Genomic DNA, 227,031 nt, shown 5'->3' with positions numbered 1-227,031 from the left:
ACTTGACAGAAAGACGTGAAAGGGTGAGTGCTTCTGTTATTTCCTTTAATGCAGGTTTAATCCTCTTAGCGATAGCTTTCCATGTCATTTTACAATATTTTCTTGTTTTAAATATGTTTTAATGGAAAGATTTGAAAAGTATTTAAGAAATTCACGTGCATTCAGTATGTGATTTTTAATACTTATTACTGCTAGGCTTATTACTTTTCTATTGTGAAATAGACAATAATATGCAAACATACTCAGGGAAACGAATCCCAAGTTTATTAATTAAGCTTATTTGGTGTTAGTTCTGGAGAAATTTAATGCATTCGACAGCATAAAAAAACTAATGTGGAAGGCAGCTTACAAAGTAGCTTTCTCTTTAAATAATCTAACGGATTTTAACTTTTTAGAGGAAGAATTACAATACATTTCAATAAATGATCACATTAGTCATTTGAAATTTAGGATTGTTTTTATTTTAAATGGAAAAGATATATATGTTTTTCACCCTTTATTTCTTTAGAGGAAGTATTCGAAGCTGTTTTATCGACATCTAACTTTTGCATACTTAGGGGGAATTTTTATTGCCACCGGTAGCCAATCCGACATATCTGACTTAAGACTATCACTGATATAAAGAGCATCAAATGAAAAGACGAGTGACAAATTACCTCTTCTCGTTGTTTCTACGACTAACACAATATGCTATTGTCTAAAATAATATGGGTTCTACGGAACGAAAATCCCCAGTTTCCGAGAGAGAAAACCGTTTTCATGCACATGTTCGACTAACTCAGGAACAGACCGAAGAAAGGCTTTGGAAAACGTTCTTCTGTTGGCTACTGGAATCGAGCTGAAGTCTGATTTCGGGTGATCTAGTACTGCGGATTTAAATTCTACTCAAATTGATCCACACAGACATAAGATTAATTACGTTATAATTCCTTTTGATAGAAAACATGTTTATTTATGCTTCACTGAGTAGCATGGCTGACCGATTGGGGTGGACGTACTTTCCATCAAATAGTCAGGCCAGTTCTCTTTACAATTCACGTGGCAAGTGCTGTGTAATCTTGCACAAATTATTGAAATTTTCTGTACCCCATCAGAATGCAAATGTAAAAAGATATAAACAAAAGTTTAGTAGAGTAAAAAAATCAACTAACACCTTTTATTCCCTAATAGGGAGTAGGCGAGGCCTTTATACCCTATCTAGCTTTTGGAGACTGAGTGGGCAGTTCAATCTCCACCGGTAGCCAATCAGAGATACCTGGCCTATGTCTATCACTAATTATAGCAGCCACTGATGAAGAAGCTGGCAAACAAGTGCTGCCATCTCTTGGTACCTAACTAACAAGATATGTCACTGTCTGAAATTATGTCGGTACTGCGGTCGATTTTCTTGAGTTTATGGGAAGAAATACCAGAGTTTCCGGGAGGAAAAACCCGCTTACCAGTGCCAGAGATCGACTAACTCGGGAACCGGTCGAAGATAGACTTAGAAAAAGTTCCTCCAGTCAACGACTAGACTAGAACCTAGGTCTAACTTCAAGCGGCCAAGCGCAGAGGACGCAAGTGCCACTTCCACTGAGTATATTTTTTATTAACACTAAAGCATCTATGGACAATCAAAATAAATATATATACAACTATGTACAATATATACATTTGTACATAGAATGCTTATTCTAACTGACATTTTGATTTACATCTCTTGAGGTTACTTCTACTGAGGTTAACTGTATCAACAACAGCAGCTTTGTACATTTAAAAATAAATATATATATATATACAGCTATTTACAATTTGTACATAGGCTGCTAATTCTATTAGGCATTTTCATTTACTGGTTAAAATATACTTATGACACCTGTTTTACAATCACTGTTTAAATAAGATACAACATCACATGCTCAATGTCTATTTTCCTTATTGTCCTATTGAATTGCTTGAGCTGTTATTTTTGTTGGTATATGTTACATAGTGATTTCAGTCTATTTATAAGTTCCATTATCAAATCAGTCTATTCTCGTTTATGTATATATATATATTCATACATACATACATATACATATACATATACATATATACATACATATACATGTACTATACACACACACACACATACATATATACATACATATATACACACACATATACATAAATATATACATATACAACCCCCCCCACACACACACATATACATACATATATACATATACATCTACACACACACACATATACATATACATACATATATATGTTAGCATTGACATTTTCCATATGTACAATTCGTTTTACATATATCTTCATTTTATATCTTTGTTCACATATTTTGGATGACTATTTTATTAACTTAATTTAAATGAACATCTTATTCTTAAAATACATACATTGCTTATGTTTTTATTTACATTTATATATGCATATATTTTGGTAGTATCTCTATATCTCATGCAGATTTTATTTTTTTGTAGGCACTCTTATTTTTACAAAAAAGAATTCCATCTTGCTTTAACATTATATTGTTTGCTTAACTTAAGAGGTAAATCTGTAGTTTCTTATATACAAAGTTTTCTGAATTGCAGAATTAGTTACAGGTCTATAAATGAATAATATATCCTATTAACATTTTGGGTTATTATCATGTTATGAATTTATGTTATCTGCATTTCTTACAACTGACATTTCTACCGTCCTTGTGTCTGTATATACAAGAACATATACATATGTCTGGTAGTATATCTTAATCTACATATTTATTCGTAGAGTAATATTGACTTATCTTAAGGAGTAATTTGCTATTTACTTTTCATTTTTTTTTCTTACCCAATTAGATATATAAATATATATATATATATATATATATATAACATACTTATCCCTTATATATCTTCTTCTTCTTATTGTGCTATCTTCTATCGAAAGTCAGCGACCATCTTGGCGAACAAACTGCGCTCTTGTGCTAATCTGAGCAGTTGTGCACTGCTCTTTCCTGTCCATGTCTTGATGTTGTCAAATCATGATATTCTTTTTCTTCCTCTGGTTCCTTTGCCATCAATTCTTCCTACCAAAATAGTTTGTAGAAGTTGGTATTTGCTGTTTCTCATGATGTGGCCAAGATATGATGTTTTTCGTTTCTTGATTATTTGTACAAGATGTTTAGCTTTGCCAATGGATTTTAAGGCATCTTCATTGGTAATTTTTTCTGTCCATGATATCTTTAACATTCTTCTCTATAGTCACATCTCAAAGGCTTGGATTTTCTTGATGGTTGTCGCCTTCAATGTCCATGTTTCAACTCCATAGAGCAGAATAGACCACACGTAGCATTTCAGCATTCGGTATCTGACTTCCATGTTTAGGTCTTTATTGCAGAATAGTGTTCTCATTTTTTTTCATGATTGACTGCCGTGCAACTTCAATCCTTGTCTTTATATCTATTTCTGGATCCCACCATTCATTAAGCCAGCAACCAAGATATTTATATCTTGACACTTGATCAATATTTTTCCCATTGAGTGTCAGTTTCATTGATGAGGCTGAATGTTTGCTGATGATCATGTATTTTGTCTTGATGATGTTTATATTCATTCCCATTCTTTGGCTTTCTATGTATACGCTGTCAACGAGTTTTTGGAGATCCATAATGTTATCTGCAATTAGCACGTGTCATCTGCATATCGTAGGTTGTTAACAATCTTTCCATTTATTGTGATTCCCTCTAAATAGGCGTACCTATATATTATTATTAATATTATTATTATTTTTTTAAACTTTTACTTATTTATTTATTTTAATTATTTTATATACATATATACTTTTTTTTTAATTTTTTTATTTTTATTTTATTTTTTTTATTAGATTTGATATCTTGTTGTCATTATTCCTCTCGTTGTGGCGAATGAACCTACGTTAACAGCACCTTTGTCTGGGATTATGCTTTTTGTGCAGATAGTGGGTTATCATTATTGTCTACCACTAACTACGGGGGTTCCATTATCGGTATAAGTTTTATTTTTCCTTCTTCTTCTTCTTCTTCAATTAGGCAGAGTTTCCTCCATTGCTGTGTTGTTATGCTTTTGGTTTGTGTAGTGTTTATGATAATTTCCTTTAAATAATTGTTAATTATTGCTAATATGTCTGGTCTGGTGTCTCTTCCGTGTATTTTGTCATATCTGTGGGACCATATTGCATACATTGTTATTATTACGATTATTAGTTCTGTTTTTTTCATTTTTTGGTCTTCCAATCAAAATAATGTGTTTTCAGAGAATGGTTGTGTCTTATGTATGAATTTCTCTATGGTGTTCCATACTGTGGACGTTTTGCTACAGAATATCATAATATGATATATTGTTTCTGGGTCGGGACAGAAATGACACTTCGCTGGGCCTTGTAGTGGGATTTTTTTTGCTACACACCACATTTTTGTGGGGAGACAGGCATGGTATACTTTATAGAAGAATGTTTTGTATTTTGGTGATATTGGAAGTCAGAAAACTTTGCTAAGCACTGGACTTAGCCTAATTTCTCGTTTTCTTATTTCCCTGTGTTGGGAATGTCACTTGACTTAATGTTTTATATAGTTTTCTTGGTTTAATTGTCAGTAAGGTTTCGGTATCTGAGTGTTTCATTATATATGTGTAACATTCGGCTATTTCTTTGAACATTCTCGGACTTGGTTATTTTATATCTGGAAGTGTGCTTATAAACCTATGTGGCAAACACTTTTGTAAGAATGTTGCCGCATAGGCATGATAGATTTTTGTGTGTGCTCGGGCTGCTGTTATTGCCCTGCCGATGAGAGTTTTCAGATGGATGTTTAGCAATGCTAAACCTCCAGCTCCAACTTCATGGAAGAGTGTTGATCTGCGCATGGGTTCATACTGAGAGCCCCAGATGTATGTAGCGCATAGCCTGTGTATTTTTTCGGCCCACCTTCCGTGATACGGGGTGTTGTGTATCTTGTACCACAGGCGAGATGTTAGGTAGATGTTGCAAACCCGGGCCCTTCCTCTGACGGACAGCTGTCTAGGGCGCATTGCATTAATTTTCTTCTTTATGCCGTCATGGAGTTCTTTCCACTGTTCTTCGTGTGATTCTGAGCTTCTGATGTTGATGCCCAGATCTGGTATGTAATTATTCACCTGTATTCCTGAAGGAATCCTTGGTTGGTTTTCCCACTTGCCAATTATTTTGCAGTGGGATTTTGCCAAATTCACATTCAGTGCTGAGGCTTTGCTGAAGTCTTTTATTATTTTGAGTGTTGTGTCCAAGAATTTTTGTGTTCCTAGTGTTAAAGTGACCTCATCAGCATATGCCAAAATTTTGGCGTCACTTTCTCCATGTATATGTGTTCCTTTGATATTGTTGTTTGTGTTAATGGCTATAATGAGTGGTTCTAGGGCTAGAACAAATAGAGCCATGGATAGTGGGTCTCCTTGCCACATGGAACATTTTATTGGGAAAGAGGCTGAGAGATTTTTATTAATGATCAGCCTACTTTCCGCCTTTCAGTACAAAATCTTAATCGTTTCTTTCCAGTTTACTTCAACTCCTATTCGGTCTAGTGTTTCAAACAGGTATTGGTGGCTAACTGTGTCAAATGCCTTTTGAATATCTAGCCTCATTACAATACATGGATTTTCTGTGAGGCTGTAATAATCGCAAATGCATTGGAGGTGCATTATTGTGTCAAGAATATTTCTTCCTTTCACTGCACATGATTATGCTGGTGAAATAAGTTTATGGAGGTGCTTTTGTATTCGGTTTGTGAGTATTTTAGATATAATTTTATAATCAGTATTCAGTAGGGTTATGCCTCTCCAGTTTTTTATGTCTTGTAACTTCTGTTGATCCCCAACCTTTGGTAGTAGTACAATGTGTCCTGGTTTGAATTTTGCTGGCGTTGTCTGTATTGTAATCATCGTGTTGATCATTTTAATAAAAATATGTTCAAATTTTGGGAAGTATTCTTTATAGAATTCGCCTGTTAGTCCGTCTTCACCTGGTGATTTGTTATCCGGGAGCTGTTTCACTATAAGACGGCATTCTGCTACTGTGATTGGTGCGTCGATCTCCTCAGCCTCCTGCTGGGTGATTTTGGGGAGGAGTGAAAGGAATCTTTCTCTTTCTTCCTGACTGCTGGGTTTTTCTTAAAATAGTGAAGAAAAGTATTTTTGAACACCACGAATTATTTCGGAGTCTTTATTTAGGGTTTGGCCTTCGTATGTTATGTTTTTTATTCTCTGTTTTGCGTTCCATTGTTTCTCAAACAGCCATGCTGTCGAGGTCTTCCCTTCATCATTTTTAATTATTTTGAGACTAGCACGTAGCCACGCTCCTTCTATTTCCTGAAACTGTTTCGCTGTTATGCGGTTTTTAATTTCTTCTATTTCTGTTCTGATGTTTTCATTATCTCTGTCATGGTGGTGACACAATTTTGATAATTTCTTCGTGTCAGCGTTCTGTTTGTTCCTTTCCTGCTGCTTTTTTATTCTACTAATTTTGATTGCTGTTTGTTTTGTCATGTGTTTAAATTTCTCCCAGGCTGTTACAGCATTTTCTATGGATTCAATTTCCTCAACTATTTTCTCTATGTTATCGTTGAGTTCATCGTCATCTTTAAGGTGTTTATTAAATTTCTATAGGGGGAAATTTCTGTTTGTAAACTTATCAGCTGTTTCTGTTTGTTGATATTGTAGTTCAGCCATCACCATATGGTGATCACTGAACATGACAGGTGTGTTGTACAGTTTTGCCCTTTATATTTCTGAATGTTTGGATGTATATGCGGTCTATTTTAGAGGCGTTTCCGGGTGCAAAATATGTGAATTCTTTCTTTTGGGGATGCAAGATTCTGAAGGCATCTGATAGGCCACAGTGGGTGAAAACTCGTGAAATTTTTCTGCGGAATTAAGTTTGGGTGTTCTTGATCCTTTTGTGGTTGTTCTGTAAAGTTCATATCTCCTGCTATTATTGGGTTATTTTTTTGTTGAATATAGTGTCGCACTTCCTCCAAGAAGGTGGTCTTATGATTATGTGTGGCTGGTCCATATATGTTAGTTATGTTGTGTATTTTTTTCTGCCAAAGGAGCTCGACCTCCAGAACTCTATGCCTGATTACGACATTATGGGATAATATTTGGAGGTTATCCGATTTTTTTATTAGTGTAGTAACTCCACCTATTCCATTGGTCTGAGCCTCTTCGGCAACGATATGGTACATTGTTTGTAACTTCTATTTGAAGCTGTTTGATGGGTCAGAGTTTTTGTGTAGTCTAGTGTCTTGTATCATAAGTATATCGGGTCTGTGTTGAAAGATTAAATTAACTGTTAGTTGAATCGATGTTTTATTATTTAGCCCGTTTACATTTAGTGTGATGATTTTTAGATTGTGTGTCATAGTTAGAAAGTTGAAAGTTTTCTAGAGCCTTTTCTTCCCGGACACTTAGCTTTTTTTTTTTCTTTGGGTTTTGACTTCCGGCTTTTGGTGATGTTAGGCATAAAATTCATTTTTGCTCTATTTACTGGGGTCTGTTTAGTATTCCATTCTGATTTCTCTACTTTTTTCTAAATCCGTTTGACTTTTTTCTGTAATTTGTGTTTCCGAGATGGTTTGAATTATTTCACTGTTTGGATGTTCATCTTCAACTGGGCAATTATTATTTAATTCTTCATTTGAGTTATTCGGCGTGATTTTTTTTCTCTGTAGTTTCAGGTTTTGTTACTTTTTCTGAATTTTAAACTGACCTTTGGCTGTTAGTCTCCTCACCCACCCGGATAATCCCTTCCTTTGCCTTTAACGGAGAGTTATTTTCATTACATTCCTCGTGCCCGTGGGTGTTAAGCCCTGAGGTGCTGCTCTCATTGACCCGATTCTCTGCCTCATATTCAATTCTTGAGGTTATTTCCTGGAAGTCTTCTGCTTTTTCAAGCTCATCGCATGTGTTCGGTTGACTGCCCGAAGGGCGCGCTGTCAACATGGAGGCAATGTCTCCCTTGGACATTGTTTAATATCGTGTCCGATTCTCTTGCATCGCTCACATTTAGAAGCTGTACATTCTCTTCTTAGACGACCTACCTGCCTGAATCTGAAGCATACATTAGGTCTTCCTGGAATGATTACTAAGCCTGACATTTTAGAAACTTTTATAATGTATGGGATATTTTCTATTCTGGCATTGTCATTCAATGTAATAGTCAATCATTTTTTGTTGGATAATACATGCGGCCATTCTTTATCTTTTATATTGGATACATTTTCAATACATTCTATTTTACCAAATGATTCAAAGTGCATGCCAACTAATCTATTAGATATTTGGGGTACATCCAATGAATTAAAATATCTAATTTTCTAGATCTCACAATGGGGATAATTTCACATGTATGGTTATTAACATTAAGCGATTTTAATTTAGCAAATTTTTCTTTCAAAGAAACATGTTTAAATGAAATTATGAAAACATAACTGAACTTTAAGGAGCCAAGGTGGCATATATCGGAACCTCTTACCTTGCCTTTCAAACTTTCGACGATATTCAGTTCTGTATATGGGGCGCCAGAAGGATCACACTTTAGGATGCAGGCCTTGCTCCAATCTAGTTCATCTGGGAGATTCAACGATGAGAGAACATCTGAATTGAAATCCTTCGTTGTACTGGCAGCAGGTGACTGAAAGACGGTCGCTGATGCCTGTTCCATTGTGTTATGTAGATTTGTTACTGTAGAGACTGGGGATGTATCCTTTAGAGGTCCAGTAGCCTTGGTACTTGAAGAGGTATTGCCAGATGAAACATTTCCTTCCGGTAATTGTTGAAAGCTAATAGCCTTAATAGGTGAGCTTGTATTAGCAAGTGAAGATTTTTCCTCGATCGACGACATGCTGTATGAAAGCAGACGGTACGTTAAGGGCAGCGTGCCCGCACTGGTAAGGCTTATCAGCACTAATCCTCTCACGCTCGAACACTAAGGAGCACACAAAAACACGTCTGCTCTGGTCAGAGTTCATGCCACTTCTACACTGTGCCACTTCCACTGAGCTACACAGGCCTTCTATTTAGAAGAGTATTGTTGACAAATTATTTATTTAAAAATTGGTTAAAATAAGTGTTTGATAGTCCTAGTACTGCATAATGCAACATAAGTATAATTCAGTATGTCTCTTATGCGCAGATATAGATCACTATATCCTTATAGGTATATGGTGATCTAGTGAATCACATGAAAACCAATAAATACATTAAGGCTAGTGCCACTCCTTTAACATCATTGTAGACAATGCAGTTCATTGGAGAGAAGCACACTTTAGTTGCTGTTTTAGAAAATATTCTTGCTTTCCTACTGATTTTGAATCTAATTATCGACGGATTCAGAAGGTTTTAATAATATTTTTGAATCAGATATCTGAATAAAGTGAAGCTTCTTTATAATGGAACCTTTCTTATTCAACACAGTTGCTGGTAAAGCTGATACTTCCAACTACTAAAGTCAATACTCTTACTTCTGATATTGAAGAATTGCAGATCCAAAGATTTATTTGGAATATAGATCTGAAAGAAAAATGAAGAATTCTATAGAAGGCTTGATAGAATAACAAAAGAAAAGAAAGCTCTGTAAGACAAAGATATCAAAAATTTCTTTTGGTTTTATTAAAGAACTGCAGCAAAATCTACAAAAAGCATTTATATATCCTTAATACTTTCATTGCCAAGCTGAAAATTGGAATTTCGTGTGGTGGGCAATTTTTTTTTATTCTTTAATTTAGTTAGCGACGCCCACACGATAACGCGTGATCGACAATTAACATGTTAAAAATGTTTTTTTTTTTTATCTGATGAAATCGTTTTTCGTCCAGTAAGAAGCCAATTGTTAGTTTGCTGTAAATATGTGTGCATTGGAAAAACACATATCTGGCTATGAATATCGCATTAACAGCTGTTGATTATCCCCTGCACATGGATTTCGCCCAGTGGTCCCTGCAGCAAAGTGCCAATTTCCACGCTCATGTGCTTTTATGGATGAATCAACTTTCTCAAGTGAAGGCGTAGTCAATGTCCATAATGTTTATTTGTCGGTGGCCAAGAACCCCCATGGTAGACGTCCACAATCGAATCATCAACGGTTTGCCGTCAATGTCTGGGCAGGGATCGTGCATCACTACTTAATTAGACCCTACCTACTGCCCGACCGCCTCGATGGGCGAACGTACCGTATTTTTATGCAGCAGGTTTTGCCGGAATTGCTTCAGGATGTTTAAGTTGCCAACCGCTCCCGTATATGATCGAATACTCTAATAGCATTCGAAAGAAGGAGCAAGAAGAGAAGAAAGAAATAAACAAGGAAGGAAAGGAGGGACCAGTCTACAGATAATATAACGGATATATATTACATGAAGCAAGGCATGGTCCAGCATCAGGTATATCAGGTTTGCCACATCCAAAAAAAAAGTATAAAAAAAATCAGCTAATGCATTTTTGTTCCCATATAGATAGTAGGCGAGGCCGTTTTAGCCCTATCTAACTTTTGGAGACTGAGTGGATAGCTTAATCTCCACTGGCAGCCAATCAGAGATAGCTGGAACAAGGCTATCACTAATTAAGTGGCACACAGTGAAGAGAGACGGCTCAACAAGTGCCGCCATCTCGTGGTCCTTAATCCTAACACCATATATTTAATGTCTGAAATAATGTGGGTTCTACGGTCGAATTTCTTGAGTTTATGGGACAAAAAACCCGCTTTCCTGTTCCAGAGATTGACTAACTGGGGAGCAAATATTATTATCAAAATTTTAATTGAAATGCAATGTCGAAAATGAGTCGTATATGCAGCACTTAGTGCTGAGTTTCGTAAAAATTACAAGTTGGAATGTCACTAAAGATATTTATTGAATTTTTTAAATATTTCAGAAATCAATAAAATAAGGAGAGAAGGGGAAAAATTATTATTATTATTATTATTATTATTAATAGAATTCAATTGAGTCAAGGGACTTATCATGAGAAACCTACTCTAGCATGCATAATTCATTGTATTGCGACTTAAATGCATTCACCGTCCCTGCACTCATCACACACACTCAAGCAATGCATTCCAATCACCCCACCATTTTAAATGCAAAAAATCGACTTTTTAGTCCTTCTCAGTCAGTTTCATACAGTTTGCTGGAAACTGTATAAGGAGAGTGTGAGCAAAGGAGTGAGAAGCAGGTTCTTTGCATGGAGGGTGGTTGGGGAGTGGAATGCATTGCCTGAGTGTGCTGCGAATGTGGACACATTGAATCAGTTTAAGACGAGGTTGGATAAGCATTGTATGTAATAGCGAGTACCTCCCACGATGAGTCTCTGACTCCATGGAGGTCGGGTGTTGATGATGATGATGATGATAATAATAATAATAATAATAATAATAATAATAATAATAATAATAATAATAATAATAATAAGACGACCTCAAAACATACACATCTGGGCAACACGACGGTACAGTCTCAGGTTGTCGAGGGAGATGAATTAAATTACTTTTTTATAGGTAGAAAATTAGTTCCAACATTAAAAGTGATCAACATTAATACTGCATAAAATCTAACATAAGATATCGATAGGAAGCAGAAATGTTAACTTCTCTGTTATCTTTAAATTTTGACTTGATACACATAACCAATGCTGTAGTATTTTTAAATTGACAGAATAGATTTTGAAAGCAATGGAACACTTCCATCGTACTAAAAATAAATAAATAAATGATAAAAGCCAAACCACATCTACTGAGCAGTCCTTTTCTTATCAATACGCTGTGAACTCTGTCGCTGAGTCTCAGCGTTTTGAATACGTTGGAAGATTGTGAAAAATTAGCTCTGTTAAAATAATTTTTCAAAACTATTTTTAAGATGTTAATTTAGATTCGATTTTTTTCATATTGATATTATACAGTATGTAACATTATCAATGCTTATTTTATCCTAGCTATAATTTGAGCTTTACAAAAAAAGCAAAAAAGCAAAAAAAAAAAAAAATCAGCTTATTTGATTAGAACATTTAGCTGGAAACAAGAAATTTGAGGTGGCAACCCTAGGCAAATCTCCATCTGCCTTCTGCTATTATTTGGAAATTTTATTGTTATTTATTTAAAAATTTTTTAAATAAAATTTAAAAAATTTTTAAAATGAAATTTATATAAATTAAACAATATTTACATTTTTATCGCTACAAAACTGAAATCCATAGCAAAACACATTTAAAAATTTGTTCCACAGATGAGCAAAAAAAATTAGTTATTCTCAGTTAATCCAATATTTATAATATTTCTATTTAAAAAACAATATTTACATTTTTATGGCTATAAAATTGAAACCCATTGTAAAACAATTTAAAAATTTGTTTCTGAGATGAATAAAAAAAATTAGTTATTCTCAGTTGTTCACAAATATGGGTGTTATCATAACATGGAGCACGTGTATTTGGCAGTTGATGTGTTGTTCAAGCTGCGTGAATGTGTCATTTATGTTCTGCTTGAACGTTATTTATTTGTTTGTGTTTTACTTCCATCGAACTGTATTCTTAATGTGATTTTTCGTAGAAAAGTCCTTTTATGGAAGGAGAAGTGGAAACTGGTGATTCTGAAAATGAATCAAATGAAGATGAGGAATTTTTATTTGATTTGGACAGAGAACTCTGTGCGACGGTAGACAACCTGGGATCGGAAAATGAGAAATTTCATTTCGAGGTGCTTAGTACAGAAGAGATTGTGCAGCATATGATCGACTGCATTAAGGAGGTGAATACAGTAGTACAGGCAAGTAAGCATTCAAAAGCTATAGCAGTGTGGTTGAATTTTTTTTTTTTCTTTCTTCACAATTGCATTCCAGCCGCGAAATTGGTTTCATAGCTCAACGCATAAACACATTTAGATTCGTGTTTTTTTATCTATTTATTATTATTATTTGCTGTCCGCCCCTTTCGCGGCCTTTGATGGACGATTTTATTGAAATTCTATATTTATGATTCTTATAAAATGGGGGGATGTGCTAATGGGTTGTTAATGGGTAACATATAGCCCCCCCCCCCCCGCCCTCAATAACGCGTGGTGCAGCCTGGAATAAACAACCGGGCTCCGAGCACTGGTTTGGAGGAAAGGCCTTTACTTGAAGGTGGCAATCAGACCTGGGTCATTTTGGCTGGTAACCAACATGAGGAAAATCATATGACTAAAGTGTCCAAAGAAATTTCATCGGGGCAGTTCTTTTGGATAAAGGTCCAGGACTGGGTAATGGTTATCGAAAACAAATAAACGGGAAAATCAGATTTGCAACCTGGAATGTTCCGAGTATAACACACAATGAAGAAATAGATGTAGAACGAAAAAAGGTAAAAGGTGATTTGACAATAGTCACTGATACAGAAAAAAAAAAATTAAGATGAACAAAAGAATCAGAACATTATGTATAGGGAGTGGTCAGAAGAAAAGATAGAGCTAGTGCAGGAGTAATGTATGAATCAAGAAAGATTGGAAAGAAAAATCATACAAAGTTATAACTACTCAAGCAAAAGATTCATAGAAACAAGAATAAAAGCAAAAGGAGATCATCTGATTATTTTAGATGCATATGCCTCAGTAGGAAGTGAAGAATTTTACAAGTCATTATGAGATATAAATGATTTTATATTACTAGCAGGTGACTTAAATGCAAGAATCAGTAATTTTTTTCTGCAATGGGCAATTGCAGAAAAAAATTGTCTTAATGAAAAAAAGTTTAATAGAATTTGCATCTTACAATAACTTAAGAATAATGAATAGTTTTTTTTGGAATAGGTAAATTTATGAGCATAAAGATGCTCATAAATTGACCTAGTCAGCTAACTACAGAAGAATAAATTTATTAGGCACATGTTATATGATATATGCCAAAATATAGAAAAACAGAATGAACACTATACTATAAAAGTTATTATTATTGCTATTACATAGGTATTTCCTTAGAGGCAGAATACTCATTATTGGTGACCCATTATTCACATAAATACCTATCATAATCCCTCTTTAAACTCATTCACTGATGAAGCATTCACAACAACAACCTTGTGAAAACTATTCCACCCATTCACCACCTTACAAGCAAAAAAATCTGGTCTCAACACCCTTGTTAACCACCCTCTTATACAGTTATTATTATTATGGGTGACTCCAAGGAGTCCTTAGACTCATTGAGGGTTCTCATTGGTAACCCCCTTGTTCTCTCTTGCCATGTACAGAAAAGTCTTCAGTATCAAACATCTAAAACCCTCTTTAATAAATTATACACTTCTGTTATGTCTCGTTTTTTGTATGTCAGCTAGTTTTGAAGCATGTAGACCTTCACTCTATTCTCATAGGGAACATTTCATACACTTGTCACAATCTTTGTCACTCACCTCTCTATCCTCTGCCACTTCATCCTCACAGAATCTAGTTGACCAGATCTGCATGTAATAGCCCAGATGTGGCCTTATTAAATCTTATAAAGGGGAATAATAACTTTATATCCCTGTTTGTTAGTGTATACTTCAACAGCCATGTAATCTTATGTGCTGTTTTGGCTACCTTTGCAATATGCCCTCTAAACATCAACTCCCTGTCCACAATCACCCCCAAATTCCTGAAACACCAGTATCCTGCAGTTCATTTCCATCATATTAGTACATAGTTTGTGATCTCTTCCTAAAGTGCATCACCTTACACTTGGCCATATTAAACTGGCAGCCATTTACCTTGCCCATAGTGCTAGTCTATTTAAGTTATCCTACAGGATCTTGACATCGCCTTCATTTACTATTACTCTTTCTGGTTTTGTGCCATCATCAAACAACTGAATATTTCTGTATCATTGATATACAAATTAAACAACAGAGGACCAAGTACTGATCCTCCATAAGCCACTCTCTGATATCTGTCCATCAGCCCCCCCCCCCACTAATCCAAATCACCAGATGCATATTCATCCCTATTTGCTCCAATGTATGCAATAGAGTGCTATGTGGAATCCTGTCAAATGTCTTTGCAGAGTCCAGCAGTATCAGTTAATAGCCAATTCCCTTATTCACTTCAGTCGTCACTTTATTATAAAATATAATGGAATTACTAAGGCAAGACCTACCCTTCATAAAACAATCAATCCTTATAAAGTATCATATTGCTATCCACCCAGTCCTGAATTCTATCTTTTATCAGTTTCTCCAATACCTTAACCACCACTTCTGCGATACTGACTAGCCTGTAATTTGCTATTTTTTGTCTTGGAGTCTCTTTTATGCAGTGGGACTATTTTGCCTTCTTTTGCTCCACTGACACTTTCCCAATACTGGAGTTCAAATTAAACAGTTAGGTCAGAGGAGCTGATAATTCCCTTGCACATTCTCACAGTACATGGGCCGACATGCTGTCTAATATTGTGGCTGTGTTCACATTAAGGTTGTGCAATATTCTAAGCACCACTAATTTTTCACCTTATTTTCCTATCAGTCACTGTTCACATATGTCATTGGAATATTACCATAGATGGTACATCCTTATGAAATGATTACTCAGCAACTCAACTGTTTGGTTTAGTTTTGTTACCTCCTGCCATCTGCACTTTTTTTTAAAATCATCCTTCCATGGTTATTCCTTCTTTTATTTGCTACATAGTATAAGAAATTTAGAATTTGTATTCAAGATACCAAGTAATTTTATATAAACTTGTTTTTTAATCCTATTTCCCAAGTGAGCAAACAGACAAGTAAGTTAAGTTTGCACCTGTACATAGTGCAAGTCTAGTCAACTCATAGTAGTGCCATTCTAGGCAACTCATGGTAAAGGTGGATTAATCTCTGATCACTTTCCTTAGTATTTTTCCTTTAATGTAAGACATATCCCCTTGCAGAGATGTATGATGCTATGCATTAAAGGCAATGGTCACTACCCATACTGGTTTCGACCTTTATTGAGGTCTTGTCAGTGGGAGCCAGACATGACAATGCTAAGGTTGAAGTAATGCAGAGCGTATGAATTTTACCTAAACAAGTTGCCACAAGGTGCTTTGACCTTATTAAATGAAATCTCAGGATGAGAGATAGATGTCGGTATATTATGAATACATAATATTACCCAAGTTTTTTAACTTGGGTATATTATGTATTCAAGATATCAAGTAATTTTATGTAAATTTGGTTTTTAATCCTATTTCCCAAGTGAGCCAACAGACAAGTAAGTCAGGTTTGCGCCTGCACATAGTGCAAGTCTAGGCAACTCGTGGTAAAGGTGGATTAAGCTCCGATCACTTTCCTTAGTATTTTTCTCTTAATGTAAAGCACATCCCCTTGCGGAGATTTATGATGCTATGCATTAAAAGCAATGGTCACTACCCATACCGGTCTCGACCTTTGTATAGGTGAAGCAGGCTCTAAAAAATAGGCGATCCCGAAAGATCGTCCATCTCAGCATTGTTCCACTCAGTGACAGGCTCACCCCATCACCAAGAATAACTTCTCAGCATAGGCTCTATCCAGTGGCAGGCTCACCACCAAGCAGAGCCATAATCTCAGCGGTGGCCCCACTCAGAGATGAGCAAACCTCCCCAAGCAGAGCCAGAGCCGCACTAGTTTCAACCTTTTTGAAGTCTCATCAGTGGGAGCTACACCTGGCAATGCTAAGGTTGAAGTAATGCAGAGCTTATAAATTTTACCTAAACAAGTTGCCACAAGGTGCTTTGACATTATTAAATAAAATCTCAGGATGAAAGATAGATGTAGAAAGTTTTTTAACTTGGGTATATTATGTATTCGAGATACCAAGTAATTTTATATAAACTTGGTTTTTAATCCTATTTCCCAAGTGAGCAAACAGACAAGTCATTCAAGTTTGCACCTGCATGCAGTGCAAGTGTATGCAACTCACCACGAGTTACCTAGAGTGGCACTACCATGAGTTGCCTAGACTTGCACTGCATGCAGGTGCAAACTTCACTGACTTGTCTGTTTGCTCACTTGGGAAATAGGATTAAACAAGTTTATATAAAATTACTTGGTATCTTGAATACATAATATACCCAAGTTAAAAAACTTTCTACAACTTTAGAATTTCATTTGGCCTTATCAGCTAGCTTTCTCTCATATTTAGCTCTGGCCTCTTTTTTTTTATGCATCTCACCCTCCTTGCATGTGCCTTGTACTCATGGGCATGCTGATCACTTTTTCCCTTATATTCCCACCATAACTATTTTTCTGAAACTCTTGTTTAATGATGCTATTCATCCATCTGGATGAATAGCTCCAGCTTGATTTATCATCCTGACTTCTAGGCATGTTCACCACTGTCTCTCCCTTTGAAATTCTGTTGCATTGGCACTCTTGAATGATTGCTCCTCAGCTTGTCTTCATCACCTGTGTTGTAATTCTACATATTCTTAACAGAAAATTCTACATAGGTATCCCAGGTCAAGACTACTGATGCTATGACCAGATCCAGCATTCTTGAAAAATCTTTTCTCCTCCTTTACATGTCTCAAGTAACAGATCTTATTATTATTATCCCAAGACCCCATCGAGTTAAAAGACTCATCTCAATGGACCCTTTGCCATACACACACAGCTCATCATGCCATGCCTTAAATACATTCAAATTCTCTGCAGGCGCCATGCTCTCAGGTAATGCATTCCAGTTATTCACAACTCTCCATGCAAAAATACATGCTTCTCATTCCCTTGTCACACTCTCCTTATTCAGCATCTAGGAATGACTTGGCCCTCCTCCCCCATCTCTCACCATATATTCCAGACTTTGTAAATTGCACATTTTCAACTTTTCTCTGCTCTGAGAATGGCAACTTTTCTAAATTCCTATATCCTTCATTGTTCAGATTCATCCTCTCAATTGCACACAATCCACTTTTATCATCAGGTGATTTCCAAACATCTGCATTTTCTCATTGTCATGACATTCATTCACACCTCAGCTGTTCAATATTGTATATGAATAATTCATTTCACTGTCATTCCTCTCATGCTTTTCCATTTCACAGTCTTTAATGTTGCTTGCTGCTCAGTTCACATTTCTCAAATCATTTGTACTACCCAGCACTATGCTCTCATCCGCATTGTAGCCTCTCTTAATTGCCAGTTATTCTCTGTTGTTCCTCAAGACAAATAATATCTTGCACACTTCAAATCCTAGTGGATTTTTCAGACCTCCTCATTCTCATTTCTACCATACACTTGTTTTCTTACTATCCCACTCTTTCATCCTCCTCTCATTCCAGTTTTTCCTTTTTGTTTCCTATTTTGTGATCTTTCTCAGACTTCTGTTCTTCCCCTTGAACTTTCTTTCACATTAGAGACTTTTAAACTATTGAGAGGCAGTTACAGGGTAGAGAGTTCATTGGAGAGTTCTTTCACTTGGTGGAATGGCAGGAAGGAGCGATGACAAGAGGCCATCCCTGGAAGTTACGAAAGGAGGCTGTGCGCAAGAGGGTGAGGAGTAGTTTCTTTGCGTGGAGAGTGGTTGAACCTTGGAATGCATTGCCTGAGAGAGTGGTTGGAGTGGGAACAGTCAATGGGTTCAAGGAATGGTATGATAAACTTTGTGTTTCCTAAAAACGACCTCCCACGATGAGTCTTTTGACTCCATGGAGGCCTGGATAATAATAATAGTAATAATAATAATTAGTAAACCTCTTCTCTTTCCTCATACCTGTGTTTTTCATCCTCCGTGACTTGTTTTTAAAGTGCTCCACTTTCTTTTTTTATCACTTTTATTTCTTTCTCCAAGCACTTTACTTTCATCTTACATTTCATGAATAATAAGATCAGTCTGCATTCTTACCCATGATTACACTGTTGGGTGTCAAATTTATGTTCCCTGTCCTTGACTTTCAGTCACTACTGTAATGCTTAAGCTGGTACTCATTTACATAATTGTTTTAAACTAAATTTATTTATCACCACTCATAACTGTCTTTTTCCTGCTTTCATTCCACTTGAAAGGCGAGTCATGTTTCCCAGTATCATTTTTTGTACTTCCACTGATTTACCTGTTCTCCTACTTTATTATTATTATTATTATTATGGGTATCTCCATGGAGATAGTAGCCTCATCGCAGGAGACCCAAACTATCAAAATAATATCTATCATATCTCTTCTTGAATTCATTTACAGATGAAGCACTCAAAACTGAGTCAGCCAATGCATTCCATTCATTCACCACCCTCCAGGCGAAAAACCTAATTTTCACACCCTTGTTAACCACAATTAAGGGATGAACAAGAGGTCATCCCTTAATTTCCAGGGATGACCTCTTGTTCTTCCATCACTATCACACAGCTGAAACATTTCCCCTGCATCACTCTTATAAAAACCTTTTAGTAACTTAAATGTTTCTATCATATCTCCTCTTCTCTGCTTATCAACCAACTTCTGCAGTCCACAAGCTCTCAATCTATCAATGTAGGGAGCATTTTTTATATCGCTTGCCAATTTAGTCATTCTCCTCTGAACCCTCTCCACAACCTCCTCATCTCCAAAGAATCCAGGTGACCAGACCTGAGCACAGTAATCCAAATGTAGAAGTATCAACGCTTTATAAAGGGGAATAATAACCTCTTTATCGTCTGTCGTCATCCTTGCTCTTTTCTTTTCTTCTGTTCATGAAAGGACAAATTAAATTCAGACAAAACAAAAAATCAAACAAAATTAAATTAAAAGTAAAGTTTCACATGTTTCTTTATAAAGCCATTCTATGAAAACCGACTTTTGTGAAGGACTCTTTATAAAGAAACATGTGAAGACTTTACTTCACTCTCCTAACTTAAACTGATTCGATGGTCTGCATCTATCGATACCCTTTGTGGGAGATAGTACTTTTTAAATCAGCTGATCTTTCCTACTTTATTTTATTTAATTTGTGTGTGTGTGTGTTTATTTATTTATTTCAATTAGTTAAGAAATTTAGTAACTTTTTTTTTTAGTTAACTTACATTAGCTGCTTAGGTGGTACATTTTGGAATTGTCAGTTATTGTTTGATTAGCTTTTTACATGTACTAAAGATGCCTTTAGCATCTTTAGCTGATACTTAGGTAAAAATTATACTAATAAAATAATATTTTAGGTGAGTTTATTCTGGTATTATAATTTATTTAAATATGCCTACTCACAGTATTTCCTTATTGAAACAAATCATTTACTTAATTGTATTCTGCTGTAGTTAATGGAAACACACACACATACCATCTGCAATGCCATAAACTGGCATTGCAAGCAGAACTCATTGTTATCATGGAAACATGCCATCATATCTGGCTTGGTCTTTCAAACAAATGAAACATTGAATGATATAATCACATAACCACAAGAAAGATATTTATTTAACCAAATATTTAAGTCTGGAAATAGCAGACCATCTTCAGTGGTATTACAAGAACAGTTTAAAAAATACAAGCCAGAATACTAACAATAGATCGTTAAAATTAGAACAAGCCGCGTGATATTATATCACTAAGTATGAAATGGAATATTTTGAAGTAGAAACATGATTGAATTTGCTATTTTTAAAAAAAAAAAAAAATTAATTAATGAGTAATTTTGATAGATCCCGTTATAGGTTTGAACGTTTGTTCAAGGAAAGTGTGGAGGCCTTGCTCCATCACCCCAACCTGAATCGTAATGACTGTATATCTATATCTGGGAAAGTCTAATCAAGATTACTCATTAATTAATTATTATTTTTTATTTATTTATTTATTTATTTTTTAAATAGCAAATTCAATCATGTTTCTACTTCAAAATATTCCATTTCATACTTAGTGATATAACATCATGCGGCTTGTTCTAATTTTAACGATCTATTGTTAGTATTCTAGCTTGTATTTTTTAGACTGTTCTTGTAATACCACTGAAGATGGTCTGCTATTTCCAGACCAAAATATTTGGTTAAATAAATATCTTTCTTGTGGTTACGTGATTATATCATTCAGTCTTATGTCACAAGTATCCTTGAAACAACAAATGAAACATTATTATTATATAAGAATATATAAGAAACAAAATAAAACTAATATAAAATAAGAATCTGTTTAGAGGAATTTTTCATGCACCATATCATCTTTATTTAGAAAAAGAAGGTATGAGCAGAAATTCTCAATAAGTATTATGTTGGAGGTTTAATGGATTTTTTTACAACACTCAGAAAGAATTAAATTAGAATTTAATACTCCTATATTTCGTCCTAGTGACTAGGACGAAATATAGGACATCTACGGGGATTACAAAAACAATTAATGTACCATGCACACAAAAACTTACATTACTAAGCCCAACCACATGGGTGACACTAAAGTCCTATCTAGGCGGAGCGCCCTCTAAGGGCGGTGGTAGGTGGCCTGGAATGTAAGGTGGGACCTCAGGTGATGAGTGTTTCCCAAATCTTCGGAAGCTTAATGCAACCGTATTTGTTAAAATTTGGTTGGTTTCTGAGAGCTGCTGCTGCTTCTAAGAAAAGTCTCTCTTTCTTGAATTTGCTGTGGTGGAGCATGGTGGTTTTCTTCCATGATACTCTGTGGGTGGTGTCCAAAACATGGTCAGCCAAGCCTGAATGGCCATAGTTGTGTTTAACGATGTACGACTTGTGTTCCTCCAGGCAGATGGATGCTGATCTGCCTGTCTGTCCAAAGTACGCAAGCTTACAGTAACAGGGTAGTTTGTAAACTCCAGGCAGAGAGAGAGACAGGAGTTTACAAAATACCCTGTTCCTGTAAGCTTGCATACTTTGGACAGACAGGCAGATCAGCATCCATCCGCCTGGAGGAACACAAGTCGTACATCATTAAACACAACTATGGCCATTCAGGCTTGGCTGACCATGTTTTGGACACCACCCACAGAGTATCATGGAAGAAAACCACCATGCTCCACCACAGCAAATTCAAGAAAGAGAGACTTTTCTTAGAAGCAGCAGCAGCAGCTCTCAGAAACCAACCAAATCTTAACAAATACGGTTGCATTAAGCTTCCGAAGATTTGGGAAACACTCATCACCAGAGGTCCCACCTTACATTCCAGGCCACCTACTACCGCCCGTAGAGGGCGCTCCGCCTAGATACGACTTTAGTGTCACCCACGTGGTTGGGCTTAGTATTGTAAGTTTTTGTGTGCTTGGAACATTAATTGTTTTTGTAATCCCCATAGATGTCCTAGTGACTAGGACGAAATATAGGAGTATTAAATTCTAATTTAATTCTTTCTGAGTGTTGTAAAAAAATCCATTAAACCTCCAACATAATGTCCTCACAGCACTTAAGCCTCTACACAAGAATCTCAATAGGTACAATTTCAGTACTTTTAAAACTGGAAATATGAACTTGTGAATGTTAGTATGTTATTAATTTCAACCTCATTATACAATTTGCACTTTTAAAAGCATATTTTCAAATTTCTTTGCAGATTCCTCCAACTATTACTAGAATTCTTTTAAATCACTTCCGATGGGACAAAGAAAAATTATATGAAAAGTAAGTTTTTTCTCAAAGCAAAATTATTTCTTGTTTAAGTGAATTAGAATAGAGAACTACAAAAACTTAAGCAGAAGTTATTGTTTTGATATAATGTGTAGAACAGCAAACAGTAATAACTATAAAGTGATAAGAACATTTCATGCAAACTAACCAGTGTTACTTCTTTCTCGATCTTGTGCTCATATCTGGAGATACTACTCAGACACAAAATCCCGGGTTAAATCAGAAATATTACACATACTGCTGTCGTAGCACTGAGTGGAACATCCTGCAGTCTGTGGAAATTCTACATTATCTCTGTTGCCATAAGTCAACAACTTATCCTGTCCAGATTGTGTTATATGATTTATGTGCAATACAGCACAAGAGCTCATAACAATAGGAATGCATTAGATTAAGTGGGTTTGAATCAGTTTCCTGTATTTGTAAAATATCACTAGTATTTATGTGATTTTATTTAGTGTTTTAATAATTTCCTGTGGTTTCACTACACACCTGAAACAAATGAATGTTATTTGATGAAAACTTGGTTGTATTGCAGTAAACTGGTAAGGCAGTTAATATTTACCATTTCTTCCTTTATTAGGCAGAAATCAAGCAAGAAATGATATAAATCAAAACTGGAAGACATTGTATTCAATGTTGTCTAATGCAAATATTATAAACCGTTTAAATTGTTATTGGAAGTTTTTTTATTACCATTTATATATTTGGTTTAATCCTTTATCCAAGTGTAAGCAAACAAAGTTTACACCTAGAGTATTTTCAGGACTGGGGCAACTCGTGGTAAAGGTGGTATAAGTGCTGATCTCTTGCCTTAGTATCCCATAATGCAAAGTACATCTCCTTGCAGACATGTATAATGCTATGCATTAAGGGAAGGGTCACCACCCAGACTGGTTTTGACCTTTATTGAGGTCTCATCAGCGGGAGCTAATCCCAGAGGTGGTGATACTAAGGCAAGTGATCAGAACTTATACCAACTTTACCACGAGTTGCTCCAGTCCTGAAAATACTTCAAGCGCAAACTTTGTTTGCTTACACTTGGAAGGATTCAACCAAATATATAATTGGTAGCATAGCCAAGTGAAACAATTTCCATCAACTATCTCTAATCCAGAGAATTTTAATAATTTAATAATAAGGTGTGACACCTTTGGTCAACTGGTATAGGGAATTCTAGTAGTAAGACTTATACGTTGGTTAGACATAACTGGTAATTAATTTACGGAATTGACAATGCATATAAAGTAAATAAATTAAAGATAACTTTAATGAATCACTTCTATATTTCGGCAATGTCACATTGCCATCTTCGGGAACATAAAGATATGGTATGTGCACTAAGGAACTAACAAAGCAAATGAGGAAGAAAATAAGAACTAATTTTGTTCCTAAAGTCCTAATGACCCTCTTGCGGGCTAATTTGGTAGTCTTGGCAGTTGGGCTGAAGTTCTCAAAATGAAAGTCTCCCAAATTTGGGGCAGTTTCATGCACCCAAATTTGTTGAGGTTAGGAATGTTTTTTAGAGCTGCTGAAGATTCTTTGAATAGTCTTTCGTATTTAAACTTGCTGCGATGGATTATTTTTGTCTTCTTCCAACGAATTTTATGGTGGGTATCTAAGGCATGGTCTGCCAGTCCAGAGCGGCTGTACTGGTGAAAACGGATGTAGTCTTGGTGTTCTGAAATCCTGATATTTGTTGTTCTGCCTGTTTGGCCAAAGTAGGACAATTTGCAGCTGCAAGTGACCTGGTATACACCAGGTAGGTCTAGGGGAAGTGGTTGGTCTTTGGTAGAGCGGATAAGGGATGCCAACTTTTTATATGGTCTGTAACAGGAAGTAAGGTCATATTTTTTGAGGATATTAGTTATTTTTTCAGAGGTGCCCTGGATGTAGGGGATAGTGATAGACTTGGTGTAGTCTTTATTGTGGAGGGGGGGAGGGGGGTTGTGGTTTACAGGTTTTAGTATTTTTTGGATTTTTTTGGGGTTGTAGCCATTGGCTAAGAAAGTGTTGAGGATGTGGTTTAGTTCCATAGTCAGGGCCTTGTCATCTGAGCAGATTAATTTTGCCCTGTTATATAGTGTTTTTATCACCCCATATTGTTGTGAGGGGGGGGGGGATTGCTGGTGAATGTATCTGCCAGTGTGGGTGGGTTTTCTGTAAACAGAGAAAACCAAAGGTCCATCAAGCTGGCGGGTGATTAAAGTGTCTAGGAAGGGGAGGGTGTTGTTTTCCTCTTTTTCTAAGGTGAACTGGACTCTGGGATGTTGATTGTTTAAGTGTGTTAGGAAGGAGTGGAGTGTATCTGAGCCATGTGGCCAAATAGCAAACACATCATCCACATAACGAAGCCAAATAGTGGGTTTTTGTGGGGCGGAGTTTAAGGCTTTCTCTTCAAATGTCTCCATAAAAAAATTAGCCAAGGGTGGGGAAAGTGGTGAACCCATGGCTGTCCCCTCTATCTGTTTGTAGAACTTTCCTTGCCAAACGAAATAGCCTGAGTTCATTGTGAACTGAAATTGGGCTGAGATATCGGGAGGGAACTTGGCTTGGATGAACTTGGCAATCCCCCCCCCCTCACAACAATATGGGGTGATAAAAACACTATATAACAGGGCAAAATTAATCTGCTCAGATGACAAGGCCCTGACTATGGAACTAAACCACATCCTCAACACTTTCTTAGCCAATGGCTACAACCCCAAAAAAATCCAAAAAATACTAAAACCTGTAAACCACAACCCCCCTCCCCCCCCCTCCACAATAAAGACTACACCAAGTCTATCACTATCCCCTACATCCAGGGCACCTCTGAAAAAATAACTAATATCCTCAAAAAATATGACCTTACTTCCTGTTACAGACCATATAAAAAGTTGACATCCCTTATCCGCTCTACCAAAGACCAACCACTTCCCCTAGACCTACCTGGTGTATACCAGGTCCCTTGCAGCTGCAAATTGTCCTACTTTGGCCAAACAGGCAGAACAACAAATATCAGGATTTCAGAACACCAAGACTACATCCGTTTTCACCAGTACAGCCGCTCTGGACTGGCAGACCATGCCTTAGATACCCACCATAAAATTCGTTGGAAGAAGACAAAAATAATCCATCGCAGCAAGTTTAAATACGAAAGACTATTCAAAGAATCTTCAGCAGCTCTAAAAAACATTCCTAACCTCAACAAATTTGGGTGCATGAAACTGCCCCAAATTTGGGAGACTTTCATTTTGAGAACTTCAGCCCAACTGCCAAGACTACCAAATTAGCCCGCAAGAGGGCCATTAGGACTTTAGGAACAAAATTAGTTCTTATTTTCTTCCTCATTTGCTTTGTTAGTTCCTTAGTGCACATACCATATCTTTATGTTCCCGAAGATGGCAATGAGACATTGCCGAAATATAGAAGTGATTCATTAAAGTTATCTTTAATTTATTTACTTTATATGCGTTGTCAATTCCGTAAATTAATTACCAGTTGGTATAGGGAAATATGACTTCTCCATTACTTCCACCTTAGTATCACCACCTCTGGGATCTGGCTCCCACAGATGAGACCTCAATAAAGGTCATAACCAGTCTGGGTAGTGACCTTTCCCTTAATGCATAGCATTATACATGTCCACAAGGAGATGTGCTTTGCATTATGGTATACTAAGACAAGTGATCAGAACATATACCACCTTTAAAACGAGTTTCCCCAGTCCTGAAAATACTTCAGGTGAAACTTTGTTTGCTTACACTTGGATAAAGGATTAAACCAAATATATAATTGGTTTAAATTGTTGCCATATGTTTACTAACTGAGGAAATCTAATGTCTATAGATAATGTGGACTGCTGATTTTATGCATTTCAACATGAGGCAGGATTTTTATTTTTTCTTTATTGATTTTTTTTTTTTTTTTTCATTTGACAACGGATAAGTTGGAAAAAAAAATTGCTAAATGGCTTTTTTTTTATACCAGCTTTTATCATTTTCCACATTTTATTCTAAAAAATTGCACTTAAAATATTTTTATAAAATATAAACATTAATAGAAAACATTACTTTTAATTTATGGGGCATTGGAAAATCAAAAATTGCAAATTAAATGGAAGCGAAATCCTAAGAAACATGCATTAAAAATTGTGTGATTGAAGAACCATGTTGATAATAATATAAAAAACAAAAAGAAGTTTCTTTGGATAAAATATTTTATTACTTATAATTACTTAAGGCGTGCTTAAAGATCAAAGCTGTATAAGAGGAGACCTCCACATAGCCTTTAAAGGAATGCGGAGAACCGACCAGGGCTTCTGACCTAATGTCCAATCGTCACCTTCTCATGGTGCCCCCTGTTGGGTATCTGCCTGGATTCTGAATGAACAAGGATGGGCTGGCAGTTTGGGATTTACCCGACCAAATTGTATTCTTATTGGTTAAACCAAAATACAAAATGATGGTACAACATGACAAAATTTCATGCTGGCTGGGACGTCGCCCAGCTAAATAAGGCACCCATTGTTTTCACCAGAGAACCAGGGCGAACAGCGAAAAGTCAACTACTGGAACAAATCTGAAAACACATCCCAACTCAACATCACCAGAGTTAAAGATCAGTACTATCAACATAAGAAGCCTGAATGGCAAAGAAATGGAGCTAACTGAGGAATTAGATAAGTACCAGATCAACAGAATAGGGGTGACTGAAACAAAAAAGACCAAAACTGGTGAGATCTTTCTGAACAATAAATACAAAATGTTATATTCAGGCAATGACAATCAAGGAAAAGAAGGAGTAGCCATAGTATTTAACACTAAACACGAGGTTAATTTTCTTGAAAGGCAGGCAGTCTCAAGTAGAGTAATGTGGGCAAATATCAGAATGGGAAACTGGACGATGAGACTTATTTGTGCCTGTGGTACCACAGAAGGTTCTACTAAGATAGAAGTGGAGGAATTTTTTGAGACTTTAGAAAAAGCAACTGACACAATGAAAAAGGAAAAGTTGGTCCTTGTTGTGGATCTAAATAGCAGAGTAGGAAATGATTATCAGACATTCAAAAATATTTTCAGAAAATTTGGAGAAAAGAGCAAAGCTAATAATAATGGCAAATATCTGTTGGATTTCTGCTCAGGACATGGATTGGTTATTACTAACACCATGTTCCAACATAAAAATGTGCACAAATTCACATGGAGAGAAGAGGCAAGGAATAAGAAAAGTCTCATTGACTGTGTTATTGTTGACAGTGATGTTTTCTCCCTGGTGCAGGACACCAGAGTGTACACAGGATTTGAAATTGAAAGTGATTACTATTTAGTCTTGAGCAGGATAAAATTGAATTTCATATTGAAAAGTAAGAAAGTTTTAAAGCGAATAAAAGTTGAGCAACTCTCAGATGTGAACTGTAGACTAAAATACACAAAGATTATTGAAGGAAAAATGAAAGAGTTTGAGAACAGGAACCAAATCTTTGGGATTCAGTGGCAAGCCTTGAAGAAAACCCTGATTGATTCAGCTAGAGAAGCATGTGGTGAAGTTATCTGCAAGAATAGAAAAATTAGAACTCCATGGTGGACACAGGAAGTTAAAGAGGCAGTGAAGGCAAAGAAGAAAGCATATCAAAAGTTCCTGGCAAATAAGTCAGCTCGTGCTCTTAGAGAATACAGAGACAAATGTAAGAAAGCTAAACAAAAGTCATGGGAGGACTTTGGCAAGAACATAGAAAATAAATATCAAGAAGGTGGCAAAATATTCTGGAGGTTGTTGAAGAATCTTAGTAATGGAGGAAAGAGTGCTGTAAAAGGAATTAGAGATGATAAAGGTGACATGAAAACAGGAGACAAAAATATCCTTGAAGTATGGAGTAATTACTTTGAAAAACTGCTAAATGAAGCAAGCACTGATGACAGTAATACATATCCATACTTGAAGTTGAAAAAGCCATCAAAGGCTTGAAATGTGGAAAGGCAGCAGGAGTAGATGATATTTGACCAAAAATGCTGAAGTATGGTGGTATAAAAGTCTTACAGTGGCTGCACTGCATAGTTCAGAATGCCTGTGCAGAGGGACGAATTCCCGATGATTGGAGTAGAGCTCTCATAGTACCCATATATAAAAAGCAAAATAAAACTGAATGTGAGAATTACAGAGGTATATCCCTAATGAGTGCTCCTGGAAAGATATATGCAAGTACACTTGAGAAATGGTTGACAAGAATTGTGGAAGAAAAGCTTGGTGAAGAACAAGCTGGATTCAGGTCAAATAGAGGCTGTCAGGATCAGATCTTTAGTTTACAACAAATAGTGGAGAAATCATGGGAATATAACAAAGATCTGTATTTAAGTTTTGTTGATTTGGATGACAAGGTGCCAAGAGAGAAGCTATTGAATATGCTACAGTTATATGGTGTCAATGGGGCATTATATCAAGCAGTACTTAGTCTGTATTTGAGTTGTAAGTCAGCAGTAAGAATTGAAGGAAGTACGGGAATATGGTTTAATGTTAAATCTGGTGTGAGACAAGGATGTACATTATCCTCTCTGTTATTCATTATCTGTATGGATCACATTATGAAGGAAAGTTGTATTAAACATGATATCAAATTGGAGATGTTGATGCCAGCTCTTTGCTTTATGTGCACGATGTTATACTTCTAAATAAATCCGCTTCAAGTATGCAAGATTCCCCAAATAAATTGAATAACTGTTGTAATAGATATGGTATGAAGGTCAGCAATAAAAAGACAAAGACAATGAAAATAAGCAGAATCATTGAAAATGTCAAGTGTGTTGTGAATGGAGAACCTGTGGAACAAGTAAAACATTTCAGTTACTTGGGCACGATTTTTAGCGAAGATGGTAAAATAAATATAGAAATAAACAACAGAATCAACAAAGTTGGTATGGTAGGAAGTCAATTGAATAAATTCATATGGAATAAGAGAGAAATTAGTCGGAACACTAAATTAGCTGTATACAAGACAGTGTTCTGGGTCAGAAGTAAAACACTTGACCAAAGACTAGAGATCACAGATATGAGAGTCCTGAGAAAGATTATAGGTGTGAACAGATGGCATCAATGGCAATATCTTATTAAAAATGAGGATATTAGGAAAGAACTTGACATTGTCAGCATCCAGGAATGCGTTAGCATAATCTCAGGTGGTATGGTCACTTAAACAGAATGGATGAGGAAAGGTTAGCAAAACAAGTGTTCTCTGCCAGGTTGGCATTAAAACGACCCAGAGGAAGACCAAGATATAGGTGGATTGATACGGTACAGAGTGCCGTAGACGATAGAAATATAAGATCTGATAATGTTGGAGTCTTGACAAATAACAGACTGATTTGGTGGAAAATTGTAGATAGGATGTTAGTAATGATGTAAATTTTTGATGTAGTACTATCATATCCTGTACACCCCTTGAGGATACATGGCAGGAATTTGATGAGGATGATGACTTACAGTACTCTGAAGCAATAAAATAGCCTGAAATTTCCAGACTAATTCTTCCATCATAGCTATCATCTTTTTTTTTTTTTTTTTTTTAACTCAGCAATGTTTGTAACTGGCATGAAGGAAAAAATTTTAATACTGTATATTTAGTGGAGATTACAACAGAATATTGACTGTGTACATTTTTTTTTGTCCTGGTCAGTACTAATACTGGATTACCCAGTCGTTATGTAATTAGATTTTAATCCTCATGGGTTTTTGCACACATGCTGGCTTGTAAACATCAGAGTAAATTTTCTAATGGTGCATTGTTGTTGATATGAAGTAGTGCTATATACGGTACAACTGTAGAAATAGCTGTAGAAACGGTACATATATTGTTATTAAATTAAAATTTGCAAACCAGGTTTATGAATTACTAATTACATTCTGCTGATTACATTTTGAATATTAATTTTATGTCAGAGGTGAGAAAGTTAGTTGAGAGACCAGAAATTGAGAGGAGGAGGAATTGCATTTACTTGTTCTTAGTTTAATGAGGTAGTACAGATATGGTGTCACTTAATTAATATTATTAATCCATTAATTGAACATAGGTGTAATAAAATGGAATCACTGAAACTTTCAGATATGACTACTTATATATATTTGGGAAAAAGAGTATTTTGAGTGGATACTGTAATTGTTTACTTTTGGCTACTATGAATATTTATTTCTTAAATGAATGAATGACAATTCCATTCATGAAATAGCTGTAGAAAGTTTTTCTGCTTGGTTACAAAGTATTATGCTTGGCAAGATAACATATTGTTGTTTTAATCCTTTATCCAAGTGTAAGCAAACAAAGTTTGCGACTGAAGTATTTTCAGGACTGGGGCAACTCGTGGAAAAGGTGGTATAACTTCTCGTCACTTGCCTTAGTATCTCATAATGCAAAGCACATCTCCTTGCAGACATGTATAATGCTATGCATTAAGGGAAGGGTCACTACCCAGACCGGTTTTGACCTTTATTGAGGTCTCATCAGTGGGAGCCAGACCCAGAGGTGGTAGCATAACCAAGTGATTAAACTTCTATCACTTTTCTCTAATCCAGAGGATTTTAATAATAAGGTGTGACATCTTTTGGCAACTGGTATATGGAAATATGACTTCTCCATTACTTCCACCTTAGTATCATCACCTCTGGGTCTGGCTCTCACTGAGGCAACCTCAGTAAAGGTTGAAACTGGTCTTGGTAGTGACCCTTCCCTTAAGTTTAAGGGAGTGTTTCACTTGGCTAACCTACTAATTATATATTGGGTTTTATCCTTTATCCAAGTGTAAGCAAACCAAAGTTTGTGCCTGAAGTACTTTCAGGGCTGGGGCAACTTGTGGTAAAGGTGGTATAAGTTCTGATCACTTCGTAGCATCTCCCATAATGCAAAGCACATCTCCTTGCAGACATGTGTAATGCTATGCATTAAGGGAAGGACCACTACCCATATATATATATATATATATATATATATATATATATATATAGGCTTTATTGGCCTTTATATTCAGTAGCCTCTATAGTATTATAAAGAGGGTTAATTATCTCCCTATCTTTACTGATTCCATAATGCAATGCACATACCCTTACGGCATGTTTAATGTTATGCATTATGGATAGAGCCACTACCCAGACTGGCATTGACCTTTGTTGAAGTCTTATCTGTTGGAGCCAGCCCCAGAACAGATCCTAAGGTTGAAGTAAAACAGAAGCCATATATTTCCCATATACAAGTAATGGAAAGGTGTATCACCTTATTAAAATACTCTGGATCAGAGATAGCTGTTGAAAAGGCTTATGATCACATCAGTTTGCTTAGTTTCCCTCATTGCAAAGTACACCCTCTTTCTGACATGTATAATGCTATGCATTGTGGAAAGGGTCACTACCCAGACTGGTTTCTTTTTTTAGCCTCTATATACAAGTAGCCTAGTTGTGAAGATACTTCACGTGCAAAATTGTTTGCTTACACGTGGATAAAGAATTGAACCAAGAATATAATTTCTTGGTATCTTTAATTTATAGTGTAACCAAGTGTAAAATCTTTTAACATCATCTCTGATCCAGAGTATTAAAATACTCCAGATCAGAGATACACCTTTTCACTACTTGTAATTGGGAATATGACTTCTGCACGACTTCAACTTTATCTCTTTTGGGTCTGGTTCCTTCTGATGAGACCTAATTAAAGGTCAAAAGCAGTCTGAATGACAGTTCTTGCTCTCTCTCTCTCTTAAGCTTGGCTTCTGCAGATAATCCTGCCGAAGTTGTCCCAATTGTTGCATTCCATTTGATGCTTGCCTATGATATAACTTCTACTGATGTGGTCCTTTGGTGGATGCTTTTCCATGGGAGATGAGCAGTTCTGCTCAGTGGCAGGGTGTGCCTCTCACTAAGTAGAACCACCAGAGAAGACCCTTTACTTAGATAAAGGTCAAAACTGTTATGGATATAATGCATAGCATAGCATTATACACATCCACTTCCTCAATTGCCACATATTAAGGCAATTGAGGAAGTCATTAGCTTCTATATACAAGTATCCCAGTCGTAAAGATACTTCACATGCAAATTTTGTTTACTTACACTTGGATAAAGGATTAAACCAAAAATATAATTTCTTGGCATCTTTAATTTATTTTATATTATTTTATTTATAGTCTTTACTGAAAAATTAGAAATGTCTCATCCAGTACAAACAGCTCCTGTTGTAGGGCTTAAGTGGAAAAGCGTCTAGCATTTGGCCATATGGATCCTGCAAGAGCATGAAATTGCTATATCATTCACATAGCTCTGCTTCAAGTTTCAGGACTCAAAAGTAGAGATTTCTGCTCAAAATATTTTGTAAAGTGTGCCATCAAGGAGGTAAATTCATTGCTGAACTTTCTTTTTGAAAGTATTTGAAAATTGCCTTGCTAAACTAGTTCACATGCCAAGTGTGCAAAATGTGCTTCAGAGTAATGTGGGGGAAATTATATTATTTCTTCACCTTTGTATGAAGGACTGTAGGTTTTCTGTACTTAGGGATATAGATAATTTTTGAGCAAGGTGTTTAAAATCCAGCCTGGTTTAGAGTATAACCTAGTCAAGTAATGAGTTTAAATCTGATTGTAGGCATGGATGTTTGTGAAAGTCTAGGTGGTAGACAGTTTTCATTGCCTGGCATAATGAAGCAACTTGAAAGAGCATTTTTGGTCAGGACAAAGCGCCTGTATTTCTCTCTCTCTCTCTCTCTCTCTCTCTCTCTCTGTCTGTCTGTCTGTGATTTCAAATCCTGTTCACAGTTTCACTGATGACAGTACTCTTCATTCCTCTTTCTTATTCAAAAAATTAACCTCCTCAATTATTCTCAAATGGTGTGAAGACATTGTAAATTTCAATGCCAAAAATCCTCAAGCCTGCCTTATTACTTGCAAGAAAGATCCTTCCTCACCTAATTCACTCTTTTGATAATATTCCAGTTTCCTGTCAAGATCAGCTTTCTCTTCTTGAGTTGACTGTCACATCCAGTTAATACTGGCACAAACTTATTAAGAGCCTGTGTAGCTCAGTGGATGTGGCGTTTGCACACCACCGCGCTAGGCTGCACGAAGGAAGTCTTGGTTTCGAGTCTAGTCGGTGACTAGAGGAAATTTTTCTAAGCCTTTTTTCGACCGGTTCCCGAGTTAGTCGATCTCTGGCACGGGCAAGCAGGTTTTTCCTCCCGGAAACTCGGGTTTTTCGTCCTGTAAACTCAAGAAAATCGACCGTAGAACCCACATTATTTTCAGACATTAAATATATTGTGTTAGGGTTAGAGACCACGAGATGGCGGCACATTTGAGCCGTCTCTCTTCACTGCGTACCGCTTAATTAGTGATAGCCTTGGGCCATCTGTCTCTGATTGGGTACCAGTGGAGATTGAACTGCCCACTCAGTCTCCAAAAGTTAGATAGGGCTAAATGGCCTCGCCTACTCCCGTATATACGGGAATAAAAAGGCGTTAGCTGATTTTTTTTTTTTTTTTACAAACTTATTACTTACATAGTCTTCTCCTCAGCCTCTTAAAAAAAAAAAAAAAGCTTAGTGTTCTTTTCCCCTCAATACATTACTTCTCTTCGAAGCTCTCAATTCCTAACACTTTATAAGTCTCAGATCTGACCAATCTTAGAATGTTCCTGCATTTGGGGCAGTGTATCCAAAACCTCCCTAAGAATTCTCGATCATATACAGAAGAGAACGATCTGCTTAATAGGGACCCCCCTTCCCTTGCAAACTTCCTTCAGTCACTTTTCCATAGGTGCTCTGTTTCTGCACTGTTCCTTTTCTCTAGGTAGGTTCTTTCGGGGGCATTGCCCCTCTAAATTAGCCACTATCATTCTTCCACTTTCATCTAACCATGGAAGAAGTAGAGCAGCCACTTGCCAACACTGACCCACAGACCAACTTCTCATCTTCCTCTTTTATTCCATCTACCTCTGTTCTTTGGAACAGTCTTCCTGATGCTATTTTTCCCACTTTACTACAACCTCCCACTCTTTAAGAAACACATCATCATCAAATTCCTGACAATTATCCTCAAAGGGTGTACAGGATATGATAGTACTACATGAAAAATTTACATCATTACTAACTTCCTATCTACAATTTTCCTCCAAATCAATCTATTACCTGTCAAGGCTCCAACATTGTCAGATCTTATATTTCTATTTTTAAGGCACTTTTTACCTCAATCCACCTATATCTTGGCCTTCCTCTGTGTCTTCCTGCCAACCTGGCAGAGAACACTTGTTTTGCAAATCTTTCCTCTCCCACTCTGTTTAAGTGACCATACCACCTGAGATTAGCTCTCCAACGCATTCCTGGATGCTAACAATATTAAGTTCTTATCTAATATCCTCGTTTTTAATATGACATTGCCACTGATGCCATCTGTTCACCCCTCTAATCTTTCTCAGGACTCTCATATCTGTGGTCTGTAGTCTTTGATTAAATGTTTTACTTCTAATCCAGCTCTCAGATTCATAAGTTAAAACTGATTTGAACACTGTATGTCATCTCATCGGACATTAACATTAATCATCAGACCGCAGACCGTTCATAGGATAAGGTAGTCAGCCCTACGCCTTGGTGTATCCTATGTCCATAATGTTGAGGTCTCAAGGCCAGTTTGCCTGCTTTGCGGGATGAAAAACCCCAGGATAAACATTTATTATTTTTCTAGGCTAACCTCGTGGACACACACTGTATACAGCTAATTTAGAGTTTTGACTAATTTCTCTCTTATTCCATATAAATTTATTCATTTGACTTCTTACCATACCAGCTTTGTTGATCCTGTGTCTATTTCCATATTTAATTTAACATCTTCACTAAAAATCGTGCCTAAGTAGCTGAAATGTTTTACTTGTTCTATAGGTTCTCCATTTACAATGCAGTTGATATTTTTAATGCTTCTGCCTATTTTCATTGTCTTTGTCTTGTTATTGCTGACCTTCATATCATATCTATTACAACAGTTATTCAGTTTAGTTGGGGGAATCTTGCAGACTTGTAGCAGATTTATTTAGAAGTATAGCATCATCCACATAAAGCAAAGAGCTGACATCTCAAATTTTGATATCAGATTTAATACCACTTTCCTTCATAATGTGATCCATATGTACATCCTTGTCTCTGACACCATATTTAACATTAAACCATCTTCCTGTACTTCAATTCTAACTGCTGACTTACAACTCAAATAAAGACTAGGTATTGCTTGATATAATGCCCCACAGACACCATTCAACTAGAGCGTTTTGAATAGCTTCTCTCTTGGCACCCTGTTATATGCTTATTCCAGATCTACAAAACTTAAATACAGATCTTTGTTATATTCCCATGATTTCTTAGTTATATGTCGAAAAGTGAAAATCTGATCCTGACAGCCCTCTATTTGTGCTGAATCCAAGACAAATAGAGGCTGTCACCAATTGTCACCCTTCCACAATCCTTCTCAACCATTTCTCAAGTATACCAGCATAAATCTTACCAGGAAACTCATTAGAGAAATACCTCTATAATTCTCACATTGTTTTATTTCCCTCTTTATATATGCGTGCTATGAGAGCTCTACTCCAATCATCTGGAATTCGTCCCTGTGTCCAAGCTCTCTGAACTATGCAGTGTAGCCACTGTAAAACTTTAAGAAACGCATCAAGAGTCTAAAGATTTGTCCTTAATCACTTGCCACCCATGGCACTGTAGGTCCTGTGACCTTTCATGTGTGTAGCCATGATAAAAATAAATAAAAATAAAATTGTCTTAAGCTATTTATGTAGTGAGCAAAAGCTTGAGAATCAGTTTTCTGCGAGCCATATTGTTCTTTCTTGTTGATTTTTATAATTTTAATCAAATCCTTTTCCTAGATATTATGATGGAGATCCAGAAAGTCTATTTAGAGAAGCACGAATTATTAATCCACGTAGAAGTTCTGCTACTTGTAGATCATTAAAGGTAAGATTTCATGTTGCACATTAGTTTTTTGATTATTTTTTTTATATGCATATTTATGGTTTGTTTCTAAAGCAGACTTATTCCTTAATAAATATGATGTAAGCAAAATAATCAGAAATCAAACCACTTAGGTAAACAAGATAATACTTTTAAGGGCTTTTCAGAATAATAAAATTACTTTAATACAATAAAGTTAACATACACAGCGTGCCCGTTAATTAACGAGACAACAATTATTATTATATCAAAACAAAGAACTATATTTGGAATTGTCGATTACACAGATTCAAAATAATCTCCCTCCAATTCCACACAATGTTTATATCTGTCATACAGGTGTTCGAAGGCACGGTGGAAGTCGTGAACAGGAACCTTCAGTGTCTGGGTCACACTCCGTTGGATGTCCAAATGTCACTGAAGCGGTCCTCTTTCATTTTTATTTTTCATTTTCTTTTATTTTTAACTTAATCAAAACAACACAAATTCATACATACAGGAAAAATTATCACAATGCCTTGCACGAAAGGTAGCACGAATGCAACACTTGTTTGCAGCATTTGGCTGCTGGAATCTACCACACCATTCAGATTGGTTGCAAGCTGTACTGTTGGTAGTACCATTGAAAGGAACCAGAAATTTTATGAAGTTTTAAAACTAAAAGATGATTAAATGTCACTCAAATGATTTTAACTGATAATGAAATTAAGCAATATAACTTTTTTTTCATTTAAATAAAATCTGCAAAAGTTTGAGATCTCCAGACATAGAAAAGACCAAAATGTATATCAGATTTGGTATTCCTTTTAACATATATATAAAATCCATAAAAGTTTGTTCCAGACAGTATGTAGACTATTAAATTAAATCCATACATTTTTTTAAGTTTTGATAAGGGGAAGATGTGTGCCAAATTGAGTGTCCCTGGCTTTATCCTCTAGGCGAAATTCACTAATTTTGTTTGTTGTCTTCAGGTAGTAGGGTCCAACATAAACCCTTATGCTGCTTTAAGTTATAAGAAGTTACTCTGTGACATGTGAGAATTTTTAGTCAAAAAAAAAAAAAAGAGTAGGAAGGAGTTTAACTATCAGATTTATTCATAAAATCGATTCTATATGTTTTTTTTTTTTATGTATTGTGCCTTTTGAGATATGTCAGTCATTACAAATGACTGACATATCTTAAAATGTTAATTATTATTGATTTTGTCATAAAATAGCCAATAAGAGGATAGGATACACATGCATCACTTTAAGCATATTGCAAAGTAATTAATTAATCATGATATGATAACCTAAAATAGATGCCAGAAATTTGCTTATTTCATACCTAATGATGAAATGTGCCGAAAGTTGAGAAAGAATTATTGTAGTTTTTTGCTCACCCCCAACCCCCCCAAATATATACAATAATATATATATATATATATATATATTTAGGATACCAAGTAATTTTATAAACTTTTTTTTTTTAATTTATTCAAAGTAAAAGCACCTTTTAGCAACTTGTATAGGTAAAGTTGATAAGGCTCTGTATTACTAAAAACCTTGGTATTTCAGGGTCTAGCTACTCACTGAGGAGACCTCAAAAAAAAAAAGGTCAAAACCGGTGTGGGTAGTGACCCCCCACCCATAATGAAGTTTATAAAATTACTTGGTATCCTTAATATATATTATCCCAAAGGTAAAAAACTTTTCACAACTTTTCACATATATATATATATATATATATATATATATATATGCACAACAATAAGTTATACTGACGAAGAAATTGAAGCCTTCTATCATGATATATTCCAGCTTCTACAATAAAGGAAAACATCATTTCAGAATTGTAATGGGAGACGTTAATGCTAGAATTGGTATTCAACATTCCGATGAAAGCTCAATGGGAAATTTTGGATATAGCATATGAGATGACAGAGGATCAAGGTTAATAGAATTTGCAGAAAAAGAAAACCTGTATATCATGAATTCCTTCTTCAAGAAAAAAGCACATAGAAAGTGGACATGGGAAAAGTCAAAATGGAAAAAAAACTAGTGAAATTGACTTTATCCTCAGTAATAAGAAAAACATCTAAGACTGCTCTGTTATAAACACCTTCAACATTGGAAGTGACCATCGTATGGTATGCAGTATGATTCAAATAAACTGCTAAAAAGAAAGAAGAAAAATGTTTCAGAAATCAAAGCAAAACATAGATGTACACATTAAAAAAGATATATAAAAAACATCTTATTATAGATGGTAATGCTGATCTATCAGAAAGTAATGACATTATTATCCAAAACCTTTTACAATGTTCACTTGAAATAGCTGGTACCACAGAACAGAAACAAGACAAAATCTCTGAAGAAACAAAGAGAAATGAAACAATCAATTAACCTACAGAATAAAATTGAATACACAGAATTGTACAAAATAATCAGAAAACGTATCACAGAAGAAATAAGAAAATTCAATTGTAAATTTATACAACAAATAATTGAAAACAACCATAGTCTCAAAAAAGCCAAGCAACAATTGATGAACGGCAAACAGATGGTTGCAGTCAGGGCCATCACTAGAGATAGATATGCTATAGCAAAAAGAAGTGAAGAATTCTACTCAATATTATACCAGGATGATGAATTAAATGAAGAAGAAGACAACTACAACACAGCTGAAGTACCACAGATTCTACCAGAAGAAGTTATGCAGTACATCCAAAGCTTCCAAAATGGGAAAGCTGCAAGTGAGGATGGAGTTATAGCTGAACTTCTAAAAACAGGCGGAGAAATAATTTACAAACTCTTAGCAAAACTGTTTACTTTATGCCTGAAGAAAAATGATGTACCAACAACATGGAAGAAGGCTACCCTAATTCTGATACATAAAAAAGGTGAGATAGAAGACTTGATGAACTACTGACCTATCAGTGTACTATGAGTGGTCTACAAAGTGTTTACAAAAGTCTTAGCTAATAGACTTTGTGCGACTCTGGACCTAGCACAACCATAGTGGTAATTGATATTCATTACGGTGTAATGAATATCAGTTACCACTATGTTTTGGTTTTATTGACTATGAGAAAGCCTTTGATTCCCTTAAAACTGGTGCAATACTTAAAGCATTATGAAACCAACAAGTGAAGGAGCCCTACATCAGAAACATCAAATCAGCATACACCAATGCCACAGCAGCAATTTATTTCAATGGAAACATCTCTACCATGGGAATACAGAAAGGTATAAGACAGGGTGACACAATATCTTCAAAATTATTCACAACGTGCCTAGAAGAAATATTCAAACTTCTTGATTGGGAAGGGAAAGGTCTGAAGATAAATGGAAGATATTTAAGCCATTTACGCTTTGCAGATGACATAGTTATCTTTACTTCGACTGCACATGAATTACAAACTCATATCCATGAGCTCCAAATTGCTAGCAGAACAGCAGGCCTAAAGATAAACTTAAAGCAGATCCAAGTTATGTTCAATGGTTATGTCCAACCAGAAATAATAAAAATCAATGATGAGGAAATTAAGCAAGTAGATCATTATTTATACTTAGGACAACAGATATCAATGGAACAAAATATCATGGATGAAATTAAAAGGTGTGTGATGCTTGGGTGGAAAGCATTTGGAAAATTACATTCAATATTCAAAAGCCAACTACCATTATGTCTGAAGAGAAAGGTTTTAAACCAGTGTATTCTTCCTATACTGACATATGGCTGTGAAACATGGACACTGAATGCAATGGAAATTCAAAAATTAAGAACAACACAATTTAGTATGGAAAGAAGTATACTTGGTATCACAAGATTGGATCACAAAAGGAATACTTGGATAAGAAATCAAACCAAAGTCTCTGACATCATAGGAAGAGTGAAACATCTGAAGTGGCAATGGGCTGGGCATATTGCCCGAAGACAAGATCAGCGATGAACAAAAGAAGTACTGGACTGGATTCCACGAGAGGAAAAACGACCACGATGCTGACCTAAATCATGGTGGATTGATGATATCATCAGATTTGCAGGAGTGACATGGAAAAGGAGAGCCATGGACAGAGAGTGTTGGAGTAATCTTGGAAAGGCCTTCATCCAGCAGTGGATCAATAATGGCTGATGATGATATATATATTATTAACGTTGATTCTAAAAATGCAACCTTTTTTTTTTTAATTGTTTTCTCAATTGCTGCTCAGTTAGCAAAGTTTTGGAATCATTCTGAATTCAAAAAACCTAATAATATAGTTAATGCACATGTATTCCTAATGGCTTTAGTTTATTGAGAATTTTTATAATGATTTAGAATGTTTTTTATTCTCAACATTGGAACTAAATATATATATTTTTTTTGCTAAAATAAAGAGCCAAAAAGGCTTCAGTTCGGCGATGCAAAATTATATAATTTATATAATATATTAAGCAAAGTAAATAAAAGCCGAATATATAGACACTTGGGCAGCGCCTATATATTATAAGTAGTCCAGGCTAGGGCAGTTGGTGAATGCCGGGAAGTGTATTCCCATAAGCTCTCTGGTCGACTTATCTTATGAAACTTTCATATTTTCTACATCTGGTTTTGAAATAATACTGGATCTAATATCCACTTTGCTTATGTGATTTTTTTTAAATTTTATTTATTTATTTATTTTTTTTTTAAGATAACTGGGGAAAAGTAAATCTAAGAAAAACTATCTTGTACTGTCAGTTGTTATTACTATAGCAAACACATTATAACAACTTGCTCACCATAATAAATAACAAAACTTCTTCCTGTCATCATCATCATCATCATGAACCATGGGCTCACTGCCCGTTGATGTCTGATGCCTGTTTCACTATCTTCTTCCACCTTTCTTTGTCCAGTGCACAGTGTCGCAGTTTTTGTACACCCATTCCACACCAGTCTTTTATATCGTCTGTCCATTCTCTGTATGGTCTACCTCTTCTGTTTAAACTATCCAAAATACCAAACATAAATGTCTTTATCTTCCGGTCCTCACTCATAGAATGAGTGAGGACTGGATGTGTCCAAATAAGTGCAGTTTCCGTTTTATAATCTTCTGCATTAGATTCTGTTTTGGTTGTATCTTCTGATAGAACTCTTCATTGGTGATTTTCTGTACCCATCCTATTCTTAGAATCTTCCTGTAACAAGTTCTTTCAAATGCCAAAATTCTTTTTCTTGATTCTTTATTTATTACCCACATTTCAGATCCGTACAGTACACCGCTGAAGATGCATGTTTCCAGTACTCTTAGTTTTGTTTGCAGACTGATCACTTTACTTTTCCAGATGGTATCCATGGCCTTCAGATTTGTTCTTCCCTTTGCAATCCTGATCTTTATTTCTTTTTTACAGTCCAAGTCATATGTCAGTTTACTTCCCAAATATTTGAATTGTTCTACATTTTCTATATCAGTTCCATCCACTTGTATCTTTTGTTTCATATTCTTCTCACCAAATACCATTGTCTTTGCTTTTTCCAAGTTCATAACAAGTCCAAATCTCTTCCCTTCCTCGAAAATTTGTTTTTCACTTGGTTAGAGTATAATAAAATTAGTTTAATCCTTTATCCAAGTGTGAGCAAACAAAGTTTGCGCCTGAAAGTATCTTCAGGAATGGGGTTAGGTGGTACAACACCAGGACAACTCATTGCAAAGGTGGAGCAAGATACCAACACTCCTATCTCAGTATCTCCTATAATGCAAAACACATCTCCTTGCGGATATGTCTAATGTTATGCATTAAGGGAAGGGCCACTACCCAGACTAGTTTAGACTTTTATTGAGGTCTCTTCAGTGGGAGCCAGGCCCAAGTGGAGATACCAGGCAGAAGCATTAGCAGGTCATCTCTACCTATAGGAGTTGCCAAATGGTGTGTCACCCTTTTTTAATAAATTACTCTGGATTTAGAGAAAGATGTTGAAAATTTGTTTTTCACTTGGTTGGGCCTGGCTCCCACTGAAGAGACCTCAATAAAAGTCGAAACTAGTCTGGGTAGTGGCCCTTCCCTTAATGCATAACATTAGACATATCCGCAAGGAGATGTGTTTTGCATTATAGGAGATAGGAGTGTTGGTAGCTTGCTCCACCTTTGCAACGAGTTGTCCTGGTGTTGTACCACCTTACCCCATTCCTGAAGATACTTTCAGGCGCAAACTTTGTTTGCTCACACTTGGATAAAGGATTAAACTAATTTTATTATTATCTTCCCTTCCTCATTTAACAGTTTCAGTGTTTTTTTGTAGTTCTCTTTCGTCTTCAATAATAACAATGTCATCTCCAAATCTGAGATTGTTAGTTCTCATTCCATGTACAGATATTCCTTTGGCATCTTCCTTCAATTTGTCCATTGCTCTTTCTAAATGTACGATGAAAATGCTTGGTGATATTGGGTCTCCCTGTCTAGTACCTCTACTTGTTTTAAACCATTTCCCCAAATCATCACCTATTCTAACTGCTGCAACTGCATTCTGATAAACATCTTTTAAATATAGCTATTAGTTTTTTATCAATTCCATAGGATTCCAGAACTGCTAATGTCACTTTCTGGTCAATACTGTCAAATGCTTTCTGAAAATCAATAAAGCAAGTATATATGTTTTTGTTTTTTCTCCTAGCTTTCTTTGCTATTAACCTCATTGTCAAATTCTGTTGAATTGTAGTTCTATCCTTCCTAAATCCTGTTTGCTCATCTGCAAGGTATGCTTCCAATTGTGTTCTCAATCTTTCTGCCAATATGATCATCACTTTACCAAGGTGACTTATCAAGGCAATTGTTCTATAATTTTTACATTCTAGCTTATTTCCTTTCTTGTATAATGTTACTAATATTGATTTCACCCACTCCTCTGGCATTTTCTCTTCTTTCCATACCATATTACATAGTTGGTGCATTTCTGTAACCATGCTTTCACCACCATATTTAATCATTTCTCCAGTAATGTTATCGTTACCAGGACTCTTGTTGTGTTTTAGCCCTCTTATTGCATTTTCTACCTCTCCTCTTAAAATGTCCATATCATGCTCATTACCTGGTGGTGATATCTGCTTCAATTCTTCAGTCAGTTTCCCAATGCTATCTGAATCTAGTTTTTCTTCATATAACTCACTACAGTATCTTGTCCACTGCTGTACAATTTTTTTCTTTATTCGTCAATACTTTGCCTTTTTTCATCTTTAATTGTGGTCTATTTTGGTTGCCACTTTCTATTAATGGTTCTGATCATTTTGTATATCTCCCTTGTTTTATGCTCTCCATAGTACTGTTCTATATTGTTGCATTGGGTTTCTAACCATTTCATCTTATCCATTCTGACTGCTTTTTTCACCTCATTACACTTTCTTCTATGTGTTCTGATATATCCCTTCTTATCTTCAACATTCTTTTCGCCTGTACTAACTTCATTGTTTCTTGTGTAATCCATTTCTTCTTGATCTTCTCTTCTTCTGGTGCTGTTCTTCTTCCTATCAGATGCACTTTAACACAATAGTATTCTAAAGGACATTCACAATTTCAAACTATCTACTGTAACAAACTGTTCCTGTGGTTACTACAAGTTCAATGTGATGTGAATGTCAACCGGTATCTGAAAATATTTCTTCTTTACTATCAGTCATCACAATATTAAAAAAAAATTACTTTGTAAACTGTTAATAATTTATAGGCTATAATTCACTGCAAGAGAAATTAAAACTTCATGACAGATTACTGTTTATTATGGGTCTCAAGGGTATGTTCTGTTTGTGTATTGTTGATAACCCACAAATCTAGGGAGGTCTAAGATTATATGGTTTAAGTTTTTGAATAGTTTCAGGAAGTCAGGAAACAATACAGCTGTGTCTAATAATTTTTTGAGAGGCTTTTTTTTTCTGTGTTTAGATAGGGTCAATTAGTCGATCAATCTCTGATTAAGATTAATATTTTTTTGATCATATTCAGAATGACGAAGTATTACGGTACCATTACTCTTATCTGATGTAGTGATGGTAATGTTCTGGCTCTGGTGTAGTTTTTTAAGTGCATCAGTTCTGCATAGGATAAGTTTCTTTTTTTAAAGAATCTTTGCTGACTTTAAAATGCTGGATATTATTGGTCATATGGGACAGGAGGCTGTAGATGCTATGTTCTATACTTGCTGTAATTTGCAGGCTTGGTGTTTTCTCTGGAGTATGGCTGAGACTGAGGACTTTGATAGCTTCTTGCTTGAGCTGAAATGACAACTTGTTAATTACCACATGTTCTGGAGGTAACTGCTTCAGCTTATTTTATCTTTTTGAATAAATTATTAAACTTTTGGATATAGTGGGACTTCACTTTTTGAAATTCTTCTTGTTCTGAAGTGTTGGAGACATTTGAGTGAATGTCTCCAACAAAAGAAAGCTCATCATACCAAGCAGCTTGTGTAGTGCTTGAATAGTGCTGTAGGTGTTGGCCAACATGTTGCATATGGTGTTGAGTTGCTCTTGTAAAAGAATGAAGCGGGGATTACAACAGAGACAGAGAGCTTTGGGAGACTTAAACTTAGGCTTGATTTTTACACAAGTAGGAATTACCAAAAATTAGCTACTCTTATCCACTCACCTGAAAATCTTCTCCACCATCTGAACCACTCTTGGGTCTACAGTATGCCTTGCTCCTGCAAACTTAAATACTTCAGACAGAAAGGAAGAACTTCTAATATCTGTCTAGAAGAACACCAGAAATATATCCTTCACCTGCACTAAAGTCATTCTGCACCAGCAACCCATGCTATGAATAAAGATCAGTGGATCCAGTGGGAGAAAAACCTTCAAATGACGGAAACCGATTTAAATCGGGGTGACTGTTTCTGGAATCCACCACAGCACTACAGTGTTCCCCTGACTTAAATAAATTCGATTGTAACCCATTGCTGAAAAATTGGAAGACCATCATTTTGAGACCTTCAGCAAGTGTCCATCACCCCCGCTTCCCAAATAGAGGGCACGTTAGTACTGTAGGAGGCTTTTACAATCAGTCTGTGTTTGTCTTTCTACAAGCATGTCTATGTGCACTTACTTATTATACTTCTTTGTGCCTAATTGTTACCACCCCCACCACCACTGCTACTACTACTTACTTATCCTCTTTGTGCCTCATGGCACATAAGGCCAAGATCCATATCTTCCAGATAACTTTGTCTTGAGTAACCAGTTTAGCTTCTCTCCAACTCTTCCAGCTAACTATTCTTTCCTTTTTCTGTCATTCTCTGCCAAGTTAATTGTATCCAATTGACCAAGGCAAAATATTGACTTATTAATCTAATTAGCTAAATAAATTTAGTTAATTATTAACTATAGAGATTGAGATCTGTTTTTCCACCAAACAGTGATATGCAACTGCATTAGTAATAATTTTTGAATCTCCAGATTTGAAGATGTTTAAAATTGAATAATTAATTTTTATTCTATATTTTTTTTTTTTTTCTTCTTTACAGCGAACATTTGGTACTACTGGATTAGAAGTGTGTGAAATTTGTTTTCGAGAACTTCCACAAATGGTAAATATTTTATTTTTAAATGTTTCGGTTATTTCTTATTTATTGAAAGCTTCATTTTATTATATTGGTAATCATTTTCCTGGTACACACCTACTGGCCACTGAATGAGAAACCTTTATGTAGATGTACATAAACATCACTTACGCAATGTGTATGCAAAATACTTGTTCATGTGCATCACTATGTTTGTTCTAAGCAACTATTTAAGAATGCTGCTGTCAGTAATTGTCAATAGTGTTGATCTCAATAGGAAAAACAAATGATCATTTGGAGTTTGATAAAGGACTTATTGTGATTGCTCATCTGCCTTAAGCTAGGATTTCGGAAACAGCAGAGCTGACTACATATATAATACAGACATATATTATTATAATATTTATTGTATTTATATTCAATACAAAACATACACAGTGAATATTGCAAAAATCAAATGTAAATATTACATTTTTAGCATCTTACATGCTAAAAATGTAATATTTTGTGGCACACTTAGTCTTTAAACATTTTAAATTTGTTTTCATTATTTCATGGCCCCCTCAGTAAAACTAACGACCCCCAAGGGGGCCACAGCCCACAGTTTGGGAAGCGCTGTCATAAAGATTTCAAGGTTAAGATATCTGATTATGGAAAATGAAATTTTATATACACATGTTAATTTCCACAGAAATGATGCGTTATATAAATCGCGTTATGCGAGACTCAGATCACATAGAAAAAGTAGGGTTATGTTCCAAAATCGTTTTTTTTTTATTATATAAACAACAATGACATATCAACAAAAAAAAATATTTTTATTTAATTCAGGTAATTCATGTAAGTTAAGAAAACATATAAACTATGAAACAAATACATAGTATAAACTTATATAAAACTTACAAATTGTACATAAACTTCATTGCACATAATGCATAAATGTTTTAGGCAAAATAAAGTGCTTAATTTAATAGTCATCACTGTCTTCGAAATGAACATTTCTTAGATGTTCTTTATTTATGAGTGGCCGGACATCATCATCACTTGAAATCTCTTGGACATCATTTGTATAATTCTCATTGCATACTTCGGCTGGTTTAGTTCTCAAGAAGTCAGTAATAAGACCTTGCTTACCACTGCAATTTTTTATTAAGTTCATAATATGGATCTTAACAAATATCCAATTGCCTCGTGAATTTTCCACAGCACTCCATTGATGGTTCGTAAAATAACTTCCTAACTTTCTTGCCAAGTCAATCCTTCTGCTAATTTCTTTAAACTGAATTCTCTAATGAATTCATTGCAATCAGAATCTTTGGCAGAACTTTCCCTGCTATTTGGTTCGAAGTCACCTATTAATTGTATCAGTTCCTCCTAATTTAAATCTATTTCCCCGTCAGTTAATTCACTAATTTCGTTTTCAATCTTATTGCAAAAACCCTCTAAGTGGCCATTACTAAAATATTTACATAAAAAAGCATTACATATTGTATGTAACTCACCAGAAAATAAAGTGCTCGGCTTGAGATTAACACACTTATGATTTTTAATGTGCTTTTCTGGCAGAAAACGAAGACAACTTTCAACAATAAACACTTCATACGGTAAACAATTGACGTACATGCGCTAAAGGATATTTCCCCCTAATATAAATTCACTACTTATAACTACATGCGTGATACAGGTTGACGCAAATTTAGCAAAGATAAAATTTGATTTTTAAGTTGCATGGTGAAAAATATCACCAACAATATCAAATTCCTGCCATGTACCCTCAAGGGGTGTACAGGATATGATAGTAATACATGAAAAATTTACATCATTACTAACTAACTATCTACAATTTTACTCCAAATCAGTCTGTTACTTGTCAAAACTCCAACATTACTAGATTTTATATTTCTATTGTCTAAGGCACTTTGTACCGTATCAATCCACCTATATCTTGATCTTCCTCTGGGTCGTTTTGCTGTCAACCTTGCAGAGAACACTTGTTTTGCTAATCTTTCTTTGCCATTTTTGTTTAAGTGACCATACCACCTGAGATTAGCTCTGCTAACGCATGCCTGGATGCTGACAATGTCAAGTTCTTTCCTAATATCCTTGTTTTTAATATGATATTGGCAATGATGCCATCTGTTCACGCCTATAATCTTTCTCAGGACTCTCATATCTACGGTCTCTAGTCTTTGGTCAAGTGTTTTACTTCTGACCCAGCTCTCAGATCCATAAGTTAAAACTGGTTTGAACACTGTCTTGTATACAACTAATTTAGTGTTCCGACTAATTTCTCTCTTATTCCATATGAATTTATTCAATTGACTTCCCACCATACCAGCTTTGCTGATTCTGTTGTCAATTTCTATATTTAATTTACCATCTTCAGTAAAAATCATGCCTAAGTACCTGAAATGTTTCACTTGTTCCACAGGTTCTCCATTCACAATACACTTGACATTTTCAATGAGTCTGCCTATTTTCATTGTATTTGTCTTTTTATTGCTGACCTTCATACCATATCTATTACAACAGTTATTCAATTTAGTCAGAGAATCTTGCATACTTGTAGTGGATTTATTTAGAAGTATAACATCATCTGCATAAAGGAAATAGCTGACATTAACATCTCCAATTTTGATATCATGTTTAATACCACTTTCCTTCATAATGTGATCCATGTAGATAATGAATAACAGAGGGGATAATGTACATTCTTGTCTCACACCAGATTTAACATTAAACCATCTTCCTGTACTTCCTTCAATTCTAACTGCTGACTTACAACTCATATTAAGACTAAGTATTGCTTGATATAATTGAATGACACCATATAACTGTAGCGTATTGAATAGCCTCTCTCTCTCTCTCTGTCTTGGCGCCTTGTCATATGCCTTTTCAAAATCGACAAAACTTAAATACAGATCGTTGTTATATTCCCATGATTTCTCCACTATTTGTCGTAAAGTGAAGATCTCATCCTGACATCTTCTATTTCACCTGAATCCAGCTTGTTTTTCACCAAGCTTTTCTTATATAATTCTTCTCAATAGGGATATACGTCTGTAATTCTCACATTCAGTTTTATTTTGCTTTTTATATATGGGTACTATGAGAGCTCTACTCCAATCATCGGGGAATTCGTCCCTCTGCACAGGCATTCTGAACTACGCAGTGCAGCCACTGTAAGACTTTTATACCACCATACTTCAGCTTTTTGGTCGAATATCATCTACTCCTGCTGCTTTTCCACATTTCAAGCCTTTGATGGCTTTTTCTACTTCAAGTATGGATATGGATTCCTGACTGCATGCCTGGTCAGTGTTTTTTATCACTGTGCTGTCATCACTGCTTGTTTCATTTAGTAAATTTTCAAAGTAATTACTCCATACTTCAAGGATATCTCTTTCTCCTATTTTCATGTCACCTTTATCATCTCTAACTCCTTTTACAGCAATCTTTCCTCCATTCCTAAGCTTCTTCAACAACCTCCAGAATATTTTGCCACCTTCTTGATATTTATTTTCTATATTCTTGCCAAAGTTCTCCCATGACTTTTGTTTAGCTAGTTTTACACACTGTTTAGCTTTCTTACATTTGTCTCTGTACTCTCTAAGAGCACAAGCTAACTTATTTGCCAGGAACTTTTGATATGCTTTCTTCTTTTCCTTCATTGCCTCTTTAACTTCCTGTGTCCACCATGGGGTTCTAATTTTTCTATCCTTGCAGAGAACTTCGCCACATGCCTCTCTAGCTGAATCAATCAGAGTTTTCTTCAAGGCTTGCCACTGAATCTCCAAGGTTTGGTTCCTGTTCTCAAACTCTTTCATTTTTCCTTCAATAATCTTTGTGTATTTTAGTCTACAGTTCACATCTGAGAGTTGCTCAACTTTTATTCGCTTTAAAACTTTCTTACATGTTATTCTTTTCAATATGAAATTCAATTTTATCCTGCTCAAGACTAAATAGTGATTACTTCCAATTTCAAATCCTCTGTACATTCTGGTGCCCTGCACCAGGGAGAAAACATCACTATCAACAATAACATAGTCAATGAGACTTTTCTTATTCTTTGCCTCTTCTCTTCATGTGAATTTGTGTACATTTTTATGTTGGAACATGGTGTTAGTAATAACCAGTCTATGTCCTGAGCAGAAATACAAAAAGTATTTGCCATTATTATTAGCTTTGCTCTTTTCTCCAAATTTTCCCAAAACATTTTTGTATGTCTGACAATCACTTCCTACTCTGCTATTTAGATCCCCAACAAAGACCAACTTTTCCTTTTTCATTGTATCAGTAGCTTTCTCTAGAACCTCAAAAAATTCCTCCACTTCTACCTTAATAGAACCTTCTGTGAGACCATAGGCACAAATAATTCTCATTGTCCAGTTCTCCATTCCGATATTTGCCCAAATCACTCTACTTAACACTGCCTGCCATTCAAGAAGATTAGCCTCGTATTTTGTGTTGAATACTATGGCTACTCCTTCTTTTCCTTGATTGTCATTGCCTGAATATAACATTTTGTATTTATTGCTCAGAATGATCTCACCAGATTTTGTCTTTTTTGTTTCAGGGTTAGTATAGTTTGTAGACCCTGTTTTTATTGAAACCGTGTTATATGAAAACCGTGTTGAACAAGGGTTACTGCAATTTGTAGACCTTGTTATTTCAAAACCGCATTGTATAAGTACCGTGTTATGTGAGGGTTACCTGTATTCTTATTTGAATGTTCATCTTTCTTGTTATATATGACTTCCATTTGTGAAAGTTTAGTTGAAATGCTGTGTTGATATAGACTTATCCATAATCATAAAAAAAAAAAGCATGGGTTGGGGGAAGTGATAAATTGATAATATGGAACATAGTTATCAGATTAAAAACAAAAAGGATACAAATTCAAGCAAACAATGACTAGTGATCAAGTCTGAGACAAAACAACATGTCGTATAATAGTATGCAACATAAAATCAAAACTACCCTAAAATATTCACATGGCTATCATATGTATAGTATGATAACATCTATATTCTGCTAACTTTTCCTTTGCGTTTTGTTATTATTGTTGTTTACAGAAAAAAAAAAAAAAAAAGACTTGATGGGTATTTAAATACTTCCTCAAGCAAGAACCATCTCTGGATCCCAAAATGCTGTTTTGTCATCTGAAAGGCATCTATCATATAAAAAAATCAAAGTTCATTAATTGTTAATTGTACTAGTTAAATTTAGTAGTTACCAAATTACCAATCAAACAAATAATTCCTTATCACAATTATAATATGAAAAATGCTTACCACAAAAGCAGTCACAAAACATAGACTTATCATTTGAAATAGCATTTATGTGAAAATCAAACTTATTATTATTATTTAAGTATCTCCATGGAGTCAGAAGACTCATTGTGGAAATCCATTATTCGTCTAATAATAACACTGAGTAGCCATTTCCCTTAACCAACTCCATTCTTATTTTATAAAAAAAATCATTGAATTACAAAAGCAAGACCTACCCTTCACAAAACCATGTTCCTTTATAAAGTATCATATTCCTATCCACCTAGTCCTCCTGAATTCTGTGTTTTATCAATTTCTCCAATACCTTAACCACCACTCCTGTATTACTGACCAGCATGTAATTTGCTATTTCTGTCTCAGAGCCTCTTTTATGCAGTGGGACTATTTTGCCTTATTTCCACTCCATTGTCACTTTCCCAGTACTGCAGCTCAAATTAACCAGTTTGGTCAGAGAAACTGATAATTCCCTTGCACATTCTTGTAATACACAGGCTGATGTACCATCTAATCCTATAGCTATGTTTGCTTTGAGATTCAATATTTCAAGCTTCTGAATTTCTTCAACTTGTATTCCCATATCAGTCAATGTCACATATGGCATTGCAATGTTGCCACTGAGATGGTACACCCCTGTGCAAAATGCTCACTTAGTAATTGAATTATTTGGTTTGGTTCTATTACCTCCCACCATCAGTACCTTTTAAAATCATCCTTCCATAGTCACCTCTCCTTTTATTTGCCAGATAGCAAAACAGCTTTAGGATTTCTTTTTGCTTCATCAGCTTTCATAAGTATCTTTGGCTTTCCTTTCCATACAGGTCACCTTCCTTGCCTATACCTTGTACTGTTCATGGGCATGCTGATCACCTTTTCTTTATATTCCCTCCATAACTATTTCTTTTTCTGATACTCCTGCTGACTTCATCCATCTAACTCCTACCTGATTTTTCTCCAGACTTTTGGATGTACACACTACTATTACTGTCTTTCTCATCAAAATTCTTCTGCCTTGTGACTATTGGCACTCTTTCCTGTCAGTTATCATGTATCGTGGTACATTAATAATTGTTATGTCTCTAATTTGAATTCTTATTTTATTTATTTATTTATTTATTTTTTAAATTTTCAGAAGCAGTAAATGCCTCCATTTACTTTGTATACAAACTCTAAAATATTAGTTGTTATATTGTTTCTTATAACATGATTTTTAATATGGTTTTGCTCCTGTTTTAGCCATTTGTTTACTTCCCTAATTTTCTTCAGCTCTTATATCTGTGGTTTCTGGTTTTTGATTGATAATTTTATTTTCTGAACTGTGTTATTTGTTTGAGTATTGTCTTATCTTAAATATGCTTATTTTGTGTTTTGCTTGATTTATCTTGTTCCATATTTAATTTATTGAAATATCCCCCCACATACTAGCCTTGCTTATGCTTTTTTTAAAATTAAGATACATATCACTTTCATGTGCTATGTGAACGGCCTTGGCCCAGAGTTTGATATGACGACCACTAGATGCCACTACTACCGCCCAAATAGCCGCTACACTTAGTTAATGAGAAGATGGCATCTAGTCAACAGAAGACATTTTGTGTTCTCAAATTTAGCAAGACTGAGTCCATAATTACAGTGCAGCTTGCGTTTAGACGATGCTACGGAATTGACCACTGGACAAAAACATTCATTGTTGGTATCGACAATTTCAAACAGGGTGTTTATACAAGGGAAAGAGCCCTGGACGACCATGCACCTCAGAGGAGAATGTGCAACGAATTCAAGAGGCTTTACAGCAAAACCCATGCAAGTCCACTAGTTGTGCTAGCCGGGAACTTACCATTCCTCGTGTGACTGTTTGGCGTGTGTTACGACGACCTTTGCTTATGAAGCCATACAGATTGCAACTGGTGCAAGCTCTTCGTGTAGGTGACATAAAAAAAAAAAGAACAGATTTTTGTGCTAATCTGTTAGAGGACATGGAGGACGACACCTTCCTACAAGGTTGATGGTTGATTTTTAGTGATGAAGCAACCTTTCATCTAAGCGGTAAAGTTTTGCGCCACAATGTTCGCATATAGGGACTTGAGAATCCACATGAAATACAACATGAACGTGATTCACCAAAACTTAATGTTTTTTGCACGGTTTCTGTTAGAAAGGTTTATGGCCCTTTCTTTTTTGAGGAAGACACTATTACGGGAAACTCCTATCTTGAAATGCTGTAGGACTAGCTACTTCCACAGCTGAATGAAGAATCTGAAGATTACATTTTTCAGCAAGACGGAGCACCTCCACATTGGAACCTCCAAGTTCGGTTTCTAAATGAAACATTGCCTCAGTGTTGGATTGGACGCACGGGATCCCACGACTTGGCACTACACTCTTGGCCTCCAAAATCTCCAGACATCACACCTTGTGACTTCTTTTTATGGGGATACGTAAAAGACTGTGTTTATGTTCCTCCATTACCTGCTGACTTGGATGAGCTCAGGACCAGAATCACAGCTGCAATAAATTCTGTGACAGAAGACACTCTCAGACGCATTTGGGATGAATTCAGCTATCGGCTTGATGTTGTCCATGCAGCAGGTGGGGGGCACATTGAGCATTTGTAATTGTGGTGAGTGAAACTTTGGGCCTTACTTCATACTTAGTAATTTATTTTGTAACTGTACCACATTTTCATTATTAAATATAATTATTTGAAATCAGGTCATTCTTTTTAAAACACCCTGTATATCATTTTCTGTCAACTAGGTCTCACTGATACCTAGAATTTTTGGCCAAGTCAAGCTGCCCAATACCAAAAACTCCTTTTCCTTATTCCTGATACTACTTTCTTGCATGTACATGTATTTCAACATCCTTTGTGCTCACAATTACTCTTGTCTAATGTTATTACCAACTCAATCAAATCGAAAATCAGTGAAATCGCTTTCAGCATTGCATAATCATTTCTGTACCCATGCTCATTTATCACAAGAATGGCCAGACACTTGCTTGATTGCATCCCTCTAATATCTCTAGTTTCCATGATTTTGCACTGCACTTCCAAACTTTCATTAAACAACACTTTCTCTAAACATCTAATTCCAAAACTATGAACTGCACACCATTCCTCCTGTACAATCTTTTCATTAGCAATCATGGACCTTCTTCTGAACTCAATCCTATCATACTGAGGCAACAGACTTGCAATTTTTACTTCTTTACCCTGCATTTTTTCTTCTTTCAACACTCTTTCATATCTTCTCACACTGCATATTTCTCCCCTTTCAAATCATGTTTTTTTGCCATAACAATCATCTCTTTCACTTCACCTCACTCTGTTTATTCAACTGAAACTAATTGATGAAATATTTTCATGAAAGCTAATGAAGTTTTGTCCCCCCTTTCAAATAAAAAGTTGCCTAGTAAAGTTATGTTTTGTAATTCCTGAGCTTTGTTGTTATATTTATTAGGATTTCAGCTAACCAAAGTCACTTTCATTAACAAGCTTCTTAGTCTAAATAAATCACTGTTCAATTGTTGATATGGTTCTGTTTTTGCAATTAACATAACAGATAGTCTTTTTCATTTATAAAGTGAATTCAGTTACTGAAGTGTTTCTCCATGGAGGTAATGAAATATATTTTATTTTGGAAATGGCAGAGAATTACACAAGTACCAGGTTGGCATAATTGATGTTGCCAAATAAGACAAAAACAGGTGAGATTCTTTAAAATATCAAATAGAAGATGTTGTATTTAGATGATAATAATCAGGGAAAGGAAGGAGTAGCTATAGGATTTAACACTTAAACATAAGGATAATCTACTAGAATGGCAGGTGATGTAAGTGAAGCGATGTTGGTAAACATTAAAAGTGGAAAATATGTTTCAGTAAGGAAATACTGTGAGTAGACATAATTAAAATTATAATAATGGAATTAACTCACGTAAAATATTATTTATTAGTAGAATTTTTGCCTGAGTATCACAGGCATCTTCAGTAAGTGTATAAAGCTAATTAAACAATAACTGACAATTCCAAAAGGCGCCACCTAAGTAGCTAATGTAAGATAACTAAAAAAATTCAATAAATTTTCCAACTTATTAAAAAAAATAAAGGAAATATATATATATATATATATATATATATATATATATATATATCCTTATATATACAATTAAAAAAAAGGTTTGCCTGTGATACTCAAGCAAAAATTCTACTAATAAATAACATTTTACATGAGTCAATTCCATTATTATAATTTTAATTAAAAGTGGAAAATGGCAGTTATTTTGTATAGCAAGACCTGTAGAGTTTCCTTAATTAAACATTCACATATGTGCCACAGTAAAAAATAATATTTATTTTATGAATATTTCATCTTCATATTGGAAGACATCATCAGTGAGAGTGAAGAACAGTGTAAGGAATTTGAACAAAAAAAAAAAAACAGTACAGTGCATGTGCCAAATTTGAATCCCACTGTACAAGGTTGTGCATTTGTTAAATTAAAACTGTTGAACTGAAATGATAATTCATTACATTAATTATTATATTATAATAAAAGTATAACCATTTCCCAAACTTTTGGAGTGGTAAGGCAGTTGTTTCAGTTAAGGTCTATGAAGTAGAGATTCAGTACTTTCTCTGAATAGGCTTTCATATCTATATATAGATCTGTATAAAAAAGCTTTGTTTTTTGATTGATTCTGTGGTTTGCATTTTCAATTTCATGCTGTGCCATCCCAATTTGTGCTGCTTGATGAGCTGAGTGTGGTCTTCATGTTCAGAAGAAATACGTTTATAGACTGATCTTCCTTTTACCTATAGCAGGGGTGTTCAACCAGTCAATCTCTTGTGTATTCCTCCTTACTTACAAATTTAATTAAAACTGAAAACATAATATTTTATTTATCATTATTTTGTATTATTTTTAATTCGCTTTAAGTGTATTGCTACTGTTTATTTATTTTTCGTTAAAATTGTTAAATCAGTAATTTTCTTATAAGTCCGGGTAAATGAATTAATTTGGATTAGTGGAAGTCAAACAGCGAGCCGAGTGAATACGATTATAAGCAAAGTGTAAAAACTCGATTGTAGCTTAAATATTAAATATTCCAAAGCATATTACATCAATTTTTTACTTAGGTTAAGTCCCATGTGAATATCATAAAAAAAAAATAAACTTTGTTTGTCTCAGTATAGTTTGTATTAGATGTTTTTGTAAATAACTCTTTTGAAGCTAACTGTATATACTGCTTTAATAAGAATATAGAAAGGGGGACAGTAAATCCCGTCATGTTTTTATAGCCGGGTACGAAACTCTGATTGAAATCCATAGTTTCATGCTGAAAAAACTATTGCCTAGCCCAAGTGTAAATAATCACTTGGGTAGTACAACACCAGGGCAACTCCATGCAGAGGTGGAGCAAGCTCCGTCACTAACTTTAATATTCTCTCATAATGTAAAACCCATCTCCTAAAAGATGTATATATATATTGTTTTACATTATAAGAAGAGGTCACTACCCAGACCGGTTTCAACCTTTTTTGAGGTCTTATCAGTGAGTAGGTAGACCTGAAATATCAAGGTTTTAAGTGAACACGAACTTACATACCTCTACTATCGAATTGCCGAAGTGGTGTACTCCTATATTTATTGTTAATTACTAATATAATAAGCTGAAAGGCCATTTTACCAGCGAATATGTTAATAGAAAGAGGGACTGTAAATCCCTTTATGTTTTTATAGCCAGGTACGAAACTCGGATCGAAATCCATTGAAATCCATCGAGTTTCATGCTGAAAAAACTATCGGCAAGCCCAAGTGTAAATAATCACTTGGAAGTCCATCGAAATCGCTATGGATTTCAATGGATTTCGATCCGAGTTTCGTACCTGGCTATAAAAGCATAAAGGGATTTACTGTCCCCCTTTCTATTAACATATTCACCAGTAAAATGGCCTTTCGGCTTATTAAATTAGTAATTAATAAGAATATGTTAGAGTGTTAAAAACAAAGGCAATGTTTTTGTTACCGAAGCTGTACATGGCGGCATTAGAAAGATTCTTATTGAAACTTGTATGAGAAAGGCTTGCAGGCTCTAAGTGTAAACATCTCCTAAGTCAGTCACAAAGAGTTCAAACAACTTTCTGATGGCCGGCAACTTACAATCAAAAGAAAGCGGAGGAGAACAACAGGCATGCTGAACCTGAAACTTAAGATGAAAGACTCATACCGATTCTTTGGGGGTTGCCAAACTTCATGCGAGGTCTCAGAGGAGGCCTAATAAAAAGAAACTGAAGCAAGCGGAAGGGGGTCCCGGTTCCAGAATTACTGTCAGAGAGGAGGCCGCCCGGTCCAGAGTCACCGTCAGAGAGACTGCCCGGATCCATGTTGCTTGAGAGAGGAGTTTCCTGCTTCCAGAAAGGAGCTTCTCAGTTCGAGGCATCGCTAGAGAGAAACTACTTCTAGGCCGCAGACATGGTTTCAAATTGCCGGAGAAAAGTTTCCAGGCCAGGTTAATGTCAGATATTCACCAGTGTGTTGCATTTTCATTACAGTTTGATGAATCAAACGACTTCACTGATATTGCTCAGTTAATGGTATTTATTCGCATAGTATTTCAAGATTATTCAAGTAAAGAAGAACTTTTGAAAATTATACCATTATTGGGAAGGACAAGGGGAGAAGACATTTTTTCGGCATTTGATGAATTTGTGAAACAACACAAACTTCTGCTTTTTAAACTTGTGTCTATTACTACTGATGGTGCTCCTGCAATGATAGGTAATAAATCAGGCTTCATTTCATTATGTAAAAACTATGACAAATATCCAGATTTTTTGATGTACCACTGTATTATTCACCAACAAGTACCGTGTTGTAAACGATTAAACACAAAAAATGGTTTGGATATTACATTTAAAATTGTAAATTCTGTTCGAGGAAAAGCCCTGCAACAGCAGTTATTTAAATTTCAGGCAGATGATGATAGGGAACTTCTGTTGTACGATAATGTTCGCTGGCTCAGCAGAAGTCAATTTTTAGAAAGATTTCTTGTATTAATTAATGATATAAAAAATTTTCTTGATGAAAAAGGAGATATTTATCCACAATTGAGTGATAAAAGATGGTTGTTACACTTATCATTTTTATTTTAGTAGATTTCTGTACGAAATTAAGCAATTTAAATTTAGAGTTACATGGTAGAGATAAAAAATTTAATTGACATGTTAAGTTCAATAAAAACTTTCTAACAGTACTTACTTTTATTAAAGAAAAATATAAATGACTGTGAATTTAGACATCTCCCATATTTATTAAAATTTTTTGAACAAAATCAAGAAATGCTTCGCTATGATTTAAAAGAATTTATTCATGAAATAGAATTAGTTGAGGAAGAAATAAATTCATGATTTAAAGATTTTAATAAAACTGAAATGATTGTATCTTTTATCAATAATCCATTTCAAGAAAACTTGAACATCACAGAAATTTCAAATAAAATTAGTGGGCTGTTTCAAACCAAGCTGAAGTAGAACTTGAAATAATAAACATTCAGAATAGTTTACATTTAAAATCAATAAACAATGACGTCATTTGGAAGTATGCACATTAAAAATTCCCAATATTAACTGATATTGCGCGAAAAATTTTGTCGTGTTTCGGATTGACATACTTGTCAGAATCCACTTTTTCAAATATGACTGTCATAAAAAATCAATTAAGAAACTTGTGGGTTTGTAATCAATCTGTTGTTTTTTCTAACTTTGGTTTTCCAAAATAGAGAAATAAATATTTTATTCCAATATATTTGTTTGTTTTTTTTTGTTGTATTAAAATAATTAAAAGTGATAAATAAATTTTTAAATACACAAAGTATCAGATATTTTTAAATACACTAAGTATCAGATACATGAAGAGCCAAAAGCTTCTATTCGGTGACAGATGACTTGTTTAAGTTAAGGGATATTACATCCCATATCGTTTCTTAGCCGAATAAGAAACTCAAAGCGTTTCATGCCGAATATAATAGAAACTATATAAAGTTTGGCGATTCCAAGCGTAAGCAAATACCTGGATACTGCAGCAACTGACCCTTAAGGTAGTGCAAGCTGAGGCAACTCATGTCAAAGGTGGAGCAAGATCCGATCACTATTCTTGATATTTACCCATAATGTGAACTTAGCTCCTAGGAGCTGTATTATTGTTCTACATTATGAGAGAAAGTCACTACCCAGACCGGATTCAACCTTCATTGAGGTCTCATCAGTGAGTAGGTAGACCTAGTTAATATCAAGTTTGTAGCGAACAGAACTTACAACCCTTCTATGAGTATTGCCGAGAGGTGTCCTAATAGATTATTAGATACATGAAGAGCCAAAGGCTTCAATTTGGCGACATATGACTTGTTTAAGTTAAGGGATATTACATCCCATATCCTTTCTTAGCCGAATAAGAAACAAAGAGTTTCATGCCGAATATTATAGGTTGAAACCAGAGTGGGTAGTGACCTTCTCTCATAATGTAGAACAATAATACAGCTCCTAGGAGCTAAGTTCACATTATGGGTAAATATCAAGAATAGTGATCGGAGCTTGCTCTACCTTTGACATGAGTTGCCTCAGCTTGCACTACCTTAAGGGTCAGTTGCTGCAGTATCCAGGTATTTGCTTATGCTTGGAATCGCCGAACTTTATATAGTTTCTACTATATTTGGCATGAAACTCTTTGAGTTTCTTATTCGGCTAAGAAACGATATGGGATGTAATATCCCTTAACTTAAACAAAAACACAAATAAAGTTTTTGGTTGTGTCTTATTTTTTAGTTGGTTATTTTTAGTTGTTTTATTTGTGCGTAATCAGATATCAAGTTGGGAGAACTTGATCTATATAAGAGAGTAAATCGCCGAATAACTTATATATAAGAGAGTAAATCACCGAATAACTATAAAAAGTTATTCGGCGATTTACTCTCTTATATAGATCAAGTTCTCCCAACTTGATATCTGATTACGCACAAATAAAACAACTAAAAATAACCAACTAAAAAATAAGACACAACCAAAAACTTTATTTGTGTTTTTGTTTAGAAAACCACACGAGCTACTTTTATAGAAAAGTAGCTCGCGTGGTTAAAAAGGTTGAACATGACTGACCTATAGTATGACAGATTGAATGAACACAGGACTTGGTAACTTCATTGTTTAGAGCTTGTATTTTGGAGAGGGTAACAGATTATGAATTTGGTTAATAGTTTTAACTTAACAAATACGCAACTACTTGTACAAAGGGATACAGATTTGACACATATGCTGTACTGTTTTATTGTTCAAATTCCTTGCCATTGCTCTTCACTCTCACTGATGATGTTACAATACATAACTCAAAATAATAAAATAAATGTTATTTTTTACTGTGGCACACGTGTGAATGTTTAATTAATAACATTTATGCCTATGGTTTTCCCCCCAGAAAATTCTACTGAAAAGCAGTGAAGGTTTTTTTTAAGTCATTACAGAAGGCAAGTGACAGATAAAGGAAAAGGCAGTCCTTGTTGGACATCTGAACAGCACAGTAGAAAATGAATACAAGACAAATGCTTGAGAAATTATTATCATTATGGGCACCTCCATGGAGTCCAAAGACTCATTGCAGGAGACCCAATCTATCTACACAATTTCTCATACCTCTGCTTGAACCCATTAACAAAGTACTCACGACTGACTGGCAACCTATGTGACTCATTCACAACTCTCCAAGCAAAAAAAAAAAAAAAAAAAAAAAAAAAAATCTATTCCTCACGCCCCTACTTAACCACACCTTTATTCGACTTCCAGGAATGATCCCTTGTTCTGGTCCCTCTAGCCAAGTGCTAAAGCAACTTAATGTGTTTCTATCATGTCCTCTCTTTTTCTCCTATCAACCAGCTTCTTCAATCCATGCATCTTCATTCTATCCTCATAGGAAATATTCCATACGTCACTCACCATCTTGGTCACTCGCCTCAGGTTTGAGCACAGTAATCCAGATGTGGGCATATCTAGGCCTTATAAAGAATAACTTCCTCATCTCTACTTGTTAATGTGTTCTTAGCCAAGTAATCTTATGAGCTACCTTAATAATCTTAACAGTATGTCCTCTAAACTTTAACTCTCTATCTACCACCACCCCTAAATCTCTGGCTTTTTCTATTCCCAAAATGCATAATTTTACATTTCTCAACATTAAACTAACACCAGTAACTCTTGTCCATACTGACAGCCTATTTAAATCATCCTACAAACTCTCCACAATAACTTGATTAACTATTACTCTACCTAATTTCACATCATCAACTGAATATTTCCTAAATCATTTATGTACAAATTAAACAGCAACGGTCCCAGTACTGAACCTGCAGCACCACTGATCACCTGTTTTTGCCTCATTCTGTCCCTCTATATACCACTTTTTGATATCTGTCCAGCAGCCACCCTCTTATACACTTAACCGTCATATCTATCTCCTAATTTGTTCTGATTTGTGTAACAGAGTTCCATGTTGTATTCTGTCAGATGCCTTTGCAAAATTCAGCAAAATCATTGTGTAATCATTTCCTTTATCCAACTCAGCTGTTACTCTATTATAAAAAGTTAATAAATTACTAAGGCAGGCCCAACCCTTCACAAAGCCATGTTGACCCTCATACAGTATCATATTTTTATCCACACATTCTTGAATTCTCTTTTTTTTTACCAATTTTTCTTACTTTTTTACCAATTACTTTTACCACCACATCTGAGATACTGATTGGACTATGATTTGCTACTGCAGTTTTAGAATCTCCCTTATGCAAAGGAATTATTCTGCCCTCTTTCCACTCCCTTGGAACTCGACCAGAGCTGAAACTTAATTTAAAGAGCTTAGTCAAAAGCATTGCCAGTTCCCTTACACATTCTTGCAAAACCCTAGCCGATATCACATCTAATCCCACAGCTGTATTTACATTGAGATTCTGCAATGCCCTAAGCCCCTCCAATTCATCCACCTCTGTTTCCACATTAGTGTCTGTCACATAGGTTAAAGCAATAACCTAACTAGGATGATATACCCTTACAAATTGGTCACTCAGTAACTCAACTATTTTATCTACTTCTGTCTCCTCGTGACCATCATCGCTCATTAAGGTTAATCTTCCACAGTCATTCTTCCTCTTACTTGCCATGGAATGAAAGAACTTTTGGAATTTCCATTGGCCTGCTCAGCTAGATTCTTCTCATAATCTGATTTTGCCATGCTAATCACCTTTCTTGTACTGTTCATGAGTTTGCTAGTTACCTTTCTGTTTATACAGAGTGGTTCAAAATTCCACATACAACCTTTGAGGGAAGGTAGAGAACATCAAAATCAACCATATTCACATAGGAAAGCATGACCGGAAACGCCACCTGAATGAGGAAGAAAGCTTCAGTGAGGAGGCCCTGAAATTGGGGCTTCCTCATTCAAGCTTTCGTATGAAGAACATGCAGTGTTTTACGAATGCTGAGATGGTAGACATGCACATCGTTTACGGGTTAGCTGACAGTAGTGGATGAGCTGCTGTATGAATTTATCATGAAAGGTACCCGGACAAACATGTACTGCATCACCAAATGTTTGTGCATTTGCATCAGAATTTGTGTGACTATGGATCATTCAGGGATCGCAGGTATGATAGTGGGTGGCCACAATCGACGCCAAATCCCACCATAGAAGAGGAGGTGTTGCATGCGATGGATAATAATCCAGAGACAAGCACACGTGCTGTTTCCTATGCTATAGGAATTTCTCGATGATGTGGCATTTCCCTTATCTGCTTTGGTGATTACTATTTCTTTGTTGTTCTTCATTTCTTGTAGAGCTTTATATTCTTCCTTGGATATTTTGGTTTTTGGTGGTTTTGCTTTGGACAGAACACTGGCTATGTCCAGTCTGATATTGTGTGATACCTTGCTCTATATGCCAAACACGAAACTTTTTCAAATGCCACTATAGTCTTCTAAATAAACAGGCATTGGTCTCTCACTCCAGATGATGAAATTCATTTCTTATTTCAAAGACAAATGCTCATGGTAGGATTCAAACTAACAGCCTGTTAGTTGGAGAGTGCATATGACAACTAAACCAGTGAACTGAAATGAATTGAAGGCATGCTGTATTTCTTAAACTGAGGAATGGAAGCTGTTTTAGATTAAATGGGATTATTTGAGGTTATCTGAGGTTGAATTAAATAGTGTTAACTGTATGTTTAATTATGAGTAGTTAATTTCGAGTGGCAAAATTTTAACTGTTCCAGTAAATGGAACAGTTAAAATTTTGAAGTAATACCCATTTGAAACTTGGAGAATAATAATTAGCTTTATTCTCTAATAATAAACCATATTAATATTAATAATCCTTTCTGAATAATATTTTTGTATAATTCACTTTTTCATTTTATACTCTCATGCAGTGTTTCGATAAACCTCCATCTTACTGCATGAATATGCAAAATAGTTGTTAAGGTAGGTGATGATAAATGATAATATATATAGACAAGAAATTATGAAAATAATATACTGTATATATATATGTAATACAAAGTAAAGAAAGGAACCATTTGGAAATATGTAGACAGTTGTGCATCCTTTAATTTGATAATACAGCTTGATTAATGCTCAGCCTGTTCTTTTCATGAGCAAGGAAAACAAAAAAAAAATTAAAATCATTTTAATTTTTTTCTTGCTTATGAAGATAGAAAAATCAAAAAGGAATAGCTAACTTATTTTAATTATTTTCTGTAATGATTAAAAAAAATATATTTTCTTGCTTACAAAAAAAGAAGCCAATCACCAATAAAGTTAATTCTTGAATTAAAGATTTCAGTGTGACTTAGTGTTGTTGTTAGCTTTATTCCTGAAATATTTGCATTGATGTGGATGCCAGTAGGAATGGCTTTACTGTATAAAAAAAAAATACCTATTATTCCACTTAGCCATGGGAAAATTAACAAAGTGTAATAAACAATTTAGCAGCAGTATTGGTATTTTGAAAGAGTTAAACACTCTCATTTTAATTACAAATTACATTTGTGATTTTTATGGCCTTACAAGCATGTATATATGCATTCTTACTGAAATTACTTTCTTTGATTATGCATTCTGCCAGGAAATGACCGGACTTGCATGTGGCCACCGCTTTTGTTCAGATTGTTGGTCACAGTATCTTACAACCAAAATAATGGATGAAGGAGAAGCACAGGTAATTAGTTTTTTTTTATCCTACTGTATTTTTAATTTTCTTGTAGTGGGAAAATAGTTTGCATTTTGGTAAAATATAGCAAGGCTTATTATGTGGTTATTTTTTCTTTATAAACATCATTCCGGCATTTCTAGCAAGAAACTCTCAGCTGTTAAAATCTATTCAGCAAACAGCATGTTAATTTTTTTTCTCCTCTTCTCTAATAGTTAAACAACATTGGTGCATTTTAAGACATGTGGATTCATTCTCTTGTGATCTTCAATTTTACTAAAACACTTCTTGCAAATTCAAGAAAGTTAAGGTTATATTTGTGAATATGTCTGAAGGTATAATGTGATGTGATGGTATTATAAAGATTCATGATATTATCTCATGCATCTCAGAAGTTGTTTGCTTTCTCTTTGACTTCAGTCTTTACCTGAAGTTGATTTTAGTATAATGATACACAGCTAAGTTTTCTTCAATAATGACAATTATGATTAGGATGCTCAGTAATATGTTGCTTGTATACAGGATGGTTTTGTATTTAATCAAGTATAAGACTTTATAACCTACTAGGGCCCCTCCCCCGTGTTCCAGACTGGTAGGCCGGTTCTCCTTGAATTTTGAATTACGATGACTCGAATTTTGAAGACTTGACACTCAGGGTAGCCCCTGAGTTTCAAAACATTTCGAATAACTTGACAAAAACGTTACATTAAAACGTTACAGCCTACATCCGTTTCAAGCTGATGTTACATCTGTTTCCAATTTCAGCTTATCATTTTATAGTATTGAGTAGATATTAACCACATTTTAAGAAAAGCACCATTAAACTTGATGTCAAAATAGGGGAATAGTTCAAAATAAAAGTTCCATCCTCTTAAATAAATCCATTACAACCCTTTCAAGCCTCTTTACCTCAACTAGCCATGATTTTTTATTATGTATATTTTATGATGATATTCATTAAAATTGTAATGTTATTGACATTCCATTGAAATAACATGGATACAAAGTGTAAGATGGTTGATGTATTTCATCCACATGGACATTTGTGTGGTTAATCCCAATTAAATGACTTTATCAAATTTGATATTAAAATCAGCAGTAAAAGTATTAAATTGTTGTCATTAAAAATATTAATAAAAGGAATAACTTCAAGAATATTTAGGTGTCAGTCATTTAAGCAGAATGGATGATGATTAACAAACATTTGAAGTAAAAATAGCATTGAGAAAGCAAAGAGGTAAACATCTGCGAAAGATTTAAGGTGCAGATCATCTCGTGGATCAAAACAATGAGATGAGATTCTGGAACATTGATTTGCTTTTTCTGGGAAGAGATAGAAAAGTAAGAACAAACTGATGAAATTAAAAAAAAAAAGGAATAGAATAGGTTGAAAGATGATTCATTGTTAGTCTCTATGAAGTATTCATTACACTAATGTTGTTTGTGATATTTTATCATAAATAACATTTAGTTGTCGAAATTATGGTGAAATATCAACAGTTGCCATTATAAAATGAATACAAGTGTAATCCAAAATTAAATTTCTTTTCTGTTTTTTTGACTGAATAGAAGAGTTGAAGAACTTCAGACATAAGCAAAGCTTAAAAACAACTTAAGGCATTTTTTGCCAAACCCATTAATGCTAAATTTAGAAAAAGCTAATATGTGAATAAAATAAAAAAATAAAACTTTACGTTTTACTCATTGCATGCTTACTATAATATCGATATTTAATATAACAGAGCTCAGATTCAAAAAAAGTGATAATGTCATTAAGGTGTTATAATCTTTGTTGCAGAAGCATTATCATGCATAAGTATTTTTAAGTCATTTGTTTTAGCTACAAAACTCAATCCCTTGTTTATTATTTTATTAGACCATTTCCTGTGCTGCCCATGGCTGTGAGATTCTTGTTGATGACCAAAGTGTCATGTGAGCATTTTTTATTAAACTTTTTTTCATTATATTTGACAAAATATTGAATACTTTTTATATCTGATTTTTAGATAATTATAGACTGTGCCAAATTCCTCTTAATGTTTTATTTATTATTTCATTTTTTGATATAACATCATGACAAAATGAAGGAGCAGATTCAAGACAGTTGGTCATTAATTACTAATACATAACACCTTAAATTTATCTAGTTTTTTTGTAGCAGTTGACAGAACACTTATCTCAAGGGAAAGCATATTATTTTCACAAAGGGACTTGAACCTCTTCGACAGGCAAAAGATAATAAAATTACTAATTGGGTCCTGATTATCCTTGGAGTGGTGTTTCCCAAGCTTTCAATACCCATGCACCCCTTTTAAAATTTTAGTGTGCAACATATCCCCTTGCAGGCAAGGCAGTTCGGAAGAAGTTGTAATAATATTTCATTCAAACACGACTAATTATAAGTGTATTTACTTCTTAACATTTGTATTATAATAAATTACAAGTATTAATTATTAAAATGCATTTTTAGTTAAATGAATCCAATATACTTGAAGTAGAAACAAAATATAAAATTGAAATTTTTAACAATAAAATAGTTTAATGAGACGAATGAAACTGTTCCTGTTAGGAAGAAGTTATTTGGTGAAATCTGGTTCAATATTTTTCAGTTTTTATCTATAGATGAGGCTCTAGATTTAGAAGATGATTTCACTTTTTTGTTTTAAGGTTCATAAGCACAGAAAATTCAGTGGATGCATGCATACACATGGTCAAACAGTCGCTGAGGACCTTTACAGTTTAAGATAGAAATGATTCAAAATTCAGTGGAGAGTTCTGGCTGCTATTCAAATTTAAACTTTTAATGCTAACAATTCATATGGTTGAGATGCAATCGTGCCATCAATTAGGCATGACCATAATGGAGGTCAGTCAATATATGCCAAGAGATGTATTTTTAAAAATTCCTTTAGGATTTTAGTTATTGAAAAATAAATTATAGAATAGACCATCACTTTTTATGGAGAGCCCATCCACAAAAAGTTGGTTAACCTATAGTACTTGGATGGGTGATAAGCAACTTATTTACATTTGATTTGAAAAGCTATGGGCTGTATTCTTTGGGAAACACACTTGGTGGAAGACTGTTCCAGAGGGCAACAGTGGAAGGGATAAACAAAGAAGAGGAGAAATTTGTTTGTTGGATCTGGAGTTGAACTGCAAGAAGATACTAGTTAGCTGCTGCACACATTTGGATAGATTTGCAAGAGGGTGAGAGAATTGTTGATGCTAATTCTGCTGAATAGTGGCCATAGAATGTTTATAGAACATGCAGGCTGCAAAGACTGCATGCCTGTGCGAAAGTGAGTGGAATGTATTAGTGAGAAAAGTGGTCATCAATCAATCAATCTAACTGCTCCTTTCTGAATAGAATCCAATATTTTCAAGGAGTTCTTAGGGGCATGCTAATGTCTCCTAAGCGCTCCCAAATATCAGAGCAGTATTCAGTGGTCAGGCAGATCAGTGATTTACATAGGGTTAGATTTTTGGTAAGAGCTGTTCGGAGCTGAAGTAATGCCTCAAGCAAAAGAGAAATCCTAATTTTTTGGATGCAGAGGAGGCAATAGTTGTGATATGCTTGTGCCAAGAGAGATTTGAGGTTCGAGTTATTCCAAGAATATGAATCTCATCTTGAATAGAGATTTGAGTATTGTCAAGGGTGAAACTGGAAGAACGGTTCTTTTTTGTGGGAAAGAATGTGCTGTGTTTTGCTGGCATTGAAGTTCATAATGTTATCCAAATCCATTGATGAATGCTCTGAAGATCGGAATTTAAGGTTGTGCTTTACAGAGTTTGTCAAAAAAAAAAAGGAGGGGAGTAATGTGCTGGTGCTGTCATCAGCAAACCAAAGTTTGCTGATGACAGCAAATCCAGTACATAAAGTGTATTGGATTGGCAGTCAGCTGGAGTAGATTGTTAATGTATAGAAGGAAGAGAATGGGCAAGAAAACAGAGCCTTGTGGGACCCCAGCATTAGTTGCATAAATAGAAGATAAGGAGCATCCAGTATCACTCGAAATGAACATCCAGCCAGAAAGCTGGCTAACCAATTCCATAGGTCATGGGGCAGAGAATGATGAGAGTTTTCCTAATAGGCCTTTGTGCCAAACTCAGTCAAAAGCCTTGGAGATATCAAGAGCAACCACTTGAGACTCGATTATTTATTAGATGAGTCTTCAAGGTAGTGTAGCAGTTGGCTATTGATAGTTCTTGCCATTACTTTAGAAGGAATTGAGGTGAGAGAAATTGGACAGTAGTTTGAAGGTAAGGATTTGTCACCCTTCTTAGGAATAGGTTCTATGTAGGCTAGTTTCTAAACTGCAGGATAGATACCGGCAGAATAAGTAAGTGTAAATAAGAGGCATAAAGTGGGAGTCATCTCTGGGACATAGACAATTAGAATGGTGGGGGGGATGCATTCAGGGCTAAATTTTTTGGTATCCAGTTTTGAGCAAAATTTTTCTGATCTCTTTCTGGCAAAAGATCAAATGTGACATTGAGTGTTAGATGTTTAGAATGGTTGGGAACATGATCTTGCATAGTTGATCATGGTAATGATCAGCTATGCAAGAGTTGGAGGAGAAGTAGTAGGAGGTTGGCTTTTTCTGTAGGTGAAGATGATGCACTAGTACCATCTGGGTGTAATAGTGATGGGAGTAGTGTTGGACATAAGTTATGGCCAGTAGTTTTTTCTTTTGCATCCTTTTGGCAGGATGCAAGTTTCCTGCTCTTAGCTTTCTCAAAATCAGTTTCCAATGTTGTGATAATTTTCTTACATCTATTCCGAGCTTGGTTTAAGCTGTATAGGAAGATGGAGTTTTGGATGCAAGTCTTGTGGTATGCCTGACTCTTCTTTTGTGTAGCCTTGTCACATCTGTGGGAGAACCAAGGCTTAGATAGGGGACAAGAATTTAGGGTGGAGCAGGGAATAAAGGTTTCCATGCCAGTGAATATTACTTTGGTGATTCTTACTGCACATAAGTTGGGGTCAGGTGACTGGAAACAGTAATCTGATCAAGGAAATGAGGAGTAGAAGTTGCGAAGATCATCCCACTTAGCTTTCTGGTAATGCCATGCAATTTGTGGATGTGAGTGTTTTGTTGCTCCATGGGGAAAGAGATCTGTGCCACATTTCTGGTCTGAGCTGCCTATAGGGCAGACAACATTTACAGCATTCTTGGGCAGGTCACTGGTGAGGAAGAGGTCCACATGTTTGGGATTGTCTGGTATTCTGGTGAGCATGTGGTCAATTTGTATGAGATCATTTGTGATTGCAAAAGTCTTGTCCTCTCTACCTGCTTGATCTGTGCAGTCGGAAGTGGCAGCCAACTAGTGTTGTAGACATTGAGTCCTTGAGGAAGATGACTTCACTATTTGGAGAGTTGGGTTGGAGAAAATTAACATTTAAGGAAAGGTGATTGAAGAGTTCAAGATGGTTGTTGGCATTAGGAGAGCAGGAGAGACAGCATACGAAGATAGAATGGGGCAGGGTGATTTTCAGCCAAAGGAGGTCAAAATTGGGAGATGCCAGGTTGAATACTCTCTGGCATGGTATATCAGAGCGAACATATGCGCAGCCCCCCCCCACCTCTGAGGTAAAAGGAGCTAAAGAGTGTGTAGTTGGGAAAGCAGAGATGGGTAGTATTTGAGGTAGTTGAGATTTGAGTTTGTCAGGAATAGGAAATGAAGTTTTGCAGGTTTAAGGTGGAAGTGATCCTTATTAAGGTTAGAAGTGAGGCTGCATATATTTGTGAAATGGATCTGGAAGGTTCTATGAGGTTTGTTTTGGCCACATAGGTCCCACACATTTCATATGCAGTATTTGGGATCAGGGTTTCACACGGTTTGTTTACAGAGTTTGATTTTCTCATTAGTTTCCCTTCTTCTTTGTCTATGGCTTCTTTGACATTTTTCTTTCAATTTTAATTGCCATCTTTTTCATGCTATGCATAGGTCAGATCTGGCCACTCTCGTACACATATGATACAGGGCTGGTGCCTTCTGATATTTTGTTCATGGCTGATATGAATGTTGATTAGCTAAACAGGGTATTACAGGTCAGTTTTATTAAGCATGGACTCCATGTAATCGTGGGCCTGAAACGGTGACACCTGACAATTTTCTTGGGATCAGAATTGCATCATTTAGCATTGTTGGTTTCCAAATGGAAGTTTAGGGTGATGCTGTTGTGCTTCTTATTTTCTGTTTTGATCATGTTTTGAACTGATGAAGCAATGGGATCATGAAGCTTGCTGGTCTTGTCTGCGGTAAAGCATGTTAGCTTCAAGAAAGTGATTGTGGATTGCTTCGAGCTTTTTTTTGATTGTGTCAATTTCTGGGAGAAGGTTTCATCAAGCATAATAAGGTGCTGTTATAGGCTATCCATACACTTGCTGAGGTTTAGGAATTTAATGGTGGTGAGGCAAATAAAAATGGTGTTGCTGAGGGTGCTTTTGAGCACTGGTTCTTTGAGCTCTTCCATATTGGCACAATTGGCATGAGTCCACTGGCAACAAAAATTGCAAAGTAAACTATTTTTCTTTTCTGTAATGTCTAGTTTGCAGCTTCAGCATTTTAAAGCTTCAAGGGTTCTATCTGCAGTAGTGAGACTCTTAGTGCTTTGTCATCACTCTGTTTTGTTGCTGCCATCTTTGCTTCATGCTGCAGGCATGGTTGCATGTTGGCTACTAATGCTTGCTATGGCTAATGTTATTGTACCAGAAAAATTTTTTTTGAAATGCATAGAATACTTAAGGTTTAATGACCTTCAGTCCCTCAACCATTGCTATACTTTCTTTTGGGACAGAGGATAAAGTGAAATCACTTTTGAAGTATTATAATAACAGAGCACAGTTTCCAAGTAACACAATCTGAAATGCCACCTATGATATGAATCTGACTTATCTGACAATGCCATGATAAAAAAAAAAAAAAGTAATAATTTTTTAAAAAGTGCACCATATCCACCTTAAAGACTTTCATGTATCCCCTAGGGACATGCCTACTACATTTTGGGGAACACTTCTTTAGAGGATAACACATATATAGTTGAGTTAATAAGAACTAATTGAAAACTTATAATGTAGTGCATAATTATGTGTTCAAGTTTAAAGAATCAATCTTAAATAAGATATAGCCTTGTGGAAATGGTGTTTGCTTCCATAGCTCTAGAGAATGACCAGAAGAATGACATTCTAAATTCGATTCTAGTCACCAACTAGAAGAATGTTTTTTAGCCGTTGATTTAGCCCTTTCTAATCAAACTTTGGTATGGACAAATAGGGATTGTCCCTTCTGGAAACTTAGATTTTAGCTCATCATCTCAAGAAAATTAAATATAACTCACTTTTTCAGACAATAACACATGGTTAGGATTAGAGACCATGAGATGTCAGTATTTGTCTGCCTTAATCTCCTTCCTAGATACTTTAAAATCATTAATTGTCTTCATTGAAGACTATTAATGAAAAGAAAAGAAAAAGAGTTTACTTTGCAATTTTTGTTGCCAGTGGATGCATGTTAATTGTGCCAAGATGGAAGAACCAGTGCTCAAACTCTTAAGCACCCTCAACCAGCTATCAGTGAAGGCCAAGGTTGGGGATTGACTGGCTACTAGTCTTCCAAAAAATTAAGTTAATTAAGGCTAAAATGGCCCCTCATCCACTCCCTTTGGAGAGTGGGTGAGGGCATTTCAAAAGGACTGCTATACAACATGAAGATCATGACTGATTAATGAATAATTTAGTATTGTTATTTAACATTGTTAAATATAATATGTATATACAGGTAACCTTCATATGACATGGTTCCTATGAAAACGCATGTAGTACAAAACTGCATTATACAGGACTAAGAACCAGTACAGAAAGGGGAGTAAAATTCTAAAGGTTAACAAAAATACACTATTTTATTTTTATAACTATAGAAAACTTAATTTCATTAAGTTTCTGATAGTTATAAAAAATAAAATTTTATTTATTAATATCATCAATACAGAAATACTGTTTTTTCCATTTTCTGAATTATCAGCATTCAAGGACAAGCTGTTATACTTGCAGAAATAGAAGATCTGTGGCAATAGCAGTTTCTAATTTTCTGTTTATTTTTCTTTATGGTCCAGATTGTTGCTTCATTTAAATTTACTTTCATTAGGCATAAAATAGAGCTAGAATTTAATTAACAACAAAAAATTATTCCAGTATGGTTTTTAAGAATAAAGTTTAGTAATACATCATCATCATCAAATTCCTGCCATGTACCCTCAAGGAGTGTACAGGATATGATAGTACTACATGAAAAAAATTACATCATTATTAATTTCCTATCTACAATTTTCCTCCAAATCAGTCTGTTACTTGTGAAGAACTCCAACATTATCAGATCTTATATTTCTATCGTCTAAGGCACTTTGTACCGTATCAATCCACCTACATCTTGGTATTTTCTGGGTCGTTTTGCTAGCAACCTGGCAGAGAACACTTGTTTTGCTAATCTTTCCTCGCCCATTCTGTTTAAGTGACCATACCACCTGAGATTAGCTCTGCTAATGCATTCCTGGATGCTAACAATGTCAAGTTCTTTCCTAATATCCTCATTTTTAATATGATATTACCATTGATGCCATCTATTCACACCTATAATCTTTCTCAGGACTCTCACATCTGTGGTCTCTAGTCTTTGGTCAAGTGTTTTACTTCTGACCCAGCTCTCAGATCCATAAGTTAAAACTGGTTTGAACACTGTCTTGTATACAGCTAATTTAGTGTTACGACTAATTTCTCTCTTATTCCATATGAATTTATTCAGTTGACTTCCTATCATACGAGCTTTGCTGATTCTGTTGTCTATTTCTATATTTAATTTACCATCTTCACTAAAAATCGTGCCTAAGTAGCTGAAATGTTTTACTTGTTCCACAGGTTCTCCATTCACAACACAGTTGACATTTTCAAAGATTCTGCCTATTTTCATTGTCTTTGTCTTTTTATTGCTGACCTATATACCATATCTATTACAACAGCTATTCAATTTAGTCAGAGAATCTTCCAGACTTGTAGCGGATTTATTTAGAAGTATAACATCATCTGCATAAAGCAAAGAGCTGACATTAACATCTCCAATTTTGATATCATGTTTAATACCACTTTCCTTCATAATGTGATCCATATAGATAATGAATAACAGAGGGGATAATGTACATCCTTGTCTCGCACCAGATTTAACATTAAACCATCTTCCTGTACTTCCTTCAATTCTAACTGTTGACTTACAACTCAAATAAAGACTAAGTATTGCTTGATATAATGCCTCATTGACACCATATAACTGCAGCGTATTGAATAGCTTCTCTCTTGGCACCTTGTCATATGCCTTTTCAAAATCGACAAAACTTAAATATAGATCTTTGTTATATTCCCATGCTTTCTCGACTATTTGTCGCAAAGTGAAGATCTGATCCTGACAGCCTCCATTTGGCCTGAATCCAGCTTGTTCTTCACCAAGCTTTTCTTCCACAATTCTTCTCAACCGTTTCTCAAGTATACTTGCATAGATCTTGCCAGGAACACTCAGTAGGGAAATATCTCTATAATTCTCACGTGCAGTTTTATTTCCCTTTTTATATATGGGTACTATGAGAGCTCTACTCCAATCATCGGGAATTCGTCCCTCTGTCCCGGCTTTCTGAACTATGCAGTGCAGCCACTGTAAGACTCTTATACCACCATACTTCAGCATTTCTGGTCGAATATCATCTACTCCTGCTGCCTTTCCACATTTAAAGCCTTTGATGGCTTTTTCTACTTCACGTATGGATATATATTCCTGACTGCATGCCTGGTCAGTGTTTTTTACCACTGTGCTGTCATTGCTGCTTGTTTCATTTAGCAGTTTTTCAAAGTAATTACTCCATACTTCAAGGATATCTTTTTCTCCCATTTTCATGTCACCTTTATCATCTCTAACTCCTGTTACAGCACTCTTTCCTCCATTCCTAAGCTTCTTTAACAACCTCCAGAATATTTTGCCACCTTCTTAAGAAATAAGAAAATATTTATTTTCTATATTCTTGCCAAAGTCCTCCCATGACTTTTGTTTAGCTAGTTTTACACAGTGTTTAGCATTCTTGCATTTGTCTCTATATTCTCTAAGAGCACAAGCTGACTTATTTGACAGAAACTTTTGATATGCTTTCTTCTTTTCCTTCACTGCCTCTTTAACTTCCTGTGTCCACCAGGCAGTTCTGATTTTTTTATCCTTACAGACAACCTCACCACATGCCTCTCTGGCAGAATCAATCAATTTGCCACTGAATCTTCAAGGTTTGATTCCTGTTCTCAAACTCTTTTCATTTTTTCTTCAATAATCTATGTGTATTTTAGTCTTCAGTTCACATCTGAGAGCTGCTCAACTTTTATTTGCTTTAAAACTTTCTTACTTTTCAATATGAAATTCAATTTTATTGCTCAAGACTAAATAGTGATCACTTCCAATTTCAAATCCTCTGTACACTCTGGTGTCCTGCACCAGGGAGAAAACATCACTATCAACAATAACATAGTCAGTGAGACTTTTCTTATTCTTTGCCTCTTCTCTCCATGTTAATTTGTGCACATTTTTATGTTGGAACATGGTGTTAGTAATAACCAGTCCATGTCCTGAGCAGAAATCCAACAGATATTTGCCATTATTATTAGCTTTGCTCTTTTCTCCAAATTTTCCCAAAATATTTTTGTATGTCTCACAGTCATTTCCTACTCTGCTATTTAGATCCCCAACAAGGACCAACTTTTCATTTTTCATTGTGTCAGTTGCTTTTTCTAAAGCATCAAAAAATTCCTCCACTTCTACCTTAGTAGAACCTTCTGTGGGACCATAGGCAAAAATAAGTCTCATTGTCCAGTTCCCCATTGTCATATTTGCCCACATTACTCTACTTGAGACTGATTGCCATTCAAGAAGATTAGCCTCGTATTTTGTGTTGAATACTATGACTACTCCTTCTTTTCCTTGATTGTCATTGCCTGAATATAACATTTTGTATTTATTGCTCAGAAAGATCTCACCAGTTTTGGACTTTTTTGTTTCAGTCACCCCTATTATGTCAATCTGGTACTTATCTAATTCCTCAGCTAGCTCCATTTCTTTGCCATTCAGGCTTCTTACGTTGATAGTACCGATCTTTAACTCTGGTGATGTTGAGTTGGGGTTTGTTTTCTGATTTGTTCCAGTAGCTGACTTTTCGCTGTTTGCCCTGGTTCCCTGGCGAAAACAACGGGGGCCTTGTTTAACCGGGCGATGTCCCAGCCAGCATGAAATTTTGTCGTGTTGTACCATCATTTTTTATTTTGGTTTAACCAATAAGAATACAATTTGGTTGGCTAAATCCCAAATTGCCAGCCCATCCTCGTTTGTTCAGTATTCAAGTAGATACCCAACAGGGTGCACCACGAGAAGGTGAGGATTGGGCATTAGGTCAGAAGCTCTGGTCGGTTTTCTGCATTCCTTTAAAGGCTATGTGGAGGTCTCCTCTCAGTTATACAGCTTTGACCCTTAAGCACACCTGGAAAAATTTATGAACAGTCAAATAAAAACCATAATAACTTTACGATAACCTTAAATGTCACAAACTGCATGCTTCAAAATCATAATTTTTAATGGCTGCAAACATGCACAAGTTCAATAGCACAGAACCTAACATTTCCCTTTTTTTTGCATAACAGCTAGCAAGTGAATAGCAGAGATTCACAGAAAAGAATGGAAATATTGAAAAATTGTATTTAATATAATAGCAAGGAGTTTCCTTGCTTAAAAAATACCATGTCATGCGAGGTTTGCCATAATTCGATAACTGTGATAGAGTGAAACTGTGTTGTAGGGGATACCCTTTTATATGAAAGTGGCCTGTATATATGAGGAGCCATCATAATTCAATTCAGGTTTGAAGACCCTTTTTATAAAGTCTTTTCAACAACTGAAGGTGAGTTAGCCTGTCTCATATGATAGTGGAAAGGTGTTTCTTCCTGGAAGCTCAGGTTTTTCATCCAACAAGATGGACAAGAGAATACCTGTGGTCTATAAAGCCAGGTTACTTGCCTAGACAGAACATTAAACTTAACACATGGGTGCGGGAGAGAAGATCAGATGTATATACATTTTTGTCTGATTGGCCAAGTGAATAACACTTCCACTTTTCAGCTACTTGGTCATTGGTTCCACTGCATGCACCACCTGTCCATTTTTAAGGGATAGATGAAATTTATTACCCATTGTGAGACTGCTATCTTTTTTATTGAAGGTCTAATGAGCAGGATGATAAGCAAAGCTATACAATCAAATTTACCCAAGCTCTCAAGATCAGTTCTATTTAAGTGACATTCCCATTGGATTCCATAAATTAAGGTATAAAGGGAAAAATTGCTATAACTTGGGGGGGGGGGCATATGAAAGTCAGATACATTATGTAAAAAGTTACGCCGAGTCTAGTTATTGTATACAAATCAGTGGCACCGTCAGCAGCATATGCAACTTAGTCACAGTAAAAGCAAGCATTTTGGAATGGTTTGTTTATTTTGTGTGTGGAGTGAGAAAAGAGAAAAATCATGATAACGAAAAAAATATGTCAGGTACATTATGTAAAAAGTTACACTGAGTCTGGTTATTGTATACAAATGAGTGTCACTGTCTGCAACATATGCAAATGAGCAACACTATAAAGGCAGGCATTTTGGAGTATTTTTTTATTTTATATCTGGAGTGAGAACAAGACATTTCACTCTAGCAGAATTCTTGGATATGGCTGCAAGATATATATTGTTTAACAGATGAATTCAGATGGCAAACCATTCTAAGACTAGAGGCCAGCTAAAGTCAGGCAAAGACAGCCAGATGATTGCATGTGAATCATTGTGTGGTTCAGTTTTTTGGAACAATTCCAGCAGTCAAAAACAGCATCCTGGAGATAGAGTGGAGGAAGGCTACAACTGCACTGGGTGACCAATGACTGATTATATGCTTGCCGAAACAGGAGTGCTTCCCAGAATCGGCTATGATCTGACTTTGTGTCAGCTACAGAAATATTGGTATCAGCTTCCACTGTATGCAGAAGTCATCATAAAGGTGATCTGTATGCTAAGGTGACTGATGGTCTTCATTTTCCTATCTCCATACCACAGGAGAGCACATTTGAAATGGGCCAGACTCAATGCCAACTGGACCCAAGAACAATGACAGTCAGTATTGTTTACAAATGAATCCCAGTTTGTCTGACAAAGCATACTTAGTATGCTCTGATCTAGATAGAACCAGAGACATGTTATTGTCGTTCTAATATAAATGAAAGGAACACTTTCATAAATCATTGAGAAACAAATTTTCTTAAACTATTGTTTTAAAATGTTCCATAAGAATACCTAATGTCATTGTAATATCATTGTTATAAATAACTATAACATCTCATTAAGATGTTATAGTTATCATAACATTTTTATTTTATTATAACATTTTTATTATAACATTATTATATTAAATATTATTATAGACAAAAAAAGTTCATTCTACCTAATTTTTTCACAACTACAATGATCAGATCGAAATCAAAACTGACAAATTTTAGTATAGATCTTAACTACAGTATGGCACAAAAAACAAAACAGTACAGTTGACCCTTGAAGTATGTGGGTTTGAACTGTGTGGATCCACTTACACACATTATATACATATATATTTAAATAAATATATTTATAAATAAATATATATGAATGCATAAAATACATGTGAATGCTAGTCTATTTTATCATTTATTACCATAAAGTATACACAAATCTATTATAAAAAGTTAAAATTTATCAAAATTTACACACAAAAACACTTACAGACCAAACATGGCTATTCCCAGTTGAGAGAAATGTACACAAATGTAAAGATATAGTATTAAATCATAACTGCATAAAATTAACTGTTATTAATTAGTTAAGTAGTTAAATTAATTAATTAGCATAAAATAAAAATTTTATCAAAATTCATTCATTAGTGTATGGGCTATGCTACTGCAAAGCAATCATATCAATTGCACTAGGCTACCGTAAAGCAGTTGTATTGCTGTTTCTTCATTATCAATGCATGAATCATTATACTTGTAAATAAATATGAATAATTTCTTTTTCACATTATCTTTTCATTTTTGATGTCTAGTGCTAGTGATACATATAACATCTAGTGTTTTGTATTTATTGAGACAGTATTAATGTAGGTACTGACAGACATATGATTCATCTTGTAAACAGACGATGTAAACTTACAGTATTGATAAATACAGTATAGTACTGTAAATGTATTTTCACTTCCTTATGATTTTCTTTAATAACATTTTCTTTTCTCTACCTTACTTTATTGTAAGAATATAGTATATATACATACATACATGGCATACAAAATATGTATTAATTGACTGTTTGTGTTATCAATAAGGCTTCCCCGGTCAACAGTCGGCTATTACTAGTTAAGTTTTTGATTAAGTTTAAGATTTTCGAAGAATGGGGGGGGTGCCTCTAACTGTCCGCATTGTTCAAGGGTCAACTGTACTGAATAACTGAATGTCAATGTCATTACTGTTTTGTACCATACCATATAAAGTTTCATTAAATTTCATCCAGGTAGAGTGGAATTATATCATTCCAAAATATCTGTACCAAAATTTTCTAATAAAAGTGATCCTGTTGTAATCTTTTCCAGATTGTGTTAAACACACATGAAATACACAAAGTGCACATACTGACTGAAAGGAATATCCCTCAAAAAAAATTAAATAAATAAAAATTTACATTCACATATCTACAACACATATAAAGAGAATATCATGCTAAGGTTCAGTTACATCACCAGTTAATCCATTAAAAACTGCAATTATTTTTTATAAATACACTTCGCTTCACATGTCTTATGATTCATTTTTCGATGAACTGTTCATTCAGTGATTTGTATTCCTTTCTTTTAGTGTTACTTTACGCTCTATATATGTCTTTCCACACTACGCTCGTCCCCCGAGAATTTACGGGCTACTGAAAATTCACAAAGCAAACACACCACTAAGGCCTATAGTCGAAGGAATTGATAGCCAACTTATCACTTAGCCAAAAAATTAGCGGCAACACTCAAGGAGTTGGTAGGTCATTCCCCCCACCCCCATGTCAAAAACACACAACACTTCATAGACATCATCAAAGACATTGCATTAGAAAAAAATGATATATTAGTCAGTTTTGACATCTCTGCCCTCTTTACAAATGTCTCAATCAATGACACAATCCTTCTTTTACAGAAAAAATTTCTTCCAGATATCATGGCGCTCTTAGCGCATGTATTACGTTCTGGTTATTTTGTATGGCAAAACGCTTTCTATCTACAAAAAGAAGGCACAGCCATGGGCTTGCCATTATCCCCCCACCCCATTGCTAACTTTTATATGGAACATTTTGAACAACTTGCTTTAGGTTCCTCCCCTTTAAAACCCAAAGTCTGGCTTAGATACGTTGATGATGTTTTCGCGATCTGGTCTCATGGCCACCAGACACTAGATACATTCCTTAGCCACCTAAACAAGCAACACAAACGTATACAGTTCACAATTGAGATTGAAAAACAGAACACACTGCCTTTTCTAGATACACTTGTCACACGTCTCCCCTCGGGCAATCTTTCCTACAGTGTTTACCGGAAACCGACACATACTGGCCAATATATACACATAAACTCCTACCACCACCCAACACAAAAACTAGGTGTCATCAATACCAAAACAGGGCTCTGAAGATCTGCTCCTGTTCACTGGAAGACAAATTTAAAGCGATCAGCAATACTTTTCAAAATAATGCATACAGCCAAAACACTATTAACAAAATTCTCCACAAGACCTCAATAAAAAACAAAGACAAACCAGATTATAATAAAACTATAACCATTCTCTACATTAAAGGGACATCAGACAAAATAAACAGAGTACTGCAAAAATACAACCTCATGCAAAATTAAAAAGCTTACTCAACTCATTCAAAGACCCACTCCTTCTGCTGGTCCACTCTGGAGTATACCATATTTACTGCACTTGCAACATAACATACATAGGAGAAACAGGACGCACCATTCTGATCAGACATAAAGAACATAAACGGCACATCAAATATATTAATTATGGTGAAGCTTGCCTTTCTGATCATGCCCTGAACACCTTATATAGAATTGACTGGAAAAGCACTAGTTGTCTACATCACACCAAAACATGGTATGAACGCAAATTTAAGGAAGCCTGTGAGATCATTATCAACCACCCCAATCTAAACAATAATGCCTAAAAATCCCATACATTATTATTATTTCAGGCAACTCCAAGGAGTCGACAGACTCATCAAGGGAAGCTCTAACATCATGTCAAGAACAACTATTCGACATTCACACAGTATTTATCATACCTCGCCTTGAACTCATTCACAGTCATAGCACCAACAACAGACTCTGGCAGCTTATTCCACTCATTCACCACTCTCCAAGTAAAAAACCTAGCTCTAACACCCTTGCTAACCACATTTTTGCCCAGCTTCCATGTATGGCCCCTAGTCTTCCCACCACCAGTCCTATTCTCAAAAATATCTTCTGAATTAATCTTATAGAAACCCTTCAGTGATTTGAATGTCTCAATCATATCACCCCTTTTCTGCCTATCAACCAATTTTTGCAACCCACAAATCTTCAACCTGTTCTCATAAGTTCATTCCATAGACCTTCTCATCTTGGTCACTTGTCTCTGGATCCTCTCCACCTTCTCCCCATCAAGAAGAAACCCTGGCGCCAATTTCTGGGCACAGTAGTCTAGAGGTGGGGTCTTATCAAGGCTCGATACAGAAGAACAATAACTTGTTTGTCTCTGCTTGCTAAAGTATTTTTCAACAACCAAGTGATTTGATGAGTTGATTTAGCCACTTTTGCGATGTGCTCCCTATCCACCAACACTCCCAAATCCCTGGCCTCATCAATCTCCTGGAGTACGGTTCCACCAATGTGATATACTGCTGCTAATCTTTTTACCCCAAAATGCATAACCTTACACTTTGCCACATTAAATCGACATCCATTTTCCTTAGCCCAATCCTCCAAACTATCCAAATCATCTTGCAAAATTTTGACATCCTGTGCACTCACTATTGCTCTACCCAACTTTGCATCATCAGCAAACAAGTGAACACTTCCTCTCATTTCCTTTCCTATATCGTTAATGAACAAATTGAAAAGTAGTGGTCCAAGAACAGAACCCTGTGGCACACATCACTAGTCTGAATAAACCACTCTCTGATATCTCTCCTTCAACCACCCTCCTATCCATCTCACCAACCCTATATCCATCCCCATATGCTGCAGTTTACTGATTAGAATTCCATGTGGTGTCCTGACAAACCTTATCAAGGTTCAGTAGAATCACTATAAACCCATTACACTTATCCGGTCAGCTATCACTGTGTTATAAAACGTGAGCAAGTTACTGAGGCATGATCTACCCTTCACAAAACCATGTTGTCTCTCATACAGTCTCCCATTTTCATCTATCCAATCCTGTATTTTTCTCTTGACTAATTTCTCCAAGACCTTGACAACAATTCCTGATATGCTAATTGGTTGGTAATTTGCAACAGCAGTCTTGGAACCTCCTTTATGCTATTTTCCCCTCTTTCCACTCCCCCGGAATTAACCCATACCGAGACTCAGATTAAACAAAATGGTCAAGGGCACTGACAGTTCTTTAACCGCTTCACGTACGACACGAGCTGGTATACCATTCAATCCCACGGATGTATTGACATTGATATTTTGTAATAGACTACTCACCTCCACTTCATTCACCACAGTTCCCGTATAATCTATTGGTTCATTCATTTGTGCAATGTCACCACCTGGATGATATATTCTTGCAAAGTGCTCGCTCAGTAATTCAACTATATCAACTGATTTGGTTACCTCCCTACCATTGGCATTCTTTAAAATCATTCTGCCATATACATTTTTTCTTTTACTTGCAACATATCGAAAAAAAACTGTTTGAGATTCTCTTTAGCCTGCATGGCTAATGTTCTTTCATAATCCATTTTTGCTTTTCTTACCACACTTGTTACCCTTCTGGCCTGCGGTTTATACCGTTCATATGCCTGCCGGTCACCTTTCTCCTTAAATTTCCTCCATAGTTGTTTCTTTTTTTGCAGCTCAAGCTTAATGGTGTTATTCATCCATTTAACCCCTACTTGATTTATTATTCGAACTCTAGGTATACAGTCAGCCATTGCCTCATGCAAACACTTCCTAACATGCACTATCAACATCTAGCAACCCTTGCAGTTTTACATGCCATGGCACTGAACCAGTCAAACGCCTAAGCTTGTCATATTTACCAGCTCGATAATTCCACATGTACCCTGTCTTAATTGTAAATTCCACACCTTTAGCCACCTCCCATGTCAAGCCCCTATGATCACTCTCACTAACTGGTGGCAGCATGGGGAAAATACTAGAGGTCAAGCACTCTCTGACCTCTAGTATTTTCCATTACATGCTGTCTCAGATAGTTATCCCTTAATAACTGCATAAAATCCAATTCTTTCCTCCCATGTGTCCTCTCCTCCTTCCAATCAATATTACTATAGTTGAAATCTCCCATAATAATTATCCTCCTTCCACTCATTTCTTCTATTTGCTTATGCATACTATCTCCATCATCTATTCCATCACCTGGTCTATACTCAACTATATATTTTGTTCTGCTAGTCTCAATCTAACACCAAATAGCCTCAAATGCTCTTTTCTCTATCCTGCAGTTCCACTTCTATTCTCCTTGGCTGCAGCTCATCAGCTATCATCAATAATATTCCTCCCCCCATTTTATTCGCCATGTCACTCCTGAACACCCCATACCCCTCCCATTCAATCCCACTAGCTATATCATCTTCTGTCAACCATGTTTCACTAATGTCAATACCCTGTGGCCTGGAAGTGCCAACCAAGGCCAAAAATTCTTCCTTTTTGTTCCTAATACTTCTGGCATTAGTATACATTAATTGCAGAAGCCCATTTGTCCCATCCCTATTTTGATGCTTTATACTAACTATCCCATTCTGATTCGTAGTCTTTCGTACTCGCTTGGGCATATTACACACATTCATACACTCAACTGTCTCCCTAAAGTCTACATATCTACTCTCCCCCACCTTAATAACTCTATTTTCCCTGATTCTGCATATCCACTTTCACTACATTCGACAACACCTTTTCAAGTCTTCATTCAAATGTAAACCATCCCTCTTATATAAATCCTTTTGCCCATCGAGCTCACTTCACATATCCACAAATTCTACACCACTCCTCCTACATAATCCGTGCATAAAGTCGTTAATTTTAGCCCTCCTTCTATACTCTTCACTGTCATACCACTGCAACAGACTCACCATCCTAACTCTTTCACTTTTCTCTTTTGCTACCTCAAGCAATTCCTTCACATCCTCACTCATAGCCATTTCATCTCCTTTCAAATCATTTGTACCTGCTACCACTATCAATTCTTTCACACTTTGCTTTTGCATTCTAATTGACTCTCTTATATCCTTAACGCTTGATTTTGTTAAACTCTCAACTAACACACTTCTTACTAAGGAATCTCCATACAACACTCGCTCTTTCATTTTGTTTACACTCGCTATCATACTCTTATTTTTTCTATCATACTTTTGCCGATTTTCAGTCGCTATGCTTGGTAAACATTTTTGCAAATGCTCCAGCTGCCGATTTGCCCTGTGTATCGCTCCGCATAACCAAGCTATCTCCCTCATTGCATCAGTCTTATCATTTTTATTCTCCGATAATTCATTCATTTGTTCTGTATGTTTACCTTCATTCTCACTTTCAACACCACTCTCACAGCTATCTGGTACTACCTTACAAGTATCACTATTTTCTAGATTCTCACTTTCAACAATGATAATTTCACTCTCACAACCTGAAACACTCTTTAAATCCTCACATTCTTTACACTACACATTCACTCCACTATTGTTGTTTAACCAGACTCCAACTGCTCTCCTCAATGCATGCATTTCGCAAACAGTACACTGAATCAAATCCTTTAAATTAAAATTTTTAGACAAAGATGGCGACCTGGATGCCATTTTTGTTGTAGTCCTCTTTATGGGGGCCATGTGGACGATAATTGTATCTATACACCCAAAAATCACCCAGACACGCTAAAATATGAAACGTAAACAATACTATGTAAATACTAGGCAAATTCACCAATTATTACTCAAAATGACACTTATCTTCCCTATACTTACATATGGAAGGCATATATTTGTCACACGAATCCTTCCTCTCTAAGAACAACTATAAATAGGACTGTAGAAAAACAGGATCCTAAATCTAAAATAACTTCAATACTAAAAAAAAACAGGACATCACTGTTAAAGAAAAAATCTGTAAGAAAGAATGTTTATTCATGTTGTAATTTAAAAATAATTTTTTAAATCAACAATAACAATTGTAATAATAGAAATAGGACATCACTGTTACTGGAAGGAAAACTATCTGTAAGCAAGAATGTTTATTCGTGTTATCATAAAATAAATCTAGCTGGGTGTTTTTTTCTCACTAGAGATCATGCCAGTGAGTAGCATGTGATCAAATCATTGTTTCTCTAGCTTTCATTTTGAATGTAACGCAGCTTGTCTTGTATATTTATGTATGCACCAGATGATGATCTTGATATGAAGATATCGAAACGTCAGAAAGATCATAATAAAGAGTTATTTTAACACGGTTGCAGAATCCATAATTTCAAAATAATCAATGATTTGTAGTTTCAGTGAATTGTGATTTTTCGATGGATTGTTGGTTTTTTTGACAAATTGCGTTTTTAATTAATATCCTTTTGATAAATTGCTTTTTCTACTGTTTTTGATTAATTGTTTTTTTCAGTAAGTTGTTGTTCAATAAATTCTTTCAATAAATTGTTTTTGATGAATTTTCTGGATACCGCTGTTAACTGCCAACCCAATCAGTGCTATATTTTTACATAAATTATCTAGGTGAATTCGTGAGACAGTCTGAATGTTGGGCAATCAACACAACATTATTTGCAAAGCAGAAATTGCTTATGTGGGTTTATCCTGCTAAATCTTATCTCTTTTGCACCATAAAAAAAATATGGTGCCAAAGAATCGCCCTGAAAAATTCTGGTGAAAATAGGAGTGCTCTCAGTCATCTCTCCATTAACCACTACTCTTGCATTATAAGTATGATGTAGTTCTGCTATTGCTTGGATTATTTTCAAGTGTATGCCATAATAATGAGAAGTTGAATTAAAAATCTATCAAGTTTAAGATTTCTCAGAGAGCAGATGTGTTCAGCAGTGCTTCCACTTTTCAAGAAGCCTGCTTGATTTTTGAGCAGAAGCGGTGTTACAATATGAATCAGTTTGGTTTAAAAACATCCTTTTGTAGATTTTATCATAATAGAAAGTAGTGTGATTCCGTTCTAATTTGCTGGGTTGTTTAAATTGCATTTTTTGGGTGGTTGAAAACATCTGATCCTATTTGTGCATTAAAATATCCACCTATTATGTGGAAATCGTGAGTTGTCTGAGAATTGATTGTATAAAGCACTCTTGGAATTGTCATCTGAAGTGTCACTGGGTATGTAGGTACAAATTACTGTTGCTTTTGGGTTTGAGTTTCACATTATGATCGTTATTCTTTCAGAGACTTTGGAGACAGATGACATGCAGCTATATTTCCTTTTGTTGACTAGGATTCTGATTTCTCCATTACAAGATTTGTCTGCTGGTATATGGATGAAAGTCATTTTTTTGCAGTTTGATGTGACTGCATTTCATTCAAATTCTCTTCTACATGCATTCTTGGATGCAAACTACATTAAAGTTTGCTGACTCTACTCCAGTGCAAAGGTCATGAAATTTTCTACATTTCAAAATGGTATAAACATGTGTGAGTACAATAATGAATTTTTCCAGAGTTGGTGTTTTGAATGCCTTCCTCTTCTTGCTTTAGCTTGCAAGTTTCTTTGAAGGCTGTCACCAGCCTTCAAAGAAACTTGCAAGTATCTTTGAAGGCTGGTATATTTATAACCTGATATAAATAATCCAAAATGTTAGTATAGTTATCAGAATTAGGAGAATGGGCAGCAAATAAAGTAATAAATAAAAAAATAAAGGAGGGAGGCAAGGAAATTTTGAGCCTAAGGAGGTCATATAAAGAGGATTCCATGTCTGCAGCATGGGATATCAGATATGACTAGAACAGATGGTCTCTTCTTACTGAAGGCAGTATGCATGAATAATGTAATGTAGAAAGTTGAGGTGAATTGTGGTCTCAGGCATCTAAACCTGAATAACAGATCAGGTTTAGATGCCTGAGTGGTGATGCATAGCAATGATGTTTATATTAAAACCTCAGATGGTAAAGTCATTTCGGAATGTTTTTTGCAGTATATTTTTGTTAATTTTTGCTTGGTGGGGGACATTCATAGTGACATACAGCTTGAGAGGAAAATGGTAATCTAGTATCAAAATTTCAAAAAAGCGAAGCAGGTAGATAGCTTGTAAAATAATAGCTTGGTTAGGTTGCTATGCTAGACTAAATCAGATGCCTTGGAAATATCAAAATACAAAATTATTAAACAGAATGGGCAAGGAAAGATTAGCAAAACAAGTCTTCTCTGCCAAGTTAGCAGGAAAACGACCCAGAGGAAGACCAAGAATTAGCTGGATTGATATGGTACAAAGTGCCTTAGACGATAGAAATATAAGATCTGGTAATGTTGGAGTCTTGACAAGTAACAGACTGATTTGGAGGAAAATTGTAGATAGGAAGTTGGTAATGATGTAAATTTTTTCATGTAGTACTATCATATCCTGTACACCCCTTGAGGGTACATGGCAGGAATTTGATGATGATGATGGAAATATCAAGACTTTCCACAGCCTCTCTAAATCTTTCTATGGCTTGTCAGTAAGGTTTCCTAGGAGATATAATAAACCAACCTACTTTCAGGATGTTGTGCATTACTGAATGATGCATTATTGTCTGATGTTTATGATATATTTCAAAAGTTAAACGTACATTTCTTGATTGACATTTGGATTTTTTCCAGACTAACTAGGTCCTGATAAACAGGAAGTACAATAAAATATTCCCTGTGGACATAACCACCATCAAAAATCAGTCAGGAAATAGAATTCTAGTATATTATTCTGAATATTGATAACTTCTGATTATTAAGGGAACACCAGAAATAGAAGATTATTATTATTATTCAGGCCTCCATGGATTCAAGAGACTCATCATGGGAGGTCCTTCTTAGGAAGCACAAAATCTATCATACCACTCCTTGAACTCATGAACCGTTCTTACTTTCATCACTCTCAGGCAATGCATTACACGCAAAGAAACCACTCCTTATCCTCTTGCTCACGGTTTCCTTTCATAACTTCCATGGATGGCCTCTTATCATTGCTCCTTCCTACTGTTCCACCAAGCGAAAGAACTTCCCAATGTTCACCCTCTAACTGCCTCTCAACAGTTTAAAAGTCTCGATCACATCACCTTTCCTTCTTCTATCCACCAAACTCTGCAGTCCACATTCCCTCAGCCGATCCTCATAACTGATATTGTACAGTCCTAAAACCATCTTTGTTATTTGCCTCTGTACCCTTTCTACAGTTAATTTATCCCCTTCAAATCCTGAGGACCAAATTTGAGAACAATAGTCCAAGTGTGGTCTGATCAGGGTCTTATACAACGGTACAATAACTCTTTTATTTCTACAGGTCAGCGTCCTTCTCAGTATTGCAGCAATGCTCGGGGTTACGTTCACCACCTTTGCAATATGCACCCTGAATTTCAGTTTTCTATCAGTCACACCCCCCTTGTCTCCCATCTATGGATCCCAAACCTCAAGACCTTACATTTTTTTGCATTAAACTGATACCCCCATTCATTTGTCCATTTTATTCAAATCCTCTTGCAGGGCTGCCACATCTGCACTATTATTGATAACCCTTCCCAGCTTCACATCATTCGCAAACAACTGAATATCTCCTTGCAATCCATTGACAATGTCATTGATATAAAGGTTAAACAATATAGGGCCCAGTACTGAGCCCTATGGGACCCCACTTGTAACCTTCTGCTTCCTTGATATTGCCCCACTATACACAACTCTCTGATACCTGTCAGACAGCCAATCTTGAATCCAGTACTAACCTGACATTTAAACCCATTACTGCAACTTAAATATCAGCTTATCATGTGGCACCCTGTCAAATACCTTTGCAAAATCCAAAAAAATGGCAGTGTTTGCCTTTCCCTCATCAACTGCTCTTGTCACTTTATTATAAAAGGCAATCATATTACTAAAGCAAGAGCACCCCTTAATAAATTCATGTTGATTCTCACAGATAACATTGCCCTCATCTGCCCAATGCTGTATATAGTCCTTCACTAATTTTTCCAAGACCTTAACAACTACTGATAACACACAAACTGGCCGAAGATGTTTGCAGATAATATATATATTGTTTGATTTTTGTAATAATTATTAAGTTACGCTTTTCATGATTTTTTGTATATGAGGTATAGATGATATCAATGTAGTAGTAATTTTTTTTTAATTTATTCATGTTATTAACATTTTAATTTAAAAAAAAAGAGTCCACGAAAGACTAGCAACATATATATTATTCATTGTATCTGTAAGTTTATTATTATGTTTTCAAAAAAATATTTTTATAATTGGTTACTAAGTAGGTAATAAATTATTTGTGTTCTAAAGATTAAAAATAAAAGCATTTTCTTTTTTGTTTAAAGCAGACCATTTGATATAGTACTGTAAAATGTAAATTTTACATGAGAATCTAATCATAATAGAAAAAAAACTTATAATAAAATTAATTAAATTCAAGATATTCACATTCTCTCCTATATAGGAATCTTGTTCAAGATCCAATGGTTAAATTAAAATACCAGCATCTTATAACCAATAGTTTTGTTGAAGTAAGTACAAAAAGCCAAGTTGTTTTAACTCCCTTAATATATATCAGTATAAATTAATCGTAATTAACCTTAATGCAGTTGATCATATTTGTTAAGTTTGTCTATATATATATTTCTAATATTCTCCTTATAAATTATATATTGAGTTTAATCATTTATCCAAGTGTAAGCAAACAAAGTTTGTGCCTGAAAGTATCTTCAGGAATGGGGCAACTTGTGGCAAAGGTGGACTGACTTCACATCACTTGCCTTAGTATCCCATAATGCAAAGCACATTTCCTTACAGACATGTATAATGCAATGCATTATGGGAAGGGTCACTACTCAGATGCTTTCGACCTTTATTGAGGTCTCTTCAGTGGGAGCCAGACCCAGAAGTGATACCAAGGTTGAAGCAATGCAGAAGTAATATTTCCATATATGAGTTGCCAAAAAATTATTATTATTCTTAAATTACCTTATATTTGTCATGTTGTACCATCATTTTTTATTTGATGGTACAACATGACAAATATAAGGTAATTTAAGAATAATAATAATTTTTTTGGCAACTCATATAATTTCACATGGAGAGAAGAGGCTAGGAATAAGAAAAGTCTCATTGACTATGTTATTGTTGATAGTGATGTTTTCTCCCTGGTGCAGGACACCAGAGTGTACAGAGGATTTGAAATTGGAGGTGATCACTATTTAGTCTTGAGCAGGATAAAATTAAATTTCATATTGAAAAGAATAACATGTAAGAAAGTTTTAAAGCGAATAAAAGTTGAGCAGCTCTCAGATATGAACTGTAGACTAAAATACAGAAATATTATTGAAAAGAAAATGAAAGAGTTTGAGAACAGGAATCAAACCTTGGAGATTCAGTGGCAAACTCTGAAGGAAACATTGATTGATTCTGCCAGAGAGGCATGTGGTGAGGTTGTGTGCAAGGATAAAAAAATCAGAACTCCCTGGTGGACACAGGAAGTTAAAGAGGCAGTGAAGGAAAAGAAGAAAGCATATCAAAAGTTCCTGGCAAATAAGTCAGCTTTTACTCTTACAGAATACAGAGACAAATGTAAGAAAGCTAAACAGTGTGTAAAACTAGCTAAACAAAAGTCATGGGAGGACTTTGGCAAGAATATAGAAAATAAATATCAAGAAGGTGGCAAAATATTCTGGAGGTTGTTGAAGAAGCTTAGGAATGGAGGAAAGAGTGCTGTAAAAGGAATTAGAGATGATAAAGGTGAAATGAAAACAGGAGAAAAAGATATCCTTGAAGTATGGAGTAATTACTTTGAAAAACTGCTAAATGAAACAAGCAGTGATGACAGCACAGTGATAAAAAACACTGACCAGGCATGCAGTCAGGAATACATATCCATACTTGAAGTAGAAAAAGCCATCAAAGGCTTGAAATGTGGAAAGGCAGCAGGAGTAGATGATATTCGACCAGAAATGCTGAAGTATGGTGGTATAAGAGTCTTACAGTGGCTGCACTGCATAGTTCAGAAAGCCTGGACAGAGGGACGAATTCCCGATGATTGGAGTAAAGCTCTCATAGTACCCATATATAAAAAGGGAAATAAAACTGAATGTGAGAATTACAGAGGTATTTCCCTACTGAGTGTTCCTGGCAAGATCTATGCAAGTATACTTGAGAAACGGTTGAGAAGAATTGTGGAAGAAAAGCTTGGTGAAGAACAAGCTGGATTCAGGCCAAATAGAGGCTGTCAGGATCAGATCTTCACTTTACGACAAATAGTCGAGAAAGCATGGGAATATAACAAAGATCTGTATTTAAGTTTTGTTGATTTGGAAAAGGCATATGACAAGGTACCAAGAGAGAAGCTATTCAATACGCTGCAGTTATATGGTGTCAATGGAGCACTATATCAAGCAATACTTAGTCTTTATTTGAGTTGTGAGTCAGCAGTTAGAATTGAAGGAAGTACAGGAAGATGGTTTAATGTTAAATCTGGTGTGAGACAAGGATGTACATTATCCCCTCTGTTATTCATTATCTATATGGATCACATTATGAAGGAATGTGGTATTAAACCTGATATCAAAATTGGAGATGTTAATGTCAGCTCTTTGCTTTATGCGGATGATGTTATACTTCTAAATAAATCCGCTACAAGTCTGCAAGATTCTCTGACTAAATTGAATAACTGTTGTAATAGATATGGTATGAAGGTCAGCAATAAAAAGACAAAGACAATGAAAATAGGCAGAATCATTGAAAATGTCAATTGTGTTGTGAATGGAGAACCTGTGGAACAAGTAAAACATTTCAGCTACTTAGGCACAATTTTTACTGAAGATGGTAAACTAAATATAGAAATAGACAACAGAATCAGCAAAGCTGGTATCGTGGGAAGTCAATTGAATAAATTCATATGGAATAAGAAAGAAATTAGTCGGAACACTAAATTAGCTGTATACAAGACTGTGTTCAAACCAATTTTAACTTATGGATCTGAGAGCTGGGTCAGAAGTAAAACACTTGACCAAAGACTAGAGACCGCAGATATGAGAGTCCTGAGAAAGATTAGAGGCGTGAACAGATGGCATCAATGGCAATATCATATTAAAAATGAGGATATTAGGAAAGAACTTGACATTGTCAGCATCCAGGAATGTGTTAGCAGAGCTAATCTCAGATGGTATGGTCACTTAAATAGAATGGGAGAGGAAAGATTAGCAAAACAAGTGTTCTCTGCCAGGTTGGCAGGAAAACGACCCAGAGGAAGACCAAGATATAGGTGGATTGATACGGTACAAAGTGCCTTAGACGATAGAAATATAAGATCTGATAATGTTGGAGTCTTGACAAGTAACAGACTGATTTGGAGGAAAATTGTAGATAGGAAGTTAGTAATGATGTAATTTTTTCATATAGTACTGTCATATCCTGTACACCCCTTGAGGATACATGGCAGGAATTTGATGATGATGATGATGATGATGATGAATTACCTTATAGTTAAGGTAATAAAAATAAAATAAACATCTTAGAGTAGAGAAAAAAACCAGAATTTATAAAGCAGTAATCAGGCCTATTATGACATATAATTCAGAAACAAGACCAGACACTAGGAAAACAAGACAAGTGTTAAACACAGGCGAAATAAATATATTAAGAAAAATAGTAAATAAAACCAGATTAGATAAAATAAGAAATACAGATATAAGAAAACAATGTGAAATACATGCAATAAACAATTGGGTAACAACCTAAAGAATAAAAAGGATTGGACACGTGGAAAGAAGAAGTGAAGATAGAATAATAAAACAAGTCTATAGTTGGAAACCAAAGAATAAGAAAAGAACAGGAAGACCTAGAAAAAGATTAAAAGGTACTATTAAAGAAGATGAGGTCTTGATCACAGTAGATACTACATCTAATGCATGAAGAAGAAAGGTTAAATTACTCTGGATTAGATAAAGATGTTGGAAGTTTTTTTTCACTTCATTAAACTATAAATTATATATTTAGTTTAATCATTTATCCAAGTGTAAGCAAACAAAGTTTACGCTTGAAATATCTTCGGGACTGTGGCAACTCGTGGCAAAGGTGGGCTGACCTCGCATTCCTTGCCTTAGTATCCCATAATGCAAAGCACATGTCCTTACCGACTTGTATAATGCAATGCATTATGGGAAGGGTCACTACTCAGACTGGTTTCGACATTTATTGAGGTCTCTTCAGTGGGAGCCAGACCCAGACTGCATTGCTTCAACCTTGGTGATACCAAGGTTGAAGCAATGCAGAAGTAATATTTCCATATACAAGTTGCCAGAAAATTATTATTAAATTACCTTATTATTAAGGTAATAAAAATAAAATAAACGTCTTAGAGTAGAGACAAAAACCAGAATTTATAAAGCAGTAATCAGGCCTATTATGACATATAATGCAGAAACAAGACCAGACACTAGGAAAACAAGACAAGTGTTAAACACAGATGAAATTAATATAGTAAGAAAAATAGTAAATTAAACTAAATTAGATAAAATAAAAAATATAGATATAAGAAAACAATGTGAAATACAAGCAATAAACAATTGGATAGCAACCTAAAGAATAAAAAGGATTGAACACGTGGAAAGAAGAAGTGAAGATAGAATAATAAAAACAAGTCTATTGTTGGAAAGCAAAGAATAAGAGAAGAACAGGAAGACCTAGAAAAAGATTAAAAAATACTATTAAAGAAGATGAGATCTTGATCGCAGCAGATACTACATCCAATGCATGAAGAAGAAAAGGTTAAACACTCTGGATTAGATAAAGATGTTGGAAGTTTTTTCACTTCATTAGACTATAAATTATACATTTAGTTTAATCATTTATCCAAGTGTAAGCAAACAAAGTTTGCTCCTGAAGTATCTTCGGTACTGGGGCAACTCGGGACAAAGGTGGACTGACTTCACATCCATTGCCTTAGTATCCCATAATGCAAAGTACATCTCCTTGCAGACATGTATAATATTATGCATTATGGGAAGGGTCACTACCCAGACTGGTTTCGACCTTTATTAGGTCTTTTTAGTGGGAGCCAGACCCAGAGGTGATACTAAGGTTGAAGCAATGCAGAAGTCATTTTTCCATATATGAGTTGCCAAAAGTTGTCACACCTTATTATTAAATTACTTTGGATTAGAGAAAGATGTTAGAAGTTTTTTTCACTTCATTAGACTATAAATTATATATTTAGTTTAATCCTTTATCCAAGTGTAAGCAAACAAAGTTTGTGCCTGAAGTATCTTCAGGACTGGGGCAACTCATGGCAAAGGCGGACTGACTTTACATCGCTTGCCTTAGTATCCCATAATGCAAAGCACATTTCCTTGCAAACATGTATAATGCTATGCATTATGGGAAGGGTCACTACCCAGACTGGTTTTGACCTTTATTGAGGTCTCTTCAGTGGGAGCAAACTTTGTTGCTGACACTTGGATAAAGGTTTAACTAAATATATAATTTGTAGTCGAACCAAGTGAAAAAACTTCTAACATCTTTCTTTTAATGCAGAGTAATTTAATAATAAGGTTGACACCTTTTCTCAACTCATATATGGAAATATGACTTCTGCATTGTTTGAACCTTGGTATCACCTCTGAATCCTGCTCCCCCTGAAGTGCTTTTGTGCTGAAGTGGTCATGGCAATGCAGTAGCCAGTGAAGTTTTAACTGAGGCTCAGCTATTGCTGTTTCCAGGTTTGGCTCTCACGGATGTGCTTTGCACAGAAGGGATGGTCCTTCCCTGAGATTTGACCGGCTCTGCTTGGGGATAAGGTTTTAACTGTCTCTGAGTGGGGGCCACCGCTGAGTTAATGGCTCTGTTTGGTGGTGGTGGGGGAGCCAATACCGAGTTAATGATCACTCAGGTCGCTCATTGTTGGGTGATCTAGCTGATTGCACGAGTTTTTTGAGAGGTAACCCTGCACATAATACAGGGAAGCCGATCTGGGTAGTGATCCTTCCCATAATGCATAGCATTATACATGTCTGCAAGGAGATGTGCTTTGCATTATGCTCCCGTCCTGAAGGTACTTCAGGTGCAAACTTTGTTTGCTTACACTTGGATAAAGGATTAAACTAAACATATAATTTATAGTCTAACCAAGAAAAAACTTCAGTTTTTCATTATTTTTCAATCTGATTATGACACAAAAGCTAAAATTCCATGGTTCTTATCCTGTATATATTTTACTAGTTTTTGTTCCTTTTTTGGTCATTAATTTTTATTCATAATCTTTCAAAATCTATTGTTTATTTGATTCATCATCTTCCTTGTTTACTGGTTTTATTTATGTTTCATTTTTGGTTATCAAATATACATTTAAGTTCACAAATTGAGCTTCATTCTCAGTACTTTTCTCTTACCACATGTTTTGACTTAATCAAGTTTTAACTGAATATCGTTTCATTTCTACTTTCTAAAAATATACAACTAGGCATGTCTTTTTAATATAAATTATAAATTTTATATTAGCCATCTGGTTTGAAAAGTGGGGGTTGCTCCATTGCCAGTAAATTTGCTATTTTTTGTTAGTATAAAAACATGTAGTACAAGTACTATTCTGTTAGAGGATGCTATAAAATACACTGAAGTGTAACCTTGGCAGCTCCTCAAACCATAACTGGCTGAGATTGCATTGTTATTTCGTATGGACTTTTATGATGACCCCATGCATGATAGGTCACAGGACCTATAACATGGCAGTGCCATGTATGGGTAAGTCTTTGTGGGAAAAAAGTAATCTCTTGATGTGTTTCTTAAAGAGTATGGGGGGATTATTCCAAAGAATAGACATGGATGGAATGAACAAGGAAGATGAGAAGTTTGTTGGTAGGTTAGGTGTTAGCTAGTGGCTGCTCTAATTCTTACATGGTTAGAAGCAAGTAGAAAAAATAGTGGTAGCCAATTCAGAGGAGCAGTGCCTGCAAAAGTATCTATAGAAAAGTTACAGTGCAAAAACAGAGCACCTGTGGGAAAGTGACAGAAGGAAGTCTGTAAGGGAAGGATCCCCTAGTAAGCAGAGCTCTCTCTTCTATATATCATCAAGAATTCTTAGTTAAAATTTGGATGCTCCATCCCAAATGTGTGAAAAAATTCTAAGGTTGGTTAGATCTGAGACTTATAAAGTGTTAGGAGTTAAGAGGAAGAAAATTAATGTAATGAGTGAAAAAGAACACCACTCCTTTTGGAGGCTGAAGGCCATGTATGTAATATGTTTGCCAAGTTAAACTGGATATGATAGTCAGACCAAGAAGGGAAAACTGATCATGAAAGAAAATTGGAACATTATCAAAAGTAAGTAGAAGTGAAGTAAAATCTTTCTTGCAGGTAATAAGTCAGGCTTGAGTTTTTATGGCATTGAAATTTACCATCTTCATCCCATTTGAGAATGTTGAGGAGATCTGTGTTTAAATCAAAGGTTATGGAAGATCTTGAGGCTTCTATCATTTGAGTAATACAGACTTTCTCAAACGAAGAATGCTGCCATTGGCAAAACTGTGAACAGAATTCGAAGCAGAGAGAGAGAGGTCATTGATGTAAAGGAGGAAGAGAATGTGTGAGAGTACAGAACCCTGGGGTTCTTGAGCATTGATAGAAAAATCTGATGAAAGGATGCCATCCATCCACCTGATGCAATGAATGACCAAGGAGGAAGCTGGCAATCCAATTGCAGAATACAGGATGGAGACCATCATGTTGGAGGTTTAATGGAATATTTACAGCACTAAGAAAGGATTAAAAACTAATTTTAATGCTTCCAATATTTCGTCTGTCACTGAGACATCTTCAGGGATTACAAATGTGTTTCAATAAGGAAATACCATGAGTAGGCATATTTAAATAAATTATAATACTGGAAGTAACTCACGTAATATATTATTTATTAGTATAATTTTCACCCAAGTATCAAACGCATCTTCAGTACAAAGTTAATAGAACAATAACTGACAATTCAAAAAGGTGCCACCGAAGTAGCTAATGTAAGATAACTAAAGAAGTCATTAAATTTCCTAACTTATTTAAAAAAAAAAACTTACATAAAATAAAAAATAAATAAATAATTAATTAAATAATATATATACACACACACACACAATTTAAAAAAGTTAGGAAAGATTAGCTGATTTAAAAAGTACCATCTCTCACAAAAAAGGAGATAGACGTAGACCATCGGATCAGTTTAAGTTAGCAGAATGAAGTAAAGTTTCACATGCATGTTTCTTTATAAAGCTGTTTGATGAGGAACCAACTCTGTTTATTGTTGATGGCATGCTCTGCAAGTCCAGACTGATCAGGTTCAAGGTATTGAATATAACAAGTCTTATATTCAAGGTATTGAATATAAGATTTGTGTTCTTCTAGCCGAATAAAATCAGATCTTCCTGATTGTCCGCAATCGGATAACCCACAGGAGCAAGGAATCTGGTAGACACCTGGTTAGTTAAGATGTGGAAGCTTGTCCTTTGGAGAAGTGAGAAAGGTGGAGATTTTTCTGATGGGGCAAAAGGCAACAAAAATATTTAATGCTTTTAAAACTTTTCCCATGCATTCACTAATGCCTTGCACATAAGGGATAGGAATATGAGTTATTTCTTTTGTATTTGAAGAGGTAGAGATACCAGAACTGCTCAAAGCTCTTTTGATGAAAGAATTCTTATAACCATTAGATAAAAAAAAAGTGGAAATAATATGTTGCAATTCTTTCTGTAACATTTGAAGAACATATGGAGTGGACCCAATGAACTTGTGTTTTAATAGTTCCAGCCTTTTGAATGGGATGGTGATGAGATTCAACATGGATATAATTGTCTGTATGAGTTTTCTTCCTAAAAACTGAGAAATGTGGTTACCATCTTGTTGGTGAAGAATTAAAAGATCTAAAAACGCTAACTGCTTATTTACTTCTTCCTCTAGGGTGAATTAGATCATTGGATGAAGTGCATTTAATTTAAAGAGAAACTGTTGTAATTCATAAGGAGCCATTCCAGATAGCAAAAATGTCATCTACTTATCAACCAGTGAATAGGTCTAGATGAAATGTTGTTGAAAATATGTTGTTCAAAGTGCTCCATAAAGAAGTTGGCAATAACAGGAGAAATAGGATTGCCAATTGCTTTACCTTTGATTTGTTGATATAACTTGTTTTAAAGGAAAAATAACCAAAATGTATTACGAAATCAAATATTTGAATCAAATGTCTGAAGGAAATTCTTGTTGTAGTAATTCATTGCTGTCAGATAAAGGAACATTAGTAAATAATGAAACATCTAAACTGATACAAATGTTTCCCAGCTTACTCTGTGTCTCTTTCTGGTTTATCTTTTGAAAATTGAAAATGAAAAGGCCAGCTTTTCATTTTCAATTATTGTTTTTATTTCATCATCCCATATATGTAATTTTTTATTTTTATGGTATTTTTTGTGTGTCCTTAGACTTTCATATGCTGCTGATTAATAATTTCTTTTACATTATTCCATTCTTTTTCAATGTCTTCATTTTCTTGTATTTTTTCTAAATAGTTATTAATCTTCTGGTATTATAAATTTCTTATACTTAAATCATTTAGTACTCTTACTTTGCAATTAGATTTTGTTTCGCTTGTTTGTTTATTTATTTATTTATTTATTTATTTATTTTTTGTAACAATTTGTAACCTCTCCTGATGTTAACATCTAGGAAGAGATTTTCTGCTTTTTCTTTTGCTATAAAGTGGTCTATATTATTGATTTTTGTCCTCTTGCACACTATGTTTATGTATATTTTTTATTTTTGTAGAATGTATTCATTATTTTAAAATTATTACACAGGGTATCTGAATTGTACCACCCTAGTTCCATACACTACTTAAGTATATGGACCATGGTGTTGAAATTGTACAAATGAGAAGGAACACTCACCAAGTTTTTGTAAAAAAAAAATCATTACACTTCCACATGTGCTCCTTTAGTAGCATGCACAATGTCAAGTCGATAGTCTATCTCTGACTAGGTTTGTTGAAGCATGTCAGGAGTGATGGAGGACACTGCAGCAGAAATGCAATGTTTCAGGTTCTCTAGGCTGTCCACTTTACTTGCGAAGACTGTGTCCTTCACATACCCCCCTCCCCACAAGGGAAAAAAAATCAAGTGGGGGTAAGATCCAGTGATCATGGTCGCCAGGGAATCGGTCCACTGCTGAGGAGGCAAGACCTTGTCAAGAGTTGCATGGACCTTCAAATTCCAGTGTGGCAGCACACCATCCTGTTGAAAGAGAATGTGCAGTTACAAATCTCTGAGTTGTGGAAAGATGAAATTTTTCAGCATCTTGAGGTAAATCATTCCATTGATATTTTTTTCCACATAAAAAATAAAGGAAAGAAGAGTAGAAGACAAGTCTGCAATATATGCCAAGTGTATATTGTAAGAAGTAAGATCAGGTCTAGCTTGGGTATCTCAGGTTTGCCATGCCTGTACTCACCAATATGAGCCCCCCTGAGACGTGTTAGTTATAGGAATATTTTTATTGGCTGTTAAGGACAATGCCAGCAATTTCTTCAACATTAAGGTTTCTTTTTGCAAGAGGCTTAGTGTTTTCATCCAGTTTGTCAACTACTAGTAATGGAAGCAGTACCATACTTAAAGATTGCCATCACTCTGTCTATAAATTTGGAGCATCCTCAGTGACAGAACAATTGCCATTTGCTATAATGAGCAAGTTCTCCTAACCAAGTTTGAAACAGTATTATTATTATTACTATTATTGTAATAGTAATATAGTAGTAGTTAAATTATAAGTTGTCAAAGTTTGAAGCAAATTGCAGTTAATCAACAACAAAGAAAGTTGCCATCTTAACAGTCATACCAGGATCACCAAAACTAAAAGGATTACGAAGTGCCGTAAATGCCAGGAAGACCTAACAGTAGAAGAAAATCACATAACATGTAGTTTCTCTGTTTGGGATTATTGGAAGCTAGATGGCAATTCAAATCAAATGTAAAGGATGATGAGCAGAAGTGTGTCTACTGTAAGGAGAAACAAAGTAACACAGCCTTCATTAGCAGTGAGCAAACAACAAAAATGCCATCTACAACAGCAGGTGGTAAACATCCAAGACAGTGAATCCATTACTTGAAAGTAGATTACAAAACTAGACTGCATGATCACATTCATTCAAGAATTATTTGAAAAACAGACCGCACACATTATAAAAAAAAAATTAACAAATGCAAAGAGTTTATCAAGTTTAATAATAATTATGTAGAAGAAAGTACTGCCGACCACCAGAGAAATTAAAAACAGCGTAAAACTAACTGAAAAACAGCATAATTTAATTAAGGAGACAGAACTTCTAAATCAACAATAGCATAAAAATGATCTCCTCATAGATAATCTTCTAGAAATTCCATCAGCTGAACTTTTAAGAAACGCAGTAGTTGAATGAAGCCAGAAAATGGGCACCAGCATTACACCAAAAGGCATCCAGTCTGTTCTTGGATTACCTCAAAAAGGAAAGGAGAAGAGTTGCTCTGACCACATCCCACTGTATGGCAAGTAATGAACAGCCCTACAAAACGCAACCTCGTGAACATAAGTCAGCAAGATCACAAAAAAAAAAAAAAAAAAACTAGCCAAAGATCTGGACACAGCCCATGATCACATCCCAGTCTACCTGGCTGAATACTTAACACATTTTACCAGAAACTATTCTGCTGCACAAAAAAAAAAAAAAAAAAAAAGTTCCTATGGGTAAGACACAGCCAAGTATTCCTTAAAAGGACACAAGATGAAGCCAATTCAAATAAAATACTTAGAAGATCTGAATAGGCTGCCACATCAAAAGGAACACTAATGTGTTTTATAGACAGGAATAACAATTTAAACTGAAATAAATTGATTTTTTAATAGACCAGAATTTATAAACATACAATGCCAACAAGTTTTGCCGACGGAGCTGCTCGGCTTCTTCAGGGCTTATAACAGTAAGAGAAAACTCAAAGTGGCTAGTACGGAGAAAACCCTGAAAGGAAAAAGTTATAAGCCCTGAAGAAGCTGAACAGCTCCTTCGGCAAAACTTGTTGGGATTGTATGTTTATAAATTCTGGTCTATTAAAAAATCAATTTATTTCAGTTTAAATTATTTAATTAAGGGACCAAAAATATAGTTTAAAAATGAGAAGGAAACAACATACTAATTCACATGAATGCAGACTAATCACTCCAGAATACGATAGTGACCATATTATAAACTTGATAACTGAGTGGAAACAACAGACTGACTAAAGAAAAGGGCTGTCCATATTCTCCATATCAACATCAGAAGCATTCAAAAATACTGGCTTTTTCTCTGCAAACTTATCTGAAGGATAATAACAGAAAATGGAGTAATAGATATATATATACACATTAATATACAAAGAAAAGATGCACTATGGAAACAAGAGCTCTCCTAACTATACAATACTACAAGCTGAATATAAAAGAAAATGGAATAATTTACAACAAATTAAAATTGCAAAAAGAAACTGACAGAAGCAAACTAACTACAGCTTAAAGTGACAAAGGCAACCTGGCATCTGACCAGCAAGATGTTAGATAATACACTTAAAGCCATCATTTGTATGGGATCAGTGCATAATAGAAAGGTTACAGTAACCTTTGGAATACTACAAAGAGCTGTTCTTTCTTCAGTTCTCTTTGACATATATAATCATATGCCATTAACCAAATTCCCTTAAACAGTAATATCTTCCAATACACAGATGGCATGACCATAGTGTCCATTCATAATGATGTAAACACAGCCCATGCAACATGATATTAATCTGGTCACCAACTGACTAACTGAAAATTATGAAAAAAGAAAGCTAATGATATTCAAAAACCCACAGAAGCTAAGTATCTCACTATCCGACATCCATGCCTCTATTCACAGAGCACCAATCCTATTAAAACCACAACCTGACTCATGCAAGTGAAAACAATATCATACCACGGACTTCACTTCAATGCTAATCTAAACTGGAATAGCCATATAAATTATTTGCAAAACAAACTGGATAATAGCAAGTGGACTAGGCCTATTAAAAGCCATTGCTCCCACATACATAAAAATACTAATAAGACATGATGTGAAAACATCTTAAGATATGCAATTGCAACATACGCATTCAGTGCAGACTACAAACTTGACAGATTACAATTCTTGCAATATAAAATGTAAAACTTATACTCTGGACATAGAGATTTTACACTTGTATGGGCTGCAATGACAAAACGCAAAATATAGAAGGTGCATTTATGCCACTACACAGTCATGATAAAACACTACTTCCGTTCTAAGACCACAGTCAACAAATTACATCATATATATAATAACCACTGTAAAAGAAAGAGATTTTTTAATTATTTTTTAGAGATGTTTATATAGGTGATCTCTGTTCAACAATTATTTTTTTATTTCTGAGTGTACCTATATATTTATTGCACAAGGGTTCACTCTGATTGGTGCAATGACTTCTTTTTTACTATTTCTTTCAGAATCCAAAAAAAATCGCTGACTCAAGACGAAAATACAAAATAAACACATTTAATAAAACAAAAACAATATATATACACTCCAAACAAATTTACATTACTGTAACTAACTATAATTAATTTGATCCATGGCCTTTTAAAAATAAACTTATACTTAAGACTAGACCAAAAACTTTGTTTGCACAATGACAAAATGTTCATAGCCAGGTTCTTTCTCTGTCAAGGCCCTTTTCCAAAGATATATGACTTAATTCTTCATTTTCACAGGATCCTTTCTCATCACTCATGTAGCACACATTAATTCTTCCTGACTCAATTCTGTCTCCTTTTTAGTAGAAATAATAGTTAGATCCGGCATCCTTAAGATAGTTGAAACTTCCCAATTAGCGTTTCCATGAACATTCTTTTAGAACGTAAATAGCAATTTCTTCTTTAAACCAAACATATTTGGTCGTTTTATTGGCAGACCTGGTAGGCTATAATGTAAACATCAAGTCAATTTCTTATCAAATAGCCAGAATACTAAGAGCCTACAACATCAGAGTGGTCTTCAAACCAATCACGAGCATCAGACAATTTTTAGGATCCCCAAAAGATAAGGTGCCTTTCTACAAATATCCAGGAGTATATTACATTCCTTGCTACTGTGGTCTTGCCTACTTCAGACAAACTTTACGGAGTTTAGAAATTAGACAAAAAGAACATGTTGGTGATGTAAATCACAACAGAAGTATCTCTACCAGCTTAGCACATCATTTCTGTATGTCTAACCACACTATAGAGTGGCAAAACAGCTCCATGCCATATCTGGATGACGACTACAGACACAGTTTGTTCAAGGAAGCCACAATGGTGTTAATAACCAGAGGAAACCTCAACAGAAATCAGGGTGCAATCCTAAACAATTCGTGGAAAAACCTGATCCTCTCTCTAAATCAATTTGAACTACAGCTAGCCAGTAATCACATTACACGTTTACAACAAACATGCATGCATGATAATGAATAAGAACAATAAGTCCTCTCTCTCTCACACGAACGTGTAACCTTAGCTACTAGTTGGTTAACAACGTTTTTTATGTTCCTTTCAATTTGCATTTACTAGTTTTTATGTCTTTCCATAAACGCCTTGAAAAAGCCAGACAGTTTGCGGGCGAAACTCATAGGCTATAATGTAAGTTTGTTTGTAAATTGATCACTATTAAATAAGTTTGTATTTTAGCAATTTCTTCTTTTATTCAGTAATGCTTATTGACAGTCTTAACTCTTCCACTTTAAAAAATTCACAGTTCCACGATTCCTTTTTGGGATCTACTATAAATCTGCCAATTAGATTTTCTCGAATATTTCTTTTAAAACGATCTATAGCAATATTTTCTTTTATTTATCAATACTTATTCCACATTGAAACTTCATAGTTCCACGATCCTTTTTCGGAATATACTATTAATTTTCCTCCAAACTGTCAGATAAAAAAAACTTAAGTTCCATCATCATCATCATCATCAAATTCCTGACATGTACCCTCAAGTGGTGTACAGGATATGATAGTACTACATGAAAAATTTACGTCATTACTAACTTCCTATCTGCAATTTTCCTCCAAATCAGTCTGTTACTTGTGAAGAACTCCAACATTATCAGATCTTATATTTCTATCGTCTAAGGCGCTTTGTACCGTATCAATCCACCTATATCTTGGTCTTCCTCTAGGTCATTTTCCTGCCAACCTGGCAGAGAACACTTGTTTTGCTAATCTTTCCTCGCCCATTCTGTTTAAGTGACCATACCACTTGAGATTAGCTCTGCTAACGCATTCCTGGATACTAACAATGTCAAGTTCTTTCCTAATATCCTCGTTTTTAATATGATATTGCCATTGATGCCATCTGTTACCTATAATCTTTCTCAGGACTCTCATATCTGCGGTGTCTAGTCTTTGGTCAAGTGTTTTACTTCTGACCCAGCTCTCAGATCCATAAGTTAAAACTGGTTCGAACACTGTATTGTATACAGCTAATTTAGTGTTACGACTAATTTCTCTCTTATTCCATATGAATTTATTCAACTGACTTCCCACCATACCAGCTTTGCTGATTCTGTTGTCTATTTCTATATTTAATTTACCATCTTCAGTAAAAATCGTGCCTAAATAGCTGAAATGTTTTACTTGTTCCACAGGTTCTCCATTCACAATACAATTGACATTTTCAATGATTCTGCCTATTTTCATTGTCTTTTGTCTTTTTATTGCTGACCTTCATACCATATCTATTACAACAGCTATTCAATTTAGTCAGAGAATCTTGCAGACTTGTAGTGGATTTATTTAGAAGTATAACATCATCTGCATAAAGCAAAGAGCTGACATTAACATCTCCAATTTTGATATCATGTTTAATACCACTTTCTTTCATAATGTGATCCATATAGATAATGAATAACAGAGGGGATAATGTACATCCTTGTCTCACACCAGATTTAACATTAAACCATCTTCCTGTACTTCCTTCAATTCTAACTGCTGACTTACAACTCAAATAAAGACTAAGTATTGCTTGATATAATGCCCCATTGACACCATATAACTGCAGCGTATTGAATAGCTTCTCTCTTGGCACCTTGTCATATGCCTTTTCAAAATCGACAAAACTTAAATACAGATCTTTGTTATATTCCCATGCTTTCTCGACTATTTGTCGTAAAGTGAAGATCTGAACCTGACAGCCTTTATTTGGCCTGAATCCAGCTTGTTCTTCACCAAGCTTTTCTTCCACAATTCTTCTCAACCGTTTCTCAAGCATACTTGCATAGATCTTGCCAGGAACCCTCAGTAGGGAAATACCTCTGTAATTCTCACATTCAGTTTTATTTCCCTTTTTATATATTGGTACTATGAGAGCTCTACTCCAATCATCGGGAATTCGTCCCTCTGTCCCGGCTTTCTGAACTATGCAGTGCAGCCACTGTAAGACTCTTATACTACCATACTTTAGCATTTCTGGTTGAATATCATCTACTCCTGCTGCCTTTCCACATTTAATTCTGTTAAAGAAACTCTAAGAAATGAGTGAAATATGTGCACCTGTGTCTAGCAAGATTTCACAAGGCACATCTTCAATAAATCCTTGTAGAACTCATAAATAGTTAATGATACATCAAACTTTCTTTCAGGGTTTGAGCTGTCTTTAGCTTTACCCATGTCCAGTGAGTAGTTTGACATTTCTGTCCTTGCCAGTATAATATTGGAATAATAATTATTTCCAGATTTACTTTTATCCTCAGATTTCTTATGTTGAAAACAAGATTTATCCCTAACATAACAGTCTTTAGCAAAATGACCAGGTTTTATTATATCTAAAGCATTTTGGAATATATCTCCTTTGAGATGTTTTATTCCTGTCAATACCATTAGATTTACAAAATAAAGATTGATTATCTGTAAGATTCTTGGATACTGTTAAATCCGATATCATCTTAAATAGAAGTTCCTGTCCTTCTACTATTGATCTCTGTTGTCTTTCTATTTCTTCACTAAGAAATGTTTTCAATTCCTCTAATTTTCCCAAATCATGTGATTTTACTTTGGACTCAGATTCTGAAACATTTTCTGTTAGATTTACAGAAATTTCCTTAGACTGTTTCTTTTTCTTACCACCTTTTAATTTATGAAACTTTCCTTCTCTCACTTTATCTGTAGCCACAATGCTAGGAGAATGAGTTTCATTATACTGAAAAGAGTTTACCTGTTTATTATTTGTGGAATGAAATCTATCTCTAAGTTTCTCTTCCCTTTCAAAACATTGTTCAAGATTTTTAACCATTTTCTTGTATGCTGTTTCTTTCAAATGATCTCTAAGGCCATGTCAAAATTGATTAAATAGCAACCATTCTAAAAAGGATCTCTCTTCAGATGAAACATTAAATTTATGAGCATGCTCCTAAATCTGTGATAATATTCTGAAACAGACTCCCTGTTAACTTGGATGCACTGATGAATTTTCCAAATGTTAGGCCCTAATTCTCTTACACCTGAAAATTCTGATGTTAGCAAACTTTTAAATTTTTCATAACTGTCAGTGTCTCTCAGTAAAGGAGATGTGTTTAAGAAAGTTTTGGCCAATAATTTATTACGAAGTATAATCAACAAATGAAAATCTGACCATTTTCCTAAATCTCTTAATTTTTTCTGCATATTTAAAAAATGTTTCTATGCTTTCACTACTATCTCCTGAGAAAGAAGGTATTACTAAAGTTGGATTAATTAACCTAAAAAATTCCTCATCTTTAAATAAAGAAACTTCACCACTAGAATTACTATCTCCTGTAGCCATTTTACTTGAGTCAAGATTTACTTTCTGGATTCTAAAATAGTTAAATCATAACCAATCCTGTCGGTCGACTGTGCCATTGTAAAAGAAAGAGATTTTTAAATTATTTTTTAGAGATGTTTATACAGATGATCTCTCTTCAACAATTATTTTTTTATTTCTGAGTGTACCTATATATTTATTTATTGCACAAGGGTTCACTCCGATTGATGCAATGATTTTTTTTTTTTACTATTTCTTTCAGAATCCAAAAAAATCACTGATTCAAGACCAAAATACAAAATAAACACATTTAATAAAACAAAAACAATATATATACACTCCAAACAAATTTACATAACTATAACTAACTACAGAATTAATTGGTTCCAAGGCCTTTAAGTGTAAGTTAAGTCTAGTCTTAACTTACACTTAAGACTAGATTAAACACTTCGTTTGCACAATCACAAAATGTTCATAGCCAGTTTCTTTCTCTGTCAATGCTCTTTTCCAAAGATATATGACTTAATTTTTCATTTTCACAGGATCCTTTCTCATCACTCATGTAGCACACATTAATTCTTCCTGACTCAATTGTGTCTCCTTTTTAGTAGAAATAATAGTTAGATCCGGCATCCTTAAGACAGATGAAACTTCCCAATTAGCATTTCCACAAACATTCCTTTAGAATGTAAATAGTAATTTCTTCCTTTATTCACTAATGCTTATTGGCAGTCTTAACTCTTCCACTTTAAAAAATTCAATGTTCCACGATTCCCTTTTCAGAATCTACTATAAATCTTCTAATTAACGTTTTCTCGAATATTCCTTTTAAAACTATCTATTGCGATATTTTCTTTTATTTATCAATACTTATTCCACTTTGAAACTTCATAGCTCCACAATTCCTTTTTCGGAATATACTATTAATTTTCCTCCAACTCTCAGATAAAAAAAAATTAAGTTACTCCAAATCTAAATATCTGCCGGCCTGTGTTCTTATTTCTTCCTGAACGCCGTCTTGTTTACACTCCCTTTACTCTGATACCGAACACCTTCCTTGTCAGCTGTCAATCACACATCAAACTTCTCGGCAAGCATGCGCACTCCATGAAAATTGCAAGCAAGAAGTTAGGTATAATGGCTGACACGTTGATTACATTAGTGTAACGAGGCTGTCTCTTCAAAACACAATACTTGATCATTTTAAACTACAATAAAATTTCTGTAAGTAATACAAATATCAAATCCAGTAAGTACATCAAATTTTTAACTACCTTACATTTCATTTTAACAAAATAACATCAATAATGGGCACAATACAAGTGCCGACAATGCATGTTATGAAACAAAACTAATAAACATACTAGCATAAACCATTTGTAAAAATATTCAGAATATTTAAATTATGATTATTTTTACACCACTACAGAAAAGCCACCTTAAGATAGTACCATATGATTAATGAAACCTAGGTAAGTACAGAGAGATGAAATGATATTATGTGGATATTATAGTAAGATGGAAAATGAGAGGAAATTACTGAAAAAAATAATTAAACATAACAAAGTTATCTTCATGTACCAATACAAGGATACAAGATACACCCTATCCTCACCCTCCTTATTCTCCTCCTTCAAAAAGGTTAAAGTGTGCATGTTCAGGTTCGTCTGTGTGTGCATGCATTCACACACTAACAAAAAAAATTATATAAATCTTATATATACTGCATATACACACATACATATAAACAGTTAAATTGACACCTGACTTGTGGATAATGAATCGAAACTGCTGCCATCTAACATCCTCCTCAGATGAACTTAGCACAGGCTTTGAGGAAAACAGCAAAAACATCACCAGAACAAACAAAAAAAAAAGTATATGCAGCAGTAAGAAAATTAATTATGGATATTTATCAAACACGGATGTTCTCAGTATTTTGTTCTTTACATGAAATGCACTAATAAGTTTTAACTGCATATGTGTAAATATTCTCTAAGATAACATTATCATAAACCTATTATTACTATCAATTTAATAATGATAGTGTCATGTTATTGGCTATCCATGTTCAATCTTTTCTGTGTGATGTCTTAATTATTTATATAATTAAATAAATAAAAAGTAAATAACAAAACAAATTAATTAGTAAATGAAAAACCATAATCATTGTAGAAATAGAAAAATACATGCAGCACTTTAACCTTCATTGCAGATTTTGTAAAAGAATATGTTGGAAGGAAAATTAAGATGCTGTTTATTGTACATATGTAAATAATTTGCAATAAATAAATAATAATAAAAAAAATTAGAATTACATGACACCTTCAAGGAGGCAGACTTAATTTAGAAGGGCACACCTTTATCAACATATATAATGAAAGATTGAAATGTAAGTAGCAGATATTATACTAATAATAAAAAGGTAAATTAATTACATAAAAAAACAACTTTTAATAATTGCAAATTATTAGTCAAATTTCTTGACCATTTTCTATCCAAGAGCAGTTAGAATGTAGAATAAAAATTACAAAATAAGAACAATTAGGATTATATGACAAAGCATGAGAATATGATCTGCAGTGCCAAAATTGAGAAAGTCTCCAGCAGCTATTCTTATTTAAATTTTGTTGATGAATAAGAGATTTCAAGCTTTCTTTATATATCTTTCCTTTAAAAATGACTGATGTAGCACTTTTGTCTTTTTTTCCAGCAGACTCACTGTCTGGAAACAGTAATGTGACTTCAAGACCAGATTTATCAGACTCATTGGATTTGTAATCTTGATACTCTTCTAATGCTCTTAATTGGTGATCTTCATTGGTCTTTTACATTAAAGTGTTAGACCACACAAGCAAGCAAGCAAGGAATCCACTATGTTCTTGAATGGAAGGAGAAAAAAAAGTTGATCCTTCACATAGGAAAGAACAAGCATAAGAAAGATATCAATTTAGGAATGGAAGACAACTTGAAGATTTACTTGACACAATAAGAGAGAGCTTTTCTGACAAACTTATGTCATAAACTCTTGAGATGTCTTCCTGGGAATGTAGACACTTTTGTCATGCTCCTTAAAGCCATTTCTTAATAAAAAAGACTTCCATTTATTGTTTACTTACCATTATTGTTAATTTTTCACTTTTCTTCAAAATTTCTGAATATATTTCTGTATGTCTGTCATTCATTTTTACTGAGAATGAAAATTTTTTTCTTTATGTCAATTGCATTCTATAACTATAAAAATGTATCCACTTCTGTAGTACTTGTGGATGCTAAAGAAGGCACTGCAATGGACACTGATTTGTGCCTTTAGTACCACAGGCACATTAAAAAAAATGTTAAGTGTGCCTTCACTCAACTTGAAATTCAGGAAGTTTATCTGTGTTTTGTGTTAAATGCTGTTGCTACTGTTTCTTTTCCCCAATCACTGTCATCCAAATATAACATCTTGTATTTATTATTTAGCAGTGTCTTACCTGTTTTAGTTTTTTCATCACAGTAACATCAGTTATGCTGACTTGTTATTTCTAATCCTATTCCTAGTTAAACTTATTCATTGATCCCACTTACATTGATGGCATAACTATCTTGAGTTGGGTATAGGTTAAATTTGTTCCAGTAACTAACTTTTAACTATTCACCCTGGCTCTATGATGAAAATAGCAAGCACTTTGTTTAACCAGGTGATGTCATAGCAAACAAGCAGGAAACTTCATACATGTTGTGCCTTCATTTTTGGTTGTGGTTCAAGTCAGTTCAGAATATAATTTGACCAGTTCAGTCTTCCATTCCCAACTCATCCTCATTCATTCAGCATCCAGGTGGATACCTAATAATATAGCATATCACGAGAAAGGGAGGATCAGATGTTGGATCAGAAGCCTTAGTCAGTTTGCCAGATTCCTGAAGAGTTAATATGGCAGTCTCAATTTATCTAGCTTTGCCCTTCATAAACTGGTAAAATGTAGTTATCATTTGAAATGAGAAAGATGTTATGTTTACAAATATTACACCTACTGTTTTTAATTGTGAAATACAATATTTGTTCATTGCTTTTTTTATTTATTCAACATTAAGCAAAAGTAATTAAGTTAATATTATTTTAACACTTAGTCTAGCATTCTTAAAATGTTTTTTCCCCTTGTAGTGCAATCGTTTGCTGAGGTGGTGTCCACAACCAGAATGCAACAGTGCCATTAAAGTACAGTATGTCGATTCTCAGCCTGTTGTTTGTAAATGTGGCTATACATTTTGGTATTTTTTTTTTTTTCTGTAATAACCAAAACTTTGATAAAATATAATTTATAATGTACACTATAATTACAGGAAAATAAAGCAAATAAAGCTTTTTTTTTTCTATGAAATATTAATATGCTTAATATACATATAACAACTCAAAATTCATGATTCCACTCATTTTACTAGGCTGTTTTTCTCTAATGTTTGTTATTATTGGTATGCTACAGTATGTCACTATAATCTGGTGAGTTACATGAAAAAAAAATTGCATGATGCCTGTTTTATTTTCAGAGAGGAAAGGGAAAAACTGAATGGGGAGATGTGAGGGTCTCACTGATAATAGAAAAACTTGCAACTACGAGGAGTGGAAGTTCAGTCAGCATTTTATGCAAGGTCTAGAGCTGGTATAGACTGCAATTCTGGAAACATAGATTGGAAAGAAATGGAATTTGCAGCTGCTGAGAGATAAACACCATGCAATGGAGGAAACCCAGGATTTGGTGAAGACCTTAGAAGATTTTTCCCTAACCAAGGTTGTCACTTGTCTTTAATTAGAGAGAGTGTGATGATGTCACTTTCACCTGAGATGTGTCTAAGTATGCAGAATTTTCAATTATGAAGGGATAAATCTGGAGCTACAGGACTGGTGATAATGACAAATGGGAGCAATACTCTGGCATAACAACCTACAAGGGAAGGATGCATGTTAATATCCTACAAGGAAAGGATATTAACATGCATTCGGAAATGGCTGGAGGAGTTGAAAGAAGTACTATCAGACTGCATATCTAGGACTAGTTAGATAAAATAAATCAGGTGTAAGTTAAATCAGTGAGTAGTATTTTAAATGTGGCTTGCTGTGCCATTGTAATACTGGTTACTTATTTATTTAAAAACTCTTTTATTTTCTTTAGATACTTTATGTGTATCTTTTGATATAGATATCTTATCTCTTATATCTCATCACGCAATATTCCTTTAACACAATATTTTATCTTGATATTTTTTATTTTCTTTCTTATGCGTGGGATCTCCAGATATTTATTGGATTGAAGACTTCACCTCTGAAATTCCCCTATAAGCAAAAGAAAGCTTTCATACCCTAGTAGAACAAATAATCACTTATATCCTATCTTAGCCAAGGTTTGCAGTCATGGCAAAAATTACTCGCTTTTTATCTTAAATCACTACTAATCATTGGGGTTCTGCTATCAGGTCCGAATAGTGGTTTTTGGGATCAGTGCATTGCAAAAGATTGAATCGGACAACTAATTTTATCAACAATGATAATAAGTTTAATTTCTGGTTTAATAATTTTACATATCACATGAAGTCACAAGATTCATTCATGAAAAGTAATTCTTAGTCTTTCTCAATCACTCAACTTGGTTTCTATTAAATTCTTTTGCACTTACTTAGACCTTCAACAAGCATACCTTACATTACGACGATCAGGAAGTTATACACATAACATGAATTCGTTAGGTGTGCTTGACATTCCTAATTTAGCATCAATCAAAATACAACATACATGTATTCAAACATATCTCTCAGAGTCTCATTCCTTTCAAACACATAATCTAGGCAATTATATTTATACAATCCACATCAGTGTCAAACATTCCAATGATATGATAGCAGAAACATACTCTATCATAAAATTCAACCATAAGTACACATATAATTAATTAAAGAAATTTCAATAGCTCAATATTTTCTCCAAGGGAAATTAACTGCGCTCTTGCTTAACTCATTAGCGATTACACTCATTTACGAGAAATATTAACACTCTAAATACTATCATCTCCTTAAACTAGACAATTTAACAGTTTGATAGGGAATTCTTTCTTAATTCACAAATAATTAATGAATATATAGACTCACATGGGTCTCTTCCTATCTTGCATGTGTCTTCCATCCTTCTTTTCTTATTCCGACGCTTGAGTGGGGTTTCTCTCCTCCATGCCGTGTTTTGGAATTCTCCTCGAAGCGATACAGGGCACCGATGAATAGTCGCGGCAGCTGGCAGGATATAGGGTAAGCTTTTCAGCATCTTGAACTGCCCAGCAAAGGATTTCTGCATAGGTCAGGTCTCGCACTTACTCAACTTCAGGACCTTTACGGCAAGATTTCCCCTTAACTTATTGCCTCTGGATATCTTCGGCTGTAACTGGAGCGTTATCGGTGGACAGGTCTCTCCGCCTTCCCATCCAGAATTTTATGGCACCTCTCATCCTCAATCTCTCATGGATGGATCACTCAGGATGAAAAAAAGGGAGCCCTTCTCATCTCCGAACCAAACCTTTTAAACACCGGAGTCCCTGCACCTTGGATTAAGTTTTTGGGACCCCCTAGCATTCTTATGTGCGAGTCTTGCTAGTAGTTTTTAGAACCCTGGATAACGTTTCTCGAATATTTGCCGACAATCTTACTTTCTCCCTTTACCTTCTCAATCCTGCCTACAAGCCTTTCCTTTTGATTCGCACCGCACTCTTTCAATATTGACCTTGAAGGTCACCTGCGACGGGACTTGCAAACAACTTTCAAACATGCCAAATTTTGGACGATGCTCTTGGTTTCATTACTTCTACATCCCTTCTTAAACAATGAGCGAGTTAATTCCCTTTGGGCTTATTTTGCTCTTTATACAGATAACTTTACATAGAGAAATAAAATATACATTTGTATACAAGAAAATTTAGGTGAATTCCTACTGTAAAAAGTCGATGTTTTAAGTAATTTATTTTGGCAACATCGAATTTTTACAGTATCATTAAGTGGGAGTTACAAAGAAAAAATAATGTTGTGAAACAAATGTAAAGAGAAATATAATCAGCAGACTCACAAGCTGTACAAAGCACAGACAAGAAGAGTGACCAGCATGGTGAGGAAAGCAAAATCAGATTTTGAGAGGAAATTAGCTGGACATGTAAAAGAATCCAGAGAGTTCTTTCACCTATTCACCAAGTAAAAGGGGAAATGCTGTGAATATATAACCTTAATAATTGATGGTAATATAGGTCAAGATTGTTCTGCCAGACAGAGGCAGCAAATTGTAAATCATTCATTATCTCAGGAGTGGTTGCATCTGGCCAGAATTCAGGAATGGATAAATAGAATATAATACTATTTGGGGACAGCATGACTTTTTAAGGGATGTCTTGCTTTAGTGATCTACTTACTTGTTAGATAAAGGAAATAGCTTACTATGATATTCATGTCCATAGACCACAATTTGCTTTAAATGATGAAATACTAAAGCAATTGATGTGAATTCAACAGCCTCTATACACAATTAGCCTAGTCATGAAGATATTTCACATGCAAACTTTGTTTCCTTATGTGCAAAAATATAAGGTAAAGGATTAAACAATAATAGTTTACTTCAGTGATTTTTTAATAACTGTGTTTATTATAGTGAGTCATCTATATTTTTTTTATCATTATATCCAAAAGTGGTAATATGTTTTATTTTTTCACTTCAAACCAGTCCTCGGCTGTAGATATGACTTCATCATCTGTGGTAAATTTTGTTCTTTTCAAGTGTTTCTTTAAATTTGGGAATAGGAAATAGTTGGATGGGACCAAGTCTAGTGAATAGGGTGGGTGAGGCAGACATTGAAAGCCCAAGTTGTGTATTGCCTGTTGAGTTTCATGAGTAGCATGAGCAAGTGAATTGTCCTGTAAAAGCAACATGCCTCTGCTCGGTGTTTTTCCTTCAGTACCTCCTTCAATTCCTTCAGAGCTGTTGAATAAACTGCTGCCATTTTTGGTACTTGGTAAGGATTACACCAACCATCTTCCAAAAGGCAGTGGTAAGAACCTTTCCTACTGACTTTTTGGTTCAGAACGTCTTTGGCCATGGAGAACCTTTGTGTCTCCACTCCATTGATTGTCGTTTGGTCTCTGGGTCATGGCGATGAAGCCACGTTTCATCAGCAGGCATAATACAAGCCAAAAAAGTTGTACTTGATTTCTCAAAATGATCCAAAATCCCTTGAGATGATAGCACATGTCCTTTCTTTTGGTTGCCATTCAAACATTTGAGGACCCACCTTGCTGAGAGTTTCTGCATGTCCAGATGGTGGTGGTTAATGGCTCCAACTTGTTCCCTGGATATCCCTAGGGTCTTTGCAGTGTTTTTGGCTGGTATTCATCTATCATCAAGGATCATGGCATGCATTGCATCAATGTTTTCAGGTGTGATTGCTGTAGAATTTCTTCATTCCCGACCTGGCATCTGTTGTCTTACGATGCCCAGTTTTAAATTTGGCCACCAGTATGCCAACTGTTGGACATGCTATGGCACAGTCTCCTAAAGTCTCACACAAAGTTTGGTGAATCTCAGTTGCGACTTTTCTTGCAGCATGAAAAACTTAACAACCCACACCTCTGCATCTTCAAATCTCTTCAAAACCTCTGACATGTCTTCTTATATATCCTAAAAGAAAAAGAACAAATTATTACAATTTAATGGAACATGGGAATTAAAGGGTTTTAAGATATATTCTTTCTTGTGGTTATATCAGTTGCTTTAATATCATCTAGGTGTTTATCAAAACTTTTCATCCCCCCCCCCCCAGTAGTCTAAGTACAGATCCCTGTGGCACACTGCTAGCTACCTGCTATCTCCTGGATTCTGCTTCTCCATATGCTGCTCTTTGGCATCTCCACAGCCACCCATGTATCCATATCACCAGTCTCATATCCATCCTATTGAAAATTTATTTCTCTCATAAATCATGAACATTCCAGATTACTTCACTTCACTTCGTGTGGGTGCCGATGTAGACCATGCATTTTTCAGAGTAGGATGGCAACAGTGGCTAATTTTTGTACCATTCTACATTTCCATGTTGGGATATAATGAAATATTATGCATATTATTATTATTATTGAAATTAAATGAGGAATGAAAAGGAACTTTTTAATTAATGTGATTTTTAATATATTGTATTCTAAACAGGATCTGAAAATTTGCAAACTAAGATAAAAAAATAAATAAATACTTATTAATAAAATTCTCTCGTGGTTCACTGGTGGACCTTAGACCACAATTTGAGAAAGTCTGCCCTGTTGGACAGAGAACAATCGGTATTCTGTATTTTGGTAGAGAAACACCAGTTGGTTATTTACAATCTAAGGGTGTTAGGTTGTCTTGATTTAAGCTGTTTTATGAGTTCCTCTAAGAAACCAAATAGAACTTTAAGAAAAATAGCACATCTATTTAAAAAAAAAAAAAAAAAAGCTAAAGTTTGAACAGCCCTCAAAGCAGTTCACATCTTACAAAATTTCATATGTTAGCCAAAAAAAGACAGCCTTCTGTTTGTGAAATACCCTGGAGTAGACAGAATTCCATGTTCATGTGGCAAACTTTGCATCGGTCAGACAGGGAGAAGTTTTGAAATCCATTGGATAGAGCATGTAGATGATGTCGAACGTAAAAGGAAAGAAAAAAAGTGGTGTCATTGTACATGCCTTCTGAACATCATAATATGGCTTGGCCATCCATTTCCATACCATACTTCGAAGATAACTTTTTTGCTAGGATGTTTAAGAAGTGTTCTGAAATGATTCATTCACACAGACTTTTGACCCTGTGTATTTCTGTAATCTTTGTAGTAATTTTGTTTATATGTAGATACTGCATTGCTAAACTTAATTTTTGTGCATGCATATTGTTTACTAATTTTTCTTTGATTATTTATGTACAGCTGTAACATTTGCTGCAATTTTATTTATTTGTTGATATTGCATTGCTTGGCTTGGTTTTTGTATATGTACATTGGTTACTAGTTTCTCTTTGACTATTTATGTATTGCTATAACCCTTATGTACTATAACCTTTCCTGTTCTTGCACCAAAAAAAAAAAACCCATAAACCAACCTAAACCAATCATTCATACAAAAAAGTACCTTGAACAGAAACCACAACCACATATTTCATGACATCTAGAAGTCTCTTTTTTTTCTCTTTCATTTGTGTAAGGTACCTCCTACAGACATTGACACAACAATACACAGACCACACATGATGTATGTAATGGTACATGTGACTAGCTGTTATGTTATCAATTGCTTGCATTTTTGTAAAAAAAAAAAAAAAAAAAAAACAGTTGATAAAGCATTCAGATCTTTGTGTGTGTGTTCTCTACTGTTTTTCTGATGGTGGTATCAGCTTATTGATGGCAAAACATGCCAGTTTGTCTAATTTCTGTAAGAAATCTATGAACTTTATCCTATATAATTATATTTTTGTAACTCCAGTCCTCATAGTTATCACATCATTTAGTATAGTGTATATATCAATCTGTTTTCATGATATTAAAAATCGTTTTTTCTTTGCTACACAACAGAATAGTTAATTCTAAGTCGGAAGCTCTTACCATTTTGTTCTTCTGGATAACTATTTGCACCTCTTACTTATGTTTAATATTTAACTGACTGAAAGGAAAACGATAATATACTGTATATGGATATTGAATGATTTTTTCCATTTATTTAAATAAAATAAAAAAAATCTTCCTGTACTTCATTTGTAACAGCTGACTTGCAGCTTAAATGGAGACTATGTATTGCTCAATATAATGTCCCATCTACACCATATATTTGTAGTGTTTTGAAGATCTTTCCTCCTTGGCACCTTGTCATATGCATTTTCCAGATCTACAAAACTTAAATACAAATCCTTGTTATATTACCAAGATTTCTCAACTATTTGTCTTAAACTGAAAATCTGTCCTGACAACCTCTATTTAGCCTGAATTCAGCTGGTTCTTCACAGAGCTTCCCTTCCACGATCTTTCTTAACCATTTCTCAAGTATACTTACATAAATCTTACCAGGAACACTCAGTAGAAAAACATCTCTGTAATTCACATTCAGTTTATTTCCTTTTTTATAAATGGGTACTATGAGAGCTCTGTTCCAGTCTTCTGGAATTAGACCCTCAGATCAAGTGTTCTGAATTATGCAATGAAAAACTTTTATACCTCTATATTTGAGCATTTCTGGCCCAGTTTCGTCTTCTCCTGCTGCCTTTTCATATACCAAGTTTTTCATGCTTTTTCTGCTTCAAGTATGAATATGTATTTCTGACTGCATTTCTGCTGAGTGATTTCTAGTGCCATAGTGACGCTACTTGTTTCATATAGCAATCTTTCAAAGTAGTTACTCCATGCATCTAGAATATCATAATTTTTGAGTTTTCATGTCATCTTTATCATCTCTGATTCCTTTTACAGTACTCTTTCCTCCATTTCTAAACTTTTTTTAATAGCCTCCAGAATATTTTCCCACCGTCCTGATATTTATTTTCTGTGTTCTTTCTGAAGTATTCTCATAACTTTTGTTTAGCTACTTTTGCAGTGCTGTGCTTTCTTACATTTCTCTCTGTATTCTCCAAAAGCACAAACTAACTTACTTGCCAGGAATATGTAATATGCCTTCTTCTTTTCCTTAACTGCTCTTTTAACTTTCTCAGTCCTCTGCACAGTTCTGATTTTTCTATCCTTTCAGACAACTTACCACATTCCACTCCCTCTCTTAAAATTAAGGTTAAAATTAATAAAAGCAAATTTAAATTAAAACAGTGCAAGCTAATTAAAACTATTCAATTCATTCTAAAAGTTAGAAAATCTAAGTATTACTGTTCTCATAATTTTAACATTTTTCTTTCAAGTTTTGCATGTGGAAAAAATTGCCATGAACCTATAAAATGCCATTTATTAAAAAAATGGTTACAGAAATATGATGGTGACAGTGAAACATCTAACTGGATTGCTGCAAATACCAAAGTAGGGTAATATTCCTTTTTTTTTTTTTTTTTTTTTCCCAGTTAAAGTTACACATTACTATGATATGTATCAGTTATTATGACATACTTTCTTACTAAATAGCTTAAGGAAATTACAGCGTACAATAGAATATACATTAAAATAAATTTTAATACACTTCCAATATTTCAGCAACGTCACGTTGCCATTATCACGGGAACTTAAATACAAGACACGTGCATGCAAGCACAACACACAGTAAATGACGACCGAAGCAGGAAGCTATTCTTTCGTAACAGCCACTCTGGTCTTGTAGACCATGCACTGGATACCTGCAATAGAATACGGTGGAAGAAAACCACAATAATACACCGTAGTAAATTCAAATACGAAAGGCTATTCATGGAATCAGCCTCGGCCCTAAGAAACAATCCAAACCTCAACAAATCTGGTTGTATGAGACTGCCCCAAATTTGGGAAACCTACATCAAAAGACCTTCAGCCCAATCGGCAAAGAATACCAACATTGCCCACTAGGGGCACCATCAGGACTTTTAGGAGAAAGAATAGCTTCCTGCTTCATTCCTCATTTACTGTGTGTTGTGCTTGCATGCATGTGTCTTGTATTTAAGTTCCTGTGATAATGGCAACGTGACATTGCCGAAATATTGGAAGTGTATTAAAATTTATTTTAATGTATATTCTGTTGTACGTTGTAATTTCCTTAAGCTATTTAGTAAGAATGTATAACCAACGTCTAAGCCTTTCCACAAGAATTATGACATACTTTGTAAATGCCCAACAATATACAAATAATTGGAATTACTTGACTTGCATAAATATTTGGTTCTCTTGGTATATAAAATGTTGCTTCCATGTGCTTTTGTATATAATTCGCTTTGCAGATTTGCGGATCCCGGTTTGAGTTTAAACACTGAAATAATACAAAATGGCTGCTAGAAGGACAACAACAACATACCTAATCAGTGATAAACAGCTTCAAAAAAGATGTGCTGGTTTATGTAATAATTGGCAATATTACTTACCTTTTAGTATAATATTGTTTATTTTACTAAACAATATTATACTCTGTGGATTTGTGACTGAATTTTTCTTTTTTTTTAACTGAATTTTGAATTTTGCCTTGTATGAAACAAAATGGTGGAATATGAATAAGTGCAATATGAAAAAGTTTTGCATTGCAAAGATCAAATGCTATTAATGACATAGACTTTTAGAGAATGGTTCGATGTTGTGAGTGCAACACATATACATGCAAATGTGAAAGATGTGTTTGTTGTGAAACTGAACCAGAGAGGAGAGAATTTGTGGAAAGTGCAATATTTTGTTAGACTATGAGTTATCGGGGAATGCGACTAAAGGACTGATAGCATAAATGTGGGTGTAAATGACTTTATGAATAGTAGAGCAAAAGTTAATAAGACTGAGACACACAAATGAAGAAATGGAATTAAGTACGAATAAAGGAACAAAATTAAGTGATAGGGAAGCAAAAGGAAGTAGGAATTAGGAAAGGTAGATAGGTACGGCAGAACAAGGGGATTGTAGAATATGAACAGATAGTGAGATGCATGTTGCATGTTTCGTGCATAGGTGGGTCATCAGCCCTCAGTAAATAAGAATTTACTGAGGGCTGATGACCCACTTCCTCTATTTTGTTTCTGTGTTGAGTAGATCCCCCAATGCTTAATTTCAGACATAATCTCATGCAGTTTGTCACTGCTTTCTGGAATGATAACTGCCACTGAGCAGTTAGCTTTGATCTTATAAAATGTCTTTAATATAGGAATTCAGCACAACTGAACTTTAAAATTAAGGGTCTTCATTTGTGCAGCAGTGGCAAAATCTCACAAAGCACTGGATGTGGAGTGGATTATACACAAGATAGGAGATAGCCTGTAAAGAACTCGATGAGTATGTATAAATTAAGCACTTTTGTAGCGATTTACTTTTATATGCACACGTTCAAGTTAAATGGCATGCAACTCTGTTGTTATAATTATTGCAGTCAAGTAGGATGTGGTTGGAAATAGTAATATCAGAAACACTGTAGTACAGTCAGCAGGGATCTCAGAGTTAAACAAGAAATCAGAGTGAACTGCTCTGTGTGCATTAAACAATTGCAGTTAGACAGATGATGGAGTATGAGACCTCTGTAGTTGAAAAAGTGAGAGGTTGCAGGAGAGAGTGCAAACCTGCAATGGAGGAATGCCATTATGTTTGGTACAAGTAATATTATCAATATACATGCCAATAGCTTCCATACTCTCTTTAACATGCATACCAAAAGGACATAGTAGTCTGACGTGTGATATTGAGTCTCCCATTTTTGAGAAAAGAGACTAATCTGCATAGGCTCTGGAAGAGACTTTTTTTTTTTTTTTTTTAAAGGCATAGATAAGCAACAACTGTTTCCTAGTAAGTGATAGAACCAGTTCATTTGTTTCAATATAAAGACTTTGAATGGGCAGTGTGTGAAAGCCACTAATAGCTGTCTGTATACCCTGATGATGAATAGGATCCAACCATTGCAGGCTATTCTGCCTTGTAGAACCATAGACTTGAAACCCATAATCCAGCTTTGAACTTGTAAGTACATGATAAAGATGAAGTAATGAAGATCAATCCATACCTAATTTAATTTAGGATAGAGCACAAAGGAAATCCAATGCTTCCTTGCACGTTTCTCTTAGTTGATTACCATATCCAAGGAGTGTACGTTTCTGTCAAAAAAAAAAAAAGTCCCTAGAATTCTTTCTCTTAGGCTTACAAGGTGATCCGAATATATTTCGGAAAATTATGTAGACAACTACCTTGTTTGAGTAAAGCTTTAGTTTAATATAAACTAAGATCCACTTTCGACGTTTCAACCTTTATATTAAGATCATCTTGTGGAGCATATGCACTGTATACAGAAAACAAGCTACACTACAATCTACATGGTTTGTTAAAGTTACTGATCAACTGTTACAACAATTATTGGCCTGACCTCTGGCAAAAAAAAAAATTTTAAAATATTATATTATAAATGTTATTGTCTTGTAGGATAAATGTCTCCTCTATCACACTCACATTTGGATGAACACAGCTGCCCAGGAGAGAACCTTATCTCTATAGTTACAGCATTCAGGTTCCTCTAGGAAATCCATATTGATCGGTGACCACCAAAGGAAATAAGTCCCCAAACCATCACACTACCTCTACCATATGTGTCCCTTTCACAGATATTAGAGGGATGATGATGATGATGTGTCCCTGGTTCTTTCCATATCAGAGTATGCCTTGTATCGCTTTGTAGAGCAAATTGGGACTTATCTGTAAACAACACCAATTTATTCCAGTTTACATGGAGCCTAGCCCATTTCAAATGTTCTCCTCTGGCATGGGAATAGGACACACAGACTACCAGTTACTTAGCATACAGATTACCTTTGTGAAGCCTTCTGCACACAGTGAAAGCAGATACTAATGTTCCTCTAGCTAATGTGAGGTCAAGTAATAGCTGATTTAAGGTATCACTCCTGTTTTAGCAGCAGATAATCAGAGATATTGGTCATCCATTGCAGTTGTAGCTTGTAACCTTCCTTCCCTATATCTCTGAAATACTTTGTGGAATCGCTGTTGGAATTAGTTTCACAGTCTGTGAACCATGGAATGACTATATGCAACCATCTGACTGGCTACCTTCACCTGACTTTCGCCTGCCTTCTGAATTCATCAGTTAAATGATGTCATGCAGCCATATCCAAGAATCTTGCAATTACCAAAAGTCTTTTTCTCACTTTTGACTTGAAATGGAAAACCACTCCAACATACTAGGGAGTACAAAATGAGACATAACAAACACACATATTTTGGGAAGTTTTGTGCAACCATATTTATTTAAATTAGGCTGATTTTTTAAGAGCAGCAGCAGATTCTAAAAACAGTTTCTCTGCTAAATTAGCTGTGATGGGGCATCATGGTCTTTTTCCAATTGATTAAGTATATGATTGAGTTCTGTTGCAAGAGAGGTCTCATTTGAACATAAGTTATAAGCTGTTACAGACAGAAGAGCATTGTCTGAGAAAGAGATTCCAGTGAGATGGGAGGCCTTCTAGTTGGGCTCCTGCTGAGGGCCGTCTACCACACTGACTTGAATCACAGTGCTCATAACTGCTGCCTCCACAGTCAAACTGCCAGCTGCAGTCACCGAAGATCACGCCACTGGACAGAATATCAATTTATACCTCCGATCCTTTTTTTCGCTACGGCTATTCACATCAGACTATTTCACAAACAAAAACGATTTTCTTCCCCAAACCTGTAGATCTGTAACCAGGCACAGGGTCATAAAAACTTTCTTATAATTTCCTAATCCCACCAAAAGGGTCACAATACATTTACTAGCAATTTAGTGTATTAACACTGCAGGATGGAGGATTTAATTCATCGTGTGCCACAGAGGAAAGAACCCGACCATCACCTATGATTTCTGATGGCTTTTATCGCCCTTTTTTAGGAATGGAGTGAATAAAGGCTTTCTTTCATGCTGCAGGGTAGACCACATGAGTATGAAAGACAGTAAAGGCAACATCAAATGAGTGCTAATTCTGGGGGAGAGGGACTGAGCACAGCTGCAGTTTTATCTTGTTTGTTTATTTTTTATAATAATCCCATACATGAGAGGTTGGACAACCTATAGTACATTAATACTGTGGATGGGTGAGAAGGAACCTTTTTACATTTAGTTTGAAGAACTGTGGGATTGCATTCTTTCAGAAAATACTATGAGAACCAAAAGAGCTATCGGTACAACAATTTAGGATTCTTCTGATTTCCTACTCCATGGAGATATCCATATAATTATAATATTCTGCTCTAACACTAAGATGGTGGTTACTTCCTGTTTCAAATCACGTTCCTTTAAATGACACCCTATTACTTTTTAAAAAAAGTTTTTCCCATTGATATCATTGACCTCTTTTCCTTGGCTATCCATTTCTCTTGGAAGAACAAAATTTATAAACAGATAGAGAGTGTACTTCTATGGGGTCTCCCCCTTTCACCTCCCTTGCCAATTTTTTTATGAAAGATTTTGAAAAACAGGCTCTTGACTCAGCCCCATGTAGATGATGTCTTTTCTATTTGGTCTCATGGCCCCAGACACATTAGATACTTTTCTATGTCACCTAAATAGCCTTCACCCTAGAATCAAATTTACTATAGAAAAGGAAACTAATAATAGTCTGGCCTTTCTAGACACCTTGGTCATCCACCTACCTAATGGTAACCTTTCATTTTCAGCATATAGGAAACCCATTCACACAGGCAGATACATTCACAAACTTTTACATCACTCCCACACACACACACATCCACTTGCATGCCATGGCTCATTTGCATATACTGCTGACAGTACCACTCATTTGTATACAATAACCAGATTCAGCATCACTTTTTACTTAATGCATCTGATTTTCATGCCCCCCCCCTCCAAGTTATGATTTTTCTCTTTGTTTCATAATTTATGGAAACCAGTGTGTGTGTATATATACATAAGGGGGGGGGTATGGAAAGTTCTGATAAACACTAGACATAACTGATATAACCACAAGAAAAACATACTAGTAGCAGAATTATGAAGGTAACTTATGTTCTTTTTTGTGGTTATATCAGATGTTTTAACATCATTTTTGTTCTAGGTGTTTATTAGAACTTTCCAGACCCCTCCTTCTTCGTGCGTGCACGCGCGCATGTGTGTGTGTGTGTGTGTGTGTTGTGATTTGTGGCCACTATTTTGCCATACATGTATAAGCATGTTTTGAAATTCTATTTATAAAGTGTATGTTCAACCCATCTCTCATAGTCAGCTATAATGGGCAATAAAATTTTAATTTTAATCTAAAACATTACAGAATTGATGCCATTGGTCTGAGTCAGGCAGACAGAAGTTGTGGAATAATCATGCATAGTGATTCAAGCTGTAGTCTGTATTATCATTCCGAAGTTTCATTCCGTTCACAAGGTTTCGTGCCATGTGTGTTTCACACTGTTGTAAATCAAACAGTTTGGAAATAGTATGACATCCAAAGAAGTATTTAAAATGCAAATGTATGGCATTTTGGATATTCTAGTCTGAAACAGATTGCCATTTTGAACAACTGAGAACTGTAAATAACGATTTTTGTTTCTTCTTTGGCTCATTTTTAGAATTGATGAGTGTTGCTGATTTATAAAAATCGACTGCAGATTTGGCTATTATGTACAGTAAAGATTTAAGTACATATGAGCTATGTTGTGAAATTCAAAGTTTGAAGTTTGAAGCTTTGAAACTTATTGAAAACATTATAACTGCAACTCCCCTTGATATTATTATTACGGGCAACTTCAAGGAGTCCTTAGACTTATCGAGGGAGGCCCAAAACATCATGTCAACAACTATTCAGCTTCCACCCCGTATCTATCATACCTTGCCTTGAACCCACTCACAGTCATGGCACCCACAACAGACTATGGCAACTTATTCCACTCATTCACCATTCTCCATGCAAAAAACCTAGTTCCTAACACCTTTGCTAACCACACTCTTGCCCAGTTTCCATGGATGGCCTCTAGTCCTCCCACCACCAGACCTATTCTGAAAAATATCCTCTGAATTAATCTTATAGAAACCCTTCAGTAATTTTGAGTGTCTCAATCATATCACCCCTCTTCCACCTATCAACCAATGTCTGCAACCCACAAATCTTCAACCTGTTCTCATAAGGTTCATTCCATAGACCTGCTATCATCTTGTTCACTCACCTCTGGATCCTCTCTACCTCCTCCCCATCAAGAAGAAACCCTGGCACCCAGACCTGGGCACAGTAGTCAAGATGGGGCCTTATCAAGGCTCGATACAGAGGAACAATAACTTGCTTGTCTCTGCTCATCAACGTATTCTTCAGTAACCAAGTGATTTGATGAGCTGATTTAGCCACTTTTGCAATGTGCCCCATAAACTTCAACTCCCTATCCACCAACACTCCCAAATTCCTGGCTTCATGAATCTCCTGGAGTATAGTTCCACCAGTGTGGTATAGTGCTGCTAATGTATTCACCCCAAAATGCATAACCTTACACTTTGCCACATTAAATTGACATCCATTCTCCTTAGTCCAGTCCCCCAATCTATCCAAATCATTTTGCAAAATTTTGACATCATGTGCATTCACTATTGCTCTACCCAACTTTGCATCATCAGCAAACAAATGAATAGTTCCTCTCAGATCCTTTCCTATATCATTAATGAACAAATTAAATGGTGGTCTAAGAACAGAACCCTGTGGCACACCACTAGTCACAGGCCGTCTTTTGGACTCTACTCCTGAATAAACTACTTTCTGATATCTCTCCGTCAACCACCCTCCTATCCATCTCACCAACCCTATATCCATCCTCATATGCTGCAATTTGCTGATTAGAATTCCATGTGGTATCCTGTCAAAGGCCTTAGCAAGGTACAGCAGTATGACTGTAAACCCATTACCTTTATCCAGCTCAGCCATCACTGTGTTATAAAATGTGAGCAAGTTAGTGAGGCATGATCTGCCCTTCACAAACCATGCTGTCCCCGTAATGAATTTGCTGAAATGAAAGCTAGAAAAGTGCAGCTAAAACAATTATTTTAATGTATAAATATATTGCATATTTATTATATACACAAAGTTTTATTTATAAACAAAATTTCTATTTCTATTGTATTTGTTTTTTTATTTAATTTTTTCCAAAAAAATGTTGAACCAAAAATAAAATCTTTGCAAAGTTCCCTTGAAAAGCTAGTTTTGGCACTGCTTCCACCTTGTCATTTTTTCTGCTTTCTGCATCCTGTGGTTTCTAGTGATATAGGTATTGATATATATGAGACAGTATGTACTTAAAACATTCATGTCACAGTGCCAACCTCAGCTAGCATCAGAAATATATTATTTTATTATTATTATGAAATACATGTTATGTTATTTGCACCAGTGTTAAGATTTTATCGGTCTTTCTGATTATGTGTGTGTGAGAGAGGAAGAGAGCATACATGTACTTGTGTGCAAAATCTTGCTCATACAACCATAGAAAGCTTAGTCATTCACATTGATTATTAAAGGTGCGATAACTGTTTGTTTTTTATTGTGAAAGCATTATACATTAACCAGATTATCTAGCAGTATTACTTAAACATTGTGCTTAGACATCGTCCTTTAAAAGAAAAATGTTTGCCCAAGGCAGCCAAACAGTGTGCACGTGCATGCATACACACACACACACACACACTACACTAACCTGGCTCCCTGCAACTTATTTCCCAGATGACATCACATTTAATGCATGAAGATTTAAGGATGCTTAAAAAATCCAGACTAAATCCCAAGCAGAATGTAATCTCAGGAAGAGTATGCTTCCAGCAACTGCAGAAATGCCTGAACTTGGTTTATTAAATTTTTAAGGGGATGTTTTGAAGGTAATATCAATTATCTGTAACTAAATTAATTCTACACTTCATTTTTTAACCAGTTGAATTTTTGAATAGCATTTTAAATTATACATGCTTAAAATGTATATGTGGGGGTTTGGGGGTCTGATTTTTATATAGCATTTCAGCAGTATAATTTAAAATGTTTATCACATTAAATAACTAAATTATTATCAATAATTATACCCTTCAGTTTTTTTTTTTTTTTTTTTTTTTCTGCTGAGTTTTAAAATAGCTTTAAAACTCAGTTTATTTATTGTTTATTTATTTTTGGTTTCCTAATGCAGGAATGTCCAAATTGCAGTGCTACTATTGAAAAAAATGGTGGCTGTAATCATATGATATGCAAAAACCAGAGTTGTAAGTTTGATTTCTGCTGGGTATGCCTTGGTCCATGGGAGCCTCATGGATCGTTGTGGTAAATTTATTTAGCATGCATATATTATTTAATAACAAAAATTGCATGAAAAGCATTTAAGTGTTTTTCTGTGTAATGAGTTTTGCTTAACAGAATATTAGTGTAATTTAATACATTGGTAATTTTATCAAATTAACTGAAATGGTGACAAATTTTCTAAAGAGCACACCATACAAAAAATCTGTCAGTATACATACATATATACATACAATTTGACAGGAAGCTTAAAAAAAAAAAATAGAAACCAAAAAAAAAAGTTGAAATTGAAATCTACCTCAGGTACATTGGCTGCACAACTGAATTTCAGAATAAGAAATTGAACAATTTATTTGAACTTCTGTGATGCCCACGACAGTGAGGAGAAGTAAAAAAAAAATTCAGTCATTCATTAGAAAAATCAGTTGACATTTAAAAAATCCCATTTACCTTTTTATGTCAAGCTTAGTACACTGTCACAGCCTAAAAATAAATTTTATGTTGTTGTTGGCAAGCATAAAGGTTAGTCTATTCCACTATGAAGGAAAGAATATCATCTAGAAAGACAGAAAGAAAGACTTGAGCTATAGTCCGTGTCTTTAACATGGACTATAGCTCAAGTTCATAATAACTGTAATTCACAGTCGAATATTATAACTTTATAATTGTATAGCTTTAGAGTGTCTCAGTGTTATTTTCAGTGTCTTTTAATATCTTTCTATGTTCTTAACGCCTGATGAAGGCAATCTCGACAAAACATGTTGCGTTTTCAAATAAATCTCAATTTGTTATAATTCTCGGGTTTTAAGTCAGCTAATATAAAAAATGAATATATATATATATATATATATATATATATATATATATATTTTTATGAAAAAAATTGAATGACTAGAACCGAGATTTAATTAAAAAGGTTTTAATATAAACACACTACTAGTTTCGGCCTGTAACAGCCTTCTTCAGGTGACATTATAAAAGAAAAAAACACTAAACATTGAGGGTTAAAACACTATGAACATCATAGACAGTCTTTATACATAATTAGCATTAAAACGTTGTATTTGTATTTGAAGCTGTTCTTTCATTTGTTGCATTGTTGGGAGAGTGCGTGCTTGCTGCATCACGTGAACGCCAGTACATGATTACAGCTGAATGACTATCATGGAGGTTGTAGCTTAAGTTGTTATTTAGATGAACAGGATTGAAGATGATTTCTCTCGATTCCACAATTTTTCTCTCTATTTCGTCACTGCAACGGAAGATGTTTGTAGATTTTTCCCAGCAGACTTTGTGACTTTGGTTATCATCATTAGGATTAGCCGAGAAGAGGATATGACTTGATAATGCACTTGCTCGCTGTCTTTTGTAAGTAATGTCTCTTATGTGTTCTTCCATACGCATTTCGACAGATTTGTCTGTCTGCCCGAAATAAGGAATATCGCAGTCACATAATATTTTATATACGCCAGGGTATTTGAGTTGATGATGACAAGGTTTTGGGTGGCTAATTAAGGAACGGATCTTTGGAAGTGGAGTGAACAAGGTTCTGATATTGTATTTTTTTAGAACTTTTGCTAATTTATGTGAAACAGTACTTATGTAAGGAATAGATATATTGCTTTTGAATCTATTTGTTTCTTCTGAGTGATGTCTGGGAGGATTAAGAAGGAATTTGTTAATGATTTTCTTGGAATATCCATTAACTTCGAAAGAAGTTTTCAGATGGTTTATTTCTGTAAGCAATTCATTTGGATTATCAAGAAGAGAACGGGCTCTATGTCCCAAGGTGGAAATTATTCCAAGATTATGAGGAGGGAAATGATGGGATTGACTGTGCAGATATCTGTTGGTATGTGTGGGTTTTCTATATATCGATATTTTTAGTTTACCAGCAGAAGAGCGAGTCAGTTTGACATCAAGAAAAGGCAAGGAATTATCCGTTTCAAGCTCAGCAGTAAACTTAATACTTTGATGTCGGCTATTGAGATGTTTGAGGAAAACCATAAGGGATTCATGTCCATGGCTCCAAACAATGAAGACATCATCCACATAACGTTTCCAAACTTTAGGTGTTAAAATAAAGGAAGAGATAGCTTTGGTTTCAAAATCTTCTAAGTAAATATTTGCAAGAACAGGAGATAAAGGATTACCCATAGCCAGTCCATGATTTTGTTTGTAAATATTATCTTGAAATTTGAAGTAACCGGACCTGATGCAATGTGTAAGCAAGGCTAACATTTTTTTGGATAACTTGTCCTTGAGTAATGTTAGGACTTCATCTGTTGGGACATTAGTGAACAAAGAAGTTATGTCCAAGCTAGCCATGATGTCATTTTCATCAACTGTAATATCCTTGATGTATGTAACAAATTCTGTAGTGTTCTTGATAAAGGAAGGTGATTTCCCTGAAAAACTTTTGAGGTATTTGGCAAGGTATTTTGAAAGATTGTATGTAGGTGAATCGATACCTTCTACTATTGGGCATAATGGGGTGTTCTCTTTATGGATTTTAGGAACACCATATATGCGAGGAATTAACGGATGGAGAGAGCGAAGAGATAAACTGACGTTTCGGGATAATTCAGTTGTTGTTTTTAATAAGTTGTTTGTATCTATCATAAAGCTAAATTAGACCTACTGTCGGAAAGAATATCGGATACTAAACGCACTCTCGCTTTTCTTTTCAATAAAAAAAGAACCATAGCTGAAATACTGGAAGAATCTCTAGATAATGAAAGTTGGCATACCTTTAATACCTACTGTGAATCTCAAGCAGCCAGATTACAATATAATAACAAAGTAAATCTTATAAGAAAATTTGAAACGTTAAAGAGTTTACAGAATAATAGGAACTCAAAACCACACATCAATATTGACAAAGTCGTTATCAACAAATCCTCCTATATACTTTCAGATGTAGAACAAAGCATCCTTAGTAAAGGTCTAAACTTCATTCCTTCACCAAAATTAATACCAAAGGAAACACTACTTACAAAAATAGAAAGAGCTGCTTCTTTTCTCCCTCAACAAGATGCAAACCTTCTACGTATTGAATCAATCTTTATTATCAATAACGCAAAACCACCTGCAGACAACATTACTTCAACTGAACGCAAAGCTATTAAAAGTTTAAAAAACAACAGAGATATAATCATCCTCCCTGCAGATAAAGGAAATGCAACAGTCATCATGAACTCCGAAGATTACAAGAATAAAATGATTGATTTACTACATAATGATACCTACTCAATACTTGAGAGAGATCCAACTCGTGAACTTCAAAATCGTACAAACAACTTATTAAAAACAACAACTGAATTATCCCGAAACGTCAGTTTATCTCTTCGCTCTCTCCATCCGTTAATTCCTTGCATATATGGTGTTCCTAAAATCCATAAAGAGAACCCCCCATTACTCCCAATAGTAGAAGGTATCGATTCACCTACATACAATCTTTCAAAATACCTTGCCAAATACCTCAAAAGTTTTTCAGGGAAATCACCTTCCTTTATCAAGAACACTACAGAATTTGTTACATACATCAAGGATATTACAGTTGATGAAAATGACATCATGGCTAGCTTGGACATAACTTCTTTGTTCACTAATGTCCCAACAGATGAAGTCCTAACATTACTCAAGGACAAGTTATCCAAAAAAATGTTAGCCTTGCTTACACATTGCATCAGGTCCGGTTACTTCAAATTTCAAGATAATATTTACAAACAAAATCATGGACTGGCTATGGGTAATCCTTTATCTCCTGTTCTTGCAAATATTTACTTAGAAGATTTTGAAACCAAAGCTATCTCTTCCTTTATTTTAACACCTAAAGTTTGGAAACGTTATGTGGATGATGTCTTCATTGTTTGGAGCCATGGACATGAATCCCTTATGGTTTTCCTCGAACATCTCAATAGCCGACATCAAAGTATTAAGTTTACTGCTGAGCTTGAAACGGATAATTCCTTGCCTTTTCTTGATGTCAAACTGACTCGCTCTTCTGCTGGTAAACTAAAAATATCGATATATAGAAAACCCACACATACCAACAGATATCTGCACAGTCAATCCCATCATTTCCCTCCTCATAAGCTTGGAATAATTTCCACCTTGGGACATAGAGCCCGTTCTCTTCTTGATGATCCAAATGAATTGCTTACAGAAATAAACCATCTGAAAACTTCTTTCGAAGTTAATGGATATTCCAAGAAAATCATTAACAAATTCCTTCTTAATCCTCCCAGACATCACTCAGAAGAAACAAATAGATTCAAAAGCAATATATCTATTCCTTACATAAGTACTGTTTCACATAAATTAGCAAAAGTTCTAAAAAAATACAATATCAGAACCTTGTTCACTCCACTTCCAAAGATCCGTTCCTTAATTAGCCACCCAAAACCTTGTCATCATCAACTCAAATACCCTGGCGTATATAAAATATTATGTGACTGCGATATTCCTTATTTCGGGCAGACAGACAAATCTGTCGAAATGCGTAATGAAGAACACATGAGAGACATTACTTACAAAAGACAGCGAGCAAGTGCATTATCAATTCATATCCTCTTCTCGGCTAATCCTAATGATGATAACCAAAGTCACAAAGTCTGCTGGGAAAAATCTACAAACATCTTCCGTTGCAGTGACGAAATAGAGAGAAAAATTGTGGAATCGAGAGAAATCATCTTCAATCCTGTTCATCTAAATAACAACTTAAGCTACAACCTCCCTGATAGTCATTCAGCTGTAATCATGTACTGGCGTTCACGTGATGCAGCAAGCACGCACTCTCCCAACAATGCAACAAATGAAAGAACAGCTTCAAATACAACTACAACGTTTTAATGCTAATTATGTATAAAGACTGTCTATGATGTTCATAGTCTTTTAACCCTCAATGTTTAGTGTTTTTTTTCTTTTATAATGTCACCTGAAGTAGACTGTTACAGGCCGAAACTAGTAGTGTGTTTATATTAAAACCTTTTTAATTAAATCTCGGTTCTAGTCATTCAATTTTTTTCATAAAACTATGTATGTTAACCGAGTCAATGATCATTCTGTCATATATATATATATATATACAGGGTGTTCGGGATAAATTTGACATATTTATAATTAATTATATTTTTCCGTAAGTTACATGTATTAACACACACTTCTCTTCATTTAAAAGTTTGGACCCTTCTTCATTCATATACAAGATGTCAGAAAGGATGGATAGCTGGAACCCACCTGAATCATGGAAGAGAATAACTTGTATCATGATGATTCGTGCCCGCCATCAAAATAAGGATATTACGACTGCTGCCCAATGCTCCCTGAATACAGTAAAAACAATCAGGCATGAACTAGAGACTTGCAATGGTGACTACGAGGATGTAGCAAGAAGAAAGATCCCTAGCAGACGATCTGATTGCGTTCGTACAGCAGAATTCCTCGCAAATCTGCAGGAACAGGTGTTGAAGAACCCTGGCATTGGAATTCGGGCTTTGTTCGTGGAGTTGCTAACTGTAGTCAAGCCCTGGATAACAAGGGTAGCCAATGGTAGGCCGTATGTATTGCAGCAGGATTCGGCCCCTTGCCACACCTCTGGGAAAAGTCAAAAATGGTTGTCTGAAAATTTCTACGACTTCACCAGTCCAAATGTTTGGCCTCCAAACTCCCCAGACCTTAACCCCATGGATTATTTTGTATGGGGCGCAGTTGAAAAAGACACCAATCGCACTTCCAGTAATACAAAAGCCCAGTTAATGGATAAAATTAAAACAGTTTTTGCGGCCCTTCCCAGGGAGACTGTAGCATCAGCTTGTTCGAGGTTCCGAAGCAGAATTGAAGCTGTGATCGATGCTAATGGTGGTTATTTTGAGTAAATCTTGTTGATAGTATTGTAATTAACTCTGCCTGTAATGTTTTTTTGTCAATTCATTAAATTTAATAGATACAAAGAAGATTTTCTTTTTCCTTACGAAACTGTCAAATTTATCCCGAACACCCTGTATATATATATATATATATATATACACACACACACACACACACATGCGCGCACACACACACATACATACATATTGCTGTTCTGCAGTATAATGGTGAAATATAATCTTAGTAGTAAAAAAAAAAGCACAGAAATATTAAAACAAACATAAATCTTTCTATCTTGACTGGTTTCCATAAATTACGAAACAAGGAGAAAAATTTAGATAGCTCAGGGGGAAAAAAACATAGGAAAGTCTGGAACGTTGTATAAAAAGTGATGCTGAGCCTGGTTATTATACATAAATAAGTGGCACTGTGAGCATATATGCAAATGAGCCATGTCATAAAAGTAGGCATTTTGGAGTGGTCTTTCCATTTCATATTTGGAGTTCAAACAAGACATAATTTAACTGATTAATTGAGATGGCGAGCCTCTGGTCTTATGATGGCTGGCCAAAGTCAGGGGTAGTAGCCAGATGGTTGCATGTGAATTGTTCTGTGGTTCACAGGCTGTGGAACCAATTTTCCAACAGTCACAAACAGCATCTTGAATATACAGTGAATGAAGGCCATGGACTACAACCACAGTGGGTAACTAATAATCTTCAATTATCTGCTTCCATTGTGTGCAGAAGACTTTAAGAAGGTGATTATCATGTTTTTGTGAGGGATGTGATGTAGGCACCATATTCTCTTTTTCAGAAAATATAGGGTAAAGAGAATTATTTTGAAAATCGAGTAATTAAAAAGTTGTAAAGGCAAAGAAATGGCTTTCAATCTGCTTAATTTATATATTAAAGCATTTTTAAAACACATATAATTTTAATTTATATTACCTTAGATGAAGAAAAAAAAATTCCTTAATGATTTTTGAACACCCATTATATCTATGAGAAATAGATTGAAACCATAAACTTTCTAAACAGAATTTCAAAATATGCATTGCAATGAACAAAAATGAAATTCAGATATATTTATATATGTATGACAAAATTGTGCCCACAGATCCTAATATATATTTCTCTCTTCTTTCTCTTTTTTCTGTCTCTTCTCTCAATTTAAAATTTAAGATTGCTTTATGAAACTCTAAATGGGTGGTCACCAATAGGAAAGCCTACAGTTTGAGCTTGTGTTTGCACAGTTCAGAAGTTTTTATGACTTTTTGCAAATGAAGTGGCCTGATTGATTCCAGGTTGAGCTTGAGAGGACAACAGCCACTTTGATCATTGACAGCAGATCAGATTCCCAGACTCTGTACTCACAATTTGGCTTATATTTAACCTGCGAAACAGCTGAGGAACAAGATGGGTTGTGCGAAGTCAGAAGGAAAAATCGACATAAGGAACCAACATCAAATGAGACTGCAGTTCCCCCCCCCTCCAATGGAAACAGTGGTGAGGGGACTGCATCATACAGAAAGAGTTCCTCCTATTATACTATGAGCCAAGGAACAATGGATGGAAGTGGCCTTGGCCCTCAAAAATGCTAAAATAAATTTACAAAAGCCAGGAACACGAAAAGTTTACAGAGTGCATGGTAGTCGGCTACAGCATGGCAACAGTAGCCGACTACCATGCACTCTGTAAACCTTTAGGTGATAAAAACATCCATTACCATATGTTTGCTTTAAATCCAAAAAAAAAACTCCAAGGTGGTACTGCCTGGCATAACAGAGACTCCACTGAGGAAGTCACAAGAGACCTCTATAACCACAGACTAATCCCTGCAGTTCTGTCCATTGTTCTGCTAAAGTTAACCATATGCTCTGAGCAGATAAACAGCCAGTGCCTTTTGTCCTAGTGGAAATTAGCAAACAGTAAAAAGAAATCTACGACCTAAAAACAGATTTCGACCTAGCTAAAAAAAAATCAGAACCATTATGATGAAAGGCATCAACTGGACAATGACACCATTGTCAAAAATTCAGCCACTTGCAACGCTGATGCAAGAATGATTTCTGCTGCATTAAATGTGGAGAAATCCATGCAATGGCTTCCTGCAAAAAATTAAAAACAGAGCCAGCTGTGATGGACCACATCTCGCCAACTACAGAGGGTGCATGCAATATTTGGCCTCCCAAAAATCAACAAAGAAAACCTAAAACCCCCAATAACAACTGCATAGGCCCACACAGTAAATACTGATAACTCTCCAATTGCACAACAATCTATCCAAGTGCATGTCTCGTACACAGAAGTGGTGACTTGTAAAACCTACAGAAAAAAGTTGAACTCAATGCCCAACCAAAACACAGCAAGCTGCAGTCATAGCAACCACTCTGGGCAAAATGTTAATCGAGATCAGCAAAGCAAACCCCAGCCAGTACTCCATAAACAAATTTGTGAGACATACACAAACACTCCTTACTGCACTAACTGATGGTTAACAAGTGTAGAAGGCTGAACTCTCTACAAATTGAATTCTGGAATGCCAAAGGTCTAGGAAACAAAATATGCAAACTACAGGAATTTACAACATGCTATTGTTCTGAGATAATCCTTGTAAATGAAATGCACCCTTGATCAGCCAACAACCCAAAACTCAGGAACTGTTCTATACCACAGTGACAGATCCAATGCTAATGGGGAGGAAGGCAGGCAGCACAGTCATATTTGTCAAACTCAGTATAGAACATAATGGAATTGTAAATTCTGCCACTGCCGATATAGAAATCACAGGGGTGGAGGTTCAAACTGCAAATATGGGTACCTGAAAATATACTCTGTATATAACTCTCCAAACAAACAAACAGTCACTGGAAGCAGATTTGGCTGAAATTCTAGAAATCCTTCTAGTAGCAGGAGACCAGAATGCTAAGCACACAGACCTAGAACAGCAGAACTACAAATTGAAACAGTAGAACCCTCAATGACTGCTGCTGCCAGGAACACAGTGATCATAGGACCTCCATAACCCATGTATTACAATGCGGCAGGACTTCTTGATGTCCTTGACATAGTGATCTATAAAATATCATGCATCGATACTAAATAGGTGCTGTGGATGACCTCAGCTGTGACCACAACCCAGTTTTACTCCAACTGGGCTTACAATATAAAAATATTCCAGATTGGGTCCCAATCTGGAATATTTTTATTTTCATGGACAAAACTAAAGACCCTTCTACATGAATCTGTTGGCCTAGTTCCAGCCATAGACTCAGTTGCAAGCATAGAAAAGCAGATAACAACTGCATTAATGGTTGCCACCGCGGATGTGCTGTGCACAATCTCTGACTTACTTCCAGATGAGATTGAAAACCTGATCCATAAAAAGAGCAGAGCCAAATGCCAATACCACAGAACACTGCCCCAGAATACACAAGCACTCAGTAGGGCTACAAGGGAAGTTCGATACGTGCTTAGAAACTATCAAAGTCAACAGTGAGAGACAAAACAGTTCTCTAATACAGAGGACCAGACACTTTGGAAAATGGCCAAAACTGTATGCACAGACTGTAAGCCCCTCCCACCAATCTGTGGTGAATGCAGTCCGGTTTACCATAACATGACAGTGTTGAAGCTTTTGCTTAACAGCCATGAGAAGCACTGTAGTCCAAACTAAAAAGTGATCTGTCCAAAGAGAAACAGGTGCGGTATAGCAACTAGAATAGAAAATGTTGGTGCTGGTAGAATGACCTCAAAGACACAGGTATTGTTATGTTTGTATAAAAATGAAAGGAGTATTCGAAATAAGAGAGCTGAATTTGTTGCAGTGATTGAGTCAATATGCCCAAAGATAAATTGGTATAAGTGAAATTCGGTTGTCTGAAGATGATGTGATGTTGGGAATAGAAGTGGAAGGATATACAATTTTTCAAAAGGATAGGAAGGTGAAAAGAGGGGGGGGGTGCGCTGTTAATGTTGGAAGAGGAATTGTATCTACAAAGTGTGGAAGTTAATATTATACATGTGCAGATTTTGAATCTGTGTGGAATGAAGTTGAAATTAATAGGCTAGTATATCTTGCTTGCTATTATAGGCCAGAGAATTTAGTGAATACTACCTGTGAAATGTTTAGACATATTGATTGAGAATGTAAAAAGAAGGTAATCCTGATGGGGGAAACTTTAATTATAAGAATATAGAATAGGAGGAGATACGTACAAGAACAAGGTGAGTGAGTGTGTTGAATTTCTCATCATCATCATCAAATTCTTGACATGTACCCACAAGGAGTGTACAGGATATGATAGTGTAAAAATAATCATAATTTAAAATTCTGAATATTTTTACGTATTGTTTATGTTAGTATGTTTATTAGTTTTAGTTTCATAACATGCATTGTCAGAACTTGCGATGTGCCTGTTATTGAAATTGTTATTTGTCAAAAATGATATGTAAAGCAGTTAAAAATTTAGATTATTAAGTTTTGTGTTTTATGAAGACATTCTCTTGTCGCTAACGGAAACAACCATGTCAACCATTATACAGTATTTAGTTTCTTGCTTGCCATTTTCAAGGAGTGTGCATTCTCGCCGAGAAGTTTGATGTGTGATTGACAGCTGACAAGGAAAGCATTCGGTATCTGAGTAACAGCTGTAAACAAGTTACCGTTCGGGAGGAATTTAGAACACAAGCCGGCAGATATTTTGAGTTTTTTTTTATGTGACAGTCGGAAGAAAATTAATAGTATATTCTGAAAAGGGAATCGTGGAACTATGAAGTTTTAATGTGGAATAAGTATTGATAAATAAAAGGGAAATATTGCTATAGGCATTTTAAAAGGAATATTGGAGGAAACACTAATTGGAAGATTTATAGTAGATTCCAAAAAGGGAATTGTAGAACTGTAAATTTTTTAAAGTGGAAGAGTTAAGACTGTCAACAAACATTAGTGAATAAAAGAAGTTGCTATTTACGTTCTAAAGGAATGTTCGAGAAAACTCTGATTAGGAAGTTTCATCTGTATTAAGGATGCCGGATCTAGCTATTATTACTACTAAAAAGAAGACAGAATTGAGTCAGGAAGAATTAATGTGTGCTACATGAGTGATGAGAAGGATCCTGTAAAAATGAAGAATAAAGTCATATATCTTCAGAAAAGGGCCTTCACAGAGAGAGAAACTAACCATGAACATTTTGTCATTGTGCAAACAAAGTGTTTAGTCTAGTCTTAAATGTAAGTTTATTTTTAAAAGGCCTTGGATCCAATTCATTTGTAGTTATGTAATATTTGTTTGAAGTGTGTATATATATTGTTTTTGTTATATTAAATGTATTTATTTTGTATTTTGGTCTTGAGTCAGTGATTTATTTGGATTCTGAAAGAAATAGTAAAAAAGAGGTCATTGCCCCGATTGGAGTGAACTCTTGTGCAAATAAATAAATATATAGGTACACTCGGAAATAAATAAAAAAATAATTGTTGAACCGAGATCATCTCTATGGTAGGATTAATATTATGATAATATCCTTTCAATATAAACATCTTTAAATTAACAATGGTGCAGTCGATGACAGGATTGGTTATGACTTAACTTTATTTTTAGAATCCAGAAAGTAAATCTTGACTCAAGTAAAAACAGTAATAATCTTGACTCAAGTAAAAATTAATTAACCTAAAAATGAGGAATTTTTAGGTTAATTAATCCAACTTTAGTAATACCTTCTTTGTCAGGAGATAGTAGTGAAAGCATATAAACATTTTTTAAATATGCAGAAAAAATTAGAGATTTAGGAAAATGGTCAGATTTTCATTTGTTGATTATACTTCATAATAAATTATTGGGCAAAGCCAAAACATTCTTAAGCACATCTCTTTTACTGAGAGACACTGGCAGTTATGCAACATTTAAAAGTCTGCTAATATCAAAATTTTCAAGTGTAAGAGAATTGGGTCTTAACATTTGGAAAATTCATCAGTGCATTCAAGGTAGTAATCAGTCTGTTTCAGAATATTATCATAGACTTTGATAGAATTTTGATGTTTGAAAGAAATTAATTGTGAAAATTAAGCAAATTTGAATCGAAGGCAAAAATCTATGTTAAAAAATCTACATTTATTTTTCTTAATAATGGTTTTTGTCTGAAGATTGTGAATCAAGTACAGTTAAACCCCCAAAGTGACGCGGTAGGTGGGACCAACAAAAAGCGCGTAAGTCGAATTTGCATAACTTGGGGTATAATTTTGCATGTAATTTATATATACAAACATACAAAATATTAATTAATTGGGACCAAAACACCTATATTTTTTAAGAAATATAATCATAATTGTAGTTTTTCATATATAAAAAAAAAAAAAAAAAAAAGTTAATTCAATGTCGATGGTTTCATAAAATCTAATAGATTCATCTGACGGCATAATATCTTTTTCTTGTCATGCAAAATTTCTTCATAGCAAGTCGATCATTTTTTTATTCCTTGCCTTGGCTACAGTTCATTCCTCGTTAGAATCTATGTCCTCCAAAATCTGCAAACCTTTCTTAATTAAGCTGAGAACTTCTGTTAATTTTGCAGTTGCCATGTGCTTTTCTGGTAGAACTGAATCTGAGGTTTTGGTCTCTTAATTAGCGCTTTACTCACACATCTCTATGAGCTCGTTGATTGTAAGCTCCTTGTTATGTGAGTCTAACAGCTCGCTGACGTCTTCACTGTCAACTTCTAAATCTAATTGCCTGGCAAGGAAAAGAAGGCATAGCCTCTTTATCAGCGCTTGCTGCTTCTCCGCGATGCTGTGCCAGTTACAGCGATTTTTAAATCGGTTGAACCAACCATTACTGGCCACGAAATTTTCTTCTTTGGCTGTTTCTCCAGCTTCTACTTTTAGCCTCTCAAAAATCAGCTTGGCCTGGCTACATATTGTCGTTTGATCAACTGGACAATTTTTTACCCTCACTTGATTATCGCACCATAATTTAAGCATCATTTCCATCTCACCAATAATCCCATGATGTTTATGAATTATGCTTGAATTCAATGATTAGGCATTTTTCACAGCAGCGAGAATTCTTTCATTATCTTTTATGATTGTTCTTACTGTGGATTCCTGTAGATCGAACTTCTTTGCTAGCTCACAAATTTTCATTCCGCCTTCAAAATCCTTAATAATGTTGTTTCTAAAGTCAATGTTTTTCTTTTCTTGCTAGCTGTAGAAGAATGGGACTTGCTTCTTTTGGATGACATTATTATTTTTTATGTGATAAAATTTTTATCAAGAACATAAAATTAAACAATCGCAAGATTTGTGGACTATAAAAATCATGTATGAATGGAGACCATGTGAAACACGTCAGTGCTTGTTCACAGCATGTGTGACACTGGCGAATGCGGCTGCTGTCGGAAAGATATGACTGGAGGGACGGGAATACATACACATAAAAAAACCACGTAACTCCAGATTCACGTAAGTTGGGGTATTACTGTATTTAATATTTTATTTTATTTTGTAATAGACCTATGCTTCAAATATAGTTGTGATCTCAGGGAATTCTCGAGGATTATGACGTCAGTCTCGAGTGATACCAATTCCCATTCCTAGTAATTAATACTTATAAATAGTAAAATTGTGACATAACACGCATTATGTGTTTCGGGTATTACTTTCAGTTATTTGTTCTGATTAATTTAATAACAATAATATTTTGCATTTATTAAATTACCCCATAATGAGTAAAAAGTCAAGTCAGAAAACCTCACGCTTAAGTTATTTTAAGAAAGATGAAACCGAGCATAGTAGCGAAGTAACGAAAAAATAAGCACAGTAGCTAAGACACCAACAACAGAATCGTCGATTTCTGCAGAGTCATTTCAAATGTAAAGCACGCATCTAAACTCTACTTATCGGGTATTAACAGTGAGTGGTTTAAAAAGTTCCATTGGTTAGTGGTGAAAGTTAATGGAATGATGTGTTCCACATGTATGAAATGCAGAAAGAGATTACCCATAAAAACAAGGAAGTGACTTGGGTAACTATGTCATGTACAAGACTTTGAAAAGAAAGCTTGGTTGACCATGAACAAAGCAAGTTACACACTGATTCTTGTTCAAATATAATTGAAAAACATATACTAGAAGAAACTGGAATAGGTCAAATTGAAAAATCAATTTCAATTTTGAATAACTTGCAAAGAAATGCTTTTCTGGGAGCTTTAAGATCTATGTATTGGTTAGCGAAAAATAAGTTACCACATACTACATTATTTGAAAAATTGCTTGAGCATTGCAAGGCTATGGGCTGTTCCTACTTAGAACATCTTAACATTGATAAAAATGCACATTATACCTCAAAGAATAGTGCAAGATCTGTAAAGTTAAATTGTTCATATTTGGTCTAAATATATTAAAACTTATAACTTTATTGTAATGAGACCATAAGCTTTTTAAATAAAGATCATAGAAATAGCCAACCAGTTTCACTAGCTGCTGACTAGCTTTCTCAAGGCTGTAACTGTGTGAATACAAATGCAAACAATTAAATGAATACAGAAACGGTAGTAACTGTCAAGCAGCTCCATTTGATATTTCGTGTGGTGTGGCGTGTATGCGTTCGGATGCTTCAGTCAGTATCAAGCACATGACTATGCGTCACATGGTTTTTTTGCTAATTGTAGTTCTGTTGAGCTGAGAGAATAGATGAGGTTTTTCCATATATCTTTAAGAATAATACCCTGATTTCTATTTAAATTATTGCCTGTGTGTAGTACTACTGCTGCTTCTTTGAAAGTTCGGTGTCTATAGTCATCTTTGATGTAAGGCATAGAGCTGTTTTTCCAGTCTATAATGTGGTTGGAAGTTGAAAAATGATGAGCTAAACCTGATGTAATGATTCTGTTGTGATTGACATCCCCCACATGTTCTTTCTGTCTTATTTCAGGACTTCTAGAAGTTTGCCCAATATAGGAAAGGCCACGCGTCCATGGAATTTCATACACTCCTGGTTATTTAAAAAATTAGATCTTATCTTTAGGTGATCTTAAGATCTGTCTGATCATGGTAGTTGGTTTGAAAACCACTCTGATGTTATGATCTTTTAACATACTTGCTAATTTCATGGACACTGTACTAACATATGGTATGACTGCTGTGGACATATATTGGGACACTGTTTCACGTTGTTGAAGGTTATTTTTAAAAGAGTAATTTTTTTTAAATGTTTGTAGGGTAACCATTAAGAGATACAGTATTCACGATTTGAGACAGTTCTAACTGTACATCTTCTTTTGAAATAAACTTTTGGGCTCTATTGCGTAGCATGTGCATTATGCTCTGTTTCTGTGACTTATGATGGTTTGACAAATATTGTAGATATCTTCCTGTATCCATGGGTTTCTTGTAGATGGAAAGTTGGAAATTGTTATCTTGTCTCTTAACCAGTATGTCCAGAAAGGGTAGTTCTTTATTCTTTTCAAGTTCCATAGTAAATTTGATCTTATTGTGTAGTGAGTTGATTTTATTAAGAAACACAAGTAGGTTTTTCATATTATCTTTCCAAAGGATGAAGATGTCATCCACGTATCTCCACCAAATCGAAGGTTTGGGCGAAATGTTAGAGAAAATATCATTTTCAAATTTTTCCATAAACAAGTCCACACATGGTGGTGATAAGGGGCTGCCCATGGCTAGTCCTTCTAAGTTTTTATTAAATTTTTTAATAAATATAGGGAGGTGTCCTTTGAGACCTAGGTTATAGAGGTCTTTTAATATGCCATATCTCCAGACTGTGTCATAAACTTTTTTCATGTCAAAAAAAAACCCCGAGACTAGATGTTCTCACTTCAGAACTGCATCTCTTATACAAGTTTCTAACTGAACTAAATGGTCTAAAGTTGATCAATGTCCACAGAAACCACATTGTGTATTGGAGAGAAGACTGTTGCTTTCCAAATACTAGAGAAGTCTGGCATTATCCATTTTCTCTAGTTTATTTATTTATTCGTATGGCATGAATATCAAACATGGAGTACAATACACTGTCACTTTAAAAACATATAAAATTAAAAGTCAAAAGTCATTTTAAAAACCAATAAAATTAAAAGGTTACATCCATATTGGTCAGATAGTTCATAGCTTCGGGTGTAGCACTTAAAAAGTCCAATTTGTCTCCTGAATATGCTCTGAGATAACACTGAGTCACAATATGGTTCACAGTTTGTCTCTGAGCTCCACAATCACAATGCGGGGATGGTCGTTTACCCCATTTAAAAAGCATGTCCACACATACACCATGACCAGTTCATTTTCTATTCCAGGATTTTCTTGGGAGATGTGAGCAAGCATCAAAACTTTCTTGTAAATTTGAGAGAAAATTTTGTGATATCATCTGTCTGGCTCTCCCACTGCTCTTGCCACTTTTGCTTCAGGCCAAAGTTAGATTATAGTAGTAGTTGGACTAATTGTAGTGGTGGATGTCTTGATCTCAATTGTCATACACTGAAGTCTGGGAGATCTAAATGTATTGGTAGGGCTGTGTTCTCCAAGATTTTCTTATACTCCTGTAAGAGAGCCTTGGTCCTGCGTAGATTCAGTGGAACAATGTTACTAAGAGCTGGAAGCCAATGTGTGGGCATTGATTTAATTGTGCCAGAAATCAGTCTCATTGTATTATTTAGTTGGCTATCAACAAGTTTAGCATGTGTGCTATTTAGCCACACTGGTGTGCAATATTCGGCAACAGAGAAAACTAGACCAAGAGCCGTAATCCGCAGATTATCAACTGTTGCTCCCCTTGTCGTGCCTATTAGTTTTTGTATTATGTTGTTACGGGTTCTTAACTTAGCAGAAACGTTTGTTAGGTGTTGCTTGTAAGAGAGCATGCGGTCCAGGGTCACGCCCAAGTACTTTGGAAACTTATTGTGTCGTAGTAAACATCCTTCAAAGAAGATATGTAAAGTGACATCTGCCATGTGATTATTAAGGTGAAAGCTTGATACTTCTGTTTTGTCTGGATTGAGCTGAAGCCTCCATTTTTTGCAATATTCACCTATTGTTTTCAGATCTTTTGTAAGTACGTCTTCAGCCTGACTCATATTTTTGTGTCGAATGGCAATTACAGTGCCATCAGCATAACAGAACTTGCGTGAGATGGTAGCAGGCAAGTCATGTGTGTATAGGTTATAAAGTAAGGGTGCCAATACTAACCCTTGTGGAAGACCATTATTAAGTTTTCATTGTCGGGATATTTTATTTCCTAATATAACTTGAAAGAAACGTTCAGTGAGCATGGAGGAAATTAAGTGTGCAGTCCGTTTAATGGGACACTGCTAAGAAATTTGTATATAAGTCCTTCATGCCATACTGTATCATAGGCTGCTGTTAGGTCCAAGAAGTCAGCTGATGTTTTTTCTTGCTTCTGAAACCCAGCTTCTATGTATGATGTTAAAGTGAGCACTTGATCACAGCAACCATGTTTTTTTCTAACACCAGCTTGTTCAGTCGGGCCATGCTGCATAATTGGTATGGACAATCTGTTGTACAGAAGGCATTCTAACATTTTATAGGTGCAACTCAATAAAGCAATAGTAACTTTTTGTCTCCTGGGGTGGTTTTCCAGGTTTAAGAATAGCAACTATTTTTGACTTCTTAAACTGGCTAGGTAGTCAGCCAGTCAATAATATATCAGAAAAGAATTCACAGAGCCATTTTATAGTATTTGGCCTGCTATTAATCAGAAATTCAGGATGAACACATTCGAAGCCTAGGGCCTTGTCTGCTTTGATATCTTTTATGACGGCTTTTACTTCATCTATAGTGAAGATTGAGGCATATTGTGAGAAAGCAGGGGCATTTATTTTTAAAGCTCTAAGTTCTTTCTTAACTTTCTTGGTATGTTCACGGTCCCTAGGTGCCCTTGACATATTAACGATATGATTAGCTATTTTCTCAGGAGAGATAATTGTGCTTTTTCTTTTGGGTAGATTAGTTGTTGGAGAAGATTCCAAGTTTTTCTACTTGACCGTTTGAAGTCAAGGTTTTCAACCATATCAATCCATTTTGTTTTTCGAGATGAGTTCAGGCTCCTTCACGTATGTTCACAGTCCCTAGGTGCCCTTGACATATTAACGATACGATTAGCTATTTTCTCAGGGGAGATAATTGTGCTTTTTCTTTTAGGTAGATTAGTTGTTGGAGAAGATTCCAAGCTTTTCTACTTGACCGTTTGAAGTCAAGCTTTTCAACCGTATCAATCCATTTTGTTTTTCGAGATGAGTTCAGGCTATGTAGTAAATCATCTGCTATTTCAGGATCTTCACTTTTCAGGAACTCTCTGTAGAGATGTTCACTCTCTTCATTCCATCCGAGGATATAATCTTTTCTGTAACCTCTAGGGATATATTTTTTCGCAGTTGATATGATTGCTCCTACAAACCTCTTGTACTCTGCAACTCTAGCAGGGTATCCAACGAACACATTTATCCAATTCATTCGCAAAATTTCTCCAATTTGCTTTTTTAAAATTCCAACACGGTCATGGAAAGGATCTTGCTATAGGTAGTGTCATACCAATTTCCAGTAACGCCGGTCGATGTTGACTGTGTGGGAAGTTAGAAAGTACATATCATCTTGCTGGTAATGGTTGCCCTTCTGTGTTTATTGAAACAAAACATAATTCCGGATTAGACTCTGTTTGCCATGCTGATGATCTAAAGGTGTTTCTATCTTTGGCATCAAATACAAGATGCATATTAGTAGTTAAATTTTCTCTAGTATCTTACAAAGACAGCTGGTCAGAGCAATGGGTCGATAATTATTTGCTTGTGTTGGATCTTTTCCTGGTTTTTGGGATAGCAATGACAATTGACTTATGCCAAGAATTTGGAAACTCTTCCTCTGCAAGTATTCTATTGTATAATAAGAGAAGAAGATCCATAGAAGATGATGGTAGATGTTTTATCATTTCATAATGGATGTCATCAGGTCCTACTGCACTAGGGTGAGATTGTAGGAGAGCTCTTTATAGTTCCTCCTTGACAAATGACTGATTATATGGCTGAAGAATGTTGGTAGAAAAAGTAAGCCTTTGTTTTTCTTGCTGCTCTTTCAGTATTAAAAATTCCGGAGAATATGAAGCTGTGGCTGAGATTTTAGCAAAAGTTTCCCAAAGTATCTGCAATAGCTTTGGGATCAACAAGAACACTTCCATTATAGTCTAAGGTGGACAAACAATGTGTACTATATCTGCCTTTCATTTTCCGGATTTTATCCCATACAGTTTTTGCACTGGTCGCTTGATTAATTGATATAGTAAATTGGATCCATGATTGTTTTTGACTTTGACGTCTTACATAACGTGCTATGGCTCAAGCATGCTTGAAAGTTATTTGATGTGGTGGGGTATCTACGAAATATGCTTCATGCTCTGTGTTGATCATTTTTGGCTGCCTGATATTCTGGGTTCCACCAAGGCTTTGGATAGACTGGAAATTGAGATGATGTTTTTGGGATGGAGGTTGTTGCTGCCCGGACAATGCATTCTGTTATATATTTTGCAGCTTCATTGATAGTTGTTTGACTAATGGCATCAGCATTAAATTTTGCAAGATGAGAGAAAGTGTTCCAGTCAGCCTGGTCCATTTTCCATATAGGTATCTGTGTTGGTGAACTTGGTTCCTGTGAAGACATTGTACAAAGAACAGGAAAGCGATCACTTCCATATATGTTCTCTTCAACATCCCACATGAGCAGTGGAAGAATGGAAGGGGAACAGATTGTAAGATCAATTGCAGAATATGAGCGGGTTTCTTTTTAAGCTTATTATTTAGAAGGGAAAGGTTATTATTATCAAGAATTTTTTCAATGGTTTGACCTCGTCTATTAGTGTTGGCATCACCCCATAGAGTATCGTGACCATTAAAGTCACCCATCAAAAGTATGGGTTCAGGCAGTTGCGAGATAAGGTTATCAAGATCAATTTCATTTAACTCAGCATTTGGTGGTAAATAAATTGAACATACTCTAATAAGAAATCCCACAGAGAAACGAATCGCTACTGCTTCCAGAGAAGTATTAAGTTGGATCTGATGGAAAGGAATATGACTGCCCACTAGGATAGCTACTCCTCCATGAGCAGGACCATCTCTAGTTACGTACAACAGTGAAATTCCTAAAGGTCCGGTCCTCATTGGGTCTTAAGTAAGTTTCCTGTAGACAGAAACAGAAAGGTTTGTGTTTCTGCAACAACATCTCTTGATATCGTCAATATTCTGGCAGATCCCACAACAGTTCCATTGTAAAAATTTTCCTATTGTCTTGATTTTATTGACTTGTCTGGTTTTCGAGAGGTTGAGGGCTTACCTTTGTCATATTTATATTTATCCACTGTTTTAGGGAAGTATGAACGGCCAGTGTCCATCTCTTCCTCTGGTAGAGTGTTCAAAACATCAAATGTGTTAGGGTCAGTTGGTATGCTAGTTTTTTCTTTCAATGGGTATTGAGGTATCCATTTTTTCTGTGCGAGTGTCTGGTGGTTTATCTTTGAGTGAAGTCTCCACCATAATTTTTTTGACAGATGAGTTTTCATCGAATGGGACCATTTTTGAAGTTGTCTCTGGAGTAAGGCCATAGGTCTTGTGATTAATGTGCTCAACAGAGAAGCACTTGCGATCGTAAAGTTCAGGTATGGTGAAATTATCAAATGGCAGAATTAATTGTTACTTTTTCAGCATAAGAGGATCATAGAACAGTGTAATAGTGGCCAACTTTCTTTTTGTATCCTGATATGTTATGTTTTAATTTTTTGTATCTCTTTTTCATCTTTCCATTTCTGACATGTATGAGAGTGTGCTGGATGATCTCCCTGACAGTTGACACATTTAGCTTTTTCTTCACAGCAAGATTTATTATCATGTTCTTTACTACCACAACATGCAGTTTGGGCATGTCCATATCTTTGACATTTAAAGCATCTCAGCAGGTTAGGGATGTACATTCTAACAGGACAGCTGAGATACCCTGCTTTTACAGATATCGGAGGCCTAGGTGTATCAAAAGTAAGGATGGTGTTCTTGGTTGAGACCAGGCGACCATCCCTACATATCGGAATACGCCTCACACCCATTACTCCTTGATCTTTAAGCTCTGAACATATCTCCTCATCAGGAACATCAAGAAGATCCCATTCTGATATCACTCCTCTACTGGAATTGAGTGTTCTGTGAGGTGTTACTGCAATTTGTATTCCACCCATTGTCATTGCTCTCAATAGTTTCTCAGAATGTTGTTTGCACATTGTTTCCACAAGGATATCACCAGAATGCAATTTCTTGACAGTTTTGGGAGATCCTGCCAGTCTTTCTAAACCTTTTTGGATAAAGAAAGGTGACATTTTCCCAATTGGTTTTTCACCTGTTGCATGAATGATTAAAAAGGTTAGTACATTTATGTTAGTATCCAATATCTTTTGTTTCTTACATCTGTTTCCATATGCTATGTCTATATTATCAGTACTTGGTTGGGACTTTGTTAGGGTCTCTGAAACATTTGAGGATGAAAAATTCATATTTAAGGAATTTTTAATTCAGCACCAGAGCTCCTCACCCACCACGGAGCCACACATGGACACCCACTACCCGGCAAGCAAAGACCGCACTCAGGAGTGGAATGTCAGGGCTACCCTGGATGCTATACCGGCACTGCAGCAGGTCCAGGATCCCGACCCCAGACCATGGGGTGAGCGACTTACTGCAACACCGTTGACTCTTGTAGGCAAGCCCACTAGCCGATTGATCCTGGCTGGGCAATCCAGGACCACCCGTCTTGCCGAAGCAGGGGCCAAAGTAGTGCAAGACTACCAGGATCCCCCTTTCCGGATGTCCACGGGCCGCACCGCATGGCAAACACAGCAACAGGGCGTTGGATCCCAGTGATGGTGGTCTGGAAAAAGGATAATGAAAAAGACTCAGGAGAAGTAGAGCAAAGAATACGGGAAGAAAAGCAAAGAAAAAGAGGAAGAATGAAAAGGGGCAGTACCATTACTGGGAGGTTCCTCCACCACAAACAGGTGCCCCACATGGAGGGGTTAAAAAGCTGATTGTGTACATTAAATATGTTTATCAACTTAGAAAAGAGGTCAGGGTTAGTTTTGTATCAACTTGCAATATCATTCATGGCAAAGCTGAGAATATAACTAAGAAAGTAATTGAAACCCTTGACAGTCTAGGCTTAAAAAGTTGTAATCTGGTGGGCCAAGGATCTGATGGAACAGCTGTCATAAATGGAAACCAAAAGGGAGTTGCAAAACTGCTCAAAGATAAAACAGATGGACTCATGGTCAGCTGTCATTGTGTAAACCACCAACTGGCTCTTGCTAGTGCCCAAGCAGCTGCTGAAGTGCCTTATTTAGTCATGTTTAATGATACCTTAAGGCAGTTGTTTTTCTTCTTCCAAAATTCCTCAGTCAGGATAGCTGGTTTAACCCAAATCCAAAATATGCTGAACAGTCCCTAGATTAAACTTAAAATGGCTAGTGACACTAGATGGCTGTCTCATAATTGTGCAATACAGTCTCTAAGAGAATGCATGGTGAGTGTTAGCTGCATTGGAAAGAGAGGCCACCAAACAAAATGATATCACAGCTGAAGATTTAAGTAAATAAATCACAACATACAATTTCGTAGCTTCACAAATGATACGTTCAAATGTCTTACTGCATTTATCTAACTTGTCTAGATCATGGCATAGCCAAGATGTTGACTTAACTGAAATAGAGCCAGTCTTAGAATCCAGAAAACTATCCATCATGGTATTGAAAAACACTCCTGGCAGTCATTTTCAAAATCTTCATCAGCATCTTTCAGGTGAATGGTCAGACCTTCACATTGATCATTCAGAATCAAATGTTTTATGTTTAAGACTACAATATTTGATAAATACATAGACACAGTTATTAAACACTTAGATTTCCAGATATGCCAATCATTTCCTGCTTTTCAAGACTTTTCAATGCAGAAAGTCATGATCAACGAGAGGCTTCTGAGATTCTTTTTGATTATTATTCTAGAAATGGAAGTCCTGCTATGAAAGTATACTAAACTAGAATGGGCAGTTGCATCAAAAATGATTAATGGACAGTCATACAAAAATCTAGATCCAAGACAAATACTGATGAAATACAGCTAGTTTTGCTAAATTCCAAATTTAGCAAAACTAGCTGCTGTTGGACTGGCCATACATGTGAGCACCACTGAATCTGAAAGAGGTTTCTCTGCATTAAAAAGGTTAAAAATCTGTATGAGTAATCGCGTTAGTCAGAACACTCTAAATCTGATGCTGATTTCACCGGAGGGACCAGATCCAACAGATTTTAATTACAAAAAAGCTGCTGACAATTGGACTTCTAAGAAGAAGAAGAGAAGAATTAATGTACAGAATTTTAAGTTGTGAGCATTACAAAGTTTTTCATTACTTAATGAGAATTAAGTAATGAAAAAACAAGAAAAATCCTAGTCTTGTTTGTTATAATTACTATATAAAATATTATCCTTGTTCGAAGTAATTTCTAATAAAATTACTATTTTAATTTGTTATGAAAAAGGGTCTTTCTTAACTCATTGAAAACGTTCGTACTTCCAGCTAATGCTTCGTTCCACCCGGCTGGTAAAAATTTCTGGAGAGAACACAGAATGTATAACTGCATACCAAGGGTTAAGTGAGTATGAAATGGACAACAGTGAAATCAAGCAAACTGTGTTGGAAAAGACAGTGCTATGGAGGAAGTGCAAGACTGTTGGTAATGATCAGATCCATGAAGAATATAAAGTGTATCAAGAGTGTAAAGTGCAGGCTAGGAAGGTAACGAGCATGATAAAGAAAGAAAAGGTGCAGTATGAGAGGAGATTAGCTGGGCAGGCCAAGGTTAATTCACCGGAATTCTACCACTATATGACAAACAAGAGAAAGAAGAATTATTGCAGGTTGACATTGGTGGATGATAGTCATGGCAGCAGAGTGACCTTTACTGTGAATAATATAGTGAAATTATTGATAGGCACTTTATCAGCATATATCATGCGTAAATGATGAGGTGTAAATTATGCCATGCAATATATATAGAAGAGAGGCAAGTATTAAGAGAATTGGAAGTGAAAGAATCTGAGGTGTATCAGGTGTTGATTGGAATAGATGCTACTAAGACTGTGGGAATGGATGACATATTGGTGCATATCCTTAAGGAATGTGCACAACAGTTAGCTATGCCCTTGACCTTTGTTATTTAATGAAATTTTTACAGTGGGTGAGTTTCCTAAGGAGTGGAAAAAAGGCAAAATACTACCACTCCACAAGCATTGTTCTAGGACAGAATTTTCCAATTATAGATCAGTCTGAATAACTGCAATTGTGGTCAAGGTGTTGGACAGATTGGTTAGGAATAGAAGATTGGGCAGATGGACGTAGTATTCTTTAATATGGTCCACATGGATTTGTAAAGAGTAAATCTTATTTAATTTATCATAAAATGCAAGTAATTTTCTTGCATTTTATGATAAGGTAACAAGTGTGTTAGATAATGGAGAATCATATACAATGATGTTCTTGAACAACTTTGTAAATGTGTTTGATAGATTACCAAATGATAAGTTTGTGTACAAGATGCTGAGACTAACATCTAACTCCATATTAGTTAGATGGATTGGTGATTGGCTCTTTGAACAATACCAGCAAGTACTTAGCTCTTCGCTTTATGTAGAAGATGTATCTGAACACATCCATTGCAAGTCTCCAGGATTCTCTACATAACAACTATAACAAATTTGGCATGAAGCAATAAAAAACCCAAACTATGAAAATTGGCAGGAACATGGGAAATTTCAAGTGCACTCTCAATGGGAATCCTATAGAACAAATAAAATATTTTAGCTATTTAGACAGTTTTTAGTGTAGATGCAAATTAAATATGTATATAAACACCAAAATAAGTAGTTTTGGTATGGTAGTGAGCCAGTTGAATAAATTATTAGCCAGTTGAAAAAACACAAAACTAGTAGTATACAGGACAGTGTTCAAACCAGTTTTAAGTTATCTGAGAGTTTGGTTAGAAATAAATCACTTGATCAAAGACTAGAGACAGATATGAAAGTTCTGAGTAAAATTAGTAGATTGAACAAATCACATCAATGGCAGAATCATATTAAAAACGATGATATTAGAAAGAAACTTGACGTTGTTAGCATTCAAGAATGTGTGAGCTGAGCTAATAAGAGTACATCACTTAAAAAAGAGATGTACTCTTATTATTTGTTATGTGTATGATGGAGTAATACCTCAGAAAAGGAGAGTAACTAGTGCCATGTCCCAGGATTTTGTTCTTGGGTTCCTATTGTTTAACTTGTTTGTAAATGATATATCATGTGCACCGAATGGAGATCTTCAGCTGTTTGCTGGTGATGCAAAGTTAGGGAGAATTATAAGTAATGCTGGTAATATTTGACATTGTTAGCATTCAAGCATTGTTATCATTGATGTTACTTCCCTTCAGGAAGATTTGAATAGACTTTTGACTTGGACAAAAGAGTGGTGTTGCAGTTTTAATATTAACAAGTGCAAGGTGCTGTAGTTTGAAGTGCAGAAATTTTGAATTTCATCCACTTCCTGCGGGAAGTGGATGAAATTCAAAATTTGGGAGTGATAGTTGACAGTAGACTGAAGTTTAGAAGGCATATTGCAATTGTTGCAAAGACTGCACATCGTTGCTGTTATGTTCCATCGAGTTGTTTTTGACTCCTGGTGACTCCATGAACATACACTCTCCACTCAGATCTGTCCCTGGCCATATCTTTCATAATTTCCAAGTGCATTCCAGTTGCTTCTTTAACTCCATCCACCCATCTAATTGTCTTCCTTATCTCCTGCTTCCATCAACTTTAGCAAGCATCATCATCTTCTCCAGACTGTCATTTGCTTGCATAATATGTCTGAAGTATGACAATTTTTGCTTGATGATCATAGCTTCGGGGGAGCAATCTGGCTTTATTCTGTCTATCACTGATTTATTGGTTTGCCTTACAGTCCATGGTATTCTTAGTAAGTGTCTCCAAACCCATAATTCAAATGCATCTTATCTTCTTTCTTTCACTCTTTCTCAGGGTCCAACTTTCACATCCATACAGTACCACAGGGAATGTCATTGCTTTCACGATTCTGAGTTTTGTTGCGATTCTAATATCTTTATCTTTAAAGATCTTGCTTAAATTTGTCATTGCTTTCTTTCTGAGTAATAATCTTCTTCTAACTTCTTCAGTGCAATAACCATCTTTATCAATTCAGGATCCTAGGAGCACAAAATTGTTAACTGCTTCCATTTTCTCCCCATCTACTTCAAAATCATTAAGTTCACATGTTGCCATTACTTTTGTATTTTTGAGGTTAAGTTACCTCAAAGACCACATTTAGCACTTTCTTCTTTGACTTTCATAATAAGTTAATCCAAATCTTCTTTGCATTCTGCTCTCAAGGTGGTATCATCTGCATACCTCAAATTATTAATATATCTTCCACCAATTTTAATTCCAGCTGAAGACTCCTCCAGCCCTGCCATTCTTAAAATGTATTTGCTGTACAAGTTAAACAGATACAGAGATAAAATACATCCTTGTCATACCCCTTTACCTATTGTGAAATACTCAGTTTCTCCAAGATCTGTTTGGACAGTAACTTTAACTTCTTGTTTATAATAAAGATTCCTCAGAAGGATAATGAAATGCTCTGGGATTCCCAATGTTCTTAACACATTCCACAGTTTCACATGATCTACAGAGTCAAAAGCCTTGCTGTAGTCAAGGAAACAAAGGTAGGCATTCTTTTGATATTCCTGTGCTCTTTTTATTATCCATCTCACATTGGCGATTTGATCTCTTGTTCCTCTGCCTTTTTGAAATCCTGCCTGTTCATCTAGCATTTTTCTCTTCATGAATGGTTCCAGTCTTTTCTGAATGATCTTAAGTAAGATTTTACTTGCATGAGAAATCAGCGCTATAGTTCTGTAATTTTTGTACTCTCTTAGATTGCCTTTCTTCAATAAAGGTATATAAACTGATTTTTTCCATTCCCTATGCCATTTAGTTGTGATCTAAATTCGCTGACATAGAGCTGTTAAAATTTTAACTTCCTCTTCTCCCAGGGCTTTGAGCAGCTCAATAGGTATTTCATCTCCTCCTGGTGCCTTCTTACTGGATAGCTGTTGGAGTGCCCATCTTGCTTCACTCTCCATTGATACTGGCTTCTGTGTATAATCCTGCTCTTCAAATTTCTCAGTAATTTTGGAGTCCTTTCTGTAAAGGGCGTCTGTATACCCTTTTCATCTTTCTTTGATGTCGCATGGAGATTTCCTTTTTAGAGAAATCACAGGAGAATCTGTGTTTCTCTAATAAGTCAGTTCCAAGTATACTATTTTTTCCGTAGTTCTATGGGTTTCTGGGAGTATTAAAAGCTCTGGTGAGATGGTCGGTTCAAAACCAGGCAGCCACATATTTACCTTCAATTTCTCCGAGGCATGAACAGAAGAGTTCGCAATCCCATTTAATATGATCAGCCTTTTTAGCATAGTGATACGGTTGGGCACCCGGGATTTCAGCTTCCTAAATAAAGACCAGGTAATCACAGAAACCTGGGAACCAGTGTCTAGCAAAATTTTGCACTGTATCCCTTTTATTTTTCCCTGTATCACAGTCATAGATCCTTCATGCTGATTTCCAATGTTTCTCTGCATTCTCTTTGCCCCTCGTGTGCGATGGCAGTGAGTTATTACCATATTAGATTCCCAATACATCCTTCTATTTGAGTCTCTTCTACTACTCTAGCAATTTTTTGCAATGTGCCCAAATTTATTGCATCTATAGCACTGAGGTACTTTCCTCCTGTTTTCCCTTTCAGTACACTCTTGTTCAGATCCCAGCTGTTCTTTGGAGGTTTTCTTGAACTCCCCTAATTGGTTTAGAATGGAGTCAAGTTTCTCCATCAAGGGCTGCTGTAGTCTTACCTCTTTTTTGATATAAAAGTGTATTTCTTCCATGTTAATAGACTCTGCAACACTCAATCTGTTGTGGTCTATGTTATTATTTTCTGTGGCCTTATTTTCCTCCCTTCTGTTGGTCTTTACTTTTTGCTTTATGATTCCCTGGATTTTTCTCTTTGTTAATCTCACTCTTTGGATCTGACACCTCTGTAATGTTGTGTATCTGGCTAGCACTAGATGCAGGATGAAGATCGCCTAGCCTTCCTTCTTTTTCTTTTATGGCCTGATAGCATTCTTCTAAGGTGTTTATTTTCCTTTTGTATGCTGTCTCTTTATATTTTTCTCTTACTCCTAACCTGAATTGGTTGATGACAGCCAGTCAAAATGGCTCTTTTCATCATTGGACATGCTCAAGCTATTAGCTAAGGTGAGCAGCCTATTGTAATAATCAGCGATAGATTCTTTTTTCTCTTGTCTACATTTTTGCAGCCTCCATAGGTTCGGACCCACGATTTTAACTTTGGAAAACTGAGATATCAGAGTATCCTTGAATTTATTGTATTCCAAAGTGTCTCTCAGTATGTGAGAGGAATACAAAAAATTCTTGGTCCTGCCAATCAGTTTATTCCTTAAAATTATTAGAAGCTGGAAGTCTGACCAGTTTCCAGCATTCCTTAGCTCCTCTACAAACTTGAAGGACAACACATCATCGTGATGTTGTGTTCCTCTTCCTTTAAATCTTATGTTTTATGAGTTTCCTTAAAGTCTTGCCTATGTGTGTGTGGCACATGGTATCTCTGGGTTACACAGGAATAGCCCGAGGGTCGAGCAAAAACCTATGTAGCGGACTCTTCATTACCAACTTCTCGTTAAGTCCTAAGAAAATTTATTTATTTCTACTGTGCCACTTAGGACCTTTAGATTAATTAGAATGTTAATCAAGAAGTTGGCAAGAATTGAACAAAGATAACACAAGATATACAATCGTAACCGTGAATTATTTTCTATAAATCCCCCCGCTCAGATTCATAACTAATTTTTACAAGTGGTGCATCGAATTCCATAAAGAAACAAAATTGGTTAAAGAATAGCAAGGTTTATTAAGCATAATATACATACTGCTAATAATACAAGTAAAAAGATTCCATTCAAACTCTAGCTAAGGCATAAATCATATCTGATAACTCATACTTTCTACAGACAGCTCTATCAAATTTCAATCAATCTAAGTTACTCTATACAAAACATATTTCTTACACTATGATCTTAGTCTTTACAATCTCGGTTAACCTTTTCTCTATAAATCAAATCCTGTTAAGCATTCTTAATTACACATAATATTCAGATTCATACAGTGCCTGTCCTTTCATAATCTTCTACTACAAACAAGTCCTTTGTCATACAGTCTCTTTTAGTTGCTATCCCTGAGTCTCTTGTCATTAAAGTTTTACACAATATTAATTTCTGGATTCACACACATAACAAAGAATAAATTGTCTACTTATCTATACTCCTTTGTTCCTCTTTTTCCAATTGTTGTTAATTGAACACAATCATCTCCTTGACCTCTATTATCACAGCATTCCGGACACGTACGTTCCATGCGGCATAGCCTGCTGCCATATCTCGGGATTAGATTTCCAGCTGAAAACTGTTCGATCGCTTGCTAGCGATGGACCCCGCACCCAGAGCTCCGATCAACCACACAGTGAGACTGAGAAAACAAGAGGGGGGGGGTCTAACCCTTTTATACTTCCTCCCTAACGGCCATCACCGTAACTTTGGCCGTTCACATGGCACGTAGAATTTGCCGTCGCGTGTATCTGACCTCATATTGTCCGACTGTCTCCTGCTACTTCTAATCATGTTCCGCGAGCATGAGACCGCTTGGGGCAGCTGTCTGCTTTGCCCCCTGAACTTCGAGCTTACATTTACCCAGATTATGTTGGTCTGGTTCCTGCACTTATTTTCACAATAAAGGTTAATTCATACTAAAGATAATGTCGCCCTTAATTGAGTATTAAATTATACACATAATATTTGCACACTTTTCCTACATATTCTTTTCTTTTATACCAAGTAAATAACATCTCATTACTTTACAATTCTTTCTTTTCTTTTCTTATTAATGTATTCAACTTTACTCATACCTAGATACCAAGCATATTTTTATGATTCTTATTGGGTGTTTGCTCTGTTAGACAGTGATAAGAAGAATTTTAATATTCTAACTTATCAGGGTATAACAGTGGTCCTTTCCAGAGAATTGAGCGATAATCAGGTGAGGATTTACTGTCTTAAAGAATTCTACATCCCCCATCGTGTTAGTACTAGGGGCTCCCGAGTTACCGCTATTCACATTCATGGTTCTTAAAAAATTTTCTTACACTATGTATATACATATACACTTTTTATTTATTTGCCTGTTCTTTATTTACAAAACTGTTCCAATCCACTATTTCTTATATTGGTAGTTACAGTGGTGTAGCCTGTCGACGGCTACGCCATTGTAATGGTGGCTATTGATTACCGCACTGTTGTAATAACTTTATTCTAATTAGTAGTGTGCACTTTTTCTCTACTGCCTTTCTTGCTTATTCCATTGTATACTATGTTTATCCACCTTTTGTATTTTACTAGTCATATGCCTATGAACACTGGAATGTTTATTTGTTAGACTGCGCCACCAGTATCTCTATACCGGCACAAGACTCAGTAAAACGACTGGTAGATTTCTCTCTCTCTCTCTCTTACTAGCATAAATTCCTTCAACAAAGTTTACATAAACAGTCGTTTTTAAGTACTTAAACTACACTTTTGTTGCCGTAATTGTTTCCCACTCACAGATCCGAATATTTTTAGAAACAGTGCATTGTAAAATAAAGTAACATGTGACACTCTATTGATACATAAATTAAACACATGTATTTACATTAATAACAAGGTACATTAAATAAGCGATGGGATGGTTACTCTCTACCTATCCTTTAGACTTCTGGTAAAAAGAAACAAATTTTCCCTTTCAATATTAAATGACTATTCAATTATTACTCTATTAATTCTCTGCTTACTAAATCAACCAAAACTAATTTTCTCACAAAGAGGTTAGCTAGCCATGGCAAGTTATCTTACAATTTATATTTCAATTAATAACAACTCAGAGGACTCTCTTATAGATACTTCTTAATACTATTTCGTATCAGTCCATCTATGACATATCTCCTAGATTGCAAAAAGAATATACAATAAAGGATAGAACAACTTGAAGAGGCTTTTTTCACACACTCTTCCAGAAGTCCTGCATAAAAATCTCTGTGCCTTTTCTTCCATCTCGGATTTTAGGCTTCTCTGAAGAGTTTTGCTTCAGGGGGCATTTTGTTGGAATATTGGTGGGTCTTGGACTGCAATATTCCCGGTACTCAAAAAGTTCAGGCTTCAGCATTCAGGCTTGAAAGTCGCTCTGCAGCTTTTGGCTTCAGTTGATCTCCCTCAGCAATTAGACATCCAACTGCCTCTGGATCTCTGCTGGCTGCCAATGACTGCCCACTCTGATGACTATGCCTCTTTTCTCCCTTCAATAACTGGACCTTGCCTCTCCTTTTGGTAACTGGACCTCGCCTCCGCTCTGGTTCCAACTGCGTCTCCTGCTGATGTTCGGCTCAGTGCCCCTTTATTTAGTCATCTCAGGACCTTGCACCAAGGGTTGTAAGCCCAAAGAAATCGGCATTTCTCCTTGATCTTTTTGACAAGGCCGACCCGTTCTTTCTTTTCCTCTGTGCACTCTTTTTTTTTTTGTGTTGTCAGGCAGCTGAAACTTTTCTGAACCTAGTGGATCTCTTTGATACAACTTTGAAGGTGTTTATGCGCAGAGCTCGCAAACAACTTCCTCACACACTTAATCGTAAACAACTTTCTTGTGCTCTTATACATAGCTATATACAAAGTTCCGATGGCAAAGCATTGCCTTTATGACATTCTAGAAACTTTAGTAAAAACAGTAAATACAATTAATTCCCATAGGGTTACTTACATTAATATTAAACATTGAATACATAGAGACAAACAAGGTTATTTTTGTTACAGTTCTCATGAGACTTGACCTCTGTGAAAATTGATGTAAAGTGCTTTGGTATTTCTAAGCTACATCTAGTTTTACAGAATCTGTTCTGGATACTAATATTGTATTCAGCTGGTATGTTTCCAAGATCATATCTGATCGACATTTGTGTTGTTTTCAGTTTCCATAATTTTACATGTATCGTAGCCACTAATAACTCATGGTCTGTTCCACAGTCCGCACCTGGAAAAGTCTTGACAGACTGAATTGCACTTGTCCAGCTTCTTTGTCCAAGTATATAGTCAATTTGATTTCTGTATTGTCCATCAGATGATATCCATATGTACAATCATCTTTTGTGCTGTTTAAAGCAGGTGTTAGCAACAAACAAAGAATTCTCTGTACAAAACTCAACTAGTCTCTTCCCTGCGGTGTTAAGAATACCTAAACCAAAGGGTATTCTTAACACCCTGACTGAACATGCCCATTCCTGTCCATCTAAGTTCACTTATTCTGAATATATCCAGCTTCTTGCACTCCCTTTCCATCTTTATTATTTCCAGCTTACCTTGGTTCATACTTCTAATATTTCAAGTTCTAATTCTGTGGTTTCTTGCGAAACAGGGAACCTCCCTTTTCCAACCAGCAACATCTGTGACCAAGCTTCCTTCCAGGTTTGACCTGAACACATCATAAAAACTAGTTCTACTTGTGGAAGCCCTCTGTTCTTCCCCAGTTGCATGTTGGATGCCTTCAGGCCCGGGGTCTTACCATCCAGCACCATATCATACTTTTTCATTTTTGGCATGTTCATGGAATGTTCTTGGCAAGGTACAGAGGTGGTTTGCCATTGCCTTCCTCTGGAATATTTTTCGACTTTCCAGTCTAGATCCACACTGTTCTGTGAAAATGAGGCACCTCTGGAAGGATGCGACTCTTTGCCATGCAGTACGGTCTAAGTCTCTGTATTAGAGATGTATTGCACATATCTTTACCCTGGAATAATTCCCAGGAAAGAAATCATCCCTTACCCCTGCACATTGTAGTACTGCTATGATAAGAAATACTCTAACATGTAGGGATAAGGAGGTGGCTGTGCCACTGTATAAAGCACTGGTCAAACCACAATTGGAGTATTGTGCTCATATTTGGTCATCACTTGGTTTTCAATAAGACATGAAACATCGAAGAGGGTCAAAGACAAGTGACTAAGGCAATGTCAGGACTATAGAATGCTGGCTGTCTAGAGAGGTTGATGAAATGTGTATTGCAGAGTTTGGTGGATAGGAGAAAAGAGGTGATAGGATAGATACATATAAATTAGTTAGGGAATTTTATTGGATTAATCTAGAGGGGATATAAAAGATTAGAAAGCAAGAGGGAAAGAACTAGACTATCCCTGGAAGTTCTGCGAGTGTAGTGAAGCAGGGTGAGAGGAGTAGATTTTTTATATGGAGAATTTTGAGTGAATGGAATACATTACCTTAATTTATTGTTAATGCAGGGAGTGTTAAGGATCTTAAGATTTAGTATGAGTCTGCTGGAGAATGAAATAATAATAATAATATTGATAACATCTTCCTCATGTGGCTAAGATATAAGGAAAACTTGAACTACCTATTTAATCTCTCTCTTTGTCTGTGTGTGTGAGAGAGAGAAAATCTGTTTTCTCTAGAAATGGAAAACAGTTGAAATATTTCACTTTTTGAAATATTAATCTTCATTTCAAGCCAACATATGCAACAAATCAAATACAACAATACTTTGTTGTATTTGAATTTGAATCACACTATTGCCTAGCCAAAACTTAGCATCATCAGAGCAGGAATAACTGAAGGATTAATAGTCATAAAGTGCAGAAGCAGTAAATAATATATATAACAAACACGAAGAGCTTTCCAGTAGAAAAATTACATTCCACTAGAGATGCTGTCATTTCATGTATAAAAATGACATGTGGCTAGTATAATAGCCCAGATCTTAAAATTTCATACCATAAAACATAGTTTTACTTGATTTAATATTAGTCGAGTTTCCTTTACTCCACTCAACAGTCTTCTATTATTGCTAAATATAACATAGCAATTTTAGAGGCAAATTTACATTCTCAACAATTAAAGCAGTCTCATTCGCTAATGAGCTGCTTCTAAATTGCCACCAGCTTCCTCTTTTTCATTTCTTGGCTCACTTAATTTTTAATTTTATTTTAGGTGCTTTTTTTGAAATATAACTTATACCCAATCCTATGTATGAATAGGTACAACTGCAATCGTTATGAAGAAGAAGATAGTAAATCTGCTAGAAGTGCCCAAGAAAAATCACGTGCTGCTCTACACCGATATCTGTTTTATTGTAATCACTATCTCAATCATATGCAGAGCTTAAGGTTTGAAAATCAGGTAGCATATATATGTGTATGCATGTTAATTTTTAATTGCTCTTAAAATAAAAATTTTAAATCTTGCTTAGTAACTGTTAAATGTCAGTGTCCAGCTTGTATTGTTCAGAATTTGTCTAAAGTTATGTTCATGAACCTCTGGGAGTTTGTGGGAGGGGAGTTAACTAAACACTTCAAGTTATGATTAGAGGAAACTCAGTTTTTTTTTTTTTTTTGGGGGGGGGGGTATAAATATTTTGCTTATGTTCATTTTTTACATTTTTATATATGCTTAGTTAGTGAAACTTTATTTAATGAGGAATACTTTTTGTTTTATGATAAAGTAATCTAAAAATATACAGTATATATGTGATTTGTTCACATTTAATATTGCAATTAATAAGTGGTAGCGATAATAAAAGAGACTTAAATGTAATTAAGTAGTAAACTTGCTTGCCATATTTTGTAATCCTTAGGGAATAATGCAGTATATTATTATATTATGATAAGTGTATATTATTTGTAGGTTTGTGTTACAGTTGTGAGCACTCTAGCAATGGCAGCCATTTTGCTTTGAATCTCTGTAATGGACATGCACATTGGTGGTTGTTTTTTTTTTTAGAACATCTGTTGCTGGGTAACAGGATGCTAGGAAGTAAAGAGAAGTGAAGCAAGAAAGGAGAGCCAATGAGAGGTCTAATAAACTTTCAAATTAAGTTCCCTAATCTCAGGGAAAGTTTTCATATGCATCTTGGAGAGTAATTAATTCTTTAATTACTCTCCAAGGATATGAAACTCTGAAGTTGATATTTGAAGTACATTATAATATATCCAGCTTTTGTATATGAGAATGTTTTGTGCTTAATGAAAGGCAAGTGATATATGTTCAAAGGAGTAATAAGGAATCTACAGTAAAAGGTTCCTATATTGAAAATGCATTTGGAACTGCTCAATTAACATATTTGTATTGTTTGAATGATTATTCTTCATGCCTGCTTCAAAAAAATTGAAAGATAGATGCATTAAGGAAACTGGAGGATATATTCAAGTATATTGGTCAAGTGAGATCTTTACCTAATATCTTTAAGGAATTTAAGAGATAGAATGAATGAGTGAACAAAAAATTACACGAAGATGCATTGAACTGTGATAAAATAAATGCTGCAATGGAAATTTCCATATGGCCAAGTGAGACTACAGAACTTTTAGCTGAATGCTATATTCAGTTTGTCTTGTAAAGTATTTCATGTTATTTCTCAGTATTGAATTTAACTGTGAAAATCAGAGTATGAGAGAATATTATTGAGCTCATTTATATATTATCTATTGTATATAATTATATGTTTACAGTAAATATTTTAATTTTTTATCATTGAGCTTCATTCTTTTAAACACAACATGTGGATCCTGAAGTCAGTGTATCATCAAGGATACGAGTCTGAAACATTCTAACCAACTAAAATAAAATTACATATATTGTTATCTCACTCCATGACTGTCTTTAATATATAAGATGAATATTACAGTTAGGAATAAAATACTTTGAGCAAATCAAGCTCATTCAAATATAACAGGAGGATGTACACAATGGTATGGCATACTGAGATCTTATTTACAGTGATGTGTTATATGGATGTAGAACATTTAGAAATATTCAATAATTTTTTACACATTAACCTGGCATGCAACAAGTTATTTACTGAAATCTGCATTTTTCTCTACATCTATTAAGATATTTGCCATATAAAAATTTTTCATATCTGCTGTATAAAATTTTTTAAAAAAATTATCATATATGTTTTACTTATTCTTTATATGCAGTACTTAGATATTTGTTCTTATTCCAAAATGATTATCATGCTATGAAGTAAATAATTTCTTTTCATATCCTTTTTTTTTAATTATCAGTTTTTCCCTGTTAGTATATAATCAGTACTAGCATCTGTTGTTTTTTTTAACACAAAGAAGCACTGAGGAACTATATACCCACACTTAGTGCTCCTAGCTCTTTCTATTTAGTAAAATCCACAATAGTTTGGTTTATATACCCATGCATACTAGAGTCTAATCAAACCCTTATTACTTTAAGTTATAGTAAGAGGAATGTGTACTAAATTTTATTATTACGTGACACTTCCAAGGGGTCCAAAGACTCGTCGAGAGAGAGCACCTACTCTACATCTCTCTCTGTCTCTGCCACTCAATCCACCAACTACAGCAAACCACATTATCATCTACACCAATGCCATCTACTATCCACTACCACTAGTATTTTCAAAGACAATCACAAACATCCATGTCTATGGTGGGATTCGAACCAGCAGCCTTTTGGCTAGAGAGCAGATACACTCACCACGGCAGGGTAAACATAACTTTCATAATCACGGATGATATTCTAAAATGTATTATTAGAGTATTGTATTATTTTTAGCAGCTAAAAATAATACTGTTTTAAGGCTTTTATGCCATTGCAAAAAAATATCTATACAACATTTTTCATATTTCTAATGCAAATTTATTTCATATATGTTCTTAAAACTTTGAGTTTCTTATTTTTTGATTATAAGTACAAATCTCTACTCTTTTCTGCAGCATTTTCTTTATAAATCTACTTCACATAGTCAGTATCTAGCTATAATTAATGATTATATTATAATTGATGTATATTATAAGGTATTATGTATTTAATCGAATACAAAATATAATAATACAACTGGGTTGATGGTCTCAAATATCAACTCATGTACATTGATTCGTTATACCTGTGAATACCTAACTAGTGCAGATGGTGGGGGGGGGGATTAGACATTAGATTAAGACTATGCTTAGTTATCTGCAGTATTCTTTGCTTATTCTCTTCTTCTTTTCATCATAAATTTGTTTATATCAAACAAATGTATCATGTACTTTCCTTTCTACTAATAAGTAGCATTCAACATTGGGGCCCATGTCTTCAGCCATTTTGAGAATGTCGCATTTTCTTAAGAAGAGATAATGTTAGAAGCATTATCTCTTTTCTCTCTTCCTTTTCTCGTTCTTTCTCTTCTGAAACATGTTGTTCCTCCAGTTCAACCAATTCTTTGTGGTCAACTCCTTAGGGGCACTTTCTATGAGTTGAACTATGTCGTCATCATTCACTTTGAGATTCAGATTGTTTGCTAGGCCTACTATTTCTTCACTCAATTTTCAAAACGTCTAAAATCATGCACAAAACTTTTTAATGTATTTTTTTATATGCCACTCATACATTGAGAGGTCACTTCTTCCCAAGCCATAGCAATATTTTTAATAGCATGATAAATATTGAATGCTTTCCAGAATTGCATGAGAGTCTGATCATTTCCTTCAGTGGTAGAAATGGCTTGTGAAAAAGTTCTCTGTAGATAATAAGCCTTAAATACTGCAAGAACTCCCTGATCCATCAGTTGGATCAGTGAAGTAGTGTTTGGAGGGAGAAACATGATCTTGATCTTGGAGTGAAGATCACTGATGTAAGGTGGATGACCTGGAGCATTATCTAGAATTAATAAAATTTTAATTCTTCATTTTCCATCACACAATAGTTTTCCATTTCACTCGCATAACATTTGATTAAGGCATCCCCAAACAATTTTTGAGTCATCCACGACTTCTTATTGCTCTGATAATGAACTAGAAGAGTATGCTTCCCAGTGTTTTTGAGGACTTGTGGATTCTCACTGTGCCATATCACAAATGGTTTTGGTTTATATCCACCCACATTACTCCCCCCCCCCTTAATAGAATCGTAATATGGTCTTTAATAGCTTTGAAACCAGGTATAAATTTTAGCTTTTTGTGGATGACTATCTGCTCTGGCATTTTTTTCCAAAACAAGAAGGTCTCATCCATATTAAATATTTGCTGTGGAATAATTTTCCTCCATAATAATTTGATCCAATTTCTTTACAAACTCTCTGACAGCCTTCTCATTGGCACTCACAGATTCACGATACATTTTCACATTGTATGGTGAAATCTCAATAACCAACCGGAAGAAGCATTGAATTCCTAGTCATAATTGGGCCCTGTTATGGTCCTAGTGCTAAGGGATATGCGCTTTTAGTTCAGATCTTCTATCCATGATGCAAGTAACTTTCCCATATCACCAATAGGACCTTGTTGTTGTTGCTTTGTCACTATCATCGATATAATGGAAGCAGAATGAGACCGTCCGAAGTCATGTGCCATCACATTGACAGGCTTACCAGCTTCATGTTGCTTTATATCTTGCAACTTCATTTCAAGATCAATTGCTTGCCTCTTTTTCTGTGATTCTTCGCTTGGTTTTTTGATTGGGTGTGTAGGGGCCATGTTGCACAAAATATCACGAAATATTTAATGTTGTTAAATTTAATACACAAATAACCTGCTTCACAAAATCAAGAGAGGAACTGTTGAAGACACATGACGCTGAATGTGCTGTTACCACTGAGCATGATGCACTGTTGCTAAATAGAAACCTTTTTTACTTTATGCTCACTTGCATCTTGTTTGAAAGTATAGTTGAACATATCTTCAAGCAGATGTAAATCGAGGGTGACTATATATATTTATTATTTTTAATTAAAAACCATGCATATTTAGCTATACATATAATACACAAATAGTTACAAATTTAGGCCTAGTTTTTCTATTAAATTTTATACTTTGGGACAAAACTTCTGTTATACCATGAGTGACAAATCTCATATTTGCAGTTTCCATGTTCATAGAATTTCTTCAGAGCATTAATTCCCATGAATAATGATGACCAATTACTGCAATATCATCACGCTATAGAAATATTTAAACCAGTATTATACAGATTTTATTTTTTATACATATACCTTAGAAATGTGTGTGTGTGTATATATATATATATATATATATATATGTATACATACACTTCTTGAGTGTACATATATATGATGTACATTCAAGTGTGTGTGTGTGTGTGTGCGCACGCGCCATAATGGATTTACTCAGCTGAGAGACATGTTTTTTAAAAAGATTAAATGACTGAAAGCCAAAAGATAAAAAGTAAAAAATATGATTTAATTAAGCACGACTAGTTTTGTCTACTTAGAATTCTTCAGGTTGTTCTCACAATAAGTGGGAACAACGGACAAAAAATTGCGAAAGAATAAAAAAATCTATACCCTAAAGCATTAGCGTATTGACATTTGAGGCTGTTCTGCATATCTCCTCATTGTTGGGCATTCGCATGTGTTCAAATATCCCAGCATTTACTGAATTTGGTACAACTGCAATAAACCTTATTTTGGCCAGATGGAAAAATCCATCGAAATAAGTCTTGAAGAACATAAAAGAGAGACGTCACATATGGCAGAACAAGAGTTAGTTCTCTGGCGAACCATGTCCTGAATTCTGCTGACACTAATGAGGAAAACCTAATTCATCCATCTTATGGGACAAATCTGAAAATATCTTTTGCTGCTATGATGAACTAGAAAGAATTGTTGAATCCAAAGAAATTGTCCTTAATCAAATACATCTTAACAACAACCTCAGTTATAATCTCTCAGACTTCTATTGTGCTGCCATCCAACTTTGGCATTCACAAGATGTTGAACGTATGCCCAACAATGAGGAGATACACAGAACGGCTTCAAATGTCAATATGCTGACGTTTTAATGTATAGGTTTTTTCATTCTTTTTCAATTTTTGTGTGGTTGTTCCCTCTTATTGTGCACCTGAAGAAGTCTTCTATGAAGATGAAACTAGTTGTGCTTAATTAAACAGTATTTTTTACTTTTTAGCTCTGTGCTTTCAGTCATTTAATATTTTTTTTAAAAAAATACACACACACACATACAGAAATTTTTCCATTAAATTTAGAATATATTCATATGTTTATCATCTATATTTTTAATCATGGATCAGTTAACCAGCTATAGATAGTTTTTCCTGATTTTATTTTATTTTTAATTTTTTTGTCACCGTTGCTCATAAGATCATGCTATGAGATTTTGATCTCACTTTGTGGCTGTGGAGTTGGTTTTCCCCCCAATTGTCATCGTTGTCAAATTCCTGGTATGCACACTCAAGGAGTATAGGATAATTATGATAATACTACAGGAAATGTTTAGTTTATTACTAACTTATCGGTAATTTTTGGAATGTTGTTACTTGTTCTCATAACTCACCATTGAGAAGCTGATCAGTTATTCATGCATATGATTTGGGTTGAAGGTTGAGCCAAAGAAAATTTTCATTCAGTAAAATTTGACTTTGTGGGGAAATTAGGAAAGGAAATACACAGAAAACCTTTAGAAAATGGTCGTGGTTTTCAGATTTGTTTAATTCAAACCTCATTGTTTGCATTCCATTGAGCTTTAAATTAATGCCAATCTACTTATTTAAAAGGAGCAGGTATAGCAATGATCTAAGACAGTTATCAAAAGAGGAAGAATAGTACAATAGCATTTTTGTCATTATCAGCATTGAACCTAGCACTAAATTTAATTTATGTAGGTAATTTATTTATTTTCTTTATAATACATACTTTTATATTATTTCAGATTGATTGTTTGGCCTAATTTTACCATGAAATATAGTTTAAAATAAAATTGATATGACACAACCTTCGGACTATTTTATAACAATCCTAAAATACCGTGTCATTAAATTCTTTCCAGCCAATGCATAATTATTACTTTTTATAATTTTAAGTCATTTTGACCCTGCTTATGGTCTTAATTTAAACCAGATTGAGAAGGTTCAAAAATTGTAACGAGCTCTAATAAACATATGGTCAGATGAATAAACAAAATTAATCATATAGGATTCAGCATATTTAAAAATATACTTAAAAACCACATGCTTCATTTCAGTATCATTGCTGTTGTCAATATAACTATTATAAAAACCAAAAATCAACCAGGTTTTTATTGTTTATCATACTAATTACACTCCTTACCACACTTATTACCATATCTTTTTTACTTGTGACCTTACCTTAAGTATAAAATAAAAATGCAACCTCATTCATCAGATCATATTTGCATAAAACATTAAGATCATAAACAGCATACTTTTGATAGATTTCAGATCATTTCAGCAGATCATAATTTTGATAGATTTCAGAAAATTAAATTACATTATCATTCTAAATAAATTTTACACTTAATAAATTATGCATACTTGGACACTTCCTGTTTTAAAATAAAATATACTGATATATATATATATATATATATATATTCCTGTCATCAAACTTGTTATATAAGACAACATATATGGCAGTAATAAAAAAGACTGCATCACCCACAAATCAACTGACAAAATTATCAACCTGGAGAAACATATGAATGCCACTTCAGAGAAGTAATGCATGGAAAGACTGAAGAAACTAACACATAGGATTATTTGGAAAGATGATGTAAAATCATAGAGCCCAATATGGAAACCATCAACCAGGAATTCATAACATCTGCAAAGCTTCAGGTTAGTATTTGGTTCTTTCTATTGAACCAGGCTCTATGGAAGAGCATTTACACATAAGCCAAATATCAAGTTTAGCTTGGATAAGGTAACTGCTCGGCCAACTAAAGCAAAACAGCAGAGATTACACTGATGTAAAGAACATGATCCACAGAACATTCAGTCTGTGATATGGAATGTAAATCACATTTCAATCTTTCCTAATTGATGGGCAAGTGTGAGCAAAGTAGATGTTTTTTTATCTTATACCAAATGCATCATCCTATCTGTGAAGTTTGATGACAGAAGCATAATTGTCTGGAACTCTTTCTTCCGGTATGGACTTGGATGTTTAATTGTAGTGTTTGAAGAATGATCATCAACAGATATATAACACCTCTGGATAATGGAATGCTTTTCCATATTGTGGAAATTTTGCAGAAACCCATAAGTATCTCTTTCGTTATTCATACTGCAGGTTATTACAACATGATTTGAGTAAAATAATGTGGAAGAACTTGACTAGCCTGTACAGAGGTTATCTTTTTATAAATTTCTTAAAATAACATACAATGTATATTTCCTAATTTTTTTTTTCCTATATTTAAGCTTTATGAATCCATTAGAGTAAAAATGGAAGAGATGCAACAACACATGTCGTGGATTGAGGTTCAATTCTTGAAAACAGCTGTTGATGTCCTTTGTCAATGTCGCCAGACTTTAATGTACACCTATGTTTTTGCTTACTATCTTAAGAAGAATAATCAGTCTGCTATATTTGAGGTTGGTATGTATAGTCATATTTTATGAAAATTATAATTAATAAACCACTTCAGTTATAGTGAAGATTTATTATTTTAGTTTCACTCAAAGATGAGCATTTCTCAAAATGTGGTCCATGGCTCAATATTGTTTCTTGGAAAAAAACCTTGAGGTGTTGATAGAGAAAATTATGCTATAAATGATATCTTTTTTTTTTTATTATTATTTAAATTAAACAGTTGAAATGTGTAACTATTGCTTATTCAAGTTTAATAATATTGGCATACACACTTAGTCCAGACTGTTTCCTAACCTATATCAGATAACAGTAAAAAACCATTACGTATAAATACATGTACATGTGATGTGGTGCAAAAAATTGTATTTTGGGTGGAAAAAATGTCCACTACTGGTGTAGTTTGGGAAATGTGTTTGAAGGATATATGAGATTAGCTTCACTAATAGCTAACAAAACTCCTCTTATGTTTGAAAGTTTTATAGCTTACATCATAAGCGGTCCTGTGAAATTGGTGGATTAAATTGTGGAGACAGAGTTGTAGAGTAGATTGCCCTCCCTCGACAAGTCTCAGACTCCTTAGAGGTGTCACGTAATAATAATAATAATATTTCCACTCTTTCAGTAATATGTAAGAAGAGACATATGAATCATTTATAGCATAGAGATTTCATCTAAGTTTCTTAGTAATTTTCATGATCAGATCTTCCGAAAAGCAACTAATTTAAAAAATTAAATGTTATATGCTTGTGTGCAACTAGATTATATCGAATTTTAATAAATGACAGTCATTTGTTCTGACTATTAAACTCCATTGAACCTCTTATTATAAGGATGTTATACAATATAGAGACAGGTTTTAGATCTGTGGGATCTGCTTTTATTTCTTTGATTATTAATTCTATTAAATAATGATTCTTTAATACCATCAGTACTTGACTACTTTATGAACACAGAATGGAATATGTGGGAAAACATTACGTGCAATGTCCTTGAAGAGGGTGGGTTTTGTAATATTTTGTAATATACACAATAATTTTTAGAATTAGCTTTGTTTGAATGATTTGTCAGAGCTAAACTAGATAAGAAAATCTTTTTTGTTTTGCCATTGTTATCACACCTGATATTTGCTAAGAAATCCTGTTACAACAAATAACATAGGCATCATATCCATCTGTAAAACATGATCATTTCAGTGTCTTTTAAATGTGATCATGTACTTAATCATATTTTAAAAATTCACGATTTTCATAAGATTGTGATGTTATTATTATGGAAGCTCCTCCAGAAGGACTGCTTCCTCTTCTGTGTCACTTACTGCTTTGCTTACATATCTCTGCTCAAACACATTTACTGAAGATGCACTCACAACATTGAATGGTAGTCCATTCCTCATGTGCTTCCTGACCATACTCTGTGACAGAGATGAAATATTAGTCATTTTAACCTTTAGGTTAAAATGACTCCAATAAGACTGATTATTGTCCTAGCATGTGCATGTCACCAGATGCACATTGCACTAACATGCCCTTATAATTGTTTACATATGATTTTGTTTCATATTGTTTCAAAGCGAATTTCATTTGGTCATTTTATCACGTCAGAGTGAAGCCTGTGAAACTTAAATTATTTCACTATAGACCTAATTTTGCCACTTAAATGGTCTGCTTTAAACCAGAATTAAAATGACTCAATTTTAATAGAGATCCTAAATCTATCAACCTGGTTGGCTAAGTGGATAACATCTCTGCTTTCCAACCAACAAGTCAGTCTTCAAATCATTGGTGTTAGTGAGACATAGTTGACAGAGGATGATATACAATATACTGAAAAAATAGAATATGATGAATCTTGTAGTTTCTTGTGAAGACAAAAAGGTTAACAGAGGGATGGGACAATACGATTTCTGATAAGTTGTATTCCTTTCATCATGTGGAACTTTAAAGTAAGCAATAGTAATAATAATGGCTTTGAAACCATTTAGTGTGAGGTTGAGGTGAGACAATCAGGAGTTTTAGATATTCAGTGGGATGTTGATGACCAAGGAATGCACATGGTGGTGATACTGAAATATTTAGGCAAATGAAATCGCTAAGTGAGCGGTGGGGGATAATAATGGATGACTATAAATGAAAGATACCAAGAAATTATATACTTGGTTTAATCCTTTATCCAAGTGTAAACAAACAAAGTTTGCGCCTTAAGTATTTTCAGGACTGGGGACAACTCGTATATAGAAGCTTATGACTTCACATCACTTGCCTTAGTATTCCATAATGCAAAGCATATATCCTTGCAGGCATGTATAATGCTATACATTATGGGAAGGGTCACTACCCAGACTGGTTTTTGACTTTTATTTAGGTCTCATCAATGGGAGCAAGACCTCTGGGTTTGGCTCCCACTGATAATGCAAACCTCCTTCTTGTATAAGTCCTTTTGCCTGCCAAACTCACTCCACACATTCGCAAACTCCACACACCACTCCTCCTACATAACCTACGCATTGAGTCATTTGCTATTATGACCCTCTTTCTCAACTCTACTCTGTCATACCATGGCAACAGACCTGCTATCTTAACTTTCTCACTCTTTTCTTTTGCTACTTCCAGTAATTATTTCAAGTCCTCTCTCAATCAACAAGGATGGGATTCAAACCCAAGCAGGGAAACTCCAACGGATTAGCAGTCCATCACCTTAACCACTCAGCCACCTTGTCTCTTTTTAACCTCATATACTATATAGTATATGAGCATTGGATTTAATAATGATGTCTCGTATAGTAATAAGAGATGAAGTTTCAAAAAGGACAGCCCTTGGTGAGAGCGATCATTTGGTTATGACATGTAAAGTGATTAGCCAGGTACAAGTGTCACAGAACAAAAGAGATGTGTAAAGCAGGAGACTTTGTCAACCTAGGGAAGCATATTGACCTGCCACAACATGATGAGTGAAATAATCGAGAAATCACAATTACCTGGAACTTGTTCATGATTATTTACTAATGGCAGTGTCACTGTATTCTTAGGAATGTGACGTGGTACTCAAAAATAACCAGAATTACTATTTTTTTTTTTTAAATTTTTATTAAAGTTTATAATACCATATTCTAGTCTCCTTCAAAGTACTCTCCATGTGAATCAGTGCACTTGTCCCAACGATTTTTCCACTGCTGGAAACAGTTCTTGAACTGTTCAACCTGGAATACTGTTTATGGCCTCCAGCAACTTTTCTTTCACTTCATCTAACACATCAACGAATCACTACCCTTTCATGGTTTTCTTTATCCGTGGGAATAAAAAAACGTCTCATGGAGAGAGATCGGGTGAGTAAGGAGGGTGAGAAACAAGCGTCATGTTGTTTGTTGTGAAGAACTGTTGGACAGACAAGGCCATGTGGGCTGAGGCACTGTCATGATGAAGCAACCAATCTCTGCTACTCCACATCTCTGGCCATTTTCATTGCACACTATCACCAATCCTCTCAAAACATTTAGATAAAAATGTTGGCTCACTGTCTGTCCAGTAGAAACAAATTCTTCGTGTATGATCTCATTCACATCAAAAAAACAAATCAACGTTGTCTTGGCATTTTTTCAAACTTGATCTGCCTTCTTGGGTCTTGGTAAATTTTCATGTTTCATTGGCTTGATTCTTGTTTGTTTCTGAATCATAACCATAGCACCAAGACTCATCCCCAGTCACAACTTTTGAAAGAAAGTTCTCATCATTAATAACTTGCTTCTTCAAATTGTGGCAAATATTAATGTGATTTTTTTTTTTATCCTCTCTGAGCAAATGAGGCACAAATTTAGTGGACACATTTAATTTGGAAATCATCATCAAATTCCTGCCATGTATCCTCAAGGGGTGTACAGGATAGTACCACATAAAAAATTTACATCATTATTAACTTCCTATCTATAATTTTACTCCAAATCAGTCTGTTACTTGTCAAGACTCCAATATTATCAGATTTTATATTTATATCATCTAAGGCACTTTGTACCATTCAATCCACCTATATCTTGGTCTTCCTCTGGGTCATTTTCCTGCCAACCTGGCAGAGAACACTTGTTTTGCTAATCTTTCCTCACAAATTCTGTTTAAGTGCCCATACCACCTGAGATTAGCTCTGCTAACGCATTTCTGGATGCTGACAATGTCAAGTTCTTTCCTAATATCCTCGTTTTTAATGTGATATTACCATTGATGCCATCTGTTCACTCCTCTAATCTTTCTCAGGACTCTTATATTTGCGGTCTCTAGTCTTTGGTCAAGTGTTTTACTTCTGACCCAGCCCTCAGATCCTTAAGTTAAAACTGGTTTGAACACTGTCTTGTAAACAGTTAATTTAGTGTTCCGACTAATTTCTCTCTTATTCCATGTGAATTTATTCAGTTGACTTCCTACCATACCAGCTTTGTTGATTCTGTTGTCTATTTCCATATTTAATTTACCATCTTCACTAAAAGTCGTGCCTAAGTAGCTGAAATGTTTTACTTGTTCCACAGATTTTCCATTCCAATGCAGTTGATATTTTCAATGTTCCTGCCTATTTTTATTGCTGACCTTCATACCATATCTGCTACAACAGTTATTCAATTTAGTCAGGGAATCTTGCATACTTGTAGTTGATTTATTTAGAAGTATAACATCACCTGCATAAAGCAAAGAGCCGACATTAACATCTCCAATTTTGATATCATGTTTAATACCACTTTCCTTCATAATGTGATCCATATAGATAATGAATAACAGAGGGGATAATGTACATCCATGTCTCACACCAGATTTAACATTAAACCATCTTCCTGTACTTCCTTCAATTCTAACTGCTGACGTACAACTAAAATCCATGTCTCACACCAGATTTAACATTAAACCGTCTTCCTGTACTTCCTTCAATTCTAACTGCTGACGTACAACTAAAATCCATGTCTCACACCAGATTAACAATAAACCGTCTTCCTGTACTTCCTTCAATTCTAACTGCTGACGTACAACTAAAATCAGTGTCTCATGCCAGATTTAACATTAAACCGTCTTCCTGTACTTCCTTCAATTCTAACTGCTGACGTACAACTAAAATCCATGTCTCACACCAGATTTAACATTAAACTATCTTCCTACTTCTTTCAATTCTAACTGCTAACTTACAACTAAAATGTCCCATTGACACCATAAAACTGTAGCGCATTGAATAGCTTCTCTCTTGCCAGATCGACAAAACTTAATACAGATCTTTGTTATATTCCCATGATTTCTCAACTATTTGTCGTAAAGTGAAGATCTGATCCTGACAGCCTCTATTTGACCTGAATCCTGCTTGTTCTCCACCGAGCTTTTCTTTCACAATTCTTCTCCACTGTTTCTCAAGTATACTTGCAAAAATCTTACCATGAACACTCAATAGGGAAATACCTCTGTAATTCTCACAACCAGTTTTATTTCCCTTTTTATATATGGTACTATGAGAACTCTACTCCAGTCATCGATAATTTGTCCCTCTATCCAGGCCTTTTGAATTATGCAGTGCAGCCACTGTAAGACTTTTATACCACCATACTGTAGCATTTTTGGTCAAATATCATCTACTCCTGCTGCCTTTCCCCATTTCAAGCCTTTGATGGCTTTTTCTACTTCAAGTATGGATATGTATTCCTGACTGTATGCCTGTTGAGTGTTTTTTTACCACTGTGCTATCACTGCTTGTTTCATTTAGCAATTTTTTGAAGTAATTACTCCACACTTCAAGGATATCTTTTTCTCCCATTTTCATGTCACCTTTATCATCTCTAACTTCTTTTACAGCACTCTTTCCTCCATTTCTAAGCTTCTTCAACAACCTCCAGAATATTTTACCATCTTCTTGATATTTATTTTCTTTGTTCTTGCCAAAGTCCTCCCATGACTTTTGTTTAGCTAGTTTTACATAGTGTTTAGCTTTCTTACATTTGTCTCTGTATTCTCTAAGAGCACAAGCTGACTTATTTGGCAGGAACTTTTGATATGCTTTCTTCTTTTCCTTCACTGCTTCTTTAACTTCCTGTGTCCACCATGGAGTTCTGATTTTTCTATCCTTGCAGACAACCTCACCACATGCCTCTCTGACTGAATCAGTCAGGATTTTCTTCAAGGTTTGGTTCCTGTTCTCAAACTCTTTCATTTTTTCTTGAATAATGTTTGTGTATTTTAGTCTACAGTTCACATCTGAGAGCTGCTCAACTTTTATTCGCTTTAAAACTTTCTTGCATGTTATTCTTTTCAATAGGAAATTCAGTGTTATCCTGCTCTTCAGAAACCTGCTCAGTAGTCTTTCGATATAGTCTTTCAGTGATCTTCAGTGATTGCCTTGCAAACCTTTTTTTTTTATGCTTTCATCTTTTCTGCTTGTCAAAGATTGACCAAATTCTGGTTAGTCTTCAGTTGACGTTTTCCCATTTTTGAAATGGGAAAACCACTTGTAGACCTGTGTTTTACCTAAAGTGTTGTCCTTAAAAGCCTTGCTGAAGCATAACAATAGTTTCAGTTGCAGTTTTACCCAAAAGAAAACAAAATTTCATGCACACTCTCTGTTCCTTATGGTCAGCCATCACAAAATCGTCAAACTTTCTTGTAACCACTGGCAAAAAAAGCAGCCAGAACAACAAACCAGTTCATACAGAATGATGCTTGCACACCAAGTTCAGAGTCTGGTTATTTTTGTGTACCTATCCCCCATATATGTTTTTTTTTACATGGCAAATTGGAAACAGAATACCTCTGAATGTGGGTGGAAAGAATTGGTGAAAGAGATGGTTGTTCAGCCTAATTATTCTCATCTGTATTGAATTGAGTTGAGTATTTTTAGGAAGCTCTTAAGATTAATACCTCCGTAAATGTTAGAACAACGTTCAGTGGTTGAATTCTCTGTGATTTGTCTAGGGTTTAAAGACTATTCAGAGATAAAATAGTACCTTAAGTATAAAAGAAATCCTGATTTGTTAGATGTAGTTGAAGCAATAATGTTTGTTCTCAAGAAGAGAAATCTCATCTTGTTTAGAGATTTGGGTGTTTTCAGAAATAAAATAGGAAGAGGGTGTTCTTTATTGTGGGAAATGAGATAGAATTGTGTTTTGCTAATGCTGATAAGCTTATCTTAATCCGTGTGTTGAGGCTTAAGTGCTGTGAGAACATCATGTTGGAGGCTTAATGGAATGTACACAGCACTCGGAAAGGATTAAAACAGATTTTAATACTTCCAATATCTCGTCTCAGGCACTGAAATACTTTCCGAGTGCTGTATGCTGTTGTGTCCCAATTTACGATTATTAGGCTTTCAACTATATTGAAAAGAACGACATGTAAGAAAGTTTTAAAGCGAATAAAAGTTGAGCAGCTCTCAGATGTGAACTGTAGACTAAAATACACAAAGATTATTGAAAAAAAATGAAAGAGTTTGAGAACAGGAATCAAACGTTGGAGATTCAGTGGCAAACTTTGAAGAAAACATTGATTGATTCAGCCAGAGAGGCATGTGGTGAGGTTGTCTGCAAGGATAAAAAAAATGAGAACTCCCTGGTGGACACAGGAAGTTAAAGAGGCAGTGAAGGAAAAGAAGAAAGCATATCAAAAGTTTCTGTCAAATAAGTCAGCTTGTGCTCTTAGAGAATATAGAGACAAATGCAGGAATGCTAAACACTGTGTAAAACTAGCTAAACAAAAGTCATGGGAGGACTTTGGCAAGAATATAGAAAATAAATATCAACAAGGTGGTAAAATATTCTGGAGGTTATTATAGAAGTTAAGAATGGAGAAAAGAGTGCTGTAAAAGGAGTTAGAGATGATAAAGGTGACATGAAAACAGGAGAAAAAAATATGCTTGAAGTATGGAGTAATTACTTTGAAAAACTGCAAAATGAAACAAGCAGTGATGATAGCACAGTGGTAAAAAAACACTGACCAGGCATGCAGTCAGGAATACATATCCATACTTGAAGTAGAAAAAGCCATCAAAGGCTTGAAATGTGGAAAAGCAGCAGGAGTAGATGATATTCGACCAGAAATGCTAAAGTATGGTGGTATAAGAGTCTTACAGTGATTGCACTGCATAGTTCAGAAAGCCTGGACAGAGAGACGAATTCCTGATGATTGGAGTAGAGCTCTCATAGTAGTACCAATATATAAAAAGGGAAATAAAACTGAATGTGAGAATTACAGAGGTATTTCCCTACTGAGTGTTCCTGGCAAGATCTATGCAAGTATACTTGAGAAACGGTTGAGAAGAATTGTGGAAGGAAAGCTTGGCAAAGAACAAGCTGGATTCAGGCCAAATAGAGGCTGTCAGGATCAGATCTTCACTTTACGACAAATAGTTGAGAAAGCATGGGAATATAACAAAGATCTATATTTAAGTTTTGTCGATTTGGAAAAGGCATATGACAAGGTGCCAAGAGAGAAGCTATTCAATACGCTGCAATTATATGGTGTCAATGGGGCATTATATCAAACAATACTTAGTCTTTATTTGAGTTGTAAGTCAGTAGTTAGAATTGAAGGAAGTACAGGAAGATGGTTTAATGTTAAATCTGGTGTGAGACAAGGATGTACATTATCCCCTCTGTTATTCATTATCTATATGGATCACATTATTAAAGAAAGTGGTATTAAACATGATATCAAAATTGGAGATGTCAGCTCTTTGCTTTATGCGGATGATGTTATACTTCTAAATAAATCCGCTACAAGTCTGCAAGATTCTCTGACTAAATTGAATAGCTGTTGTAATAGATATGGTATGAAGGTCAGCAATAAAAAGACAAAGACAATGAAAATAGGCAGAATGAATCATTGAAAATATCAACTGTATTGTGAATGGAGAACCTGTGGAACAAGTAAAACATTTCAGCTACTTAGGCACGATTTTTAGTGAAGATGGTAAATTAAATATAGAAATAGACAACAGAATCAGCAAAACTGGTATGGTGGGAAGTCAATTGAATAAATTCATATGGAACAAGAGAGAAATTAGTCGTAACACTAAATTAGCTGTATACAAGACAGTGTTCAAACCAGTTTTAACTTATGGATCTGAGAACTGGGTCAGAAGTAAAACACTTGACCAAAGACTAGAGACCGCAGATATGAGAGTCCTTAGAAAGATTATAGGCGTGAACAGATGGCATCAATGGCAATATAATATTAAAAACGAGGATATTAGGAAAGAACTTGACATTGTCAGCATCCAGGAATGCATCAGCAGAGCTAATCTCATGTGTTATGGTCACTTAAACGGAATGAGCAAGGAAAGATTAGCAAAACAAGTGTTCTCTGCCAGGTTGGTAGGAAAACGATGAAGAGGAAGACCAAGATATAGGTGGATTGATACGGTACAAAGTGCCTTAGACGATAGAAATATAAGATCTGATAATGTTGGAGTTTTGACAAGTAACAGACTGATTTGGAGGAAAATTGTAGATAGGAAGTTAGTAATGATGTAAATTTTTCATGTAGTACTATCATATCCTGTACACTCCTTGAGGGTACATGGCAGGAATTTGATGATGATGATGGCTTTCAACTATCCTTACATGTGAAACTCTACTTGTCTTTGTCCAAATCTTATTTATATACGAAATATCATCCAAATACAAATATTCAAGCTTCTTCTCCCCTTAGTGTCCCTAAATATTTATTTTATACTGCGCCTTTCAGGATATTTAGCTTAAGATATAAAATTCAAAAACAAGGAGCAATTACCAAAATAAGTCTGAGTGTGAAACTAATATGCAGTCGTGACTTTTAACTCATAACTTAACAAATTCCCCCCACACACACCTGCGTGATTAGGTTCGTACGTTTTTACAAGTGGTGCATTGAGCAGCAATCTCAGACATCTATATTTTCAATGAACAAAAGTTTATTGAAAACTCTTAAATATGGTGTAATGTTGTAATAGATTTCACATTATGATATGAACACAGATGGATAAGAAAATAACTATTTATTAACTTAGAAGCTAATATTTCGCTGGTATATCTTAAACACGGTACAATTCATTCTTTATCAAATAAAACTCAATTCAATACTAAGAATATATAATACAAATTTTCACTAGCTAAACACAATTATTAGGTTAAGATCCTATCCTACATGAGAATTGTGATCATATCGCCATAACAGATTCTATACATATAAACATGTATAATTCTAGAACTAGTTGATCCTTTGTCTAACCCCTTACTGGTTTGATCACGCTATAATTCTGTATTTTCTAGGACATATATAATCAATTACTCTAATTTTCTCACAAGACAATATGGATTAAATTTATCCTTTCGCTGAGCTAATACACACTTTTGACCTTTAAAACTCTCTTAATTAAAATACAATGTACATGCATAAATCTCTAGGCACATGAATTACGTATTAATTAATAATAACAAGCTCATTTTTATTGTAGTTTGATATGTACTAAAGTCCTAGTATAATTCTCATTAATCCTTTCAACTGTTCAGTAATTGTACAATGACTAGTTACATATGATTTGAATTGACACGAGATTTTATAGTATACCTTTTGACATGGGTCTTCTACACTGGTCTCTATCTTTTTCCGATATTTTACCTTCCTATGACAAACTCTTCTATAACTTATCACTCCTAAGTTCTTTTGGCACTAAGATGGGCTTTCACAATCTTTACCTTATTCTTCAATCAAGGAAATACATAGGATCATCTATTCTATGGCAGTGAAATTCACCACGTAGGCACTGACTCCTTTATAGAATTTTCTTTCTCTCGTTACGATTACTGGATGATGAAACACACTGACATTATCTTCTCTCTTTTTTAACTAAACGGTGTCCCTCATTTCTTACAATTGGAACACGGAATCGAAATCCCGCACACTTTCTTTCCTTATTGTGTCGGATGGAGAAAACTCCTAATCTGTCACTCAGGAAAACCGCATGAGACCTATACAAAGACTTGTGAAGAAAAACCCTGAGGAAAAAAGCCTCGTGGGGGGGGGGTTTCCTAACCCTTTTATACGATGACCCCTGCCGGCACCTTCTTCACTTTCTTTTCTTCCCCTTTACTGGAGTCGATTTCACTGACCAATTCGAGTGTCGTTTTTCTGCCAAAACATCATGCGGTCCGTGTGCACGCAACTGACACGTGACGAAGTCTCAATTCGGGAATTATGACCTTGAGCTTTGGTTTTTGTTTAAGCTAACCTCTATGTCATCCATACTAAATTAATCACCTTTCCACAATTTTCTAAGAATTAACTCGAATCTTTAATCTCTTATTTCAAGTGTAAAAACTAGCCTTTCACATACAAAATCCTATGACTAATCTTCTTTGCTTTACTTAACCTTATTTTATCATATCACAACTGTAATAAAATTCTCTTTTTTTTTTTTTTTTTTTTTTTATTTAGTTCAACAAACAATTTCAGCTGTATTTTTCACTTGGATGCAAACATGTTTTTCTTTCTTTTTATTTTTTGTATTCATTACTTTCAAAGGCTCTTAATGATATCTGCTTACGAACAAGCTTGCTTACTTAGTTATCTATACAGGGTTTTTATTTCTTCTCTTGTTATATCATGATAACTGAAATTTTCGCATTCTTAAGTTATCAGGGTGTAACAAAGGTCCTCCCTTTTTAATAAAAAAAAAATTTTTTTTTTTATTTAAATTTTCTTGTGAAGTGTTCCTCTTTTCATATCTGGTTTTTCTCTTTTATGACTGATGTACTTAACTTCTCTGTTTTTTATTTCTCCTTCCTCTTCTAACTTTGCAGTAATTTACCTCTGATTTAACCTTACTACTTTTGATTTGTTTTCACTGATTAACTCGTTATCATCATCGTCAACCCAATCCAGAATTGGGTTGACGATTTAGTTTTATTATTATTATGTGATACCTCCAACTAGTCCAAAGCATCATTGGAGGAGGAGCATCTAATTTACAACTCTGTCTCCACTATTCACTCAATCCATGAACTGCAGTGAACTGCAACTATACCAATGCCATCCTTTTGTTACCCTTTGTTCTGTCATCCTCTTATGTTTTAAATGCCCTTTCTATCTCTTGTAAGCATAAATCACGCTAATGTATCTTTCCTTAAATAATTCCTGCTTATTACTTTCTTATCACCCTTTCAATATCATTTATCTTTTAATGTCTCTCTCAATATACTTATTACTTAGGCCGAAATCCCTGACGAGAGTGAAGTTGTTGTTGTTCTGAGATAAAGAAATGCAAATGGCGAATGCCTATTTCTTTGTCTCAGCACTGGTTCTATTTCCCTCTTCAAATTCAGAGAAAATTTATTTATTAACGCTGCGCCACCCTGAATCCTAGGATATACTAAACATGTAAGACCAGGGAGTTAGAATCCAGTCAGCATTCACTCTTGTCATTTATAAATTTTAAACTTGCAGTCATGACTTGATAAGATCTAATTTTCATGCCTTTTGAGGTTCGCTATATTTTATGAGCAAGTGCAGTAGGATCTAAGTACAGGCAAGACAACATTTTATATTTAAACAAAACATTTTAATTACAAGTAGAATACATATAATACACTTTGAAGCACTGAGTTAATCATTCAATAAAATTTTGGTACAGCATTAGCACTCTTACATACAGTTATTTACCCCTTCCAAAATTTCTATCTGAGAAACCTAATTAATAACATTTTATCACTTAGTCTCGTTGTATCACTCTACTCAATCAAATCTCATTCTTAATATATATCAAACTCCATTCACAATCTTCTCTGACAATCTGACAAATCTTAATCAATTTACATATATCTCAGGCCTAATTAAGAACTCTTGTATATCTCTCTCTCTCTCAAGGTACATTCATGAGACAATGTTCTATTTCTTTCTTAAATCTATCACTTAACAGTTCAAAGAGTCTCTAGTAGCACATACAATAAAATCTTCTTATTCAATTCCATTAGTTAAAAGACATAAAGTTTTCATCTTACCAATTTGCTGGTATGCTACCTTAACCGCTTCAGTATCTCATCAGATATTTACCTACGTTGACCACTTCACTTCGCACTTTACTGGATACTCTTTATGAGTTTTCTCTATACTTCATATTGGAAGATTTCTGTAGTTTCCACTATCATGATCTGCTGGGCTTTTGTTTCCGACTGGTAAGTTCCCTTGGTCATTTGGTCGTAACTTCCTTGAACAAAAGAAACCCACGTGGAGGCTCTGTACCAGCCGGACTTCCGAGGCACAGGAAAACATCTAAAAGCCTTGTGCGCAGCGTTACCACTCCTTTTAAACGCCGTGCCACTTTTATCATTCATCATCTGATATCTACGTCATACATTCTCTATGTCACACGGCACTAAGCGCCACTCGCGGAATCATCTCATAACTTTCGTAGTGTCATGGTGGAATGGGAGGGGGGGGGGCACCTTGCTACATTACAGATGTATCTGTACTCTCACTACATGCTTTTGAAGTCAGCCATTTCACATTTTGGTTATTATCTCTCATCCAGCAAAATGGTTAGTTATTTACATAGTATCTGAGACCAAGCAACTACACACCAAAATTATAATGAAATTTCACATTACAAAATAAGATAAGATAGAAAATTAAAAGTAAAATTTCTATACAAGTGCTTCTACATTTCTGATAAATCATTAATTCTTTTAAGAGAGTGATAACGATGTTAAGTCCAAGTGAAATGTAATTTTCTTTAATATTTTGTTTCACTCCGACTTAACACCTTACCAACTGAGTCGTCCTACTTGTCTCTTCTTTGTATTCTTCATGGAATTGATTATTACCACTCTTCTTATGTTGCCTCCACACTGCCTTTTTTTTCTCTGTATTGTCTGCTTAATCTCTTTCATCAATTTCACACCTACCTTATTTAACCTTCTGTCCTTTGGAATACATTTAGACATTGCTTCTACTAGGTAGTTCTTGAATGTCACCCAAGCAGCATTAACCTCCTTTCCACACAACTTATTCCATGCTAAAGCTTCAAGCTGTCTCCTGAGTTTCCACATATACCCTTTCCTCACAGAAGTTCTTACATGGCTGGCAACCACCCAGGTAATCACTTAATGGTCACTCTCACCAACTGGAGGGAGATTTGACACCTCATTTATAATAAAATCCTCTGATGAAATAATCAAATCCAAGACCTTCAATCCTTATGTGCTGTCTGTTAGATACTGCTTGAGATAGTTGTCCCTCAAGAACTCAAGAAATTAATTTTCTTTACTTCCAATTGCTATCTTATCATCCCAATCTATATTTCCTTAATTAATATCGCCCTTTTCCCATTTGCTTGGCTAAGTTGCTTATACATTTCCTGGTCACTACCCTCCACATTACCAGATCTATAGCAATAACCAACAGTGTGTTCCATTCTGTTCACCTCTAACTCACACCATACTGGCTCAGAACCATTATCACTATTTTTCCCACCTTCCATCTCTACCTTGTATGGGCATAATCCTTTTTCTATCCATGTCTATTTCTTTTTCTATCATTAATAGTACTCCTCCCTTTTTACCCTTTCTATCTTCATGAAAAACAACACGCCTTTCCATCTCTATTCCTGTCAGGATGTCATCCTCATCCAAACATATCTCGCTATTTCCAACAATGTATCCAGTTCATTTCCCTTGTTTCTGATACTTCTAGCATTCATATACAAACATAACAGCTCATTCTTGGATCTTTAACAAGTTTCACTGATAGCACTTATTAGATATAACATCTCCATACTTTCCTCGAGCCATTTCTTTTTCTCCTTACTTGGCCTAGAACCCTCTTCAAATCCTACTGTTTTCCCTACACCCAGGTCATCACTTCCCTTGTTTGTCTACATACGCATCAACCTTTCTCACAGTACTCCCCTGTCCAACCTGAGTCTCCCTGTTTGTCTTGCACACTTGTTCTCTCTCTCATTCCCTACACTCATGCTACCCACTTCTTCATTCATAAACACCACTTCAATCTCTCCTTCCTTACTCTCCTGCTCTTTCACATTGCTTTTTTCTTGCTCATGTTCATTCTCTGTACCCATTACTCTCCCTTGCAGCAGTCTCTCCAAATGACTCACACCAAAACCATTCAAATGCAGTCCATCACTCTTATACTGTTCAGTTCTTCCTTACTCAATCGAAACACATTAACAGTGAACTTCTTATCTCTATCTTTCTGGTAAAAGGAGGCAGTGTTGGGTGTTTGGAATGGTTGGGAAAAATTTGCCAAATCAGCTTTGCAAGAATTTGAAGTAAAAAAAGCCAAGAGGTGTGCTTTTCTGTGGGTGATGCTACAATAGAAACTAGAAGCAATGTTGGACAGAGCTGTTAGTTTTGACAGAAGCCAGAAAGCATGACTCATAATTTTGAATATATTGATAGTTTCTCGCAGTTCTTCTGGACTTTGGTACAAGCAGTAAAGGACGATGAGATTTTGGATGAGAGCCAGTATACTCAATTATGGTATACTCAATTGTTTACTTGTACAACATTGCTGCACCTCTGGAGAAGCAAGCTTAGATAAGATACAGGTATTTAGACTGGAATGGGGAATAAATGTTTCCATACTACCAATAAGAATTACTTTGGTGATACAATCTATGCATATGTTGGGTTGAAAGGCTGAAAGTACTACTTCAGCCATGGAGCACATAAGTTCAGTACATTTTTCCCCATTGGGAAAGCAGTGTACAGTGGCTATGGTTATTCAAGTAAGCATGTGAACAATTTGCTAATGATGTAACATCATCATTAGTAAAGTAAATATCTTAGTCTCTTCCTACTTGATCTGTGCAATTGGGAGAGGAAAGCCAGTTGATGTTGTGAACATTAAATCTCCAAGGAAGATAACTCACTGTTAGGAAAGCTAGAAGAGGGAGGCAAAGAGAAGATAGAAGAGCAAAGAAAAACATTTTTAAAAAAAAAAAGTCATTTGATAGAATGGGGCAGATAAATTTTTATTCAAAATCAAAAATGGAAGAATTTAAGTTGGATACCCTTTGACATGATATATCAGAGTGAACATACACACAGATGCCACCTTTTAAACAAAAGTAGTTTGTAAGTGGAAAAGTTGAGATGAATGATAGTCTTTGAAGAAGTTGCAATTCGAACTTCTGTTAAGAAAAGGAAGTTGATCTAAAGGTGACTTTAGATGAAAATGACCATTATTGAGGTTGGAACTAAGAATATGTATATTTGGAACATTTTGTGAGTTTTGCCATTCACTTCATTCCCATTCTAGTACCATCTCCTATCTAGGAGGTTAACTACGGCTGTTACGACATGTGGTGAGGATCCTATCTCTTCCTCATATTGTCATAAGTATTCATGATTGTAAATCCATGTGTGTGTTCATGGGGCCGGTTTGCTTGTTCTGGGAGGTGAAAACCCCCTACCTCAGTATGAGACTGGCTAAATCACCTTTAGTTGAAAGAGACCAGATAAAGGTTTCTCACGTCATGGACAAGAATTGAACCCATGTCTTTCCAACTAAAGGGCTTCATTTATATCAACTGAAACATTCACCTCATGGACCAAGCATATTCCCTATGCATTGTTTGAGTTCTGGTTTCTATAGTGGGTATTAGTAGCACTTAACAGTGCTTCATCACCATTTTGGCATTTTCTTCCAGTTGTTGATCTAGCTAACAAGCTAGTTCCTGCTGGGCAAAGGTAAGATGTAGATGGGCTTGTACACATAATGGGGGGGTGGGCTTCAAACTTATTCAGTCATGTTTTGAATTTTGATCTTCTCATCATTATGATAGATCACTTTTACCAAGTGAAGGAGGTTTGTTCCATCTCTTCATGTGTATGTGGGCCTTTAGTGGTGGCACCTAACAATTTTTCTGCGGTTAAAGCTATATTTTTCAGAGAACTTGCTAATGTCATCTTATAGCATTGCATCTCTTTGTGGAAAGTTGAGGATGATAGCATTATATTTTTTATTTTCTACCTCTGTCAACTTGTGATTTGTTGATACAGTGAGATTATGAAATGTGCTGTTGTTTTCATTAGAAGCTACATTATTGTCAAGGTGATGATCATGAATTGCTTCTGATGTTCTTTTTATTGATTCAGTTTTGAGATAAAATTGCACCAATAGTGATAAGATGCCATTTCAGACTTTCGGTGTGCTTTGCAAAGTTTAAGAACCGTTTAACTGAAGGAAGGTACAGAGGACAAAAAAATGGCTAGTTTAAGTTGGCAAGAAATTAATATGGGAATTCCTCAATCTTAGTACAGTTAGTATGCATCCATTGACAGCAGACATCACACACTCATAACTGATGTCCACCCTTCTCAGCTTCAGATGATCCTTTTGCACTAATGAGAGCAAAAACTGGGCTTTGTTACTGCTGCTGCTATATTTGCTTCATGCAATAGGCTTAATTGGATCCTAATATATTTGTAATATATCTTGCTCATGGCCTGTATAAAAATAAGAAACCTTTTTTTGAAATATCAAGTACTTATGGATTTGTCTGGAATTCTTCAGTCCCTTAACAAGCACCAATTACTGTATTTTAATTTGGTGTTTGGAGGAATTTACTTTAAAAATGACAATATGAGAGAACACGAGTTTATCAAATCAGCATATTTAGTGCCATCACATGTTAATCCATTACTAATTTTCAATAAATCCCTACTGTTGGACATGTATTTATTAATATGTCATAGGTATTATCAAAGTGATGATTTACTGTAGAGTGCACATAATAATACATACATATATGCTAGTGATTGTCAACATACATTAGTGCCGGGTTTTTTTTTTTTTTTTTTTACTAGAAATAAAGACATTTTCAGCAGTAAGCTGGAAATCAAGTACCAATCAATTTTTAAAATTTTAACCATACTAGAGTAGACAGCAAGCATTGCAAACTTGCTCACTATAACACACTACTGAAAAGTTCCAGCCACTGCAGCAAAGGTACATCACTTTGCTAAAAGAAATTCACTGTGACAAACTATTCACAATAACAAATTATTTCTTTAGTCTCTATAGGTTTGCTATAGCGAAAGTTGACTATCTCAGTCCTTGTTTGACTTTCTGTTCTTCGTGAAAAACTACCCACATGTAGTTCATCTCCAAACACATTAAACCATTTTCTTCCTTCATGCCATCTTCTTGTGTTCCCCACCTTGTTTTTCCCAATGAATCTCACTCTCAGCTTTCAAGAAACCTGTTACTAGATTCCTGCATTCTCCTTATCCACTTGTCCACACATAGCACTGTTGTGATATAGGTTGTGGAACCTCTCATGTGTGGGGTTAATACTTAAAAAAAATATATATATATATCACCAATGTTTAATCAGTTTTTCCATTTGTAATCTAGACCATTCCAGTTTTGACCAAATGGATAACAGCTCTGCTCTCCAATTCTTAGGTAATGAGCTGTTCAAATCTTACTCAGTATTGATATTTGCCATTGTCTTTAGTGGTAGATGACTTTGATTTCTTAGTGAGACCACTACCCTGCATATTGGAAGCCTGAAACTTTTCAGTCTGCTTCAAATGGCTTGAAAAAGTTCCATGTTTATTCTCTAGAGCAGAATTCCTAGATTATCTAACTGTTATTCCACTCACAGTACTAATGTGATATAGGTTTCCATGATTCTCAGCTTATTCAGGTACAGTCCATCCCTGAGATACCATCCCTTTCTTCTAGCAAATTCATGTCTAACATCCATATACATTAAATGTATATGGATGTTATGTATATCTGCCCTATATATATATATAAAATGATAAGCCTTTTTATGTCACGTTTTTTGAAACATTTTGAAACTCAGGGGTTACCCTGAGTGTCGAGTCATCAGAATTCAAGGAGAACCGGCCTAACAGTCCGTAACTCAGGGGGGGTTAGGTACTGGGGGGAGCCCTTTTTTTTTTTTTGAAGACTCAACACTCTGGGGCTACCCTGAGTGTTGAGTCTTCAGAATTCAATGAGAACCGGGCCTACCAGTCCAGAATACAGGGCAGGTGTAGCCTCCAGTATATATATAATATATATATATATATATAGACAGAGAGTCAATTTAAGCATCAGTGAGGGGGGGGGGATGAATCCATTTGATATATCACAGCCATTTTGCAGTTACAATTTCTTCTCAGCCTAATAAAAAGTTAAGTGATAATCCAAATAATTCAATTGTTTTACTCGCATGCTGTAATTACTGACAAAATTTTATTCTGTCTTACTGAAGAAACTGTAGTAACTTATCAAAATTCTGAACCATATGCTCTCTTCATAATCAAATGTGTTTTCACAATGAATATTTTCTAGGAAATAAATTACAGCTCTAAATGTGCATGCACGTGCACACACACACACACACACACACACACACACATGCATACAAAAATCCATTATTTTATCGCATGAAGCATCCATATCCACAGTTATCATTCCAAGAATAGAATGATTCCACAATCCAAAACTTTAGGAAACTGGGCATCTTTAATTCACAAATTCTCAAATGAATATCCTTGAAATTATCAGTAGGCCACAATTAAAATACAGGAATGAAAGGCATTTTGCTGTTTTTCAGTATGGTTGGCAGCATGAAATTTTTCTCTCCATCTTAAGGTTCAAGGATTCTACACTTTAATCTTTGCTGTCCAAATCATTGAAGTTCTGTATGTGGCTTTACTTTACATGGCAGTCTGTATTACAGATACAGTAATCTACCATTTATCTGACCCTTCAGTTGTCTGAATGATCTTAGATAATTAAAGTACTATACATGGTGCTACACAGAAGTTGGTTGACATGCAAGGATCTTTGTTTTGAAGGTAAGATAAACAGTAGATATATAAGAATTTATATATTATAAGAATGGAGTGTATGTACCATAAGTTTTGCATACTGGGAACCTGGCAAACATGCTGTGAATAGAGACAAAGAAATGCAGTCTCCACCTTTAAAAAATCATTTGCACAACTTAAATACTAACCAACCAAAAAATAAAAAATGTGTTAGTAAATCATACTCGCATTCAAACTGTTTGAAAAAAAAAAAGAAAGAGAGAAAAATAAAAACAGTACACGATTTCAAGAAATATCCAGCTTCTTCTAACACCTACTTTTTTTTATTAAATAATTGGATCTGTGCATGTTTGAATTTTGCCTATGCGATCATAGACAAACTTCAAACATAGCATGTGATCCTCATGCTGAAAGGATATAGTTTTAAATGCTCATCCCTTGCAAACTTTCATCCAGTAATGCAGACAACATATCAGTTACTTAATGTACTTACAGTTAGAAAACGTCACAAATAACTAACCGATACAAATAACTAAACATATAAGAACTATGTTAAAAATGAATAACAGTTTAATATATGTAAAAAAAAAAAAAAAAAAAAAAAAAAAATATCACCTCTAATATTTAATTGCTTTACGAGAACCATTATTCATTTTTGCAAGTTGTATGCCAGTATCTTTAACATGCCAATATCTTTCAAATGATGACAGTGAAAATATAATATTTCATCTATGTTATTCAGTAAGAATCAAGTGATTTATTATCTAATGAGATGGGGGATACTTATTTTTCATATCAGAATTTTTCATTTCTTTTTTTTTAATAAATCTTTAATGATATTTAAATATTATAGGATAATCAGAAAGATCTGGAAAGTGCTACAGAAACATTGTCAGAATACCTTGAAAGGGAAATTACACAGGAAAATATACATGACATGAAACAGAAAGTTCAAGAGAAATGCAGGTATGCAAAAAAAATTTATTTTTAAAAAACATTCGTATAATATAGTCTCAAAAAAAAAAAAAAAAAAACTTGTGGAGAATTACCAACTCAGAAATCCACATGAGTTGCCATTTTATTGACTACCATAACCAGGTATAAAACACTTTTCTGAACATCTCTTTTTTGCCACGTGGAAGGAACCAGCTTAGTGGAGAACCCTAGAACAAGTAAAATATTTCAGCTCTTTAGGCACAATTTATAGTAAAGATGGCAAATTAAATTTGCAAATAGATAATAGAATAAGCAAAGTTGGTATGATTTGAAGTCAGCAGAATAAATTTACATGAAATAAGAGAGAAATTAGCCAAAATTCTCAACTAGCACTACACAAAGCATTGTTTGATCTGCTTTTTATTTAATCTGAAAGATAGAAATAATTGATCCAAGACTTGAGATACGAAACTTCTGTGGAAACTAAAGAAGTGAACTGATGGCATCAATGGTGGAATCATTAAAAATTAAAATATTTGAAAGGAACTTGACATTATTAACACTAATAGCTTGTGAGCAAGAGTTAATTTAAGGATGGATATAGTCACTTAACTAGGTTGGAAGAGAAAAGATTACTAGAACAGGTGTTTAATGCTAGCATGACTAGAAAAATACCGAGAGGAAGACCAAAATCTTAAATGGATTGATTCATTTAATAGTGCAGTAATAATATTGATGCACTACTAACTGCATCGTAATATTGGATATGGACAATTTTCTTCCAAATGAATGGATTTGTCCAACCATTTGCCATCAGTCATGATCTGGCAATAATACTAGAATACTGGATAATTCTCATCATTCTTTTAATGCCTTGAATCTTTTCTTAACCAGCCTCCTTCCAAATACATTCTAGATGTTGGCTCACCTCTTGGCTGCTCCAACCATAACCTTCTTTACATTTCCTTTTTCTGTGAATAGACCTCGTAGCAAATTTCAGCCTTGTAGTTCATGACACTACAGTAGTACCATTTGGGATGGCCTCTGGGATTTATGTGCTTATATTCCATGGTCTGATTACTGTTTGTTTCAGCTCTCCTAATCCAAACACCTACTTCAACCACATAACTGAAATAATCATTACTGGAATGTGGGTCTTCATTCCTCTCTTTCCAGCAAGTGTGCCAAATTAGTCGTATTCAGTTAGATTTATTGTCCAAGTCAGAAAACTAATATTATACTCTGCCTACTACAGCCTGCCCGTATGAAAATCATCAAATTCAAAAAACAGACTTCTTAATGACTAATGCAAAATGCTTGCCTTCTGCTTAAATTGTAGTTGAGCCTTCTGATCTATCTCTAAAGTTGAAAGGCATAACTTCTGCTCTTTCTTTAGTCTATCTTTCTCATATCCTAGGGTACCATAGCGACATCATCCAATGATAATGCTGACCTCTTTGCAGCAGGCTTTTCTTCTAACTATTGTATAGATGATCAAACCAATTCTCCTCCCATTATACCACAAACTACTCATAGAATGCCTCCTCTGATCTTTCATCAGAAGAATCAGAAAAATCTTCAGTAGATTTGATATTCATAAGTCCTTTCATTTAGATAGTATGCTACCAAATGTGCTAAACATCCTGGCTCCAGAATTAATTCCCTTCCTGTATTTCTTTACAAGCTCTCATACATATGTCATCTATCCAGAAGCATAGTAACAAGCCTTTATCCAATATCTTCCTATTGACAATTCCTGTCCTTGAAAAGAGAGATTGAAGTCGGCCATGAAACTATCATCACATCAGTACTCTGAAAAGTAATGGAGATTGTTAACAGCCAGCTTCTTCACGACCTGGGGACCCATTAGTTAATTAGTATTACTAGTTAACTGAGTTTTAAATATTGTCCTTGTCCACAAGTAGTGCATCCAGAATTAAATTAGGACACATGCTCACAGTAAAGAAGTTTAATTAAAGGTCTTCTTCTTCCCTTCACGTATTAGGCCTAGTGGCCTGTTACAGAGCTGTCCTTAGCTCTTCTAAGCCGTACCTGTCCCGAGGATAAGGTGGCTAGTCCTATGACTGTAGCCTGTGTGTTCATGGGGCCGGTTTGCCTGCTTGTGGAATGAAAAACCACAGATAAACTGTGGAGAAAAACCCTGCTGTCCATGCCCAAGACTGACTCACTTGGCTATGGCTGAGAAAGATCCTTAAGCTCCTCACTTTGGCGATGGGAATCGAACCTAGGATACTCCTTTCCCAGGCATATGGTTGTGAAGCTCATAGCCACTCGGCTAACCACATGGACTAATTAGAGGTAAAAATAATATACATAAATATTTTGGTTTCAGTTTCTTTAACCATTATCAGTAGGAAAGAATAACAGACAATTCAAAAACAGTAATGTAAGCACATGGAGTATGGAATCTTTCTCTGTGTTGTTGCATGCCCTTTAATTTACTGTTAGAGTAGTAGTATCTCATATATACATAAATATACAAAAAAAATAATAAATACAATTTTTAATGACAATTTCTCTTATTTATGGCATAGAAAGTCCATTATTGAGGTTCAGAGGGTAATGAAAAATTTCAGTATTCTCTTTGAAAAGAGGTTCCAATCTGTTGTGCAGATGCTCAAGATGGTGCCAAAGAATCCTGTGGCTAGTGATCAGTTCCATGTTCTACAAGGCCAGATTTATGACCCTTACTTAGTTCAGTATAGGATTCATGATTCTAAGCTTCTACTTAGAAACACCTACAGATCTGAACATCTTTTCAAAGAAAAAGGTTATTATTTGTTGTAAATAATAAAATTATTGGGTGTGTGTATAGTATCTTAAGATTTTAATCTAGCACTCTTACGACTACACAGAGAAAGATATCTCTTCAGGTGCATACGTTGTTTTTTGAATTTTCTGTTATTCTTTCACATTGATAATGGTTAAGAAACTTGACCTTAACCATCTAACTGGCCATTATAGATAAAATACGCATCCTCATAGGCTTTGTATCCATCATATATTTCAATGTATTATCAATGGTATTATAATTTTAATATGCACTTTGCATCCATGATAACTTTGACATCTTGGCCAGTAGTGTGGTTAAATATATAAATCTAATGAATATTAAATCCAGCATTATTTCATAGCCGAATGTAGAAACTATGAAAGTTTCACACAAAATTTGACCAGCGAGCTTACAGGAATACCCTCGCCGGCATTTACGAGTGGCCCTAGCGCAGACCATATAGAAGACATGATTGCTTGCCCAAGCGTCCATATATTTGCCTTTTATTGGTCCATTTTGGTCCTGGCCTGACAGCTGTTTCGAACTGGTTGGTTCTCCTCAAAGACCAGGCAGAAACCTTAAGGGAGCAAAAACTCTTTTTCGGTACTAAGGAACTTGAAGTGTCAGAGAGGTATATTTTTTGTAAGTGAACTTGAAGTGCCACTGTGTAAAGTATTTATTAAAATAAAGAGCCAAAAGTGCCTGGTATCTTTGGAGAAACCAACCAGTTCGAAACAACTCTCAGGCCAGTGAAACCTTATCAAAATGGACCAATAAAAGTCGAATATATGGACACTAGAGTAACTCGTAAATGCCGGCGAGTGTATTCCCGTAAGCTCTCTGGTCAAATTTTGCATGAAATTTTCTTAGTTTCTACATTTGGCTCTGAAATAATGCTGGATTTAATATCCACTTGATTTATATAATTTTGCATTGCCTAAATGAAGCCTTTGGACTCTTTATTTTAGTTAACCTTAAATAATTTTTATCTTTAATTAAACTTCTTTATTGTTAATACATGTTCTCATTCTAATGGATTTTAAATAGTTATCACTCCATAGAATGGTGCATTCAGAACGTTCCAAAGAATTCTTGATAGCACTTTACTTAATGAGCCTGTGTAGCTCAGTGGATGTGGCGTTTGCACACCACAGCGCTTGACCGCATGAAGGAAGACTTGCTTTCGAATCTAGTCAGCAACTATAGGAAATTTTTCTAAGCCTTTTTTCGACCGGTTCCCGAGTTAGTCGATCTCTGGCACCAGCAAGCGGGTTTTTTCTCCCGGAAATGCAAGAAAATCGACCGTAGAGCCCACATTATTTCAGACATTAAAATGTATTGTGTTAGGGACCACAAGATGGCAGCACTTGTTGACCAGTCTCTCTTCACTGCATGCTGCTTAATTAGTGATAGCCTTTGGCCAGCTATCTCTGATTGGGTACCAGTGGAGATTGAACTGCCCACTCAGTCTCCAAAAGAGTTAGATAAGCCTAAAAACGGCCTTGCCTACTCCCTATATGGGAATAAAAAGACGTTAGCTAAGCTGATAGCTGACTTTACTTATAGATATCTCTCTCTCTCTCTCTCTCTCTCTCTTCTTCTTCTTCTTCTTCTTCTTCCAATCACTTTCTCATAGACTTAAGTTTCTGTGCTCCACCACACTGGCCACTATCATTTCTCTGCTCTTCTCTAATCATGGAAGAACAAAATTAGCACCAGTCAACTTCCTTACACTATTCGTTGCTAGACTTATCAGATCAATTTCTCATTTTCTTTTTTATTCCATCTGTTCTTTGGAAAAGCCTTATCCATTCTCCGAATACATCACCTAAGCCCTCAAGAAACACATTAAGGATTCCTTCTTTCTCTATAATCACTGCTCTTATATATTTTTTGATTGCTCACTTGTTTGGAATTGATATTAAACTATCATTCAGAAGAATTTGATTATGATAATGCAGTTGTCTTGAGCCAAAGAGAAAATCAAACTTCTTGAATGCTGCAGAGACAGTATAACAAAAAATTGGAAATTACAGTTATCTCAATAATAGAAATCTCATCTTGTCCAGAGATTAGTTTTTTTTTTATCAGAAGTAACATTTGAAAGAAAAGGTTTTCAAAAAATAAGACAGGATCCCATTTTAATAGTAAGATTATTTAGAACCTGTTGAAGAATTGATAGAGATTATAATTTACAGTTATAGAAGTTGATATTCTGGAAGTTAAAGTTATTTGTATGGTATAAGCATTGTCAATTGAGAAAGAGGCATATAGTGTACAGTCATCAGCAAAACAGGACTGGTTTTATATTGTTGTTGTCTTGCCATTTGAAGAGTCTTAGATGTTTCCATATGCTCCTTGAACTGCTTTGGCTATGTCTATGACTTTGTTTGTATAGAGCTGTTGTTCAGGATTAGGATCTATTTCTTGCAAGGCTGTAATTGCTGGACAGGTAAAGATGTGAGTGGGTTCAGTTCAGTATTGATCTTCATTCCTCTATAATGTCCTGTTCGTAGTCTTGCTATCATGGTTGAGGTCTTTCTGTCAGCATTGATTTCGGGAATTTGTTGTATCACTGATTTCAGTGGAATTAGTTTAGCTTTTGCTAGTGCTTTATCATCAACAAGAGTTATCATGTGAGTTTCTTGGTTGAGTTCTCTGGCCTCTTTTGCTAATTTATCAGCTGCTTCATTGTAATCAATGCTTACATGAGCATGAATCCATTGTAAAATGCAACTTTTCCCTAAACACTTTAGTTGATTTAAGAGTTTATGGGTGTATTGTGTGAGCCTGGTATTGCCATTTTTGATTGCCTTCATAGCTGATCTTGAGTCACTGTAAATTATAATTCCCTCAGATTGTTGAGATGATGATAATTTTAAGTAGGCTTCTAGTGCTTTATTTATTGTGTAAAGTTTGCTGGTAAAATTGGAAGTGATTCTCCCAGATCATCCAACTTTTATTGAAAGTTTTTCACCTTTAGGGAGTAGAAGGAAAACACCAGCTCCTCCGTTAATCATATTGGTGTCTGACGATCCATCGGTATAACAAATAACCTGTTTGGAAGATGAAAGAAGGTTAATAGTATTTAGGCCTTTTTCTTTGAGCATTTCTTTTGATTCTTTTTTGTAGAGTTTGATAAGGTTTAAATTTATGGAGGTGTTTGAAGATAAAGGATTGGAAAATAGAGGTTCTTTGTTTATGTGGGCATTTAGCTGATCAAGACCCATTTCCTTCCTGATAGTGTCATCATATTGTAAAGTTGATGATCTGTGAAGTCTGCATTTTTGATTCCAATGTTCATAAGTTTTTAGGGAGATATGATCACTTTGGTAGCTTCTGATATTATTTATGAATTTTATGGTGGCAAATTTTCATCTATCCTCCAGCAGGTCAAGCCCACATTCCTGTTGGGCTCTGATGTTGTTAGTGGATGAGACTGCACCAATGATAATCTTGGATGCTTTTGCTTGTATTTTGTCTAATTTGTCCTTTACCGATTAGGCCAAAGATAGGTGCTGCATATTCCATTATTGACCTTATTAGTGTAGTGTAAGTAGTTTTGAGGATTTTTGGCTTTGCGCCCAAATTTGTTCCACAAAGCCTTTTCAGTATGTTTAATTTTTTTAGAACTCTGTTGGAAGTGGTAGAGATGTGTTGTGCAAAACATAATTCCTGATCAAGCGTAATACCGAGGTATTTTGGATTTGTGACTTTTTCAGTTAGCTTGTTGTTGATCATGACTTTGGGATTGTAGGAATGTCTATTTTTCCTGTCTGTACTAAAGGTGCTTAGTTTTGTTTTGTCTGGGTTGATTTTGAATTTAAGTTCATCTGACCATTTTTCTATTTGTTTCTAAACAAATCATGGATTTGTTTAGAATCTCCTCTGATTCTTTGAATTTTAGCACTAGTGTGCCAGATGGCTATATCATCTGCATAGCAAGCTACTTTTGTGTCTTCTGTAAGGTAGGGATGAATGTTATTGACATATAAAAGGAATAGTAAGGGACTAAGTACTGAGCCCAGTTTCTTTGCTCTCTTGATATTGCTTCATTGATTCTGACTTTGATCTTTCTTCCTCTAATGAAATTAGCAATCCAGATTAAAGCATTTCCTCTAATTCCAATATCATGTACTGTTTGTATTAATTTTTTGATCCAAACAGGATTTAACAGGATTGAAAGCAGTAGTCATATCAAGGAATATGGCAGTTGTCTTTTTTTTTTTGGTTTTTCCTGAAATGAGTCTGTTATTTATATTGAAAATTATATTTGGTCTTTATTAACTATAATTAACACAAAATAGATATTTGGATTATAAGACCATAGGTTTAATACACATATTACAAATAAGTTGACTAGTTTCGCTAGCAAAACTGACTAGCTTTGTCAAGACTAAACGGTGAAAAAAACTAATAAATGCAAAAAAAAACAGAGGAATGCAGTAACGGTTTACAACGGTTAGACAACAAAATTGGAAGGCACCACGTGACATGGTATATGTGAAGCAAGATACTTCAGTCATTATTATAAATATGCGTTACATAGTTTTTGGCATACTATAGTTCTGCTAAAATGAGTTAATAAGATTTTTCCATATATCCTTTAATATTACTCCTTGATTTCTATTAAGGTTGTTTCATGTTTGTAGGACCACTGCAGCTTCTTTAAATATTCGACATCTGTAATCTTCTTCCATATATGGCATTGAGCTGTTATCCCAATCTATAGTGTGGTTTGAAGTTGAGAAGTGATGCGCCAAACCTGAGATGTCTGTTCTGTTATGATTAGCATCTCCGACATGTTCCTTCTTTCTAATTTCTAAGCTTCTTGAAGTTTGGCCTATGTAGGATAGTCCACATGTACAAGGTATGCTGTAAACACCTACATATTTTGAAAAAAGGTTCACTGTCTTTAGGGGATCTTAAAAACTGTCTAGTGGTAGTGGTCGGTTTAAACATCACTCTGATGTTATAAGGCTTTAAAATTCTAGCTATTTTATTGGAGACTAAACCAACATAGGGTATGACAATGGTTGATAACAATGGTATGTCTTATAAGGCAAAAAATACTGTAATTATTTACAAGCCAACATTTTGCTATCTTAAATTAGCATATCAGAGGCAATTTAACACCACATGCTTGTTGAAGACACAAACCAAAATGATCTGGATAACAAGGACAGTCACTTGCTTGGAAGAAGAGAGTGGTGCTCTTTGTCGCGATTCCTGTTGTCATGGGATTTGTGAAGTAACTTTGCTTTCTTCCATCTTATGACGTTGCCTTTCTCTAAGGCATGTTGAGATAGTCTGCTTTTTTTTTCTCCATTCTGGATGTATTTTTTTATGTTATTTTGTCCTGACCAAAGTAGTTTGTCTGTCTGAAGTATTCGGTTCCATATTGCAGGGGATGCTGTAGACATTTGGAAAGGAGAGAGGATCTAGGCAATCCTTGATTTGTCTTAGTCAGTAGATTCTTTGTTTAGAAGTTTGCATACTGTTCTGATTCTGTGTTGTTTCAGGAGGGACCCAGTTGATCTGTTGTTCCTTTAATGTAGGATAAAGATATAGTTTTTCATTACATTGATCTACATTGTTGTGTAAACTGTATGTGATTGCTGACGTAAGAGAGGATGTGAAGAATCATTCCTTAATTTCTATTTAGTGTGCCTTTTGATTGAATAACCTCAAAGGATTCCTTGAACAACCTGTCAAAGTAAATCTCTTCTAAGTAGGGCTTGGAGGATGCTTGCCAATTTATCATGTGATTTTCTTGAGGATATGCACTACAAGTCTGCGTTTTTCTTCCCTTTTGTTTTTAGTGTCACCTGTATGTTCTTTATTACAGATTTCAAAACTTCTCCCGGTCTGACCTACATATATCTTTCCACAAGAACACAGAATCTTGTATGTACCCGGATGTTTATAAAATGGAGTTTGTAACAATGAACACTTTTGTGTTAAAGAGTGCGTAGAAAGCTTCAGAAGGTGTTGACTGGTTTGGAGGCTGTTCAGATGTTGACTGCCTTTAATGTTTTGGCTAATAACTAGATTGATTAATTAGATATTAACTGCTGTTGGAAAACGTTTAATTTTTGTCAGTTTTTATTTATGCTAAACAAGCTCCTGTTGATGCTGTTGGCCATATAGACAGCAAAACATGTATAGGAAATACGTCTAGTGTGTGTGTGTGTGTGTGTGTGTGTGTGTGTGTGTGTGTGTGTGTGTGTGTGTGTGTGTGTATAAAACGTAGGATTAAATAGGTTTGTAAGGTGGAAATGTGTTGTTCTTTTTAAGGAGTTTTTGTTGACAGATACAAATAGTCTACAGTGATCTCTTTTCTCACCAGACATTTGTCAGGTAAGCTCAACCATATTGTAATCACCGGCTAAAGAAGCCACACTTTCTTAGCTATCATCGTAAAATTACAGATAAAAAGTACAGGATATTATGATACTAATACATGAAAAAGTTACATTACTCACTTCCTATCAACAATTTTCTTCCAAATTAATCTGTTATCTGTCAAGAATCCAATCTTTTCAGATTTTTTATTTCTTGCTTCTATGGCACTTTTAACTGTATCAGTCCATCCAGATCTTTGTATTCCTGTGGGTCTTTTTCCTGTCATCCTGAAAAAAACTTGCATTGCTAATTTTTCTTGTTCTATTCTGTTTAAGTGGCCATACCACCTGAGATTAGCTCTGCTTACAATTTCAAGTTCTTTCCTATTATCCTCATTTTAATATGATACTGCCATTGATGCCATCTCTTCACTCTCCTAATCCTTCTCAGAACTGTCATGTGTGCTGTCTCCAGTCTTCAGTCAAGTGTTTTATTTCTAACCCAGCTCTCAGATCCTTAAGTTAAAATTGGTTTGAACACTGTCTGTACACAGCTACTTAGTGTTTTTGACTAATTTCTCTTCTATTCCATATGAATTTATTCATTTGACTTCCTACCATACCAGCTTTCCTAATTCTTCTATTTCCATATTTAATCTGATCTTCACTAAATATTGTTCACTTCATTCAGAAGGCAGCTGAAGTTTTCTATTTTCCAATTCCAATTTCTCCTGCCAATTTTCATAGTTTTGGTCTTTTTATTGCTGATTTTTATACTAAATTTATTACAGCAGTTATTTACTTGGTCAGGGAATCCTGCAGACTTGTACTGGATTTATTTAGAAGTCTGATATCATCTACATAAAAATAAAAGCTGAGATAAATATCTGCAATTATGATCTATATAGATGATAAATAACAATGGAAATAATGTACACCCTTCTTTCACACTTGATTTAACATCAAACCATCTTCCTATACCTCCCTCAGTTCTAACTATTGACTTATATCTTGAATATATACCAAGTATTCTTGATATAATATCCCATTTACACTATATAACTGTAGTTTTTTGAACAGCTTTCCTCTTGGCACCTTGTTATTTGTCTTTTCCAGCTTTACAAAACTTAAATACAGATCCTTGTTATATTCCCATGATTTCTCAACTATTTGTCTTAAACTGAAAGTATCCTGACTATCTCTGTTTGGCTTAAATCCACCTTGTTCTTCTCCGAACATCACTTCCATGATCTCCTTAGCCATTTCTCAAGTATACTTGCATAAATCTTATCAGGAACACTTAGTAAAGGACATTCCTCTGTAATTCTTACATTGAGTTTTATTTCCCTTGTTATAGATGGATACTGTAATCTCTACTCCCATCATCTGGAACTCAACTGTCTGACCAGGCCTTCAGAAATGTAGCCACTGTATAACTTTTTGCCTCCACATTTCAGCATTTTTGGTCAAATATGACATACTCTCACTGCCTTTCCACATTTCAGGTTTTTGATGGCTTTTTTCACTTCAACTATTGATATGTATTCCTGTTGAGTATTTACTACCATCATACTGTCATTGCTCGTTTCATTTAGCAGTCTTTCAAAGTAAATACTCTAGACATCTAAAATATCATTTATTTTCAGTTTTCATGTCACCTTTATCATCTCTGCTTTTTCAGTAGCTTCCAGAATATTTTTCATTAAAACACTTTCCTGGTATTTATTTTCTCTGTTCTTACCAAAGTCTTCTCGTGACTTAGCTAGTTTTACACAGTAGTTTACTTTCCCACATTTTTCTCTGTATTCTCTAAGATTGCATATTGACTTACTTGCCAGAAAATTTCAGTATGCTTTCTTGTTTTTTGTGACTGCCTCTGTAATTCCCCTGACTCCACCATGGAATTCTGACATCCTTGCAAACAACCTCACCACTGCGTTTCAAACAGTTGGGTCTTGTTTTCAAACTGTTTCATTGTCTTGAATACTGTTTGTGTATTTGAGTCCAGAGTTCATCCCTGAAAGGTCCACTTTGATTTGCTTTAAAACTTCCTTACACACTCTTCTTTTCAATATAAAATTCAATTTTATCTGGCTCAACACTAACTGGTTATCACTTCCAGTTTCAAATCCTTCATGTTGTCTTGTGTCTTGAACCCAGTGGGAAAACATTGCTATCAACAATATCATAGTCAGTGAGACCTTTCTTATTTCTTGCATCTTCTCTCTGTGTGAATTTGTTCACATTTTTATGTCAGAGCATGGTGTTAATGATAACTAGTCCACATCCTGAAAAGAAATCCTGTTGGTACTTACCATTATTTTAGCTTTGCTCTGTATGTCTTTATATTCCTCTATATCTAGTAATCATTTCATATTCTGCTGTTTAGATCTACAACAAGGACAGACTTTTACTTTTTTCATTATGTCTACTGCCTTGTCTTATGCCTCAAAAGGAGAGGAAATAATTAGACTTAAAACCTAAATCAAGAGGAGGGGTAATCTCTATGGATGCTAACTGTTAACCTTAGTTATTGTGCAGGATATCTAATTATGGTTTTATGTATCTCAAAACTTTTAGAGATCCATATTTATTTAGGTCCTTCTGTACGACCATAGGCATAAATTAGTCTCATTGTCCAGTTCCCATTCTGTTATATGCTCACTTCACTCTACTTGATATTGCCTGCCATTCACGATTATCTTCATATTTAGTGTTGAATACTATAGCTATTCCTTCTTTTCTTTGATTGTTATTGCTTGAATATAACATGTTGTATTTATTTTTTAGAAAGATCTCATCTGTTTTTTCTTTTTGTTTTGGTAACACGTTATATTGATCTGCTACTTATCTAATTCTTCTGCTAGTTCCATTTCTTTTCCATTGGTATGTCTTATGTTGTTGATGGTCCCAGTCTTGAACTCTGTTGATAAGTTATGATTTGTTCCAGTAGCTGACTTTTTACTACTTGTCCTAGTTTCCGAACGAAAACAACAGGAACCTTGTTTAAGTGGGTGACATTCCAGCTAACATGAAATTCTTTCATGTTGTACCATCATTTTGTATTTGTGCTTAAAATAATAAGAAATAATTTGGTCTACTTAATTGCAAATTGCCAGCCCTTCATCTTTCAATCAGTATCCAGGTAGATACTTAAAAGGATGCTCCACAAGAAGGTGAGATTGGACATTAGGTCAGAAGCTGTTTGGTTCTCTCCATTACTTAAAAGCTGCGTGGAGGTCTCCTCTCAGATATTTAGCTTTGTCTCTTAGCACTTTCTTAGCCAGTGACTACAGTTCCAACATACTAATTAGCAGATTCTCTCCACCAGCATATACAGATCCACAAGTCTAGCAAACCATGCTCTGGACACTGACCACAGAATCAAATATGAAAAAAATTGCTTTGCTTCATTTGCTACAAGTACAAACAAGAGAGATATTTTGCAATCAGCATGTCTTTTTAAAAAATCAATACAACCTATAAATATGGATCTATAAAATATTCTGAGATACATAAAACCATAATTAGATGTCCTGCACAATAACCAAGGTTACCAGTTAGCATCCACAGACATTACCCCTCCTCTTGATTTAAGTTTTAAGTCTAATTATCTCCATTTCCTTTGTGTTTTCTCTGTACATGTTATAGTTTTATATTGCATTCTAATATCATTGTTATGCAAAATATTGGCATCACTAAATGAACATTCATTAACACAAAAGATATAGATAGACTGAGAATCTTTGAAAGGAATATGTTAAGGAAAATATATGAACCAGTAAAAGAAGAAAATGGAATATGGAGAATTAGAACAAATAATGAATTTGAACAATTAATTAATGGTAAAGGTATAGTAAGATATATAAAGGCACAAAGAATAGTGTGGTTGGAGCATATAGAAAGAATGAGAAAAAATAGAGGAGTTTAAAAAATATTTGAATGGAAACCATTAGGACAAAGGAAGAAAGGTAGACTGAGAAGAAGATGGATGGATGGATTGATGATGTACATAAAGATCTTACAACTCTCAAAATTAAGAATTGAAAGAATATTGCACAGAAAAGAAAAGAATGGCTAAAAATTGTTTTGCAAGTTAAAACTCATAAAAAGTTGTAAAGCTAGAAGAAGAAATAAACATTTAATTTTATTCCTGTGTACTGCATTCTGTTTCCATAATACAGTTACCATGAACGATCTAAATTATTGTTATTATTATTATTACCCAAGACCTCATGGAGTCAAATACTCATCTGGGAGGTCATTTTAATACACACACAGCTCATCATACCGTGCTTTGAACACATTCAAACTCCCTGCAGACACCACACTCTCAGGCAAGGCATTCCAATCATTTACAACTCTGCACGAAAAAAACTTGCCTCTTACTCCCCTACTCACACCTTCTTTATACAGTTTCCAGGGATGACCTCTGGTTCTCCCCTGATCTCCCACTATTTTCTGTAGAACTTCTCCAGCATTGATCCTATAACAACCCCTTACCCACTTGTAGGTCTCTATCATATCTCCCTCTCTTCCTCCTGTCCACCAGACTGCAAATTGCATCTCCTCAATCTTTCCTCATACTCGACATTCCAGAGGTCAGAAACTACCTTAGTCAATCGCCTTTGGACCCTTTTCAACATTTCTTCATCCTTCTGAAAACCAGATGACCAAATCTGTGCACAATAGTCCATGTGTTGCCTAATCAAAGCCTTATACAATGGAACAAGAATCTCCCTACTTCTACAAGTCAGTGTTCTCCACATCATTCCCAGAAGCCTTTGTGTTGTGTTCACAATTTTGGCTATGTACCCCTGTCCACCCTGAGCCTCCCCGTTTCCCTGGTCCTCTTGCGCACCCATTCTCTCATTTTCTATACTCATACCACTCACTTCCTCATTCATAACCACCTCTTCAATCTCTCCTGTCTTACTCTCCTGCTCTTCCACATCACTTCCCGCTTGATCGATTCATTCTCTCTCACTCTACTCACTTCTCTACCTTCCAGCAGCAGTCTCTCCAAGCGACTTGCACCATAACCACTCAAATGCAGTCCATCGCTCCCATACAGTTCACTTCATCCTTCAAACTCATTCCACACATTAACAAACTGTACTCCCATCTCCTCACACATTTCAGCCAGCATATCATTCATAATCCTTGCTCCCCGCCTCATCTCACCACAGTCATACCTAGGCAACATGCTGACTACCCTTCCTGTCACACTATTCTCTTTTATCCTTCTAAGCAGCCTCCTGATATCCATTCTGATGTGCTCTTTGTCCTCTGTCAAATCATTTGTGCCAATTAAAACCATCAACTCCTTTGCTCGCTTCCTCCTCATATCCAGTGCCGCAATCATGGAAAACATACCTTGTGCATCCTATCATCCAGCACACCTTTAATAATGGAGTCACCATATAACGCCACTCGCTCATCTTTCGTTAACTCTTTCATGCCATCATGATTAGTTTTAATAGTTTTTACCCTTTTCTTAACTTTTTCCCTTTTACCCTTTTAATTTTTCTTAACTGATGTTATATGTTTCATGTGACTTTTGTGGTCCTCATTTTGGTTTGGCTGTTTATTTGTTGTTGCACAAGGCAGAGAAGTTGCATAATGGATGGTAAATATATGAATAGTGTAGACTTATTTTGCTGTGCACATGCATGTGCACAGCAAAGTAACGTTTAAATATACAAGACAAGTATTTACTCTTCTGTTCAAGAAAACATGAAGTGTTTATATATATGAGGGAGATTAAGCCCACACTTGGTGATCTCCTTGCATATACTGCATCATATGCATACTTATTTAAGAGGGTAACTAAAAGGTACACATTTTGACAATGCTATTTGTGATCCTACTGGGATCACAAATAGCATTAACGTGGATCACCAGTTTTTCTGCATAGTTGACATGTAATAAAAATAATCAGACTTGCCATCAGCCATAAAACCAATACTGCATGATAAAACATTACCAGTTCCAGAGCCACCTGAGACCTATATGACATCATTAATACTGGACTTGAAAGTGCATCATGTTTACGATGCACCAGATCCAGGTTTCTGTTCATGCCGTTATGCATCTGATAATGCAAGTAGTTGTGAAGGAGCTTATGAGAAAATTTGAATCTTATCAAAATGCAAACTGAAATCTTTAAGTTCTTGAATGAATAGTTAAAGCTACCATGAAAAATGGGGTACAGAAATCACTTTTTTCAAAAGTATTGCCAAACTCTAGAATTATTTCTTTCTGCAAGTGTGGTGACCTCATGTTTCATAATAACATTGTTTGAAAAAGACCAAACCTACCAAATCCACCATTGCAGCTTTTATAGATTTTAACGATGCCTTTGACAAGTTGTGGAGGCAGAAACTCTTTTCCAAACTTTGTCATATTGGAATAGAAGGGAAAGTTCTTAACTGGATCTATGACTTTCTAAGAAATAGAACATTTCGAGTTAGAATAAATAATACCTTTTCCAAGAAAGTGAAAATAAGACAGGGACTCCCTCAAGGGCATTTTGAGCCCACTCCTTTTTCCCATCTACTTGAATGACTTAGATAAAAATATAAATAAAGAAACAAAGATAGTATAATAAATTTAGTTTAATCCTTTATCCAAGTGTAAGCAAACTTTGTTTGCTCGCACTCGAGCTCGACCTCAATAAAGATCGAAACTAGTCTGGGTAGTGGCCCTTCCCTTAATGCATAACATTATACATATCCGCAAAGAGATGTGTTTTGCATTATGGGAGATACTGAGATAGGAGTGATGTTAGCTTGGTCCACCTTTGCTATGAGTTGCCCAGTGTTGTACTATCTGACCCTAGACCTGAAGATACTTTCAGGTGCAAACTTTGTTTGCTCACACTTGGATAAAGGATTAAACTGAATTTATTATAGTTTAACCAAGTGAAAAATAAACTTTAAACAAATATAGCTATGTTTGCTGATGATTTGGGCCTATTCTCAGCTCACAACAACCTAAAAACAGCAGAAGGTTACTTAAACAAAGCCATTGAAAGTTTAGCTACTTACTGTGAAAACCAAAAAATCAAAATTAACCCTACTAAATCAGAAATCTGTTTTTATACTTTTTACAACTACCTCAGAAAGAGTGGAGACCAAAGATTAAGCTAAACAGTCAACTAATTACATTTGAAACCCCAAATACCTTGAAGTTACTCAGGATCCATCACTAAGCTTCAATAAACATATCAACAATGTTGCAGTCAGAGTAAAAAGAAGACTAAATATCATGAAAAGTAGCTCAGGTAAAGAGTGGGGAACCGATGCTAAAAAAAGTCACATATACCTCTATTATCCGTCTCATAATGGAATATGCTTCACCAATCTGGATGCAAACATCACAAACCAGTTTAGACAAGCTTATAAAAATTCAGAAAAATGCAGCTAAAATTTGTGGACTAAGGAATACAACTCCTGGAAAAATAGCAGAATTCAAATTCAACTTTGTTCCTTTAAAAATTAGGTGGCAAGAAAATCTTTCCAAATTTGTAGAAAAAAGCCAACCTTGCACATCATAGAACAAGTGAACTTTTTAAAAACTGGAAACCAACAAAAAGAATAAAGAAAAAATCAACAGTTCATGAAATCATAGAAAATAAAATTCCCTTGGATTGTCCAAATAAAATAGCCGACTACCCAGCATTTCCTCCAAATCAGACAGGAAAAATATAGTTATCAACTCTGAAATAGGGAAACATGAGAAAAAAAGCCTAGAAAACTCTGAAATCTTGAGATCATTAGCCCTTTCAAAAATAATGGAATATGGACCTGACTCAATAAAGATCTATACAGATGGCTCCAAAAATCCAAATGCAATTCTGGGAGTGGCGTACTGATCTATGGCTCTCATAATATAGAACTAAAAACAACTAACAGTATTGGATGCAACTCATACCATGCAGAATTAATGGCCATTAACACAGCACTGCAATATTTGGACAAACAAAACCCGAAGAAGTTTATTTTTTTTCACAGATTCCTTAGCAGCCCTTCAAGCTATTAAGAACTGCTACACTAGCCATCAAGAAATACTTAGAGACATAGCAAAAAAACATAAACAAACTACATAAGGATTCCTAAATAATCTTCCAATGGATCCCATCCCATGTGGGATTAAAGGGAAACGAAACTGCAGATGAAGTAGCAAAAATGGCACACCATCAAGTGATACCACAGATTTCGATCTTTTTAAAACCACCCAAAAAGAAATAAAAAGAACATTTCTTCAGGACATGACTCACCACTGGTACTCAGCAGAAAATCCAGGAGCTACCATCAACTCCAAGTTTAATCGCAGTGCCACTACCATGATCTCTCGCCTCAAGACTGGCCACACAAGACCAGTCAAGTTTAGCAATGGCATAAAAGTCTTCCCCATCAGCAAAATCTGTAACACTGAGAAAGCATCACCAATGCATTTGTTAAACTGTATGAATATTTCCAAATGTGAACTGTATAACAACCCAGAAAAAGTGCTGTATAAAATACATGAACTTGACCTCTATGATCTGGTGTAATAATACCATGGGATAAAAATAAAATAAAAAATTGTTTGAAAATGTGATTTGACAAGTGGTGTCTATTTATAGATGCTTTAAAGCTTCGTTTGAAAGACTTGCTATATACTGGAAATAAATATTCCTTTATTACTCTATTCATTTTAAGGAATCATGAGAATATGGTTTTTCTTTCTGAATATATTAAATACCTCACTGTAATATCACTTTAATTGGTATGCAGTTTAGCTTCACAAAATATTGTTGCTTTTTATTTGAGTGAGATAATTGAGCTAAAGACAGGTATTATATGATCAAAAGGGGAATGTGACAAAGCTTAGTACCATTCCAGAAGAACGGTTCTCTCTCTTTCTGAAATGTTATGAAGTTCTTTTGCCGCTGCTCCATGTGTAACTTACCGTATTTGCCGGCGTACAAGACTCACCCCCTTTTTTGTACACATTTTTTAGAAAAAAAACTTTATCACTGAATGTAATAATGAATTTACAGTATTTCAAATATAAGTAATAAGTAGGTCTACTTTCAACAAATACCTAATCTAACTAGGAAAAAGTACCCACCTTTTAATCTTCTTCGTCAAAACCCAGAAATTCATCTCCAGAGCTAAATGAAGAGACATTTGAAACCTCTTCTAAATCAGAATCTGATTCCTCATACAACAAATTGTCCTCTGTACCATCCTGTGCATTACTAATGCCACACTTCTTAAATGATTTAACCACTGTCTCAGTTTTCACACATCCCATGAAGCTTTGACCCATTCACAAACTTGCAAAAAGCTAGGCCTCTTCCTTCTTCTTGATGGCCTAACCTCGAAATCTGAAGACTGCATCCAGCTGTTCCACTTCTCCTTCATAAATCCCTTAAATGGTTCATTAATATAGACATCTAAAGGTTGAAGCTAACTAGTTAGACCTCCTGGAATTACAACTAACTGAGTTTTCAATTCCTTGAGTTTATTTTTAACGTTTTCTGTTCTGTGAGAAACGAAACTGATCCCATACTAGCAGGGCAGGCTTCTTCAATAGTCTGCCAGGGTGCCTAGACCGAAGTTTATCTATCCATAACTTTATTCCTCCTTCATCCATCCAGTCTTTTGCATGAAAATGTACAAACACTCCTTTAAGCAGTTTTTCTTGGGGTAGTGTCTTCCTTTTAAAAATCAATAGTGGCAGCAATTTTGTCCAATCAGCACAGCAGGATAAACAACCATGTAATGAGTTTTTTTGTGCCCCAAAGTTTTAACAGTAACACCTTTTGTGCCCTTGGAATCTACAGTTTTGTTTGAGGGCACATCAAAAGTCAGAGGAACCTTGTCCATGTTTCCTATTTGCTCAAGTTCAAAATTTTCTCGTTTCCTTGCGTTAATGACGAATAGATGAAATTCGATAATTTATTCTTCATATTCAGCTGGCATCATTTGTGATAGTCTGCATACATAGCCAGTTTCTCTTCATGAATCTTGAACACCATGATGCTGATCCAGTAAAGTTGGCAATCCCTCTGTTAGTGACTATTGCTTTCGCTTGATGAATAATCATTTTTGTAGACACTGAAAGTCCTACTTTTCTGCGGTCTAAAATCCAGTTCTGCCTCAAGTTCTGGCCATTTTACAGTTCCACTTCGTAGGTTATGTTTACTGTGAGTTGCTTTTTTTAGATTCTCTTCCTGATTCCTCCAAGTTCTTATCATTTCTTCAGTTGGGGATGGCCCGAAATGCCTCTCTGCAGCCCTGTTTCCATGTTCTTTAGCATACACAATCACATGTAGCTTGTATGCAATATTGTAGCAATGCTGACGTTTTTCAGCCATAATTTGCCAAGAAATTTATAGAAAATTTAACAGTAAAAATTTATCACCGTTCACAACAACTGCAACAACATGCCCATCCACTGAACTCTACGTAATTGGAATGCTCTCACACACCCCAAGGAAGCAAGAAAGAAATCACATAACTCAGAACAGAGAAAATTTCCAGAAATGAAAGTAATAAAAAACTTCAGTATCGGCATATAAGATGCACCTTATTTTTCTGACCTATTTTCAAAGAAAAAAAGTACATCTTATACGCCGGCAAATACGGTAATTTGATGAAAAATTATATTAATACTTGGAATAAGAATAATGATGGTTTCTAGTATTTAAAGAATGAATTCCCAAGAATAAACTAAGCAGAAATTAAAGAGGATCCCCCACAAATTCATATACTTATGAATTTCATGGGCAACACAAACACTACGGAAGCCTACCAAGCAGTTATTGTTGTTTATCGAGTCGGTTAAAAGTGACAGTTATAAAGATTTTATCTTCTGTATGCTACAGATAAACAAAAGCGATAGAAGAGAAAGGTGTATATTATTAAAGATACACTTTCTGCTTTCATATTTCAGTTTATTTCCTCTCTATTTAGGTGGTTATTGGCAAATATGCCTAAATCATTTCATCAGGATATTTCTTATACTTACTTTTTACTTTTAATGGTGTTTTCACTGTTCAGCAATTGCCTTATAATCCCTTCTCCACTGTGAACTATCATTTCATTTCAGGAATCTTCTTGCAGTCTCCAACTCACTCTGTCACAACAACTCCTCCTCTTCATATAAGTCAAGGCCATCTTCTCTTTCATCTTCCTGATAGTGACCAAATTCATCATTCGCTTGTGCTATCTCTCCTGTGGCATCCATTGAACATATCCATACCATTGTAAAGATCAACATGCCAGGAGGCCTATCACATTTTCTCACAAATTCAATCTCTCTCTCTCACTCTCCAGTATGGTCTCATTACGAACTCTTTGAAGGCAAGATATACACATACTTCATCGTAAGCTATCCATCTCCACAGCTGTTATATGACTCTTCTGCTTTGCATTGAGTATCCATCCTTCTTTCCCATACACCAGAACACACTCTACTATCATTTAGAGTATCATCTTCTTGGTTTTCTGCCAAACTCTTGACTCCATAACACACAATTCAGTTGTTTAATGGCAGTATGGGCTTAGTTGACTATCATCTACATCTTTCTCACACATTCCTAATTTATGAATAATAGATCCTAAGTATTTGAAATGATCTACCTTTCTTGACTTAATTAAGTTTAAATTAAGAATTAGATTTAAATCTCTGCCTTCTCTGCCAAATATTTTGTATTGGTAAAATTTACTTTTAGACATCTCATGCTGTAAACATTAACCAGTTTCCTCATCATAAAGTTGGTGTCATCCTAACCTTGAGCAATTATCACTTGATTATAGCAAATAATAGTGAATGAATGACACTGTTTCCAATCTCAATTCTCATAGCAGTACATGAAACATTCCAACTTTCCAGCAATGTATCAGGTAAATCTTAAACAAGTATTTCTTGTATCAAACACAAATACTCAAGCAAGTGGAACCTCTGTATTCTTGTTAATTTCTTTAATAATCAGAAGAAATTGCTAAGATAAAATAAGGCACTAAATCACCAGGTACTCATAAAATTCAAAGCCAGCCATTCTTTATTGCCTAACCAATTATGAGTTTCAAAAAAGAAATTATCTTTAAATATTATAAAAACATCAGAAATGGAAGCTGATCTGTCAAACACATTAAGTCCCAACTTACCAAATGTTATTAATATCTCAAAAAATGCAGGCAAAAGAGTACCATCAATCTAAATAAAAAATATGCAATGCTATTGGGGCCTCCCATTAACTGAAGGATGAACTTAATATCATAGCATAAGGCCATAAGGTTGCCATTTCAACCAAATGTATTCCTTATCTAGATTTCATGTGCAGCATTGAAAAGAACATCAGTCATCTTTCCAGTGATCAAGCTAATAAACTTCATTTTAAGGTCATGAAAAACATTTATGATCAAAACCACTGGAGCTGAATACACGACTTTCTGAGCTGAAAGCCTTAAAGTCTAAAATGCAATAACAATGTAGTCATTAGAGGCTGACAAAGGAAACATCACAGTAGTGCAAGACACCAAATCCTATGAATGAAAAATGGAATTACTCTTGCGTGATTGGAATACATATTCTAAGATTAATAATTTACAGCAAACTTAATTAGCTTAAAAAAAACTATTGGACAAAACAACATCCATAGGCCAAGAAATTGTTAAAAATCTCAGAACTTACCATGCATGACCTCTCAGAATATATGGAGCACCAAAGCTACACAAAAGTAATTGCCCACATCAATCAACAATAAGCATAGGCTTATTGTTGATTCCAACTACAAGATTCCTGTCAAACTCTCTTCATCCTGTCACTGGCTACTCAGCTTCTGCAATAAAAAATTCCACAGAATTTTGCACTAGAATACAAGACATTAAACGGACATCTTCAGATACGATTGCTAGTTTTGACATTGTCCCTCTTCATAAATATTCCACATAACGAAACTATAGACCTTCTAGCTCAAGAATTTCTAGAAGACATAGATCTGTTCAAATTCACAATCACATCAGGATACTTTACATGGAAAGGACAACTATACCAACAAGAGGACGAAACTGCTGTAGGTTCACCATTATCATCTAACCTAGCAAATTTTTATCTGGAAGTAAGAATCTTTTCTCTTAACCCAAAACATTCTATTTGGCTATGGTACATGGATGACATATTTTCAGTATGGAATCACACACAGCCAGAACTCCATTTATTTTTACAAAAAATTAGCAGTCTACATTCCCAAATTAAATTCTGGATGTTAGAAATTTCTGGATGTTCATATCCAACAAAACCCTGATGAATCGCTTTTTACTCTGTATTCACAGTACATGAGAATGCTCCATCTCGGAAATATGGCATCATGAAATCCTTAGTGACCAGAACACACGAGATTTGTCCTTCCTAAGCTGCCTCAAACAGGAATTGGAAACCATTAAACAAACAGCTCTTTTAAACAAATTAAACCCAAGAACAACACAAAAAATAGTTAACATTAACACCACTCCAGGACAATATCCAAAAGAAGAAGTAGGACTACACAAAACTTCCATACCTTAGATCAAAGGCTTCTCTGAATGAGTTGCAAAGATTATAAAAATATATCAACCTATCTCTTTCTTTAAACCTATTAACTAAATTCATAACCTAATATCCTCTCCAAAAGACAAACTTTCAACAATGATGCTATCTGGAGTATACCAAGTCCTGTGTTCATGCAATCTGTCATACTATGGGCAAACATGAAGATCAGATCTACAAACATATTTCTGAACATCAAGATCACATCAAACTTATCAAATAACAAAAATTAGGCTTAGTTCAGCATTGATTCCAATGGGAAAACACAACTTTTATATGCAGATTTGTGTACAGATATGAAGGGCTATTCAAAAACAGTACTGAAGCTCTACTTCATAGACCAAACCTTAATCGTAATGATTTCCTTATTATTCCAAAAGTTTTTGAAATTGTTCACCAGTCCCATCAATTCTATAAAATAGAATTAATATATTAATATATTAATAGAATTAATATATTAATATATTAATAAAATTAATAATTAATATATTAATAAAAAAATTAATATATAATTTTATAAAATTAAATATTTTATAAAATAGATTGTATCATAATAATTAATTTCATTTATCATTTCAGTCCAATAGTTTTAACAAATGAGCAACTACTCGCACAGAGGGATTCAAATTTAGCATATGGTCTGTACTGTTTTATTGTTCAAATTTCTTACCGTTGTTCTTCACTCTCGTTGATGATGCCTTACGATACGTAAGGCAAAATATTTGTAAAATAAATATTGTATTTTACTGTCGCATGCATGTGGATGTTTAATTATGGAAACTCTACATGTCTTCTTGCTATGCAAGAAAAACATAACATGAGTTCTGAGGAAAGCAGAACAATGACCAATTGACATCAATAGCAGAATCCTATTAAAAATAAAGATATATTATCAAAAAAAAAAAAAAAACTGGAGATTGTTAATATTCAAGAACGTGTAAGCAAATGCAATCTAAGATGCTATGGTCACTTAAACAGAATCGGAAAAAGATTAGCAAAACAGGAATTTGAACCAAGAGTAATTTAAAAAAAAAAACATAAGAAGACATAGTAGATGATGCAGTTAGAGCTGCTTTGGAAGATCAGAAGGGTCTTTCTAGCTGATCAGTCAAAGACCAGACTAATGTGATGAGTAAAAAATGATGGTAGACAGATTACTTTGCTTGATGAAGATGGGACTGGTGACCAATGTAGATGGCATAGTTGAGCTAATTAATGATCACATTATTAGAGTGTTCCATCCTGGTGTAGCATGCTTTTATTCCTAGAGGGATAAGGAATGGTGAAGTGTTAGAAGTGAATGAAAAGGATGTATTCAGAATACTGAGTACACTAAATATCATTAAGACAGAGAAACTAGATGAAATTTCACACATGGTTTAAGGGATTATGCTGTTTAACTGACTCTTCTGTTAACTTGACATTTAATTAAGGTCTTGCAATGGGAGACAGATTCCTGGCGAGTGAAAATTGGAAGGAGAGTAAGATAGTGCCATTGCAATAAAGGTGTTGGTGGTATAATAGAGGTATCAAACTATAGACTTGTTTTGTATTTCTTCTGTAGTTGTTAAGATTTTGGAGAAATTGGTAAGAACTCGTATACAGAATTTCACAGATGAGGGCAATGTTATTTATGCAGGCCACCATGGATTTGTTCGAGTGCTGTTGTTTTAGTATTCTGGTTACCCTTTACAATAGAGTAACAAGAGCGGTGGATGAGAGTAAGACATTTTCTTGGATTTTGCAAAGGCCTCTCACAGGGTGCCACATGACAAGTTGGTTTTTAAGTTGCAGCATATAGATTTGGATGTCAAGTTAGTAGATTGGATTTGTAACTGACTTTCTGATATATGGAGTTATATATGGGGAAGCAGTATCTGGGAGTAGGAATGTTACAAGTAAAGTTCCATGGGTTCACTACTGGGACCATTACTGTTCATTATTTATGTCAATGATATTGTCACAGGCAGCAACAACTTAAGTCACCTTCATTCTTCCAAAACACAGTTTTGTCTTTTTTTCTGACATAGAAAAAACCTCAGTTCTTCTCCCCCTTATCTTTGACAAATGATGCTTAACTGTCCAGATCAGATTGCTCTTCTCAGACTTGACTTCTAGCCTTTCATGTCATAATCACATCACTTATATAGCATCATCAGCTTTCAGAAAGCTTAGCAACTTCTTTTATTCGTTACTTTTCATCTGTCCAGTTACTTACTTACTCTGTGTAAATCTCAAATCTTCCCATCCTTGGAATACTGCACTTACACTTTTGGTGGTTCACCTAAGATCTCTCAGAAAATTTCTTAGTGTGCTGTACAGAAAAAAAGCAGTTGAGTTGATAACTCCCCCCCTCTCTTCCCCCATCTTTCTCTCTTTTCTGGTTTGCAGTGGAACTGCTGACTCACTGAATCTACTCTCCATCTACCTGAGTTTTGTGGAACAGACCAGCCTCCCCCATGAAGTACTCCATCAAGACTTCAACCTCCAGCTCTCTAAGAAGAATATCAACTTATTACTTTGCTCTTGACTCCAGCCAACATATGCTGCATTTATTTGTTATAGGCCTTGTAGCCTGTTGTGTATGTATAAAGTTAAAAAAGACTTCCCAGAACAAATCATTCCATAACCTCTAAGTTGATTAATTTTCTGTACATGAGTAATAAAATAAATATAACATTATTAAATATTTGGTTATTCCATTGTTATTACTACTAGCCAGAAAATTGCTTAACTTATTAAGAAATAAATCTCCATTACCCAGATGCTTGTAGTAATTCCAACCAACTAGTATCTACTTTCTGAATGTTTCTGCTACCATAATGCTGGACCATCAAAAGAAAGACCATTATATGTTTGATTCTGGTTGCTGATTAGAAGAACTTTTTCCAGGCCTTTTTTGATTTCTAGTACCGGGTAGTTATGTAAAAACCCCTTCATGTCAGAAAAATTGATCTTAGAACTGAATTTATGCTCTCAGATAACAGTACAAGTGTTTAGAGTTTACAAGTTAGTAGTAGTTTGCTGTATTCTGTCCTTACTGTCTTGAAAATCATCAAATAGCCAAGAGCTCAGCTACTGTTGGCTCACCAATCCTCTCCCCCCCAAAAAAAAGAAAAAAAAGTTAGAGTTCCCATTCCATCCCAGTCATGAATGTTTAACACTTTTTTTTATTCCCTCTAGAGAATGAAAAAAAGGTGTTAAACATTCATGACTTATATATATTTATAACCAGCTCATAAGTTTGATTGCCATCTTCTTGTGATGCCACCTAATAACACGTTAGTCCACTTCTCTGTGCAGTCATGGCTCACGTATGCCTAGGAACTGATTCCACAAGGTGTTGAACATTCTCCATACATAACTCAACCCATGTCCTCTGCACCAACTACATGTTTATGTTCATTCCATGGAGGATCTGCAATTCCCACACCCCATTCTAGCATATGGGTTCTATGGGCGAAAGGACTTATATAAGATGGATGGGTTACATTTGAATGGAGTTGGTGTACGGAGACTTGAAAGAGTGTTGATGAATGATGTGGAAGTGGATGTACATACTCGGGGAAACTAGATTTATTAAGAGGGGGGGTAGATATGCAGACTTTAGGGGGGCAGTTAAGTGTATGAATGAGTATATTATGCCCGAGCGAGTACGACGGACAACAAATCAGAATGGGATAGTTAGTATAAGGCATCAAAGTAGGGATGGGACAAATGGGCTTCTGCGATTCATGTACACTAATGCCAGGAGTATTAGGAACAAGAAGGAAGAGTTTTTGGCCATGGTTGGCACTTCCAGGCCACAGGTTGTCGGTATTAGTGAAACATGGCTGACAGAAGATGATGGGATTGAATGCGACGGGTATAGCGTGTTCAGGAGTGACAGGGTAATAAAAAGGAGGGAGGAGTGTTATTGATTATAGCTGATGAGCTTCAGCCAAGGAGTATAGAAGTTGAACTGCAGGATGGGGAAAAAAGCACATTTGAGGCTGTTTGGTGTGAGATAGAATCTAGCAGAACAAAATATACAATTGGGTGCTGCTATAGACCGGGTGATGGAGTGGATGGTGGGGATAGTATGCATAAGCAAATAGAAGAAATGAGTGGAAGGAGGGTAATTATTATGGGTGATTTCAATTATGGTAACATTGACTGGAAAGAGGAGAGGGCACATGGGAGGAAGGAATTGGATTTTATGCGGTTATTAAGGGACAACTATCTACGGCAACATGTATTGGAAAATACCAGGGGGCAGAGAGTGCTGGACCTAGTAATTGCAACTGAGAATTTGGCTGTAACGAACATGACCATGTTGCCACCAATTGGTGAGAGTGACCATAAAGTCATGACTTGGGAGGTAGCTAAAGGAGTCGAATTTACAATAATTAAGACAGGGTACATGTGGAATTACCGGGCTGGTAAGTATGACAAGCTTAGGTGTGTGCTTGGCTCAATGCTATTGCATGTAAAACTGCAAGGGCTGGATGTTGATAGTGCATGGGAGGTGGTTAAGAACTGTTTGCAGGAGGCAATGGTTGACTGTATACCAATAGTCCGAATAATAAATCAAGTAGGGGTTAAATGGATGAATAACACTATTAAGCTTGAGTTGCAAAAAAAGAAACAATTGTGGAGGGGAATTTAAGGAGAAGGGTGACCATCAGGCGCAGGAACAGTATAAAGCTCAGGCCAGGATGGTAACAAGGGTGGTAAGAAAAGCAAAAGCAGATTACGAAAGGAAATTGGCCACGCAGACTAAAGAGAATCCCAAACAGTTTTTTCAATATGTTGCAAGTAAAAGGAAAAATGCTCATGGTAGAATGATCTTAAAAAATGCTGAGGGTAGGGAGGTAACTTGAATCAGTCGATATTGTGGAATTACTGAGCGAGCGCTTTGCAAGAGTATATCATCCAGGTGGTGACTTTGCAGGAATGGAAGAACCAACAGCTTATACTGGAATTGTGATGAATGAAGTAGAGGTAACTAGTCTATTACAGAACCTCAATGTCAATACATCTGTGGGATTGGATGGTATACCAGCTCGTGTCGTACGTGAAGCGGCCAAAGAATTGTCAGTGCCCTTGACCATTTTGTTTAATTTGAGCCTCAGGACTGGGTCAGTCCCAAGGGGGTGGAAAGATGGGAAAATAGTTCCACTGCACAAAGGTGGTTCCAAGGCTGCTGTTGAAAATTACCGGCCAATCAGCATAACAGGAATCATTATCAAGGTCTTAGAGAAAATAGTCAAGAGGAAAATACAAGATTGGATAGAAGAAAATGGGATACTGTATTGGGGTCAGCATGGTTTTGTGAAGGGTAGGTCATGCCTCAGTAACTTGCTCACATATTATAACAGTGACGGCTGAACTGGATTGGGGTAATGGGTTTACAGTGGTTCTACTGGACCTTGCTAAGGCCTTTGACAGGATACCACATGGAATTCTAATCAGTATATTGCAGCATATGGGAATGGACATAGGGTTGGTGAGATGGATAGGAGGGTGGTTGACGGAGAGATATCAGTGGTTTACTCAGGAGTAGAGTCCATGAGACAGCCTGTGACTAGTAGTGTGCCACAAGAATCTGTTCTTGGACCACTGCTGTTTAATTTGTTGATAAATGATATAGGAAAGGATCTGAGAGGAACAGTTCATTTGTTTGCGGATGATGCGAAGTTGGGTAGGGCAATAGTGAATGCAGATGACGTCAAAATTTTGCAGGATGATTTGGATAGATTGGAGGTCTGGGCTAAGGAGAATGGATGTCAATTTAATGTGGCAAAATGTAAGGTTATGAATTTTGGGGTGAAAAGATTGGCAGCAGTTTACTGCATTGGTGGAACCGTGCTCCAGGAAATTGATGAGGCACAAGATTTAGGAGTGTTGGTGGATAAGGAATTAAAATTTAGGGGACACATTGCAAAAGTGGCCAAATCAGCTCATCAAATCACTTGGTTGCTGAATACGTTGACAAGCAGGTTATTGTTCCTCTGTATCGAGCCTTGATAAGACCCCATCTCGACTACTGTGCTCAGATTTGGTCACCTAGGTTTCTTCTTGATGGGGAGGAGGTGGAGAGGATCCAGAGGCGAGTGACCAAGATGATAGCAGGTCTGTGGAATGAACTGTATGAGAACAGGTTGAGGATTTGTGGGTTGCAAAAATTGGTTGATAGGTGGAGGAGGGGAGATATGATTGAGACATTCAAATTACTGAAGGGTTTCTATAAAATTAATTCAGAAGATATTTTTGAGAACAGGGCTGGTTGTGGGAGGACTAGGGGACATCCATGGAAACTGGGCAAACGTGTGGTTAGTAAAGGTGTTAGAGCTGGGTTCTTTACTTTTAGAGTAGTGAATGAGTGGAATGCGTGCCCTGAGTCTGTTGTGGATGCTGTGACAGTGAATGAGTTTAAGGCAAGGTATGATAGATACTCTATGAATGTCGAATAGTTGTGATGAATATCATTTGGGGCCTCCCTCGATGAGTCTAATGACTCCCTGGAGTTGCCCGTAATAATAATAATATCCCACACATGTTCAATTGGATTACAATAGTTGTACGAGGCCAATGACAAGGTGCATTATCCTGTTGAAAGATGGCACTGTGGTCAGGGTAGAGCTCCTTTAGATATGGATGGAGTTGTTTGGCTCACAGGTCACTGTAGTGTTCAGCACCATTCAATGTTTGTGGGATAATAACCAACAGACTTAGGATGTACCAGGAAAAATCTCCCCAGACCATAGCACCACTTCCACACCTGTTGAACTCCAACTATGCAACCACAGGATAAGGCTTCGTGCTGTTTATGCCAAATGTGAGCCTGGCCATCAGCATGGTGCAGCAGGAAGTGACACTCATCACTACAGATGACCTTCTTCCATCTGTCGAGTGTCCATGGCTAATGTTCCTTGGCCCATGCGAGGCATTGTTTGTTGATGTCTGCCAATCATCATGGTTCCCTTTGTTTGTCTCCAGCTGTGGAACCCCAGGCACTGCATGTGGAAATGAGTCGAACTGACCGGCTGTTGTACTGGTGTTTGAGCTTCAGGACTGTTGCACATCGTTGCTAAGATACCAGTCATGACACTCGACGCTCACCTCTAGGATCACGCATAGCTGATCAATGTGAGCCCTTCTTCTGGATGTCTGTTCATGGTTAATCCAGTCCTGATACACCCTTGATACAGTAGTATGGGAGCAACCAACAAGAGCAGCTGTTTCTGAAATACTGGCACCTGCCCACCAGGTCCCAACTATTTTTCTGTGGTCAAATTGGCTTACATTGCCACATTTCTCCATTACTGGTAAATGTTTACTGATTACTTACAGAGAATAGGTATGCCCATTTATAGTGGCTGCATGTGATGTTGATATCACATAGTACTTCGTTATCATGCCAAATATGTAAATTGGGGGTGGGGTTCTTAATGTAAAGGTAACTCAGTGTGTATATAAATCTCAACAAATTATGCAAAACCCTACTTGCCATGCAAAAAATTTACTCACCCAAGCCTCTCCTCTCCATTTTTTAATGATATATTCCAATAGGAGTTCCATAAAATGATTAATAATGCTAACATGGTTGAGAAGATTTTATTAAATAAAAAAACATTCTGCAGCTACTCTCCAGCTAGCAGAATCTACTCTGGCAAGAATATTTGTCGAGCCCTGTATATATAAGATCTGCTTTTAAGCTTGGTTCTCCCACCTTTGAGACACTTTCAAGATAGTAAAATTCTGATACTATAATATTTTAATCAAACAAAAAAAAGAAATCCAAAGAGAAAGATCCAAGGGATCTTTCTGGATTTCTCTATTGCTTAATAGAGAAACCCAGGTGTAGAATATGCTGCAATTTTCTGGGTTTCTAAAACTAAACTACACTGCTCAGAAACAATTGGAATCGGTACAAGGAATCATTCTATAAATATTCATAACAGAAGAGAAGACCATGTATCCTATTCTGCTTGAACCTTGAAAGAATAACATAGTAAGCCACTTTTTATAATCTGTCACATAAAAGGAAGTCCTGACTTCCTTTTATGTGACATAAAAATTTCTTTCCTGGCATCAGTTTAGTGATTGAAGGAGGAGAATCAGAAACATAGAAAGTCAGAAGTTGCATTAATTTTTTGCAAGAGACCAGAAAACCTGATTGCCACTTGTTAACAACAGGTAAATTGTCTGCATTTGGTCTTTTTGGAGTAATCATTTGGATTTTTCAATGGTTTCTTGCAGTTGTTTCCAGCTGCAGTGTATGGGAATGTGAAAGCTAGTGTTTTGGTTTTAACCCATTTTGTGATATGCTGATTTTTTTAATTGCCTTGACATGCTTTTTTGAAGGTAATGATCAGGGATTTTGAGTGGGGTGAGGGATGAAGGCCTTAATTCTACTTAGAATTATTTCTGTTATTTTGTCAGAGATGTTTGGGTCAGGAGAACAGAGAAACATTAATTCAACCAGGAATTACTGGAGAAAGGAGAAATAAAAGTCAGTTGTAGCAGCTATCCCCTTTGGCACCATTGTGATGCCCAAGGACATGACATTGAGGATGGCTCGATGAAGTACATACCACAGTAAAGGAAACTTGGACAAAGTTATAGTCTGAGTTGTCAATAAGAAAAGATATTCAGTGTATTTGGTAGAACTGGTTAAGAAAAGGCAAAACTTATTAGCAAGATAGTAAGAATTACCTCAAATGTACTAGTTTGAGTTACAGTTGTCAGAGTCTCCAAGGAAAATAACCTGATTGTTTAGACTGTAGAAAATCAAGCTTTAGAGATAAATGTTCAAAGAGGTCAGGGCGACTATTACACTTTGGAAAGTAATAAAGACAATAGATGAATGCTACAGTGTGTGCAGGGAAATTTTGAACCACAGCAAATCCAAAGATACTAGGTTTAACATTCTCTGCCATAAGATGCTTCATCTGAAGTATGTGCCTTTTTTTTTTTTAAAAAAAAAATTTATATGCGTGTGTGTGTAATCCAGAAATTCTTCTCTAGAGACAAACATGAAACATTTTCGAGCCATTGCGTAAACATGAAGTGATCTTACACTATGTGACACAATCCATCTCCCTCTTAAAGACAGTCACGAAGGACAATGCCTATTAGCAGTATTCAAACCTGCAGCCTGTTGGAAAGCAGGTACATTAACCACTCAGCCAACTGGCTTATCAGAGGCCTGAAGTGACAAATGGTATGTTTGGTCTCTCTCCAGATCAGGGTTTCTGTTCCCACTTCCCCTTCTACATGCATTGTGAGTGATACCTTTTAAGGGCATGCCAAACATACTTGAGACCTCGACCTTATCCATTTCAAGGGTACATCAGTTACGAGTCAGGAGACTTCCTGGTCAAATGGTGTGTAATTCCACTGCCATATATACTCTGCCAGGTTGTGCTTGGAGAGGGAGCTCAAGTAGTTGCATGTGAGAAATGCTGTTATGCAAGGAGACTGCTCACTCTGTGTATGGATGTCATGTCCAAGAGTCCACTGCATGTCTCCATTCTGCTCCTCTGTCTCATCACGGATGAACTAATGATGAATCATACAAACAGTGACACTGCAACAAAAATCAATCCCAGCAACAACAACAACAACAAAAAAAAAAAAAAAAACAGAACAATCAAAACATACAAATTATGCCAAAATCTCCACAATAAAAAAACTCGCTTTCACATCCGCTTTACTACCATCCATGGCATTAACACCAACATAAATGACGTTCACCACTTGAGTCATTCAGACCACACCCAAAGCCATTTGCTTTTCAGCAGATAGCTTAATTAGAATCCAATGATTTCGACCTCCTCTGGCTCATGGTTCCCTTGCTCCATTTAGTAGCAATTTGCTGCATTTATTGGTCTCCAAATTTCAATGACCACTGATATCTCTTCACTTTCCTCTTCATGAAGTTCAACCATTCATCTATCCAAATATTGAGGTCATCTTCCTAAGTGACCTTAATGTTCACAATTCCAACTACCTGACGTTTTTCGGCACCAACTGGGCGAGATGCAAAAGTCTTTACTTGAGAATCCTCTTTGCTCTCCTCCCAATATTCTTGATCTCTTTTTAACCAGTTCTCCTTCTAAATACACTGTAGAAGTCATCTCTCCTCTTGGTAACTCAGACCACAATCTTGTACAAGAGTCCTCTCTCACAGAACACTCTTCCTCCAGCCACTCTTGACTTTGTATCCTTTGGCACTAAAAAGGTGCCAAGCAGGACAACCTCTAGAATTTCTACTCCTCCTTTCCATAGTCTGAGTATTGCTTCTGCCAAACAACTACTCTGAGCAAGTCACCACACTGGCATCAAGGCCTTCATTCCCCATTTTACCCAAAATTCTTATCCACTTTCCAAACTCTTCAACAGAAAGTGTAATAAAGCATTATAAGGAAAAAAAAAAAAAAAAAAACAGCCTAACCTTCGCTTAGTCGAAACTTATCTCCTCCCCTTCAAGTTGATGCAGTTGCTTCTGGTCCCTTGGCAAGCCCATCAGATATATTTCAGCTCACTTGCACTTGTCTCTCTCTCTCTCACACACACATCCTGCTGGCACCACTGTTATAGTACCTAAGGATAAAGGTGACCTCCTGGCATCATTATTTTCCTCCAATTCCTGCATAGATGACCAAGGCAAATCACCTCCTACCATCCAGAATCAAGTATACAGTAAGCCTGCTATAGTTTTTTATCAAAAAAGACATCAGAAAATTACTAAATAAATTCAACATCAAGTCTTCTGGTCCTGATGGCATTTCTCTAATTGTATTCAAACATTGTGCTCCAGAGCTAGCACCTGTCCTGTATTGTCAATATTTTATACTTAGCTGGTACTTATTCCAGTGCATGGTAAAATTGATAAAACTTGAATGGTGGAATCCACACTGTAGCAACCGATAGTGTGGATTCCACCATTCAAGTCCACAAGCTGACCTCTTAACCTGCATCACCCACCTCTGGACAAATGCCATAGAAAGGTTCAGAGAAACATGCTGTTACTTTTGACATTTCCAGAGCTTTTGACTGTGGTTGATGCCAACCACAGTCAAAATGGCACCATCCTTACAGGCTATCCTGTAATTGGATAGCCCATTTTCTTTCTGATTATTCACTGTGCATCATGGCAAAGGGCTGCCTCTCTTCAGGATTACTCTCAACCACCATGAATCCTAATCATAATCACAGTTTTGTGTACGACAATACTCTTCATTCATCCTACTCATGTGGCAATCCATGCAGTGCTCAGTTATCTTAAACATTGATCTGCATACCATCCTCCTGTGGGATGAGGGCAGTCTGGTTACCTTCAATTCCTCCAAAACAGTCTTGCCTTTTCTCTTGCAAAGGAGATCTTAGCTCACCTACCCTTACCTTCAGTAATACACAAATCACCAGAGAAGATCATATCACATCATCCAAAAAATTAGGTATTCTCTTCCACTCAAGATGCTATATTACACCCACCCAGCTACTAATCCATACAAATTCCAAATCTGTCCATCATTAGAATAATGCTCACATGTTTTGTTTTAGTGAAACCTAAAAATTCTTGATTATTACTTATATGAAGAGCCAAAGGCTTCAATTCGGCGATGTGAACTTATTTAAGTTAAGGGATATTACATCCTATGTTGTTTCATAGCCGAATAAGAAACTCAAAGAGTTTCATGCTGAATATAGAAACTATATAAAGTTCCTTGAATATGTCCAGAGGAGAGCAGATCAGTTCATTGATGAGATCACTCTCTTACAAACTCGCTTCATCATCTATCTTGCAGATAAAATGTTTCAGCACTGTGTGTGTGTTTCACAAGCACTTCAGTCACTGCTCCTCTGAACTGGCAACCATTATGTCTTCACTTTCTGTTGCACCTGTTACTACAAGAGCAGTACCTGCCCTTCATCCCTTTTTGGTGCAACTGCAAACATGCCAAACCTGCTTCTCCTCTTTCTCTTTTATTCCATCTACTTCTGCCCTCATAAAGTATTCCCAAACAACTAGCCTACAACTCTTCATGAGAAAAATGTCAAGTCAATAAACATCTGTCTCAATCCTCACTTGCACCCCATGCTGAGCATTTATGTGCTTATACGTCCTTCGACCTTTCATGTATAATATAAATGTATTAAAAAAAAAAAGGCTTAACCTGTACTGACTTCGTGGTGGTGTGCATCATGCATATTAGTTGTAGAAGAAAAAAAATTTCAGTTGGATACAAAGTAAATTTTGCTTGCCCTTGCCCAAAAATACTCTTTGTTAATCTTTAACCTAAGTGTAAGTAAGCAAATAAAGTTTGTTCATGAAGTATTGTATGTAGAGGAGGTTGATTTCTTATATCAATTGCGTCAGTGTTTCATAATGCAAAGACCATTTCCTTACAGAAATGCTCAAGCACTGGGCAAAATTCAATCAGATTTGCTGTTTAGAATCCCTACTAAATGTTTTAATAAAAGTTAAAAATAAAAATGCATTCATTTTATTTACAGCAAGACTAATTTCTTTTCTTTTTAGCTACTGTGAAAGTAGACGTAAAGTTTTGTTGGAACATGTACATGAGGGTTATGAAAAAGACTGTTGGGAGTATACTGAAGAATGAACATTTTGCTTATGTAATGTATTTTATGCAGCCTGATAAATTTTTGTTCAGCTGGTACTTGAAATTAAATGAATAAATCTGTTGTTTTGAGTTTCCTTAATTCTTTTAATGATTTTTTTTTTCCCATTTTTCTATTGAATATTGAGCAAAAGAAAATTTTTAAGTTTTTGTAAAACATAGTACTTTACATATACCATATAATACTTTTTGGTAATCAAGTACAGCCACTGGAACATGGTTATAAATAGTAACAATTCATCACAGAGTAGTACATATGTAGCTTTCATTACCACATGAAAGCTACATATGTACTACTCTGTGAAAAGCCATGTGCACGCAGCACTAGAATACTTGTTCGACTAAAAAATCGATAAACCACAAGGTTGATTCATCGTCATTTTGGTGAATTTTATGATTATATTGAACTCGCTGATAATTTTCTTCACCTCCCCCAGTCCTGAGGAAATTTAGCCTGTGAAACCTCACCGTGCTCACACATTTGAAAAACATGGCATGGTGCTATACAATATGCTGATATTCTTTAAATTAGTTTATATCTTACTTTACGAATTCTAGATTAAATCTGTA

At 35.4% G+C, this 227,031-nt stretch overlaps 1 protein-coding gene across 1 annotated transcript; it reads left to right on the top strand.

Annotated features, from left to right (window-relative positions):
• Positions 1–12,457: 12,457 nt before the first annotated feature.
• On the top strand, positions 12,458–226,525 carry LOC150098132 (E3 ubiquitin-protein ligase arih1-like). Its single transcript, XM_090406578.1, has 14 exons — positions 12,458–12,783; positions 22,435–22,502; positions 36,383–36,470; positions 45,928–45,990; positions 64,417–64,509; positions 66,377–66,432; positions 89,528–89,594; positions 111,078–111,184; positions 118,851–118,965; positions 127,738–127,868; positions 162,032–162,173; positions 170,205–170,378; positions 191,022–191,134; positions 226,359–226,525. The coding sequence occupies exons 1-14, from the start codon at positions 12,580–12,582 to the stop codon at positions 226,441–226,443; spliced, it is 1,506 nt and encodes a 501-aa protein (XP_090262704.1). The 5' UTR covers positions 12,458–12,579; the 3' UTR covers positions 226,444–226,525.
• The last annotated feature ends 506 nt before the right edge of the window (positions 226,526–227,031 follow it).

The sequence above is a fragment of the Typopeltis vanoorti genome, chromosome 16 (assembly GCF_054136105.1).
Source record: "Typopeltis vanoorti isolate ZY-2024b chromosome 16, IOZ_Tvanoo_1.0, whole genome shotgun sequence".
NCBI lineage: Eukaryota > Metazoa > Arthropoda > Arachnida > Uropygi > Thelyphonidae > Typopeltis > Typopeltis vanoorti.
The sequence above is the reverse complement of the archived record's forward strand: the minus strand, read 5'-3'. Positions and strand labels throughout refer to the sequence as shown.

Excerpts from the sequence above, each read along its gene's own strand:
- LOC150098132 (XM_090406578.1), top strand. The coding sequence starts at position 12,580 with ATGGAAGGAGAAGTGGAAACTGGTGATTCTGAAAATGAATCAAATGAA. Across the intron at positions 12,784-22,434 it reads AGGTGAATACAGTAGTACAG|ATTCCTCCAACTATTACTAG; the intron begins GCAAGTAAGCAT and ends ATTTCTTTGCAG. Across the intron at positions 162,174-170,204 it reads GCTTAAGGTTTGAAAATCAG|CTTTATGAATCCATTAGAGT; the intron begins GTAGCATATATA and ends CCTATATTTAAG.